Source organism: Eptesicus fuscus, chromosome 11 (assembly GCF_027574615.1).
Source record: "Eptesicus fuscus isolate TK198812 chromosome 11, DD_ASM_mEF_20220401, whole genome shotgun sequence".
In the NCBI taxonomy this organism is placed as follows: domain Eukaryota; kingdom Metazoa; phylum Chordata; class Mammalia; order Chiroptera; family Vespertilionidae; genus Eptesicus; species Eptesicus fuscus.
The window spans coordinates 80,828,549-81,116,906 of NC_072483.1; the positions used below are offsets into that span (position 1 = coordinate 80,828,549).

Genomic DNA, 288,358 nt, shown 5'->3' on the forward strand with positions numbered 1-288,358 from the left:
GGCATATATATATGCATTCTTTGCTCTTATAGAATTTACAATTTACTGAACAAGACCAACAATAAGCAGTCTTTGCTCTTATGGAATTTATATTCTACTGAGGAACACCGACAATATTTAAGTAAATAAATCATTTAAAAGAGCAAAAGTGAAATGAAGAAAATAAATATCATGCAATATAATAGAGACTGAGAAGAAAAACATTGCTTTAGAGCACAAATGACTTCAGTCCTCTTTTTAAGACCTTCAAACACTGCAAGCTTTGAGATTCCATCAGTGCTCATTCAAACAAGCTCGAGGCCCCTTATGCTTATGAGGCTGACTTGCATCAACTGATTCAAGTGTCATTAGGTACACACATCTGAAACTGCTGAAACCTGACAAGATACGTGGAGAGCATAAGCCTCTTCACCATTCAGCCACTCTGCAATCAGACTCCTTTTAAACCCTTCCCCCACCTCTTCCTTGGAAACCTTCAGAAAGCTAGGTGACTCACCCCCACCTGTAATGACCAGCTACTCTTGAAGAAGAGTAAATTTCTTTTTACAGGCTCCATACTTCTGACCTATCTGAGCTTATATCTTAAGGGAATTTAAATGTATACATAATTTATATAAGCACAGATTTGGAAGAGCATGTTACATATTCAAATATATATGTTTGTATGTATATGTATATGTATATGTATATGTATATGTATATGTATATGTATATGTATATGTATATGTATATGTATATCCATCCCATCTTGGGATACCATATTCAGATGAAGTTTCACACCTAGAAAACTTCTTGGGGGCACCCATTCATACAAGGCTTTGAATTAATAATCATGCAGAAAACTTCTAGACTCTAAGTTGTGACATCAGCCAATGCATTGATTAAATCTTAGTGAGACATTTACAAATTGCTATATATAAGCTTGTAAGTTTTTTTCTACTGGTAAACCTGATCTAGAGTGGCTGTCAGAAAGCTGACCACCTCTGCTCTTTGACATGACATCTGCTGATCGCCAACCTGGTTTGTCATCCCTGGCAGTGAAAGAAATTGTATTTTGGAATATAATTTCTTGAGGTTTCAGTTTAACACTTCTTTCTCACTAGGCAACAGGAATAAGTGGGAGACTTGTACAGGAGATCTTTCACACAAACATTGTAGAGATCTCCTTCAACATCAGAAGCACTTGTGTTAAACATTTCATCAAATACCTGGCTATTTTTGAAACACTTTGGTGAGCTGCTGGTTGTGAAGACTGTTAAACCTCTTCTTTACCTTCCCAAGTTGTAAATGTTTCAGACAGAAAACCATAGAATTAGGGGGAAATAAAGACAACAAACATAATAAAGTTAAAACCATGCTCATCTGCTAATAGACCCAACCCCTGTCTTTCTCACCATTTGTGAGAAGTCATATTTACAATTATGACCCACCTCATTTCTAAATCACCATGGTTTAGCCATAGTCTGTCCAGAACCATGATCCCAGTAGCTTTCTGACACCACACTGCTCCCTGTCTCTAAAATGGTCCCTAATAACACATCCTATAGAACAGCCTCTCTCACATTGAACAGGATGCTGGAGGCATTCTCAGGCCCTCATAGATTGGGGGAGGGGAGTAGTATGAGGGGTTGGATTATGCAGTTAGAGATGCTTCCAGGGTTTACTTTTCCCATGGTGGGAAAAAATATCTTGTTTTAAAATCAAGATGTCAACATTATTTTCAGTTGTCAATCACGTACAAGGAGTTTAGTTTCAGTCATCGACCATTGTTTAGGCAAGGAATTCAAAATTTATCTTTCACGCTAATAAAAGTAAATATACACAAAGCTTTTTAACCCAACTAATTGCAAAACTATGTAGCTAACTGTCAAGATATTGCAGGAAAGTCAACCAAATAGGGAAGTGATCTATAAAATATTTGTAATAGTCCACTAATATCAGTGATATATGATTTGTGGATATATTAATTGCTTGCTCTTCTGGGTAACTGACTGGGAATTGTACAGACTTGGATAGTCAGAGGACTGCTTCTAGAGACATTCATCTGTAGTTCATTCACCTGTAAAAACCCAGATGTTTTTTATTTCATATGAACAGTTACCTACTCCATGTATATCCTGAGAACAAAGCAAAAATAGACTGGATTGACTACATTTTCCTCCTCTCATCTGAGTGCTTGGTCTCGTAAGAATTTGAGGACAGACCTTCTAAGAGTTTTTTAACTTTAATAAAGAGAATTATATTTCTTTATTTTGAACCAATGAAATATGGCTCTGGGCCACGAAAGGGGAGGTTAACAACTTTCTGAGAACTCAAGGAACTTCAAAGCCATTTTGAAATACAGAGTCACCTGTAACCATGACTTTCTACTTAGATTGGCTCCTTTCATTTCTATGTTCAACTCATATTTCTTAAAATGCCTTAAGCCTCTTCTTTGTGTGGCATTGAGAATGTAATTTTGAGACTCAAGAACAATTGCCAACTTTCTTGTGTTCCACCTTATACCAATTGTCTACACCGATGCTGTAGTGGTCCAGGAATAACATTTTTCTGTGGAGAGTTATCATGATGTTATTAATAAACAACTACTCTGCTGATAAATCCGTATTTGGTTTCTAATAAGTATGGGAGTGTCGTCCTCATCTCTTGTTCCTGGAATGCCAAATGTTTGTAATTTCAGTTTCGGACTAAAGTGCATTTATGGTTATAGTAATGGAAGTACAAGGTTTTTTAAAAATATATTTTGTTCTTTTACTATAGGGAGATATTGTGAAAAGTTCCGATGTGAACAACCCAGTTTCTCTAAAAACAATTTCAGATATCCTAGTGAAGGGCCTGGGTTTTTGGTAATTAAGATGTATGTTGCGCTTTATGGTAAGCCATTATTGATTCCATATCATTTGGAATCATGGCTACAGCAAGAAGATCAGACTCACCCTTTCATACTAAGTTCTGTTCTTGGGACAAACAGAATTTAGGTCTGATGTCATTAATCTCTTAGGACATAGTCCCGATTTCATGAAGGTAATCTTTTTCCATTGCATTCATTCCATATTTTTTCTAAATATCTTCAGCCCTTTCTCTCCCCACTCACATCCTTTTTTCCCCCTGATAATTCCTTAAGAAATTGTCTCTAACTTTATGTCTTAAATTATTACATCTATAAATGGTTCTCAAGTAAATATTTCCATCTTAACTTCTATAAAGAGTTGTATATTTTCATTTCAATAGCCTGCTGGACATTTTCAGCTAGATTTCCTTCAAGCCCCTCAAATCCAACAGATCCAAAATGGAATGCATCTCGCCCAGAGAATTTTGTTGATCTCCTTCCTATACCCCTAAAACAGGAAGTAGTATTTTCCTCTGCTGATCTTCCATAGTAGTTTACCTGTATTTTTTAACCTAGTATGACACTTTCATCACAAATGGTCATGTTTTCTCCATTGCTCAGCCCCTCAATGAAACTCTAAATATCCTTCCTGCAGAGCAGCATCTGGGCATATTTTCTGACCCACTATATCTAACAAAGAACTTTTATTTTGTAGATGTCTATATTACTCATTGACTCAATGAAGTTTTGTGTTGTTGTTGTTGTTTTTTTTTAATATAAGATTGGCTGTGCCATTTCTGGCCCTAGCTGATTTGGCTCAGTGGCTAGAGCATTAGCCTGTGGACTGAAGGGTCCCCAGGTTTGATTCCAGTCAAGGGTATATGCCCGGGTTTTGGGCTCAATCCCCAGTAGGGGGCGTGCAGGAGACAGCCAATCAATGATTCTCATCTATCTCTTTCTCCCTCTCCCTTCCTCTCTGAAATCAATATATATATATATATATATATATATATATATATATATATATATATATATATGAAATGGCCTTGGGGTTGTGCCTCTTGTTTCCAGAAAGAAAGAAAGAAAGAAAAAGAAAGAAAGAAAGAAAGAAAGAAAGAAAGAAGAAAGAAAGAAAGAAAGAAAAAAGAAAAGAAAGAAAGAAAGAAAGAAAGAAAGAAAGAAAGAAAGAAAGAGAGAAAGAAAGAAAGAAAGAGAGAAAGAGAGGGAGAGAGAGAGAGAGGGAGGGAGGGAGGGAGGGAGGGAGGGAGGGAGGGAGGGAGGGAGGGAGGGAGGGAGGGAGAGAGGAAAGGGCATTTCTGTATTTCTCACTTCTGAGTTTTATAACAGAAAAGTGTTTCACTCATCAGAGGTAACAGGAAACCCCATTTCTTCTCTCACTTAACTTTCTGCAGTTACTCCAAATTGGTTAACATATTCTCTCTCAGGAGGAGTGCCGTAGGAATAAATTTTCAGCCTTTTCCTTTGGTCTTGCTATCTTCTCTTTCACTAGTTCTAACAAAAGGTTAAGAAATTACATTTATAATACAGATCCTGTAAACTTGGCCACTCCCTCCATGTCCTAGTGCTGGCCACAAGCAGGGAGTGGTTCCAGCAGTATTCCTAGCAGAAGCAGCCCACAAAGGTGAGCAGGCAGGAAGCGGTTCCCTGTAGCTTCTACCCTCTTGCTCATCTTTTCCTGTCAATGTCCTTTTTCCTATTCTTCTGGGTTCAGAAAAGGATCCTCAATTGGACTGCCTGAAGCTGGCCCTGGCACTTACAAGAATGGTGATCTCAAGGAAGGTGTTAAACCTCTTCAAATTTGATTTTTTTTTTCAACTGGAAAGTGGAAATATAAGAGGGAACACAGGGTGATGTTGTTAGAGCATGGACTCTGGAGCCCCAAAACCTCTTGTTTCATCCCAGCTCCAACACTAACTGGGGCTCCCACACTCCCTGGACCTACCTAGGAAGCTATCAAAGGATCAGGAAAGACTTTGTGAAGGAGGTAATATTTGAGGTGACGTTTAGGGATGCATAGGAATTTGGGGGCACTGGAGAGAGAGGAAGTCTTCCCAGGAGAGGAAACAGGCTGAGCCAAGACCGAGGGGCTAGAAAGTACTTCTTTGCCTTAATAATTTGACTGTCCCATCCATTTCTGCATTTCTGGAACCAGTAGAACATAGAACATGGCACATAGAACGCACACATATATAAATAAGCAGGGGAATGAAGACACAGATTCTCAGGGAGACCCACTTGCTGCCTACCTTTGTGGGCTGATTCTGTGGTGGTGGGAGGGGGGCGGGGGTTTCAATAAATTAACAAAGTATTAATGGAAGTTACATCTTGGTGATTAGATTGTAGTGGTTTTAATTTTCTTTACCTTTTTAAAATTATTTTTCAATTTTCTGCAATAAATGTGCAGATTTTCATAATTACTCAGAAAAATAAAATAAAAATTAAGTTGTTTCTCCCTGCTGGATTTTTCAGCTTCTCTAGTGCTTCACTCAAGCCTCTTTTCCATATTTCCCTGGACCCAGAAAATTATAGAGACCTCTGAATTAGCCGGGGTGGCTGGTTCACCCCTATGTCCAATTGACCTTGAGAGTCAGAAAAAGACCATCTTAAGATTTGTGCGGATCTAGTTGAGATACCTCTGGTTGCCAGGCAGCAGACATCCACAATCAATCACAGCATCATGTCTGATGGTAGACATGGCTTAGGATCCAGGCAGCCACTAAGCTGCCTCAGTGAGCATTGAGGAATGAGCACTGAGACTAAGCCGATTTACCTATACATGATTTGTTCTCCCACAATTGAGCACATTTGAATAAACTTAACACACAAAGCACCACCAAAGGGAATACCTCAGGCAGGCTGCCTTCCATACTCTCTGCTCCTCAGCCACACAAAGTAACAGTAAGTCAACATTGAAAGTGGCAGCTCCATTGAAGGCCTCTTCACATGGACCACCTGACTGGGAGCAAGGCTGATCTTTGTACTCCCTGGAGCTATCAGAGGATTCCCAGGGGCCACACGTGAAAATGTCTCATTAATGTATGCAGAAGTTACCTACTAGGGGCCAATAGGCTTCATCCTACACAAAGACAGGTTCTGTTTGTACCTCCTTGATCCACACAGTGCTATTAAAATATAAACAGGCTGCATAATTTAAAAAATAGAAATTTTACATACAAGTATGGATTTCTGGCTTCTCTAAAAAAAAAAAAATACATGGAAGGGGCCAATTTGCTGGAAAATGGTGACAATTGGCTGGAGCTGAGTAGAGACAGGGTATGTGCTCTCCAGCTCAGCTCCAACTCCCTTATCCCTCGTGTCCCCTATACTGGGTTGCTCTGCTCATCTTGCACATTGGTGTCTATAGACCTTAAGGTTTGCCACCGTGCTTTATAGCTCTTTCACCTACGCAGGAAAAGCCGTTTAAACCTACTGCATACAATCCATTCACTGTCTCTACGGGAGTCACGGTGACTCTGCAAAGCTGGGTCTGCTGCTGTGGAACAGAAGCCTCCTGACGTCACGTACACCCACGTTATACCTGTTCCAGTCTTCACTCTGAGACCTGACGTAGCCAGGAGCTCTGCCGCAACCTCATTTACCTCCTAAGGCTGGAAGCTATTTACAGCTCCAAAGAGATCTGAAGAACTCTTGATATACTCCTGATCATTCAGGATGAAGTTTGTTTCTTGTTTTGTTTCGAGTTTTTGTGTTGTTGTTTTTTTTTTTTTTGCTTTATTTTGCCTTGATTTTGTAGGACCAATTGATTTACTCAGCTTGTATTTGGTTTTCAGTGATCATCACAATCAAATAAATGGTCTCATAGGTTAGACTCTGTGGGGTCCCAAATGCAGTCTTTGTAGCCACACCAGGGCAAGTGTGGGCGCACACAGGAAATCAGCTGGCAAAGGAGCATCGCCAGGTCCCAGCAGGAAAACTGTTTTCAGGTAATGAGGGATCATGGCATTCCCTTCCTCTCCGGAAGTCATGTACGTGGCTTAGAACTTGTTCTAGTCAAATAGCCTTTCCAAGGCATAAGACAGATAAACACTAACTGTAGTGGACTGGAAATGCAGCTGCACTTGGAGAAATGATTTTGACCCTTCATTAACTGAAGGGCTTACTAAATGATGCTTTAAAAACATTTATGGTTCTTATCCACCCCCTCGCTCCAGACTGAAATTAGCCAGGGATCTTTATGTTAAGAAAATATTAGAGGCTTACAGGTCCGGTCAAAAAGCCCTTTTTGTCATTACTGACACCACCAAACATTTAAGACTGATCCATGATGAGCACATCAATGGGAAATTACCTAAAAATATAAGCTTTTACCTGGCTGGTGCAGTTCAGTTGGTTGGAGCATCATCCTGTGCACCTAAAAGGTTGCCGGTTTGATTCCCAGTCAGAGCACACACCTCGGTTTTGGGTTCAGTTCCCGGTTTGGGCATTGGGCAAATACAGAAGGCAACCAATAGATGTTTCTCTCTCACATCGATGTCTCTCTCTCTCTCTCCTCTCTCTCTTTTCTCTCTCTCTCGCGCGCGCTTTTCCTTCCTCCCTCCCTTCCTCTCATACTCTTTCTCTCTCTTCTTCCCTTTCTCTTTCTAAGCATGTCCTTGGGTGAGGCTTAAAAATAAACAAACAAACAAACAAAACAAGCTTCTGGTGGACAACCTTGTAAAAATCTTCACACAAGCAAAAGGAACCCAGATACCTGAAGTAGAAAGTTAGACTGAACATCACAGTTTGTTCTTCCTCCAAGGCATCTATGGACTTCTACCAACCAATATGAGCCTCGGTTAAACATGAATGATTATAATATTGGTCCAATTGCACAGCTTTTTGCTCAAATGTCACCTCTCCTGTGAAACCCTCCTTGATCTCAAAGGCAGGGACAGAGTTCCCTCCTCTCTTCTCCTGAAGCACCTAATACGTATGTCTGTCAGGGCACTTACCACATGTATTTACATGTCGCAGCTTGCTCACAAGATTGAGAGCTCAGCATTATGTTCTTGAGACCTGGCCCAGTCGTACAGGATTTCTATAGATGAGGAAAGGAGGGAGTGCAGGAAGGAGGATGGAAGGAAACACAGGCCAGATGGATCAGATACTCAGCATTACTTACACTCAGCTTATATTTGGTTTTCAGTGATCATCACAATCTAATAAATGGTCTCATAGGTTCCTTTCACACAAGCAAAAGGAACCCAGATACCTGAAGTAGAAAGTTAGACTGAACATCAGGCTGACTTTGATGACACTTGAATCAGTTGAAGAGCTCCTCTTCCTGGCTCCCAGCACACATTGCTTTCTGTTCACTTTCCTAGATTGGTGAATTCTTGTCATCTTGCAACGTTGTTCAAAATCACTTCTTTCAGGAAGCCTTCCTCATCCCTCTTCCACCTGCCCCTCATAAATTTTTACTCCGTTCACAATTTATCATCTTTATCATTTGTATCTCCCAGCTAAATTGTGAGCAACTTTAGGCCAAGAATTGCCTTTTGTTCCTGTAATTTCTAGGAGGAGTTCCTGACATACAGGCTTAATAAATATTGGTTGAATTAATAAGTTAATGAATAGCAGTCCCTAATGGGTGTCTATCTTAAATTTCAAAAGTTAGTTAAGATTTCCATCGTGAGCATATGGATTATCTAATTATTCACATCAAAGTTTTAACTCTAGGGCTGCTTGTCCCCCTATCGAGAAAGTTCTGGTTTCTGGGTCACCTTTCTCATCAGTTACCAAGGGGTCATGGAGTAAAACTCATTTCCATGTCAACCTCAAAAACAGAATGACTTCAAGGAAAACCTATCAAAAATCAGATTAATTCTTTTCAAATCAAACATAGCATGCTTTCTGATTTAAAGTATAATATTCATGTTATTTTAAGTGTTTCTATATTTTTTATTATATGAACTGACATAGAAACAAATGAATTATGGTGAGTGGACATAAAATTTACATAAGATTATTCAGACCTGGCTAGAAGAGATGCTTTGAGGGAACTCTAAGTCGGGTGAATAAGAGAGTAAGAGAGAGAATAAGAGCCAATGAAGGCTAAATAAACAAGGTGGAAGTCATAAAAGGCAGGCAGAAATTTGTCACCTTATTAGGTTTGGACTTTATCCCATAGGAAATGGAAAGCCCCTTCAAACTTTCATCAGAGAAGCAAGATATCAGGGCAGTGGATATATAAGATATCTATATTTTATATTTAATATAGGGGATGAAGAGGAGACATTCTGAAAAACAGTCATGAAGAAATGTCATTTGATGAGCAATTCTATGTGATGTGCAAGGAAATACCCTTATTACAATGTTTTTACAATGTTTTGGATAACACAGTTTGAATAACAAACACTTTCAATTTTCTTTACAGCTTGATTGTAATTTTGGTACCAGGTCAGAAGTGTGAATGTTATTACTAGCCACCCCCTTTAAACACAGAAGAGCACCAGTAAAGAACAGAATTGGCCCTCGCCAGTTTGGATCAGTGGATAGAGCATAGGCCTGAGGACTGAAGCATCCCAGGTTTGATTCGGTTGCAAGCTTCTCTCCAGCCCTGGTGTTGGTCGGGGCATGTGCAGGAGACAACTAATCAATGTGTTTCTCTCACATTGATATTTCTGTCTTTCCCTCTTTCTTTCACTCTCTCTAAAAATCAGTTGGAAAATATCCTCAGATGAGGATTAAAAAAAAAAAAGAACAAAACTGATCATGGTGTGATTCTAAGCTGTTTTTTCTGGTTTATGAGATGCAAAGCATTTCCAATAAACCCAATGAAACTGAATCCTAATCAGGATTATATTTATCCCTACTCAAATTTATTTTATTTTGCTCCACTGATTGCTTAAATGTTCAGGGAGCATTTAAGAGAGACCTGTGCTAAAACTCTTGATGACATCTGGTACATGGCCATTTATTCAACAATCCCAGCGAACACAGGAAAGGGGGTTATGATAAATGATCAAAGTACAAAGCCGCAACATTTATGGTAACAAAAGTTTTAATACAGACCTGACTAAAAGATGCATACAATGAGTACTGGATCTCCATTCATAGGCAGCCTACAAGATTATGAATGAATTTATTAACTTCAAACAAAACTTCAGGTTGCGTACTTAAAAAATTACAAGCCACTTAAAAATGAAAATCAACAATGGAAGGAACGATTATAAAATACGATGGGATGATTTTAAAGAAAGGGTTCAAGTATTGTTTGTAAAGTTCTTCAGACACTAGTCTTTGAAAATTTTGTGCATTTCCCATCTTTGCATAGTAAAGGGGAAACAAAAAAAACCAAAAACACACATACCACTTGGTAAAACTCTGCAACTCTATGTGACTCATGTTTCATAGCATGCACCTATGTGTACTGCTCATTTATCTAATAGGAGTAGCTCTAAGTTAGTGGGCTCATGCAGTATCCTAGGTGAGCAATGAAGTTAGCCTACATTTCCTCATCCATGTGTTGTACATTAATGCAGCGAACATATAGTGGGTGAGATGGGAACTTGTCATTACTTAACACTAACTCTTGTTGGGTAACATTAAATGGTGATAATACTTGTGCTTTGAGCTCAAATGAATAACAAGGATTCTTCACATCACAAAAATCAGCAAATGAACAGCATGTGCAAGAGAAAATACAGCAGAGTTGGAAACTACATAACCTAATACCACCAAACATAATTAGAATCCATTGTTTACGATTGGTATGGTTGCATAATCTTTCATATTCATACACACACAGCTTAAAGCTTGTGTATTTTACATATACACACAATTAATTTAACATTGGAGCATAGGTTTAGTTACCTATGAAACTGCCAGTGTAACAAAAAGTTACACAGACATTTGCCATATGTACATAATATTTGGGGACCACTGTGGTCTGATTTAAAACTTAACATCGCACATTTACAATGTTGTTTGTGAAATGCTCAAAAGTTAATGACAAAGATTTAACTTGTTTCGTAACCACCATGGTTGTGTTTCTATTAAGTCACGTGGTGCCTCTGGAAGAGCAGTGAAATGTACATGGTGGACTCAGCAGGGGCTGAGAATCCACGAGTGAGTAGGATCCAGCAACAGAGACAGAAATATGCAGCGACAGGAAGAGATGCCGAGTAATCTGAGTTCCTCGGAGGTGACAGAGCCATTGCCACTAGGGAAGGGATATGTACAACCTGTGTCTTAGGAAGCCACGAAGAAGGCTGGTCTACCTTGTAGAGAAAGAACCCTGTTAGTACAATAGACACATACAGCTAGCTCTAGAGAAAGACTGCGTACCTGTGTAGCACCTAGTACTCAGAAAGCAACGGCAGGAGGAAGATGTTAGGTTATGGTCTACTGTAGCAGATAGAAAGTAAAGTTTCTGCTCTAGGACTGTGCTACCTCCATGATTAAAAATATATGGGAAAGATGGGGGAGAGGGAGAGGGAGAGGGAAATGGGAGAGAGAAAAAGGGGGGAAAAATAAAACAATATATATATATGGGAAAAACCGCACTGTTTTAAGAGCACATTTTGAGGACATGATCCTTTCCAAAGTCAAAGCCAAGGTTGTGAGACTAGTGTCATGAAGCGTGCTGAAAAAAGGGACTTACAGCTCACTGACGTGGTTGTCATGAAGGGAATAGTGTAACTGATGGCCTGTTCCTCAAAGGAGGTCGCTAGAGAAGTATGGGTATGTTGGAGCCTCCAGGAAAGCTCATCTCTAGATGGACACTCACTGAATGGATCATGTACATGTTTTACATTCAAAACAAAGCCGGGACCAAGTTTCTCTATTAATGTATATAACACTTGATCGGAAGCGATCATGAGCTTATTAATGGAAGAAGAAACCTCAGTGAAAGTGAACTAAACTCAGAGGGACTTGGGAATCCAGATTACATCTGCAAATCTTCCTGGAGGGAAAAGAAGGTGACCCTGTATATATAGTAGAACCCCGCTGGGAGCCAGCGCAACTATCCACAGGCCAGCAGCACATCATGGGCCCCACAAGGCTTGTTGAAAACACAACCCGCAGAAGTAAAGGCTATGCCAGCAGCGCTCACAGAAAGGGGATTGCTGTTTCTGCCTCATCACCAGTGTTACAGTGGGGTTCTACCATATATATTTTGAGGCAGGAGGATGAAGCATGAATGAAATATTGATAGTAATAGATATGAATAAAATGGAAAGCTTAACTTTTTTCCAAGCTTTCACCATTGAAAAATTATTATTATTTTTTTTAATTTAAGGCTTTAAGTTTATCCTCCTTTCACATTAAAGACAGGGGGAAAATTGTCAAAACCAAACACTAACATCATGAGCTTGGCACTTTAGTGATTAATTTGAAAGGGTGTCTACTTTCTTACATTATATACATATGTTTATAATGACAACAAAAGTATTTTAGAGAATTACCAGTACATGTATTTGCATTTACATAATTTTTGGGTTTTTAATATGGGTCATTTTGTTGTTGTGTGTTTCCCTCATCTTTTGTTTATTTTTGGTTTCAAAGCATTTTGTTTCAAACATTTCTTTCTCAAATTGCACCTGTTTTTTGCCCAAACTCCTTGTATCTGTGGCCACATCTGTCTTTTTTTAAACAAGCCCAACAATCACTGTACAACATGTTACAAGAAAGAAGGACAGAGACAAAGAAATGGCGAAAAGGAACCAAAAAGATGGGGAGCAAACAATGAACTCAAATTCACAGAGAACCTTTACAAGAAAAATATTTCAATACAGACAAGTGGACAGGATGTGTCAAAATCTCTTATTTCCATATTTACATTTATAAAAGAACTATACAATAGTATCCACGCTTAAGTCCCAGCTCCCGTGTCCCACGGCTGCCTGGTCCAAGAGAAAATGAATGGGAGAATGAATCAACAAGTGCAGGGAGTTGGTGGCCTGGTCTAGACTAGGGGGCGGGGCCAGGCAGCTTCCCCATGTTCACCTGTCATCTCCACCTTAGGAATTCAGTTGCAGGTCTGGCTGCGGATTGGCTTGCTAGCTGCTTGTTGTAGATATGCCATGCAGATTTTACCCTTTCGAAAATTAGATCTTCATGCCACTGGAGTGTGTCATTGGTAGGAAAAGAGAAAAGAAATCATGCCAGATCATTTAGAAGATATTAAGTGCCAGCAGGCTGAGGAAGAAAAAAAAAAGTCATTTGCTATCTTTAATGGTTCATTTATTGCACTTAATTTTTGTTGTTGTTATTCCTTCTTCCTTTAGAAAAAAAAAAAAGAGATTCTGAAACAGTTCATTTTAGAACATTGTCTTTTGCTCCCCTTTTATTGACAGGTGGTGGGAGGAGTTCTTTGAAATGATTTCCAAAAAGGACAGTTTTCTTTGACCTCATCCCGGTCACCCCAACTTGAGTTCTACAGTCATGACCACCCAGTGTTCTTGTTTACAGACTTAACAGTTCCGGCAACATTGCTGAAAGCGTGTCACGTCCAGAATCCAGCAGGGCGAGACGCCGTTCATCCGCCGCAGCTGACTCAGATGGGGCCTTGCTGACTGGGGTCAAACCTCCTCTTCTTGACATTTCTTCCCAAGTGCGTCAAAAGAAGATGCAAGCGGAGGGGAGGGGGGGAAATCCACAATATTAGTCAGATCACGATAAGAGGAGGGTGATGATAATGACAACACTAGTTCCAGAGCAAAGTAATCAACTCACACTGAGGCAGATTTTCCAAAATAACTCGAAATTGAAGCACAGAACCTCTTACACTTTGGAATGTCTTGACAACATCTCCACTAGAATACATTCATTTGTGAAGATCAAAAGAAGCTTGCAGTTGTTCATTTGAAATCACTGAAAGTCTCAGGAGCCCAATTTGTCTCTTATTTCAGAAGTAACTGACAGAGCTAATGGTAGCTGGATCAAAATTATTATATGGAGGGCTCTTCCATTTCGGGGGCTATTAGGACTCCGAAGGTCTTGTAGCTGATTCCTTCCAGGACCTGTGAGTTCAGTATCAGTGAATCAGCCTTTGCCAAGATGGCAAAACGCCTTGTTCTACTCAGTGATGTTGCTGCCTTGGCTGTGTGAGTTCTTACCACACTGTGGAACCAGCATTTTTCATGTCTAGAAAGTTGAGGATCAGAGTGCACAGGGAGATAGTACACTCTGAGGAGAATGGACACAGGCTCAGGTTAGTTAAGCAAATGCAGCAGATTAGCTTAGTTGAAAGAAACAAGTTAAAATGCCTCGCTCACAGTGTCCAGTCTCCTAAAAAAATGGTTCTGATGTTTCGAAAGATAAAAGAAAGAACCGGCAAGACACTTGTACAAGGCAACAAGAGTTGGTTGCAACCTCCCCATGGTCTGGTTTCATGTGGGGCATCAAGCAAAGAGGCTCATGCATTTAATCTGCGCACTGGGCGGGTGCAACGCTGCTGCCACCGAGGCATCATGCAAAACTGGAGACCGAGGAGTCCCCAGGAGGTCTCGTTCCCCTGCCCCTCACCGGGCAGCTGGATGCCCTTACAGCCCTAAGTACCAAGAGGATTACAGTATATTCCTCCTCACCTCTAGGTAATTTAAAATAAAAATAACACCAAAGTCCAAAGTTCAAAGTTTATCCTGCAAAGTTCTTAATTCCCCCAAGATGACCACTTTGATGCTTTTTTTTTGAACTATCACATATAAAAATCTTTAAAGAAAAATTTCCTTTTCTTTTTGAAAGTTTTCATTAAAACATCTTTAATGGCTTAAGCACATGGTTCATTGACCTAGCAGGTAATCCATTGCAGCAAACACTATTTCAACAGTGCTACTTCCTTTTCTTCGCTATCACCCACCACCTTACAACCCTCCTTTGAGTCAATATTCTCGAAAGCATGCATTGCTGATGCTGCCCTAGAAATAGAGATGAGACCAAGAGGGACATATCCCATAATGCATCTGTCCCTGAGTTTGCTCCAGAGCACAGGCAGTGCATCTACTATCCATGATCATAGCCCTTGAAGGTAAGTATATTAGGAACCACACTTCCAGTGAGTCAGGTGGGGGGAAACAGGGACTGCTTGACCTTGTAAAATGATCCTGAAGGACTACTAGTTAGCTATGCATTACTGGAACTCAAGAGAAATGTTAAACTAATGTCTTCTCAATTAAAATGAATGTAGAAGAAATATCAAGCTAACTATTGCTATGCAGGTAAATGACTATATTGCCCACATCTAAATTCCTTTATTCAAATGCAAGGAATGTCAGGTGAACAGTCATGCCCAAGGTCATAACTACAATCCAGTTCACTTCTAAACGGAGATATGAAATCCCACTTCAGCACGACATATAGGCAACCTCTGTGCTTCTTCCAAAAGTCAGTTTTTAAAGCTTAGATTGCATTTTTTTAAAAATAGAAACAATGTCCAACAGGGTGACTGGGTTCCCAGGCTGATCAGGAGGCTAAACCATGCTATTGAACCATGTACTTATCAGAAAATAGCATCTGCATACCAACGGGATTCAGGGGCCATATTTCCTCCCCGATGAGGACGAAAGGGACACTCCCATGGCAGGCTCACCGTGAGGGTCACTCACATATAAGCTGTAACCACCATGGGCTGCTGTACGTTGACAACTGCTTGTCCTGAATTTTCTAGATCTAAGTCTTTTTGTTCAATTGCAATGTGAGAGCACAACTATCGTAGGCATGTACTTATTGTTTTCCTTCCACGACTGTCTCACCTGAATATTCTCTGTTCACTAGGACTGTGAGGCAATTAACTTTCTCATCATAACCTGTAAGGTATTTCTGGATCATTATAAAATATTACCATAAACCACAAACCTTGCATTGACCCCGTTTTCATTAACTTTTACTACTTCTGAAAAACCTGTACTTTTGTCCACAATATATAGTATACACACATACATGTATACAAAATTAAAACAACTCTTCATCTTAACAACAACCATCTCAGACTGTAAAGACTTTAGATCTTTCAATGGTATATTGATCCACTGCTATCACCTTCTTATCTCTCCACAATGAGTCCTTGCCCACCCACCAAAAACCCCTCTCTTGACCCTTTCTAGGCAACCTTAGACTGAGTTCACTTCCCCAGGAGTTGAGTCAGGGGGCTGAACTCAGTCCTCCTGGCAACCTGAGAGAGAAACTGCCTAACACAGGAGCAGCGGGCACCGGGGGAATTTTGCACTGGGATCCGGTCATGGAATTCGGATAAGCAACAAGTCTGGTTATGCTCCTCATGGAAAGCCTGGGTAACATTGACCCCATTTCCTAACTCTGTAAAAACCAAAAGCAAATTTTAAAAAAGACATGTATTCTTTTGAGAAAATATAACTAGCAATATTAAGTTCCTTTCCAATTTCATCCAACTTGACATTCAAACAATTTAGTTAACTTCCCTTGTATTCATCCAGATGGGGTCCTTTAAGTTTTCATTTATGTGAGTACCTAAACAGTCTGTGCTTTACCATGGCCAGTGAAGTAAAACATGGGTCACACGGAACTGCTTACAAAGTCAGGCTCAGTAAGAATGTGTAACCCAAGAAACTTCCCATAGAAAAGAAATCACATATGATAATTACACTTACTAAATTAACTACTTTAATGTCAAGAGCAGCTCCACCAGGCCAGTATGGCCACTGCTGTCACTGAACCCCATGGAGAGAGCAAGTAGTGGGATAGTGGGACATGGGGAGGGGGTTCCACAGACTGAAACATTATGGCATAGTTGAAAGAACCCAACACTCATCCTAAAATCTTGTGATTTGCATTGTCACCAAACTATGTCACTGTTACCTACCTTCAAGTAATTTTTCTACTATCACCTAGAATTTCTCTTTCCTACAACCATCAACTATGGTGTTCATATATTTTATGTGCACATAAATGACCATAGCTCACATCAATTTTTCTGTATTCAGATTTAGGAATTGGCAGTTAAAAAGCCATGTGCAAGGTAATGACGGAAATTCTGTTCACTTTCAATGGAGATATGAAATGTTCTTTTCATAGAGAAGATGCTACTAAAATGACCCTTCATGTACATGATTTTTTCCAAAATCTAATAAAAGCAACAGCTCTAATGATCTAATCAAGTAGATTATTACACAACATTGGATAGAAGCCCCGAGTCCCCATGAGTCAGGACAGAGTTTGCAATCTTCTACACCACAGCATTAGTCTGTGTGTGTAGGTGTGGAGAGGATAAGGAGCATGGGGTGAGGGTAAATAAATGCAGATATGGGGAAATGTTGGACAAGTTGGTATGCCAAGAGCCTATATTTATTTTGCACAGGATGTCTCAGAGAACAATTCTAAAGACCCAAAAGACTGGAAATATACAGACTAAACCATCCCTTAGAAACCTCATACTTTCAGAGTATGAAATTAACTAAAGATATACTAAGGTATATCTACCACATTGCCCAATAGGTCAGGATATGGCAAATAAAATCATCTACCAAATAAAGCATTTTTTTTCTTTTCAGGAAGTCTATAACCTTGCCTATGAAAGTCTTATTCTCATTAAGCAAAGCTTTCAGACTCTATGACTCTGCTACGAAGAAGTAATATAAATTTATATTATTTTTGACCACAATAATCTTGATAAACCTTCACTATCACCTTACACACACAAAGGTACCTATACTCACACATGCACACACACTCACATGCACTCTTGCTTTTTACCACCTATTTCAGAGGAAATACGGTTTAAGAGGAAAAAACTATAAAAAACGGCCGAGTGTGTCAGGGGCCAAAGCATTGCTGTATTTCTCATTTGTACTTGAATGGGTCAGGCATGGCATGACCCTTCTTCCACGTCTACGTTACTCACAGTGTTCTGCCCAAGGACACGTGACGTTAGGAAAGAGCTGCACTTCCCCTGAGCAGTTCAGACATTTGGAAGTTTGTGTGCCCTCCAGTTCTGCAGGTTACTTTGTTAATGTCTCTTCTAGCAATAAAAACCTGGCTCAGGAGGGATGTCCAATAAAGGTATGTAGAGCGATCTTTCTTACAAACTATTTTTCAACTTCTGCTTCCAAAGGGAATCTCTTTAGTATTTTCATTGAACTCAATGAAAGACTCAAAGGCTTTCAGTTCAACTAGCAAATAATTATACTTCCAAAGCATGTCTGGATTAATCATCTCCCAAACTGCCCAGGTGGTGAGAAAACCTAAACTTGATCATTCAGCACCCACAGTCTTTTACTGCAAAGTCATAGATCTTTCATTCTGAATATAAACCACGTAGCTACTATTAAAGTTAAAAGCAAATTCAGATCCTCATGGAGCAACCAATAGCATGAAAAGCAGCAGCTTCTCTACATCTAAACTCCTAAAGTGACTTCACTTTTTTTTTTTTTCAGAACATAAAAAATTTACTTCACACTGTTCTACAATGTTTTTCTTCATTAAGGTCGTAGGGCACCGGAAGGGACACTGACCTAGCACAGCGGTACGCACCTGCGCAGCAATCCCACAGCTGTTTCTCACCTCACTCGATGCCCATCTCCCCACCCACCATTTCTGTTATGTTGATTAGACATCTCTCTCAGATTTAATTAATCTGAACAGGGCCTAATCCACTTATATACACAGTGATAAAAAAGGCTTTTCCATTTTTTTCCCCAAAGAAACATGCAATTCAAGCTGTGAGCTAGGCCAGGCCGCCGTTTTGAGGTCCTGCTACAGAATTGTGCTCTTATCTCCAAATGTTGAGATGGGAAATTTGATATTGCTTGCGGCTGGATGGCAAAGATGAACAGTAGGCTGTTTTCCAAGCCTGAGCATGAGCCAAATTTCTTTTCCTTGAGGCATATTTAAATGGGGGCATTATAAACTAGTGGATCATGGAACAACTGTCATGTACAGTGACTTGTTTACAGTAAGTAACAAGGCACTAAGAAATATTTGCGTGAATTAGGCCAGTCCAAACAAAAACATGTTATTCTGTCATGTGCCACATGAGTGACTCAGTATCTGGGCAATGTCTGGTTAATACTGTGATGAGAAATTCAAACATGAGTTGCCTATTGGGAGTGTGTTTTTGAAAACACATTGATGCCAAAACTAATGTTCCATCAAACAAGTTCAAGTTTATAAATCTCTCTGTGGAAAAGAGGTACTATTTGATAACAGCTTCCAAGTTGAAAACATTCAAAAACTTGCAGGCTTGAATTAATTTAAATCATCTTTTGGATTGTTTTTCTTTCACAATCAATTTCTAATCATAACATTTTAACTGGTTTAAGTAAACAGAATTCAGGACATCAAATATAAAACCGACTAAACTTCCTAATTAAGGCAATTATTCAGACAATTCAGGTCAAAAACATCCTTAATTGTGTAACCAGATGAAGGCGAAGTGGGCTTTGAATTTGGGCAATGGTCTTACTTCCCACTTAAATTTGTTTCTATAGACCCGATTGAAATGTAATTTATCACAAGGAATACTTCGCATAAGAGGTCTTATTTACAAATCGTGAGTCACCACAGCACGAAAAGCTATAGAAAGTAATAACCCAATGAATCTGAGGTATAGAAATACTGAATAAATTAGGTTTGAAGTTTTGGATTATTTGTGATTATCTGGCACATCTATTTAAATGAACTTAGTTCCGTGATCAATATACAATCCAAACTAAAAGGGTACTTACTATGAAGACACACCAGGCCTACCAGTCACGCCAACATTTGCAGTTAATTAGAAAATATTAAGTCTCACAAAACTACACTTTAAATTCCAATGTGAAACCAATTCAGGTGGTTAGGGAATTAATGGAAATATTTTTGAAAATCTGTTTTTATAAAATAATGAAGCTTTTAAAATCATAAAGCTACATACAGTATGATGTGTCATGATGAACAAATGGTTACTTGGGGTATGAAAATTTCAAAATGTCCATGGACTATAAACCAGTTTAAAACAGATACAAGGAGTTTATGTCCACCATTTCCGACTGCACAGTTTCCTCGCAGACCTGTGTATTAATAAATGTCTCTCAGAATGCTCGCCCCTAAAAGCTGACCGTCTTCTGTTAAAGAACTCCCACTTTTTCTCTTTAACCCAGTGCATGTGAATTCCTTTCACATTTCATGTTTCTCCACTTGCCTGAAGATGACATTGGTGTTTCCATGTTTCTTCTTTTCTGACCCGTTTGCGAATGAGATATTTTTCTCAGTCTTACTGTTAAAACTTGTAGCAGGAACTCAAAACTTGGTTATGTAAGCAGAAAAGAGAAGTGCCAGAGCCACTGAGAAGAAGGCATGCGGCGTTGCTTACTTAAATCCCCATCCTGTGCCCCCAAGGACAATAGCTGCTACCAGGATGGCACCAGCGATGGAGCCTATTATGAGATTGGTGGCACTAGGACCTGTGACAAAGGATCATGGGAAGAAAGTCATATGAGCCAACCACTTTCGTTACCACAAGGGAAAGGCAGTTGAGCGGTTTCAGGAAGTCAATACCCTGCATGAAAGATTGCTAAACACATAAATCACCTTTTTGACTTAGCTTAATTTCACTTTCCACGCTGTGGATAACGACTGCTGGGGTTTGAATGCCTTTACATCTGCAGCTTCTGCACCACTGACAATTAAGTTCCATTAAATCCACCTTTCGCAGAATTTGAAGCAAAGGGGCGCCAATTGCTGTCATTGCACGTCTTTCTTCTCCTCCCCTTTCCCAATACCATGAATCAAACAAGTAAAAGAGCGCATAAAGAACGCGATTGCATTAGAACTAGCTCAATCTGCTGGCAAACGAGGGCATGAAAAGGAAATATTCTACTGAAGTGTTCTTTCAAGCAGCACATAAAGTTGTCTGAATGCTACACGTTTTATGCCCCACTGGGAGACAGTTAAAATTCAGAAGTCAGAAGGAGGTTACCAATAAAGATCTGGCTTGGAAGTCTTGTTCTCAAAGATATATTTCTTCACTGCACAGATCCAGGCAGTGTTTAAACAGCAGCACGGGCTTCCAGAGGCAAGATATAAAGAACGTATAAAACTCATTGGGTGATTTTGGGGAAATGAAAAAAGAAAGTGGAGTTTCCAGTGTTTGAGGGAGAGTTGGTATTACAGTGTATTCTCTCCACTCACATGGGAAACACCTGGGCTCACTCTTTTTCCATGTAAGCAACATTCACTTTAGTATGAGAATTATTTTAAGTATCACATCGTACAGGATGCTAATATGCAGGTACAGCGCCCTATGTCCCTGTTCCCAAGGTCACAGGGCCCATTTTGCTAGCTCGCCTGAAATCCTCGGGTTTGTGTGTGCGTTCATTGCTGTGTAAAAGATTCTCTTTTCTGCTCACATCAGTGCCCTCGACTGTGTACATAAATGGATGCCACTTTCAGCAGCAATGAAATTGTGTGCCGCATTATGTTTTCACTCAGAGACCACCCGGTGCTTGTGGGCGCGAGGAAAGGTGGATGGGGGTTACAATGGGCATCTCAGGGATGAGTTCTCTTGGGGCTCCCGGGTTTGGACACACCCTTAACACTAACTACTGAGGTTCTACAGAATGCAAATCTCAGTGGCCTTTAGAGATACAGCCATAATAATAAATAATAATGAGAGCCGCCAAAGCTGGTTAACTACTATTCACTGTCCTGACGATGTGGGCGCACTTTTAAGCACTTGGCATTATTATCTCATCTGATCCTCACCAAACCCTAAGAGGTAGGGACTATGACTACCCTTGTTTAACAGATGGAGAAATAGAGGGCTTCTAGAAGTCAACAGGTGACAGAGGCAAGATTTGAACCCAGATGTGTTTAACTCTTAAGTTTATGGGATACACCAAGGGGCAGCACACTACATCCCACCAGCCAAATCTGGCCCTGCTGACTGTTTTTGCAAAGAAGCTTTATTGGGACACAGCTAATTCATCCCCATGCGGTTTACAGCTGCTTTTAGGCTAAGAGAGCAAAGTCACAAGGTTGGGACAGACATCCTGTCGCCGGCAAAGCCAAAACTATTTACCATCTGCCCTGTTACAGAGTTTGCTAACCCCTCCACTAAAGCAACATTATTCCATGTATACGTGTTTCCTCCGCAAAGCTTAATAGGGACTCAAATTTTAAAACACTTAAAAATATTTATATTACCATGTACAGAATGTATGCTTTAGACACGATTTGCACCTTACTGGCTCAGAAAACAGGCTGGAATTAGAATAAATACATAACCCCTGAGAATTAATTCCTGATTTACAATGATAAACTAAGGAGTGGAAACAAAAGCAAAACAAAACAAGGCCTGTGTCCTTGGAATCCTTAGTGACCAAATGACATTACAACTGCCGGTCAAACTAGGAGGCATTAAAACTACATTGTACTATGTGGATTTTATTTTATTTTTTAACTAGTATTTACTATTTGCTAAATTTAACTGTATTTACTATTTTAGCAACTCTGGCAAAATTTAGAATTTAAAGGGAAAAAATCAGTAAACTAATAGACAACAACAGTGTATACACCAAGAATAATAACATCTATTTTTCGAAAAAATATATATACATGTATACAGACTTACCTGTCACAACCAGAAATAGCCACAAACCAACAACACTGGAAGGGAAGGAGGACAAGGACTGTGCTTTACAACAAAGCTCCCGGATCCTGCCTAGCTCTAAGACTCAAAGGGAACATTATTAAAGTTCACCCCTTCCCTTAGCACAGTCAATAAATTACATTTAAAAAATGGAATTGGAATGGCTTTTAAAAAATGACCTTTCTTCCCAGGAGGAATTTCACATAAATGTGTGTGTGGAATTTCCCCCTGGAAAAGGAATGTTACTTCTATATCTAATCCAGTCAACAGACCCACGTGAAGTTTTATAGAAGTTTGTTTTCTAGAAATATTTTACTTCTCGTATAGTTTATTTTCTAACAGAGATGGAGAAACAAAATATATTTTCAAGGACTTCTAGCTTCCCCGGGGTTAACTAGCTTCACAGTCCATACTGATGGGATGTGAGTTACAAGATCCACGTCTAGTCAAAGCCCTTCAACCCAGGTGAGATTTAGGGAATCAACACCACCTGTGACCTACGGACCTCCCTCTTCATGCTATTTCTTTCCAGCCCTGGGCCTCCCAGACCCAGTCTGAAAGGAGAACATCTGTGTGCTGCCACCAATGGGACTAAGGAGAACCGTGAGTGATGTCCTCAACATGCCTATGGTTTGGTCTGATTGAGTGGAGGTTGCCTGGCGATTCCTTGAGATACTAGCAATTTGTTCCTGGGCCACTGTGAGTGTTAACATCACCACAGTGAGCAGAAAAGACAGCATGCGAAGGAGTTTTTGTAATTTGTAAATGCTCTCTCTGAAATTAGAGGGGGGAAATCACAATAATCTTTTAGTCTACATGCACATTGGCAATCTCATGGAAGCAATAGCCCATGGAGAACTGACAGCTATTCTGAGGATATAGATCAAGTGCAGAGCAACCTAAATAGAGGCACCAGGAGTGCTCAATGGGCAAGTGCATGCAGGCCACGTATTTATACTCTGGCTCCTCAAAAGACAAACCCACCAGGTAATTTGCAACTGCTCCCTTAAAGTTTTGCAAGTTTGGATTAAATGTCTCTTCATTCTTAATGCTGTTTGCTCCCAAATATTTATGTAAATATCAAATTGGAATTATTAACCTATTTTATTAAAAAAGAGGCAATGTCCTAAGTATTTTCTTTGTAAAAACAAGCTGAAGCTTCCTTTAGCCCTCTCAATCAATGGAGAAAATATTAGTGGCTATCATTCAGATTACCCTTAAAAAGAGCTACAACTGTTCATAATTCCTAATTGTCTAGGTGAATCTATTTGACTGGTGATGATTCAATTCGTCATAAGAGTCCTAATAAAACACTTCCATAAAAGCATTTTTGCCAATAAATAGTAAAAAAAATAAAATAAAAGTCTGTATCTTAGCATTACTTTTCCTCAAGTGGAGAAGCAACGGAAGCTTTTGGACCATGGCCTCCACGGTGAAGACATCATAAGCACCCAGGATTACGTCATGCCCCACATTGTTCCAGACAGGAGAAGGTTCTCCACGACACGAGAAAACCACACGACACAAACACGTCCAAATCACAGCACAAGTAGCACCACCACGGGCAACACATCAACGAGACAACACGGGGGAGTCAGGGGTCGAGGGTCAGCTCACACATCGGGAACCAAACGGAAACACTCTGAAACTCAAAAAGATGCTTACTCTATTCCCCACCCCGTGCCTCCAAAAATCACCCCCAGGGCCAGAATGGTGCCTGCCACAGCACCTATTAGCCTGCTTGTGGCCAGGTTCACTGTGTGGAGGGAAAAACGGAGATTTTTTTTTAAACAAAACAAAACAAAAAAATTGATCACACACTGATTTCACTAACGTACAAAATCATCTATTCAGGAAATGCTTTGAAAGTCAGTTATATATTAAAATTTTTTTTGCTTATTAAGCTCTACATTCACTCTGAAAATATTCAAGGATAATCTTGTATTTACTTTCCAACTCCAAAAACTGTAGTTAAATACATAATGTCTTACACTTTTACACAAAGAAATAATCCAATTGGAGTTACAGTTCCTATAAGGAGTGAAGTGAAATTAAAATGTAATTTAAACTGCCGAGCAACAAATCTGTTTTCTAATTCAAAAGTTATAAACCATTAGTATACTTTTTAAAAAATCCTCAAACTATAAAATATGCCTAAGAAGCTATATATTTTTTTAAAATCTAAAACCTACACTATTCTGTGGAAATCCTTACATGTTTAAAAAGAGAGTACCTTTAAAATGAAACGCATTGTTACCCAGGAAGTTATTTTACCTGGAAAAGTACATTTCAAATAACTCCACAATGTTTGGACATTTAGATTTTTGTTTATAGTCTGCAGTGTATAAACTTGGCACTGAGAGGAAGTAAGGGTCCCTGGGAAAGTGTATTCATTGCTTCAAACTATGGAGTGGTCAATAACTGGGGAGAACTCAATGCCTGCACATCACTGCTTCTGCGTACAGCTTTCGTTGCAAAACGGGACTGGAATAAGCCCAAGTTCCCCAGGTTCTCTCTGCACAGGCAAGAAAGAAGTTTAGTGTTGAAGTAAGAAGGCAGAATATTTATGGTTGAGTGTGTCTGTGCATCTGTATGTGCCTGCGAACGGGACATATAAGCACTTGATCTCACATTCCAAGGGAATCACAAGTACTGGCTTCATGTCACTTCACCAATGAAAACAGAGATTAGCTTCCACAAGGCAGCACTCACACAGGCTGTGCCATGAGACGCAGTGAAACAAGCAAAGAGCCGCAACTGGAAGTTGCAAGTTCTTACTAATAAGGCTTAACATTGGGATCACTGACCTTTTTAGCTAAATATTCTCCCAAAGGATCTCGAGAGAACCTTAGATCTCTAACCCACGTGAGCAACTGCACAATTGCTTTATTTTACCACAGGGCAAATCATATGAGTGAGAGATTCTAGTTTCATCATTAGCTAAGTTCAACCTGAGTTGTTCTTGAAAACAAAACAAAAAAAGATGGGAGCACAACAGAAAACAGAGGAAGGCTACTACTGAGAGCACGGAGGGGAAAGGAAAAAAGACCAACATCTAAGGTGGTAATTTTTTCCAAATATGGCAATACATAATACAAAATAACCTAAATTCTAGCTCAGATTTCCAAATTGTAGAGGCAAATACTGGGATAAAAGCTATGCCAGATATAATGCCTCATTTTTTTTAAGACCTCAGAAAATCATTGCTTTCAGAATACTAAATTAACTAGGATATATATGTGTATATATATATATATATATATTTTTTTTTTTTGCTTAAGTTTTAGGCATTGGCTCTCAGAGCCAAAATACACAAGAGTCCTATTAACTCTTTAATCTTTATATAAGCCACATGCAAAGTTATAGGAAACACACACTCCTGTGAAACGTGATGCTGAGTAAAAATTTAATATTTTTAAAATTATAGTAACTATGAATGATGAAATAACTAGTTAGTAAGGCTTTTATATTTGCTAAGGATGTGATTTATTACTGCTGAATCAAGAGAATAAGGCAATTCACCATGTAAGTGTTAGAAACACAACGAGAGGAACAAGGTATTTCTACAGATGCTTCAAATACGCATCCAAAATAAACAGATATAATGTATAACCTCCACCGATCAAGAATAATCATTTCCAAATTCTTAACTGATAAGTAGGTATCCTTAACACCAAAGCAAGATAAAAGTGGGGAAAATAGCTTTTTCAAAAGTATCCTTTCCCCTCCTTGTTCTCCCTGCCTCCCGTGACTTTAAAGTCTACTATATTGAAAATATACAAATTCCACTTAATTCTTTATCAGGATACTTAGCAGGGTTATCTCTTCAGTTTGTAGTTTCTCAATCTGTTTTCAAACTGACATGAACGAATGGCGTGGCTCACAGGTGGGTAGGTTTTGACAGGGGCCACACTTGCAAACTTAGGCCTCAGCACTTCTGCACAGCTAAAAAGAACTTATCATCTCATTGGAAAGACATTCCTTGGACCTTTGGAGACGTATACTCTGGTTTTCTGTACTAATTTACTTCTTATGTAACTGTATTTGTTCATTCATTCACTTACTCATTCATTCTCTACTACATGCCTTTTTCTCCCAGGAACTATGCTGGGTGCTAACCTTCATCCCACCAAACCTGAAGATGGAACTCTTAAAGATTCTAGCTAAGAACACAATCAGCATATCAGGAACTGAACTTTGCTCCCTAACTCTTTGACACACTTACCTCTCATTGTAACTTGGTTGATTGTGGAAACTGTTTATTACCTAGCAGTATGTTTTCATGTTTGTTTATTTATTTCTGTTGTTTGTTGGTTTATTATTATCACTTTTAGTCTTGGCCCCTGCTATCTAGGTTCATATGTGCTAAAAGGTAGAATTTTTGACAAGTATATAGTATCGAGAATAAAACAATGAATTTTCTTTTTTTTTAAATTTCTATTTGATATGTAGAAGTCTTCCACAGACAGGGCATGCTTCAGACATTTTGACATTGTGTTTTAAAAACTGAGTGGTTGGTTTTTTTTCTTTTCTTACTTTTAGAGAGTTTCTGAAACAGGAAGGTGCATTATTTAGTTCATATGATTCCAATGAGCCAAAAGGAGCTATAATCCTACATCCCTTAATACTTAAAAGACAGGAGGCATCAAAGCCATCGTTTATACTCTGTGGACCAAAGTTCTTTCTTCATCATTTTCCTAAAATTTAAGATTAGAAATAAATACTAAATATACTCTTTATACCTTAAGAGTATCATATTGACATGACAAATAGATAGTTTATCTAGCTCTATATTTCAGTATGTCAGACATACACTCAAGTCCTCTCACTCTTTTCCAGGAAATAATAATAATAATAAGTACATTTGGGAATACACAGGGACAAATATCTAAAGGAATGAAAAATAAATTAATTTATATAAGAATATTAATTCAGTCAGTTTAGCTGTCAATAAAAATATCATGGCATTTTTCCGTACCCAAACAAAATAAAACTCAGAGTTATTGAAAAATTTTAAAATTTGTTAAACCCTTATGTTAATGATGAGGCTATTGTTAGTGAAAAAAATACCTAAGTGAGATATAAATATACATGAGCATAATCACATATGATAACCATAACATCTCATATAAAATCACAGATTTGTACACTCACAAAGAAACTCAGCTTTTAAATAGACATATGCAAAAGGTAAATATTAACTAATACTCCTCAACCTATTAAGACAGAAATTATTGTTTTCAAAATACTAAATGCTAGTACGTACTGGGTCAGCTAAGCTTAATCATTACCTGGTTATTGTTTCACCCTTTCTACTTATTCCTGTGCTATAAGAACCAGCATAATAAGTTAATACATACTCAGCTTTAAATGAGGCAGTGTGCAATAACAGAAAACGCCCTGGGCTCAAGATCAGGTCATCTACATTTTATTCCTGGCTCTGCCCCTAACTCTGTGTTAACCCTGATAACTAAGTTAGTTTTCTCATCTGTAAAACAATGGGTCTGAACTAAACTGCCACCAAGGCCTTTCTATCTCTGATTTAATGACTATGGTCATGATGGGAGGGTCTGAACAGTGCTCCCAGGAAGGCTCTCTGTCCTTCCATGTCAATGAAAGTATGTGACAGGGTCCAGTATCCTCTCTTCCCTCCTATAATGGTGATGTAAACCAGCCAATGAAGAAAGTTCCATTATATTCCATAATCAGCACCATGCAAAAATGCCTACAAATTGACAAAATGGGTACTTGACTTGGTTCTCCCCACAGCAGGTGAGAATCCTAGGTCCCTTAAACACAGTTCAAATGTATGCTCCCCTTGCAGAACAAACTAGAATAATATCTTCCAGTGAGTTCAGTGGAAGCAAGCTGGGAGAAGAGGGCCCAGAAGAACCTTTGTATGTAAAATAAATAGCAATGCAAAAATAATAAAGTGATATGTAATGAAAAGTCTTTTTTTTTTTTTCAAATCAGTGTTCACATTGTTTTTGCTTTGAGATCCTATCTCTTCCTTTTTAATATCTTTTATTTGAGAAGTTGGAACAAATTATTTAGCGTGCTTTAATCAGTGGGTGAAAGTGGACAATGTTAGCTTGTGCAGAGTGACTGAAATGGCAATACTTTTATCTGTGTTTTTAGTTCCTACCCAGATGGAGAGGTTGAGTTTTTAATTCTTCCAGGAATTTGTAATTAAAATGAAGGAAATATCCAAAACACATTGGTTCCTTTCTGACAGCCTCCATTCAATAGAAACCATCACAGAATTCACCTATATTTTTACTAATTTGGTCTTGATCTAAAGGGCTGTAGTTGGGTACAACTTCTCTTTTTATGCCAGTGTTCATTATTTAAAAAAATAAAAGGCAATAGTTTCAATTTGCTTCTTGATATTTTTTCTCCACAACAAGGAAGTACAATGAAATTAGATAAAACTATGTTGTTGTTTTTTAATTCTGTCTCACTGTATCTATACAGAAAATCCTTCATCTAATGGATATGACCGGCCTGATTACTGTGGGTGCTGCTCACTGTATATGGCAAGCATTTGGAGAGGACCCAAACACAAAATTCAGTAAAGCAAGTGCCAGTCAAACCAATTCAATCTTGAGAAAGAACATTCAGCATTCAGCTAAGGAGAAAAACCTTTAGCTCCTCACACAGATGCTGAACCCACAGTTAAGAAAGTAAATGATTGGAGGAAGCATTAGAGATCTTGCTTCCTGGCAAGTGTCATCAGTTTGGCTAAAATAAACTCTTATAAAGAATTTTTTTAAAAAAGAAAGTACTGTTTTAACATATCTTGAGTTCATTACCCATTACTCTTTCTCAAGGCAATATAACACATGGATACTGCTAAGCTGGAAATCAGCACTACTATGCAGCATTTCATTTATTTTACATATTCCCAAAAGGAAGGGATGTAACATTTATTGAGGGCCTACTATGGGCCGAGGATGTGCTTGTCTTTTAAATAGTTGACACTCAATAAATATTTGCTATCTGGATAAAAATATAAATGCATAGTTTCTCTCTCATCATCTTGTCTGAACCAGAATATCAAAAATAAAATCATAAAGCCTACAACAAAGTGTTATAGTTTTGATTTCTGGTATTCCCCATTTTACTAATATATCAGCTGATCTTTCGATAGAGGCTGCAAAGACATAAAGATAAAGCTATTATTTAGTGTACTATTATTGTTTGACTTTTCTGGAAATCTAATAATAACTGTTCTTCACATATGTATCAATTGCTGGCTTTTTTTTTCAGTTTAATGAAGATTACTAGAGATCACAAGAATTTTAACAATTTTAGAACCCATGGTTATGTTACCCTTACTCTAGTGACTCCACTGACTTCGGTAAGAATGGGGGAAAAATACAACAGGAACAAAATATGCCAGAATGCTTACGTTGACCACCTCTGAGTTGTGGAATGAAGAGTGATTTTTACTTTTTTTTTTCATCTTTTCTGTATTTTCAAAATTTTCTACAATAAACATGTATTATTTGAATGATCAAAAAGGTTATCTTTAAAGATATTGTAGAATAGCACCGCATTAAATACAAAGAAACAAAACAAATACTGCTTGAGTATCTTCTTCTCTAGAATGGAACTGTTCACTTTATGCCTCCAATTAAGTTTTCTAGGTCTGGGCGAGTGCAGGAATGAGGAGTAGAGTCAAGCAATTAATAATCCCTTACCCTACCTAATGAAAAAGGCAGAACCTAGGGCAACTGAACTCTGCTCCTCTGCTCAGGCACGTTTATTTTATACTTTCCTGGAGGAAAGAGCATCTAGATATTTAAGAGAATCACAAGGATGCTATGGAGAGAAAATTTGGAAAAAATGAACCTCTGCATCTCTTGTCCTAGTCTAAATCTTCTCTACATCTAACTTCTGAAGGTGGATCTAAGAATTTTTTTGTTTAAGTTTCAAAGTAACAAAAGACTACATGTAAAAGTGGAATTGGCTCCTTTTTAGTAATAGAAGAAGAACAGAAATAGATTGTGAGGGTGTGATTATGATTCTTATCGCATTTTAATATCATGGGCATATTAAGCAAATGTATGAAAAGTATTTTAATACACCCACTATTACTGAACATTCAGCGTGCACTTGAATCAGCCTAAATCTCTTCAGGAATTGAGGGCTATAGAGCTTCATATGCTTTTGAAGTTGTATTTTCCCCATATGAGCAATAATGACATTCAGAGAGTTTAAATGAGCTTTTATCCCAAACTAAGCAGATCAAAACGACACTATTTCTCTATGTGTTTTTCCTACCTGCAGGAAAAAGGCATGATCGTTATTTATAAGACACTGTCAGCAGTGCCATGAGAAAGAACCTGATGTACCATGTCACTGGGATACACCATTCATTCTAGTGACTCCTTGGTTTCTCAGGTATGTTCAGTGCTGGAGGTGCTACCGAAAGCCTATTGCAACTGATGACTTTTCTTGGTCTTTGAAAATCATATGGGTTGGGAACAGGGAGAATAATGGGAAAGTGATTACCAAATTCAGGATGACACAGACCACATCATAACATGACATAACAGAAGAGAATGGGCCTGATATTGGGCACCTAGTTCCTGGTCCCAGCGCTGCCTCTGGTTGCTGGGGTAAGTACAGCATGTCTCCTGACCTCAGGGTCTGGGTGCGCTCATCCGCAAAATAGGGTGGTGTAGCTAGTTGGTCACTGAGTCTCCTTCTAATTCTAAAATTCTAATTTCTCTCCTTGTAATGGCGATTAAAACAAAGGTACAGATTGTTCATGTCCTCTTTGAAGAATTTAAGTTCCATGAAAAATTCCAACTTCTTCCTAAATCAAAAGTGTATTTAAAACACAGCATGGAAGTAGGGGAGGGTGGGGGTAAGAGGGAGAGATCAACCAAAGGACTTGTATGCATGCATATAAGCCTAACCAATGGACACAGACAACAGGGGGGTGAGGGCATGAACGGGAGTGGGGTGGATGGGGGGCAATGGGGGGTTAAGGACACATATGTAATACCTTAATCAATAAAATAAAATTAATAATAATAAAAAAACACAGCATGGAAGACAAAAACTTCCATGTATTTCACTTTTCAAGGATTGAGGAATGACGGGAGTCACATGTCATCCAAAAAGATTTCTCAATTAGAAAACGGACATAGATTAGACAAACTATAAAATGATTAACCTTTGTGATTATGAAGGAAAAAAAAAAGAATGAGGTTTAAAGAAAAGAAAGGAAATTGGTATATTTACTTCTTCCTCATCTGAATTCTAGACTAAGGGATAATTCAAATATATTTTCCAATATGATATACTACTAGAATCCTTAATTCTGCAGTAACATGAGCGATACATTTTACAGGCTAACGAGATATTCTTGTGGGTCTCCTTTCAAATCTATTACGTTGTTCTATTGGCTCCATATGATAAATACCAATGAATTCAGTGTGTTGGGAACTGAAACTGAAATCACACAAACCCTTGGGTCCTTCATCCTTGGAGGGATGAAGGTTCCTAACCGGATCCCGGATACTGCAGTCTGTTCCTGCCCAGGTGAAATCACAGATGCAGGTGGCTTCATTACTACACACCTGTGAAGAACAAAGAACAGAGATGGGCCATTTTCACTGCGCTTTGCAGAATATACCGGTGATAAATGTAAAAGAGACATAGGCCAGGCAAACACTTTAAAAGCCATTTGGAATTTTTTAAAAGTCTCCCACAGTTTTAGGTATTAGATAAGGGAAAATCGTGCATGGGTCAAATAGTTGAGTGGTAGTTTGTCAGTTGATTACCAAAAAAAGATGAAAAGAAAAATAATTGTAATTAAATGTTAATTATTCATGTTGATATTATTACATACACCAATGTCTGACAATGTAGCTTATTTCATAAGTAGTTGTTTCTAGAACCATAGTTTAGAAACATGTATGCTAAATTTAAGGAATTAACAGATACTGGGCTCAAGAGACATAGTCAGAGATAAAGACCCTGAGACATAAATCACCAGTGCATTGCAGGGCCTCACCACGTTCAACACCAAATTCATTTGGTGGCCCTTTCCCAGCTAAAAGAGCACCCCTCCCACCTTCCCTGCCTGCCCACAGTCTTCTCTCTGTCGGCCAGGCTAAGACCCTCTGAAAGTGATTATCTCCTCTCTCATCCCCTGGGGACCAAGCAGCATGCTGGAATGGACTTGTCATTTAGATGAAATAAATAACCATCTGCAAACTAGAGGCAGAGTAGTTTAAGCCCTTATCTGCCTGTGAAATACAGTCAGAAACAGATTATTAGAGGCGATCAAATCAAACTTAAGCCTATTAGTATAAGAAGCTTTTTAATCTGAAATGTTACAACACTGTGATTATGATGAACAAGATTGGATTTGACCTTTTTTTAACAAGATGAAAAAGTGGGAAGGAGAGTAGAGAGTCAAGGGCCCTTTTAATGCATTAAATTTCATAATGCTTACAAAGCAATGACTGAATAATGAAAGGTTCTGTCCAGTGCTTTTATTCTCTTGCAGCTATTATTGAGCATTTACTATGTGCTAGGTACCTGAGCTGAGTGTTTTATGTATGATATCTCATTTATATTCACACTAGCACCCTGACAAATGAGAGCGGTTAAGTGACTTGCCCAAAGTCACTGGGATGGTAAGAAACAGAGCCAGGATTCAAACCCGGGATTCTTTCTCGCCCCCAAATCCATGCTCTTGATCACTAGGCTATACCGCCTCCTTTGTGAGCCTATGATTCAAGCAAACCTGAAACCATACATAATTGTTGGGCATATGCTTCTTAGGCCTTTCTATCTTGTTTGATTCTACATCACCTGCGTGGCTACCTATAGTTTGGATTCTTTTTACCTTCATTCCAGCATCTTCCTTTTATATTATTTCTCTCAGTTCCTTTATGTTTCTTTTATCCATTTCTGAGGTCTGCATAAATTTTGAAATACTTTTCTTCTACTAAGCCGAATTTAAATAATTGTTAAGATTCGTTTTAGATATTCAGCTTAGGTTTGCCAGGTGTGTCTGCCCAAACACTTTGTCCACAGAATTAAAGATATATGCAGGTAGAGGGAGCATCTGCTCTCTGACTGGCAATGATGCAAACATAACCGTAGAACTGTAAACCTGTGGATTATATCAGTGGATCAGTGATCCAACCTTTAGTCTGGTATGACCTTGCACACATAGATAGCCAGCATGCATGCTGAGTAACTGGAAGGGACTTACTGAAAGGGTTTAACTTATTTCAAATGGTAATCACAAAGTAATCACATTGGGTCTTTACAGAAAATCTTATACATTTTTATCCAGCTCCTTAGACGTTAGACTGTATCTAGAGAATGTGGTGAAGAAAAATAGCCAGTGATAAAAGAAACAATAAAATACACCATATCAATGCATACGGTGTTATTGTTAGCAGACAAGTGCACTAAGAAAATAATCAGCTGAAACCAGTTTGGCTCAGTGGATAGAGTGTCAGCCTGCGGACTGAAAGGTCCCAGGTTCGATTCCGGTCAAGGGACATGTACCTTGGTTGCGGGCACATCCCCAGTAGTGGGTGTGCAGAAGGCAGCTGATTGATGTTTCTCTCTCATCGATGTTTCTAACTCTCTATCTCTCTCCCTTCTTCTCTGTGGAAAATCAATAAAATATATTTTTAAAAAAAGAAAGAAAATAATCATAGCCCAGCTGGTGTGGCTCAGTGGGTGAGCATTGAACCATGAACCAGGAGGTCACAGTTCGATTCCCAGTCAGGCTCGTTGCCCAGTAGAGGATATGCTGGCGGTAGCCAACTGATGAAGTTTCTCTCTCATTGATGTTTCTATCTTTCTATCCCTCTCTCCTCCTCTCCCTGAAGTCAATAAAAAAAAAAAAATACAGTATTTTTCAAAAAAAGAAAAGAATCATAGTCAATGCATAGATATTGGCAACAGCCTCAGAGGGAGAGTGGCTGCACTGGAAATCTAACCACTGTGAACTTTTAGGATGCCAGATAATGAAAGTTTGAACTGGAACACTGATGCCTACTTACCCCATGGCCTGAGCAGACTTTACCCTTGGAATCGAGTGGGCAGCTGCTCATATTCAGGGCCTGAATCTGTAGGCACTTCCGATCTAAGCACATCATAGATGGGCCACATGGCGTTCCATCTTCCACGTAGCCCACATCTGTATCGTCATCTAAAACCACATGAGCACCACTGGAAGGAGAAAGATATTCATACAGTCATTAGCACCACACTTGGAAATACAACTTCAATATGAATGAGCCTCGCTCTTCATGACGCTGAAGAGGCTGTGATTGGACATGGATTTCTCCTAGCATTTCTCCACTTTTCCTTTCCTCCTTCCCCCACCTCTCCTTAATCAAAGAGCATGATGAAGAAAACTACCTTTCCTTATCACTATTATACCACACGTCACAGGAATAAATAAGTCAAGTGTATTCTAAACCTTCACTTGTTTTCAAGACCAACGTTGAGACAAGGGGAGTGGATAAGAGAGGTAATCTTATCATTAGCTCTCCAAGGCTTTCAGATGGGTCACAATACAAAAAGGCAGAAGTTGAGCAAAAATAGCAAAATGAAAACCATTTTGGAAATTATTATTACTTTAGAGGATTGGATTGTTCATGTTTGAAAAAGTAAACTGGTTCCTCTCTATTAATATTTACTACTAAAATTTTAAAGTTAGAAACAAGTTGAATTTAAATAATAGTCAATGCTATAATTACTAATAGAGTACCTTGCTGAATAGTTTACAAATATACCAACTTAAAATATAACAACATAATTTAACAAGGCTGTTATATCTAGAGACATGTGAAAACTTACAGATTCAAAGGAAGCTTGTGTGCATCAAACTATATTTGAAGACAACAAACTTATTCCAGGAAGGATTTGCTGTCTAAGATCCTGTTAGAATTGCCTTCAGAGCCATTTAAAAGACAGAAAAACAGCAATCATTTGCTCAAGACAGCATTGTGCAATTTGGTTACCCATCTATTTATTAAATTTTGTTCAAAAATTTTTGGGTTGTTTCCTGATCTTATATATTCACTCACATAAGTTGAAGGTCTGCCCCTCTGGGGATACTAAGGATAAAAATTTGCAGATGCTGAAGGCAATTCTGTAGGGGGGATCCCAAAAGTGTTTTAAGCAACCCTTTCAGTACTATTTGAATGAGAGCACAGCATCTTAGAATTATGACTACTTTGAAGGGACAAGGATTATTTGGAATATAATATGACTCCCTGGCTTTAAAAATAATCCTCATATTTTCTGTGTCTTGTGCTCATAGGTAATTGGATATAAAACATTTGTCTCTAGCTATAAATAATATTTTAATAAATATTTTCTCTAAATGATTAAGTATTTATTAAACCATCTTCTAAATCAGACATGTCTGAATGAAGTAAAGCTTAAAATTTTTTTGGTCATAAAAAATAAAACACACATAGTGTTCAAATAGTGACATATTCCAATGCTTAAAGCTTTAATCGTGGGTCAAAATAGATAACATAATTCTACCCTTCAGATTATAATTACAAAGAATGTCTCCTACTAATAACTGGTACAATTTTTAAACAAATGTAATTTGCAAATCTAGATAAAACTTTGTTTTTAAATGACTCTTAACATGAAAGGTGATAATAAAAATCTCAATCAACATTCCTCTTGTAAGAAATGGAAAAAGGTCCTTTGGTTTTTCTAAATTTGTAATTCTCATGATTCTTTAGGTTTTTCCAATATTTAATATGTTACCTGCAGTCAATCACCCGGCCTTGATGATAGAAGGAAGTTGGGATGATCTCTCCCTGAAGTTGACCAATACGTGGAGCTCGGGTAAGGTTGGTACAGAGTAGAAATCCACAGAACACATCACTAAACAGGTTAAAATTTTTTAAAAAAGAATAAGACAAGAGGAATCATGCTCAAAAAAATCAAAACTATTCAGTCCATATATATTCAAAATATGAAAATATTATCTTTCTTTCTAAACAAAAACACTCAATCAGATATTGTTGGTTGCCTATGACGCCCCTCCTTCCTAACTAGCAGGATCACAATTTTGTCTGGGGGAAGCAAAGTGCTCAGCCCTGAAAGATGTCGTGACTGGCATCTAAGCTGGCCATGCCCTTCCACTTCCTGTACCCTCTTTCCTAGCCATCCCTCCTTCTTTTCCTCCTAGAGCTAAAAGTGGCCCCTGGGTGTTGAGAAGTGAGAAAAAGCTGGCTAGGAAGCTGCTGGGAAAATTTGCTTTCTGGATGAAAGGTTATTGCCTGACAGGAGGATCCTGCTTCCTGCCTTTGAATGTGGAGCCTCTACATCTAACTTGCAATTATTAAGTTCACAAGCATAAGGGTCCAAACGCAACATGCAATGGATTACAGAGCAGAGGGGCAGAATCATCTGGGTCCTTAGTGACATTATTAAATGACTCACCCATCATGATGGCATCTACCTGTAGCCTATTTAAGTAAACAATACATTTCTTTTTTAAAAAAAAAAAGGGGGGGGGGGACTAAGAATAGAAGTAACATTTCACCAAAAAAAAAAAAAAAAGGAAATCCATTGTCTAAAATATGCATGAAAATGTACTAAATTCCATCTGTAATCAGGGAAATGCAAATTAAAACCACAACCATAGAGCAGTTCACACCCACCAGAACAGATAAAAGTGAAAAGCCTGTAACACCAAGCACTGGTGAGAGTGTTGTTCCAAATTCTCACGGCTGGTAGGGTTTACTAGTACAACCACTTAAAAGGAAAACAGTGTGACGCCACTTGGTGGCACTGAAAATATACACCCATGGTTCTGTAATTTTTCTTCTAGGTACGAGACTCAGATCAATGTGTCCAAATGTGTACCAAGTTACATGTCAAGAATGTTCGCAGCAGCATGGCTCCTAATAGCCAAAACATGGAAACATCGAAATGGCCACCAACGTAGAATGGAGGGGTAAACGGTGGTATATTACTAGGAATATGAATGGAAGTCAAACAAATAAACAAAAAAATGAACTTAAGCCAAATACAAAATAACACAGAAATTATGATTCCTTTTCTATAAAGTTACCAAAACTGTTGGCAAACTACATCATTTAGAGATGAAAAGTTAGGCAGTAAAACTCTAAAGAAAAGCAAAAAAAAAAAAAAAAGAGACTGCCATAAAGTCAAAATGAGGGGAAGATAATTTTCTGGGATGCTTCAATGTTCTATATCTTCATCCAGGTAGAGGTTACATGGGAGGTCACTCCCTAATTATTTGATAGAATGTATATTTGTATATTATTCATTTTCCTGTTTATCTGTTATATTTCACAATTGTTAAAAGTTTCAGAAAACCCATTTTCTTTAACTCAGTGGTGGTTGGATATTCTGTTACCAGATATTCAAAAGCTGTATTTTATAATGGTCTAATCCAATACCTCCAAAACTTTTTGAAGACACAGAGAAATGATCAGATCTGTGTATGACAATGAGTTAATGAATAAACCTGATCTAATCTAGAGGTTTCCCACCCCATGGACTTTGACAACTTTGGGTCCCACTTTTCCTCCTCCCTGGCACCTCAAGGGCTGAACACTGTACATAATCTGTACCCTACTCGTGAGACATCCAGTGGGAAGCTCTGTTCTATATCTTGGGTTAATTTTTAAGAAATTATCATCAAAGATTTGTTGTCTTGTAAAGCCTGATCCATCACCAAAAACTAAATGGAATTGCAAAATTTTGTAAAGTTCCACATAGAAACCATAAACTAGAGAAATAAAAACTTCCATTAAATCCTTGCTCTGCTTCAAAACTGGGGGAAGAATCCTCATTGTTATGGAAGGAAAACAGAGGATCTTTGGCCTATAACCTAAAGGTCCCATAGATCCAAGTCACTGAGTTAATAATTAAATCACAATATTTACTTTCCTCAACTAATCAAAGGGAAAATATCACTGATGGGCTCTGAAAATATCTCATTTCCTCAGTAAAGATGCCTCCAGTATGCCCTAAATAGTCGCTTTTCAGAAGGGAATAAAAACTTCTGATACAGACATTAGATCTTCAATTAAATCAAATGGTACTATACTCGTGACATGATCAACAATACGTTATTTTACTTTGAATGGTCCCCAAAATATAAAAGGCCTACATATGTTGCTTATAGAACTCTGTATATACTAATATTAATTTGTAATCCCTTGGCAATGTATCTCTTCAAAACAAGCATCAAGTAAAATAAAGTATATGAGAAATATTCTGAATTTTACAGAAATGATGTGAGTCTGTGCATAGAAAGGTCAGTCCGTGGCCATCTGCTTCTAGATATCCCAACGTATTTTTATATGCATTCTTTAAAATTTGAAATAACGGAACATTATAAAAAATCAGTGACATTTATTTTGTGCCATTTCACATTTGAACCAGGCCTTTCCATCCGCTCATCAGGCCCCAAAGCTGAGCACTCACTGTTTGCTGCACTGAATCCATCGGTCTCCATCCTTCCCACAGTTTCCCTTCTCCGTGCCTTCTGTGTTCAGCTTTTCATAGCAGAACTTGTCAGACCCTGAAGCCTCTTTTGGAGATGAGCAAGAGAAGATTCATTTTAGTTCTCTTTGTTATCTATAACCAGTTGTGTGCTGGTAAACGTTCGACAACTGATTCTCCAAAAAAATTAAAATGATAAAATGATTCTCATTTGTAGCATTTACCAGTTCCCATGGTGTAAATACCATTATGTAAATTTCCATGGTGTGCCACATGGCTAACTTCAAGGTCTCAGTGTGTTGTCAACTGGCTTCTGAAAGTCCTGACATTTTAACAGTTGGCTCTCACAAGCTAATGCAAGACAGCTCCAACACACCGCTACTTTTAACTTGAGAAACAAATGTACTCCCAATTCTTGCTGGCAGGTTTGAGGGGAGGAAGTAGGAATGATCATCAGCAGTAATTAGTGAAGTGACACATAGAAAACATATAAACACACTTAGTCCTGCTTTATATTAATATTAGGAGATACCACAAAGTCTTAGCCGACTGAAATTTTACCTTGAAAATTGGATTTTAACATTTAAACCTTTTTTTTAAAAAAAAAGAAAATATGCCTCTATTACCTTTCCTGGGTCAAAACTGAAGCCCCAAAAGTAAATCTTCCAGGTAGATGGTATTTGCCAAACACTGAAAGCACTGTGCAAGGCCTCTATATTCCCCTTTTGTGTGCTTTCTGTATCTTTGGGGGTGACCAGCCTCAGCCAGCAGAGCAGACCCATTTCTCTCTCCTCTGGTCTGGCTCTCATTATGGGAAGTTCACTGGGAGGCACTGCAAATGTCAGGACGATAACACGTGTATTAAGAGGCAGGGAACGTGCCAAGAATCATGACCATGGATCCGAATCTCTATCAGTCTGCACTTTGGGCAATACCTGCATTTCTTCGCTTCACAATGACAACAGCAAATTACAGAATTTAAAAAATAAGAGCTGGAACTTTCCTGGGGTAAAAGAAGAGACAGCTAAGTTGGGGGGATAAATGTTAAATCCAAGATACAAAATAAATTATGCAAGTGGCTGGGTAACGAACGTGACCGCTACACTCAACCCGATCTTTGCATGGAGGTACTGTCCCTTCTCTTACCACCACAAGCACTGAATGGCGCTCTTGGGTTCTCACACAAGCCCCCAACTTCAGCAGGTGTTCCTGTGGTTCTGTGACTAAGATTCACAGTTCTCTTTATCTCACCATTTTCTAGACTTTTTTAAAACCTCACTCCAAGCTGTACATCTCTCTCAGCAAGGCAGGCAGAGAAGGACAATATGAAGAGAAACCTGTGTGTGAGCATCAACAGGAAAACGCAACCTACTTGTTCCCCAGATGTACTGACATTGGTTGTCCCGGGTCTTGCACTCCCCACTGTAGCAGCGACCCTGAGGACAAGAACACACACCTTATGAGGCACCCGGAGCCAGTTCTGTTTCCCCCAAAATTTTCACAGTGAAAATGAGAAGCACAAACATCTTCAGACAAGCAGAAGAATAACAGTTAAAATCTAAAACTCAGAACAGACCTCATAGTACAGCTCTTTAAATCTAATCCTCTAAAATTTAAAACTTTATGGTAAATAGCAATTGCTAAATTTCTTTGGGTGATACCAAGATGATTTTTAGCTTCTTTTGTTTGTGAATAGTTAGGTTATAACATGGCTTTGGGGAGAGGGGACCCACGTTATAACAGATTGCCATATTTTTTCAAAATAAACAGACTGGTAGTGAAGATAGTTACAACTCAATAAATTAGATTCCTAATTCTTGCCCTTAATCTGGACAATTTGTCATCAGAGGTAAATATAATACAGTTAGTATGTCATACGACACAAAGCAACTCCGGATCAGAGGACCACTGTAATAATTTACTATTGTTTGAGTTGTAATTTCCTTTCAAACTTGTATTTATTTAAAACAAGCATCTAGCAAACTAATCTTTTTAAATTTAACACTTAAAATGTATAGCCCAGCATACCTGATTTTGATTGCATGCATATCCATCTTGTTTATGAAGATTTGGTGGGCACTGAAAAATATAATCTTTTTAGTTAATGCTCATCATGTTAAGTTCCTTCAGGTTATGTGCACAATATGTAAAAACACACACAAAAATAAATCAAGCATGGTGAACATATAATTGGAAATGCTTTAAAAAATATGACTAACTCCTTAAGTAGATTATCCAAATTAATTCTCCCATTATTGGTAAAAATAAATAAATGAGGTCCACGCAGTGGGTGCTTTTTTGTTTCTCTGTTTTCCACGAAGTAGGCTAGAATAATAACTTACATTCACTTGCCTGCAGAGTGAAAAGTGGAAGGGATTAAAATGGACAATGACAGGATATGAGTCATCTTGTGATGTAGGAGTGGACACATTCAGGAACTAATTTACAGACTGGCTCAGCTCTGTGAAAAATGTCAAATCTATATCTGACACCCACGACGCTCACCTCGAGGCCACATTATTAAAAAAGAAAAAAAATAACCTGCCTTTCAGCTCAGTGTAAGTGACGAATCTCCATTACATTTCTGACCTCTTGAACCACAGCCCTGTTACTAGAACAATCCTGATGTGATGGAAATTTCTTTTTTCAGGTCTATCTATCAAATAATTATTTTAAAGTACACTTCATTTTTCACCCCAAATTACCCTGAATACATTAAGTTGAAGTGTTTACCACATGTAAGAGAGATAAAAAAAATTCAATTCAAAGTCTCCACCACAGTGTTCAAAGCAAATATGAAAAGGAAAAAAAAAATACACAGGTGTGGCAAGTCAGTAAGAAACACAGCAGTATGCACCAAGACCTCCCTTGGTTTTCTATCACCTCCTCAGTAAAGGACAGTCGCACTCTTTCAATTATTCAGGCCTCAAATAATTGGAGGCATCCTCTACCTCTCTTTTTCTAGTCCGTCAAAAAAATCCCAATAGCCCACCCTTCAAAATGTCATTACTGCCTGACCACTTTTCTCCATCTCCACTGGAAACGCCTGGTCCAACCCTTCACCACCTCTCACTTGGATTATGCAACAGTCTCCAGCCAATTCCCCTGCTTCCACCCTCCTCGCCTTGTAGTCTATCCAGCTACCAGAGTGTCCCTTTAAAAAACATGAACCAGACCGTGCCACCTCTCTGCTCAGTGGCTTCCCAACTTCCTCACGGCTTTCCAAGTTCAGCACGATCTGCTCCAATGCTGCCCCGACCCCATCCTCTCCCTGACCTCATTCCTACGCTCTGCCATGACTGATCTGACTGCACGTGAAGGTGCCGGGCATCCTGCCACCCTGTGGCCTTTGCCCTGGCTCTTCCTTCCATTGCCCACCCACCCACGCCCCCGATTTCTGCATGGCTTGCTCCTTTGTCTTCTTTAGGGCTTTGCTCAAGTATCAGCATTTCAGAGAAGCCTTCCCTGACCATGCTCTTCAGAACCATAGCCCCTCCCAGGCTGGCCTTCTCTGCTCCCCATTCCCTCCTTTGTTTTGTTTTTCTTCTCCATCGTACTTATTAGCAACTGACTATTCATATACAGCAGGTCCTCGAATAACATCATTTTGTTATAACATTGATGAGAACGAAAAATAAAAACGGATTCCCAGGCAGGGCCACTGTCTGTGTGGAGTTAGCAGGGTCTGCCCGTGTCTGCAGGAGTTTTCTCCAGGGACACCGGTTTCTTCCCACATCCCAAAGATGTGCACATGGGTGATTGGCCTAAGTGTCCCAGTGTGAGTGAGCGTGGGTGGGTGTGAGTGCGCCCCGCATGGGAGGGTGTCCTGCCCAGAAGAGTTCCCGCTTTGCACAACCAGGGTTGGGACAGGCTCCAGGCAACCATGACCGTGAACTGCAATAAGTGGGTTGAAAAAGAATGATCTTACTTATTTTTGTTCATCCTTCTTAAATATCTGTATGGCTCACATTTATTTTAATGTTTAATATAAGAAGTGTTGTGGGTCCTTAAAAGTTTGGTGATGTCTCTGTGACAAGAAAAGGCCCATAGGAACTTAGCTCTTGTTCATATCAATTAGCCTCTGGTAAACTTGGTTGTTAGACGTCCTTACACTTAAAATAACAATTTCCAAGAACCTATCGACGATGTTAGGTGAGGACCTACTGTATTTTACTTATTTGTATGTCTATTGTCCTATCCTAATGAGAGCTCCATGCAGACACGGATTTTGTGTTTTATTCCCTGCTGCCTCCCCTGGTGCCTAGAACAAAACTGGGCTCAATTATTATTGAGTAGATGCTCAATCACTATTGGCTGACTGGGAAAATAAATAGAACAGCCATACAGATACAATTAAGTTATTCTATTCTGTACATATCAAGCTGTTTGTCAAGTTCACTACAGAAAGCTAACAGAACTAATTTAGAATTGCTAAGAAGCAGTAACTTACTAAGGAACACGTTGAGATCAAGTGGTTGGATTCTACATCTTTCTACAGATTATCTGACTCTTATATAAGCTTTTATTCACCACAGCTTTTCATTCAACCTGATGGTGACTATTCAAAGGATATAATTACCAGCCCAAAACCTGGCATACTGGGCCAACTACACAAAAATCAGAGATCCCTGTGGTCTCTTTCGTTCATCCAAATCCACTCAAAACACAGCTATTATCGTATTAATCAACTAACATTAATTATTCACTTACTTCAAGACAAATACAACCACGCTGAGCAAAAATGAAAAAGAAATGCCGCTACCATAATAGGCACATCAGGGTCTAAAATTAATTTGTCATATTTGTGATGTTTCAATAGGAAAGAACTCACAGAATTCTTTACTAATGAAAAAAAAATGCTTTACTTCACCTAATTATAAGCTGTCATAGCTACATGCAAGAAGATTTCCAATCAATTTATGTTCAGTTTAAGCTAATAAAAAGCCAGTTGCTTATCGTTGAAACATTTAACAAGGGAAATTATGGACTGTTTTATGGTCTCTGGAGACATTTAAAGCAGAAGAACCATAAATCTGTGTACCTTATGCTGCCCATGCAGTAATACGCCTTTGGTATAGTTTGGTCTCCAAAAGCCATGCCAGTCCCCACCTTTATGCTGTACAAGAGGGTTCACTTGAGGCAGACTTCAACAGTGCAAATAGCAGTTAAATGGGCTTACTTTAAATTGTGTTCTACTACCCCTTTAGATGGCATATTTCATGGTGCTAACAAAAAAACATTTCCCACATCTTCCTAAAACATATTTGTCATATCAGCCAGTATTGTTTGCCAAGGAGTTCTCTCAGTATTGTTTATTCTGTTATAAATTGTGAACTTAAAAAGCAGCTCAGGCCTTGGCTGGGTGCTCAGTTGGTTGGAACATCATTCTGATACACCAAGGTTGAGGACTTGACCCCCAGTCAGATACAAGAATCAACCAATGAATGCATAAGTAAGTAGAATAACAAATCGGTCTTTCTTTCTCTTCCTTTCTCTCTCTCTAAACTCAATAAATAAATAAAAATAAAAGTAGCTCAAAGGTATCAGTTAATGCTAATATCAAAATTAAGCAAAAACATACTATGAGATAAAAGAGATAAAGTCATAATGTTGCCAATAATACTCATTCTCAGAGATGCAGAAATTCTCAGAGGTCACAATTTCTTAATCATTATTAATATCAATTAAATTTAAAGTTTGCTGCCTCCTACAAAGCCCAAGAATTTGAGGGCATTTAACTCCTTTCCCGCCAATGATCTATTTCAGGTTCATTCAGATCATATAAAGAAATTACTCCTAACAGAACATGTTATTCTAATATGCCACTGAGAAATTAACAGTACAGTTTTTACCTTAGATAAATGAGATTAAAAATCACATTTAAAAAAAATTTAGACAATAAAATATTCAGTTGAACACAGAGCTCTTATTATAAAAGCCTTATTTCTGATAAATTATATGGCAATTCAGGAGTTAAAGGTTGAAATGGAAAAAACATACTTCTAAAAGAGCTGAATACACAGACCAAAAACAATATATGATGGGTATAAAAATAGTATTATCCTACAAAACTAAAAATATAACTCAGTGAAACAGTAATTCAGGAATGTCAGTATACTTGTCATGAAACAGAGTCCACAATTCTTATATTTTGCCACTATATTGTAAGAAAATTCCAAAGAATCCAATTTACATATTTAAATATAAGAAAGAGATACGGCCCGGCCAGCCTGGCTCAGTGGTTGAGCGTTGATCTATGAACCAGGAGGTTACGGTTCAATTCCAGGTCAGAGCATATGCCTGGGTTTGGGGCTTGATCCCCAGTGTGGGGCATGCAGGAGGCAGCCAAACAATGTTTCTCTCTCATCATTGATGTTTCTATCTCTCTGTCCCTCTCCCTTCCTCTCTGAAATCAATAAAAATATATAAGGGGAAAAAAAGAGATGCACAGAAAAATCATAAAAGAACAGCCTGAACACATTTCAAGTGTACCATATCCTTACAAGGGTCCACTTGGATGGAGTCTCATGATATACACTGAGTGGCCAGATTATTATGATCTCCGAACACATAATAATCTGGCCACTCAGTGTGTGTGTGTGTGTGTGTGTGTGTGTGTGTGTGTATACACACACACACACACACACACACATATATATATATTCATATATACACACATATATATGTATATATTAGAGGCCCTGTGCATGAATTCATGCATGGGTGGGGTCTGGCCGGCCTAGCCAGGGGGAGGGGACATGGGAGATTGGCCGGCCTGCCTGCTGGTCGAACTCCTGGTCGAGGGGACAATTTGCATATTAGCCTTTTATTACATAGGATATACACTGAGTGGCCAGATTATTTACATTCAGAGATCATAATAATCTGGCCACTCAGTGTATATCAAGAACTTTCAAAGAGGTCGATTAGGAACCTTTGTTTCCCTCTCCTCCCATCCTTCCAGTGAAGGAAATTCAGTGTAACTCCAACCACTCTCTGCTCTTTATTCACTTCTTCCCCAGGAGGTAGAGTGGTTGACTGCTTGATAAACTTGGGAGGAATAATTGGGTATTCTGGCTCAGTTCTGCCATTCTCTCTTGCCTACTCACATAAATCATACTCTCTCTACATGACATGCAAGGCAAGGCCAGGCTCTGCAGGGAGAGGCCACTCCAGACCCAATTTTGTCAATTACCTGTTCTACAGCCTGAACCTGGGATCTATAAAGAGGCCCATTTAGCCTCACACTAAGCTATGACTTTTATCTTGGCCATTTTCAATTATAAAAATGATATTCTGGCCTGCATCTGTACTCTATTTATTGGTAGCTCCTTGGATAACACAAAACCTGGCAATAGGTAACTCTACTCCTAGAAACTTACCCTAATTAGCTAACTCCCAACAAGAAAACAGTCTTAAAAATGCATAAAGGTATTCACTGTCATATTAATTCTAATTCTAAAAAGTTGCCAAAAATCTAAATATCCACCACTGGATACAGAAACCAACTAATACACATGACAGACTCTCATGCAATCGTAAAAAAGGATTTTTATGTAATAAATGTGTCATGGTATGGGGAAATGCTTTTCAGTGATGTCAGAATGAATACGAAGGTCCAGTGAAATCTAGATTTCTTACCACGTTCCTACCTGTCCTGATTCCTGGCTTCCTCTCTGAATGTTCCCACGAGTCTCCTCTCTTTCATTCCATTTCTTGAAGAAGCCAACCTCCTGTACTTGCTGCTTTCTGCCAAGCTCCTGATGAGCCGTTTCTATGTAAATGCCTACTCCTCCAAGAAAATATACCCGAGCACTCCACCTGAAACCCCACTCCATCGGTTTTTGCACATCGCCTTATTTTATGCTTAGCCCTTATCACCCTCTGGCATTTTTGTTCACTCATTTGCCTTTCTCCGCCCTGCAGAACGTAAGTTCCAGAAGAGCAAGCACTGTCCATCGGGATCCCTATCACATCCCAACTTTTACAGCAGTGCTTGCCATATAGTAGGTGCTCAAAAAATGTCCATATGAATGACAAATAAAGACTTAAAATGACATGACATAAATGTTTAAAAGCATACAAATTACATAAAGAAGGAATGTTATAAGCCAGCATTAATTATATGTTATAATAATTTTAGTGGGAGAAGATCGTGCCAAAGCACATCAGCCGTGCCACCAGACAGTTACAGAGCGGAGAGGGCAGGACTCCTGCTCCCAGTCCCACTTCACCCAGAGCAGTGCTGCTTGCTTCCTGCTTTCTATCTTAGGCTCCCACCCAAAATTTTGTTTTTTTTTTTTTTTAAAAAAAAGGGTTTTGTGGCTTAAAAATGTTTGTAAACAGTACATTAGTGCTTCATTAGTGGTTTAGATGTGGGAACCAAGAAAGAAGAATCAATTAGTTGGGTATAAACCATATAAAGGGAACTAATTATGAAAAGGAAACTTGGAAGAAAAAGAGATTCCTAGAATAAAGGCAGGCTGGAAAACTACTAGAAAACAAAACAAAAAAACAAAGGAGCCAAAGCATATGCACATATGTAATCCAAATGGAAAGCTTTAAAATGTGCATTTACAAGTAAAATGTATTACCTAAACCTCAGTTTGCCATACCTGGCCAGAGTCCCCAGTACAATACTCGGTAATATCACACCCATTCACAGCATCCCGACATTCGTATCCTCTTGGCTGGAACTGCAAATTGAAAACCAATGTTAGGAGCTAGTACTAATTAATATTTCTTAGAGTTAGCATTCTGATGTTCACCAGTAATTCTGATACTCTCACAACCATCACCAAACTCTTTGTATGAATTAGCAAGATAGCTGCAGAAGGAGGGCAATGCCCAGTTCTCACTCTTCGTAGTAAATATGAATCATTAACCAAGAGAGTAAATGTTTGGATTTCAAAACCCACTGTCTCGGAGTATTATTTTTAAAAGACAATGTAATGGCAATTATGTAAAGAAGAAACACTGGTGTGGCTAGAGACAAACGAGTGGCAAAACACTGAAATACAAATATTTAAGATTTCTCTGGAGGTGTATTTACCCACCCAAGGTTTACTAATTAACTTTATGAACTTGGATGTTAATCTTGCTTTAACTAAATATATGCAATCAAATGTCAATGGTTTCCTTCAGTAACACCAGTGAAGACCTACTGTATACAAGGCATTTGGTTGGTCTGATTGGAGATAAGTAAAAGATTAAGGAATTACCTGCAAGCAACGTATAACCTGGTAGGGCACATAAGGTGAGTATAAACTAAGCTGGAATCTTCTTGAATACCATATGTATAATACCCATTGATATTGAATAATCAAACTGTGTAATTTTATAGGTAAAAGGAATATTAGAGGTTTTTATAGGCGAGAAAGGTAAGATTTTTTTAATGACTTTTAAAAAATTAACTGGTCTCTATAGGTAGAAGCAACTATGTGTCTACACACATATAGACATACAGTCATACATGACTTCCTCATCTAGTTTTTTTTTTTTTTTTTGCCTTGATAGGGGATTTAAAAAGCCAAATGTAAAACTATGAGCACGTAGCTTTTATGCTCAGAGTCTAAAATAAAAAGACCACAGGGATTGTTCCTCTTCTATTCAACCATTTAACCTGGTTCTCATCTGCGTTAACAGGACAACTCTTAATGTTTATTTCAGAAGGCCTCCATTTTTTACTTGTATACACTGAGATATCTGGCCCATACGTCAGTGAAAAGAGAGACGGAGCTGTCAGGAAACTCACCAGACATGAGGTATTGTTGCAGCAGGGCCCATCGCTGCAGTGGGCCCCATTGGAGAGAGAGCACTTCTTACAGCACAGTCCATAGCATTCCTAGAAAAAGCACTTCGGTGAGTACGTCAGGACGCTTCCCCACTGGTCCATTCAACATGCTCTCCACGTAGGACTTACGCATAATCCAGATGAGGGGATTCATACAATAGTAAGCAAATACTTCAGGAAAGAATTAATCACTTGGACAATGACACATTCCTTCCTGCCCTGTTTCTCAACAAAGCGTGATCTTCTATGAAAGGGCTTCTCTACCACAATGTCACCTTATTCCTGAGCGGCCATCCCACCCTTGGCTAGCTCTATTACATTCTTAATACTCAATCCAGTTTTATAAAGACAAAAATAATACACAACACAGAAAGACTGTTTTGTGATTTGGTAAAACTTGTCTGGGATAACTGTGAGCTATGAATTTTTAAGAGGTAGAGAATTTGATTAGAAGGATCCATGAGGTTTTCGCAGACAGGGCCGTAAGGACATGATTAATTCTAACGCTGTGTCTGAGCTGGGATTAAGCATTGATGAGCAAGATCAGAAAGAAAGGCAGCGAGACCACAGTGAATGATATTGCAGGCGTCTCACTAATGCTATTCGTGTTTGCTCTGCGTAGGTGCTGTGCTGAAGGTAAAAAAGAACTCTTATACCTACCACATGGAAACCACAATCACATTCCTCCCCAGCTTCTACGTATCCGTTTCCACATTCTGTGGGCTCAAATAGCTGAGGGCCATTAGGGAGAGAAAGGAAAAACATTTTAATTTATCACAGAAAATCAGCACACCAATCAGGCCACATATATGGCCCTTGAATCAGCTATCCTGTGATATTCTTTTTGTGATCTGTTGCAATGGCATCTTATAAATGATGTCTGTGTGGGAAATACTGTTCACTTATTAATAACACTTATAAAACCCATGTTTTATTTTTTTAATATATTTTTATTGATTTCAGAGAGGAAGGGAGAGAGAGATAGAAACATCAATGATGAGAGAGAATCATTGATCGGCTGCCTCCTGCACACCCCCTACTGGGGATCAACCCCACAACCCGGGCACTGGGGACCCTTCAGTCTGCAGACCGAGCAAACCGGTAGGGCTAAAACCCATGTTTTAAATGGGGCAATATCTCTTGGAGGATTCTATGGTGATGGGCTCCAGAGGTGACCTCCATCATCCCAGTTACTTTTAATGGAGATAAGTTGTCAATAAGAATGGATCAATTCTCATATTTGCTAATGGAGCTAAGGTGCATTGCTAATAAGGCTCATATATCTAATTTGCTGACTTATCCCAAGCCAGCTTAGAAGACATCAAAATTGTCAAAAAGATAAAAATATTTCAGTCCAGCCAAATGTGATATATACAATCAAGTAAATACAAAGAAGTTTAGAAAAAAATGTGGCTGGAAATCCACTCCCATCATTCTCATTGAAAATAAATCCATACTGCCTGAAGCATATTAAGTACATATGCAAACATATACATGGATGTACAGAAATCTCTCGGTCCTTCCAGGAGCAATGGAAGAGTCAACTGTCTACAATAAACCACCCCCTGATGCTATGAACTTGCTCACCAGATAAACACTATTGCAGCCAATTGTGGAAGCAGTTTTTTATGGGAACCATTCCTATTTCCCTTAACCTGGGCAAGATTCCTCTGTGCATGTCCAGCACACCCCAACCCAATTCTCCGAGCCATGAGTAGGAGAGGGAGAAAGAGACTCCTTCCCCACCAACATCACATACCCAAGCCAGGGGTGGCTTCCACTGAGTCCACCTGAGAAAGATCTGATCCCCCTTCCACTTCCAGGAAGGAGAACTATTATAAGAAACAAGGAAGGTTTCCAGGAGACTTGGTGGGACTCCCCAGTGGGCAAGTCCAATGAATGAAATCAACAGTCCTAATGCCTGCGGTATTTTGATCAGCAAGCAGGAGAAAATGGAAAAGGGAAGGGCAGACCGGAACATGTAACCTTAGGACTCTCCTCTTGAGACAGGTTACTGTGGCACACCACATGGAAAACATGGCCTTGGGAAGGTCCCCACAGCATGAAAAAGATGCACATAGGTCATGTAAAAACACATAAAACGTGCATCCATACATTCATTGACTGAAAACATTTGAAAAAAGTCAGTTCTTTGTTACATGCATACAAACTCGTTCACTGGAATCCAAAGGGGCTTTTTAAAAAACATGCTAATATGCCATTTTAAAAGAAAAACAACTTCATATTTACTAACTTTTAAAATTAAAGGTAGATGGTTACTTTTATTTAGTTTCCAGCTTACTGGAATCATTTTCTTTCCACTCACAGGCAATGTCAGACATCTAGTGATGGATCCTTATACACACACACTCGAAATCTTAACCTTTCCCAACAACTCAGTGTTGTTGCCTCACGTGTGATGCTTATAATTAGTTGGTGAGCTGCTAGGCAGGTAAAATTGGCCACATGCATTGCATTCAAAATACCAGTTGCTCACATTAATTCATCATTACTCATTGCATCCATTTTATACACTCTGGAGTTGTCAGGTTTCTGTTGCATTGAGATGAATGTCATAAAAGGCAGGCAGCCAAGTTTTAATGATGCAAGTTCACTTTAAAATTCCTATTTCTTTTTCTGCAGCCGTACTGAGATTCTATACAAATGTCAGGCATCAAACTACCATCCCCTGGCTATAGCAGTATCACTTAATTATGGGGATAGGAATAAATTATTCTGTCAGTTACCCACATTAGTACTGATTTTTTTTAAAAGGCTAACATGATTTCACTGCTCTCTCAATTTGCAATGTGTTAAACACTTTGTATAGCAATGGACTTGTTTTGACTTAAAGGAAATATGAAATGTGCAATGTTAGAATGTCTATACCATCTGCTAATTAGCACCAACCCTGACTTTTTGTCTGTTGAGCAACTTCTTCTAAACATATTACCATAGGTCTGTAGTCCCATACCAAAAGCTTTATATCTAGTGAATTTGAGGATTCTGGCTTTTCTGGATTTTAGAAAAGTATGATGCATTTACCATGTTCCATGTAATAAGCCTGAGGAGCCTGGTAGATGCCCTATAATCAAACACATTAATATTTCCACAGTAAGACTTCCAAATATTCACACTATGAGGGATAAAGATTTTCAGTTCAGGACAAGTGTCACTGTCTACTGTGTCTTCTGCAAACTCATAAAAAACACTTCCAATTTTCAGAGCTTTTGAATGAAGAAATTTGTGGATAAGGGATTATGATATGAACTTCAATGAAATGTCAATTGACAATGTGGACCTTCTCAAGTAAAGAGACTGTATAATATAAATACATATATGTGTTCATGGGATCCTTAAATACTTGGCCCATTTTTTTGGCTCTCTGATATTAGAAATGCTTCTTTTCTGGGAGAATAGACTATGAGAGAGGAAGGAAGGAAGGAAGGGAAGGAAGGAAGGAAGGAAGGAAGGAAGGAAGGAAGGAAGGAAGGAAGGAAGGAAGGGGGAGGGAGGGAGGAAGAGAGAGAGAGAGGAAGAAAGGCCCAGCTGGTGTGGTTCAGTGGTTGAGCACTGACCCATGAACCAAGAGGTCTGTGGTTTGATTCCCGGTTAGGGCCCTTGACCTGACCCCAATAGAGGGCTGTACAGGAGGCAGCCAATCAATGTGTCTCTCTCATCGCTGTTTCTGTCTTTATCCCTCTCCCTTCCTCTCTCTGAAGATCAATAAAAATATTTTTTTTTTTTAAAAAAAAGATAGGATGGGTGGAAGGAAAGAGGGAGGAGGGGAAGGGAGGGGGGAGGGGAGGGGAGGGAGGGGAGGGAGGGAGGGGAAAAGAAAAGGGGGGAGGGGAGGGAAGGGGAGGGTGAAGACATTAGTTATACCCCTAGAGAGAATGTTAAGGGCAAATGGAATTTTTGTCAGAGAAATAACTTAAAGCAATATATCTTAATGTAACCCACTATTTTTTAGCAGCAGGGTAAAAACCCTAACATGAAATTTCAGATATATTTTAATTAAAAGACTGTTTGGGGAGAGGGTTGGGAGAGAGTGCAGCAGTTAGCACTAAAAAACAGATTTAGAACAGTAAAACTATAGTTCATTTAAACAGGTCCCAGTGTCTCAGTCTTCAACATGAGAAAGCCTTTGATAACTAAATATTAATCTATTGACAACAACCCTGCTTTCCAAGACAAGTATCTGATACTTGGCACTGTTCCATTGAGAGAGAGAGAGAGAGAGAGAGAGAGAGAGAGAGAGAGAGAGAGAGAGAGAGATGGAGAGAGAGAATTACACTTCCTAGGTTACTAACCTTTGTTGGCCTGTTGAATAGGCAGGCTCCACCCCCTCTCTGTAAAAAGTCTCTATATTCCAAAATGCTGCACTTTGAGAATTTTCTGGAATGGGATACCCTGAGGAAATAAAGAATCAACTATGTAAAAAAGAAGTCATCGGAGAAGAAAATTAAAACCCTGGATTTAGAACAAAACATTCACTCTGGACTCAGATGATTCTACACAAATTTTGACAAGGTACTTGTGTTCAAATCGGCAAAGAAGTGTGTGTGATCGAGTTTATAAAAATAACCTGGGGCTAGGTGACAACCTCCTCAGCATCCAAGCTTTTTCATGCCTGGCCTTCCAAGAGTTTTTGAAAAGCTCATCACAAAACTTCTTCGTTAAGTCTGCATTTTAAAATGTGGTTATTTTTATTTGATCTCAGTAAAGGTAGGCACTTTTTTGCCTCTGTCCTGAATAAACAGACCTCAGGAACCCACTAGATTGTTTTTTTATTTTGAGGAGGGAGTTGTAAGGGTCAATTTATTAATGATTATATAATGCAAGTTTTAGCAAAACAATTCTGGTAAACAAGAAAGCCCTAAAAGGATGTGTTAGACGATGTATATCTGGGTGTATATGCATTTATGCTTTTAGTGTACATACACACAATACAAACAGAATTAGGGTAAGCTCCTGTGAATAATAGCTCCCTGTTCTCAATCACAAATACTATTATTGGGTGACATTCATGATTTAGTAGGATTACAATATGAGCTTCTCTATGATTTGATTAATCAAATTACTATCTCTATGTCAGTCAGTACAGAGGGGAATGTTATACACATAGTCAAGGTTAAACTAAATCATGCACATTAATTCCTTGAGCATATTTGTAATAGTACTTGATTTGAAATTTGAAAGGCCACTTATGCCAGGAGGTAATCCAATAATTCTCTGTATCCTGATATAGGAGGGCAGTGTATGGAAGAAGGTGAAATCTGCCATTGTTGACAGTGATCTCTTACAAGAACTGCACAGAAATGTGTACTTGAAAAAATGCATGTTAATGTTAGTTTTATCATATCCTATATGTAGTCTCCAAAAATTCATTTAAAGGGGATCAAATACATGGTGATGGAAGATGATTTGACTTTGGATGGTGGGCACACAATGCAATATGAAGATCATATATCATAAAAATTTATACTTGAAACCTATATAATCTTATTAACAAATATCACCCCAATAAATTTAATAAAAAGAAAGAAGTCATTTTGAAATTGGGAGTTTAGATACCTACCTCTACAATATTATAAGCAGTGTTACTTTCCTATAGCAGTCCTCCAAAAAGCCTGCTTAAGCCATAATATGACTAAAATATGGTTCAACAGCAAGGGGACCATGCAGTTTCTGTGTTCTAAAATAGCAGGCAGAATGGCTGACTCTCTCTCTGCAAACCCTCATGCTCATACTCCTGTTTGTCCTGTGAGCTGAACTCCTGGTGGAAGAATAAGAAAGGGACTCTGTCCAAGCAGCTCAGGTTTCTGGCAACTGGGGCTCTTAGCGATGGGGGTAGCACTCGAAATGGCCGATGTGTTGAACAGATGTTGGGAATGGGGCCAAGAAGTAGGAGAGGCACCAGGGTGAGAAACCTCTCCCATCTATAAGGAGAAGGTTCTAGCTCAGGGGGCCTTGGGGCAGAGGTTCCCATGGACGAAGGGTCCCTGGGAAAGAGAGCAATGTTTCCAGGCCTTGGTGCCCAGAAGCAATGGAAGCTCTGGGGCAGAGAGGAGGTAGGTGAGGAAATGTTCAAATGTCTATCAGTAGAAGACTACCTAATTTAGACACGACCTGTCTTAATAAAAAAAAAAAGTATTGATTATATAAGCAGTATAATACAATTTTTAATACAGCAACATATCTATTGGCGAGTTCCTTAAGATACAAATTGATGACTAAATTGATTTTCACTGACTGCTTCAGGTAGACAACCAGCTTTTATTTTAAGTGTACTAAAAAATTAATACCTCTATTAAACTTAGAAGCATTTAATACTGTGCTATCTTTAAGGGTTAATAGACGTAGAAGTAGTTACTATGTCTTACACTTACCATCAACTTTAAATAAAAAATTAAAATATAAAGTAAATTAGTCCTTTCATTTTTAAAATATCAGATAATTAATTATTGAATTTATACTAAGTGCTTAGCCTAAAAGACCAGTACCGAGAGATTGTGTATCTAATTATATGCAGCAATTTCAGTGAAAGACATTCATCAAACGCACGTATATGAAAATTTACCCTGTTTCCTCCATTATGCAGCCTCCCCAGGATTCTGTGCAGTCACATTCTAGTCCAAGGAAACAAAGCAACAGAAGAAAAGAGAAACAACGAAAGTCACATCTGTCATTTGCAGTACAGCTCTTCAATAATTTCTTAATTCTAATTCCACTCATAGGTACAGACAGTGACGTCTCACAGAGCAAAATCGACTTCCTTTAAATCAATATGTCTTCATTCTTTCCAGAAGTAAAGGTCACCTCCTAACAGCGGGCAAGAAATACAATTGTGCCTCTCCTCATTATTGTAACTCAGAGAACTCAATTAAATCCCTATTCCAATGTTTAATGAAAAGTACCCTGGTCTGGACAACAGAAAGCTTTCGTTGTGGTCCAAGCTCTCCTTGGTGAAAGGGTCCCCTAGGGAAGCGACTTAGCATGTCTTGGGGTTCAGTGTTTCCATCTCTAAAATGGGGAAGGTGTCTCTCTGCTTAGACGCCAGGGTGGTCCTGGGCCTCACATGACGTGGTAACCTGTGTGCTCTCTGTCCACTGTACTGCTCTACGGCACAAATGCAATGAGCCATCATCGCCGTCCTGCTCCCAGAGCATACTGGAAGTTAGAGTCCAATTTGCTACGGTCAGAACAAGGTTCGGCCAGAGACTTGAAGAACGCTAGGCTAAAAGGTTTGGTAAAAGAGAGCAATCTAAAATAGACATGTAAATAATCATTTAAATTAAATAACAACCATTAACATAGATACCAAAGACTGACATATTGATATTGTGACGGGTTATTCTTGTCACTTATTTTTTCCTATTCTCTTTTCTATCATAATTTTAAAGAAAGACTTACAAATTGATTTTTTATAATTAAAAGCTCAGAACTAATAATTATCTAGCTAAACAAACAATTCACAAAGGAATTAAGAATTTTAGGAAGAAAGGAACTATGCCAGGCATTAATGAACACTTATTTCTCACCCTATCCCATCATCCAACTCAGTAACACCTCTCAGCTGACCCCAGCACTGGCCTCTTCCGGGCTTCAGGGTTTTCAAATAAGGTGGTAAACCTGGTCCTACTCCTTTCTGGTTTTAAGGCATCTAAGCCAGCTGATGAACCTCCTTTCGTGTGTGCTGTTTTCTTGGGAAAGCAAATACTCTGAGCAAGATTTTGATAAATGAAAGTCTGTGGAGATAAGTGCCACTAGACTTAACATATCCATAATGTGATGCCCATAAAGAGTATAGAGAAGCTCTTGGATTTTTACTTCAAGTTTCCATAATACTATGCATTAAGGACAATTATTTGATAGTAGTCAAAAAGTATAAAATGTAAATATTAAGGTACATTTCCTCCTTCTCTGGGGAGGTTGGGGAGCGGGAATATTTACACCTGGTGTCTGATATTCTCACAGGGGAAGGAAACTTCCATTTCATTCCAAATTAAGAGAATAATTTGAGCGAACATCTTGGTCTTTCCTTCCACGGGATTGCATTATGTGAGTCCTAGGCACTTTTGCCTTCAACCACAAAATGTATTAGAAATTATATTTTACTATTGTGTTGGTATAAAGAGGAATATAATCCACATTGGATTTTATTCTGATTTTTAAAGAAATTAAAATTTTTCATGGACCCCTAACACTACCGTGGGCCTTAAACACTTTGTCACTGGAAACTCAGGTCTGCCCTTCCATCCACCCCTCGTCTGATCAATGACCAGAGGAACACCCCCCAGTCACTGGCTGCATTTTCCTACCGGCTGGGATCTGTGGCTCTGTTTGCACTCCTCTCAGCCCTGCCTGCCCACTAGAGTATATCCTCTACCACCTGCCCCCATGCTCACAAGGCCCTGGACCAGGGTCCTGTCCAGGAGGCTTCTTCTCTATCGTTTCTTGCTGGGACTGGTGGATGAGTTTAGTTAGAGGTAGGTAGGTGGGTAAGTTGAGTTTGAGCTCCTTTTTGACTCTAGATCTAAGCAATTTCCTGATCCACTTGTACTCTTATTAAACTAGTGGAGGAGCCCCCTCCCTGGGGCATCGTGTATCTATACTCAGGTGGTTAGGACCCAAAGGGTGAGGTGTCACCACCCCGACACTCCACAGTACGAGAACGCTGATCACACTCTGAGAAAGTGAGTATGTTTTTAAGGACTTTGAAAAAAAAAGACATTTCTACAACCCAAACATAGTGAGAATTACCTTAAGTTGCTCATCTTATCATTGTTTTAGAGGAAGGAGATACACTGCAATTAAACTACAATGACTTAGAAAAGGAAAATACGTATTTGTTAACTGGTCATGCATTGCACAGACATGCAAGTGAGTAAGAAGGTCGGTGTACATACTTGGCTTTCTGCTAGAAGGTTCCCATTGGATTCCAAGGTTTTGAGCCAGGCTCTGCGATAATACTTGTGCCACTGCCATTGGAAGACCATACTGTTTTTCAGAGTTGAAAGTGTGTGGGAAACATTTGAGAGAGTGCACAAAACTAGTTATTATTTCTTCATCATCACCATGTAACATCTCAGTTCCCTAAGTAGAGCCTCACAGCATCAGAAAGCAGCATCTGCTCCTTTATCACTCCTTCCTGGCAACTGGGCCCAGGAAGCAGAAAGCCTCTGTTACTACATGGCACCTCTCCAAATTTGATGCTCTCCTCTCACGTGGTATCGTAACATACAAGTCATAAAAGGTTGTGCCCCAACTCAACTCATATCAAACCAAGAAAAATTAAACTTCCTAGAAGTGTGTCAAGAGGACTCCACTGAAGGATGGTTATGAGGATAAGCTGGAATACTCTGGTATGGATCAAGGTTTAGATACAGTTGGTTCAGCTCTTTGGGTGCTATTGCCAACTGTTATCAGAATTTTCTTTACATAAATGAAGAAACTGAGATTAAGGAAATAATTGCTTCAATTACATCTACAGATAGGTAGGTAGAAGGCATAAATATAAAAAAAATTTACATAGGGACAAAACAGAGATGCTGAGTAGATACAATCACAAATTCTTTTATGTAAATGAGTTAAACCTCACTTGGGCAAAAGAGCATTATAATTTTCAAAAATAATTGTAAGGGATTAACAAGCTTGTAAAAATGTATCTATAGAGGCCCAAAAACCTCTTTGGCTTGCACTTGCCTGATAAATAGGAAAACTATCATTATGAAATGAAACAATACCTCTTTTCTTACAAGGTTTATTTATTATTATAAACATTCACACTGTATTCTCGTCATTATCATTCTAAACAGGCCAGAGGAAGGATGTAAACTGGGCCACGGGGTGGGGAGCGGGGGAAGGGATCAGATCAGATGCAAAGATAAAGCTCTACTTTAAGAACACTGCCAGATTTTACCTCATTCACACCAACTCCCCTTGTTCGAGAACAGACACCTCCGAAGTAACTCAGACTGCTTCTCTTATAGTGGAATGTCACGCGCCTTAAGGAAGAAAATCGGTATTAGGAAGCCAGTGTAGTGACCATCACATAAGCTCTCCCAAAACATGTCTACTCTCCTGCATTGAACACCCCCAAGTCATCCTCCTTCACAATAATCAAAAACTGCATTTTAAAAACATTGAAATTTAAGCTGTCATAAAAACCTTTAAATTTATGTTATGTTAATAATCTCAGTTGAGCAAATATTAACTGAGCCCCTACTAAGCATTATGTACGAGCTCAGGATTGAGGACACAAACTCTTGATTTTCTTCCAATAGAGACTATCTAGTAGTTATACAAAATACTGCTGACTATTATAAAATGCTGATTAAAGACTGGAAGAAAAGACAGTAAACAGCAAAGGTGAGAGGAAAGGAAGGAAACTTTGATTGGTTTGATGCCAGGAGAGAACCTTAGAGAACTGTCTGAAAACAGCCTCATCGTAAGTGGGGAACACCTATTACACACCAGAAAATATGGTACCTCTGTTTCTTAGTGATAGAAGTTCAATTTTATTCAGTAATTCACTTGAAAAGTCTATATTTCCTAGCCTCTCTTGCAGCTCAATACGGCCATATGAGTAAGATTTAGCAGCCCTGACCTGTGTTTCTCAGTTTAGGCCCGCTCACCAAAGAGTCTCAGATTCGATGGCCAGTCAAGGGTTCATCCCCGGCACAGCTGGGGCACATGTGGGAGGCAACCAATTGATGTGTCTCTCTCACATCTACGTTTCTGCTTTTCTCTCACTCTCTCTTCCCCTTCCTCCCCTCCACTCTCTCTAAAAATCAATGGAAAAAATATCCTCAAGTGAGGATTAAAAAAAAAAAATTTAACAAATGATTTCTTGGTGAAACTGATGTGTGCAAGCTTTCAAGGAATCTGCTTCAAATGAACCAATTCAGCTGGAAGGCATGCCCTCTTGCAGTCCTCCAGGACATCATTCCTGCCCTGTAATGGAGGCTGGAGCACCAGCAGCCACCTTGAATTATGAGGTGACCTTGTGGATGGAAGGTCTGAAGGTAGGGATATGCTCTGAAGTTAGATCTAAGGACTATGGAACCAGCCTCCCAGCACCAGACAGCCTACCTCCATGCTTCTCATTTAACGGAGAGAGGAATCAATACCACTTTTTTTTTTCTTCTTTTAATATATTCTTATTGATTTCAGAGAGGAAGGGAGAGGGAGAGAGAGATAGAAACATCAATGATGAGAGAGAATCACTGACTGGCCGCCTCCTGGATGCCCCCTACTGGGGATCAAGCCCACAACTCAGGCATGTGCCCCTGACTGGAATCGAACCTGGGACCTTTCAGTCCACAGGCCGATTGCTCTATCCACCAAGACAAACCAGCTAGGGCTCAACATCACTCTTGTTCAAAATGGATATACTGATATAGAACTTAACTCATAAAATAAAGGGATAAAGACCAATGTCAAACCAAAGACGGTGGGCACCTACGAGATGAGATGCACAGCATCGGCGTGCTGCTTGATGCGCTGCCGGTATTTGGAGAATTCATGGAGCATCTGCACAAGGTTGGTGGTGATGTCGATGTGATCCTTCTCAGTCCAGGTCTCCACAGCCACTAGGACAACCCTGGTATTGAGCTGCTCCTTGTAAATCTGAGGGGACACAACAGGACAGGCGCAGGAGGAAAACACTGGGTCAAACGTGCACAATCAGTGATTCAGAGTCGGCGGGAAGGTGGGAGGGGAGGGGAGAGGAGAACACGAGGTCATAACTAGCTCATCAGAGAGAATCTTCATTTCCTTTCCATTTTCCAAGAGCAAAAAATAAAAATAAAAATGGACAATCACACAATTTGGCCTCTCCTATAAGATTGTTTCCATCTGAAATCAGCACAGTTAGTGGCCAGGCATCTCACTTCAGGATAGACAGGAGGGATGTCAAGATTCTAAAGCCTGGATGTAAATTCCAAACAGCGCTCAGAAAAAAAACACCCTCCAAAACCTCACAGGAGGTAACAGGTTGGAACCAAATACATCAGCCCGGGGTAGTGTAGTATGACCAGTTATTTCTGCAAGACTGGAAGAGATCACTAAATCCTTGGATAAGCACCAACCGCATGGCTGGCCTGCCCTTGGATGCTTTGTGGAATGAAAAGTAAAACAGCACTGGGAAAGAATCCCAGATCCGAGGCCAGAAGAGGAAAGAGCAGATTTGTATCACCATTTCACCTTCACCACAGGGTGGCATCACTCACAGCGTTTCCATTGTGTCTCTCCGCTCTCTTTCTCTACTTTAGGCCCGGCTGCTAAATAATTCACATAATTAAGCAATTTCAATGAATGTTGTCATTTTGTCCTATTTTCAAGCTAATTAAGAAAATAACGGCTGACCTTTGAACACACTGCAGAGCGGGAGTCGCAGCATGCCTAAATCAACCTGAAGCAGAAATGATTTTTACAAGGAGCAAGTGAAATGTAATGTCTTTTCAAAATCAATTGTTCAGCTTCAGAACCTTATATGGCAATCCAAAATACAAATTACACTTTGCAAGATGTGATTCGGTTCAATCATGCTGAAATGACTAACAGAGGAATGCTGCCAAGTAAACAGCTTTGGCAGGGGGAAAGGTGTGTTTAATATTCTCATTTCCATATTCACTTATAATTTTCCTCTCAGAAGACTGACAAGAGCTGAAATTAAAGGAAACCAGGTACAAAGTGGCTTTCAGAATTTCAATCCTAACTCCATACGACACTCTGTGCCCATCCAGCTGTGCCTACCAGGCATTCTAGGCTATGAGTCTTTATAGGGTTGGGGGTTTTGGACTGTTTAAAGGGCAGAAAAGAAGGCAGTTCTTTGGAGAAAATAAGTATCATTTAAGTATTCGGCAATTTATAAAAAGGTTTTTCCCCCCTAGTTAAGAGGGAACATAACAATAAATATCAGATAAAAAAATATTTAGCTGAACAAAATAGCACTTAACATTAGCATACACAAAGTAGTATGCTATCTTTAATTGATGACTAGTCTAATGAGCAATTTATTGGAACACAATGAATAATATTCACATCTATGGAGTGCCTACCTAACAGGAAAAAGCAAGAAAATCTTAACCATCATTCCCTGTAATTTACAAAATAAGAAAAAAATTACCAATATAAAAGTTTTTAGGTTGAGGTCTTTGTAAGGAGATATATATGTATTTTACTGTTTCAAATTAGTTTTGTGTGGGGACACACTTAATTCTGTCACCTGGAAATGAAGTCTGAAGCATTCCACTAAGGGGAACAGTAAGAAGATAAATTTGAGTTCTTTAAAAAAAAATTATTTTTGTATTTCCTATACCCTTCAAACATGGTCCACCTCAATCTATTAGTTCGTCTGCCATATATTTAAGTCAATAAGCTCAATTGATTATTTTGAACAAAGTCTCCTTTGTCAGGTTGAATTGACACTCTTCTTGGTAGCTAATTTCCTCCAGTATTTTTGTCCTCCTTAAGCTCTAGAGACAATGAGGTCCAGACATCACTTAGAAGCAACTCTCATGGATTTTTGGAATTCCATGAATAACTCAACAGTCCCCTGAAACTCTGACAACACTACTCTTTGTGAAGCAGACCACTCCATAATTCCTCAGCCAGATGAACTTAAGGATGGCATTTTTACTTTTGCTCAAGCAAGAACTAAAGTAACAAGTAAGCACACAGAGAGATAAAGCATTTCGCCTTGGAAACAGAGGTTCGAGAAAACGGGGATACTTACAGAATCTACGAGGTTGACCACAGACTTTGCAAAGTTGTTGGTGTGCGCATGAGAAGAGCGATACTTCTTGTACTGGAGAGGAAAAAAGATATACCAGTCACTGCCAAATCATATTTTTTTCCTTTTTATTGAATTGATTGGGGTGACACTGGTTAACACAATTATACAGGTTTCACAATTCTACAACACATCATTTGTATACTGTATTGTGTGTTCACCACCCCAAGTCAAGTTTCCACTCATCACCATTTATTCCCCCTAGACCCTCCTCTACTTTCCTCCACCTCCTACCCCTGGCAATCACCACACTGTTGTTCGTATCCATGAGTTTTTCTCATTTTTCCCCTCTTTTGCTTAATCTCTCCCCCTCCTCCCCAGCGCCACCCTCCCCTCCAACAGTGGTCAGACTGCTCTCTATCTATGAGTCCATCACTGCTCTTTGGAACAACATGGACGGACCTGGAGAGCATTATGCTAAGTGAAATAAGCCCGTCAGAGAAAGACAAGTACCATATGATTTCAGTTACATGTGGCATTCAATGAACAAAACGAACTAAATCATAATTTAATGGTAAATATAAAAATTCTATAAAAGCAGGAATCTCATAGCAGCAGTAGAAATTGGGGATTAAAAACACATAATTTAGTGGATATGGTGGTGTTCTTATTTAATTTCTGTGTTAGGCAGCAAAACTCTGATGATCTATAACACCCAGGATATTCCAGGTAACACAGAGGGCCGATAGAAATATGTGTGAGAAGCTTTACTCCTGAGAAGGAAGTTATTTCAGTCTTAATGTCTATAAATACAACCCTTTCATTTTCAATGAAATGACCTTCCCGGCTTATAACGGGCTTACACCAATAAATTTAGTCCCAATAGAACACCCTCCTCACTTTAAACTCAAGGCCATACACAGATCGAGAAAATTTCTTAGGTAGCACTTTAAATATTGTCCATGATATGGAATGTATCTGTCATACATTCTAGTATATTCTTTCAGAAGAATGCCTCCTCCAAATGAAGCCTTTTGCTTTTGACTGCTCAAAGTTAGAACAAAGAAGAGACATAAAGTAAAAGTGAAATGTGACGATAGCTTGTGATCATTTGAGAAAAAATAAATTAATAGAATAATTGTGAAGCAATATCTGAAGGGCTACAGTTTTAGCAAGGAGTACTTTGCATAGAATGTCTTAGAGAGGATATTTAAAAACAAAAATCTACACAGGGGGGTCATGCCCTCTACTGAGCAAAAAGAACAAACATTCCCAAACTATCAAATTTGCACCATAAGTTTTAAAATTGTGCTTCAATTATAATTATTAAAATAATTTACCTTTTGTAAAGATTAAGAACATTTCCACATTGGAAAACCATGATATACTTTTTTTCTCCTTTTCCACTTTCACATTATAAATGTATTAGACTCTCCCCATGTCATTCTCTAACTCTGTTACTATATTTTTTAAACAAAGAATGTATATCTTAATGCTTATATTTCTGATATTTATTTTTTATACTACTAAGCACACTAACCAGCCCATGATTAATGTTCAATAAATTAGTATTGTGTTTGCTTTTAGTAGCATTCCGTAATTTATATGTGTCTATAAATACAACCCTTATATTTACAACATTTGCTTTGGTGTGAATGTTTGCATCTACCCCAAAATTCATATGTTGAAATTCAAACCCCCCAAATGATGGTATTAGGATGTAGAACCTTTGGAAGTACTTAAGTCATGAGGGTAGAGCCCTCATGAATAAGATTAATGTCTTTATAAAAGATGGTCCAGGGAGATCCCTAGTCCCTTCCACCATGTGAAGACACAGAAGGACATTTTTTAAAAATATATTTTATTGATTTTTTACAGAGAGGAAGGGAGAGGGATAGAGAGCTAGAAACGTTGATGAGAGAGAAACATCGACCAGCTGCCTCCTGCACACCCCCCACTGGGGATGTGCCCGCAACCAATGTACATGCCCTTGACCAGAATCAAACACGGGACCCTTCAGTCCGCAGACCGATGCTCTATCCACTGAGCCAAACCGGTTTTGGCCAGAAGGACATTTTAACAGGGGTGTGTGTGTGTGTGTGTGTGTGTGTGTGTGTGTGTGTGGTTTTTTAATAAACAGAGCACAATGAAGTTGCTATAAATAGCTCAGCATTTTAAGTTGCCTATTTTAAAAAAAATCACCCTTTATTGATGAAAGTATTACATATATCCCCTTTTTTCTCCCATTGACCCATTATAGACCCCTCCCCCCACCACCCCAGGCCTCCACTGCCCTACTGTCTGTGTCCATGGATTATGCAAATATGCATACAAGTTCTTTGGTTGGTCTCTTCCCACCTCACCCACCCACTCTCCCCCCGCCCCCAACCGAGATTCATCAGTCTGTTCTATGCTCCTATGTCTCTGGGACTATTTTGTTCATCAGTTTATTTTGTTCATTAGATTTCACATTTGAGTAAGATCATGTGATACTTGTTGCCTATCTTTAAAAGTAAAAAGCTAAAGTCTCTTTGGGGTGATAAAAATGTTTGGAATGAGATAGAGGTAATGGCTTACCACTTAGTAAAGGTACTAAATACCACTGAATCATACACTTTAACAAAAAAGCTTTGGCATTAGGAAGCACACGTCACAAAAAGAAAGGAAAAATACTAGCTGACACCTCCTCTATGCAGTGGTGTTACACACCTATTAAGGTACATTTTATTTTCCTTCTGAATATTAATTTGTCCTTTTTGGAAATCTCTTTTTATAGAATAAAGGTCAAGAAAAAGATGACATGCAAGTTGTAAAATAAAAGTCTTTTTAAGTCTATCAAAATGTGATGATTTTTTCATTTATTTCATGTTTGTAATTTTCAAGTCTCTGATTTTCCTTTTAGAAAGATCACTCTGCTTGCTGAGTTGAGTGAATTAGATAAGTTCAAAAACGGAAACAGAGACCTGTTGAGGAATTATTACAATAGTCCAGGTAGCAGATAATAAAGGCTGGACATCTATAGAGGCTGTGAAAGGTGAGAAAAGAGCATAAAAATATGTCTCCTAGGCTTTGAACTTGAATAGCTGGAGGGATGGTGGTGCCATCTAAAATAATGAGAGAACCTCACTTTAAACTCAAAGACCTCAATTATAAGAACTTATATACTTATATGCATAGTCCATGGACATGGGCAATAGGAGCAGGGGTGAGGAGGGGTTGGGAGGAGGGGTAAATGGGAGGGAAATGGGAGATATCTGTAATACTATCAACAATAAAAATATAAAAGAAGTTTAGGACCCAGGAACCAAGAGTTCTGATTTAGAAATGTTAAAGTGAGATGCCTATTCAATATTGAAGTACAGATGTCAAATAAACAGTTGAATATGTAACTATAGAACTCAGAAGGTAAGAGGTATGAAGAGTGATGAGTTTAAGTCATGATATTATTTGAAGACTTGAGACTGGAAGTGGTCATTTTGGGGGAGAGTTATAGAAAGAAAATAGAGCCCCAAGCCAAGCTGTAGGGCACTCTTATAATTCTAGAGGTCAGATGTGACAAACTAAGAAGAAACGGCCTGTGTTGTGTCACAGAAGCCGAGAGATGAAGAAAATGTTTCCAACAGGAGAGAATAATCAATTATGTCTAGTGCTGCTGAGAGAGTGGGCAAGTAAGATAAGGACACAGTGAGCACTAGGGTGTGTTCACTTGAATTTCCAGTTAATTAACCACCTACCATGTACTAGGATCTATGATAAGTCTTTCTCCTACAAGAAATATTTGTTCCTCACAACTCTATGAGGTGGGTTTTATTATCCCCATTTTATAAATGTGGAAAGTGAGGCTCAGAGAGGACAAATAAAAATAGCCACAATCATACAACTGGAATTCAATGGCTAGTCTGGGTTGAGATAGGAAATAAACTTGTTCAGTCAACAATTCTTATAAAAGAGTGTATATTCCTAATAAATCATGATTATTAATAAGAACTCTCAATTAATTAGATACCTACAAAATGTAGTAGTTTTTCACTATGTTTTACATCTAAAACTAATAGGGAATAATATTGAATGTAAACTGTAATTTAAAAATAAAATAAATAACATAATAGTTTTTAAATTAAAAAAAAACAAATGAGGTTTAAATTGAAAAATATTTGAGCTATTACATTTTCAGTTACTGATGTACACATAAGAATAGAGCAATAAATGTAAGCAAAACATTTTTCATGCACTTAAAAGTATTTCAACCATTTTTCAATTAGAATATGGTTTTTAATATTTATGTTTAGATTACTGGCTCAAAGAAATGTTTGCCGACCCTTATCAAGGCTATAATTGGCTCACAAATTAGGTTGCACCAGCCAGCTACTAAGATACTTCTACAAAATTGAGGGATTTTTTGTTTTGTTTTGTTTTTTTGTCTAATGAAATCCACTGATATGATGCTTGTTCAAAATAAGATATGGGCATTTTTTTTCAGGAAGCCAATATTAGGTTACTCTGCATTAAAAAAGTAACCTTGAATGTAAATGTAGCACAATATTTCTATTTCCTTGCATGAATAAGAACTAATTTTGTATACTAAGAAAAATGTTCAATCTCCATTTATGATAAAACTTACTTTCACATGTTCTGATTACTGAAAATAATTCACATTTAAAGTGCCACATTTGCCTTTTCTTCATAAACAAATACAATCCTTAAGAAGTTTGTTTTCTAAAAATATTAGAGCTTGATTTTCAACCTAAGGGTGACAGGTATCAACATAACTGTGCTGCCTCATCTAGCACAAAGATTATAAGATAAGTACTCTTAGTGGGATCATTATTCCAAAACCCAATAGCAAATCTTCAGATATTGAAAAACATGTAAATTATTCTAGTTCAGTTTGTTAAATCAGGCTTTTTTTTTTTTTTTCTCAAAGAGCCAGGTGTTAAACATTTACCAACATGCCAAAATTATTTGGTGTACTAACAAATAGCCTAGTGATCAATGCTCTAAGCTTCAGCCAAGATATTTTATAAGAGAAATGGTTAAGGCCTGTCCAGTGTGTCTCAGTTGGCATCGTCCCATACCATTGGGTCTCGGATTCAAATCCCAGTCAGGGCACATATCCAGGCTTCAGGTTCGATCTTGTTTGGGGAGAGTATGGCAGGCAACCGATCCATGTTTCTCTCTCACATCGATGTTTATCTCTCTCTCTCGCCCTTCCTCTTTCTCTCTAGAATCAATGAAAAACATATTCTTGTGTAAAGGTAAGAGAGAGAGAAATGGAGAAGTAGAATATGGTTAAGAAAGTTTCTACTTTATCTTTGCGAGAAGCCAATGGAGAGTAATAACTATTTTTTATATATGTTTTTTCATATATCTTTTAAGTGTTACTTAAAACCACATTGAATCACATTTTACTTTGACCTTCATCTTTCTAGTATTTAAATAATCAGTTAAAGATAGTCTCTTTGTATATATCTTTATTACATATTCTTGTTTCTTATAATTATATCTGCTACAAAAAATAATAATTAGTAAGGAAAAATAACATGCTATCTGAGCAAATACATGGAATAAAATTAGAAAGCAGTGACTAAATACATAGATAGAGAAAAGTAGAGAATAAGAATTTTAAATGAAGATAAGTAAGAAATGCCACACAGTTAAATCCATCAATTACAATCATTATTAAACAGAGAAAGTTGAGAGTTCTGAAATTTCTATAAAACCCAGTGTTCCAAAACACCATATAATAAAGGAAGTCATTTAATATTTCCAAAAAATGAAGCATCTAAGTATCTTGCTTTTAAAAAGTAACAAATAATAATTGAATATAAAGTGAAGTGTATTCTTTTCTCAAATAAGCTGTTGGGTTCAAAACCCATTGGTTCTATACTCTTACCGTTTTGTGATCATTAACAATCATAAGTTCCAAATATTTCATTTCTTCAAACACACCACGAGATGGCTGTGGAAAATAAAAATGTATGGTCAGAGATAATAGCACCTTCTCTGAGGATGATTGCTTAGTTGTAAGTTGACTATGAATCTCAGAAGAACTCTTTGCTGCCTATTTTATAAACACCCTTGAGGAAACTTGCTCAGAAAAATAGAAAAAAAAGTGACCATAAGGTGTGAGTGAACATTCAAATATGGAGAAAAGAACAATATTTAAGTATTATTAAAGTACTCATTAAGACAGAGAACAGAGCCCCATGTTGTTTTTATGATTTCTATATGTAAAAATATCCTAGAGAAAAATGTACAGTATAATTCTGTAAAAGTAAATAATCTCAATTAAGATGTGACAAAAATTCACATCTATTAAAAGTTCAAGGAAAACCTATGTAACAAGAATAGTAGAGCTCATCGAGAAAAGGTACCAATGTAGTAAAACAGAAACCTTAACTCAGAGGAGTGAGATTCTAATAATCCTATATAATAAAGAGGTAATATGCAAATTGACCCTCACACCCTTGCACAAGATGGCCACCCCCATGTGGTTAAAGATGGCTGGCAGGGGAGGGTAGTTGTGGGTGATCAGGTCAGCAGGGGAAGGCAGTTGGGGGCGACTGGGCCTGCAGGGGAGGGAGGGCAATTGGCTGGGGGAGACGAGGCCTGCAGGGGAGGGCAGTTTGGGGTGACCAGGCCAGCAGGGGAGGGCAGGTAGGGGTGACCAGGCCTGCAGGGGAGGGCAGTTAGGGAGGTCGGCAGGAGAGGGTAGTTGGGGTGACCAGTCTGGCAGGGGAGGGCAGTTGGGGGCAACCAAGCCAGCAGCAGAGGGCAGTTGGGGGTGACTGGGCCAGCAGGGGAGGGAAGTTGGGGGCAATAGGGATGGCAGGGGAGCAGTTAGGCATCAATAAGGCTGGCAGGGGAGTGGTTAGGGGGTGATCAGGCTGGTAGGCAGGCGAGTGGTTGGGAGCCAGCAGTCCCAGATTGTGAGAGGGTTGTCTGACTGCCGGTTTAGGCCCGATCCTACCCACAGGGATCGGGCCTAAACCGGCAGTCAGACATCTCCCAAGGGGTCGCAGATTGGAGAGGGTGCAGGCTGGGCTGAGAGACACCCCCCCACACCAGTGCATGAATTTCGTGCACCAGGCCTCTAGTAATGTACTAATTCTTAAACACACAACTTCTTACAGGAACAAATGCTAATAATTACAATATTCTAAATTCTTCTAGATTTTTATTATTACTAGATAATCCATTAAGAGCAAAGGCTAAATATGTTAGCCATTATTTTGGACTTCTATTTCTTTTTCCTAGTAGAAAACTACAAGGTCACTGATCATTTTACATTTGGTAGGGGTGGACTTTAGTGAAATGTCATTAGCCTATGTAAAACTTATTATTACCAACCACATCTTTAAGAGTAAGCAAAACATATCTCTAATATGAATAAAAAGAAAAAAACACACACCTGTATCTATAATCACCATAATACAAAGATAGGATCATAAAAAAGAGGATGATTCCACCTGCAACTAAGTTTTTGATGGCTGAAGTTCTAATTTTTTCACACACAAAAATACATTCACCAAAACATTATCTAAAATGTACAATTTTCAGGATAATTACTTATTAAGTTATCTAGTAAATTACCATGTAATCTATATGCTGTGGAATTAATTATTGGTTGCATAGCATTCACCATGTAATTACTAGACAGTCCTGATCATTACAGCTTCCTAATCTATTAAAAAGACCAGGAACATAATTTCAGTTACAAAGCCCCTATACAAGTATCAATACATGGGAGCCAAAAGACAATTGTTGATTATATAATTACACGATTCTTATTTAGTAACTATCATAATACTAATGGTCAAGTAGATTCATTCTGTTCAGAAAAACACATCCAGCTTCAAAGTTTTGTATAATGGAGTTTTTAATTTGAAAGAAATAAAAAGCATTATTAGCCAACATTTAAAAACCTAACTCCTTCCCCTATTTCTCTTGTTAACAGAAATGTTTTATATGATGCTATACAAGACATATTTTTAAAAGTCAGCTATATTTTCAATAGAAAAATATGCACTGCAATTTTCATTTAAAAACAGAACTAAAATAACACATTCCTTATGTGACCACTAGGGCTCATAGAACACCGGAATCAGCTTATTATTGTTAGTAGGGAAAGATGAATAAAAAGCAATATGTCTATAAAACTCAACTTATAGGGGTTTGGGCTTGTTGTTTTTGTGTGTCAGAGGAAGTTGCCCAAATCCAAAGTGTTTCAGGTACACTTAAATACTGTATGATGACAGGCAACAATTTAACCAAGTGAAATGGCCCCACCTGTGGCTTAATGCCACACTCACATTCACTGCTCTCTTCCTTCTCCTTTTCAACCACTGTAATTCAGATAGAAAGGGCCACTGATCACTGCTTTCCACACCTGAGTAAAAAAAAGAAAAAAAGGAATACCAGAACTTATGCTCAACTGTACTTCAATGGGAGCATGTTTTTCAAATATTATACGAAGGCAGAGCAGCCTGGAGAGCATATTTCATCTAAAATCAAAATGAAAGTGGAAAATGCACACCAATCAATAAACACTTCATAGTCTCACAGTCACAAATATATTTCAATTTGTAATTAATAAATCATAATATAATTCAAACATAATTTTCTTCCAAATACCATCAATAACATAATGACTTTTCAAGACTCATTAGAATATGCATATTTGACCTATAACCACCTGACCCTCAATTTCTGAAAATTTTAAAGCATTCTACAGTTTAGTATATATTAAGTATATAATTCGTTTTAGAATTAAAAATAATGTATGCCATGTCCTTGCTGGGTGGCTCAGTTGGTTGGAGCATTGTCCCGTACACCAAAAAGTTGAGAGTTCGATTCCCAGTCAGGGAGCATACGGGAAGCAATGCATTGAAGTTTTTCTCTCACATTGATGGTTTTCTCTCTCTCTCTCTCTCTCTCTCTCTCTCTCTCTCTCTCTCTGTCTCTGTCTGTCTCACTCTCTCTCAAATCAATCAAGAAACATATCCTTGGGTGAGGATTAAATAAAAAAATAATAATGTATGCCATAAGCTTTTGCATAAATTATTAAAGACTATTGGCATCAGTATACAGAAGTAGTAACATCATGTACTGCAATAATTCAAAAGAAGCTTTTGCAAATCAGCATGCTTAAGATGCCTTTTTAAGAAAGAGACATAAAAGAGAGACAATGCAAGTTGGCTGAAGAGCAGTAAACTGCCAGGGAAATTTAAGTATGAACCTCACTGTAAATTACTCCTAAATTTGGCCTTACACTCTGGTGCCTGACACCACTTCATTCCCGGGCTTCCTTTTTCAGTCTCTCCATCGAAAACAACTACCGTACTTTCTGGCGTATAAGACGACTGGGCGTATAAGATTTTCCTGGGTTAAAAAGTTGTTTTATACACCGGAAAATATGGTATATTGGATTATATTGATGGGATTAGGTATAATGGATTAGATATATTGGACTACCATATTTTCTGGCGTATAAGATGACTTTTTAACCCAGGAAAATCTTATACGCCCAGTCGTCTTATATGTATCCACATCTCAATACAAGAAAGCCACCGTTCACCCCACAGCCCACCACACCGCTCACTCCAGATCTCAAGTCAGCTCTGCCTCCCAGCAAGCCTGCCTGCCTACCTAGTTCCACCAAGTCACAGCTCCTATCACACAAAATAGAATGGCTACTTGAATTAAAACTTACTGAGGTTCTTCATTTGCTTGGAATATTGTCCCGCCAAGGTTTTCTGGATTATATGTGGTCGACCTGTGCTTTTCTGAAACAAAAACAATTGCAGTCTATTGAAAAGCAGGATGTGATTATAACTCTACAGAATAGTATTAGAACTTTCCTTAAAAGCCTTCCTACAATCGCTAATGTTTTAGCTACCAAGAATTAAAAGTATAGCCCGGCCGACATGGCTCCGTGGTTGAGCGTCAACCCATAAACCAGGAGGTCATGGTTCGATTCCCAGTCAGGCAGGGCCCCTGGGTTCGATTCCAGGTTGTGGGCTCGATCCCCAGTGTAGGGCGTGCAGGAGGCAGCTAATTGATGATTCTCTCTTACCACTTTTGTTTCTATCTCTCCCTTTCTCTCTAAAATCAATTATATATATACACACACACACACTGAGTGGCCAGATTATTATGATCTCTGAACGCATAATAATCTGGCCACTCAGTGTATATCCTATATAATAAAAGGCTAATATGCAAATTGTCGCCTCGACCAGGAGTTCGACCACCAGGCAGGCCTGCCAACCGCCCATGTCCCCTTCCCCTGGCCAGGCTGGCTGGACCCCACCCATGCATGAATTCATGCACGGGGCCTCTGATATATATATATATATATATATACACACATACACACACTGAGTGGCCAGATTATTATGCATTCAGAGATCATAATAATCTGGCCACTCAGTGTATATACACTTAAAGAATGAAAAATATATGTTGTATTGAAACTTAAAATAGAGTATCATCCAATTGTTCCAGCTTAGATAAAAGCAATAGTTTTATTAGTTACTCTTAAGTCTGAGCTTTCTCCAAAGACATGAATAGGATATTCCTAAGAAAGAAACACAAATAGCCTGTGCATTTATGAAAAAAATGATGAATTCTTTAATATTTCATCAAAATGAAAAAAAATTTAAAGATATACAAATTTGTGCCTTCAAGTTGGCAAAGGTTTAAAGATTATGATAACCAAAGTTAATTATAGCTACAAGGCGAAAAGTACTCTTATACACTGCTGGTAGGAGAAAATTGGAAGCATAGTTCAAAAAGAAATTTAGCAATTCTATCAACAGCCTTGAAAACATTAATATCCTTTCCCCTAGAAATTACACTTCTAGAAATGACTTATTTCCATGACTATTATTACTATTAGCTCCCATTACTGGGTGCATTGTATGTGCCAGGCACTGTTAATGAACACATTACACAATTTAATTCTCACAAGAACTCCATACAGTGCATATTTCATCCCCATTTTACAAATAAAGATATGGAAGCTCAGAGAGATACATTACTGAATTAAAATTATATTACAAAATAATGATCCAATTTATTTTTAAGTATGTGGGGATATATCTTGGAAAAGTGAAAGAAATTCACTGAAAAGCGAAGAGAAGTTATTTCTGGGGGATGGGATGATATTTAATTAATGTTTTGTAAAGTTTTTGCTTATTTTTGCTTTTCTGAATTTCCTATAATATATCAGTCTTATAATCAGAAAATTGGTTTTTGAAAAAGTGTTCTTAATAGATTACATAAAAGGCTTACAATAATTAAGAGTTTTAGTATCCATTCACTGTTTAACAGATAACAAATTCTCATTAGAAGCATCCCATCCTTATTATTTGAGTTATTATAAAGCAGACTAAAATTAATAATAATAAACAAAATATCAAAAAAATCTAAAATTGAGTATAGTAAACTCTTAATTCCTATAAGAGGTAAAAAGATGCCTAGAGTAATGATACAACTAGTTTAGCAACACAATTTTAAAACTGACTAATTTAAAGTTTCAAGTCCTGTTCCTTTTCTTCCACTGGTGGTAAAGAAAAGGACAAATTGCTACATGAAGTGAAATAAGTCAAACAGAGAAAGACAACTACCATATGATTTCACTTATTTGTGGAAACTAAACAATAAAAATAAATGAACAAACAAAACAGAAAACAGGCTCATAGATACAGAGAACAGACTGATAGTTGCCAGATGGGAGGGGGGTTAGGGGGTGGGTGGAAAAGGGAAAGGGATTAAGAAGTACAAACTGGTAGTTACAGAATATTCATGGGGATGTAAAGTACAGCACATGGAATATAGTCAATAATATTGTAATAGCTATGTATGGTGCCAGGTGGGTACTAAATGTATCAGGGGGACCACTTCCTAAGTTATGTAAGTCTCACCATTATGCACCTGAAACTAATATAATATTGAATGTCAACTGTAACCGAAAAAAGTGAAAATAAAAATTGGGAGAAAAGGTAGGCAGTAAGAAAGGAGGCAAAAGGAAATAGCTCTAAGCATGTAACAAGCAATCCTGGAAGAATAGGGTTATGGGCATAACGATGCAAAGTCAATGCTATAACCATTAGGATAACAGCAGCTTATATTTATAAATCTCTGTAATAGTTTAGTAGATACAGTCACATACATTTGTTAATTCATCAAATCTACAAAATTGCCCTATTAGGAATGTCTTGAAAAATAATCTCAAGGCTTTAAAAAAAACACACAAAACTCTAAGGCTTAGGGAGTTGCTGTTGTAATAGATTTTAGAGAGAGCAAGAAGGGGGGAGAGAGAGAGAGAGAGAGAGAGAGAGAGAGAGAGAGAGATGCATTGCCTTTTGCAAGTGGCCCAACAGGGGATCGAATCCACAACTTGGGTATGTGCCCTATGGGAACCGAATATCCCCCTCACCACCATCTTTCAGTGCATGGGACGACTCTCCAGCCAATTAAGCCACAGTGGTTAGGGCAGGGAGTTGTTACTTTTTGGTTTTGTTCTGTAGGTTTTACTTTATTTTGTTTTTTGGGGTAAGAGGGCTATTAATTAATGCCAGAAATCAAAGTTAATTTTTTGCTGAACTCATCAAATTATTTTGCTATATACCGGTTTCCTACCTACCACTGTAGTACAGGATAAACATTTTACTTAATCAAAATGTCTTTATCTAGGTGGTGTTGTCTCATTATCTGTTTTTATAGTTACCAGTTGAAAAATTATATAGGATTATTCACACATTTACCATTTAAAATTTAGTGACTTTTCTGTCTCAAATTTGAAACTTACACCATATTCATACATTGCCACAACAAAGAAATAAAATGTGTCCAAATGTTATTATCAATAGCCTACATACATGACTATTACCTGTTTCTTTTTTAAAATATATTTTTATTGATTTCAGAGAGGAAAGGAGAGGGAGAAAAAGATAGAAACATCAATGATGAGAATCGTTGATAAGCTGTCTCCTGCACACCCCCTACTGGGGATCCAGCCCACAACCCAGGCATGTCCCCTGACCGGGAATCGAGCCATGACCTCCTCTAGTTCATAGGTCAGTGCTCAACCACTGAGCCACACCAGCTGGGCTACCTGTTTCAAAATTTATTTTTTCTACATTTGAAATCTCTGAAGATCAAAATCATTTTCTGCTCCCCATCAAATGATTGCAATATTCTGATACTTTCACTCTCACAATATTTTCCCAATAGCAGTGCTTTTCACTGACATAGCTTCCCTACTGTTACCTCTCAGTGCCTTTGTCGGCTACCATTCCCCCCCCCCCCTTTTAACTCCTCTCCAACCTGGGTTCCTTTAACTCCCTGAACAGTCCTGCTCAGGGCCTTTGCATTTAATCTTCTCCTGAAATGTTCTTCCAGCTCCCTAATGTCTTGAAGGTCTTCATTCAAAACTACTTTCCCATTGTGCCCTTCCCTGGATAGTTAAAGTGAAGGTTTAACTCCATTTGGCTTCATTTTTAACCCTTAGTATGTATCACTGACTAATATACCATATGTAATTATCCAGCCTGTTTATTCCTGTCTGCCCCTGTAGACTATAAGATCCATTAGGCCCAGGATCTATATCTATTTTGTTCACCATTTTATCCCCAGCACCTAACATAGTACCCAGCATGTAGTAACTCTCATTACAGTATTTGATGAACATATATCAAATTTTAAATTTGTCTACATACTATTAGTGAGCAACACTATTAGAGTGTATTGAGATATAATTGACATACAATATGGTGTAAGTTTAAGGTGTAGAGCATAACGATTTGATATATGTATATAATGCAAAATGACCTTCACAATAAGTTTAGTGAACAGCCATCACCTCACATGATACAAAATGTTTCCTTGTGATGAGAACTAAGATCGACTGTCTTAGCAACTGTCAAATATACAATACAGTATTGTTAACTATAGTCACCATGGTGTATATTACACTCCCAGAACTTAGTAATCTTATAACTGGAAGAATGTACCTTTTGACCATCTTCACCCATTTCCCCATTGGCCTCTGGTAACCACTCACCTGTTTTCTATTTCTATAAGTTGTTTTTTTTAGAGCCCCTACAGATAAGTGACATTATACAGTACTTCTCTTTGTCTGCCTGATTTATTTCACTTAGCACAATGTCCTCATGATTTTTTTTGTCTAGTTGATGGCCTGTGAATGACTCTAAACATTATTTTCTCCCCTACCTCTAAAGAAACCTAAATATTAAATAATATAATCATAGTTCAACCCACAAATTTCCCCATTGAAGATTCTCAGACTCACAAAAGTTAAGTACATGCTTAATAGTTGTACAATTATCTAAAGGAGGAGTGAGAATAAAAGCTGGTTTAGCCCTGGCCAGTGTGGCTCAGTTGGCTGGAGGGTTGTCCCGTACACTAAAAGGTGGTGGGTTGGATTACCAGTCAAGGCATATACTCAGGCTGTGGGTTCAATCCCAGTCGGGGCATGTGTCACAAGAATGTTTCTCTCTCTCTCTCTCTCTCTCTCTCTCTCTCTCTCTCTCTCTCACCTCTCTCTCTCTCTCTCTCTCTCTCTCTCTCTCTCTCTCTCTCTCTCTCTCTCTCTCTCTCTCTCTCTCTCTCTCTCTTTCTCCCCTCTCCCCACCCCCAAGTTTGAAAAAGGTGCTATGTATAAATGCACATTGAAATCTACATTGTGTTCTCTTTATTGCTCAGAGGCAAAGATGCTAAAAGAATAAAACATCACAAGGAAACTGATGTCACAGCCAGACTTACCTCATCATGAATCAGCTCCAGTGGTTCAATCATATACACAAAGGCATTATCTTCAAACATACCACTGCAGTGCGAGAAACCACACAAGGAGAAAATTAACAATTACAGCAAACAGCAAGAAATAGCAGGGGAGCTGCATATTGCATCTTTAAAAAGAAAGAGTGTATCTAAATAAATACCTTTATACTGCCTCAAACCTAAACTGTGTATTTGTACAGAGTCCCATGGTGATCCCCACACGACACTAGACAGCCTCTAGGCTACACAGGGTGCAAAAAGTATACACCAAGAGCAGACAAATTATACATGATATGATTAATTTTTTAATTAAATGGACAGATTAGAAGGTTAATCTGGGATTGGACTGTTCATGCAGTTCCAGTATCGCGAATTATTTCTCCAGAATAATGCACAACTAGTCCAAATTTCTTGTTATGCACATCCAATATCATCGGTAAGAAAATAGTCAGGTTCTTCATGTGTAACAATAATCTAAAACCATCTGATTTGAAAGAGGCAAATGAAGGATCTTTACGCTTGCAAATTGTGAATTTCCATTAAGCAGAATGCCTCTGTGCTGAAAAATCACACTTAATTTTTGGAGATACAGAAACTGTTATTATGTACAGAGACCAGATTTTCGAGATCCTTTTTCCTCACATGAGCACAGATAGATCTTTACATGGCGTGTTTTGTGTTCGGGTCTAAAGGCAGCTACAGGTGTTTTTTAAAGCCTGCCTCAAAGCCAAGGCATGAGCTCCTCTCTTTCACCCCCCCCTCACCGGGCTAACGCCTACTTATCCTTAGGTCTGATCCAGCTGATATGTTCTCCAGCATCTACCTCTGGGAAACATTCCCGGGTCTAGGTTAGGCCACCCTATAAGTCCCTGCCCTTCCCCTTCACAGTACCTACCAAAAAGGCAAATTAAATATTAATCTGTGTAATCATTTGTTTAATCTAGGAATCTCTAAGTGTTAGGAAAACAGAGACTATGCCCTCCTTGTTCATCACTCCGTATCCAGCCCCTAACATGGGACTGGCGCAGAAGAGTCACTACAAGACATATCTATGAAAGGAAAGATGGAAAGGACGAATGGATGGAAGCAAGTCCATTCTCCCAAAGAGAGTCCCACGTACTGAAGTCCATTGCAGGTCGACAGAGCTGCCCTGGAGTCCTTGACACCTCGGATGCTTCCATGGTAATAACAGTGCTCTCCACCCTACAACGCAGAAGGTTTGAGAAATTATGCTTTCTGCAGCACGATTCACTCTTTCGGACACGTCTATAAAGCAAAAACAACTGTGAGGATGGTCTTCAAACCTCCTCCTGGTTAATATGAAATCTCAAAGAGCGCTAGGCAATTTTTCAACTTTCCTATGACAAGCATGTGCCTATAAAATTTAATGAAGGAGAAAAGGCTTTATGGGAATAAGACACCAATGCCACTGGTACAACTTATATACCTTTCTTAAGCATGGAAGGGAGTAGATACTTAACAGAAACTGTTTTGGAATAAGGTCCTCTACCTAACGGAGGACAGACCCCAATGTTGTTATTTGTAATAATTTCTTATGGAAATTTACATAAAATGCTACTAATTCCTTTCCTACTATTAAAAATTAGTTTTTTTAAAAAAATTTAGAAATAATATAAAAATTCGTTTTCAAAATCAAATAGTAACTATAAAGCCTATCTTTTTTTAATATAGCTATTTCCTTCCGCCCTCTCTCCTCATCTCCACAACAATCATTTTTAACTGCTTCTTCTGTTGTTTACCTATGTATTTCTGAATGGAACATTTTTACTCCTGTGTCCTGATTTCACTTTAGAAATATCTTCCTAATATAGAATCTTAACAACCCTCTTGCCCTCAATACATTCCAATACGCATCACCAGTTTTGGGTTAAATTGATGTTTAGTGTTTCTATTACAACTATGCAAAAATTGTACATAGTTGTGCCACTGTGATTACATATTCTTTTTTCTTCATTTTAAATTTTTTCAAGAATGTTTGCTTTGTTTTCTTGTTTGCTGGTTTTCCCATGTATTTAATAGCCCCACTATCTAAAATATTATCTACAACTCTCCTCCTATCATCAAACATATCAGGTAATTTATCACATACATTTTGTTCCTGGAGACACCCTTATGGTTTCCCTTTGACCTCCTACTAGGCCTGTTGCATATCTGCCAGCCAGGACTTCTCTGCAGCATCACCCTGTGAACTCCCTTCGCTCACCCCTGCTATATTGATTCCTACACCCCATGTCTTCTCCATTCATTATCTCACCCTCCCCTTTTCTGGAGGCACACATCCTCTGGTACTTTCTTGAAAAAGTGTTCATGGGAGATAAAGTTGGTGAGAACTTGCACAACTGAAAATTTCTTTTTCTATCTTTAAACTTGAGTGATCATTTGGGTGGGTAGAGAATTCTAGATTAGAGATTACTTTCTCTTGGCATTTTGCATAGTCTCACAACTTCTATGTTCTTGTTGTGAGTTGGATGTAATTTTAATGATAGATATTTTCGATCATATCTATTTTCCCTTTTCATGAAGACTTTAAGAAATTTTATTTATCCCCATTTTCATAAAATCTGATGACAAGCATTGGTGTGGGTCTTTGCTTATTCATTGTGCTGGGCACTCTGTTATACCTTTTAATCAAGAAAATGCATGCGCTTCAGTTCTGGGAGACTTCTGTTTCTCTGATAATTCCCCCCTTTCCATATTTCTCTAAAAACTAACTTCTACCAGAGTACAGAAGACATGGCTATCTGGCTATAAGAGGTATGGAGTAGATCAGGGATTTTAAATAGACTCCAGGCAGACTTTTAACCAACCTTTCTGTGATTCCTGAGCCTTTCTGGGTGAAGTGACATGAGCTGGCTGGCTTCTGGGGTTTGCCCAGAAGAACTTGGGAGAGCTGGAAACGCTCAAACCTCAGACAATTACTCCTCATCCATTTTCTCTCTCGTACAATTTTATGGACACCTCACATCTGCTAGCATTTCTTCTCTTGGCTTGCCCTTTTTATTTCTTAACTGCTATTTGAGTGGGTTATAGAAGGGAATAAATATAAGCATTGGAGTTACATTGTTTAACCAGAAGCTTCCTATTTATTTTCTTAAATAGAATAAACTGGACATACTTTGACTTTTTATTGAAGATTTATAGTCATTCTGATCACTGCTTATTATACTGTACTACAATAGCCTCAGAGCATAATACCAATTTTCAATGTTGGTTGTCTAAATTTGGTATTATAACCCTGTTAATATTTTATAAAGGGTTGCTTTTCAGTTCTCATACAACAAACTTGTATATAAATTTTAACTTGTATATAATATGTCAAATTCTATTTGCAAATTCAACTCTGGAACGTATAAGGACAAATGGTATCACCCATCTCAGCACTTTCAGAATCCAGGTCATGACTCTATAACTAAACTTCAGACTCTTCACATGATTCTAAAAACAGTCACAGGTAACTGCAAATTCCATCAATCTGGTTATTTAGCACTTTGTATCATACCAAAAGGCTATCTTAAATCAGATGATTATTAGAAATGCATAGCAAACACTGTCGTATTTACTTGACCTTTCTAAGAAAAACTGTATTTTCCAGATACTCCTAAAAATATTCATTTTTCCCCAGAAAATATTCCCAAGTTCTTTTTTAGATTTAACTTGCATTGGAAACTGAAGGTTGATGCTCTCTCAGTATAAAGGCCATTGTTACCTGTTTTAATTAAGGCAGGGTATTGTGTGAAGGAAACTGCTTTAGTTCCCTGTATATTTAAATGTGGAGCACCATATTTTCCAGACCTCAAACGAGACTTGAGGTAACATCCAATCCCTGATGTTTATCATCACAAAAAAAAGTGTTAATGTCTAATTATGTAGTTATACTAAGCACTATAAATAGTTTGGCAGGTTCTAATTCTGTATGCGTGTTAGTAGTATTAAAGGATTTTCTGAGTTACTAATTACTAAATATATACCAAGTTTTCAAAAAAGCATTACCAGTGAAATACTATCTGGCAACTCTCCGGATCTATGCAGCATTTTGTAAATACCACTGCGAAGGAACATCCTGAGGTATTTCATATTAAATAAATCCTAACTGAAAAGAGGCATTCCCTCTTGGGTAACAGGGCAACAGTAGTGGAGCAGGCAAAGAGGCCACTTCTAGTGGGCTTTGTCCCCAGTGGCACTGGGCAGTCAGCTTGGGGTGCCTTCCACGCGAGAACTAGCCATCTTGAACACCCACTATCTCACAGTAACCACTATCTCCACGTACAGAGAGGGAGACAGTGTTAACATGCTCTTCCAACGACAGCAAAAGCCAAAATGAATCCCACATCTTCAGGCTCTCGGATTAGTAAGGAAGGCCTCAAGCAGCTCAAGAGTGCTGGCCAGTGAATCGGAGACCACCGCCTATGAGTGGCACACATCTATGACCAGGCAAACAGTAGGGATGGGAGCCACAAATGGCTCATTCGGCACACAACACAGTCTATGTGGGCCCCCGGGGGCATTTGGGGATACAAAACAGTTAATTAAATTGAACAAAGTGGAACACCTGGTAAGTGAGAGTTACTGACTAGTCAAAGGAACTTAAAAATCCTAGTAGTATGCTCCCAACTCTCTCAGCCTTCCACTGGCAGAGAGCTGAGCGCTCCACAGCCAGGTGATGCTCCGGTAACGGACACGGCTCCACAAGGCTGCCAAGCTAAGGAGTCCCCTGGAAACCAACCACCAGGCCACTCCTGCAAATACGGAAACACTGAAGCCATGTGCATCCTTGAAAACACTTCATAATCAGACGTGGCTGGGGCAGCAACTCTGTGAGCCTACTGATAACACAGAGGGGCAAAAGATTTGGTTCCCAGGTATTACTGATCAAATGAAGGAATGGTGTTTGTTTTTTCTATTCTACTCACTTTAAATGCAACCTTTTGGAAAATGAAACCTATTGTTTCAATTTACTTTACTCTAAAATTGCCCCACCTTTGTGTCTGTTTGATGATCTCATCGCTTCAGTCAAGTTCTATCACCCAGTTCATATCATCTTCATTAAGAAACTCTCATAAACTCGGCCGTTCATGGTGACCAAGCTCTGATTTTGTCAATCAACTCCTGAACATGTGGATAAACGTTTGAAAAGAAGCTACATAGCCCTTAGTTCCTATTTGATATTCCAGGCTGTATTTCTAAATATAACAATATATTCACTATTCTATATGCATATCTTTAAATTCCTCAGACTTATCAACCAGCAGGGTGTATCAATCCTATTTAATAAATCAGTGGGCTGGTAAGCAAAAGAGAAAAAAAATATCTATAATTGGACACATATATCTGAATTTGAATGTGGCAGAATAAGAAAATGAAAAAATATTTTAGAGAATCAGAGAACTTGTGACCGTAACACCAGTTTAATTATTTACCTTCATTAAACTGAAAGGGGAGGGGGTGGAGTGGGCAGTGATGTTCAAGTATGAAAACAGTTTGGCTGTACCAATGCCATATAAATTTTTAATAGCTCACACAAAATTATACCATTCAAACTTAAAATAGCTTTGTGAGGAGCCAGTACTGTCTGCTTTCTTGATTTCATGGGGATTTTTTCTTAACTTTCAGGCCTGCCCTGAGCCAAGCCCACCGAGGCCCATTCCCTCTGACAATCCCTGCCCAGAAGTCTTCGGGGAAGAAGGGAACTTAAGCTGTGCCGCAGTAGAGATTTGATAAGGAAAGCACAAAAAAAACACTGTAGGAGGGTGATGTGATTACAGTGATAAAGAAAAGAAAGAAGGCAAAGATTTGTATCTATTTGGTTCACTGACGTATATCCAGCACCTGGAACCTAATAAGTAAGAATGGCTTATTCATGAGCCTAAGTGGCAAAACCAATCTTAAAGGAGCAGAAGATGGATGTTTGTTGAGAATGTAGGTAAACAAACCACCATTCCCCTACTTGAGGCTTTTTTCCTTCGAGATATAATTGACACACCATAAAATTCCCTCTTTAAAAGAGTACAAGTCAGTGGTTTTCAGTATATTCAGAGGGTTGTGAAACCATCACCACTATCTAAGTCCCGGATATTTTCATCACCTCACAAAGGAAATACTGGACCAGCAGTCATTCCCCATTCCTTCTTTGCACCACCACGCTGCAAGCCCTTGGCAACCACTAATCTACTTTTGATCTCTATGGATTTGCCTATTCTGAACATTTCAAATGAATGCAATCATATAACATGTGGTCCTTGGTGTCTGACATCTTTCACTTAGCATAATGTCTACAAGACTGATCCATGGTGTAGCATGAATCAGTACTTCACTGTTTTGTATGTCTGAATAATATTTCTTTGTGTGAATATACCACATTCAGTTTATATACTGGTCAACTGATGAACATTTGGGTTGTTTCCAATTTTCTGCGATTATAAATAATGCTGCTATATATATCCATGTACAAGTTTTTGCTTGGACATATGTTTTCAATTCACTTGGATATGTAAGGGTTTAGAATTGCTGGATCATAAGGTAACTCTATGCTTAATATTTTGAGGAACTGTCAAACTATTTTCCAAAGCAGCTCCACCATTTTACATTCCTACCAGCAGTGTTAGGAGGGTTCCAGTTCTCCATTCTTGCCAACACTTGTTATTGTCCATCTTTTTCATTATAGCCATCCTAGAGGATGTGAAGTGGTACCCAATGAAGTTTAGAACCAAATAAGAGTGACATAGGACTGAAACAGATAAAAAATATATCACCTTCATTTTTGATAGCACTATACTGGAGGAGAGGATTCACCGAGAATCTAATAGGCCTGCTAAGGCTACACCCTGAGTTAGCCAGACTTACCCACCCAGGCACAGACAACATGGGGCAACCAACCCTTCTCACCTCCCCCCTCCCACACACACACCAGGCGGCCATTGTACAACTGAGAGCATGGCAAAGTAGAGAGAAAGTGCTCTTCCTGTAGGGAGGTGATATCACACAAAAAAAAAAAAGAGAGGAAGGGATTACACAGTCATGCCCAACCCCTTCCCACCAGTTAGGTCGCTCTTCTGACCCTGGGCAGGAGTGAGCAAGGGAGCAGGAAGAAGTCAGGGTGAGAAAATAGAGCAAGGAAAGGACAATTTCCCTACCCAATAAGGTCAAGGGAAGTAGGGGTGGGAGCACTGCATCTCTCTATCCCATCTTACACTGCTGGCCAGGTGGTAGCTCTTTTTATAAGCAGAAGAGAAACCAAAGTATTAGCAAGCACTTAAGAGTTAATGGTTCACCTTAAAGGGGTTTAATAGAAATATGCTAAATTTAAGGTATTCTTTTATACTGTCATATGGATGTCTAATTCTTTTATAAGAATTAAAATACTAACAATTAACTTATTTCTAATAGGTTCATCAACAAAGTTGATCAACAAGTCAACAACACTGCTTTATTGTATATTGTGTGCAAAGCACTATGCTAGAAACTCCAACAAAAGCTAATTTTGTGTCGGGTGCAGAACCAAAGTCTCCCCTATGTACTTACTGATGACCTGGCACCTAGGCTATGTTACCTACTTAGGTGGTTGACCTCTCCAGTTCCTATATTTGCTTCACAAGGAAAGAAGTCTTTTCATCCAGCAAAAGTAAAAGCCTAAGACATGAGCCCCTTCTTAGCTGGGAGTGGGAACTAGGTAGGAGCCAGGCGATGATGAAGGAGGAAAACCTAGACAAGCTTCACAAAGTATGGATTCATCACTTTGTTTCAAATTAATTTCCAGAATATTTTAAATGTCCACATTTATATTTAACTCGAAAGCCAACAGGCTATTCGTGAATCTGTTTCTCTCTAATCATGTGAATCATAGTGTATGTGTGTATGTGTGTGCGTGCATCTGTGTGTGTGTGTGTGTGTGTGTGCGTGTGTGTGTGTTGTGTATGTGTACATTTGTCTAAAGAGTTTGAGATCTTTGGAAGAAGGTTTGCACAAAGGAGGTTTATTTAACCCAGCCAATCTTTTATGTTAATTTCTGGTACTCTGTTTAAGATTTTCTTAAACAACATGGAATGCAATGTGAAGTTTTTAAAACAATGTTTTTAAAAATATGTAATAGTGGTGGGAATGTGAATTTATATAAACTTTCAGAAAGAAAAATTCAATATGTACCAAAAGCCTTAAAACAATATGCCCATCTTGACCCAGAAAAATCCCATTATCAGAATTAATCCTTAAGCAATGATCAAAGATGTGTTCAAATATGTCTGAAAAGCCTTTCTTTAGAGTTGGTTGTATAAGTGAAAGATTAGAAACAATCTAAATATCTACTAATTTGGGATTTTTAAACAAATTATAGCAAATAAATAGGAAAGAATATCATGTATTTTTTAAAATAAAAGTTTAGGAGATTATTTAATGTATGCTAAAATACTTACAACATTGTTAGTTTAAAAAAATCCTGCTACAAGATATTTAAGGGGCATATCATTTAAGTTTGGGGGGAAGGGGTATATATATCTACACATACAGACATAAAAAAACAGACGGTTACCATTAATTCATCATATATGAAGCGAGATTGGGTATATGAGCTGTTTGGAGAAAATGGGTCATAAATAAGAGAAAAGCAATGAGCACAAACACAAACTGCAATGAACACGTGTTTGGCCAGCGTTGAACTACCCTTTGTTTTAAATTTTAGTTTCAACTGACACAAGATTTAGCGTGTCTTACTAACGGTAAGACCTCCTCTGGGGACCTCCAATGACCTCTGGAGGCCGTTAGCTATTCTGCTTCTAAAATATATATATAAACTTCTTAGTGATTAGTTTAGGTCAGGTCACTGCAGCCTGTGAAGGTGGCTTGTTTGCTGAGTCTATAAAGTTCTCTGCAATCTCTACTCCACACTCATGACTCAGCATCCGCAGTGCTCCCAGCCCTGGCATGGGGACAGAGCTGTGGCTTGTACAAGTGCCAGGAAGCACCGTTACCTTGCTTGATTTAGCATTTCTGCTCACTTTCCACAGCATTAACTTTTAGGGAGACTCAAACACCCCCTCCCCCCTCCCCAAATGCAGCCTCAGGCAAGATCTGACGGACCAGTAAAAATAACATATGGACATCCTTAATCTGTGGCAGAAAATTTCACAGGTTTAGAACACACATCAAATCACAAATGTGCCCACTGTTGATGGGACAGTTATAAATCCTGAGCAATGCCATGTCCCCCTGGGCAGTATTAACAAGTAACTATTTGTTGCGAGGCTATCAAACTGACAAACCCAGTTCTCTGTGCTGCACAACCCAGCAAACCCACACATGAAAGGTCCACTTTTCTACCGATACTCTAGCAATTTAGAAAAACAGAATCCAATGACTGTCCCCACTTTGGTTAGTTTCCCTCTGTGTCCTCTCCGTGCCTGTGGTATCCGTGGACACTGCTTCGGCTCAATGGCACTCTGTGGACTTCCTGCAGATCCGAGTCTGGATGGAGCCATTCCACTGGCAGAAATCACTGTTCCTTCCATACAAATAATCCACCTCTGGTTTTCATCTAAACCCACTTGCTCCTTATTGAAGGGAACAAAAGTTAACCTCCCACTGAAGGAAATCAAGCACCCAATTACCTTTCTATTACAATGCTTGCTGGCAGGTTTATTTGCCTTCTCTCTGCCTTCATTTCTTCCTTTGCACAACAGGAATAATAATATCCACCTCAAAGAATTGTTGTGGAGATTAAGAGGGAGGGTGCTCCCTAAATCTTCCTTCCCCTACCTGCCCTCTGCCCTTCTCCGGCCCTAAAGTCACTTGGATTAAATACTCATTCTAATGACCCACCCAGTCTTGCCATTCAGTTTCTATGACCATAGCCTGGTTATCTACTAATTTAAAATGCTGATATGGAACTGGAGAGCTCTTTTTACCATTCACTTACATAATATACTGTACGTGTAACCAAAACAAACGTTTCTTTACTGCCCTAAATATACTGAATCTCTACTGTTATCTTCAACATTTGGAAGTTTTAATAAATTTCTTCTAAATGTACTTTAAAGTTAAAAACGTAAACATTTTGGGCCATTGTATAAGACGACAGATACTTTTACTGAGCTAGATATCAAAACAATGCAGTGTGCCTTGACCAGGCCTATGACTAAGTCTATTTATACTACAGGACTTCATAGGTGGTTAACCGTACCTTAGAGTACTGCGGTTTCCCATTCTCATAGTGAATCTCCACGTAATCAGAAGACAGCAAGCCACTACAAAGGAAAGACAACAAAGTGAGTTCTGCATCTAAGATACTTGGAGGGTTAAAAATAATCAGCTCAGTAAGTGGATATGAGGGGCATGTACAGCACAGACAAGTAGCTGCAGTCCAGAGAACAAAAAAGGTCATCGTCAAGTCTCAAGGTTGTCCAGCAACAAATCATCCCTCAGTCTGTTCAAAAACACAAGATACAGTTATTTAAGGGGGAGCTTCTTTTATACACACTATCCATCATTTGATTGATATGTTAATTAATATAGAACAAACAAAGAAGGCAGGGAACAGGAGGCGTCAGGCCCTGTAAAATCCCACTATAGTGCTCTAAATAATTAGAATCTCATAAAACATAATCTCCGAGAAGGAGGATAAAATAAAGGCCGGGTGGTAGGTTTTTCAGGCCACACGATCCCTATCACAACTATTCAACTCTGCTGTTGCATCACAGAGCCAGCCACAGACAACATGCAAACGAAAGAACACTGCTATGTTCCCATACAGTTCATTTATGGCCACTGAAATGTGAATTTCACATAATTTTCACACATGGTAAAATATTCTTCTTCTTTATTTTTGATCAGCCATTTAAAATTGTTAAAAACATTCTCAATCCAGGATTGTACAAAACCAGATAGGACCGGACTTTGGTCCAAGGGCCATAATTTGCCAACTCCTGAAATAAAATCATAGTTATGTATATAGATTTTGAAGTCAGACAAAGTAGGATTTAAAGCCTAGCCCAGCCCCTTAATCGTGGTGTGACTAAGGACAAGTTACCTATCGGCCTTTATGGGAGTCAAATGAAGACGAGAAAGAGTGTGACTCTCACAGGACACTGAGGATTCAACGAAAACGCATATGCAGTGCTTAGCCCAGAACTCAGCACGGAGCACGCGCTCAGCAATGGCATTGAGGCTGTCACTGTTGATTTTAACTCAACTTCTTCCAACACATTTCTCTGTATACAACGTGGGACATGCAAAATATGAAAGAACACTGGGCTGCTTTAGGGCATTTGGATTCTCATTTGAATTCTGCCACTAGAAGTAATAACAAGTGATAACTCGAGTTTACTGAACACTTACTATGTCCTAGGCACTGTGTATTAACTCATACAGTCCTAAGGGTAACTAAAGGACAACAGTAGTTCTGCTATGAGCCAGATGTGTGTCTTAAAAGTAGGCTTCCATTTCCTTTTCTGCAAAAGGAGGAGCTGGAGCAGACAAAACCTCAGGTCCCTTCCGGCTCGGACAGTCTGTTTTCTGTGATTCTACCTAACTGTGGGTTTTCTTGTTAGGAACTCTTGACACTACTTCTTTAACCAACATAGGATAGGGCTCAATGATTTTGCAGTTCTAAAATGAGCGAATGAGGAGGCTGGACAGGGTCGGAGCCAGTCAGCAGAGTTCCTGGGAGTCTCACTGCGCATCTGGCATGGTTTCCTACATGAGCCAAAGGGCAGCCTTCACAACACAGAAATAAGCACATGCCTGTGCCCTGGACAGGCTTTTTTAATGGAATTACTAATTAAATGTGTGTACCTCTTGATGATTCTACACGGCACATACTCACTCCCTTTTAAAATCTAAATAATAATCAAAGTAACGATTCTTCACTCTATATACTTGGGAATACCTGACAGGGTGCAGAAACTTCTTTCATATCTAGTTAATGAAGTCAGCTAGCAGCACCAGGAATATACATAAACAGGGCTGTTGATAATAACATTTCTCTGAGGAACACTTCCTGTCTCACCAGGAGACAAAGAGGTTGCGCTAACTGCATTCTAATTACCTCTCTCTACAGGTAATTCATTATTTTCAAAATTCTCAACCACACAGTCACTGGAGCATGTCTAAGGGTGGCAAATAAAAGTTCTTTTAGACTGCTACTTTTGCTTGTAATTACAAAGGCAGATGGTTTTCTAACCATTAACTGCCAGGTCTGATAAAGGTCACTTTAATTATTCTATTTTTCCATTTTAAAGGGCCTCTCCCTCCACCCCACTCCCCCAAGTTACACACTTCTTTCCAGTATTGACTGCTTTGGGGAATATTAAAGAAGAAAAACAGCTCCTTTTCCAGGAGCCTGTGACAGACACCGAGATGGACATAAAAGGACACCGTATGCTCCCATGGCCCGTTACCCCACCTTCCCACCTCCTACAAATAGCACACATCCCCATTTGCTCCATCCTTTCCTCCTGGCTGACCACAGCTATCCCTCCCTTAAAACTTTCTTTCACTCATTGCAGCATCCTTAGCACTTGCATGATACCTAGCGCACAGTAACCCTAATCAGCATTTGCTGTGGGAGCAAACATCAACCAACATCTACGAGACATGAGGCCCGCACCATGAAGGGTGAATGGCTTCTAGTATTTTGGAAAATAACTTGAATCCCTTGCTCTAAAGAATGAACCACGTGCTTTCTTTTAGGTAACCCTGTCGTGAGAGCCGGTGAGTGGGATAATCAAGCATGTTGTTCAGAATGAGACAGCATAGGTAACAGGGCCAGAGGCGATGAGAAAGACTCCTAGGAAAGACCGGCACTGGGCCCCAGGTAAACCATCTGTTCTCCATGAGCGAAAATTCATTCACTTCCCTGTAGCACAGAGTGGAACTACCAGTCTCTAGAACGTCCAGTTCTGAAATGAGCAGGTTGAGCCCTCAGGCTGTATCTCTGATGAGTTCATGGAGTGGATTGCTGGGAGCAGAACAAGCTCTTCTGAGGGGACCTAGAAGCCAGCAGGGCGGGCGGGCTTTCCCTCACCAGCAGAGCTAAGGAAAACCTAGGAGAAGAGTAGCAAGCACCAAGGCTTAACAACCGGGTGTTCCATAATTTATCCAAATCAGGCCATTTCTGGGAGGAAAAAAGAGGTATGTTAATAATTATGCTAGGACAACAGACATACATCAGGAAGGACAGTTCTGGGGAAAGTGGGACACCTGGTTACATAAAGGTCAGAGTTCAGGTACGCACATCAAGTTCTACATGAGAGGTCAGGCGAGTCTATGGGTGAAAAACACTCTAAAGGTGAGATGCTACTAAGCAAGCAGTGTGAGTATGTCCCCTCTGCCAGTTGTTTTGGGTTCTGTAATTGCTTTACATGCCACTGTTTTAAGACAGTCTTGAGTAGGCACCTCAGTTTCTCTTTCTCGGCGCCTGATATCAGCAGGTAGCTATTGGGAGAGGAGTGAGCAGTGGAAGATGTGGAAGCTGGGAAGCTGGGAGTCCACGGTCACTATAGCAGCCTGGACTTGTCAGGTCTTGACCCGCCATGCCGTGCGACACAATGCCTTTGTTCTGAAGTGAACAGTAGCACAAATATCCTAATTCAAGTCTCATTGGTGAAACACATAAATTAAGTTTCCATATGTGTTCAAACTGGAATTGGAACAGAAGTCAATATTTATGTGAACAAAGAATGAAAAATTATGTGTAGAAAGAAAGGGATGCCGCTAATACCCGTTTTCATAATGCTCTCACATGATTATCCTCTGTCTGACAGTGTTTAATTTCTCAGTATTGGGAGCCCTGGATCATTTCAAATGGCCCTTAACAGATTCACCCAAGAAGTCTGCTGCCACCCTCCCCACCAGGTCTCACATTTGTATTTAATGACAACAAATGCTGGTCACTATGGATATTCTCAACTTCGTGGAGCTTCAAGCATAAGAGCATTGTACAATGAAGCACCATGCCTGCTCCCTCGTTACCCTACAGGCTTCTCTCTTTTTCTTTTATTAAACATAAATATTTTTAATTTATCCAACACTATAAATTGCAATGAAAAGAGACACAGAATTTAAACTCGGCACATTCATACACACATAAGACTATAACCTTACAATAATCTTTCTGCCCTTACCTTGCTTCCCTTTTTGAAAACAATAGAATTAAAAGTAAAATGATTTTTTGATCACTTTTCTCAGGTTTTAAGTTTGATTTCATCCCACCCTCAAATATTTTTATACCAAAAGTTGTTTCAGTAAGATATGTACACATATAATACCTTAATAAAAAATGGGAAAAAAAAGTTGTTTCAACTAGAAGATATGTACTCCTTTGGGTACAATACAGTAAGATTTTTAAGCTGTGTTAAAATATTGTAGGTATGGAAAGGTTGGGACTTAAGGGCGTAAAAATATGTTAAGTGGATGCTAGTAATTATCGGTTGAATTGAGGCTTTGCGTTCGGTCAAACAAAGGTGGCCTGCTAGGCGAGGGCTGGGGAATGTGGGCACACCTCATAGGCACAGAGATGCAGGTGGAGAACATGCCTAGCACAAGCAGGATGGAGGTGTCGGGGTGTAGGCTTGTTGAAGGGTCACAGTGGGAATTTAATGAGTTCCTAAACCACATAAGAGGTTGCAGCAGAATTTTAATGAGTAGGCACTCCTGCATCTCAGAGGTAATGGTCCCATGCACCATAATACAGTTAAGAACACCCTAGTATATTAAAAACAGGGAACATAGGCAGGCTGCAAGTTAATAGAAAGGGGAGTAGAGAAAGAAGATGTTAGGGAGGAAAGGGACAAACTTGAGGTGATATAACAGCTGAGCACCCTGACTCAAGCTAGCTTGATTCGCCATTTCAGAATTCCCTTCTGAGAAGGTAGCACCAATAGAAACACTTCTAATTACATAAAACAGAAAGATGTTCAATTTTTCTTCTCCGACTTCTAAATTAGAACACATGACTGCCAGTATCTCTGAAAGTGGACCAGTAATTTTGAAATTCCTCTATGATACAATTATAGTTATTCTCACATGTGTGGTTTTACAACCCCATATGTCATGAAACAAAAAATTTTAAACACAAAGAAAACTGCATCCAAATAAAGGTGACATAATTTTTGAACACAGTTACACATAACTGAAACGCTTTAACAATTTTCAAATAATGAATATTATAGTTTGTCGAATATTGCTAATCCAGGTTATGTTCTGATCTGCCCAATATTTAGTTACACGAGTATGAAACCAGGAATCACACATAGTGAAATTGTAGGGAATGGATATGCATCCATTACTATCAAGCTTGCTTTCTAATGACCTTGTCCAGAGAAATGACTTTCCTCCAAGTCCAGTTCTTACCACATCCTAGAAAAGAACTCCTGCTTCAACCATTTTTAGTACATATAGAAAAAGTGCACATTTGCTTATACAGCATTCATTCTTCCCAGGTATGCATGCATGGTTATAAGATAAACATGCAAAAATAAAATACATTTCTATGTGCACCGTAAAACAACCTAGGAATAATCTCTGGGGGAAAGTTTCTGCTAACAATGACAACAATGGCAGCAAATTTAACATGTGTATGATGTATGGGAATCTTAATACATATATGTACATATGTATAAATATATATACACTCTATAAATTGAATCTAATACCAAACAAGATTTTAGAAAGTTTTTTAACTTAACAAAATTATTCTAAAGTTCATCTTAAAGAATAACTACCCAAACATTTTTTTAAAAGAAGAGTGGCAATAGGACCTTATACTACAGTATACCACAACAGTAACCAAGATACAGCAAGCACTGGTCTGATGAGACAGCCCAGAGGGCAGAACAGAAAGTTGAGAAGAGATTCAAGTTGTAAGAAATATGCCTCTGACTTATCTTCATAGTAAAGAAACAGCATGCAGCCAGGCAGCTACTGAATTTCCCCAGAGCAAACAGGACGTGGGGGTGGAGAGAGAGGATGAGAGCTGTACCTGTGGCTGATAGCACATGTCCTAGGAAGATTTCCCTAGACAAAGGGAGGTGGAGGCAACTAGAGAATGGCCCCAGCCCTTTTTTTTTAAAATAACCCAATAGGAGACAGCAAGACCTAGGCAACCTATTAGGAAATAGGTGATCAAATAGTCCTCAGCCAATGAGGAACTGGAGGAGGGTCTAAATACATAGGCTACGTTCCCTGCCCTACATGTGATCCTGTACAATGGGTGCCAGCTCTCGAGAGTGTTATTAAAAGTCTCATTCTCGCCATGCTTCTCTTTCCTCCTCCATCAATTGAAATTTGGATAGGTGAACCATTTTTCACAAAGTTCACATAAAAAATGTAAAATGTAGAAACAATGGCATTTTAAATTGGTAGAGAAGGGAGTAAATAAAGGATAAATATGTTTGGAAGACCTGACTAAACATTTTAGGAAAATTAGATCCTTACATCAAATCTTATACCAAATAATAATATAGTTATTAAAGGAATGTATGTTTAAAAGTAAAGCCATACATTTACTATAAAAATATAGCTGCATATTAAGGAGACACCATTTTAAGTATGACATTAAACTTAGAAATCATTTTTTAAATGACTATAAAAATTTCTTAAATTTTCTTAAGTTAAAAAATACCATAAACAAATTTTCCAGACAAACTGAGAACAAAACACAAAATACAGAATATGAAAAACAAAGGGTTACTACCTTTAACATAAGGAGCCAAAAACAAGTAAAAGCAAACAAGCCAACAGAAAGTGGGCAAAGAACATGGGCAGACGATTCACAAAATATAATGTACTAGTACACAATGCAATTCACAGAAAAGGAAAAAAAACAAACAAAAATACTAATGGTGATCAATCATATACAAATCTACAATTATATTAGTAATAAAAGACCTGTAAGTTAAAATAGCCATGAGGGACCACTTTCCCCCATCAGTTTAGAAAGTAAACATGAATGATATTGGCCAGAGCTGGCAAGAACAGAGGAAAACAGGCACTCCACGCTTACTTACTATTGGGAACATGAATTAATGTAATATGCCTTTCCAGAGGGCAATTTAGCAATAGCCATCAAAAGCCCTGAAAGCGTGTTTGCTCTCTAAATCCGAAAGTTTTTATAATCTGGTAAGTGCTACTTATAAAGATTTCCTGAGGAAATAATTAAACAAGAACAAATACCGCATGCAAGCACACAGCTATTCTCTTCAAATGATGTAGATGTGAGTAGGTTTCTATGTTTTCACAGACACTGGGAAAGATGGGAAAGATGTTCACAACATCATTCAATGAAAAGAAAAACATAAATGAGAAAATATTACATTATGTTTGGTAACTTTTTTAAACTATGTTTCTATATGTATGTTCACAGATAGAAAAAATATCTGCAGGGACATACACACAAATATAATAATGGGCTACTGCTTCCTGTAAAACTTTCAATGGTTTTTGTTTTCTTTTGTTGACCCATAATTCCTAAGGTTTTTTACAATGAATGTTTTACCTGTTTAAGTAAAAAACTACAAGTTATGCTTTTTAAAGGAAGAGAAACAGGAAGGGAATTGACTAATTTCAGGCTCAAGAAAGGAAATGAGCCCCAGACGCTGACAATACCACCACCGACCACACAGGGAGTAGTAGTCCGGCCTGGCCACCTCTGCCCGCCTCAACTCAATAAGACCAACATTCCCTGAACACCAGAAGGAAGTTTGGGCGAGGACAGAAGGGAAACAAAAGACAGTCCTTAGCCTCAACGTGGTTATAATGTCCTAATCCAGTGGTCGGCAAACTGCGGCTCGCGAGCCACATGCGGCTCTTTGGCCCCTTGAGTGTGGCTCTTCCACAAAATACCACGGCCTGGGCGAGTCTATTTTGAAGAAGTGGCGTTAGAAGAAGTTTAAGTTTAAAAAATTCGGCTCTCAAAAGAAATTTCAATCATTGTACTGTTGATATTTGGCTCTGTTGGATAATGAGTTTGCCGAACACTGTCCTAATCAAAATAAGACAAGGCAGCAAATACCCTAATATCGTAACAAAGTCTCGAGGGGTTCCAAAGGGGAAATTAATTTCCACTAAGAGGATCGGGAACTTTTTTAAAAAGAAATCAGGCCAGGACAGGTCCATAACAGAATATGGACAGGAACATATGGGCAGGACACAGCAGGTCACATGGACAGGGATCAGGGTGTGCAAGCACATGAGGCAGGAAAAGGTTGAGAGCCATACAGAAGCAGCTAGAAGTCCAGCGTGGCCAGGGCATCAGTCACAGGGGAGAAAAAGTCAGAGACAGATTTGGGACCGGACAGAACACAGGTTTAAGCAAAGAATTGGAACTCTGAAAGCAAAGGGCACTCTAGGGCCAGGACTCAGAGCTTGGAAGGCCGAACATGGCTCTTCCCTTTATAAAGAGCTGAGAGCAAGTAGTACATTTCTGTCCTCAGAAACTGCCCAGACTTGAGGGCCTGAGAAGGGCTGAACAGACTTGTTCCTTTAGCGGGTCAATTAGAGCCATCTGCAAAGTAATTAATGTTAGCAGCGGGAGACGGTGGCCAGAGCCCAGCTAAGGCACCAAGAAAAGGCCTTTCCACATGTACAAACCTGTAGCTTTAACTTTCCTTCACTCATTCAATTAATGGCTGAAGACTGAATGGGAGAAAAACAATGAAGCAAATGAGAGTCAAAGGCAAGACGAGCAAAGATTCAAGATTGCTCCGCTTCTTACTTCAATATTTTCATTTGTTTAAATATCTTTATTGTAAATCAGGTGTTAGTCCTAAAACTTGTTATGCAAACGCTAGTACGAACTTTGCAATTTTATGCTGTTTTAGTAAAGCGTTAAGATTTGTATAAAATAACCACAATTGTCTTTTGTGTGCTCTTTTCCTGTCTTTTTACCCTACCGAGGTGGCTAACCCTTTGTCTCCTGCTGCCACAATCTGAGCATGCGTGGCATCTCCTGGCTGAACTGAGACCCAAATCCTCTGCAGAGCAAGTCTCAGGAGATGACAGACTAAAGACAAGCCTGCACAGCCCCATAAAGGAAGAGGCGCTTGAAGATGTCACTGCACTAAGGTTTCTCTGTACTAAGCGAAGACAAGGCTGTGCAATTATGGTACCCTTCATACATATAACACAGGCACATTTAGAGATAACCATAGTCTTCCTAAATATTAGAAATGTTTAAGAAATTATCCCAATGTAGCAATTAGAAACATATCAAACCAATATGGCAGGTAAGAGCACAACATAGCAAAAAAGGGAGGAAGGAAAAGAACTTTTTAATGATTTTTTTTTCAAGCAAGTACAAAATGATTATCATACAAAATGGCACCAATTTTTTTAAATTACCATTTAGAAAAAAAATGATCTTCAAACTTATCCCACCTTCTGAGCACATTTATTAGAAAATTATTCACTGAGCCTTTGATTGTTAAAAAAAAAAAGTCATAATGTGCCTAAATGCTAATTTGTCCAACCAAAGAGGATTTTTCATTCTTCCAAATTATGTACCACTTCAAAATAAGAAGATAACAGACTTTTGAAAATGACAGAATTTATTGGAAAAACTACCATTCATCTGGAGCTTCTCTGGAAAGGGGATCTCTTCCAACCAGTGTGCATTTCAGATTCGATGTGGTTTATCGGAGCGCTAAGTGGGCCTTTTTCGTTTTGCTCGCTGTTACAGCCTCAGTCACGGAAGAATGCCTGAACTAAGCAGGCAGCCAGAGCTATTTGTTTGGTGAATGAATTAACATAAATTAATGAATAAGTGGGTAAACAGGAATCAAGAGATCCAATTCCTAGTCTTTCTCTGCCACTGACCATCTCTGAGATTGTGGAGCAAGTTTTCTTCCTAGTAAGAACACTAGATTATAGTATCTCTAAAGAAACTTCCAACTCTAGCATCGTGAATGTGAGCATGACTGCCATCATCTACCCTAAAAACACACCCATGCTAAGCTGGAACTTGAGGGCTATTCCTGCACACATCTCATCCTTTTGCTACAGGCTTTGTCAAATAATCAACTGTCCGTCTACTGGGCCAGTATGCTGGGACTTCAGGTCGACCCCTTCCAGATGGTGCTGAAAGAACAGTTCCATTCATGGCTCCGTACATACTGTACAGAGCTGCTTTATAATGTTTTTCTAATTCTACGTATTTCTCTGTACCTCAACCAAAAAAGAACACCTCAATTCTAAGGTGTGAAGTAATAAATTCTTTCTACACATTAGATTAATAAAGAACAGAAAACATTTTCAAAGAAACTAATCTGAGAGCTAATGATCAAGGTCTGCTAAAGCCACATTTGTGTTAATACCAACTTATTTTAAGTGGTGTGTTGAAAATCAGACAACCCAACTACAAAACCATTACTTCATTGTAATTAAAACTATTCCAAAATTTAAAGTCATACTAACATGCTTTATCATAAAGATATGAAAAACGAAGGGTAACAGAAAAATAAGTACTTAATGGTAAGTAGCTTATGATAAGCAAATTTCATGAGATGTGATGTCACTTTGAAAAACATTTATAAAACAGCGATTACAGGTTACCAATTTAATCTATTCCAGTCTAATTATACAACCTGGACATTTTTTGTAATACAATTGAATTTTCATCTTTTAAAAGCTACTCACATCATTAAGTATTTGTACTTGATTTTCTAAATTTATTTAAAAGTCTTTTAAAATAATTTATAGGCAGACACCTTCCTTCTATTTTAATGTATATAATGTCCCAGTGATCAAATCAAATCATTGGTGGTAGAAAAAAGTAGATTTATAAATCATATTTTTAAGACAATTTCTATAAATGAGCTTTTCCTTCAGCCAGATAACTTTCATTAAATTGTCTAAAAATTTTAAGCCCATGTAGACAATCTTATCCATTCACCATTAAAATGCCTCTCACTGTTTGGACCAAAGCAAAACTTTTATAAGACTCTAAAAGCAGCCAAATCCCAGGGAGACTGACACAGAAAAAAAGGAGAAACTACTCTATTTAGATCCTTTTAGAGAAACTATTTTTAGTTTAATCTTAAAACCAGATATTTTTAGAACCCTGGTGGAAATTGTAATAATTATATGTGATCTATAATGGCAAATTCACTGAGTATCAATAGTAAGCTCCAGGATCATTAGTGGGTAGGATTGGAGATGATGGGGAAGGAGAAAGATCCTTCATATGTGAATTAATTCATATCCAAGAAAGCCATACCAAGGTGAGTAACTTGCAATAAGGGTGGAAAATAAAGTGGACTACATTCAGAGAAAAAAATCAGAACCTAGTAGTCTGGTATAGTCAAAACTCTAGGTCAAGAGAATAATCGGCAGTTGAAATGTATGTGGAGGCTAGAGGTCATACCAGCAGGTAAACATCAGATAAGAAAATGAGATTCTCCAAACTACCATCCCACATAAAGGGCAGGTACTATGTTCCCCGTTTTGTTGCCTACACAGAGGGGGCATGCTAATGCAGTTTTGTTGATGATGAGTCAATAATCCAGGAAACTCAGAAGAAACAAAAGATAAGTTGACATATCACACTCCACTCCAAGGAATCCGAGGGAAGCTGAGGGTCCTCCCAGCAGAACTTAGCCCCTAGGTAAGTAGGGTGGGGCCTCAGACAGGACTGGCAGAGGCAGGAAGAAAGCTTTGAGACTCAGACTACTTGTCTCTCTCTCACAGATAAGTATCCGTGAAGTCAAAAGCCAATCCCAAGGAATGTATGGCTGAAAGAAGAATGGAGGATGGGAGCAGATGTGAGAGGAAGATTACTCTAAGGGCAGTCCTCATTATAATTTCAACGCCTACCTAGAACTTTATGAAAGGTGTGTGTGTTTGTGATATCCTAATGGACAACCTATAATAAACAGTAAGACATGGAAATACTGCTAGGGTATCTCCTCAAGGATCAGGAGTCAATGAGGCAAAGAGAAATTGGGTGCTCTCAAAATGGCAGACCAAAATAGGACATTTCTAATTGTTCCTTATAACATCAGACAAGAGAATGCTGGGTGACAGTGCACTGAATATTTTCTTTCTTTTTTTTATTGTCTAAAGTTTTACATAAGTCTCCTTTTTCCCCAATTGACCCTGCCCCCCCCCAGCCATTCCCACCCCAGACAAACCCCCACCGACCTAGTGTCTGTGTCCATTGGTTATGCTAATATGCATGCATACAAGTCCTTTGGTTGCTCTCTAACACCCCACCACCACCACCACCATCACCACCTACCCTGCCATTTGTCTCTGGATCTATTCTTGTTCATCAAATTATGTTGATCATTACATCCCACATGAGTGAGATCATGTGATATTTGTCTTTCTCTGACTGGCTTATTTCACTTAGCATAATGCTCTCTAGTTCCATCCATGCTGTTGCAAATGATAAAAGTTCCTTCTTTTTTGTAGCGGCATAGTATTCCATTGTGTAGATGTACCACTGTTTTCTAATCCACTCATCTGCTGATGGGCACTTAGGCTGTTTCCAAATCTTAGCTATTGTAAGTTGTGCTGCTATGAACATAAGGGTGCATATATCCTTTCTGATTGGTGTTTCTATTTTCTTGGGATATATTCCTAGAAGTGGGATTACTGGGTCAAATGGGAGTTCCATTTTTAACTTTTTGAGGAAACTCCATACTGTCTTCCACAGTGGCTGCACCAGTCTGCATTCCCACCACACTGAATATTTTCATTATATATTCTGAACCTTTCATTTTAGCCTAATTCTAATTTCAGTGAGACAGCACAAACAGCTGGACCCTTGTAAGGACTGTTAATTCTCCTCACAATCTTAAACACATTTTCCTTCTATAGCATACAAGGAATAAACATGCTTCCACCTCTTTATTTTCTTATGAAAATTTGTTATTATGTTCTATATTTCAACCTGAACGGTGGGTATACATGAATGTCCACATTTATATTATTCTTTGAGATGTAAAAATGTATTTCTACTCTTTTATGTGTATAGTTCATAATTTTAATAAACTAAAGGAAAAGGAACCCAAAGCATCTATAACTCATAGAAGCAGAAGAGCTCAGTACAATTCTGACATTAAAATTTTTGAGACAAACTGAGCCAGAAATGGACCAAGGAAAAGGCATCTAGCATGGGAAAGCTATCACTACCAAGACCAGAGGGGAAAACTCTAAAGGATATGTGGGAGGTGAAAAGCACAGAGAGAACAAAAGGCAAAGAACTTTCTCCTTCTCTTAAAATAGTAGGCTTATTAGGCCATTTTTAGACTACAGTGTTCATGCAGGAGCCCATTTCTATTAAAAGAGTAAAACTCAGAAAGGGAAAAGTTCTTGGGATATACCAAAATATGAAAAAGGAAAGTACAGAAATGTAGCGAAATGTAATAGTCCTGACAGGATGTGAGCTACATGTGATTTTTATTTTCAAAATATTTAACTCTCAAACGACAGTTAAAGAAACAAAAGATTAAAGGGGTGAGACAAACATAACCCTTGCACACACCGACTTTCCATGGAATTATATTAAAACAGTGAAGAATGTGGGTGGTGCAAGGTTACCTAAACCTCATAGAGAGTGCTGTCACCACAAATAACTGGTTTCAAAACAAAATGGCAGCCCTGACTGGGTGGTGTAGTTGGTTGGAGCATTGTCCCATGCACCAAAAGGTGGTGGGTTTGATTTCCGGTCAGGACACATACCCAGGTTCCAGGTTGGATCCCCAGTCAGGGTACACACAGGAGGCAACTGATTGATGTTTCTCTCTGTGTCTCTCTGTCTCTCTCTTTCTCCCTTCCTCTCTTTCTAAAATCAATAAAAACATATCCTCGAGTAAAGATTTTAAAAAATGGTAGGTGATACCATCTCATACCCGTCACTAAAATAATCTAAAGGCTTTAGTTTTTAAAAAAGAAATCCTTGTTTTCAATAACCAAAACTGCCATGGCTGGAAAATATCAATCTCAGTTGTTTTCATAATCACTTACAAACATTTGTAATTCTTAATGCATACAGCTGTCTTCCCGATCTCACTCCCACATTCTCCCATTGTTTATAAGATTTATTTGTACACAGGAAGGTGGAATTCATGGATGACACCACCAACAGTGGGTTTAAGGACAAGTAAGAGCTGGCTGCAACTATACTAAAGTAGACTCACATTATACAATACAAGCCACATCTATGTTATATGCTTAACAAGGTAAGACCTTTTTCAGAGTTCCTATTTTTTCATCAAGAAGCCTGTATTACATTGTTAGACATTTAGAACATCCAATAATTCTGAAAATCGGATTGTTCTAAGAGTGTTTTCACATGCATGCTCAGAAGGTCAGATCAATATTATAAATTGCTCTATTTTTATACACAATGTTTAAAATTCTGTGGCCATGTAATGACATTTAACAGCCCTTTTGGATGACTAATAATATCTCAAACCAGAGGATACTTTTGAGATGACTAATCATTTAAATACCCACATTAAGCTGCAATCCAAAATCAGAAAGAGCTGAATGAAGTAATAGCATAACGAGCTTTCTTCCTTTTTTCTGTGCCTCATGACTGATCCTTCCTATATTCTTAACTAGAAAGGAATATTAGTTTGTTTATCCTTTAAAAGGATATTAAACAGGTTGTTTTAAAAGTTAATTCTAATTTTTTATCACATAACCTCAGATAACACGCATGTGGATATAATTTCTCTTTACTCTTTTATCTGGATTGTAGATATTGCATCATTCTACCACAGGTGTCATTGAAAGAATGATCTAAACACCCACAATCCCTATAATCTCTATCAAGTTTTAGATAACTCAGTGAAAGTTACTAGACCCTCATTATTACCAAGTGAACCTTTCTGTAAGTCCAAGGCTACTGCCACTATAGCATACCCAAGAGAAGTAGTGCATAATGGTCAAATACTTCCAAAGACTGGAAAGGTTTCCCTCCCTCTCATTTTCCATCTTTGACTATCATCGATTTTTTTTTCCATGTTCCCATTCCCAACATATATAAACTCTTCATAAATAACAACAGGAAGATAAAAATAAATTAATTTTTAAAAACTATGAAGCTAAATACTGGGAAATCTGAGCCATCACCCAGCTCCCCAGAATATGAACAGGCCAAAGCCTTTCAGAGGGGACGTGAAGGAGGTGAAAGTGCCAACACCTGCTCACCCCACAAAGTTCAAAGGAAGCTCTGCAATAATTTCCACAGAGCCCTTCCTGACCCCACTGAGAGATGTGCCTCTCCACAGGAGAGTCACTGACTGGCAAGGAATGAGGACAGCAACAAACCCAAACAAGCTGTGGGGCCCTGGCTCATCTCTCCCTCCCAGGCTTGCTTCTCCACTCACTGTGCTTCAGCAAACAGCTAGCCCCATGCATGGAGCCATAACTAAAAAGTAATGAGCAGGGGACTTGAGCACAGATACTTAGGAAGAAAAGAAGGAAGCCAAAACCGGGGAGATGGAGGATATATATATCACATCACAAGGAAACAGAGGAAATGATCAGATTAACACTGCTCTATGGCCTCAAAAAAAAAAAAATTTACAGAAATGACCTCTTTTTAAAAGGAGCTCAGAGAAACATAATAAAAAGAATAGACTAAGATAGAAAGGAAACTAGCAAAGCTCCAGAGAAAAAAATAAGCATTATAAGGATGCAAATCAAGTTGGAAACAGAAAAAGAAAAAACAGGAATCAATGATAAAATGAAAGAGATGACACAGAAGGTAGCATAAACACATTGTTGATATTCCTAAAGAACAGAAAGAAACACATGGAAGAGAAAAAATAGGCAAAAATAGAACATAAAATCAAAGAGAGACTTGAATTTGCAGTTCTAAAAGGCAAACCATGTTCCTGGAAAACTTTTTAAAGCACCATTAACACTAAATAGTCCTTAATCCTGGGAAAGTTGCTGATAAGGAAAAACCACATAATCGTGTAAGGCAGGGGGAAAAAAGCTCTCTAAAGAGGGAAAACTAGGTTGCCTCAAGCTCATTCACAGCAATTCTCAACACCCCAACACAATCCCCATAAAGTCCTGGGCAAAGTATGATGCCAAAATTTCCTATCCAGCCAAGTATATACTCTTCAAGTACAAGAATAATAAACCAACACTTTCAAGCATTCAGGAATCATGAAATATAATACCCTAAAATCTATCTTGAACAATATACTTTTCAATTAATTTCAGACAAGCAAAATACAAATAATCCAGGAAGAATGAAGGGACCATGGTAAAAGGACTCATGATGGGCACGAAATCCCTTAAGAACTGATGCTTATTGTGGGAAATGTGGTTACTGACCAACATACACATGTTATAAACCTTGACAATGTAAAGAAAAGTATTATAATACAGGGGAGGAAGAAGGTAAGAAGAAGTAGAAGTATGTTAATTTTTCCTCACTCAAATACACAATCTAGTTAATGATTACAAATAATGTTCTTACAACTTTATTGGGACTTCTTTTTTTAATATATTTTATTGATTTTTTACAGAGAGGAAGAGAGAGGGATAGACAGTTAGAAACATCGATGAGAGAGAAACATCGATCAGCTGCCTCTTGCACACTCCTCACTGGGGATGTGCCCGCAACCAAGGTACATGCCCTTGACCGGAATCGAACCCAGGACCCTTGAGTCTGCAGGCCGACGCTCTATCCACTGAGCCAAACCGGTTTTGGCGGGACTTCTTTTTTTTTTTTTTAGCAAGTAACATCTCTTGTTATGAAGAAATACTCATCTGACCTTCATCAATTCCTTTAATTTCACTTGTTTCTTTGAAAATTTGTATACATTTGCTGATAATTCTGAAAGTGAAAACCAGATCTAAACCATCATTGTGAGAAGCCTTAGTTTGCAAATATATACGACTTGCAAATTCAATAACTGGCAAGTTTCATAGTCCCTTCTTCCTCAGCAAGCCACAGGGCTCTACCGACATCTGAAGAGGAAACCTTATGGGAATCACTTGGTACTTAATAGCTCAAAACCTACATTCTCAGTCCCAGAATACTCATCGCATTTCTGATATACTCATTCTTCTTTCCGCTTAATCTTTACTATTTAAATAATCTGAAATATTTAGGGGCAAAGTGTACAAAGTATTACTCAAATTGGATAGCTACCTTTATAAAGTTATTCTGTTACAAAATAAAACAATACCTCTTTATTTCCAGGCCTCAGATTCCCGAGCCTCTTAAATGTGGTCAGCATCAAGGACACACGGCAAAAAGGCTCATGGAGCCTTTGCTGGTTTGGCTCAGTGGATAGAGCATCAGCCTGCAGACTGAAGGGTCCCAGGTTCAATTCTGGCCAAGGGCACATGCCTGGGTTGCAGGCTCGATCCCCAGTAGGGCCCGTGCAGGAGACAGCGGATCAATGATTCTCTCTCCCCCTTCCTCTCTTAAATCAATAAAGAAATATATTAAAAAGAAAAAAAGACATCTTATTTCTAAAAAAAAAAGGCTCATGGAGTCTGTGAAATCACTATTTTAAAGGCAGGACATCTCTTACACTTGGCTAGAGAGGACCTCAAGTCTTTATTCAAGGTTACTAAATCTTGATTTGCATAAAATGCTAATAATTTTGGTTATTTCTCTTTCTGCAACATTAAGAAGCAACAATATAGTTAAGAGCTGGGCTGAAAGGGCAGGTTCCCTGACAGCAAAAGTTATAGCCTACAGCAAGAAAACAGACACGAGATCTATTATATAGCTGGTCAATCAGGCGAAACAATAACCTTGAATATTTTTTAAAGTTAAATTATATCTAATATATATTCTATCAAACAAACAGGAAATTATTTAACCCATTTTAGAAGGATTTTTCAAAAATGACCCTTTACTATATCAAGGAATAAGCTTTAGTTACCTGGAAACCCCACTTAATATAAAACAATCCAGTCCCCAGCAACCTTATATAAATGAAAATTCACAATATAAGACCTTTAAAAAATAGCCTGGTATAGGTTTTAGGAGATGGGGGAAAAATAGGTCAAAATTTACATAGTTTCAGCAAACATAAATGTGTAAGTGGAACTGTGATAATTTTGAGTGGTTTTTAAATAGAACCTTACTATAGTTTTCAATCAAGTGCTTCCATGAATAGAAAAATAGAAAATAAGAGACTGCTTAGAAACCCTTACCCTAGCCATCAAAAAGGCCAAGACCAGAATCAACTTATGACAGGATATTTGCAAAAGTTTATTAATGGGCAGGAAATAGAAAGTGCACTTTGTTGAAGTGTCTATTATACCTGTTAAGTGTCTATTATACATGTCGGTCTCTTTCACATACCGCACCTTGGTTAGGCCTCCCATCAGTCTCAGTCTACAGTTTAATAAACTGAGGCTCAGAGTAATTCTATGATTTTCCCAAGTGGCAGAATCAGAATGCTATAAACGTAAATCATATTTTTCACCACACCACAGGAGTAATTTATTCATCACACAAGTAACTACTGCCCTCTACCTCGAGTCAGGCATGGCTCCAGGTGCTGATGGACCATGTATTCCTTCACCTCTCGTCCTTTTCTCACCTCTATCTCCTCTCAACCAACCTTCAGACAGTGCCTTTTTATCTCACTTATTATAAGAAATCATCCAGCCCTGCTGTCGTGGCTCAATGGTTGAGCGTCAACCTATGAACCAGGAGGTCATGGTTCAATTCCTGGTCAGGGCATATACTTGGGTTGTGGGCTCCATCCCCAGTATGAAACCTGCAGGAGGCAGCCGATCAATGATTTTTCTCTCATCATTGATGTTTTTCTCTCTCTATCCCTCTCCCTTCCTCTCTGAAATCAATAAAAAATATATTTAAAAAAAAAGAAATAATCCACATAAACTTTATTCTTATCCCACAGGTACCAGTCCCTCTCTTGGTATATGGCATGACCCTTACCTTTAAATAAATATAAATACAATTCTACAAAGTGAATATGCTTCTCCTTTTTAATTAAGCTAACTTTTCAAATTAGCACCATGACAACATCAGACAACACAGTGCACTGGAAGAGGAAAACTCCATTTCCCTGAGGATCAAAGTAGCTTGACCAAATTAATGCAATCCCAAGGGAACTAATTTATACTGCTTCACCTCATAAGATTTAATCTTACATTTCTGAAATCATTATCCAATAAAAATAAGCAATTAGCTTCCCAACATAGCGAGAATAACTATGCCTAGAGGGGTAAAAAGTCACTTGGTCCATCCCACGAATGAATGGGATCTGAATACTCTACTAAGCATCATGCTTTGCTCAAGAGTAGATCAGTGAAGGCTTTCTGCAGGGCAATTCTGCAGTACTTCATCAAATTAAGTATATACCTGTCCTATCAGCCCAGCTTGTACTCATTTGTTGCTTTTTAATGTTATAGCCAGAAAAAGAAATAACCAAATGTGTTAGCATTTGGTGTAAATCAATAATTACTAGTAGTAACCTTGAATAAAGACTTGAGGTCTTCTCTAACCAAGTGTAAGAGATGTCCTGCTTTTAAAATAGTGATTTTATAGACTCCATGAGCCTTTTCACCTTGTGTCCCGGATGCTGCACCTGGGTATATGTAGCAGAGAAATTCTTATACAGGTCCATGGGCAACGGGTTCACAGGTCTGTTACAATATGGATTGTGGTTGCAGAGAGCCAAAAGGAATCCAGATTTCTCCCCCTGGGGAAAAACAGAAGAGTGCTGGATACACTCCAAAGGGTCTCCTCAGTTAGATATAATGGACTGGAAGTATACAGTTAAAGGCATAGATCTTTAAATACTGTGCTGAGTAGAGATCTACAGCCTAACACTATTTAGATATAATAAAATTATATGTCCCAAACTATAATATATATATTTGTAAGAACACATACAAATAAAAGATCATGTAAGACACTTTGCGCTGGCTGGCTCATTAGGACAGAGGTGGGGAATTCAGAGGGGGACTGGAAATGACAAGAGTGAAAACATTACACAATATTGAGACCTTGCCCAGACCAGTGAGAGAGCGTGCCACGAATGAGAAAGATGATGAATGGCCTGCATGTTTGTGTCATAGCAACCACCTGAAGTTCATGTGAAAATTAAAGGGATATCAGTCATAATCACCCAAGTACAGCATGCTATTTATGAGTGCTCGACTTCTTTCCTACCGTCCTTCAAAGTCCATGGAAAATACTGATTTTTACCACTGTTATTTGTTTTATACAGTGAAGATTCAATAAACAACATGCTATTGAAAAAAAAATACGTTTTTTTCCTTAGGAAGAAAATGTTTAAATCCTGAAAACACAGAGGAAACGTTTTTGCTGGCTCACAGGTAACACAAGAGAAAGTAACTACAACTATTCATAAAATGTTTTTACATAAAATCAGAAGGTGACCTGCTTTGAACAAAGACAATGGCCAAATACTTAGCTAACTTAAAGGGCACACACTATATTCGGATGCCTGCTGTGTGAATGAAAAAAAATTTTTTTCGATCAGATTTAAATGGTGGGTGTGTTAATCCTAATAAATACAATAAATAATAAATCTAAAGGTATGGTATTTTATAGTGATGGTTTTTAAATTATGTTTCTATTCACTACCATCACTCTCCAAAAAAAGGGGAAGTTAATGTGGTTTTGATAGTATTCTCAAGATAATCAGATCAGATACAGATTAATTTTTGCCATCAAATTTCATTTTTAAATAGCCTAATATTTTCTCCAAAAAAGACACTTAAAATATGTATAAGTTACTGCATTTCAATTCTAACCAGAATGCTAAAATATTTTTTTATATTTCAATGCAATTTTAGAAATAAAACTAAATTATATTTAACACATTGGGTTTTATATCTATTAATGGGTAGCTATTTATTAACTGTTTTACAGACTGTAATAAGTTCATCTATAATGATGTATATTATTAGACTGTATAAGTTCATCTATAAAACATAATGAGGCAGCAAAAGTGTGGCAGAATTCAACCCGAGATTGCTCTCACCTTGCAGAAAGTTCTTACAGCCTTCAAAATACCATTTTTTAGATTGCAAAAAGCTTCTACTGTTTCATAGTACTGAACACTGGCCGGGAGAAACTATAAATAACTTCCAACATGCTTAAAAAATAGTACTTTTCAAGTATTGGAAAAATTCTTTTTATAACTTTTCAGTCTTTTCTACTTAGAAAATTACCTATATTCTCATCTTGAGTTCTAGGTGAACACCTGGGAGGAGAATCTTGGCTATTTAAGGGGAGGGGGAGACAACAGAATCTCAGGACAGGAAGTCTCCATAAGCGAGTGACTTGTAAGTACAAAACTCAGGCCCTAACTGGTTTGGCTCAGTGGATACAGCGTCGGCCTGCAGAATGAAAGGTCCCAGGTTCGATTCCAGTCAAGGGCATGTACCTTGGTTTCGGGCATATCCCAGTAGGGTGTATGCAGGAGGCAGCTGATCAATGTTTCTCTCTCATCGATGTTTCTAACTCTCTATCCCTCTCCCTTCCTCTCTCTGTAAAAAATCAATAAAATATATTTTAAAAATAATAATAATTAAATAAATAAATTGCTTCACTCTGAAAAAAAAAAAAGAGTACAAAACTCAGACTGGGAGGTAAAAGAATTACAGAAAGATAGAAAGAAAGGACTTGATGAGTCAGCACAGTCTGACAATCAGCTACCTCAGGTCTAGTGGTGCTCTGGAAAACCATAGAAAACTACTCAGTGGGGATAAGAAGAGATTTAAGAGTCAGCCAGGAAGTGGCACTGTGTGATGTTTAAGGATTTCTCTAATTCCCACCTCTCATTATTCAAAGGAACCTCAGGGAAGAAGCTGCAAGGTGTTCTTGGAGACAGGAACCAAATACACAAACATATATGTAATAATTTTCATTCAGGTGTCAAAATTAAAGCTCTTTTAATACAATCAACAGCCTTTATAAACTCTTCCAAATTCATGGTGGAAATTCAGAAGTTACACACTTTATCCAAGTCAAAAAAAGGTGGGAAACTCACCCAACTCAGCCTCCTTGAATACAAGAAACAAGTGCTTTACAAAGGAAATTTCTATCTTTAAACTCAGAAAAGCACCAAAATAAGAAATACTTTGCGATGCCATCCAACTCTCAAAGATAATTTAGATCATGCTTTCTTTGAATAGTATGGAAACATCCTGTTTTTAAAAAAAAGTGGAGGTTGCTACATTCAAAGCCCTAAATCAAAAGTGTGAAGATGACAGAGGGGTTACGGTGGGAGGAAAAGCGTGGCAGGAAGGTACCCCCCAGCTAATCACAGACTCCCCTCACAGGGCAGATGACCCTTCCTCTCAAGTTCTTGGACTTCCCTTGATGCCAAAAGTAGAGCAAAGACAAGACCGAGGAGAGGACAGGGCCGTCTACGCTGCTCCACAAAACGCATTGCTGCCGTGCTGTTCATCCGTCAAATTATACGAAGAGAAACATTCCGGTTTGATTCCAGAGTCTGTATCATCCACTGTGTCAGAGCTAAGTCTTAGTCACATCAAAGGTTTTGTTTCCTTCCTAATGGCCATTTTTCATGAATGTACCGTAACAATATCATCACCCACAGGAGAAGCCTTGCTAGTATTACCAAGCACCCACACATGCTGAGCAACACCTAAGGATTTGTGGGGTTTTGTACTTTGAGAGCCATGTAATTTAATTACTCCTTAAAGTGGCCTTCCAGGAAAGAGCCAAAAAGACTGGTTTTCTTTTGGCTCTGGATACAGCTCTAGATACAATGAGTACAATGCTATGAGTACTCTACACTGGCATTAGCATCTGACCGAGGCATTAAGCAAGCCATATACACTGGGGCCTTACAGGAAGAAAGAAGAATTTCCTGCATATAAAACAGAAAAAGAATAATGTTTCAAACAAGTCATGTAATATTTTAATTACAGAAAGTACCTCCAAACAGCCTATCTTGAGGAGAGCCATGAAATCAAAACAAGGAAGATGTAGTAGGGTGTTTGTTGATGGTGCCATGTACAGGAAACATTTATTGCCTATAAGCTGCAGACTTGGCAACCTTGTCTCAAACTGCTTTTATGAAAAAGAACAGTTAACAGTGTCTTGCAGTTTGCTCATTTTTTATGGTTCACCAAATCAAAAAGAACCAAGGTGTTCAAAGCTGGATGGAAAGGTAGATTATTTACTTCTGAAAGTATCACTCTCAATCAGTGTTTACACACTGAGGCATGAGTACATTAATGATTTCATAGGAGCAGAGTTAACTAACCCTTCCAAAGGAAAAAGGGCACGTATGCATTTTTAACCTTAAGAAAATGAGTTCTTCATTTTTCCAGCTCATAAAACTGCTCCTGGCTATTTGATACCAGTGAGAAAAGCAATGCGAAATAACTACCCTGAATCAACAGCCCATCACTTGTATATATCCAGGGAACATTCCATATGAGATATTGACTCACCAATAAAAATAAATGAGTGCTCAAGAGTTATTGCTCCCTACCCCATCTAAAAGTACTGAAAGTAATTCATCCTTGAATTACTCATCCTTCAAAGCTCAGCTCAACCATCCCCTCCTCAGTAGCTTTCCCTGATCCCACCCTAAATTGTGGTCTCCTTAGAGACTACAACTCATTCTTTGTTTCCTCATAATTTAGCGTAGTACAGAGGATAGAGGGAGGGAGGATGAGCAAGTGCTAATAGTCATGTACAGAAGCCCTTTGCCACTGTCTGACGCTTTAAAGAGCAAGGCATCTCCTTAGGGTCAAGTACCAAGTCAGTTAGCACTTAATGGATAAGTATTAACAATAATGAGGAAGAGCCTCTGATGCAATTAAGTCTCTAAGAAATTCTAGGGATTTATAAGAGACATAGTCTTGTCCTTGTGCTATGAGATCCTTCTGTTCCCATAGTTTAGTCTATTACGTGTGAGGTCATTTGGGCAAAAAGTAAATGAGAGAGAAATAAACTGTATATTCTACAATGTGCTAGAGATTTCCAGCCTCTTATTTGAAAAATATTCCATAAGAAAGACAAATATGTTTTTAATTTTAAAATTATTTTAATTGAAATGAGGAATTGAAACTTTTGGCAGAAATGGTCTTATAGAAAAGCCCATATAGATTGTTTTGTTTTAAAGCACAATCGAAACACTAAAGCACATGGATATCATGGAAAATAAATTAGAACTAATCACTTAAAGAGATGACTTTTATAAATACATCGTAATAAACCATGGTTAGAATTCTAATTTAAAAATTAATTTTAACAAATTGGGGAAATGACTCTATATGATGAGTCTAGTCTATAAATCATCAAAAAATGGTTCTAGCCCTGGCTGGGCGGCTTAGTCGGTTGGAGCTTGGTCCCATGCACCAAAAGGTTGTGGGTTTGATTCCCAGTCAGGGCACATACCTAGGTTTCGAGTTCCATCTCTAGTCAGGCTATGTACGGGAGGCAATCAATCAATGTTTCTCCCTTCTCCTCTCTCTCAAATCAATAAAAACATATCCTTGGGTGAGGATTTTTTTTAATGGGTCTAGAAATAACACAATTCCTATTGGCAGCAGAATTTAATAAATTATTGTTTGGGGCTAGATTTATGCCAGGAACAGATATAGCAAAAAGTTAGCAAAATATGAAAAAGGGAAATAATATAAAATTTATTTCTCTGAGGTCCATTTTTGTAGAGCTTTTCAAACATAACTTCAATTGGATTGTTACTGTTGTGGTTAGCTTAGTTATTAACAATAGGAAGGAGCAAAAGGGAGGCCAGACATTATGGACATGTCATTTGGGCAGCTTCACCAGGAAGCTGCAACTTCACACTCCCCAGGGAAAACACCGGTTCGTTCCTGGAAGAACACTGAGGGAAGGAGTCCAACGAAGGGAAGATGAATGCATGGGCAGTAAAGTTGGGGTGACATAAGGAAGATGCCTGTCAATCAAACCTGGGAACAGAGAACATTGGCCAGAGAGGGCAGGGCCACTTCAAGCCCATGAAAATTTGGGAATACATAATCCCCCAAACAAAAAAGTTCACTCTCTTGGCTCTTGACTCTCTTGTTCCTCTAGCTTTGCTCCTGCCCGTGTTCCCTCCATAGCCATGTGGCCCTGCGGACCCCACACGCAATGGACTGCAGTTGAGAACACAAACTTAGCTAGCCTGATGCTGGAGTGGACTGTGCAGGCATGGAATGGAAACTCTGGGCAACGGCTTTAATCCTAGCTCTGCTGAAAGCAAAATGGGACTTTTCCCCTAGTTGGATGGAGGGAAACAGGACCTTGGAAACTCAAGGGTTTGATTCCACAGAAATAACACTTTCTACAATATCTCATCCTCCCGTGCAAGTCTCAGAAAAAATTTCTTTTCTTGTGACATCACAAGAACCCAACTTCCCCCAGCAACAGATGGGGACATGGAGAGCTCCCCACTTATAACAGGATTGCTTCATCACTGAAAAATGTCTCAACTCCCTGATTACTGATTCTGGTTCTGTCACTTGGTAGCTGTGTGTGTGGTTTTTTTTTTTTTTTTTAAATATATTTTATTGATTTTTTACAGAGAGGAAGAGAAAGGGATAGAGAGTTAGAAACATCGATGAGAGAGAAACATGGATCAGCTGCCTCTTGCACACCCCCTACTGGGGATGTGCCCGCAACCAAGGAATCGAAACATGGATCAGCTGCCTCTTGCACACCCCCTACTGGGGATGTGCCCGCACGAATCCGTGCACCAGGCCTCTAGTACTTTTTTATTTTTAAATATATTTCATTGATTTTTTACAGAGAGGAAGGGAGAGGGATAGAGAGCCAGAAACATCGATGAGAGAGAAACATCGATCAGCTGCCTCTTGCACACCCCCTACTGGGGATGCGCCCGCAACCAAGGTACATGCCCTTGACCGGAATCGAACCTGGGACCCTTGAGTCCACAGGCCGACGCTCTATCCACTGAGCCAAACCGGTTTCGGCTGTGTGTGTGGTTTTATTAATTTCTCCATGCCTGTATTTTCTCCCACTCCATGCCTCACCTCTCTTGCTTAGGCTCTCACAATCTGTAACCCTCAAACCTTTGTCTGGCCAAATCTTAAGCTTTAGTCTGAGCTTAGACATTTAGCTCCATAAACACTTAGTTCCTTTTCTACTCCCACCCTCCAATGAGGGATAAAAGCCCACCACAAACTTCTAACTATAATTTAAATGCCTGTAGAGCTGTCATTTTTCCTGCATTGTTCTGTAAGCTGCATGAGGGAAGCGTTTCTCTCTGGCAGCTTCCAGAGTGTCTGGCACTTAGCTGGTACTCAATAAACATTTCTGAAATAAAAAGTGTTTGGAATGGTTCATAAAAGGCTTCAATCAATGGAAATCTATCGATCAATCCACTGAGGTTAGAAAGAGCTTTGTGCATTTGGCTTTCACAGAAGGTCAATATGAGAAGTCCATTTAAGTAACATTCTGGTCATTCACAAAACCATGGTTATGGACATTAACCATTATGCTACTGAATGTCCCGCTACATTGAACTAAAGAGATAAATTTCTCCTGGATAGGAAAACATTTATCTCTCTAGACAGACAGATAAACTTCTTTTATCAGATAATGGGAATTATATATACCCCAGTGTGTGGTCTTCCTCACTTAACTGTCAGAAAAATAAGATCTAAATTCAGTAGCTACTGTAAATAACTCATTTACAGATGCCCAGTAACACCAAATCCTGTGTAATTTTCAATATTTTGCCATGATTAACTTCTGCTGCAATTTTTATACATTAATTTGTTTTCAAAAGACCAAGAGTTCTGAAGAATGAATCAAGTTCAAGTTTTATTCGCCTATATTCTGCATTGGGGTAAACACCTGCAAAGCATCTCTTTTAATCCATTGGTCAAAAAATAGTCTTTTATGTATTTTACATCCTAAATTAAATAAAGAGTACAATGTGATCCCATTGACAATTAGATAGCTTTGATTTTGCTAGAAATTCTTAATGCCTTTTTTTTTTCCTCCTTGGTGCTAGAGACTATAGTGCAGACTCTCCCTTTCAAGGCAATCAGTTTTCTCATTTGAAACTTAGTGAATCTAAATCCAGCTCCTATGGCCCTCCTGATTCCCTCAGCCTGGTGTTTAATTTCCCTGGGTCCCATTCATCCACAATAATTATTATCAACAGGCAAGAGGGCATGGGGGTAAGGAAGCCACTTACTGCAGGTAAAGGCAAACATCCACTGCCCTTCACCACCCAAAAGTTATACGAGATCTCATCCACCTAAGAAAATCAAGACTCATGCATAAATACCAAGACTCATGCATAAATACCAATGGTTTCATTGTCATTTTACTTTTGCTGCTTCTGCTATTATTATGTTTTATAATTATATATAATTATCCTATCTAATAAAAGAGTAATATGCAAATTAACCATCACTCCATCACACCACAAGCCACACCCACCAGCCAATCAGGAGCGAGTATGCAAATTAACCCCAACCAAGATGGCTGCAGCCACTGAGCAAGCAGGAGGGAGGCTTGGGTTTCCCTGGCAATGGAGGAAGCCAAGCTTTCCACACACCCTGGCAGGCCCAGGCCTCCACTCAAGGCAACAAAGTTTCAATTATAGAAGATAAATAAATCCCAAAATAAATGGCGGCAGCCACGGAGCTGGAGAGAGCAGGAGGCTAGGGTTGCCCCCAGCAATGGAGGAAGCCAAGCTTTCCGCCTGCCCTGGCCTGCCTTGGCCTCCGCTCTAGGCTACAAAGTTTCAATTGTAGAAGATAAATAAATCCCAGATACCAGGGCCTCCACTTGGGTCACCGAGGGGCGTGGCCAGCCTGAAAACCATCACAGGCCCCTCTCCCAGGCCACCCCACACCCCAAGTGAACCCCCACCCTGATCCGGGACACCCTTCAGGGCAAACCAGCTGGCCCCCACCCATGCACCAAGCCTCTATCTTATCTAATCCTATCTAATAAAAGAGTAATATGCAGATTGACCATCACTCCAACACACAAGATGGCTGCCCCCATGTGGTCAAAGATCCTGCCCCCATGTGGACACAAGATGGCCACCAAAAGATGGCCAGCAGGGGAGGGCAGTTGGGAGGGACCAGGCCTGCAAAGGAGGACAGTTGGGGGTGATCAAGCCTTCAGGGGAGGGCAGTTAGGGGTAACCAGGCTGGCAGAGGAGGGAAGTTGGGGGTGACCAGGCCTACAGGGAAGGGCAGTTGGGGGAAACCCAGGCCTGCAGGGGAGAGCAGTTGGGGGGGGGGGGCCCAGGCCTGCAGGGGAAGGCAGTTAGGGGCAAACAGGCTGGCAGGGGAGCAGTTAGGCATTAATCAGGCTGGAAGGGGAGTGGTCAGGGGGTGATCAGGCTGGCAGGCAGAAGTGGTTAGGGGCAATCAGGAAGGCAGGCAGGCGAGCAGTTGAGAGCCAGCAGTCCTGGATTGTGAGAGGGATGTCCCAGTGGGATCAGGCCTAAACGGGCAGTTGGACATCCCTCAAGGGGTCCCAGATTGGAGAGGGTGCAGGCTGGGCTGAGGGACAACTCCCCCCACCCCGTGCACAAATTTCGTGTACCGGGCCTCTAGTGTTTTATAATTATAAAGGTCATTATCAAACCACTTGAAACGTAGGTCAGATATACCATCCCCCCACACACACACACAAAATAGAACTAGAACCTATTTAGGCAATCCTTAATTTATTATAAATTTTTTCAAGAGTTTCTGGACCTGATCTACCAGCATAAAGATGCATCATGAAAAGGTAATAATAATGATTACACGCAAAGCATTCACTATAGGGTTAACTCTTCAATCAGAATTGCCCAAGGAGACCTAATAGGTATGCATTTGATCAGAAGAAAAAAAAAATAAAAAACTATGGCAAAAAGAAGAGCTAATCAAAATGCTTAGAACTAGACAGGAAAGGATGCCTTAAGGAGAGAAAACCCCACAGCAACTCATCTCTGCCAGCACAGGAAACCATAGACCACTACTGGGCCTCTAGGACAAATAAAAAGCAATATTCATCTACATCATATTACACATCACAGTGGCAATCAATACTTATGGCATCTTTGGGGATCTTTGCCTCTAAAGATTCCTTATTATCACAGCTAATACCAAAACTACCAAAATAGTTCCACTCTTCCTAAAGTACATAAAGGTAAAAGAGACCATAATCTCTGAAAATGCACGAGGAAATTGTAGTAAGAGTATTAACTATGAGAAACAAACAGATTTAGCCATTACCAGGAACAACTGAATGTTGAATGTCTCAATGCAATAAGTAAGCAATAAATGAAAATTAGGATGGGTATAAATTTGCTAGGACTGCTTTAACAAAGTACCACTGGTGGCTTAAACAAGAGAAACTTACTTCCTCACAGTTTTGGAGGCTAGAAATCCCAGATCAAGGTGTGGTCTGGGTTGATTTCATTCTCCTTGGCTTGCAGATGGCCACCTTCTCACTGCGTCCTCACATGGTCTGTGGTATTCCCTCTGTGCACACACATGTCTATGTCCAAATTTCCCATTCTTATAGACACTAGTCATATTGGATTAGGACCCACCCTAAAGACTTCATGTTAACTTAATCACCTCTTTAAAGTCCTTATTTCCAAATATGGTTCCTTGCTGAGGTTACTGGATGTTAGAACAACAACATATGAATTGGGGCAGGGGGAGGAGGAGACAATTTAGCACATAACAGATGGTTGGCTCAACAAATAAGATTATTTTAAGTTGGGGCCTTCTGCATTTTCTTTATATTGTTAAAAATTGACTCAAGTTGTTCAATTCTTCTTTTCCCACTTAATCTGAACAGATGAGCAATCATTAGGATTATGCCAGGCTCACTTGTAAACTGATAGTCCAATGCTGTGATCAAAGCAACCACATAAGAAGATTCCAGATGGACAGCCCATGCTGAATGCCAGCACGTGACTGCCTCTCCCCAGGCCTCGGGTTACTCAGCTGTAGAATGGAGATTATCACGTCCTCCTCGCAGGGTTATTAAAAGAACTTAAAATGTAAGAATGCGGGTAAAGGGCTTAGCACAGTGTCTGTCGCCGTCATAACTCTTGCAACAGAAAGCCTTTCTTATGCAGATCCCTGAATAAAGAAAATAAAGCATTTAGCCTGTGAGTTAGCAGCATCGTAAAGACACGGAATCCTGAAATGCAGAGCTATGCTACCCATCATGCCTAACTCTATCGGACTAAAACCCAGAGAGCACGTCTTAGCTGGGGAAGGGAACCATCACTGCAGGTCAGTGCTAATGTCTCTGCAGAGGAGAGCGCTGTAGTTGAGGTCTGTGTACTTCTCTGCATTGGGGATGCTTCATCAGTTTTCCTTTTCTGACATTCCTGGCAGCCCAACCTCAAATGTCACCACAATCTACATATGTATGACAAAGCTCAACCTAGACATGCCCAGGTCTAGCAGTGTCTCCCCATGGGGTTTGTCAGAGGTTACAGAAGGTTTAGTATTTGTTGGGATACCAGTCATCCCTCTATGTTTTCACCAAAAGAGTATGTACACAAAATGATGGGGCTGAGTGGGACAGGGTTTAGCCTCCAATTACAATTTTCCTAACAAGTGAGAATGTGGCTGGCACCTCCGACTACAGAGGTAGACTGATTCGGCCTCGCTACCCAATTGCAAACAGAGGAGCTAGAATGACGACAGCAAGTACCTGAATATTTGTTCGGACTGCTGAGTGGACTCTGCAGGCACCAAGGGATTCCCATCTCTCCCAGGAGCAGATATTTTAATATATTTGTATTGATTTCATAGGGGAAGGGAGAGGGAGAGAGAGATAGAAACATCAATGATGAGAGACAATCATTGATCAGCTGCCTCCTACATGCCCCCCACTGGGGACCAAGCCCACAACCAGGGCATGTGCTCCTGGTTCATAGGTCGACGCTCAACAAATGAGTCACACCAGCCAGGCCAGGAGCAGAGAGTTAGTGTGAGTCGCCATGCAAGCCCAGTTCCATCATTTTAGATTAGCAAGCCTGTGGATCTATTCCCCTTTGGAGGAACAAGCAGTGGTACAGAAAAGGGCAGGACTGCCTCACGAGAACTTCTCTGAGAAAGTAGGAAGGTTCCCAGGAGTCCTCTTCTCCTGGGTGGTGAGATGAGAATGCAGGGAGAGACGCAGAGAGTATCTTCATGATACAGCTACACATCTCCAGTGATGCCCGCGTTATCCAAGGCCCTGCTTGGGGATGATCCCTCGGCCATCACCCTCTCAGGGAAATGGACAGACAGAGAAGAGCATACTCCAAAGACACACCTGTTCATCTCAAGGCTTCCAAGGGATTCCCCCTAGAGCAGCCCATTCCTTGAAGAACCCTCTGCTCACACTGCACTGTGGAATGCAGACCATAAGCAGCTGATAATTGCACATGCACAACGAGTTTAGCTCGGCACAGGCTTGACAATAATAGTGATACAACTTTCAGCACTTTCTCCAGCCTCTCCACCAACATCAGAATGGTTTCTCTCCATTCAGCCCCTGAGGAAGCCATACCCTTCCTCTCCAGGTTTCAGGGCCACTCCTTGGTTTTAGGCTATCTAGCATCCAATGCTGATGTCTTACACTGATTTCCCCCAGTCAGAGCTCTCCTGTACCGTGTTCAAGGCAAATGTACAGGAGAGGCTCGTACAACTCCACAGTCTCTCACTAGAGAACTGTTCTCTTAGGAACACGCTGATGCTTTATCAACCAAGGCTTTACCTCTGATGCCTCCTTAGACTGCTTCCCCCTCCACACCGGGCAGAGGTCAGAAGGATTACAGGAATTCACAATACGCAGGAGAGCACACTGAGGGCCTGAGCAATCACATCAGACACAGCCAGATGGCCTGGAAAGTTCAATATCCAAATATCCAGTGACTTGCAAGTCTTGTCATGTTCTCTAACGGCTGCCTAGTAAAGAGCTGCAGGACACGTGGAGGAGTACCCACTGTATTACAAATATGTTTTTAACTCAGCAGAAGTATGTTGTCTAAATTCTTAGTGCTCATTACCTTCAGTCCATTTCAACCATGGGCCTGTCAAATTGTCTCTAATTTTTTTCTCCAGTCCACTCTCAGTATACCACCCTCTTCTCACTTACCAAAAATAAGGGGGGGGGGGCGGGGGGGACAAAGACTCATGGTGCTGCTTTTATGAGAGCATGAATTCCATGAGATCAGCAACTCTCTTCTTCAGTGCTGAATCCCCCAACACCCAGCCCAGTGACTGCCTTGCTGTGGTAATAATAATGAACCATAAATATAAATATTTGTCGAATGTATTAGTCAACTCAGGCTGCCATAACAAAACATCACAGGCTGGGTGGTTTAAACAACAGAAATGTATTTCTCACACTTCTGGAGACTAGATCCAAGAACAAGATGCTGGCTCATTCAATTCCTGGTGACGACCCTCTTCCTGGCTTGCAGATAGCCGCCTTCTTGCTGTGTCCTCACATGGGGTGGGGGGATGTGTGGAGAAAGAGAGAGAGAGAGCGCGAGGGGGCAAGGGAGAGCGCTCTCTGGTGTCTCTACTTAGAAGAACACTAATCCTATCAGATCACAGCTCGACCCTATGATCTCACTGAACCTTAACTACCTCCTTATAGGCTCTACCTCCAAATAGTTATGTTGGGAGTTAAGGTGTTAAGGTTTCAAAACAGGAATTTTAGAAGGACACATTCAGTCCACAACATTGAACATGTCCTTCCAATTAGCAGACATGTGTAAGTACCACACATTATCTCATTTAATCCTTACAATAACCTACAGCTTAGGAAGGACACTAAAGCTTAAGAAAATTACAGGGTGGGGCAAAAAATAGGTTTACAGTTGTGAGTACGTGAAACATGAAGTTTAGTCTTATATTATTATTTATTAATTATTGTATTATTTTCCACTTATACCTACTTTTGCTCCACCCTGTATATTTATACAATGAGAAATTATTCAGTTACAACATAGGTGAACCTTGAAAACATTATGCTAATAAAATAAGTCAGTCACAAAGCAAAAGTCATATAAATCTATTTATATAAAATGTCCAGGATAGGCGAAACCTTAGAGACAGAAAGTAAATGAGTGGTTGCCAGAGGCTTGGGGGGAAGGAGACTGAGGAGTGGCTGCTACAGGTAGGTACAAGGTTTCTTTTTGGGGCAACAAAAAATGTTCTGGAATTAGATGGTGGTGATAATTGCACAACTCCTAATATAATAAGAACCACTTCAAAGGAGGGAATTTTATGGCATGTGAACTATATCTCATGCTGTTATTATAAAAAACTAAGAAACTTGCCCAAGGTCACAAAGTAAGTAAATGGCAGCCCCAGATTCAAACCTAGGTCTGTTTGACTCCAGAACCTGTGCTTTCAACCATGACATGGCTCTGATCACAGTTATTCCCAATACACATTTGCTGAAGACACCAGCAAATTTAATTACAGGTAATACGGGCTATGGCACAATTCCAATCATACACATAGGGAAGACAATCCTCAGATCCCTCCCCACCCCCACCAGGATTTCAAAGGATCGATAAACATTAAGAATTATTCATCTCCTAATCCTTTTTAAACCTTCTGTAACTTGAAACAATGGTTATTCCAGAGGGGGGAAAAAAAACAAAAAACAAAACAAAATTGAAAAGGAGGGTACCCTAAAAGGAATATGACCGAAGGTCCTCGAAGGCCACAATTAAGACCTTTTGAGCCAAATAAAATGATGGCATGGCATCCATGCTTATTGCCCAATGCCTTCCCACCCAAATGCCTCACCATGGACAATGTTCTGGCTTCCTGGTTCCTCTCTAGTCTTATCTCCTCAGTCTCCTACCATCCCCTCGGCCCCACTGCACTCCAGTCTCACTTGCCTCTGTCCTTCTTGAACATTCCATATTCTCCTCAACACTTGCTGTCTTACTGTCCCAGCTGTGAGGTATCCTTAGCCTTCCAGCTGCATGGGGTGGCTCTTCTTTGACAATCAGGTCTCAGCTCACTGCCCCTCCTCAGACAGACCTTCTGGCTTCTGTGACATTTAAATAACATTAGCCGCCCCAACCTACAGTCCCTCTCCATTACATAGCCCAGTTGTATGTCCTTCAATGCACTTGTCTTTATTTAGCGGTTCACCATCTGCCTTTTCCCCTGGAATGACGCTCCATCAGGGGAGGTAGGGACCTTGTCTATCTTGTTCCCAGCAGCATCAGCACCTACAGCAGCCATGGGCATAGAGCAGATGTTCACTCAATGTTCGAGGAAGAAATAAATAAAACCCACACCTCTGCCATAAGACGCCTCAGCAAGCCAAGGCCTCCCCTGTTCAATCTAGGAGAACACAAACGGAAAAAGACTTTCCTCTCAGGAACTCACATCAAGGTAATTTTCCCAAGCTGATGGTCCAGGCCTGGTGAGGACATTAGCCATTTAGATTCTATGGTCACCACTTTGATTAGTTTATTTTAGCACATTGCGCACCAGTAGTTTTATTGCTAGCTTTACCCAGTGGCCAGATAAGTTTCTATTGAACGAGTACAAAAAACGTTTTACAAAGTATCATACTTTAAAAAATATTAGCTTGTAAGAACATGTAATAAATAACTTCGAAATGCAATGGGTATTTAATTTTAAGGTGTGCCTTTCACATTTATGTAAAACACCGTGTAACATGAAAACACGAGAATGCTCGTGATCCGCCAGCAATCTGTTAACATCTCTATGCTTTCACTCCTTCACTGAGCCCATATACTTATCATATACCTTTTGCCTTTTCCCTCCTCCAATGATTTTAAATTGATGTAAATAGCCCGGCTGGCATGGCTCAGTGGTTGAGTGTTGGTTTATGAACCAGGAGATTATGGTTCAATTCCCAGTCAGGGCACGTGCCCGGGTTGTGAATTCGATCCCCAGTATGGGGCATGCAGGAGGCAGCCCATCAATGATTCTCTCTCATCATTGATGTTTCTATCTCTCCCTTTGCCTTCCTCTCTGAAATCAGTAAAAATATATATTTAAAAAAATAAAATTGTTGTTAATCATGTGGCAATGTCCACCCAATAATAGGAATGAGATTCCTCTTTCCTCAGAAGCTCTTTTGGTTCCTCCGTGACTGATTAAAAATTTCTCTGGCCCAGCCAGCGTGGCTCAGTGGTTGAGCCTCGACCTATGAACCAGGAGGTCATGGTTCAAATCCCGGTCAGGACACAAGCCCAGGTTGCAAGCTCGATTCCTGGTCGGGGGCATGCAGGAGGTAGCCGATCAATGAGTCTCATCATTGATGTTTCTCTCTCCCTCTCCCTTCCTCTCTGAAATCAATAAAAATGTATTTTTTTAATTTCCCTGACTCTTTAAGTTTATTCTAATGTGGATCAGACTTTTTAGTTAATCCCAGACATTGAAAGTTAGTTAAACCAGACACCCACCCTGGTCAACACATGTCATATGTTTATGAAGTACAATTCCCTTGTCTCCAGGTCATTTCGCACACCCATGTTGTCCTCAGATGGCTCAGAAATCTGCATAGGGGAGATGCCACGTGATTAGACCTCTTGTGGCCTCACTCACTGCATTTACTTACTTTTTTCAATCTTTATTGTTGAGAGTATTACAGATCTTTCCCTTTCTCCCTCCATTGCCCCTCTCCACCTGGTTCCTGCTCCACCCCAGGCCTTCACTACCCTATTGTTTGTGTCCACAGGTAATGTATATATTACCTGTGATTAATTTCTTCCCACACTCCCCCACCTCGATTCCCTCTGAGATTCATCAGTCTGTTCCATGTTTTCATGCTTCTGGTTCTATTTTATTCATCAGCTTATTTTGTTCATTAGATTTCTCGTTCATTTGGTTTTCAGATTCATTTGTAGATATGTATTTATTGCATTCCCTCACTGTGTCCCTCAACACTTAATGAGAATTGAACTTCTGTTTATCCCCCCTTCATTTTTCACAGTCGAGGAGATAATGGACAAGCACTTGAGCATGACATACAAGATCTTCCAAGACTTGAGTTGTCTCTTAGCCCACCTCTTCTGACTCATTTCCCTTGCCTCAATCTTATAATTTACCATGAAGTTCAACAAACGACTCATTCTCCTTTAACATACCACATTGCTCCCTGGCCTTGCCTACTTAGCACACACTATCTCCTCTAGTACATATACCATAGCATTCCACGTTTATCTCTAGTACAGCAAATTTCACTCATCAAAAATTATATATTAATCTGATGAGCTTCCCCAACTAAACTATAATCCTAAAGGCAAGGATTGCTCATAGCAGGTGCTCAACTTGATTCCTTTGCACGACAAATATCAGTGATAAGTAACCTACTGATATGTTTCCAGACTTGTACATACCCTGGACATCCTATATGACCCTTTCTCAGTCATTTGATTGGGAGGTTCTACTGTGGCCATCAGCCTCAACCAACTCATTAGCAATGTTGGTTGCTAATGCCACGCTACAGTCTGCAACGACAGTCTCCATTGCAGTAAGAATTAAAGGAATAGAGGACAAAAACACTAAATTTAGCCATAGCTAGCTTCTCAACACAGTCTAAGATTTGGCAAGACAAATGTCTTAGGCAGGCACAGTGCTGACACAGGCTGGTGGAAAGGAACTCAACCAATGCTCAGCAGACTCAAAAAGGGAAACCTGCAGTACCTTTAACAAAGGAAGTTCTGAGTTTTGCTGATTCATTCTGACTTAAAGCTGCAATAACACTTGAGTAAGGAGCACCCAAGCTGACTCTGCATTTTTTTCTGCAGTGTTCACAGAATTTGGCATACAAGAAATTTAATAGTTCTTTTTTAGAATCCTTTGCAATTTATCTGATATTGATTGTGGTCACCTACATTATAGTGTCTGATAGCATTACATGGTATTTTTTTGGCAAAGATGCAGTCCTGGTCAAAATACTGATGATAGTTTAAAATACTGTGGGAGCTTCTTAAACTAAAGACACCCATACAGGAAATCCCTTTCACCAAAGAAAGCTCACTGCTTTTGTCAACAGCTCTTGCCCATGTTTTGTAGAAAGACATCTGTGCCAATGAGTTCCAACTTAGAAAACAGCATTTAAGTATCAACATAAACTTAAAATGCTCAGAGAAAAACCAGGTAAATTTTTATCAGGACCAAAATTTTGAAAAGACCCATATGAGAGCAAATTACAAAGCAAAGAATCTTCTCAATATATTTGCAAGTCATCTTTTTCTTTGTTTATTCATAATTGCAATACAATATGAGAATTGTATAATGTAAGGTAAATTGGAAGAAAATGTTATACTTGAGTCAGTAATTTATCATGCTTCCTGTATATAATAATGATTATAGTTAACATTTAATTAACTAGCTTTACTTCAGATATGTATTTCATTTGAAATCTTACTCTCTAAGTAGTGTACTTGAGATACTTAACAAGCTAAATGTTAAATGCCTCTTCTTCCAGGAAAATAAAAAATAATTAACTTTAGACTTTTTATGTTTTTCTTGAAGTGTTATATGACATCTTATCAGTGTCAATATTTTGACTGAACCCTTACCATGAAGTGAAATTTTATTGCACTTGCTTAACAGGATTATGACTAAATACTTACTTGTTCAGTGTGAGGTCAAGAATAAACCTGGAGCCGAAGGCCTGAATCTGGAAGCTTGCCTGGGCCAGGTGGACAGCCTATGGATCCAAAAAAGACAGAATAAGTCCTTAGTTTACTTTCCTGTCTTTAAAGCTGATTATATCAATAACAAGAATGATATTTAATAAGAACTTTCTTACAGATTGATTGATTCACTTCTTTACGGATCCTTATGTAACAATGTATTTTTCTTTAAAACGAGACTGGGTGCACTGTCATGGCTGTACTTGGAAGACCTGAGTATTTGTGCATCAAGAAACTAACTGAAAGTCAGTGAGTCCTTTAAAATAAACACATCATGATAAAAATCAAGAGTATATTCAGCTGGACTTACAAAGTGACCGTGATGAATTATGCAAAAGTCTGACTAATTAAAGCTTGATTTCAGCCTACTTTGTGCACAAAGCTAACCAATTCTTTCTGCACACCTAAGTGAAAAACCATGTCAGCTCTCTGCTCCTCATCAGGAATTGGAACTTTCTCTAAAAGATGTATCAGCAGAATGGGACAGTAAAATGGGAGGGCACAACCTTTCAGCTTCAGGAGCACTTAGAACCAGGCCCTTTGCCAAGACTGAGCGTTTAGGTCCCCCTTTACAAGTCACACGTTTACAAATATTGTCATTATTGTGCCTTAATTCAAATACAAAGATAATCTCATCTAAACACAAATCATATGTACTAGATGTTAAAGACAAGCATAGCTCACAGAATCATCTTCAGTGATGTAAATGAACAAATCAATAAAGTATTGCCAAAGTATTATCCAAGATAAAACTCTCCTTTGTCACCCTATCAGAGGAAAAACAGGACAAGGATAAACATTCATCCCCTCCTCCCCCTCTCCTACTCAAAAATATCCTTCCTCCAGCTTTCAGTCCTAAAACACAGCGGGTGTCACAAATCATGGGAGAAGTGTTAACAAGCAGACACCTTCCACTGCCCCCTCCCCCAACACGCCATGTTCCTCATTCCCCTCCTCCTCCATTTCTGATTATTGAAACCCTACTCTCCTTCAAGGAAGCTCTGCTTCCCCAGCTTAAATGAAAATGAACTCTTCATCCTCAAGGCTTCGGAAAAACTTTATTTGTACCTCCCCCCACAGGCAGGTGCGCTCCCAATTTGGCCCTGGGCCATGAGCGCCACATCTCACATCACAAGCATCTTGCAAATAGTTGCAGATTAATGACCCTTCCCCGAAATATCTGAACTTTCCATTAATTAAGCAAATATTTATTGTCAAGACTTCTGTCATGCCAAACCTATAAAATACTGTAAACCACGACTTCTTGTCAAGCACAACTGCTGATGAGATAGTCACGCCATAATAATCAAGAAATAAAATGAAAAGAAAATGAACAATCACAAAATTTTAAACACAAAGCAGTGGAAAGGTGCCTGAATCCCAAACACCGTGGTGATAGCATGTCCAACCCCAAACAGCCATGCAAAACAGGGTCATCGTACCTGACCTGGGCTTCCCCACACCCAGACAACTACGTGAGAAATTTCTGTCTTGTCGAATGTGGGCTCTATCATTTGCAAAAGAACCTCTGTCTCTCTAATACATTCATATATAGTCTTTAATCTAAATGGATTCTGTGTCTTAAGGCACTAACTTTTGCATGAAGGTTTTTATGTTGATGAATAATTTGTACAAGAGGAGATTTTTTAGCTCTGGATCCCAAAAGCCTAAACACACACACACACACACACACACACACACACACACACACACACACAACTTACTTCCTGAGAATAAGATAGGTCCTTACGCATATTTTCTCTTAGGAATACTAAATAGCAGAGAAGAGGTCAGTAATAGCACTCTGACCTTGCCCAGTCAGCGTGCCTCCATTGAGCATCAACTAACGGTCCCAGTTCAATTCCTGGTCAGGGCACATGCCTGGGTTGTGGGCTTGATCCTCAGTGAGGGGCGTGCAGGAGGCAGCAGATCAATGATTCTCTCTCATCATTGATGTTTCTAACTCTCTCTCCCTCTCCCTTCCTTTCTGAAATCAATAAAAATATATGTTTAAAAAATAGCACCCTGTCCTAAAAGTGATGGCAAATGTACCTCCTTGCGCATCTTTATAAAAATACTAAGAAAAATCTGACAGTGACCCAGTAAAAGCCTCATTTTGGAGCACATAACCAATGAGACAAGTACAAACCCCAACAAAACCCTGTTGCAAAATGAAGCAGCCAAGTGGTGATTGCTTATCCCATTGTATAGAACTGTTGGGAGTTGTACAATTTGATCATTGCTAAGTAGGTTTATAGCAAGTCAATGTGACAAGATTCAGCTTAACAGAATTTAATGAAAGAGCTAGAAAATAATATTAATATTGGGATTTCCCTTCATTTTTCCGGTCACTTGTTCCACGCACACACGTGTTCAGTCCCAATCTGTGTGTAAAGACGGTCAGGACACAGCCTCTGTGCTCAAGGACGCGTCAGGCTCCGGAGATGCCAGGGAGCTGCTGGCCTCCCTGTGTGTCTAAGAGCCACAGGGACCAAGGCTCCCTGAATGATGCAATTTGAACAAAATTTCAAAAGATGATTAAGAATCCACCTGCCAGGAGAAGACATTCAGGTGTGGGGGGAAACATTTAGAAAAACTGACTGAAAAAGAAATAGGGGGGAGGAAAAACCTTTTTTTAAATTTTCTTTAAGGATTAAGGTATTACATATGTGTCCTTAATCCTCCTCTTACCCCCCCTTCACCCCACCCCCGCTCATGCCCTCACCCCCCTGGTGTCTGTGTCCATTGGTTATGCTTATATGTATGCATACAAGTCCTTTGGTTGATCTTTCCCCCGCAACATCATAGCCTGTGGTTTCCTGGCTTTTGGAGGAAACGACAAACAATGACTCTAAAAAGGTGGGCTGGACAGTGGGGCTTTGTGAGACATGCTCAGTGGCGTGTCTGATCACAAATACATACGTGTGGCAAGGTAACAAGCTTTCCTCTAAACATCCCCCACTTAGCACAATGCAGGCACATGTCGTTATCATCACTGTCATCGTCATCATCAATAACAATAACATTATGACTCAAACCTATTGACAGGTTCCTCTCCACAACTGAAACAATTACAATGCCATCGACAACCTTCCTGTTTCTCCACTGGGGGGGGGGCGGGGGGGAGCGGGGAGGGGAGGAGAGGAATCTGGTTATATTACATTTATCGTAAAAATGTTATAATATTTTAATTTACTTTAACACTAACAGGCAGCACATTTCCTATAAAGTGATTTAAGATTTCCTCAAGCATGCATCTTCCTTGCACATACATCCAATGGAATTAGTATGTTCATCTAATATATCTGTATTCATTTTAGTAATCTCAGTACAGTGGTATGTGTTATTTTTCCTACGTTCTGTTTCTCTTTCCATTGCTACACATTCTGCATTTGTGCACAGAGTACCAGTTCCTCTCAGTATCAAAATAAACGCCTGACAAAGGCTACTCTTCCCTGTCATTCTGTGAGGTCTGCTGTCCTGACATGCTCAAATGAGCTTTTCACTTCTGTATCCTCAGCTACTCCATATCAATGGATCATTTTCTTCTTTAACAAAACATTATCCAGTTTTGATAACTGTCCGTTTTAAAGATGTTCTCAAATCAAGTAAATGAGTCCTCATCATTGTTGTTTAACAAATTATATTTTTTATGTTATTTGTTTTTACTTCTTATTAACCCACTTCTTCCAAATGACAGAAAGATTAGAAGAATGGCCGAGATGAGCAGAGAATTGTATAACGTGCAGCCACAACACGGTTTAATAAATAGCGTTGCTGACTCTCTGATCAGCATCACTGCCACTCACTGAAATACAAAGCCTACCTTGAGTATTGCTTTTTCTTTTACAAAAAAAAAAAAAAAAAGGAACTAGGCAACAGAGTTCAGAAACGTGTTCAGTAATACGGAGCCAGACCATAGGAATACTTTGGAGATGAGTTCATGAACATGCATGCGGTCATAACACGTTACTTTCTCCTCCAAGATCCGTTGAACGGGCTTGATGATTAACACCTGGCTTTGCAAGGACAGTCACTGCACCCGCGCTGTGGAGGACGCAGGGTTTTACAGTCAGAGTCATTTCACGATAGGAATATGCGCAGCCCTAGGCTCAGAATTACCACCCTGAAGGGCTGAGAACAGCTGTTGCCTAAGCACTTCGATATTTTTCTTTTGACTCAGAATCTGGCACGGGGAAATTACGGGAGCTCTACAAACAAAAACAACTGAACGCAATTATATACACAAACCTCCTCCACTGAAGAGCGATTCACACATCTTTAACAATGTGCTTTTGTTGTTCTGTTTTTTCCTGTGAGTAGATGGCACCTAATGGTATCATAATAAATTAAGTTTAGAAGACTGTTAGGTTCCTCTGCTTAGACTAGTTTTGCCTCTTATGAAGCCATGTCATGCTGTGAAGCCATCGGATATGCCCAGCTTTGGGGAAGGTGCATTATATACCCTGAACAGCCACAGTTCTGTCTTCTTGGGACTTATATTCTAAGAAAGTTGACTTTAATATGAAGATGAAAACAAGAGGGAAAAAAGATGACTACCTACTTATAAAAAAGATAAAGCAGGCATTTGCAGGGGACATGTTTGCATGCAAAAGTGTTTCACACATAATGAGCGCTCCATCAGTCCCCTTTACTGCCTGGCAGGGACGTGCGAGTTCTCTGAAGCAGGCAGATAGCTGGAACTAACTACAGGAAATGAAAAGTTTACGCTTTCCCAGGTTTCAGAAAATGTTCTGAGACTGAATTTCATAATTCAGGAGAAAGTGGGCAACTTGAATTGAGGTTTGCACGATTCAGCATCCTCGGAGCACGCCTTTTACTTCAGAACGCTCTCTCATGGACACGGTTTGTGCCACAGAGAAACATGTAGGAAGGGTTTCCCTGCTCTTCAGACGCATCCCCTTTATTTAAGGAGACACTCATTAAGTAACAAAGGAAACACAGCCGCGGTGGCCTCTCAATAAGACAAGAAAACGCTTTCCTATGGAGGCAGAAGCCGCGGTGGCTGTCAAGCAGACGTCGGAAGGACGGTTCGAGTTCTTCCTCAAGAAGAGGGCCACGGATTTCCAAGGAAAGAAGGCGCTGGAGAGAGCGAATGCTGCGGTATTGCGACGGAGAAAAAAGGGGGCATCCGTGACACTTTCCACAATAAGGACACATTTCTTTTTAAATGCTGCAGTGTTAGACGCCTGTATTAACACAACCCGAAGTCCTCCGCTGGAAGGAATCGTGGAAAAAGGAAAACATGACATAGTTGGTGACTAGTGAGACTATAGGCATTTTTTTTCCTATTTTTTATTTCCCTTATTGCTTTGATAATATTGCTGATTCTGTGTTCATTCAAATATCAAATGGATACGTTGCGATTGTGTGTGGATGTGTGTGTGTGTGTGTGTGTGTGTGTGTGTGTGTGTACACACACCATCACTGTTACAGGAAGTCTTGTTCCTTCCCTTTATCTCTCTGCTTATGGTGTTTTCTCCTCCTCTTAATGATTTTTTTTTTTTCAATAGACATTTCAAGAGTTTCTACCCCTTTTTCTTAAAATACAGTGGGAAACGTTCCCAGAATCTCAGACACCGCCTTCTTTTGAGATTCAGGACATTTTATGGGGCTTCAGAGAAGGCAGATTTGGAAATTCACCGACGGCGAAGGGAGGAGGGGAACGGCGGACGCTGGAAGGAGCGGCTTTGTTTGAAAGGGCTGCGCCGAGGAAGAAAGGAGCTGCGCCGGGAGCCGCGGCCCACTCGGCTGCACAGCGCGTTTCTCTCTTCCTGTGAAAACAGGAGACAGAGAATCCAGTGACCCAAGTAATTAAGTCCCAATAGGAATTAGACTGTCACGTTTACATTGAAATACGTTTGAGAAAAGCACGTCACTTTCTTCAGATCATACAGGCTTTTCTATACATGGCTAGTCTGGATCTATCCCTCCAAAGCTGGAAAAACATAAAAGTCCAGCTTGTGGATCTTTCTGTGTAATGCAAAAACTCAACTACGTGACTATATCTTGGGAGTTTTAAAATCTAACAGAAAACATCAATAGACAATTTTTAATTATGTTAATCTCGTTCTAATTCCTTATTCTAAATTTTCACATTGGTAATCACCAATGTGATCAATCTCCCATATGATAAAAATAATAATGCTTTATGTTTCCTGTGTTTTAATTATCCAATTATCCAGAATAATACAGCACCCCATGAAGTTAAGTTGGGTAAATATTTTTATGACCCTTTTATTTAAAAATAATTTTTTTTTCAAGACACCGAGAGGTTAAATGATGTTTTTATCGAACGTCACACATCAAAGGAAGAAAGAGGAGGTATTTGCTTCAGCTCAGTGAGAAAAATGCCAAGTTCACACCAGACATCCTTAAACTTCAATGTTTCCTGGTCACTGAAATATAAATAATAATAACTTGCCAGTAGGATGTGTGTTAGGATTAAATTATATAATAATGGGATGAAAGTTCCTAGAAAAGGTTGGCCACATAGAAGGAACTCAATCATTTGGGAAGGGGTGGGTGGTAAAGTAGAAGAAGAAAGGGGAAAAAAAGAAGAAACTCTGTTAACGTTTTGGAAATGTTATCAGTCAGCTCCACCTTAAAAATTAATTTTCAATATAGCTGATCACCTCCTAGAAAATCCAATGTGCATTTATCCTCTGCAAAATTTGCAAATTTTATGTTTTTCATTGCTAATTACCATCAGGTATTATGCTTTGACCTTGTTCAAGTCGTCATGTCTTTAAAATAATATGAATCATTTTCCTGAGACGTGGAACAGCTGCAAATGTGAGATAAAGGCAATTTTGCAAATTAAGGTAATTTGCTGAACATTCTTCCCAAGATGAATTTAAATAGATAGCATGTAGGAGAGAATATCATCATCACGTTTCCTTCCAGCATGCTCCAATAAACAGGATTATTGGTTAACCCAGTAACAAACTGGCAACTGAACCCCTGCCTGTGTGAGATACGGTGGCAAATGTAAAGATATAGAAGAATTAGTATTTATATCCAAAAGTGTATAACCTGGTTAGGGGAAAGGAGATGAGAGACCACAAAGAGTAGGAAATACAATACTTCAATTTAATAATAATAATAAATATTATTTGTAAAGATGCCACATGCAATGTAAGCATGATTAATTACCCTAATATTAACAAGGGTATGGTCTGGGTAACAAACACATTTAAATTTGAGGAGCAAGAATGCTGAGGGCCGGAGAGAGCGAGGCAAAGCTTACTGGAGAAGTTTTTCTCAGCGTTAAGGGATAGAATTCAGATAGCTGTGGGACTGATGGAATAGAATGAAATTTCAAAGGGTTTCTACGTGTTAGCTAATTAACAGAGACTTAAGAAACGTGCTTTTAAAGGAAAACCCCGGCGCCCTCCATTCTGGAGCATTAACTACGTTTTGGATTGTGGTAAGAATGAAAACATGGCAGTTTATTATAAAATAAAGCACTTCGCCAGATCAATAGGTCACGGGAACACATGCAAGCCCCCCAGACACCAGTGTATTTTGCTAATCAATCTATCCCTTAGCCCTCCACTGGGAAGCCGGAGTCCCAGCCTTGCCGGAGATTACAGACACAACACCGACACATCAGCCGGGGCCGCGGGCATCAGCATCTCCGCGAACCGCGCAGGTCATCCTGTGACCTTGTTCCCCGTGCCAGCCTCGCCGAGAAAGATAGGACTCCGACTCGGAAAGAAATCTGGCCAACATTCAATTATCCGAGCTGATGACACAGAAAAAAAAAGGATGGCGTGTTGAATTTTAACATCTGCCCAAATCTTTTACAAGAGCCCTTTTCTAAAGAAACCAATTTTAAAAAGAAACCAGTTTCATCTTCCTCCTTAACTACCCTCAGTTTGAAGGGCTCTCAAAGTTTGATACAGACAAAAGACAGGCACTGCAGAGAAAGAATAATGGCATTGGCAATCCGAACAGATACTCCGATGAATAAATCATGAGTTCGCTGTAGTAAAATTTCATTTTTTACATTCCTCACAGGCAGCCAAAGAAGAGAAGTTATATCTAATATTATTTGGGGAAGGGGGGGAGGGTGGTCTTTGAGCCCTAAAGGGTCACACTAATATCTTCCTTAGTGATCGCTTAGCAACCCAGGAGAACTCTGTAACAATACACATCCACTGACAACACATCTTTGGACGTTTACGCGGACCGTCTTCTATAAATTTATCCCTGATGATTAATGTTTGCTGGATATTAAACCGACAATGCCAACTCAAAAGAGAGATGAAATCATAAGGCTTCAGAGCTCTTGCTATTTGAAAATGGGTAAAGCATTACAAGTATCACTACAGCTCTATTATTTAGCTTTCATATATTTTCCGAAGGACGAATAAAAATACAACTATGACAACAGTTGCCATGGAAGCAGTTCCTTTCTGCTGCCTTCCTGAATAGCAGCGTTTAATTTGATGCATTAATCTAGTGGCTGAGGTGTGATTCACTTGTTCTTTTTCCTCATCAATTCCTACATCACCGAACTGCACAACTCCAAGGACTGCTTCTCTCCCTGCTGACACTGTTGTCATAAAGCGAGAACCTATTTTTTCTTCCTAGCCAGGATTATTGAACACCCACTAAATAATTTCAATAAAAGAATAGAAACAGGGTGTAAGTTTTGGAACGCACATGACACCAAGCTCCACGCATAATGTCTGTGACTCATTACAGGGCAGTTTTTAAAAATTGTTGCTTATATAATGTTAGTACTGCCCTGCAAGAAGAAAGCCTCCGTGAGGCAGCGATCCAGGAGACTTCCCTGGTCTGCTCACCCTGGTCCTGGGGATGCTGGCTGCAACAGCCCAGTGGACAGTGGACTCACTCAGACAGCTCTCTAGAGCCCTGGCCTGTGTCGTTCAGTTGGTTGAGTGTCATCCCACGCACTGAGAGGTTGCCAGTTCATTTCCCCAGTCAGGGCACGCGCCCAGGTTGCGGGCTTAATCCCCAGGAAGGGGTGTGCAGAAGGCAGCGGATCGATGTTTCCCTCCCTCTCCCTTCCTCTCTCTCTCTCTCTCTCTCTCTCTCTAAAAATCAATAAAAACGTATTTAAAATTTTTTATTTTAAAAAATACCTACCTAGAGCAAAAGAAGCTTCTTTAACTTGGATCTTTATGAAGACCACATAAGGATTAGTCAAGAATGAATGAGCTTGGAATACGAAACGAGGTTTATGATACAGTAATTACACAATTCACTTGAGCCTTGTTATATCCAGCAAACCATAAATGCTATAGAGTAAATGGAAATATTAATTTTCAGCTCTCCCTCACTAAGAAGCTACTGAAAATGGATAACCAAGGGAAGCTAAGCAGACCTGCCCATGCCAGGTCTCTCTTCTCTCAAGATATCTTGATCTTGTTTTGTGGATCTTACGCTGCTCTTGCCCAGAGCTGCTTTGTGTTGGGATCTCTATACCAGCTGTTATTTCCATTTGAAGAAAATGTTTAGGATCTGCTTATCAGTTCATCATAAATACACAGCTATTTGACAGCGATATTCCTAAGAGGGCTTTGCTTCCCTTAATTACCTTTGGCAAGTTGTGTGCCACACATTGAGTATTACTGGGGTGAAGCCTCTTTGGGTCTACAGGGACCCAGCTATGGATTAGAGTTCTCAGCTGTGTCTGGATCTGTCCTTTGCTCTAACTTCTGACCTTAGCTATGACCATGGATGGATTGCATTCTGTCCTTTTGGATGGAAAGAGTAACTTTCAGATTGGAGGCCAAGACAAAAGTGGATTTTCCCATTTTACAAACAAGTGCCAACAGACTTCCCCAGGAACACTATGAACACTATTAAGGAACACCTGGACATAGAGGTTCACAATTGCCGTGTATCACAATTTTACTCAAAACAAATATCATGTGTGCTGTACATACTTTACTCAAAGCTAGATGTGGAAAAGCTAATATTGACGTGACCTCATTTTCTCTAACATTCAGCTTCCATAGAATTCTGCAAAATGCCAACCACTCAGCCTGTAGTCACCTAATTTTTAAAACTAACATTTAGAATATTGACTGTTACACAGAATATCCTGCCTATTTTGGTAAGCAAATGATAGACTCACCATGTCTATGGAATGTTTTAGGTTCATTAAAACTCCATTTTTATTTCCAAATGAGAACCCAGAATCGCATGGAAACTTGGAGACATATAAACATAATAGTATTCTGGAATATATTTCCTCAGATTACATGCTATCTCACTGGCTTCTGCATCAGGTATAAAATCATTTACTCAATCAACAAATAATTTTTCTACAAGAATAGATCAATCTAGAGACAAATGGTCGGGGAGAGGGGGTTAGAGAGCAACCAAAGGACATATGCATGTATATTGGCATAACCAATGAACACAGACACTGGGTCGGTGGGGGCTTGCCCAGGCTGGGAAGGGATGGGGGAGGGGGTCAATTGGGGAAAAAGGAGACATGTGTAAAATCTTAGACAATAAAAGAAAAAAGGAAAAAAAATAAGAAAAAAATAATTTTTCTGTCTACCATGTTTCAAGCAGCAGAGAGAAGTAATACAATCAACAAAAATTTAAAGCAAGTTAGAAGGTGATAAATTCTATAGGTAAAAAAGAATAAAGTAGGTAAGAGGCAAAGGTAGTTAGTAAGTATATTGTATGGATAAATGGCAATATTAAACAGGGTGGACAGAGAAGGACTCTGAAAAGATGGCATTTAAGCAAAGATTGGGGAGTGCAGGAGAAAGAGAATTCCGGGCAAGGAGCAGCTACTTACAAAAACCCTGAGGCAGGAGCACACTTGTACGTTAAAGAAAAGTAATAAGGCCAGTTTGGATCAAGGGGAGTGAGTCCAAGGGGTCAATTGTGTAGGACCTTGTAGGCCACTGTATTGAAATTTCAATATGTTTTACTCTTAATCGAAATAAAAAGTTGCTAAGGATTTTGAGCTGAGGAGTGATGTGATCTGCATCCAGGCTATTGTGTTGACAAGAGAGTAAAGGTGGGGAAAGGGTGGGCAAGAGAAAGCAGAGGGTCCAGTTAAGACACTATTGCAATACTCCAGGTAGGAGTTAATGGTGAGTTGGACTTGGGTTAATAATAGCAGAGTTGATGAGAAGTGGTCAGATTCTGGGCAGACAATAAAAGCATTGTCAACAGCAGTTGCTTACAGATCAGATATGGGTTATGAATGAAATAGAGCAGGAAAGGAAAACTTGAGAATTTTAGGTCTGAATAACCAGAAGATGCAAGCTATGAGGTGAGGAACACTGGAGGAGGAGGAGATGTCAGTGGAAATACAGGACTTCTGTTTGGGATCTATTACGTTTGGTATGCACGTTATGTATCCAAGTGGAGAGGTGGAATAGGCAGTTAAATATAAGGCATACATAGAGACATCTTTTAGTTAGCATTTACTGAAGAATTAAGTGAATTAAGAAACAATGAACAAGTGAATGGTTAAGCATATGAAAGAATGAGTCAATAAGTGAATGAATATTGAAGATACAAAAAATTATAGCAAAAGAACTAAGGAGGAGAATATAATTCAAATTCTGCAGACAACTTACTGTTTGAAATAGTTATACCTTAAAAGAGAAAACTACGATAATTGGGTAGGAAAAACTGTAAAATCAGTACAAAATAACCCACTCACTGGGTTTTTAAATAACATTTTCAATTTAAACCGTGTCACTTTGGAACACAAGAGATATATTATGCACTACAAATGCTCCCAAAAGAATTCAAGTCCAAAAGCATCATTCTTAGATGTCTTGTGTATGTGTTAAAATTACAAAGGAATGCTCAGCAAATGAAGATGTTAGTTCTCCAGCAAACCACAAGGGTTATATGCACGAATATATATATAATATTCTTAAGAAACAACACAATGTTGTCTTTGATTTCCCAAAAGTCCATTTCTATATTCTGGAAGTCATACTATCTTAACTGCTTTTAATATTTCAAACTTGTCACTGCTTTTAGACATACATTGTCATGTACCTCATTTTAAGGGCACATGTCCAGGTTGTGGGCTCAATGCCCAGTAGGGGGCGTGCAGACAGCAGCTGACCTAAGTTTCACTCTCATTGCTGTTTCTCTCTCCCCCTCTTTCTTCCTCTCTCTCTAAAAATCAGTAAGAAGTCTTTGAAAAAAAAAAGAAAGTTTACATTTACTGATTTTAATTTACTAACTGTATCTAGCATCTTAGGGGCCTGATCTTAAGGCAGAGAACCAAGGCGTACCCGACATCCTATTAAATAATGTAGGCTTCTCAAAATCTCTAACCAATTTAGTAATTAACGTTTATATTGCAAACTCTATGAATGAAAAGATTTGAAAGAGTTGCACAAATCTCCTCACTCCTACAGCTGTTCCTTGGACTCCTACTTAAACTAGCAAATGACAAAAAGGAGGCTTCTCTTCAATATTTTGTTAAAATCACAATGCTATTTCAACAGTGCCAAGGAGTAATAAATAAACAAAGCAATTTCAATTAGTCATTTCGGATGAATTTTTTTTTTTAACCTGAAGTAAGCAAATAACTATATCAGGGCAGTATTTAACTAGTCATGACTAGAGAGGTCAGAATGTTAGTAACACTGGATCAACAGTCCAAAATAAAAGCTGCTTATAGAATATGAATTTTTTTCTAAAAATATAAAACTAAAATAAACTTAACACTTTTATCTTAGCCCAAGAAAAGAAAAAGCCACTTCAATTAAGACCTCAAGCAACCTCTTCTTTCTGCCTCCCATTCTGATTAACATTAAGTTAGCCAGCGTCTCACAAAATAAAAATGATGGCATCTGCACCAACATCGTAGTCCTTAAGTCAGGCCAGCAAAAGACAAAGTCTGCTGCCTCAGTGCTTAAGCACATTTATTTGGGAAACAGCATATATGTCAAGGGACCGAAAGATAATAATTCCCATTTTCTTAACCTATAGGTTTACAAGTTCAAGAACAGGCTTTCTGAACCTCAGCACTACTGACATTTTAGGCTGCATTCATCTTAGATGTGTGGGAGTGGGTGGGGGGGGGGCAATCTGTCTTGCGCACTGTGGTATGTTTCGCAGCATCCCTGGCCTCTATCCACTAGATGCCAGTAGCATCCAATCCCCAGTATGACAACCAATAATGTCTCCAGATATTGCCAAACGTCCCCTGGGAAGAGCAAAACTTCCCCTAGTTGAGAACCCTTGACCCGTATGTTCAGGAGATGTATGATTTTATATCGATTCCTCTAGGTGTGTTGCCTTTACAAAATATGTAACCTTAATTTCAAAGCTCACTTTCAGCTGTCACCAAAGCCCTTGAGATAAAACAGCAGGAAGCAACTGATACCCACAGAAAAAGGGAGTTTGGTTCTTTCAAAAGTTAGTTATCTATCTGCTCCAAAGCAAATTCTTAAACATTTATACCCACAGAAATTTCCCCAAATTAAACTATGAGTTTAAATCTGTTAAATGAGCTCTCATGTAGTCTTCAAAAAAAATAATAAAGAAATGCTGCAACAGTCCAGAAATTTGGTGTGTGTTGTTGTTTTTTTAAGTATACTTAATGTTGCTTTTTTTCCCCCTCCCAAAATGGCAGTTTCTTATCTTTTGAAATGTCACTTGGTGACTCAAAAGAGAATAACTCTAATTTAAACAGCAAGAAGTGAGGGGGGAATAACTGCATGTGGTCTCAGTTTGGAAGCTAATAAGCTGTCCTTCCGTAATTAATGTAATATGTTTTCTCCGTGGGTATAAAACCCCAGGTCTCTAAATACCATTTATATGCTGGTGGCTCCCACATTTCCATCTCGTTCCAACCTGCCCCTGAGACCACAGCCCATCATCCACATACCCACGTAGATGACCAGCAGTCCGCCTGAAGAGAGCAAGTTAAGGCTTCTCTTCGCCTTCTTCTAAACTTGCCTCCCAGCCTTTCCCATGCTGGGAAAAAGGAGCACTGCTCCCCAGGAAAAAGCCTTATAGTCATTCTTGACTTCTGTATTAATTTCCAATTACTACTGCAACAAATTTCAATCATGTTGTGACTTACAACAACACATATTATTATCTCGTGCTTCTGGAGTTCAAAAGTCCAAATTAAAAGTCTAGAGTCCAATATTAAGGTGTCGGCAGGGGGTCCCTTCTGGAGGCTCCAGGGGGGAAATCAATGTCCTTATCACCTCCAGCTTCCAGAGGCGCCTGCATTCTGTGGCTTGTGTGACCTTCCTCGCATCACTCCCCCCTCTGCTTCCATCATAACATCTCCTTCTCTGACCCTCTCACAAGGACCTTTGTGATTTCACACTGGGCCCACCCAGAAATCCCAGCATAACCTCCCCATCTCAGGATACTTAACTTAATCACATCTACAAAGTCTCTTTTGCCACGAGAGATGTGGTGATTTATAAGAAATCTTTCTATCTGGTCATTCCGAGGACCAAAATATATTTCTCATACAGACTTGGTCTTCATGCAAGGTTCCTGGCTCGCAGCTCCCAAAACCCTTGGGATTTTCTAAGCAATAAGTGTGAGGAGAGCTTTTTTGTCATATTTGGTTTCTTGTCCTGTTTCTGAAATCACTTCAGAGTCATGAAGGGGAAGGACGTGCCTGATTATTCAAAACAAGCCCCTTTCCACACCCCTGGGTCTGTGTCCATGAGATGACTTTCGGAAAGCACTTGAGGATGGGAGCTGGTTGCCAGAAGCACCCACCATGAATAAAGGGTTGGAACTTTCAGTTCCCGCCCCCCTTCCCCCCACCCCCGGGCCTCTCTGGAGGGGAGAGTGACTCAAGGTTCAATCGATCACCAATGGCTAATGATTTCATCAATCATGCCTGTGTAATGAAGCCTCCATAAAAACCCAAAAGGAGGGGTTGGTGAACACATGGAGAGGTATGAAGAGAGGTACTTCCCTTGCCCCATACCTTGCCCTATGCATCGTTTCTATCTGGCTGTTCCTGAGTTATAACCTTTTACAATAGACAGTTAGTAAATGTGTCTCCAAGTTCTGTGAGCCATTCTAACAAATTAATCAAACCAGAGGAGGGGATCCTGGGAACTTCTTATTCATAGTCAGTCAGTCGGAAGTACAGCTACATACTTGGACCTGCAACTGGCATCTGAAAGGCGGGGTGGTGGGGAGTGTAAGGGTCGGGGTGGGGGGCGGGGGGAGTCTTGTAGGACTGACCCCTTAACTTATGGGATCTGGCACTATCTCTAGATAAAAATAGTGTCAGAATTGAGTTGAATTTTCGGACACCCTGCTAGTATCCCAAGAATTGCCTGTTGGTGTGGGGAACCTGATAGATCCTCCCTTCCCCCAAATGATGGACGGAGTATGACGTAAACTCCACCTGCAGGCGGACATTCCTGAACACCTTATATGGACTGTACATTGAACCAGCAATCAGCACCTGCCAAATACCCTAAGCCCTCGATTCCTAAGTCCCTAGGTCCCTAATCATGTACCTTACATGAAACCACCAATCAGCATGTGCTGAGTACCCTAAGCCCCGTCCCCTCCTTCCCTCCCCTCAAAAGGCGTGTTCACCCTGCCTCGCCCTCTCTTTTCCCTCTGGAAGGCGGCCGGCAGGGTGATCTCCAATAAAGCCTGTATTCTGGTATCCCATGGTCTCCGGCCCTCTGTTTCATCTTTCAGAACCCCTCCACACAATGAAGTTTGCTGATCAGAACCACCTTTTACCATATAAGGCAACTTACTCACAGATTTGGGTTATTAGGATATGAACACCTTTGGGGGAGGGACATTATCCTGTCTATCACTACTCCTCTCCTTTTCTAGTCCACCACCTCCGCCCCCGGCAATCATCAACAATCTGGGGGCTCTACCTCTGAAATATATCCCAAATCAACTGCTTCCCTGTCATTCCTCTGCTACCACCCCAGTAAGGCCATGCGGACTCTGCCTGTGAGTGCCTCCTCGCCAATCTCCTTGGTGCCGCTCTTGCCCCTCTACAGTCCTGGGCTCTAAAGCTGCCAGAACTCTGATCTTTGCAAAATATAAATCAAAGAATGTTATTTCCTTGTTCAAAACCCATCAGTCGCTTCCCATTATAATCAGAACAAAATCCTAATGGGCCCTTCATCCTCTGGCCCCTTCTTACCTTTAAAAAATAATGGAGAAAAAAAAATACGCAATTTTTTCCTCCACAGAATTTCTCACCCTCAACCTTCCCAGGCCTTGTACAATGAGCAGGAGCTCTTAGCCACTTATCAAAGGGAGCTGCTTGTGTTTCAGCCGCCCTTCCCGAGTCTCTGATTGTACTTCTCTCTCCCAAGGCAGAAGACAGCAGCTCGCTACATAATTCTAACCCTAAGCCCTCCCTCTCCAAGTCCGTTTTGACTGCCAAGTTCTTGATAAAACTACCAGGAATTTTTAAATGTGCAAGAAAAAAAAAAATCAGAAGGTAGGGAAAGAAAGAAAAGAGCACACCATAGTGTGATATATACTTCACGTTTCAGAGCAGGCAGACAAAAGAAGCTATCTTAGGTTGATGGATCTAAAATAGGGCAGAGATAAATTATTTAATGTTAAAAGAACTAAAAATAAAAATTTACCAGTCTTCGGGAGTGATGGGAGAGAGACTTTTACTTTTCAATGTATTCCTTTATGAACTTTGAATGCATAGACCATGTAAATAAATATAGTAGAATAAGTACTAATTTCATACAAGATTTATACTAAGTTTACATGTGAGTGTAAGCATGTTTATGTATGCAAATTGGTCATCCATTTTTTCACCTATTGTAACATTTCTTCCCTCTGATTCCAGCACTGCTCTTTGGAATTCCCCCTCCAGACTGTCCCGCCAAGGATTTCTTGGTGATAAATCAGAGGGTAGTAGCACCCCACCAGCAGTCTCTCTGTGGAACAGTGTTCCTTAGGCCTCCTCTGCCTCTATTTTTAAAAACTCTTTTTTCCCTGAATTACCTCGCACCAACTACTTCTGGAGCCAGCTACTCTCTCCTCACTTTCCAATAGTAAGATCTCTACTTTATAATTCCTACTCTTGCCCTAACTGGATTGGCTCAGTGGATAGAGCATCAGCCTACAGAATGAGGGTCCCGGGGTCAATTCTGGTCAAGGGCATGTACCTTGGCTGTGGGCTCGATTCCTAGTCAGGGGTGTGCATCCACAATGTTCCTCTCTCATTGATGTTTCTAACTCTCTATCCCTCTCCCTTCCTCTCTGTAAAGTCAATAAAATATATTTAATAATAATAATAACTCCTACTCTTCTTCTAACACGCCAGCATCTCAGGGAAGCAGTTACTCCACAGATGCAGCCCTCACTTGGAATAATGAACAATCCCTAACTCCATCACTTCTATCTGTATTAGCCCTCACTTGGAATAATGAACAATCCCTAACTCAATCACTTCTATCTGTATTTCTTCACCTCAAAGGAACACCCAGTCAGCTCTTAATGGAGGATACTTCACAGAATTTTAGGGCCATAAGGTACTCTTGAGGACAAACTCACACACATCAACGTCACCTGAGATATAAAAATACAAACCAGTGCACCTCATACAGATCAACAAACTCAAACTGTTTTCAACAACCTCTGAGGTGGTTCCAATGTACACAAAACTTTGAGATTCCTCAAATCTAACCCAATCTCCTTATTTTTAAAATTAGGAAAGTCAATTCTAGAGAGGTAAGTGGTTTGCCCAAAATTATCTACCTAATATACAGCCAATTCATTATTCTACTGGTATATATTCCAGCATCTCTTTTAAAGGAACCTGTAAAATTAAAAAATGCAAAAAATATAAGAAGGAAACTACCTCAACATAAAAAAAAGGCCATATAAGAAAAATCCCCACATCTAACATTACACTCGATGAAGAAAAACTAAAAGCTTTCCCTCTAAGATCAGGAACAAGACAAACATGCCCACCTTTGCCACTTCTGTTCAACATAGTTCTGGAAATCCTAGACAGCGTAAGAAAAGAAAAGAAAAGAAAAGGCATGCAAACTAGAAAGAAAGACATGAATTATCACTGTTTGTAGATGACATAATCTTATATGTAGAAATCCTAAAATTACACACACATATACAAAAAAAAAAAAAAAACACCTATTGGAACTAATAAATGAAGTCAGCAAAGTTGCAGGATACAAAATCGACACAAAAAAGTTAGTTTCATTTTTATACGTTAACAGTGCGAAATCCTAAAATGAAATTAGGAAAACAATTCTATTTACAATAGCATCACAAAGGATAAATACTTATGAAAAACTTAGCCAAGGAGGTGAAAGATTTGGACACTGAAAACTATAAAACACTGATGAAAAAAATTAAATCAAACACACATAAATGGAAAGCCATCCTGTGCTCATGGACTGGAAGACTTAATAGTGTTACGATGGCAATACTAATGTGGGATTGGGGGGATGAGAAGAGATAAACCAAAGAACTTATATGCTTATATGCATAGCCTGTGGACACGGGCAATAGGTTGGTGGTGATCTGGGTGGTGGTGGTGGTGGTGGTGGTGGTGGTGGTGGTGGTGGTGGTAGGGACTAGGAAGGTAAAGGGGGGAAAATGGGAGACATCTGTAATACTATCAACAATAAAAAATATATTTAAAAAAAAAGATGGCAATACTACCCAAAGCAATCTACAGATCCAATGCAATCCCTATCAAAATTCTAATGACATTTCTTGCAGAAATTTAAAAATTTATTTAATTTTAATTTTGCAGAAATTTTAAAAATCCATCTCAAGGGTCCCCAATAGTCAAAACAATCCTGGAAAAGGACAAAGCTGTAGGTCTCACACATTCTGATTTCAAAACTTACTACCAACCTATTGTAATCAAAACAGTGTGGTACTAACATATAAAATAGATATATAGATAAACAGACTAAAGAGCCCAGAAATCAACCCTCACATATGGAGTCAATGAATTTTTACAAGGGTGCCAAGACCATTCAGTGGAGAAAAGACCATCTTCCCAACAAATTGTAATAGGAAAACAGGATATCTACATATAAAAAATGAGGTTGGACCTTTAATTTACACCATTTACAAAATTAACTAAAATGAAACAAAGACTTACATAAGTGCTAACACTATAAAACTCTTAGAATAAAATATAGGGGAAAGCTTAATGACATTACACTTTGTGAGGACTTCTTGGATATAACACCAAAAGCACAGGCAAGAAAAGAAAAATAGGTTGCATTTCATCAAAATTAAAAACTTTTGTGCAAAGTACATTCTTACAGCACAGTAAGAAACAAAACAAAACAAAAAAATCCTCAAAATCCAATTAAAAATGATCAAAGGACTGAACTGACGTTTCTCCAAAAAATATATAAATGGCCAATAAGTAAATGAAAAGGTGCTCAACATGACTAATCACCAGAAAAATGCAAATCAAAACCATGATGAGATACCACTTCATACCCATTAGGATGGCTGTTATCAAACAAAAACAAAAAAACAAAAACCAGAAAGAAAAAAAACAGAAAACAAGTATTGACATGAATGTACAGAAACTGGAACCTTCATGCACTGCTGGTGGGAATGTAAAATAATACAACTGCTGTGGAAAATGTTTTGGTGATGTCTCAAAAAATTAAAAATAGAATTACCATATGATCCAGCAATTCCACTTCTGGGAATATACCTAAAAGAATTGAAAGTAGGGGCTCAGCCCTAACCAGTTTGGCTCAGTGGATGGAGCGTTGGCCTGCAGACTGAAGGGTCCCAGGTTCAATTCTGGTCAAGGGCATGTACCTTTGGTTGCGGGCACATCCCCAGTAGGGGGTGGGCAGGAGGCAACTGATCGATGTTTCTCTCATCGATGTTTCTAACTCTCTACCCTCTCCCTTCCTCTCTGTAAAAAATCAATAAAATATTTTAAAAAAAAAAAAGAAAGTAGGGGCTCAAACAGATATATTTGTACATTCATGTTTATAGCAGCATTATTCACAATAGCCAAAATGTGGTACAGCCCAACTGTCCATCAATGGATGAATGGGTAAACAAAATGTGGTATATACAAGACAATGGAAAAAGGAAGGAAATTTTGATACATGATACAACATGGATGAACCTTGAAGATATGCTAAGTGGAATAAGCCAGTCACCAAAGGCCAATACTGCATAATTCTGCTTCCATGAGGAACCTAACTAGTCAAATTCACAAAGGCAAAAAGTAGAATGGTGGGTGCCGGAGGCTGCCAGAGGGGGAATGAAGAATTAGAATTTAATGAGTACAGTTTCAGTTGGAGAAGATGAAAACATTCTAGAGATGGATGGTGTTGATGGTTGCACAATAATGTAAACATACTTAATACCACAGAAATGTATACTTAAATGGTTAAAATGGGTCCAAGCCAATTTGGCTCAGTGGATGGAGCATCCACCACCAGGACTGAAGGATCCTGGGTTCGATTCCAGTTAAGGGCATGTGCCCGGATTGCGGGCTCAATCCCCAGTAGGGGGCATGCCGGAGGCAGCCAATCAATGGTTCCCTCTCATCATTGATGTTTCTATCTTGCTCTCCTTTTCCCTTCCTCTCTGAAATCAATAAGAAAATATATTTTTTAAAAATGGTTAAAATGGTAAATTTTATGTTATACATATTTTACCGCAAAAATATTTTTAAACATGCAAAAACTGAATTACTCATCCTTCTTTCTCTTAAACATTATTTTGTTTTATTCATCTAATAATTAGTAAATCTCAGCTTCCAGCAAAACTTGTCCAAATACTCCTTTTGAGCAATTCTCTTTAGAACCTCAGCTGATGCCCACCTTTCTGTGATCATCCTCTCCTCATGAGGCCCAGAGGGTGCAGGACAATTTATTTCCGCGGGTCTGACATAAGAGCCCCCTTCCAAACATTCTGTGAAGACTCCTGTCACCACGCAGAAGCTTCTGTTCTTTGGCCTCAAGCAATGTCCCCGCTACCAAGAAGTAAGAAAGCACTGCTCTTCCTGGAAATAAAAACTCTGATCCTCAGAGTTCAATTTTCGCCAGTAACCAAACTGTGATTAAGAGAGGGGGGAAAAGTCACCCTGAATGATTCTCCAAATGCATGTTATTGAGCTGAGGCGTGACGTGGTCCAAGTTAATATATAAATAGATCACTCTGCCTGATGCATATAAAACAGACTGGAGCCCGAGTGATGCGAGTGGGACAAAAGCGGGGACACGAGTTGGGAAGATATTTTCATTAAACCAGGGAGAGGTGATGGTAAATTAGACCAGGTTGGCAGCAATGGAGACAGAAATAGTCTGGTTCTACGTAGCCTTGAAGCAAGAATCAACAAGGTTGGAAGTAATCGCTTAAGGTAAAGAAAATGGCCAGAGCAATGGGAAAGGTGATCTTCCATTTACTCAGGTGGGAAAGAATGTGGGCAGGGCAGGTTGGGATAGGAGATGTGAGAGGCAAGAGTTCTGTTTTGGACATGTCAGGTATCCAAGTGGAGATACGAGATAAACAGTCAGATATGTGAGTATGGGTATCGAGGGAGAGGTTATGCACTCTGTGAAGAAACCAGGATTCTCAAGTGTTCCATCACAAACAAGTGTTTCTTAAAAGTAAGTCCAATAAGTTCATACACTTTAACACATTAGGGTTTTAACCATGTTAGGGGATATCCAAGAACTCTAGAAAACTAAAATGGAAGAACGATTTAAGATCTGACAGGTAGACAGGATAGTTTATAATTATACTATTTGGGTAATCATCCTAAAATGAAATAGTAGGTCTTAAAAGGATTAATGTCCCAAATAAAATAAGAGAAAAAATATAAACATGGTTTGTTAGGAAGGAAAGGAATAATAGTTAACTATTTTCAAAAAGAGTCTTACTCACCATTGCAAAGCCAAAAATAACAAGACAGCATCATCCCAATGTCCCTCTGGTTCTGAAGGGAACAAGTGATTGTGTTTATGCTGCCCAACAGTGATAAATGCCTCTAACTGTAGACTGAACATTCCGCAGAGATGAAAGTTCATTGCTTTGGGCAGGGCAGACGACAATAATTAGCAAAGTAATTAACTAACTGTTCACTAATAGTTTACTAACTCTTTTTGCCATAATTTACATGAGAAGGGGAATAAGTGTATTTATGAATTTTTCTTGGTTAGGGCAGTTAAGATGCAATGCCCAAATTTTTACTTCCTGGTCATAGTATCCTACCTAATAAAAGAGTAATATGCAAATTAACCATCACTCTGCTACACCCACAAGCCATGCCCATGCCCACAAGCCAGTCAGGAGTGAATATGCAAATAAACCCAACCAAGATGGCTACGGCCAGAGAGAGCAGGAGGGAGGCTTGGGTTTCCCCGGCAATGGAGGAAGCCAAGCTTTCCACACACCCTGGCCGGCCCAGGTCTCCGCTTAAGGCTACAAAGTTTCAATTATAGAAGATACATAAATCCCAACAGAAATGGCTGCCACCACAGAGCAAGCAGAAGGCGTGGCTCTGCTCCAGGCTACAAAATTTCAATTGTAGAAGATAAATAAACTCCAGATACCAGGGACTCCACTTGGGTTGCCAGGGGCGTGCCCGGCCTGCAAACCACCACAGGTCCCACACCCAGGCCGCCCCACACCCCAAGGGAACTACCACCCTAATCTGGGACACCCTTCAGGGCAAACCAGCTGGCCCCCACCCGTGCACCAGGCCTCTATCCTATCTAATAAAAGAGTAATATGCAAATTGACCATCACTCCAACACACAAGATTGCTGCCCCCATGTGGACACAAGATGGCCACCACAATGTGGACACAAGATGGCCAGCACAAGAGGGCCAGCAGGGGAGGGCAGTTGGTAGGGACCAGGCCTGCAGGGGAGGGCAGTTAGGGGTGACCAGGCCTGTAGGGGAGGGCAGTTAGGGGCAAACAGGCTGGCAGGGGAGTGGTTAGGGGGTGATCAGGCTGGCAGGCAGAAGTGGTTAGGGGCAATCAGGAAGGCAGGCAGGCGAGCAGTTGGGAGCCAGCAGTCCTGGATTGTGAGAGGGATCCCAGATTGGAAAGGGTACAGGCTGGGCTGAGGGACATGACCCCCTCCCCCGGACCCCCCCATGCACGAATTTCATGCACTGGGCCTCTAGTGTTCAATAAGATCCCAGTGTATAAATAAGAATAGAATTTTATTTCTGATATTTTTACCTGTTCTGTTCAGTGTTTCTGGCTGGGAGTCCTCTATGCTATTCTAATTGTCATGGTGTTATAACTGTTACACTGCATTCCAAAGCCAGAAAACTATCAATGGCAGATGAAAGTATTTCCTGGGTTTTGTTTTGTTTGAAGAATTGTCAGGAGAAGGAATAGAGGTGGGATATTTCTTATAGAAATGAGCATATGAATATGTACTCTTTATAGTATTTGGTGACACACTATGCCCACATTAACAGTTAGCTCCACAAAGAAAACAGTTCACATTTCAACTCACCAAAATGCCCGATTCCAAGCCTGCCCTGAGCGCCTTGATTATGGACAAAGGTTTAGGGAAAACTCCAATCCTCCCGAGTACAAACACCATGCTGACAGGCCACTGCCTCGCCTTGGTTCAGAGGACTACAGCCTCTAAAACATCTCACATCCTCAAGCATTCACTCCACTCTCATGGGCGGTGAAGCAATCCATTCATCGGCAGCCACAGAACCAGGAAGACCCTGAGTCACCCCCCTCCCCCGCCCCACACATACACAAACATCCTCACCAGTACTTCTAAACTTATATTCGTTATTCCAGCTTCTTTTTTACTAAAACAACCCTTCATTCATAAAAGAGCAGTTCACAACTTGGATTCCCTAGGCGTCTAGTCAGTAGTGAATAGGAAACATTTACTGAGTATTTCCCGTATGCCAGGTACTGTGAAAACCACGCCGTGGGTGATGTCATTTCAGTTAGGCACAGCCTCTGTTTGGGCACTATTATTATGTCCACATTATTGATAAAAAAAGAGCTTAGAAAGGCTAGGTAACTTGCCCAAGCCTAAATAGCTGGTATTAGTAGACCTGTCACACCCTGGATGCGACTCCCCCACCATTCTTCCCCATTATGTGGCAAAGGAGTTCGTAAGCGAAGTCAAAGACTATCTGACATTCTAAACAGCTTAGTGCACATCACGTTTATCCCACAAATAAATGCCTCTACTGCATCATTAAAATGCCAATTTCCCCGTGTTGCCCTGAAATAACAGCATGTCTGTGTAGAAACGCTGGTTATCGCATGTGGACAAAAAAGTTTAGATTGGGTGTTAGTAAAAAATCAGAGGGTAAACTAACAAATTCCTTTTTATTCAATCCACCTTGTTTTAAAGATCTATTTCATCAGGCTGGAGAAGCCTGAATTAGAGCATATTTTTTCAAACAAAAGAAAAGTTTCTCTAGACTAGTTTAATGTCTGATAATTTGGAAACACCAAACGTGAACACTCTTCTTCAGTAAACAAGGAAGATGGGGAAGCTGATAGAGGAAAAGGAAAGTTAAGGAAGATCACCAAGGAAAGGTAAGCAGGTAAGCAAAGTATTGTAAAAATGTCAGCATTTTAAACAAGATTATACTTCTGGAGTAGTCATTTAGAAAAAAAAAAAAAAAAGGAGACAAACAGCTGTGGAGGAAGGCCAGATCGGTGTGTGTATGGCTGTGTAGTCATGGGTAATCAGTTCACAGGTCCTGATCATTGACAGAAAAGGTGTCTAAAATGGACAGAAACGTCCCTTTTCAACCCACAGACGTGGTGTGATAAGAGAATAAGGAACCAGAAATCTACAGACCCAGGTCTGGTCATTCTGGTCATGCCAATAATTCCCGGAACCTGGACCAATGGACCTGGCCTCTTCGGACCTAGTTTTCTCACCTACAACACATACATAATAACCATCTAATATTTAAATGTGTGTTATTGCTGTGAGGATGTTGTATGATTATAGGTATAAAACTATTCAGGTTCACTGCAAAAGAAATACATCATATTGTTATTACCAGCGTATTGCAGAATGAGTTGCAAGTTAATCTAATGCATTCACTGAGCTGAAAAAGGAAAGAGCAAGGAGACATGAGGATGGGCACGCCCCCAGTGTTGATTCATTTATATTATTAATGTTGTTAATGGAGCCATCTGCAATACAACTATTAAGTTTGGGAGTATATGGTATTAGCAGGCCTGTTTTCAATTAAAAGGTAGTATAAACCACCCAATTAAGTGATCCAGACTACAACCAGATAGAGCAAATTCTTGAATATCCACACCAAGAGAAAGGAAGCACTGGAGCAGAGACTGGAATTCAGCAGATGCTCAAAAATCAATGTCTTCATGGCTCTGGCATGTTTTTTATGATATGCCTCTAGGCATGCTTAGATTTGACTTCTAAAATTAATCTTCAGCCCCACGAGGGCAGAAGGGGGTGGTCCAGGAGCTTGTGATTATCTTGTGCCCACTACTCTCTCAGGATTAAAAATGTGCCACGATGACCCTTCAAGTGGACCCTGTCATGCAGATAAGAAAGAGGTGGATGTCCCCAGCAGATGACCATAGATCCAAGCTGAAGAGCAGTCCAGTCACTGGTCATATTTACAATTCTGTTCATTGGTTTGCTTGAAGTTAACTCTCTGTAATTAGTGTCTATCGACAGAGGCGATTATTTTAATTTCCATCCTTTTCATTTCTAAACAGAAAGCTTGGAGAGTGTTTAGCGTTAAGGTAGAACTTGTTAACAAATAAATGTATTTCACAATAAAATGGAAATTAGTGCCCTAATCCATTAATTTGTAATTTTCCAGATCCAGAAAGTAGCCTCTGTCTACTCCTCAGCCAGAGAAGACACCTATATAACAGAACCTTCTTTGGAGCATCAAGCCAATCCACAGGTTTGGCTCTGTCCCAGATGAGTGCCCGGTGATGGGAAATGCACCTCTCACGTTCCTCTATAAAAAGCAAACACTTTATCCTAATTTGTTATGAATGAACATGATTGATTTAACAGCTCATTATTCCGAGTAAAATATGATAACTGGATCTATTCTTTTATAGTAGAGTTCCTCGCATTAGACTTGATTAAAATTGTCCTTAATTTATATAAATTCTAAATACAAAGACTCCTTTGTACAAACTGCAAAAATCACATGCTCAGTGGATTTGAATGAGTGAATTATGTGAATCAATGAGTCTTTCATAAGGTTAAAGGCTACCCACGTCACTTGTGAATTAAGTACTTTGTGTGAATAAAGCCTTATGATTATGTACATTTTTGAGAGGAGTAAAATATTTTCATTCAGCAAACATATACTAGGAGCAACTAATTACTCAGGTCTTAAAGATGGAGACGACAGGATCTTCTGAAGCAGGAATTTAACCGTATTTTAAACCTAAAACAAAAGCCTAAGAACATATTACTGACAGGTTAAGCTGTTATCACTGATCACAAGGGATTTCCATAACTAGTCCCAGAATTTGGACAGAAATGAATGGGATCGTCCAGACAAAATTGCCTCCTGCCAGGGACTGACCTTTCGGTAAACAGGCCTGGAAACATGCTAAAAGGAGAACAATGTGTAGTATACTGAGGGGAGCAGCAGCTTTTCCAGAGCGCTTCAGTCTCTCCTTCGCTCCACAAGTAAAATGCATCTAGCTGACATTATGCTTGTTGCATGAGGATAAAGGGAGTCACGTGAGAAATAAGTGTTCCACGAAGATTAATCTGTCAGCAGTGGGACTGATGAACTGACAGCGAGGGAGAAACAACGGGCGATGACAAGAACACAATACAGAGAGAGAAGGAGGGATGGATTCAAGGGAGAAACTTCAAGGCTTAATAAGTGACTATTTATAGACAGAAGATGAAGGCGAGGAAAGAGTCAAAGATGACTCGGAAGGTTCACTCTCAGAGGGCTAGGAAAGCAGCGGTACCGCTGAGAAAAAGGAGCAAGGCAGGAAGGACGGCTCTCATCCTGTCTGATTCCTTCAGAAGAGTCATGCCCCCAACCCTGGGCGATGCCAACAGGCAAGTAAGGGCTCCTGGGTTGTTTTTTGACTGGCTGTCGAGAGAAGGGCAGTGGCCTAATATGTTAAGAAAAACAAAAACTGAGAATAAGTAAAAGACAGAATGACAGGAGCTGTTATATAGTCAGCCGGAATAAGTCAACCCATGAGCAGAGAGCAGAAAATGTTGTGTAGGGATACACGCTGAAGCAAGACTTTCAACAGCACAGCTTAGCCTTGGTCTGTTGGGAAGCATGGAGGCAGCCAAATCAATCCAGGCTGAGATGATCACAAATGGTCCAGACTCTAGAGAGAGAAGAATCAAAGACCAGGGTCCACACTCAAACACTTCCAGAGGCCAGGCAAGTAGCAAAAATGAAGAAGGGTGTTAGGTAGCAAGGAGTGGAGGGGACTGAAGAAAAGGCTCATCCCCACCCCAATCTAAAAGGAGGAACAGCAGATGGGTTACTTCCACCCAAGATCACAGGCCCACTCTTCTGACTTTTCAAGAGAAATCATCCCACCCACATCCTCTACCATATATACTCTTTCATCTTCTTCTTCGAGCACTCGTCAATACCTGAAATCTTTGTGTTGTTGTTGCTCTTGTTGTGTTTATGGTCTGTCTCCTCCCACTAGAAGATCAATTCCCTGAGGAGCCACAGAATTGGCCATAAATCAATGCTCAATCAACGATGTGCTTACCTCCTGCCTTCTCGGGATTTAACCATTTGATAGGGAATAAATCCAAACCCCTCATCTGTTACAGCCTTCACAACATTTCACATTCATTACCTGCCACTCCCAACGCACCCTACTCTGCAGCACAAGCTCTGCCAAGACAGGACCTGTGTTCAAATCCTGACTGATATTTCCTAGCTGTTTGTCCTTTTGAAGACACTAACTATGAATCTCAACGGCTACATCTATAAACATGTACATTATTGGGTTTCCAGAGGAATTGGTTTTCTCTAATTGACTACAAATGTAATATTAATGTCCAATTCTTTTACATTTCCCACTCTTGGGTTTCTCCTTCTCACGTTCACCACATCAAATTCCCTACCACCTCCCAGCTGGCCAGAGCCTTTGCCTCTGACTCTGTGGGCCCCTCTCCCCAAAACTTACCTCCTAATGGCTAATTAGAGCCAGCTCAATTGTTTCTTCCTCTGTGAGTCTTTCTTTGACTTTCCTAAGTGCCCACAACCTTTAGTTCTTGCAACTAGCAACTGCACTGACATGAACCATGCAGCACCAGCTGGCTTTTTCTGATGCCCATCAAGTTATGAGTAAAAGTAGGGACTAAGTGTTCCTTTTCATCACTTTTACCAGAGTCCAGCATGGTGCCTGATTCAAAACAAGTATTCAATAAATGTTTGCTAACCCAAACAGAACTTAACAGCTGACAGATACAAATCCAATTTACTAGGTACTATGTGAGTGGACACCTCTTGCTCCCATGTTGCTCCAACACTGAGAAGTAACCCATGGCAATGACAACAACTACCACATGGTCAGCTCTTGATTAGCCACATTCATTGTGCTGGTGTCAGTGATAGGGATAATCTAAGAACTGTTAAGGTGTGATTTATGCAGTGCTAAAAAAAAACACACACACACACAAAATTATCTCTCCTACTGATCTGTCAAATGCTTAACAGCAACTTGAGGCTCTTTTGAAGGTCAATTTGATTATAACATCAAAATGCACAGAAAGCACTGCACTCTTTCTAACATGAGTGTTTAATAATCATCAATTCATTCAACAGATATTTACTGACAGCCTATTATATGCCAGACATTCCAAGTAAAACCACTACAAGCCTGAATTCTATAGACTGCAATTTTCTCCTAGATGCTCAGGAAGACCTAGAAAATTGGGGAAGGCTCTTGAAGCCAAAACAAAAGTTTATATTGTCCTGTAGCCTAATAGCTGCCATCCTACCAATTCTGAGAAAGGACCCTGTGTGTTTTTCTGCTGTCCCACACCCAGAACAAGGGGGCAGCTGGCTTCTGCATGGTCCAGAATGTGGCCCTGGCTTTGTCCTGAAGTAGAGTAGCAAGTAATGATGATCATCATGATCTCAATTAATTCAAGCATCTCTCTTCTCTCTCTTCAGCCTGGGGTGTTAGGGAGTAGGGGTGCTGAGAAAACAACTTTTGTTTTCCTGAGCTGCTGCATAAGCATTTTACAGTATGACAACTCTGCTCACACCCAAGGTCTGAACATTTAGATGAAGACTTTAGGATTCCCGCCATAAGGTCCCACTTTGCTTTTACACCTTTTAAAATAGTTACTTCGAATTAAGCCTGAGAAAACCTTAGTAACCTCAGCCCAACCACCTATGAGTAATAGGGGCTGGCCACCTTGCTCTCTGTCTCCTGATGATTCGGGACCTGGGATGGGACCTGGGATGGAGGACTGGCCTTCCCCCAGCTCACTGCCTCCCCACCCCATTCCTGCTTTGGGAATCTGTAATACATCTTTGACTACTTCCTTTGTGTGAGTGTACTAAAACTGAACCTCCAATCAAAAAGACCCGTAGGTTTCACTTCCCCAAAGTGGGAGCTCAGAGGCTGAGGGAACTACCTGCCTACCAAGTGTGGGTTGCTGTGCCCTCTCTTTCAGTTGGACATGGTCTGCATAGTCTTAATTCAAAACACCAGTTCGGTCGACCCAGCATAGCAGATAAGTAACAAAAGACTGAGCATAAGCAGGCTAACTAGAGTCAGAAGAGATGACATTCATCGTCCCCAGACCCTGTGCTATGCACAGTGTATATCCATCCCTTCTTATGTGGAAGAGAAAAGAATCCTAAGACAGTAGGATACAGGGTCAATAATTTTTGACTAAAGGAAAGTTTTAGGAAAAGGTGTGAACAGGAGCAGAATATACCACCCCTGTCTCCCTCTATGTAGCAGGAAGAGGAGGCTGACTAAAATTTCTAGAAACTTTTATCAATGGAGAAGGCAGAGACTGAAGTCTGCATAACCACCTTAACCTTGTTTATTGTGCTTTCCCTGTACCCTCCCACAACTGGTTCCACACCTCTAAGATATTGTCTTTAGCAGGAGATGTTATTTAAAGTGATGGCCTGGGCCATTTTGAAGAGTTACCCAGTTTTCCTGGGCCTCTCCTACGTAACATGCTTTAAATTTCTGTTTGTTGTTCTCCTATTAATCTGACTTTTAACACAGTGTGTGTCTCGGCCAAGTACCTAGTAGGGTAGAGAAAATAATTATTTTTCCTCCCCCACAGATTAATTAACTTTCTTAGGAACAGACCTCAAAAAAATTATCTCAGATTAAATGAATAAATGAAGGAATCTAAATAGTTTTTCTCTCTTTTTAAATGTATGTTCCATTTTATTCATATATTGCATTAATGGTTAATAAAATGCTTATGTTTAGTAACCATAAAAATTCTGTTTATGCTCATAAAAGTATCTACAAATGAAGAACATATGTCTTGGTAAAAAAAGCAAAACTACATTTTTCCATTTCAGACCCTAATACTTCTACATGGTAAACTGACATCTTAGCTAGTAAGAAAAATTTGTAATAAATCATCAGAAAAAGAAAAGAAACTATGAAGAAACTTGAATTTGAATAAGCACCAAAAACCAGTAACTACTTAGAACTGAGGTGACCACATTCCCCCTCTGCTCTGGACCATCTTGGTTTATGCCTACTGTCCTGGAATAATTATTAAGTGTGCCCTCTTTCACTCTCAAAAAAGGAGTACTTTGGACAAATAAGTCATCTATCAGCCTATCTGGAGATAAAAAGATTCTGATAGAGCCCAGCCAGTATTGCTCAGTGGTTGAGCATCAACTCATGAATCAGGAGGTCAAGGTTCAATTCCCAGACAGGGTACATGTCCAGGTTGTAGGCTCGATCTCCAGTAGGGGGTGTGCAGGAGGCAGCCAAACAATGATTCTCTCTCATCATTGATGTTTCTATCTCTCTCCCTCCCTCTCTCTGAAATCAATGAAAACACATTCTTTAAAAAAGAAAAAGATTCTGATAGAGTAGGCAGTTAGACAGGCATGAGCAGAGCAGGAAGAGGCCAGATACAAGATGTCACCAGGGCAGAAAGTCCTAGGTACCTAGCAACAGGCAACACTAGAGAAAACAACCATTATAGGCTAGGACCTGACCCTCAGGGTGACGTTTTCTCCCCTAGTGTGATGCCAGTCATCCAGTTTAGACTCCCTTAAAGGAGGAACAAGGGACCAGAGAACAGCCTCAGACAACTTCCACACAAGTCCTTGCATGACCACTCCCTTAAGCATTAAGCATTAGGACAATGAGGTTCTAATCAGCATCAAATAATCTTAGGAACAAAACCTTGGGTCTATGGACCACAGAGACAGAGTTTTGGTCAAACTAGAGATAATATCTAGGCCTCAATTGTGTTTTAGCTCCAAGCCCAGAAGAACAGCAAAACCAGACCAAGCAACACCATGGCTGGCTGGCATCAGGACCAGATGCAATGACTAATAACCCTCTACCCTAGTGTCCACCAATCAGTAGAAACCACGACCCTGAAAGGACACACAATTGGAAAGCTAATAAACATGCTATTGAGATCCTCCGGAGACCTCACCTAAAATTTTCGCCTTTGAAAAATAAATAAAAATCCTTAAGATGAAGGGCACAGGGCGTGCTTGTGCAGTCTCAGTCTCTCTCTCTCGCTCGCTCTCGCTCTCGCTCTCTCTCCCTCTCGCTCTCCCTCTCCCTCTCACTCTCTCTCATCTGCACTTTCTTTCTCAGGCAGGTACCTTTGCTTTCTTTCTACCAAGTTCCAAGGGCCCTACTTTTGCCTCTGTAACTTGTTTCCTAAGTCCATACAGCCCAACTGGCTCACTTCTTCAACCTCTGTGACTTTCTAAATAAACTTTCTCTTGCATCAGAGTTCTTTGCTCTGAATTCTTTCTTCGCCTAACTCAAGAACCGAAGTTTAACTCTAATATTTGCCATTAACAATTCCACAAGGAAAACCTTAAGGTTTTCAAAAACACTGGTATTACAGAGGTGTTTTGTACCATCTGCTCTTGAACTCGCCAATTTTGAAAGAGTTAAACATTTTAACTTTCACAGCTGCAAAGTAATAAGGCCTGATCAACACTGAATATTTATGAAATAAATACAGAGCTCTGCCTTGCAACCTATATCTAGGACTTTACCTCTCCACGTCTACCCCCAAACTATGAGAATCCAGGAGAATAGCACAATGATTCAGCATTTCTCAGACATTCATTAAAATGTGCTTGAGTGCAATGAAACCAGGGAAGAAAAAAAGGTACATGCTTACAGAGATATTAAAATCAAAACTTATAAAATAAAAAAATGGAGAAATTCTGTACTTCTCTTACTGAAGTATTTGTAAAGCAGCGAAACTAACAAGTTCTATCATCACTATTATTAGGCAAGTCATCAAGATACAAGCAGAAAGCATTGGAAACTCTTTTGGTCAACTAATTCAAGAGATGCTTAAAAACAGAAGTAAAAGTGAAATCACAGAACACAAAGTGAAATTTCAGGGGCTGTGCCATTTAAGAAGAACAGTTTATAACTGTATAGGAGCACTTTTTAGAATGTTGCTTATCTCATTTTTGTGTCTCCTGGAAACCATACTATGTCTTATTCCTCCTGGTACCCTTTACCTCTTATCTCTGAATCTACAGCATAGTACTTTGCACATAGAAACATGCAACAAATGTTTATTGAATTAAACTAATAAAAAAAAAGAAGAAAAGTGCTTTCAAATATAATTTCTCTGTAAACATCTTTTTAAGATAAAAGAAGCCCAACTATCCTGGGGAATGAAAGTGGAGAGGTAGAATCATTCCAACAACAAGTATGAGTTGCACAGTGAAAAACCTATTCTTAAACATGAGTGGTGGGTAGAGTTTTAACAAACCTATTATCATAGAAATTCAGACATATTGTAGTCAAACCATGTACTACCAACAAAGCAACCACACAAGGTTAGACTATAAGATAGGCATCACTCATAGCCTCCAACACCTGAGTTACAAAGAAGTTCCCCTGAAATTTCTTTCAAGTCTCAGCTCAGGAGGGCTTGGGCATTCTTTAAATTAGCCTTTGAGGCAGTTTTTATTACTTCCTCCGATATCTTTTGCAAAGACACTGGAGTTTGAGAACTGGCCACTTAACCATGGAAGGTCTCTTTAATTAGGAAAGCCATAAAAAGGGCCTCAAAGCATTCATGGAGACAGCGCTGGACTCTTCTACTGTAAAGACACCACTCCTATAAACAAGACAAATGGGTAGACATGATCCAGGAATCAACCCTTGCCGTGACATAGGAGCTGATGGGAAGAGGACTGCAAGATCAGAGACCCATTCCTCTCAGCCGAGGTGGGTAGCAGCGACTTCATAATCTTGTGAAACAAAATTAACTTCTCCGATAATAATCAGGCAAGGAAGCATTTTCTCAGGAACCTGGCTTGTAAAACTTAAATATTCAGGCCTTCTGAATTTTTATATGAGCTGTTTTACAATCTTGGGACAGTTCCCTTCAAAGCCTGACATTTCTAACTCCCCATTTGATAAATAGTTACCATTTACCTCTATTTTAGAAAACTAATAAAAACAATAATGTAAACCATAGATACTTTTCTAAAGTTCTGGGTGTTTAGACAGTTACTGTTCTTCTCAACTAAACGGAGATAATCCAAAGGAAAATATTTGACATACAGACTCAATTTTCTGCTCCTGATAAAGAGCAGAGGCACGGATAACCCAATGTGTTCATCTGCTGGGGTCCAAAACACTATGAACTCAAATAAAGAATAGTAAGCAAGGGAAAAAGTCCACTCTCTGAACCAACCTGAAAGACAGTAAAGCGACCACTTTCAGGGAATGCAGGTAAAGTCTGAAGGATTATATTGACCGAAACCGGTTGCTATGGTGTATAAATGGTTTTATAGTCACCAGAGTCTTTTTAAACTTCAATTTCTTTACCTACTGAAAATATAAGACAAAGTATTTTTTCCTATTGATTCATTAAAGAGAGATAGAGAGAAGTTGCTTAAATTTAAATATTCAACTTCTATGTTAATCTGCAGCCAAACAGCCTCTTCTTACAATCGTCTGTGTCCAGACTGTAAAGCAATTGTCATCATGGGAGGGAGCATGCTGCACCCTTACATGAAGCCTCACAGATGTAAGTCAGGATCATAAACATAGTCACTTTACTATTGTTCAGAGTCCAATGCACCTGAAAGATACAGGGACCACATGTCAGCTGCTACATTTATGAGGCCACTGAGAAAATTCCAATTCCAGTTTAGAGTCAGAGAAGAGAAAGAGCAATCCTCTTCCGGGACAGCCCAGGTTAAGTCCCTCCAGTTTCTGCCCTATCGTGACATTCATTGATTGCCTAATAAAACGCTTCAGTAAAATGTGTGAAATCAGATTCTGGCAGAACATCAAATCAAAAGTAACTCTTTGTGGCAGCCACTTTTGCATACCCAGCGCCCTGCCTACCTTGTTATGTTTTTGCTGGTGCCTTGCCTTTGTGTCGAGAACATGGTAAGGGCTTTCGGAGTCTTGGTTGATGTAATAGACCAGTCTTGAAGGCAGTGTGATTTCTTTCTGCATGACATTGCTGTGACTGGTGTTACTGCTGCTATTCTGTTGCAGTGTGTTGTCTTCATCTGCCAGGACTCCCCACTTTTTTTCTGCAGTTTCATTCCAAAGTGGAGCTGGTTGGGGAGAAGGGGGCAGGAGGCACAAACATACACAAACACACACATATATATCCTATAAATTCATAAATACCACAGTGCACTTTTCCATTAATGGCAAAAACAAGGTTTCCTATCGATAAGCAGGTGAGAAGTGAACACACAGGAAAAGCAAGTTATGGCAACAGTGAAGTGGCCTGGATAAGTTTAACAACCAGTAAGGCTTCTACAATAATGTACTGTTTGTTTTGATTTATGTTTTGTATGTATGTTTCTAACCGGTCTCAAATCTAGACTTCTAAGCATGGGGTCGGGGGTGGAGGGGCTGTGACCCTTCTCTGAGTCCACAGAAGCTCAAAGGGACTCTCTGACAAGGAGTTTCCCAACTAAGAGCTAAGAATGCTCCTACGTTAACTCTAGAGCTGAATTCATTGGAACTGATCGTTTAACAAAAAGGACAATTCCCTTTTCTTCTAACTTTGAGATGAGCAAAACTCCTTTGCCATAGAGGGATGCAGACGCTGGCAGCTCTCCAATTCCTTTTTATGATCCTGCCAAGGACATCTTTCTGCTTTCACTGATTTTCGATTGTATTGAACATTATATTATCTGAATTGTTCATGATAATGACAAGCATTTTGAGAAATTACAAACCAAAGGTTTATATCTCCAAAGTTTCTCTTCCCCACTTTTAGTCCAACAGCAGGGGATAAACCCAGAAGGGAACTGGAGGAAACAACACATTCCCACTATTACCAGGACACCCTTCCGCATTCCCAGTCAGGCTCCACCACCCAAGAAGCAACTTGCTCCCTCGTTGCATTCCCCATCCACCGGGCTCCCCTCAGCCAAGTTGCACAGAGGGGCCCAGCACCCACTCGATACCTTCCAGTGGGACCGACAGTAATCAGAATGGGTTTTTAGTGAATGCAACGCAAACGAACTTCCAAAAGTGAAGTGGAATAAGTGGGGTCTGAGAATGAGAAAGGGAGAGAGGCGGGCAGGGAGGTGCGGAAAGGCCGAGCTCGGGACGTGTCTGGAGCGCACGGACCCGCGCGTCCTTTCTCTTCCTTTGCAGGGCCCCGCAGGCAAGGCAATGCAAAGGGCACCAGGGCCATACCCACCGCTGGGTGCAGCAGCCCCCCAGGCTCGGGGCCAGGACGAGGCGGCGAGAGGAGGCAGCAGGAGAAGGACGAGCAGGCGGCAGGGAGGCGCGCGGGCCAGGGCGCGGGCAGGCGCCGGGCCGGCGGGGCCGCCGCGGGGGTCGCTGGAGGCTCGCGGGAAGCTGCAGCCCGCTAGGGGCGGCCGCCGGGAGCTGCTGCCGGGCGGGTTCATGGCTCATAGCTCCGGGGCGCCGCTCGATATGACCAGGGAGAGCGCCGGGCTAGGCTGCGGGGAGGCTGCGGGCGGAGCCGGTCACGCCGGCTCAGCGCGCATAGTGCGGCCGCGGGCAGGGGTCAAGGCTCAGGGCTCGGGGACTAGGGACTAGGCGGTGCCCCCTGCCCTGCTCGTGTCTCAGGCCCTCCCCGAGCAGCTGCTGAAGAGTCTGGGGGGGGGGGGGGGGGTCCCAGTGGCTCCGCCAACTTGGAACCTCCCCAGATGCTCCTCCCTCCCTGCGGCGGGCGCGGCCGCTTCGGCGACTGCGGGGGCTGCTGCTGGGGCTGAGGATGCGGAGCCGGCGCGGGAGCGAGCGGCGGGCGCGCGGTGCGGGCCTGCTCCCTGCCCTCGGGAGCGCGCCGAGCGCGAGCGCGGCTTCGGGTCCTGATGCTGGTGCTGATGCTGTTGCCTGGCACGGGACGCACTGCGCATGCTTCGTTGTGAGGGGAGAGGAAGAGGGAAAGAAAAAAGCAGCAGAGTGATGCAGCAACCCCGGCAGCCTCCGAGGTGACAGCGGCACCTCTAGAGGTGGGGGGAGGGGGAGCTGTCAGCCGGGGATTAGCCAGAAGGAGAGAATGAGGCTTCCAGGCCAGGGGCGAGGATGATCTGCAGAGAAATCGACCTGCCTTCTCCGCCACCCCATTCCGCTCTAGTGCAACTCCCTCCCCCAGGAATAAACTAGGACCAAGCATTTCTTTCTTAATCCTGCCTTCATGTCCTTCCTGCAAATAACTATGAAGGATGGCAGCGGGGGCGCGCCGCGGGGGGGGAACCAGGGCTGGGAAGCACGTTCACGCGTGGCAGGCTGGTGGCTACCGACGCTGAGCGGCCTCCCCCGGCGAGCCAGACCCCCTCGCAGGGATCCCTGGCGCAGCGGGGGGGATCGCTCCGCCCAGGCCTCTGTTCCCGGGCCTGTGCCTGGGGGCTCCGCGGGGAAACAGAAGCTAAAGATGTTTGCTCAAAAGTTCACAAAGTATGACTGGGCGTACTCGTAAGGGATTTAGGCATTTCTGGCGGTGGGAGAAGAAAAAAGGGATTTAGAGACCGAGTGTGCGGCACCTGGCTTAGGAAATGCATCGTGGGTTTTTTTTTTTTCACCTTGTGGCATGCATTCTCCAATTCTGAGACCCAATCCTGGTAAATCCAGAGTCCCTGGTTTAGGTGGGTTAGCAGCCTTAACTAAATCTGATGGTTTTCAATGAGGGGCTGTGGCATATTTCTGCCTCTAGGCTCCACAACGCAAACATACATTTATTCACCCTTCCAATGACAGTCTGAGTAATAGCAATGTTGTCTTACTCTATTATTGGTATTTAAAATGGAGATAATAGCACCTACTTTGGGGAAATCAAGAATTCCACTGGCATAAAGCACTGTAGCAATGCAGCAAAGGACAAGACTTGGTGTTGTTAGCCATTTTCTCCACCCTGATTTAACAAAGAGGGAGAGGGAGAGGGAAAAGAGGGGAGGGAGAGAGAGGGAGGGAGAAATACACACAGACGGGGATCAGAGATCACAGCTGTTAGGGAGCTGAACACTAATATGAGTTCTTCCTCTCTATATCAGAGCTGGGATATTAATTTATTACACACTTATTATTCATAAAAACCTGTGACGGATGCTGCCTTCCCCAAATGAAGGCAGCAACATTTTCCTTCTGGCTCAATACTGTTTCCCTGGAACCAAGCGTGGTGTTTGTAGCACAAAGAAGGGTGTCAGGAAATATGTCATGAATGAATGAATACCCCCACCTCCCTGTAGTTCCTACTAGTAGGTCAGTGTGCTTGGGGGTGGCAAGTGTGTCCCGGGCTGGGTGTTCCCAGTTTATATTTGACATAGTGATATAATATTGAAGAGGGACTTGGGAGAAGGGAAGTGTACAAGAAATGAGAAGGGAGAAGGAAATGAAAGGCAAAAGATGCCCAGAGACAAAGTTACTTGAAAGGCATCTGTTGCCAGTGAGTGGCAACATCTCAGAGCCTATTCCAAAAATGAAAGCTCAGGGTCAGCCTGAACCAACTGACCACCCACCAGTTAAAAGCTACATTTCCATGTGGGCGTGTTTACAAAGAAGGATGTTGTCTTCTGCGCTATAATACAAAGGCTGCATTTATTTACAGAATCTTAATGATTATAGGCAGGCCTGAGGGCAAGATGATGTGTCAGTAAATGAGCTAGCCCGTCAGAAAAGGAGCCATCACTCAGAAAACTCTACCACAAGTTCAGTCCTTAAACCATATATTTAGCGGGAGGTTAAAAACAGAATTAAATATTCTTTAAGTGACATATTCATCAGATTATTCTCATTAAGTCGTGTAGAAGGGACTTACCATTGGATCAATACTGCTTACAAAAATGCCTCAGTTGGCCTAGTGAAGGAAACCACCCAGAAATCCTCTCTCTGGTATAATCTGTCGCAGGGCACAGAACTGGACCCGCTTTGAAACCAGCGAGAAAACTGGGCCTGGACAAGAGCAATGGAAGGGTAAGGGTAGGAACATTCCATTTGGAAGGCACCTGCCTCAACAGAGCTGAGATTCTGGGCGAGAAGGTAGAGAAAGGGACACAGAAGAGGGGCCCTAACGTGGGAAAGCCGGCGAAAAATTAGGGCAATGCAGCAGGGCAGATTCCCAAGAGCAATTAGAACGCAATCATTACTTGGCCAGAAAGCCAAGGTCAACGAAGGTGTGCAGCACAGCGGAGGCTGGCCATGGTGCCGGGGAGCCGTCTGGGAGAGTGAGAGCAACAGCACCCACAGGGGCCAAGGGTGGCAGCTCTGATTCAAGAGCAGCTACAACAGAGTGGCTGGGGGCAGAGAATTCTATTTCGGAGTCAGCTATCCGAGGCTTCTCATTCTCTTTTAAGAAGGGCTGTGAAGACTGATATTACGAGTGGAAATTAATCCCTCCGAGGAAAGAAGACAAGGTACTCCTTCTTGGAGAAAGTAAAAATTGAGTGAGCTCTATTATTGGTACTTTCCACGTGGTTCAGGGGTCAGCAGCCGTTTTCTATAAAGGGCCAGATAATAAATATTTTAGGCCTTGTGTGCCCTGTGGTCTCTAACACATAAATTCTTTGGTTCTTTTTTTTTTTTAACAACCCTTGAAAAAAAAAATGTAAAAATCAGGCCCTCATTTGTAAACCTACCATTTTAACTACATATATATAAATGTAACTATATGTGTGTGTGTGTGTGTGTGTGTGTGTAGATATATATTTAAAATCTTTCCTCAACTGCATTATCTCCTATAAGCAGAAAAGTATGTGCAACAGTCTGCATGTCTAATTCCAAAAGAGCTAGTTCTTCACTGAAATTTAACTTCATGAATAAGTAGTAGTTGCTTAATTCTTGATAGATGTTCATCACTTCAAGGGACTCCTAAGGAAAGAAGCATTTCTTCTCTTAGAGGTAATTCCCAGACTTTGACAATGGAAATGTCAGAAATCATTTGCCAAAAAAAAAAAAAAAAAAAAATGCAGATACTGGAGAGATCCCAGAGTGGTTTTTTCTTTTTCTTTTGCCAAGATGTATTTTCCGGTGAGCATGGAGATGCTGAATGGATGCAAATCCTTGCAGTGACAATCCTTCTTGGTGCTTGTCACCATCGGTCATCGGCCTGGATTCCTCACACTCAGTCCTGAAGAGCAGCCTCGTAGCAGCAAGTACACTCCCCAGACACAGAGATGTCTCAGGCAAGCTTTGAGTTCATGAAAAACATGTCTACAAGTCTGTGTTAAATGCACCTCTGCTCATCCTAAAGGATAGACCACAGTGGGCCAATTTCAGAAGTCAAGGTGTGACTTATTCCAACTCTAATGGGAAAATAACAAGTATCTATTATCTAAACTGCAATGGTCACAGATATTCCTAGTAGAATAGTTGAACAGATAAAAGTGTACCAAAGAGTCCAAGCATGAAAATATTCAAAGAAAGATAACCACTGGAGAAACCTAAAATTAATTTATCTCTTAAAATATTTTTTATTTTTCAGTTACAGTTGACATTCAATACTATATGTGTATAGCATAGTGATTAGACATTTATATAATTTATGAAGTCATCTCCCATATAAGTCTGACACTGTACATAGTTATCACAATATTATTGACTATATTCCCTCTGCTGTACTTTATATCCCCATGACTATTTTGTAACTGCCAATTTGTACTTTTTAATCCCTCCACCTTTTCACCCAGCCCCCAACCTCCCTCCCATCTGGCAACTATCAGATTGTTCTCTGTATCTATGAGTTTGTTTCTGTTTTGATTGCTCATTTATTTTATACATTCCACATATAAGTGAAACCATATGACCCACCAATCTCACTTCTGAGTATTTATCCAAGGAAATCCAAAACACTACTTTGAAAAGATGTATGTATCTCTGTGTTTATTGCATCATTATTTACAATAGCCAAGATATGGAAACAACCTAAGTGTCCATCGGTAGATGATTGGATAAAGAATATGAGTTACATATATACAATGGAATATTACTCAGCCACAAGAAAGAATAAAATCTTACTATTTGTGACCAGTGGATGGACCTAGAGGTTATTATACTGAGATAAGTCAGATAAAAAAAAGATAAATTAAGTTCTTAAAAGATACTACGTTAAATGAAGGTTAATTAGGAATTCTTGATGGAATAAGATAAATTTGAGAAATAGTTGATTTTTCCCCCACTACATAAACATTAGGAGAGTTTATCCCACAGTTTGATGCGTTTACAAGCTGTGGCACAAAGGGATAAACAGGTATGTCAGGATGATTTGTGGTGATGATACATGCTACGAAAAAACTTGAAGGACTGTGTTTATTGGGAATAATCACTGAGTCAACATGTAATTATTAAGCCCTCACTGGGTCACAGAGCAGCACTGGGAGTCTCTGCAGAAGTAAATTGCCATGTACAGCAAGTGAATTTTATCTGAAAAGGTTAGAACTCCAGCAACAGAATTAATACACTAATGCTAATCCCTGCCATTTGCATGATAACAATAGCTAAGCCCTTTAGTAATGCTTACTTTAATAATTACTGTGCATTTACATATTGTAAAGTACTTTTATCTGTTTTCTTTTATTTGATCCTCAACTCAGTGACACAGAGAGGGCAGTTATTACTATTCTTTTTAGGAGCTCCATCTGGGATGCAAGGACACTAAAGCTCACTGGTTTTGGAACATTCCTGGCTGTACATTGTTGATTTCAGAGAGGAAGAGAGAGGGAGAGAAAGAGAGAAACATCAATGATGAGAGAGAACCATTGATTGGCTGCCTTCTGCATGCCCCACACTGGGGATCAGAGCCCGAAACCTGGGCATGTGCCCTGACTGGAATCGAACCGTGACCTCTGGTTTATAGGTCAATACTCAACCACTGAGCCACACTGGCTGGGCAAACATGAGTGTTTTTAAAATCCTCCAGATTAATTGAAAAGTGTGGCCAAGGGTTAAGATACATAGGGTAAAGAGATTTCCCAAGATCACACAGCTTGGGAAATCAGAATATGAATTAGGACCCTAAATTTAAGTCCTAAGGTTTTCTTCTCATTTCTGTTCTTATAACAAGTCAACCTTGAACTAGGAAAGAATTAAAAATTAGTTTAGTATAATTGCTTCAGGATCTTAGAAAATACAGAATTAGAAAACATTTGAGTTCTTTGAGATCATCTGAGTTGAAAAGCATTGTTGTACAATTACAGAAACAAAGCTGCAGAGTTTAAGCTTGTTGCTCAAGGTCACACTAATCTCTGACAGAACTGGGCCTGGATTCAGGTTTCTTTTTTCTAGCTTTCTAGCACTTCCCATTGTGCTTTGTATATGGTTTGTTAAAAACAAATTTTGACTTGCAAAAATTCTGGTCAGTCTACAGCTCCATTTCTGGTCTCACATATGACACTGATTTTTAAAGATAAAGAAGGTTCTAGCTATAAGGTCTGTGTCCCAACATCACTGGTTCTTTTAAGCCCAGTTCCATAGTTTGACAGCATGAAACAGTCTCACACTGCAGCATACACCTAATCTACACTAATAAAATAGAAATATGCAAATTGACTATACCTCCATGACACCCACCAGCCAATCAGTAGTGAGTATGCAAATTAACCCAACAAAGATTGTGGGTTAATTTGCATACGCAGGCACGGAGCAGCCGGGGCAGGACGCCTGCTATGAGGGGGAGGGTAGGGGCAGAGGGAGCTACAGGAGCGGCACTCCGGCTGGGGCAAAGACTGAAGGCTCTGGCCAGAGCAAAGGCGGAAGGCAGCAGCCAGAGCGAAGGCCTGGGTCCTGGGTGCCGGAGGAAAACTGGTGCTAGCAGCCAGGGAAAGGAAGGCCTATTCTTGCACAAATCTTCGTGCAACGGGTCTCTAGTATGAAAGAGAAGTACTGTCAGAGACATCCCACACATCTTTAGAGGAAATCCATCCAAATGCAATACCTGTTGTTCTACTTTCCTTGTCTTTTGTGTCTCAAATATTTCCAAGGTACATGCGATGAGTTTTTTGTATTACCCTCAGTATCGCTTAAGAATTCAACAACTACAGCTTCTTAAACCCCTAATACTTATTTAGGTAGTGCCAAATTTGGTGAGAAACAAAAATAGGAAATAGGAAATAACAAAAACAAAATTAATAGCAATATTGACAAAGAAGAGGAAGAAGAGAAATTATTTATGTAACATCTACTATGTACCAGATATTGTGTTAAGCACTTTTTCATGCAACTCTATGAAAGTAATAATTCTATTATTACCCCCATTTTGACTGATGAGGGAACTGAGGCTTGGAGAAGTTAAATAACTTGTCAAAGGTCACATGACTACTATGAAACAGGGCTGGGCCAGGAACCATGTTTGCCTAACTCCAAAGCATAAACTCCCAACCACAACATAATGACTCACAAACACCACTAATACTAAAATTCACCAAAAAAATACTGCAAGTTAATCCTCTGCCCATTTCACACTTAATCAGCAATTAACTTTTTTTATAACTAGATTTAAAAGACACTGATGTCATATAGTCTATTTGACCACTGTCCCCAAACAAATCACCAGACAGTCTCTTCAAAAAAACCTATAATTTTTTTGTATCATGACACTTGGTTATAAAGACCATTTTAAATTTTATTTTTGTCTGTTTGAAACCACTGACATACTGAGCCATACACAGGACTGTTCTGAATTATGTTTTCAACTTCTCATTAGAGATATTATGCAATTATTTTATAATTCCAAAACAAAATCTGATTATGATGCGGACATTTGTTACTTTAAATTGAAGTACTACTCCACAAAAGAAGGCCAAGATCCTCACTTACCAGATAATTTAATTTTTTCTAAGTTTTACATTAACCAACATAGCCACCCATTAAATTTTATTTCATTATCATATTATAATTAGCAACATTTATTAATCTACCCCTCAAATTATAATATTAGCTTTTGCCAACACATTAACATGTTCAGATTTCTAAGGACATAACTATGAAAGCTTAAACCCTGATCAGCTGTCATTAACTATTTTTATTCTGTTGTCCTAAGGCAAAAAGAACCGCTAACATTTTTATAGCTCCTTAGATCATATGACGCGCATTTGCACACCTTTCATCATTACTATACATATCCAAGCACGTAAATTAAAACTGAACTCGCTATATTATTTCTGTTTGATTGTCTTGGGACTAGACTATTCATGTCATGGATATAGACATGGCTTAGAGATAAAAAACAAATAATAGAGACAGATGATCACTTCTCCAGAAGGAAAAGATAAACTCTAGGATTTTCTAGAGTCCAGTTCTAAGAAGTTTTATTTGCTATTCTGATAAATTACTAGAGGGATACATTGCATGTTGAAATGCCCTGTCTTGCAGGAAACATTAAGTTCTTGAATGTAACAAAATGTTTGGGTGAACTAAGATAAACAATAAACAAATTCTCTGGGGCTGTGTGACATGGCCTGAAAACTGATAAAATAATTTCAATATCAAAAGTAAGTTTTGGCAAAAGTAATCTAAACTATTTATATATCAAAATAGCTATACATCCCACCACCTTCAAACATCGCTGTACACATAGATTATTATCCAAATTACAGCTGGCAATAACATACACACATACACACACACAATCCTTCAACACCAATATGAGAAACAGACTGAGTTGATTGTTACTTGAATGAAACAACTTGATCTAAAAATGCCAACAAAACAATATAGATGACCAATAGAAAATGTTATAAAAATTATACCAAATTATGGGCTTCAAGCCCTAAAAAGGAATTGGACATGGTCCAGGAAAAAGCATTTTATTTTATATCTTATTATTTTTTCATACTCACCCGAGGATACTTTTCCATTGATTTTTAGAGAGAGTGAAGGACAGAAAGAAACATTAATGTGAGAGAAGCACATAGATTTGTTGCCTCCTGCATGAGCCCCCAGCAGGGCCCAAACCCAGGACCCTTCAGTCCGCAGACCGACGCTGTAGCCACTGAGCCAAACCAGCTGCGTCCAGGAAAAAGCATTTTAAATGACCAAGCTGCTGCCTAAAAGCTCAAGAACCATACCATTTGGTAAAGTAAAGAATGAAAGAGAATATTTTCTAAGACTTTAAAATCATAAACAGTGTAGATAAAGTGAACATAACCATCCAAATCCTAAAATATTTTAATGAAGAGGTAGCATCTGAAGTTTGAGAGATAAATTTTGGGCAGATAACCAGTAATACCACATATCCTGTTAAACTTATTAGTTGTAGACTGCTCTTGGGGAACCTTCAGATATCGCCCCACTTTTGAAAACATTCTGAGAAGCAGGTTTTCATGACTATGCCTGTACTTCATGGTCTTGCTCCCCATTTACTCCACAAACCCAGCCACAGCTTGTTCATTTAGAATCAGGAACCTGACTCCAGATGGACCACTCACAGTGTCCCACCTTCCAGGCACACTTGATTGGCTCAGTGTGGTCAAGCAAGTTTTTGCTTGAGCCTTTTTTTAAAGTAAGATAATTTTTTAGAGAAGTTTAGGTTCACATCAAAATTGAGGAGAACAGGAGAAACCAAGATGGCGGCATAAGGTATACACCTGTACGTGCTGCCTCCCACAACCACACCAAAACTACAACTAAAAGACAAAACGACTATCACCCAGAACCACGGGAAAGTTGGCTGAGCAGAAGTTCTACAACTAGAAGGAAAGAAAAAAGCGCATTGAGACCGAGTAGGATGTGCAGAGGCGTAGAAAAGCAGAGGTATGGAGGCACACGAATTGGGCTGGCAACTGAGTGCGCTGTTTTTTTCAACCAGGAGGGAGTTACAAGCTCCTGACTGCTCTGAACTCCAGTTTCCGGCAAGACTCTGGGGACCCAGACTCCTACAGGAAGAAACTGGATTGTCTGGCATCAGGTCAGAAAGTGAGGGTGGCTTTCTCTCAGAGGTGCTCGCAGGAATCGTTGTTTACTGCGCTGGGATGCAGGGACATGGAGACACAGAGAAGGCTTACTGGCAGTCACTGCTGTTTGCTACACTCTGGTGATTCCCTGAGACCCCACCCCACCCAATTTACAAACCCACCCAAGCTGTGTGCAGTGGCTTTTGCATATGAATGGCCTGCCCTATCGCAGTTTAACCTAACAAACTGCAGCTGGGTCAGAGAGCCAAAACTTCTAAACCCCAAACAAAGAGGAGAAATCTGCAGATCTCGCTATAATGCCTGCTGGGTGGCCTCAGACAGTAGCTGACTTGCACCTCCTTGGAGATCCAGGAGTCAGTGTACCTAGTGGTCAGTGTGAGATGATACCAGATTTCAACTCCTCACATCCATAAGTGACACACTCAAGAGGCAGACTCAGTGAGCACCAAAGCCCCACTGAAACAAGTCCTGCCCCATAAGGGTGTTTCTAGCACAACAGTTATTCCATTATAGACACAGCGGGTCCTCACAGCCAATTGGCCTGGAGGTCAATTCCTCCCATTGATACCAAAAGCAATCAAGGCTTAACTACAACAAGACTGTGCACTCAGCCCACAAAGGGGTGCACCAAGAGTGTCCACCTCAGGTGATTGGGGAGGCTGAGCCACTGGGCCCTATAGGTCACCTACCACACAAAGCCACTCCACCAACACAGGGAAGCAGCCAAAATGTGGAGACAAAGAAACATGTCACGAATGAAAGAAATGGAGGAAAGCAAACTACTGGATATAGAGTTCAAAACCACAGTTATAAGATTACTCAAGAATTTTCTAGAAACCTCTGAGGAACTTAGTGAGACCTTCAAGGATCTTAATGAGAATGCCAAAAAAATGGAAAAGGACCAGTCATAAATTAAGCATACACTGTCTGAAATAAAGAATAATATACAGAAATTCAACAGTAGACTAGAGGACTCCGAGAATCAAGTCAAAGATTTGAAATATGAAGAAGCAATAAACATCCAACCAGAAAAACAAAAAGAAAAAAGAATCCAAAAATATGAAGATAGTGTAAGGAGCCTCTGGGACAACTTCAAGTGTACCAACATCCGAATTATGGGGGTGCCAGAAAAAGAGAGAGAGCAAAATATTGAAAACCTATTAGAAGAAATAATGACAGAAAACTTTCCCTACCTGGTGAAGGAAATAGACTTACAAGTCCAGGAAGCTCAGAGAATCCCAAACAAGAGGAATCCAAAGAGGACCACACCAAGACACATCATAATTAAAATGCCAAGGGCAAAAGACAAAGAGAGAATCTTGAAAGCAGCAAGAGAAAAACAGTTAGTTACCTACAAGGGAGCACCCATATGACTGTCAGCTCATTTCTCTACAGAAACGATGCAGGCCAGAAGGGAGTGGCATGAAATATTCAAAGTGATGAACAGCAAGAACCTACAACCAAGATTACTCTACCCAGCAAAGCTATCATTTAGAATTGAAGGTCAGATAAAGAGCTTCACAGACAAGAAAAAGCTAAAGGAGTTCATCACAACCAAACCAGGAGTATATGAAATGCTGAAGGGTATTCTTTAAGAAGAGGAGGAAGAAGAAAAAGGTAAAGATAAAAATTATGAACAACAACAAATACATATCTATCAACAAGTAAATCTAAAAATCAAGTCAATAAAAAATCTGATGAACAGAATAAACTGGTGAATATAATAGAATCAGGGGCATAGAAAGGGAGTGGACTGACAATTCTCGGGAGGAAGGGAGTGTGACGGGTGCGGGAAGAGATTGGTAAAAAATATTATACCTATGAATGAGGACAGTGGGGGGGGGGTAAGGGTATGGGGTGGGGGGAGGATCGGGTGGAGGGGACCTATGGGGGGGAAAAAGAGGAACATCTGTAATAATCTGAACAATAAAGATTTTTAAAAAATAAAAATAAATAAAAATTGAGGGGAACAGATCTTTTCCCTATACCCCCACTCCTACACTTGCATTTCAACATCCCCCTTCAATTACAACTGATGAGTCTATGTTGATACATAATCACCCGAAGTTCATAGTTTACATAACAATCACTCTTGGTGTTATACGTTCTAGGGGTTTGGACAAATGAATAGTGACATATATCCAGCATTATAGCATTATACAAAGTATGTGCCCTAAAAATCTGTGTGCTCTAACTATTCACCCCTTCTTTCCCAACCTTTAGCAACCTCTGAACTTTTTACTGTTTCCATAGTTTTGCTTTTTCCAGAAAGTCATATAGTTGGAGTCAAATAGTATACAGCCTTATCAGATTGGCTTCTTTCACTTAATAATATGCATTTTATGGTCCCTTCATGTTTTTTCACAGTTTGACAACTCATTTCTTTTAACTGAATAATATTCCATTGTCGGGAAGTACAGTCTATTTACCCATTCACCTACTAAAGGACATTTTGGCTACTTCCGGTTTTTGTAAGTTATGAATAAAGCTGCTATAAACATCTGTGTGCAGGTTCTGGGTGAACATAAATTTTTCACATCTTTGGGTAAATACCAATAAGCATGACTACTAGATCACATGGTAGGAGTATGTTTAGTTTTGTAAGAAACCATCAAACTATCTCCAAAGTGGCTGTCCCATTTTGCATTTCCACGAGTAATGTATCAGAGTTCCTGCTGCTCCACACCCTCACCAGCCTTTGGTGTTGTGGATTTGACCATTCTGATACTTGTGTAGTGGTGTCTCTTTGTTGTTTTAATTTGCATTTTCCTGATGACATCAGATGTGGATCATCTTTTCATATGCTTGTTTGTCATCTGTATATCTTCCTTGGTGAAGTGTTTGGTGAGTAAGTCTTTGGCCCATCTTTAAATTGAATTTTTTGTTTTCTTATTGTTGAGTTTTGAGGGTGCTTTGTATATTTGGGGATAACAGTCCTTTATTAGATGTACCTTTACACACATTTTGTCCAAGTCTATATTTGGTTTTCATTTTCTTGACATTATCTTTTGCAGATTTTAAGTTTTTTTATTTTAATAAAGGTCAGCTTATCAATTACTTCTCTCACAAATTGCACATTTGTGGTTGTATCTAGAAAGTCATCACTATACCCAAGGTCGCCTAGGTTTTCTCCTATGTTATCTTCTAGGACAATAGTTGGCAAACTCATTAGTCAACAGAGCCAAATATCAACAGGACAACGATTGAAATGTCTTTTGAGAGCCAAATTTTTTCAACTTCAACTTCTTCTAACGCCACTTCTTCAAAATAGACTCGCCCAGGCCGTGGTATTTTGTGGAAGAGCCACACTCAAGGGGCCAAAGAGCCGCATGTGGCTCGTGAGCCGCAGTTTGCCGACCACGGTTCTAGGAGGTTTGTAATTTTGCATTTTACATTTAGGTCTATGATCCATTTTGAGTTAATTTTGTGTCTAAATTCACCTTTTTGCATATCAATGTCAAGTTTTTCCACCAGTAGTTGTTGAAGACTATTGCTTTTGCTCCTTTGCCAAAGATCAGTTGGCTATATTTATGTGGGTCTATTTCTGGGCTTTCTATTCTATTCCATTGATCTATTTGTCTATTCTTTTATTGATACCACACTGTCTTGCTTTACATATAGATTTATAGTAAGTCTTGAAGTTGGGTAGCATCAGGCCTCCAACTTTTTTAATTTTCTTCAATATTGTAATGCCTTTCCATATAAAGTGTAGAATCAGTTTATTGATACTGACAAATGGCTTGCTAAAATTTTGATAGGGGTAGCATTAAATCTATAGATCAAGTTGAGAAGAACTGATATATCAAGACTTCCTATACATGAACATAGAATAGTTCTTTTTATTTTATTCATTAGAGTTTTGTTGTTTTCCTCATATAGGTTGTATACATATTTTGTTAGATTTATATCTAAGATTTTATTTTTGGAGGTGCTAACATAAATGATATCTGCACAGTCCAAATAGAAGAGTTGTAATTACACTATGCATCTTGATTTTTTTACTTATTGTTATAAGCACTTTACATCTCACCAGAGATTCCAAAAAACATAATTTTAATACAATATATTATTACTGTAAAAAGCATATTTTTAAAGTATATTTTTAGAAAATAAAACTCCAAAATGACAAATGTGGTTGTCTCCGGGTAATTAGATTGGGGTAATTATCATTCTCCTTTCTATTTTTTTTGCATTTTTATATTTCACACAATAAAAATAGATTAATTTTATATTGATAACTGCAATAAAATTCTTTATTTTTTTTATTTAAAATTCAACCATTAGGCAATACTTGGTAGAATTGTTTTTAAGTAGAAGATTAAATAAGGCTAAGTTGGAGTAACATCTAACTAGCATGCAAGAAAAGAAATCTTTCAGAAAAACATCAGTGAGACTAAAGCAGACTCATTGTAAGCTTGAAAAGACTTCATTCAAATCCATGTTCATAATTTAGTCTGCAGTCACTGTTAGACTTGAAAACAGCAGTTAAACTTTGACATTTTCTCTACTGTTACAGATAGTGACTTCTCTCTCCATCCCAAACAACTCCAGCTAAGTCACATTTTTTAATTTAAAGTACTTCTAGAAACAAGATACTATTGAACAGACATAAAGACAATGAAAATACAATGTCTCTTTGTTGTCTTTTTCATCTTCAACATACTTTACTAAGATCCAGAGATGCCTGAATGACAGTGGTCCCCAGATAGAGGGAGGTAACAGATCCAGATGAGAGATGGTCAGAGGGCTGGTGTGGGGGGGTGGAGATTTTTGTCAAGAAGATGAATTGATAAAAGGACTTAATACATGTGAATATACTAAAAAGAGACTTAGACAGCTGGAGGAATTTTGCCTGGAATTAGCAACATATACATAGAAAAAATTACCAAACAGGAAAAACAATGTTATTATTAAGTCCAAGAAAAGCAAAAAGCAGGAAAGGACAAGTCATCATATAATATCAGCTACTGATAGCATTTTATAGCAATAATAATATTAACTACAAATATTAATCAAACTAAAATTATAATATTACTCTATTGGGAGTTTGGATATGTACATGGGTGTGTTTTCCTCTGCCATAGCAACTTCCATAGCAGGGAATCAATAGATTATGTATAATAGCTGCTAAAAAAAAATAATAATAAAGGCATGTTATTCAGAGATATGAAGTAAACACCAAAAAAATCAGTGACTAGCGGTCATGGAGATGGTGTGGCTTGCTGCTGGAATGTGGCCATATCTAGAGAGAAAGACACACTAGGAAGGGCTGATGGACCTAACCCCCCTTCTCTCACCAAACCTGTAACAAGTTCCCATATGGGGTTTCTTTGTGAGTAGATGCTTAATTACACCCTGCTCCCTACTCTACTTCAGTGTTTGGGTTTTATTGCAGAAAAAAGTAGGAACATCTTCTTTCCAGTCATTTCTGTTTATTTGGAAGGTTAAAAATTACTTAAATGAATGGGCATCTTTTTTCTTCTGCACAGCTTTTGTTTTGCAGAAATCATCTTTTCATAAGCAGAGGGTAGCTGAGTATTTCAGTGGTTCCTTGCTTCCTCCTCCCCTCCCCCTTCCTCATGGGGCTGGACACATTTGAAAGCCTGATGCCTTTAGCACACATGTACACAAGTGCCATTAACCATAATGTGGCTAATGAGTCTAAATTTAAACCTACTACCGCTGAAGGTCTAATCTTTTCTCTTCTATTGATAATACCTTTCATTCTCTGTTAATGGACGAGGTCCAGTTTTTCTGTGTATGAAGCAAGGAGTTTTACCTTTTATCCTTTGTAGTACTTACAATGCTTTTGTTGCATGAAATTGGAGTTCTGACTTTAGATGCTCTTTTTACTTTTTTTTCCACCCTGATATCATTGATTATTTCAGTCAAATATCCCCTTTTGCCTTTCTGTTCAGCAGTATTTCCAGTGGTGCTTAAGTACGTCTATGCTTTCCAGCTGTTTATACAAAACATTTTTTTTTTTTTTTTTCTTCTTTTTTTGAGGCATACACACACAGTTACTCTTCATGGAGTTGCATCCAGCCAAGTGACCATGTCCTGGGGAGGAGGCAGGAAAAATCACCTCCCCCAAGAATGTCTACCTCTGACCAAAGACAATGTGTCGAAGAGCTGTGTGTGCTTGCTTGCTCTGCTGCTACAACATTAATTTAATTAGAAGACTGGCTCTGGGTGGTCATATGCAAACAAAGCACCAGGTAGGGCCCAGTGAGCCTGGGACAGTAAAAGTTACACTCTCTGTTAAAATACTTTCTTGGCCCTAGTCGGTTTGGCTCAGTAGATAGAGCATCAGCCTGCGGACCAAAGGGTCCCAGGTCTGATTCCAGTCAAGGGCAAGGGCACCTACCTTGGTTTCAGGCTCCTCCCTGGCCTGGGCCCTGGGCCTGGTGTAGGAGGCAACCATCAATATCTCTGTCTTTCCCTCTCTCTTCTACTCTCCCTAGAAATCAATGGAAAAAATATCCTTGAGTGAGGATTAACAAAACAAAAACAATTGAATCCAGATACTGATTCTTGTCTTTGGTAAGAAGAGGAACTTACTATTGGTCTTTATACATTGGGTATATCTGTTCTTTGTCTAAGACCCTAGAAATTAAACATGCTCCCTAGCACAAAGTTCATGCTCATAAAAAATAAAAATGAATCAACAATTATATTCTAGATGAATTTTACACTGCACTAAAACTGTGCATTGTATTAGTTTTTTACCAAGTCAAAACACTTTACTTTATACTGAGCATGTTATGTTTTACTTTATACTGATGGGAAGATGAAAGACTTTCCACGCTTTGCTATCCATTTCTTGATGATTTACATGGACCTGACTTGATGTATTACTATTGGCTGAATCTGGTAGAAGACAGGTCCAAGTCCACACTTGGCAATTACTAAGGAGCATGTCGCTTCATATAGGAGCCCATATTTAGCTCTGGGAGTTGTTACTTTCAAAAATATATTACACTAGAAGCCTGGTGCATGACATTTATGCACTGGCGGGGGGGGGGGGGGGTGTGCTAAGTCTGGCCTGTGCCCTTTTGCAGTCCAGGAGCCCTCGGGGGATGTCTGACTGATGGCTTAGGCCTGCAGTCGGACATCCTTAGCACTGCCGCAGAGGCAGGAGCCATCAGCCCGGCTTCTAACTAAGTGGAGCTACCCCTGTGGGAGTGCACTGACCACCAGGGGGCAGCTCCTGCATAGAGTGTCTGCCCCCTTGTGGTCAGTGCCTGTCATAGCGACCGGTCATTCCACGGTTCGATCAATTTGCATATTACCCTTTTATTATATAGGATTTGGAATTCAGCTTTGAGCCATTTAAAGCTACATATGGTCATTTGGTGGGTTTGATGGTAATCCTGTATTTTGTCTATGTGGAAGCAATTTAGACTTTCAGATTGAGTGCACAATGTCTTCCTTTCCTATATTAATAGAGATATTAGACTTATTGGCCCTTGGATTTATAGTGTGACTATTGAATGTGTGTGTGATGTGTGTGTGTGTGTGTGTGTGTGTGTGTGTGTGTGTGTGTGTTTGGATCTATATCATTTGGGTCCTAAATGTTATAATCTAACATCTACTGGGGTGTTGTTGTTTTTAGTAATGAAGAGCTAAGAAGATTTTTCTGTGCTCAGCAAAATCTAGGCTAATATTTTGAAGATCAATCTGAAAGACTGCCTTTTAACTTTAAGTTTGTATCTATCTGTCCTACTCAGGCCTTTATTCAGAATCTGGAAAGAAATGAGGAAGAAAGTCAAGTTACATAATTTTTAGGAATCCCATCAAGAGCATATCCTAAACACTGCTTCAAAAAAGAACAAAACATTGCTTAATTTTTTTCATTCATTCTATCATCTGATTTTTAAAACATATTTTATTGATTTTTTACAGAGAGGAAGGGAGAAGGATAGAGTTAGAAACATCGATGAGAGAGAAACATCGATCAGCTGCCTCCTGCATACCTCCTACTGGGGATGTGCCCGCAACCAAGGTACATGCCCCTGACTGGAATCGAAACTGGGACCTTTCAGTCCACAGGCCAACGTTCTATCCACTGAGCCAAACCAGTTAGGGTTATCATCAGAATAAATTTCTTGTATTACTCTGGGCCCTTGGAGCTTTCCAAGAATCATCTCTGTTAAGACCTTGAAATTTTAACATGGAAAAAAACCATCAAATATATATATATCCATATATGATTTAAAGATTATAATATTTTTATAATTATCTTAAGATATCAATAAGATTTTAAACTGGTTTTTGCATAGAAAAATTTTGGTTGAAATCACAGAATTAATCTCTTTTTTAATTAGACCAATAATAAGCAACTTATTTTGAATTCCTAATTATTAGAGAAAACACAACATTTTATTTTCTCAAAAATAAGTTCTTATACTTTAGGCATTTAATTACCACAACTATATCATTTCTCCCCATTTAATTTGCACTTTGAACTTGTAAAGCTGGCAAGTCAAATATTTAGCATTTTGTCATTTCAAAATATCTAAACCTTTAACTTTATTATTTATATAATTAAGCAAACTTCAAAAAAAAATGTTTTGCTGCCAAATGAGTTAGGAGGAAGTTTGTAGCCATTCAAATGCAAATTACCACATTCCTTAGCATTCTGGGAGAGTGGGCTTCCATATTGGATCTCCACGTGTCTCCCTTCCCCCACATCCTGCTTACTTTAGGGGAAGCATCAGCAACAGATCTGGCCACACATTTTTTCATGCTTAATAAAGACAGATCTCAAATTTTTTCTTTCTTTTTCACTTTCCGAAGTAATAACTAACACCCAATTTGGCCAAGATCTGCATTTCCCTGCAAGTTCTTTTATAATTTTTAAACAAGGCATTGAGTAATCTCATTGCAGGAGAGCAGATAGCCCTGCCCTCTCCTGCCACCTTTGAATTTCTCCGCAGCAGAGGTGGTTTCAGCAGTGGAATTTCACTTCTTATTACAGATTTTAAATTCCAAATACAAACTAAGATTTTAATTTGAACAAGAAACCACATTCTTTAAGCATGCAAACCAAAAGTCTATAATAAAGTTTACTTTATATTTATAACCTAATTCTTCCCCATTAGCCTGGCTGAAAAAGACGTTCCCACCCTACTTACAGATCCGGTTTCTGCAGCTGGCCGTGGGCTTTGGGTGTGGTGAATTTCCCTCACCTGTTTTTCGGTGAATTTTCCACACCTTTTCTCGGTGTGTTTTTTCCCTCCTTCACTCTAGGTGAAAAAAATCATCTCCTCCAGATGTCCCGCGTTAGGCGCCAGATGTGGAAGCCCTTTCACGTCCCGCGTGGTTCAGGGTTCCAGTTCAGGGTTCGGGGTTATGGAGAAGGCCGCACACAAATGAAAAGAGACTTGAAAAGTATTAATTTGGGAATACTGGGGGCCAGGCGGGAGCCCACCTCTAGTGGGAGGACTACTCAGTGCTCTGGCCTTGCTATCCCTTTTATTGAGACTATGGGATACACCCATAGCCCTTGGGCAGGAAACTCTAATAACACAAATTTACATAACACAAACAGAGGTGGAGGCTGCTTCAGCTAACAATGTTTCAACTAAGCAGTGAGCGCAATAGCTCTGACCTTTCAGAGCAATGAAGGTTGTTGACAATGATCAGTTTCCCGCAGCAGGCTTTATCTACTGTCAGAAGAATGAGGGATTGCATCTCACTAGAGCAGAGCAAGCAACTTAACATTGAATCCTAGGCGCCCCAGGTGACAAGAGTTCTTTGGCCATTCCCACTGCCAGGAGTTTTCACTGGCAGTCATTGTGTGGGTCCAGCCTTCTGCGTGGGGTATTCACTTCCTGACAGTCCTTGACATGCATATCCATAACACAGGCCACCAATGCTTTAACGCATTCGTTTTCTCAGAAAACAGAATGAGGAACTTATTTACATCTTCCTTTCTTGGAGTATGTGCAGATGTTAACATATAAAGAGGGGTGGAGTTCTAATAAAAAGAAGCATAGTTATAAATTACTACTTATAAGTTAGTATTACCCCTCTTCCCTCCCCAATTCTGATCCTGTCTTCACCTCACATTTGATAGAAGGATGGTTTAAGATAAGTTCATGGTCTGTTAGGGGTGTGGTTGTGGGGTTTTATTCAGTGATATTTCCATATTATTGTCAACATGGTTGAAAGGTGTAATTATTTAGGTTGACAGGAAGTGTAAGTGGATGCCAATTTTGACTTTCCTGGAAAAACAGCTGCATTTGTCTTTTCTCCTGCAGTTCATATGGAAAGAACAATCTCAGGTACCGTGTGTGCTAACCTCTTCCCGGACATCATAAAGAATCCAACTAAAACAAAGTTTAAAACTATTTCAGATGTGCACATCTATTGAAGCCAATATTTTATTTTAGAGATTTGTGTAAGTCTCTGTGCTGTGATTCTGTGACTCTTAATTTAAAAAACATGAACATACACTGCTATGATGTCCTTTTCTGCTTAACTATTTATATGTTTATTTGCAAATTAGGCAGATCAATAGAAGAAGGGTAAGGACAGATGTGCAGTGCTGTTTTATTAAAAAATTTTAATAATAAATTAGAGCAAATGAGGTTCCATTTGTTGACAGAGGATTGCATGCCAGATCAACAAATGCTCTAATGAACAAATATCAACATTGGCGGCATTTATTCTGACATTTCCAGGGGAGCTTGGATGCTTCGAGATCATAAAAGCCTTAGTTCCTAATACATATGCTGTTGTATGTGGGGTTTTGTTTTTTAACATAAAGTACGTTGTCTTTTGTGTAACTGAACAGCTAAAAAAAAAAAAATGAACTGTCACAGATACTAAAGCTGGGCATTCACCATACTATATTTGATTCAAGTGTTCACAGAATGTGATGCAAACCAATGTTCTCTCAACTTACATCCAGGATAGCTAAAATATTACTTTAACACATGGGAAAAGTAGAGCACTGTAACGATTTGGCTAGATATAATTCCGGGCTGTCTAAGTTGAGTAATTTCCTCAGGCATTCCAACTTTGATCAACCACAGCAAGAACTTTTAGCCTGTCTGTAAAGCAGCCAGAGCATCTGTCCGTGTGTCCTGAGGTGGAGAGAAAAGGGAGCGTGCCAAAAAAGAAAGAATGCTTTTCTCTCACTACAGAGCAGTTACAGAACGAAATGGAAAGTTTTTTTGTTTCCCTAGGAATTCTTTTTAGATGATTGAGCCTCTGATGTCTCACTATGCCCTGTAGTTCTGTATTAATAATGAAAGGTACTTCTTTCGGCTGAGTAAAAATGTTTTCTAGCTAATTCTGCTGAAACTTGTTGGGTAAAGTCTTTTAATTATTAAACGTTTCATTCTTGAATAATGTGCTATTAATTGGCTAAAAAAACCTACACATAAAAAATTAGTATAATCCTTAGCAAAAAGGAAAGGAAGAGAACACAATCAGCTAAAATAGTTCATACATTTGCTTCTGAGAAAGGAGGAATGGAGAAGATTTTAAAAAGTCCAGGAAGAGGCTGCTGCTTTTACATAAGAAACTTGTGGAATTATTTGACTATTTAAACAAAAAGTTTAAAACTTCAGTGCAAATTTAAAGCTTACATTAAGGACAATATCCATACTCTTGCAAATTATCTCCCTCAATTTCCAACATAATGAGCTGGACAGTGAATATGATTCAATGTGGCATTTATTATTTTATACTTGTGTATAGTCATCTAAGAAAATAAGCATATGGCATGTTTTTAATTATAAAATTAGCAGGTTCATGACAACTAAATATAAAACATCATCTATCTATCTATCTATCTATCTATCTATCTTTCATCTGTCACATTGTTGGAACAATTGCCAAAATTAGAATAAGGTCTAAAGATTTAGATAATAATATTCTATCAATGTTATTTCCTGATTTTGATTACTGTACCATGGTTATGTAAGAGAATTTCCATCTTCTTTAGAAGTATAAACTGGACGATTTAAGGGTAAATAAACCATAAGATCTAAAGCTTACTTTCAAATAGTTCAGAAAAAATATTTACATCTATATCTATCTTCTAAATAGAAAGAATGATAAAGCAAATGTAGCAAAATGTTAATTAGTAAAACTAAAAAAAAACAATTAGTGAAACTAGGTGAAGGGTATATGGAAATTCTTTGTACTAATCTTACAACATTTCTGTAAGCTTAAAATTATTTGAAAACTACATTAATAAGCAAGCCAATTATTGATATTAGTAAGTGACAGGGAAGACAGCCCAAGACATTCACATTCAGTTCAATTCTTTTTTTTTTCCCTCTCCAACACCGTTTATCCCCTCTATACCCTCTTCAGTTCAATTCTTTAGTTATTATATGCTTCTCCATTCTAAAGGACACTTTTCTGTAAAATATAGTAATTTAAACATTTAAAAAGCTCATTTAATTCAATCAAGATATCATTATCATTGGGGTTCATATGTTCATGTTGATTGACATGTCCATATGAAAACTCTTCTAGCCATAGTTATGAGGGAAATGTTTCCTATTCTCTTTTCTATGAGCATATGTTCTTCTCCAGTGTGGGTCAGTTTACATGGTTTGTTTTTTTATTCCAGCCTAGAATTGATCTAGTCAGTTTAGTCATTCAAAATACAGAAGCCAACTATCTTATTTCCATACTGTATTTGTTAGAACTGTGTACAGCTAACAGTATGTTGATAAAAGCTTATTTTTCTCACTTAACAAAATGTCAAGTGGTAGGCTCCTTCTGGCGTTTGCTCAGCTCAATGGATGTTAGGGTTGGTATTCTACAATTCCCTTGGTCTTTGCCTTATGGTTGCAAGATGGCTGCCACATTTTCAAACATCAAGTTCAAGGCAGAAGAAAAGATATAGGAGCAGCACTAACCACATCTCTCTTCCTCTTAGTAGACCTCTGTTTACATCCTACTTACTAGAACTTAGCCACCCTAAGGAAGAGTAGGGGAGGCTGTGAAAGTGGAGAACAGCATCGTCATACTTAGACCATGGGTCTTACTTGGGAATCCTTCTTGCTTAAGACTGAACACATTGCCATCCTGAACAAAACCAGGGTTCTATTAGAAAAGGAGGGAGGAGGGAGGTTGGGAAGGTACAAGAAGCATCTTTCACAGGTTCCCAGGTCATCAGATTATTGGTTACAGTCCAGAGAACAGCTATTCAATTTGATATAAAACTCTATCTGCTAACCAAATTCCTTTTTTTCAGTCAGCTCCAAGTAAATACATGGTCCAGTATGTTGTTAATTACTGTTCTACTGGCACTTGAAGCTATTTTCTGGGTCGTTCAACAACATTAACTCTTTGAAGTTGGGTCTGCCTTCTTAATTGAATTCTGAGGATGAAGTATCCTCAAAGTAGGTGTGTATAAGGTTAAAGTCAGAGTCTCATAGGCAATTTTCAAAATTCACAATCAATTTTAGGAAGGAAACACATTGATAAAGAAAAGTGAGCTTGTCAGATTAATTCTATAAAATATAATTTCTATGTCATTTGAATACTTGGGAGGTTCTTCAGCTTATTCATAATAGTGCCTATTGTAGAAAGTCAGGAGAGACTTTGGAAGCCAGTTTGTACCAAGTGTAATGCATTATGTTGGCTGAAAACAGCTTTATTATTCTAGCAAACTATGCAATAATAAAAGCTACAGTGGTCCATGTATCATCTACCATGGTACAGTGATATATAATTGCACAATTATTCTTGTGACTAATATTTTCAGGTCTTTGGTCTATAGGAAGAAATTGAAGCCATAGAAAACAAATCGTGTAGGAAAAACACATATAGTAACACAGGGAGAAAGATGAGAAACAGGGATTGATCTAAAGAGCACCTTTTTAAAAAATATATTTTTTATTGATTTCAGAGAGGAAGGAAGAGGGAGAGAGAGATAGAAACATCAGTGATTACAGAGAATCATTGATCGGCCACCTCCTGTGCGCCCCACACTGGGGACTGAGCACACAACCCGGGCATGTGCCCATACCAGGAATCAAACCATGACCTCCTGGTTCATAGGTCAATGCACAACCACTGAGCCACACTGGCCGGGCTAAGGAGCACCCTTATGTTCAAGACTGTCAGGAGAAAAAGAAAAATGTAATGTTAGTTAGTCCCAGTTCTAACTTTTGCACTTGCCTCCACTCAGCCCCAGGGAGACCCACCACCCAACTCCATAACCTGGTCTTACACTGGAGGGACAGCTCCAAGCACAGAGTGATGGGGCTATTTTAGATCTAGTTACTAAGCCAAACAGGTCCTGTTACTTGGCTTGCTCTACTTCCTCCTGTCCCCTGCAGGGACTCGGCTTTATAAAGTCACAGCTTCAAGCAAAGATCAGAGTTGTTTCAACCTCCTTTCATGGTCAGGACGGGTCCACCCAGCCTTTGTTTTTACACAGTGATGCTGGCCTGGGTGCCCCACCACATGTGGGCCGCTTTGGTTTTCATTCTGCAGCAGGAGTCACACTCTCCATTCTGCCTATTTCTGGAGCTACAGCCCAGCAAGCCTATGCTGCAATCCCAGCTTACTGCTGAATGTTTCCATTTCTGGCCCATAAAATTGTTTAGCTATTGTTTGTTTGGTTTGGTTGTGTGTGTTTTTCCATAACTGTCTTTTAAGTTTGGAGCAGAGGGGAAATTCTTAAGGATACACTCATAGTACCACTTGATGGGGGAAGTCTGGAAAGAAAAATAAAGTAGGGTTAACTGTAGATAAATCTGTAGATCAGGGGTCAGAACGTGAAGGACATTAGAGTTTTGCTTAAGCATGGCCCTGTTTCCAAAGACAGAAGTAATCTAACCAAAGGCAGCAGGCGTGTTGGCTGAGGAAAGAATAATGTTCAATTGCATATTTACTATAAGACTAATACAGAGCCCAGCCAGTGTGACTCAGCAGTTGAGTATTGACCTATGAACCAAAAGGTTAAGGTTCGATTCCTGGTCAGGACACATGCCTCTGTTGGGGGCTCAGTCCCCAGTAGGGGGCATGCAGGAGGCAGCCAATCAATGATTCTCTTTCATTGATGTTTCTACCTCTCTCTCCCTCTCCTTTCCTCTCTGAAATCAATAAAAATATAGGGTTGTTTAAAAAAAAAAAAAAGACTAACACAGACACATTCTAAAGAGAAAGAAGATAAATAAAAACCTTGCCAGAATAATCCATATTATTTTACAGAGTCCGTCCATCCCATCAACACCCATGACCTTAAATTCAGAAGAAATGCAATCAGTATGTCTTCTCCCATGTGCCTTTTAGCTTTCTTTCAGGCCAACAGAAATACTGCTTCTCTGCCTCTTTTTCTGCAGCAGCCCAACCTAATTCCTTACTGTTGTGTTCCATTTCCATGTCCCCCTAAGGAATCCCTATTTTTTTTTAATCAGGTAGAGTCAGATGTTTCTTTCCAAACTTCTACCTATTCCTAAGTTAGTCCCATTCTTCTCTACAATATGTAGGCTTACACTGTTTGTCTGATTGATGTCACCCTTACCAATTATGTTTGCTTTCCACTTGATCTCAAGACAAAAAGAATTTTAAAGCTAGTTCCTATCCTCATTCCAGACTTGCCGCTTCCAAAACCCAAGCAATACTTTTCTGATCCCATAGAGGGTTGTGAATTCTTCTTTTTCTTTGTCTTGAAGTTTTTCCTCTGCCCCTGAGCAAACACGTGATGAGAAAAACAATTTTTGTTTTCTGAGTTGCTGCTAGGCATTTGACGGTATGATAATGCTGCTCATTTCAGAGTCTGGGCATTCAGGTAAAAATCTGAGTTAAGGACTCCTGGTGGTGTTGTTGTTTTCTTAGGCACTTTTTAAAACAACCACATAGAGTTAAGACCTTGAAAAGTTAGTAACCACTAACCAACCACCTTTAAATGATAGCTGCTTGCTACCTGCGCTCTCGCTCGCTCTCTCTCTCTCTCTCTCTCTCTCTCTCTCTCTCTCTCTCTCTCTCCTAGAACCAAGGACTGCCCTTCCCCAGCTCCTTGCAGAGGGACTGGGGGCACCCTGCTTCTAGAATATGGAAGGAATAAATTTTGTGACTACTTCCTTTGTGTGTGCATATTGAAACTGTGCCTTCAATCAAAATGACCCCATGGTTTCACTTCCCCAAAGCGGGAGTTTGGATGAGCTGAGGGAGCTACCTGGCAGCCCTGTGCAGGTGGTTTGTGCCCGCCTCATTCAGCAATTATAAACTGCCTATTCTTAATTCAATACACCAATTCCAGCTTCTCAACACAACATATCTAGAATCAGAGTATTCTGGCACCATAGGCCTTTATATTTTCCAAGCAGATGGCACATCCCTGAATAGAAAGGATCCACTAGGAAAATATAGTTATAGATACAGATATAGATATCCTTATATACTAGTATTTAGATATCCTTATCAACTTGTGGTAAAGAAGATTTCTTAAATAAGATGCTAAAAGCAAAATGATAAATAAACAAAAAGTATTAAAAAAAAGTTTGATCAACTTGTTTACAGCCAAATTTAGGCCTGTGTTATCCAAGACTCCATGGACAAAGCTAAAAGATAAGCAAAACTAATTGAGAGAAAGTATTGGCCACGTGTTGGAAAAAAGATCATTTTACAAAGTTATAAGAAGAAGACTAACAATATAATAGAAATGGGAACAGAGGCTAGGAACAGATGATTTCCAGAAAAGAAAATGCAAATAGCCCGTAAATACATGAAAAGATGTTCAATCTCACTAGAAGCCATGGAAATACTAATTAAAACAGTAATGACATAATATTTCTCTCCATTAGTTTGGCAAAACTGTTTCATTTTATTAATGAGCTATTGCAAGGTTTTGAGAAAGTGAATACTCTCTGACATTACTAGTGGGAATGTAAGTTGGTTTAACCAATGTGCACCTTCCCTACCCCCAGCAACTCCACATACAGGTTTCTATCTGAAACTCTGGTACTGTGCACAATCTGACACAGGCACGTATGTGAAGGTTCCATGTAGCACTGTTTATAATAGACAAAAATTAGTAATATTTTAACGGCCAACCAGTAAGGAAACAGCTAGAGAAATTGTAGATACCCATTGTGTATTTTATAGCTGTTAAAAGGACTATGCTAGATCCATTTGTGTCAACATGGATAAATCTCAAAACATCACTGCTAATTGAAATAGGCAACCTGAAGAATAACATGCATAATAGTACAGCATTTTGCCACACACACACACACACACACACAACGATACTAAAATAACATTTTGAAAACTCATAATAGTGGTTAGTTCTGGGAACTGGGGAAAAGTATATGTCACAAGTGAGAAGTGAGATAATAGTCGCTAACATTTATTAAGTACTTGCTGTGATATGGTGTTTAAATGTTTGACATATATCATTCCATTCAATCCTTAAAGCCACCCTATGATGTAGGTATTAATAACACATCCATTTTCCAAATAAGGAAATTTAGGCACAGACAGGTTAAATAACTTGCCTAAAGTTGCACAGGCAGTTAAGTGGTAGACTCTGCGACAATGCCTGGAATACCGCATTGGGATAGTGGGACAGTGTCCCAGAGGACTTCACAGCAGCTTTAACTATAGGTGCCTGGTGTTTTGGAAGGAGAATATCTTCAGGAATCACTTATATAGTTAAAAATTAATTTTAAATGGGAAAATTTATATCATACACAGAACAACCTCTAAAAGGAAAAGAATAAATGAACAAAGAGGGAGGGAGGGACAGGGGAGGGAGGGAGGGAGGGACGGAGGGAGGGAGGGAGGGAAGGGAGGGAGAGGGAGGGGAGGGAAAAGAGGAAGGAAGGAAGGAAGGAAGGAAGGAAGGAAGGAAGGAAGGAAGGAAGGAAGGAAGGAAGGAAGTCTTCTCCCATGTGTTTTCTAGTTTGGAGGAAGGAGGAAAGGGAGGAGGGAAGGGAGGAGGGGAGGGAGGAAGGAAAGAAGAAAGGGAGGGAGGGAGAGAGGGAGGGGAAGATAACAGAGAGGACTTTCGCCCCTCTTCATCTGTTAAGTGATGGATTTCATAGCTCTGGTTTATTGGACACTTCTATTGCTCCAAAATCCATACCATTATCAGGATTTATGTCAGCCAGGTTGAGAAACAGGGGATAAAAAGAAAAACAAACCCTTGGATTGTGAAACACTCTCCAGTCCACAACTGCCAGCACCACCAGTCCAAAATTCTCCTCAGAGACACTCTGTTTTGAGACGAGCCTTTCTTTGCCCTTGGAACTAATTCCTAACCCATTACAATCAGTTCTGTCTCATTACCCAAAGGATGTCGCTTGGCCCGCAGTTATCCTCATTGTTTGGCTCTGGTGGAGAGAAAAAGACAATTCCAATCAAATTGCTATTAAAGGGAGGAAGGAATGGAAAGCTTTTCTTAGTTTCTAAAAACTATCCATTGCCCCCCAAGACCTTCTGGGGGAGTCAGGGGGACCGGAGGCACTTCCATCTAAGCAGAGCCCTCTTTGATCAACCCAACAGTGTGGGAAACCAATTTTCTTAAAGAGAACACCCTACAGAATGATGAGCCAAAAATAAATTTTGCCACCAGGGTTAACCTTTCCTTCAACACAGAAAGTTCCAGGCCCTAGCACTGTGCCCTAAACTGTGTTCTTGGACTTGACTGATCCAATGTCTGCGGTCACCCTCTTTGGGGGGTGGAGAAATAGCTAAGGGAAGTGAGATTTGAGCTCCCCCACGTGGCTGCAGGCTTCTACTAAGCCGGATGGGGTGAATAGGTTTTTACAGGCTCTCCCAGATTTTTCAGGTCTGTGTGCAATTCTGACTTTCTTTCAATGCGTTTTTTATAGTGTTTTCTGAAATAACATCATTATTTGATGGGTTCTTGTCCTGAAACACTGAATACTTCAGTGATTATGACTGGGTTAGCCCAGAATATCTTTCTCAATAACAGAGAGTACAATCTGCTTATTCCTATGTTTTTTGCCAACCCACACAGCACTTGTTATGTGAATTCATTTTTTGAGCAAGTTTTTATTTTCAGAACTATGTTACAATTAATTTAGTACCTTATTTTTCAACTATTCAGTGGCCAAAAAGAAAAAATAGCTCTAGTGTGTGTCATTTACTCTACGGTAGTCCTCAAAACGGGTCTAATCTAGTCCTATGATTAAGAACAAAATAAACCATAATGGGTTTGATACACATTCTCAACCCCAAAAATACCTCAAAAACACAAAACACAGAGCCCCTTAGCTCCAGCCTGCAGTATTTTCTTCCTCCTCGTCTTAGGGACTCCTTCCAGATATAGAACAAGCCTTACATTTGGCAGTTCTTCTTGCTGCAGCAGCATATTTTCTGATTCCCAAGAAAGTGTTCTTTCTCTTAAAGAGTAAAATGACCAAAATTTAAAGGCAAACCACAAACTGGGGAAATACTGCAACTACAATGATAAAGCACTTCTACAAAACTATCAGAGAAAGACTATCACTCCAATAGATAAGGATATGAAGATTATTTCCAAAATAGAAAAAACTGATGGGCAACAAAAATTGCAAATGTGTCACCCTCTAAAAAAATCAAAGAAGCCCTAACCGGTTTGGCTCAGTAGATAGAGCATCGGCCTGTGGACTGAAAGGTCCCAGGTTTGATTCCAGTCAAGGGCATGTACCTTGGTTGCGGTCACATCCCTAGTAGGAGGTGTGCAGGAGGCGGCTGATCGATGTTTCTCTCTCATCGATGTTTCTACCTCTCTATCCCTCTCCCTTCCTCTCTGTTAAAAATCAATAAAATACTTTGGTTTAAAAAAATGAAATAAATAAAATAAAAAATAAATAAGTCAAAGAAATAAAAATTAAAACAAGATCAGATCTTTTATATATCATGTTAACAAAGATGTGAAAAAAATGTTAGAATGGTGTATTCATATTCAGTCGAAGAGACACTGGACAGTTTTTTTTTTTAAACAATTTGAAAAAAATATCAGTAGGAGCCTTAAAAATATTCATACCCTTTGACTTTGGGGATCGATACTAAGAGCATAATACAAAATAAGGGAAAAGTTTTATGTACAAAGATTCTTATTGAAATGTTATGGATAGAAACCATCTAAATAGTCAATATTAAAGGATTGGTTACTGCCATAGCATTCCTAGTTTAGTGTTTTTCATTTCTGGTTTTTCTGGTTCTATATTAGAAATACTTGGGGAATTTTATTTTTGCAATAGTGGTGTTCTGGCCTCATTTAGAACAACTGAATAAAAATCTCTGGAGTTGGGCTCTGAGCAGATATTATATTTTTTAACTATCCAAGTGGTTTTCCATGTTAAGGATTGAGAACCACTAGGCTAAGGAAACTACAGTAGATTCATTAAGTAGAATATTATACAACCAATAAAAATATGCTTCCAGAATTTTTAAAACATTTTTACTTAAAATTCTAATTGTGACATCCATTAATGTTAATTATTACTCTGATTTTTGCCAAATGGAGGTTTTTCTAATATCATCAGTTCTACATTTAGTAGCTGGCCTTGTACTCTAAGGAAGACTTCTCTAGTCTTCTCATTAATTTATTTATTTACATATTTTTCCAACTTCATTGAGATATAATTAACAAGTAACAATATAAAGGTTTAGAGTATACAAAATGATTATTTGATGCACATACATATTGTGAAATGATTACCATAATAAGGTACTTAGCACCTTCATCACCTCACATAACTACAATTTTGTATACATGGGTGGTAAGAACATTTCAGATCAACTTTCAGCTATATCATACAGTATTAACAATAGCCATCATGCTGAATATTGTATCCCCAAATCTCATTCATCTTATAACTGGAAGTTTATAGCCTTTAACCAACATCTCTCCATTTCTCCATGAACTCTAATTGCTGTGGCCCCCTTGGCTGCCATCTCCTCATAGGTTACAGGGAAAACTCAGTCCCTATTCTCTTGTCCAAAAGCGAAATTCTCCCAAATGGCATTTTGATGGAGAAAGAAGAAAAAAGTAACAATACTTTTTAAAGAAGAGAATGGAAGGAAAGAGAAGGAGACGTAAAAGAGGAAGAGGTAGAATTCTTAATAACATTGGAGAAAGCTTGTGACTGCTAATTTTTTTAAGAATACAAAATTATACATACAGTATGGTCTGAATTATGAGAAAACACACACACACACACACACACACACACACATACACACAGACCTAGGTCAGGATTAACAGAGATACTAATAACACTTGCCCTTCTGGATAGGCTTTTTCTTATTTTCAGTTTTTCTGTATTTTCCAAAGTTTTAAAAGTAGTATTTTCATAATGGAAAAAAATCATAACTGAGACAAACTGGATTTACTTTAAAATAAGAAGAAAAAGAGAGCAAAATGCCCCAATTATGGTGACCTTTTTCCTAGACAGAATTCTATAAGTTTTCATATTAAGACTAGAAATTCCACCTGGCATCCCAAAGTGTCACCCCTCACCATCATCACCACCACTAAAATTGTAGTGGTGGATTCCCAGGATCCAAAAGACTTGTAGTTCCAAATAAGATGCTACACACACTAAGTCTGCCTTCTCACTTACACTGACTTGAAGACTCTGTTGGTAGCCAGTGGTCAAAAGGCCCCCTGACATTTTATATAAATGCCAGAAATGGAACTCCAATTATCCAAATTCTTGACTTAATACTATGAAGCTGCCAGTAAGTTTTCAGGGTGGATGTTGAACTTTATGGTAATATTTAAAATCCATATAATTCAAAGAAAATGGGAAAGGTATTTTAAACAGCCCAAAGAACAAACAAATCTATAGGGGTTACTACACACAGAAACCTAACTCTCTTTGCTAGACTTGTATGTAGCACGTGCTCCACTAGGCTTCCTCTGTCATCTTGTATTGATAAATTCAGTATTTTTATTATTTAAAGAAATCTTGTCTAAAGATCTTATCTAAATGAACATAAACAAAATAAAAAGTCTTCCCCAAAACAAACATTTGCCTCTTTTGTTCACTGATTCCCCTGTAAAATTCAGTGTTTCTTCTTCTATGTAAACCTTGTATTTGTCATGGCTAACTCAGTTTTCTGCTATTCTGTTCATACATATTGAAGAACTCAATGACATAATTGCCTTTGCTTTTCACTCAGTTGCTTAGGGCTTATAAAAATAAAACACAAATACCCACAGCTGTTCTAGGCAATCACTCAGCTCTTTGAGAAAAAAAAAATACAGATATAGGGACAGGTGGCCTCACTCTCAGCACATTAAGAATCAAGGGTTCAAGGACTGCAGCTGTGTTTCTAGGCGAAAACCAGCAAACTCCCAAGTTTTCTAGGTTAACTATAGTTACCTATGGACACACAGGATCAAGGGAGGAGCCTTCCTTGAGTCTTGCTTTTCCTGGAAGCTGACCAACTGCTATCCAAGGTCTTTATGGGAATACTTCAGGATTTCTGATTACCCAGTGGAGATAGTTCAGCAGTCCAGAAAATGGGGAGTCAGCAACAGGCTGATTGTCAGGTGGTGAAGTTGGTAAAAAAAAAAAAAAAATTCACCAGGATATCTACCTGCCCTTCCTACAGCTAGCCTGATTGCAACAACTTGGCTTTCTAAGTACAATTGAGCAAAGGCATGGAGACAGAGCAAAAGAAGGCGATAGCTCAGATGGTTCTGAAGGAGACTACCTGGGTGATACTGTCTAATTCTACTCAATATACTCACAACACCCAACCTACTCAAAAACTCTGACTGCTACCCAGAAGTGAGATCACAGAAGTCGTGACTCTTGTTTTAAAGACTGGCTGCCTTAGTGTTTCAGCTGTGACTGTCCCCAAGGCTTTCCTTACAACCCCTTGAATCTCAGAGCTGTGCAACTGTTTTCAGCTTTATTTACATCTCTGACTTTAAATTCACCACAGAATTAAGTTGGGAGTCCCCGCTCTATCCCTTAGCCTTATGGGCCACAGCCCTGGCCAGATCGCCAGTTCTCCCAAGTGGTGAATGAATTAAATAGCAGTTTAAATCCCTATACCATCTTTCTCTCCTAAATGACCATTAAGCTTTTCCAAACCAATTGAGCCATTGACTCATGGACTATATTGGCACATCTCAAACATTTTTTATGGCAGCCCATTTACGCTATTTATTCTTAATTTCCAATGGAAGAAGAATTTAAGAAGACTAATCAAGATGATGATACAAGAAAAATCTAACAAAAGAAAAACCTAAAGGTTATGTCTCAGATATGTTAATAAATATTTATTAAATGAATGACTAGAAAACCATTACCAACTCAAGTCAACACTGATGATGCAATCATAAGAATCAGTTCTTCCAAGCATTATGGGAATTCCAATCATCTTTTATGTGGTCCAAATTTTAGTAATCATTAAGTGGATAGAGGATTCTGGGAATATGACAGAGTAGAAAGCACCAGGAATCAGTTTCCTCACCTAGGCAACAATTGTACTGGCAAGGTCTGTCTAATATAACATTTTTTGAACTCTGGAGTCTACTAAAGGTTTGCAACTTTCCAGGAAAAGCTTGGACAGTAAATTGTGGTCAATTTCAGTCAATTTTATCTCTTGGCACAGTAGCAGCTACCTATTGTCAGGAGGCTGTACACATATTCTAAGAGATACTTACATGCAAGCCTCAGGAGCCAGGATGGCTACGGTAAAAAGGACCCCATACACCAAGTACTGGGAATCTGTGCTCTGATAACTGTTTGGTCAGAGATAAAAACGGAAAGACCAAAGAGCAAAAAGACTATTTAAATCATTGCATTTGGGCTAAATTTGTTGTGGTTTTTTTCTTCTTCTTCTTTCTCCTACCTTGCAGGAATTTGTAAAGGAGACCACTTCAGTTTTGAAGAACTAAGGAACCTACATTTACTTAACACATTCAAGTGATAGTATAAGAAAATTGAATGATTTCACAGCAAAAGAATGCAAGAACTCTGATTAAAAACCTGAGTCTATATGGCTCATTTGAATACTACTTATTATTGCCTTTTGTCTGGTCCTGGAATGATTGACTTATAGACACTGGAGCTGGAGAATATTTTTGCTCGTGTTTCAACCTTCCCCATTTTACAAATGAGCAAACATCTTATTATTTGTTCATCCCAGTTTGGTTCCTTTAAGACCCATCCCCACCTCAACAAAGCATGCAGAATTCATGTAAAAGAGGTCCTCCACTAGGTTACATGATTCCCACACCTTCACTCACGCTGGGCCCCAGTCCTTGCCCCAGGCTCTCGATCTCTGTTAATGCTTCATCCAGACACTCCACTTGATGCATAACTCAGGGTAGTATCCCCCCTCAATGGTTCTGACTGTAGAGCCAGCTCCATTTCTAAGCAGTTCCTCAAGCTTTGACTCTAGGGTAAAAATAATCATATGAGCAGCTTTCCAGGTAATTTTCCTCTTGGTTTTACCTGGCTCTTAAGACCTCATCTATTGACCAGTTGGCAATATTCTCAGGTCTATTTTGACCTTGACAATGAGAATAACTCTCTTTTTTCATTTTTCTACATCTTGATCTCTTCAACTAGATTATAAATTTCTTGAAACAAGAATTATTCATTTTTATATTCTTCTCCACATTAATTATTATAGTTCCTGGCATATAACAAGTGATAAAAATATTGGTTAATTGATCTAAACCGCTCCCTGATTGCCAATACAACCCCCACACCACATTCTGAGTGAGCAGTGTAGGCAGCTGCTGGTTTGATATAAATTTAGAGTTTAGGAGAGCTCTCCCAGCTCAAGGACTGTTTCTATGCCAAGATACCTAAAATAACCACATTACTCACTCCTTGGAGTCAAGGCCTTGAAAATTCTTGTTAAAATGCAAATGTCATCGGAGAAGGATAACATGAAGTTATCAATGCCTATTAATTACATAGAATATTATTAGTTTAGCGGGGACTAAGAAAGATCCATGATATGGAAGGACAGACTTAAATCAGCCCCAAAATTTAAAACCTGGTGAAATCAGAAAAAGCATCTTGGCAATTGGTGAATGCATATTAAAAGGAAAAAGGATCTCAGAAAACTCAAATGAGATGATAGAGAGGGTGGGGAAAAAAACTGATACAGTGCAAAACAAATAAGAAGAATAGCTAATATTTTTAAGTACATATTCTGTGCCCGATAGTATTCCAAGCTTTACATATATTAACTCACTTTTCATTTCCTCATCTATAAGGTGAGCATAATTATTATTCCACACTTTCAGCTGAAGAAACCAAGGTAGAGAGACATTAAGTCATTAGTTAGGGGGTAGAGCTGGAACTTGGAACAAGTCGAGCTCTAGGGTCTCTTCCTCGAATATCCATACCACAACATCACTGTGTTTATTGTAATTTTAATTCATATGCTTATGATTTTAACCACAGAAAGGGGGCCATTCATTGCTCTCGATCTTGCTGGCCTTCATTCCATATATCTGTTCCTTTCTGTTTCCCCCACAACCTGGTCCAAGTTCTCTTTATTTCTTTATTTCTGACCATCTGCCAGACACTGTGCCAGTACCTTATCTCATTTAAGCCTCAGATAAAATATTGATAATTTCTACATGAAGAAACTGAGGCACAGAAAAGTCTGTTGTCTGCCCTCACCCCCACCCCCACGTTATTTTATAAACATTAGTCCTGGGATTTGAACCCACAAAGCCTGATTCTAAAGCCTTTATTCATATTCCCCATGTGGCCCAACTACCTGGCTATCCTAAGAGTTTCCTAACTTGCCTCCCTTTTGCTGGTCTTTTCCGTATCCTGACCCTTCACATCATAAACCCTAAGGCCTCCCCTCTGCACTCCAGCTCCTAATCTGTCATTCAAGGAAGTAGATGCCGAGGCTACTGCCTTCTTCATGCTGCTCCAGGCACAAGTGCCTATAGAAAAGCTACTGATTTGACCACATATTTTTTAAAAGTCAAACATTTCTTCACGGCCACAAACCATTCAACAAACAAAGGCACCCCGAGAAAATATTTATAGCATATGAGACAAATGTCTAATTTTCTTAATTTACACAGACCTCTTAGGTATATGTGCCCCCAAAACAGGAAAAATTGGCATGGGCTATCAACAAGCAATTCAGAGGCTTCAATCCAATTTAAAATGTTTGAACTTAATCATAATTAAAGAAATGCTGTTTGAGACAGTGCCCTCAGTGGTCCTGGATCTGTCTCTTCTTTCAACTGTGTTTGGACAGAACAGACCCAGGGACAACCCTTCTTCCAGTGTCGGACCACCCGCCCCCCCACCACCACCCAGCGTCTTATCCAGTCACCACCTTCGGAACCTCCTCAGCCTCCAAGACCAGACAACACTGTTTTGGTTTTGGTTTTTCTTAACTTCTTGTTGCTAAATAACCACGAGCTCCCAAATTCGTCAGAATTACTCCACAAGGTTAGAGTCGCCATCATCTGCTCCTACGAGCCTCCCACACCTACCTCTGTCTGGGCTTCTATTTTGACCCCGATGATGTGGCTCTCCAGGGCCTGGGCGCTTCTTCCTCGGTTGGCGGAGAAGAAGCTCGAGGGCTCTGGACGGCTCTTAAAGATGCAAAACCAGCGCCGTGGCTGCATTCTCTCCAGGACGTGCCGGAGCCTCCCCAGGGTGAGTGGGCAAAACTCAGGGTGCCATGGAGGCCGCCCTGGCCTTGGAGAGGAGCCTGACCCAGGCCCTTTTGGAGCTGCCTGCCCTGGTTCTACCGCGCAGACCCTCAGCTCCGTGACTTCCGGGAGAACCACTTCCGGGGTGAGGAGGTGAAACTCATCAAGAAGATGGGCGACACCTGCCTCACCTTCGCAGGCAGCTGGCCCCCAGGCTGGGCTGGGCGAGTATCTTCGAGAGGCTCACCCTCAAGCACGACTAGGAGCCTGTGGAGCCCAGAGGCCTTTGAGGGGCCCCTCTGCATCCCCTGGTGTCTGGCTTTCACCTGAGCCTCTTCCCAAAACTACTAGCCCCGTGGTCAGCAAACTGTGGCTCACGAGCCACATGCGGCTCTTTGGCCCCTTGAGTGTGGCTCTTCCACAAAATACCACGGCCTGGGCGAGTCTATTTTGAAGAAGTGGCATTAGAAGAAGTTTAAGTTTAAAAAATTTGGCTCTCAAAAAAAATTTCAATTGTTGTACTGTTGATATTTGGCTCTGTTGACTAATGAGTTTGCCGACCACTGTACTAGCCATTCTTTTAACCATGCTGAAATTCTCTCCCACACATTGGACCAAATGAAACAATAAAGCTTTTTGCAGCAAAAACAAGAAGGAGGAGGAGGAGGAGGAGAATGAGGAGGAGGAGGAGGAGAAAAAGGAGGAGGAGGAGGAAAAATGCTGTTTCATACCACAATATATTATTTCTCACCTATTAGATTTGACAAAATTTTAAAGATTGAAACTTACTTTTGCAAAAAATTTGGGGAAAGAGACTTCTATAGACTATCATTTGGAATGGGAATTGGTGCAGCTTTCGTTGTAGGGTAATTTGAGATTATTTACCAAAATGTAAAATGCACATACCATTTGACTCAACATTACTACTACAAAAAGAAAATTTACTCTACAGACTTAAACAAGGATATCTGCCCAAGGATGTTCAGTGTAATTTTTTTTTTTGGGGGGGTGGGGGTAAGTGAATTATACTAGTAGAAAATAAATTATGATGTCATGAATACATTTCCAAATATATCTATGCTAAACTCCATTGGTCTCCCAATTGAGTTCTACACACCAGAGGTACATAAAACAATCTAGTGCAACAAAGGAAGAAAATATTCGAATTATTATTCAATATACATTTATATAGTTATCTCATTCTTAAATTCATTTTCATGTATGTTTTTAAAGGTACATAATAAATGAATGAATGTAGTGGTTGAAGGGGTTCAGAATATGGCCCCCCAAAATATGGCCCTTCAGCATAAGGATTATTTTGAGCTGAAAGCAATTGAGAAGAAGCAGACACAAAACTCTCTACCCTCCACCTCTCTAGCAAAAAGGGCAGGATGATTCTTAATCATTGGAGACAACGCTAGACTCTTGTGAGCCCAACGATGGCTCCAGAAAAGCCTAAATAACAAACTTTGCTGAAACAAAGTTATCTTCCTGTAGTTCCCCCCATATATTTACATTTCCACAATTTGCTCAAAGTCCTCTTCCTTTGTCTGGTCACTTCTCTAAACATTTATTGTTCTTTATTGAGATGCTATATCAACCCCGGTGGCACCCGGATCTTGGACTTCTCAGCCTTCAGAACTCTGAGAAATAAATATTGTTTCAGCCATCCAGCCTATGGTATTTTTCATAGCATCCCTCATTGCCACACAAGGCCCTTAGCAATGGGGCTTTAAATTACTTCTCTCTACTTCTTCCCCACTCCTTTGCTTCCTCCCCAAACCAATGGACTCAGATTTTCACTTGGGAGATACTCCTCCGTGGGCCTCCTGTGCTCCTGCATATCATGCTGGGAGTGCCAAGAATGCAAGGCCCTAACTCTCTCTCTCTCTCTCTCTCTCTCTACCTCTCTCTCTCTCAGAACAGTCTTGCTTACTGCTTGCTATAAAACAACAGGTTTCCAAGCTAGTGTTTCTCTCCTGCTATACAGCTCACTTCAATTTCAAACATCCATCTCGGCTCTCTGTGTCCCTGTCACAGGGCTTAGGAAACAAGGCAACTGACACAAGTATGCTGACTGATGCTTATGCTAAGGCTGTGAGTGATACAGTCCTTTTTATTTCACCCAGGAATCTTGTGTCTTCTGCAACATTCATGAAACCATAACAGGCTAAGTTATTTGCGAGTAGAGTAAAATCAAATTTTAGACCTGACAACAGAGCCCCTTTTCTACTTTTGTTCTATTGCCCACATATACTCTTTGCTTGAACTATTCTTTCCTCCGATTTTTGCTTGTTTCTTCTGTTTTCCTTTCTTTTATGGTTATCCCATTTTTAAATTTCTTTTCCTACTGATTTTTAAATTATACTTTATATTTTTATCCACTTATTCTTAAGTCATGCTTATGACCTCCCTCCAAACGTTTAATCGGTGTCTTCTTTCTTCTCCCAAACGCTTCAAAGATTTTAGAATGCTTTAACACCAATCACACATTCTCTTGCCCCATGCTTTGGTTGTCCTTCATTTTAATTTAATTCCATTTCATTTTAATTTCCTCTCGCTTTGTTTTGTTTTCTTTACTCTAGACCAGTGGTCGGCAAACCGCGGCTCACAAGCCACATGCAGCTCTTTGGCCCCTTGAGTGTGGCTCTTCCACAAAATGCCACGTGCGGGCACGCACATACAGTGTGATTGAAACTTCGTGGCCCATGCGCAGAAGTCGGTTTTCGGCCTGGGCGAGACTGTTTTGAAGAAGTGGCGTTAGAACACTCAAGGGGCCAAAGAGCCGCATGTGGCTTGCGAGCCGCAACCACTGCTCTAGACAATTATTCAGATTTACCACATGCTTAGCAATTGTTTTGCTCACCATTGCTTCTTGCATCACAGTCCTTTCTTCTATTGTTTTGCTCACCATTGCTTCTTTCATCGCAGGTTTAATTCCTTTCTTATATAGTAATGTATACCCTTCGGTAGCTTTCTCAGCAATGGCTTATGAGTGGGAAATTCTTTCAGCCACTTTATCTGAAATACCTTTATTTCATTCTAACTTTTTGGAGGCTGCAAGAGCAAATGTTTTTCAAACATTAGTGCGCAGAAGAGTAATCTGGGGAAATTGGTCAATTGTACTTCCTTGGGTCCTTGGAGATTCTTTTTTAGTAGTTTTGGAAGGGACAAGACAGGAATGTACCTTTTCAGTTATTCCTTAAAGTGATTCTGATGTAAATAAGGAAAGGCCACTTTGAGAAGAAATAGGGCTGGAGACAGAGGGATGCCATGGAAATGGTGTTTAGTCTGTTTTTCACATTTTTCCTTATAAAAGTAACATGTAGTTTAATAGAAATTTTCGAGAACAGAGAAATGGGGAAGAATCGGTCATTTAATTCTATCCAAATGCAACTACTGTAAGTTACATACAGTTGATCATTATCAGTGGATTCCATATTTAAGAATTCACCTACTCCCTAAAGTTTCTTTGTAAGTCCAAAATCAATACTTGTGGACATGCACACAGCAGTGAAAAATGTCGAGTGGCCCATCAGACTTGCACTTGCTTGCAGCTCTCCTGTTCCCCTCACGCACGGTGGCCGAGGAGGGAGTCAGTAGGGGGCAGTGCAGTGCAGTGCAAGAAGCTCCAGCTCTGCGGTCAGCCGGACGGGCTTTCAAACTCAACCTTGGCACCTGTTATTGGGATGGTCTCAGGCAAATCACTTTAACACCGCTGAACTTCCTTTCTTCTCTTTTGTAAAATAAAGGAAAAATAGAATCTACCAGGATGACGTGCTTTTAGGATTAAAGATGATCATCTATGCGAGGTACGTGTATATATAGCACCTATCTCCCCTGGGAGCGATGAATCAGTATTAGCTCATTCCGTGGCTCCCAGGCTTTATGGAACATAACTACCATCATGAGAATTTACTGTGCTTCCTTCTAGGTTTTTAAATATGCAGAACTTGTTTGCGATGTTTTTGTGGAGATTTGCATGCTACATGTACTACCCAAGGTCAGCTTCTCCACTCCCCATCACCTCGAAGGCAGTGGTTTCAACCTGGCTGCACATTGGAACCAACTGGGGGACTCTTCCAAAACACCGATGCCAGACCCACCCCCAGAGATCCTCATTCAACTGTTATGAGGTGGGGCCCAGGTACCAGCAGCTTTTGATAACTTCCAGGTGGTTCCCGTGAGCAGCCTGGGGTGGCATCTCTGTTGAATCTCCTTGAAGAAGAAGCTAATGGTCTCAGTGCCCGGTGGAGCCACCCCTTGGCTGCCCCTCAGCCTGTGGAGGACTACCCCCCCCTCCCCAGCTCTGCACTGGCCATGCTGATTCCTCCACCCGCCAGTGCCTGGCACTCAGGCCTAGTGTCCTCCCCAAAGCTGCTTTCTGTGCCGCTGACCTCAGGGGACGGGTGAGGTGAAAAGGGGCCCATAGGGCCCTTACCGACCCGCCCCTTAATCTCCCCTCAACAATACCACACAGGCTGGAGGAGAATAATGGGCTTTCTGGAAGATTGGAGGTCATGAAAGGGAATCGCAGAGCAGAAGAAAAAATGCAAACCATGCACCAGATGTGACTGCTCTCACAGTCCAGAAAAAACAACCATCACCCCAAACACATGTAAGTGCAGACCCAGAACCCTGCCTTCCGCCCCCTTCCTCCCTCGGCCAGTCTACAGGACACGCCAAGTCTGAGTTCCTCCGTCCAGAATAATGCTCCACGGAAGATGGAAAGGGGTCTGTTTACCCTTGTGAGGTAAAGGATGCCTCTTCTTTCTTCCTGGTAGATGTAGCAGGTGACCACAAAATCAAACACACACACACACACACACACACACACACACACACACACACACACCCCTCCTCAGATAGAGAGCAGTCTCGGTTCATACCAAGGGTTTAGAGAAACATTTTCCTAAATGTGAGTCCATATGGTTTTCGTATAAATTGAAGATAACATTTTATCTTTATTACGCAAAGCAACATCAGCCACACCACCCACAACTACGTCTAATACCCCGGCTTACACACCCTTCCCGGAGGCCTGCTGGGCCTTTTGCAAGATCAGAGCCACCCGTCTCTGAGGGCCACACTCTGGTTCCATGAAGCAACAGCAAAGCCTTAAAAATCTCTCTTTCTTTCTCATTAGATTAAGTCGATTCCTTAGGCAGGGCATTTCTGAGACTCTTTTGTCAGTGTTGGAGGCAAGAGGAGGCTGATCATCCTCTATCTCACCTCAGGTTGGGGTGGCAGAGATGGAAGAAGGAAAGAAAATTTTTTTCTGTCTTTTATGTTTTTGGACATTTAATACAGTTCTGTATTTTAATATGTTTACTGAACTTTGTTGCATAAGCACGTTTTATACTGTAAAATAATGCAATTAAGTATTTCAGTTGCTGAGAAATATTTCATTGGATAGACCAGGGGCTACTTCACCACTCCCCTACTATGTCTGTACATTAAGTTTATTTCCAAGTCTTTATTATACAAATCACGCTGCATGAAGCATCTCTGTCTATAAAGCACCCTGCTTAGGACTGCTTGCTGAGAAATAGGACTGCTGAGTCACAAGACAGATATAGTTTTAAATTTCTTGATAAATATTGGCAAACACTTTTCAAAAGACGTACACACTGGCACCTTCGCCAGGAAACTGGATGTGAATGGTGTTTAAACCATTGGTGAAGACATGGCATGATCCCACCTGCAGTTTAGAAAGGTAAGTCCGGCTTCATCCCTTGGCCTCGTTCAATGGAACTATGGCCGTCCACGTATAGCTGGTGAAAAGTAGAGGGAAGGCTTCATCAAGCCGCCTGGCCACCAGACAGCCAGGCAAGGAGTGAGGCCCCTTCTGGCCTGAAAATGGCCATGAATACATCACAAAGTTGAAGAGAACCTGGAGTGGTATCTCCCTCTATCACAGTGGAGACATCGTGTAGCGTCCGCTCTAACTGGGTGGAGAGGGCTGAAGCATGGAGGACTCTGGGATGCTTTCTGTCCACGTAAAGTTGTGTTATGCAGACATGTGTGTGGATACTAGAGTAGCAAGAAGCACACAAGGGCTCGAATGCATTTTATAGTCAAACTTTTGTGTTTTGAAAAACAAAACTCTTTACTTTGTTTCTAATTGTGAAAATAAGCCATGCTCTCTCCTACTTCTAATTGGCGTGCTGATTGTCCCACATTCTAAAGAGCTTTAATGTCTTTTTGATAGTCCATACAACCTCGGGATAATTTCCCTCAAGACCATTTTAGAACCTAAAAATAATAGCTGAAGCACTAGAGTTCCCTTTCTCTTGATTAAGAAATGTAATTTATATCAATCATTTTAAATTGTCCACTTACAACTAACTAGAACTTATATCTCTCTTTTAAAGTCATTAAAACTTTGATATATTAACTCGACAGCAACAATTTCAACCAAAAAGGATAATAACCATCATCAAAAAAAAATCGTCAAAATGATACTAATCTTCAAAAAAAGAAGAATGCTACCCTGACTGGTGTGGCTCAGCTGATTGGAATGTCGTCCTGTATACCAAAGGGTGTGGGTTTGATTCCAGGTCAGGGCACTTATTCAGGTTTCAGGTTTGAGGCAATCAGTCGATGTTTCTCTCTCCCCCCTCTCTTCTAAGAAGAATGATTATTTATGTAGTGTTACCTAAATTGGTTTAACCTTCACATCCATGAAAATTTGCCTAAAGATTGTTTTAAAAAATCAAAGATGTCTGTAGGGAAAACATGCAGCAACACTTCTTCAGGATAAACCTTAGGTAGTACTATATCCAGCTCTTATGTATCTGTCTATATTGATTCTTGTATATGTGATGCTTTTTGTAAAAATTGGAAATGGCTGTTTTTACAGCTATTGCCCTCGTGTTTGCTTTGCCCCCCGCTGCTACAGAATCCACTTACTCCACACCCTTAAAATGTTCAGTCTCATTTAAGGATACACCAAAAGCTACGGAGTATTGAGCACCTTCAGGGACACAATCAATTCCTGCAGCTGATTTTCCACAGGCTTTAACTGGCTTTCCTCTAGCACCAACCCAAGCATTTATTACATTGAAAAATACGGTGTTTTGACCATTCTTTTGACAATCAAGTAACAAGGAGGCAATGACTGATATTGTGTCAAAATTGTGAAATACAAAAATTGCTTTTCTTGCCAAATATACTAAGGGTCGTGCTTTATCAGGTAGCAGTGGATAATTGCCCAGTAGCCTGTGGGGAAAACTTCACTTTAAAAAAAAAAAGTTTTTATCAAGATAGGAATAGAAGCAGAAATAGGCAGCTACTGATGAAAACTCTACTGATAGTCCTAGAAGCATAATTAGTCTGTTGTTCTTGTGGGAAACCACCCGTGCATAAACCATGTGTCATACAAGCTGTAACTGCCCAGCACTAATCTGTTATCCTAGTTGCTCCCCACTGGGACCCAGAAATGCCATTCCCAAATGAAAATTACTTCCTAATTTAGAATAAAAAGAGAATAATTGAGCAAAAAAGAATTAGTTTCCTGAGCCATTTTCAAAATTTAGCAGAGTAGATTCAGAGGAAGAAAGACCTGATCCGCACACAGACTTGCCCCTCCCACAACACAATCCTCACTGCCCTCCTGTCTTGAGAGGCTGGCAGTGGCCACGAGGTGCCTTTGGGGGTTGAGAGGAAGAGAGGGTGGTAGTAGGGATAAGTTAATATCTACATGAAGCCCTTGGACCTGTGTCTGGCACACAGCAAACACCGTGTGTTAGCTACCCTCATCATCGGGACTGTTGTTGTTGGCTTTCTTCTTGTCAGGAAATGGTGTGTAAGTCTTATTCCTTGTCAATACTCTGGGACATTCTGGAAATTCTGGGTCAGGGGAGGAGACCCCAGCAGGTCTCATCTCCAATAGATGCACAAGGCTTGTGGGTGCCTCTAATCTTCTCCACTGACAAGACAGAGTGTCTGGTGGTTTTCTCATGAGAGATCATTCCAGCTTTCTTGCTGCTTCTGTAGCCCCAGCCCCGTCTGCTCTCTGCTCTAGCACAGTGTCGTCACAAGTGGCAGGTGCAGCTTCCACAGAGCTGCCACTCTCCTCCATGGCCGCTGATGTTGCCTTTGCCATTTCTATCCAGATGGCTAAAGGGGATCTCACCACCGGCACTAAACCCTTCTGCATGGCTCAGAGGAATCTGACTCCTTTGTTACAGGTATTTTCTCAAAGACGTAGACACAGGTCTTTAAGGTTGGCTCAGAAGACTTATATGACATCAAATCTTAACAATCTCAAAACTCCTGATGCGTCTGTATGAGAATAGAAGTGTTGGGGGCTATTCGTGGGATGATGATGGTTCTTCCATCGTTATGTAGATTGCATTTCTCCCTTTTATTCTCAGGAATATCTTCATTGTATTCACAACCTCTTTACAGTCCAAGTGCCAAAGATGACCAAGAAGAAAACTCAATGGTTGTCTTAAATTGGGAGCAGGAACAAAGTGACACAGTGTGACAAATGAAAGGATACTTTTGAGATAGGCAGCTGAGGTCCATGTGGGCATTTTTAGAATAGCAGGCTTGTGTAGATAAATGTAAAAGAAACATAAAATGAAGAGAAATGACGCGCATTTTTAAGACTCCAGAAACATTCTGAGGTGTCAAAAGTATAGTAAAATTCTTGGGATGGAGGGGTACTCAAAAAAAATCTTGTCATTGTAATCCAACTTTTTTGATTATCACTCTCTACTAGGCAGTTCCTCTTTCTTCCACTCCCGTTGAAACACTTTGAACTCCCTACAGGCATTCTGTTATGCGAAAGTGAGAATCTTTGACTGACTTTTTATTTCCAAACAATGGGACTTCTGAAGTATTGAGAAACATGATAGAGGCAACTCTGAAGCAGATGTGGGGGGGTGGGAGGACAGAAGAATATTTTCATTTAAAATTTGATAGTTCTACAACTTAAAACCCATTAAGAAATATCAGGGGGACACTTTGTAAAAGTATATGATTGTCTATGATGTACACCTGAAACTAATACAAAATAATAGTGAATGTAAACTATAATTGGAAAAAAAAGATTAAAATCCAATGACTGACTTCTCCAATAAAAATAAAATCCATCAAAAGAATCCATTTAAATTATCTCAAGAAAATCATAGCCTGACAATATTAGATGTTTTATGAGAAAGTATGACTCACAGTTTTTAACTCTCCGATCAGATATCAGAAGCTAGTAGGAGGCTCCTCAAAGCCTGTGAATCTTCCTTTTTAAATTCCTCAATCTATCTTATGAAATTCTGAGTCATATTCCTTATCTGTGCAGAGTAGATATTCCTTCGGGGAATGTGAAGAATAACTAATTCCTACTTCAAGGGTGGTGGAGGTCATGCCAGAGGCAGAAACAACCACCATCTGGTTAAATACACAATGTGCTACGGAAGTTCTGAGGAAAGAGGTATGAAAGGTTTGACTGGGTAAAGTGAGGGTAACATCAAGAATAATGAGAATTTTACTAGAGATAAATGGCAGTAGGTACTAATCAGAAGTACCAATGTTTGCATATTCCCAGAGACCTTCCAGGAGAATGACTTAATTTAACATAATGAATATCATGGTGAGGATTTCAGGCACCATGTCAAACAGAAATGGCAAAAATTGGGGGGCAAATAAACTCTTCAGTATTTCTTAAATCACACAGGTGTCTGTCAAATAAGTGAAGGGAGATAAATAAGGGAAACTTTTTCAGGTCAATAATATATTTAGCAAATACTTACATATATAAAAAATAAGTAAAACATAGCCCTGGCTGGTGTGGCTCAGTTGGTTGGGCATCACCCTGTGCACCAAAAAGTTGCTGGTTCGATTCCGGTCAGGGCACATGCCCAAGTTATAGGCTTCATCCCAGGTAGGGGGCGTGCGGGAGGCCCACCTCTCCCTCTTCCTCCCCATCTCTATATATATCAATAAAAATATTTTTTAAATGAATAAACATGGGTTCCAGTTTTAAGAATCTCATATTCTATATCCATAATATTTTCATTTTGTTTAATTCGCATTAAAGTATAGCTGCTAACTAGCTACTAAAAAGCTCTCCAATGTGACCAAATCACTGCTCCAGAACAGGCTGGTCTCTTAACTAAACTATAACTGAGCCCCTTTGAGCTCCAAAGACCTATGACCCAACCCTGATCTGAACAGTTTATATGCCCCCAAAATGATTATGATAATTGTGCTTACTGCAAAACAGGTACATCTTGCAGAAACTATATTATTTACTGGTAAACCATATTCCAACCATGTTATATCTCTTCCAAAATAGAGGAAATAGCATTCCAACTCCAATTAGCTCAGCAGTAAAGATTCTGAATTAAGCCAGCATAGTGAGCAAGACAGAAAAGACAGTTTGGGGGAACCTCTCATTTCAAATGGAAATGAGATGTTAAGCTGAAGACAAGGGGAAGAAAATTTGTTCAAAAGACATTTGAGTTTTGATAGCTTTAATGTGGTACTATAATGACAGACTTCTAACTGGTGATTAACTTAACTAGTCACATGAGTCATCAACCTGCCAGTTATGTCAAAATGCGTTGGCCTGAACAATGAATTCTGCAACGAGTTCCAGCAGATGTGAGAGCAAGTGGGAAGGGAGGTAAAGAGAAAGAGGAGGGGAGGGGAGATTAGTTGGGGGAAAGGTGGGTCCTGGGTGTGAAGCGGCGTTCGGTTCACATGCCAATTCACTGGCTTTTCTTCAGCACAATGAACTCTTCAGCACAGATAAGCTCAATTCAATGCTCTTCATAAAATGAGAAGTATTCTAACTCCCCGCAAGACACTGCTTTTTCAGATTTGAAACCAATTATTCACAAATTCAAAACTAGCAGTCACCTATCTACACTGTATGATTTGAGAGATATTGAAAGGTGCATGTGCCCATAAATTTTTGCACTTCCGGCTTGACATAGGACCTGAAACCCTCACGATTATAACCTTTCCACTAAATCATAACATTCTCTGGAAGGTCTCAGGGAAAACGCTAATATTAGTATTTATGCCTGGTACCTACTGCTAGACCATCTTGTTACCTTCCTGCCTAGATAGTCTTCTATTTGCGTGTGGCTGAGGCTTTCTCAGTTGCCTAGGACAATTCTGTGACTACAGAAAGCCTACAGATTCGGGTTGATCTACAAATGACTGAGCCAACAGAGTATGCATATTGATAAACATATGGCTTTTAAGAGATATAAGTAAAACACATCCCCAGCTTTTTTAAAAATTAGAGGAAAGGCTGCTTGTAAGGAATCAACTTCAAGTTTAAATGAAAATAAAGGAACTACAGCTACGTGTAAAAAACGTGGATGACTCTCACCGACAAATGTTGAGCAAAAGGAGTCAGACATAAAAAGAGTACATACTGTGCAATTTCATTAGTGAAACAGAGGGAAAGCTTCATGACATTGGACTTGGAAATGACTTCTTGGTTATGACACCAAAAGCACAAGCAACAGCCCTAGCCGGTTTGTTTCAGTGGATAGAGTGTCCGCTTGCGGACTGAAGTGTCCCAGGTTCTATTCCAGTCAAGGGCACATGCCTGGGTTGCTGGCTCAATCCCCAGTAGGGAGTGTGCAGGAGGCTGCCAATCAATAATTCTCTCTCATCATTGATGTTTCTATCTCTCCCTCTCCATTCCTCTCTGAAATAAATTAAAAAAATATATATTTTTAAGCACAGGCAACAAAAGTAAAAACAGACAAGTTGGACTTCATCAAAATTAAAAACTTTTTTGTGTCAAGGGACGTTATCAAAACAGTAAAAAGGCTAGACAACAACAGCAGCAGCAACAAAAGGCGAACTGGACAAAAAAACAAACTTAGGAAATTAATAAATTAATATTGATGAAAAAATAAAGTGGGAAAGACACAGAAGTATATTTTGAACAAGAAATGATGATCTCTTTCCAAGGGCTGTCCCGCCTGGCCCCGTAAAGGAGAAGCGTTTCCCAGCTTCAATATTATACTATCTCCTTTATCTATATACAAAAATCACAAGCATTATGTAAAATGTCAAATTTAGCTGACTAAAAAAAACAAACAACTCTCACAAAAGAGTGAAAAGGCAACTCACAGAATGAGAGAAAATATTGGCAAATCATATATATCTGATAAGGGATTGATATCCAGAATATATAAAGAAATCCTACAGCTCAATAACAACAACAAAAACTCCAACAACCCCCTTTTATAAATGGACAAAGGATCAAGCGACATCAACAAAACGATGAAATAGGAGTTTTCGAATATCTCTCCCCTACGAGCATTGATTCTGATAACCATCCACAGATAGAAGTACCTTTGTGAAAGCTCAGGAGTCCAGCGAAGAAGTTCCAGCACACCACTGGAGCACAACATCCAAAGCTACATGCATTGAAGAGGGTAAGAAGAATAGTTCCACTTTACCCCATCACCTCTCCCCCAAGGCAGTACCGCTTAAGAAGAATAGTTCCACTTTATCCCAGTCAGCTCTCCCCCAAGGCAGTATAGCTCAGTGCCAAGAGACACTCCCACAATCTGCAATTTCTCCCAAAAGGAGAAGGGAGAGCATACTGTGTGAGCACCCGGGTTCCCTGGCTACGCAGGGAACACTGTCCGAGAACCCCACTTCTTTCTTGCTCCACACTGAATACTAAGATGACTGACACAACTGAAAAATTGGAAGACGTTGGGAGCACAGCAAGCAGGGCTCATAATTCATCAAAGAACATGGATTCTACTAACAACTTCATGGATTCCATCAAGAAGCCCGTTCATAGCCACCAGGGACACTTTGACTGTAGACACCCTCAACTGGCCGATGGGTACCTCGAGTGCTCCAAGTGCCTCACCCATACACCCTGCCATGGTTGGCTCACACGTACGCTCTGGGGATGGCATGAGAATGAGCCTTTACAGATGACATGCGAGTCTATGCAGACAGCCAACCGGAGTCCGTGGGTTTAGGAAAAAGCACACAAACTTGAGCAATTCAGAGCACTGTCCTGGGGGCTCTCAGCCTGGTTTTGTGGGATCAAGAAAACCCAAATGATCTTAGGAGTTCCTCTCTCACCCCCACCCCCCACCCCCAGGAAGGAGCAAGAGGTGTGGAGTGGGCACATCCATGGAGATTCAGAGAGAGCCTCAGAATCCCTAAGAGGGCTGAGTGATGAGAGAATTTCTCTCCCACAGGCAGTCAGTAGCAGTGGAGGCGGTGATTGCTTCTTCACACGAAGACAGCAATGCACAATCTCAGGGAACATGAAATGTCAAGGACACATGACACCACCAAAGGAATACAATAATTTTCCAGGAACCAGTTCTAAAAAAAAGTGGAGATCTACAAATTGCCTGTCAAGTAGTTCCAAATAATTGTTTTAAGAAAGCTCAGTGAGTTCCAAGAGAACACTGATAGACAACTCAATGGAATCAGAAAACAATACATGAACAAAATAAAAAGTTCAACGAAGACAGGAATCATTTTTTTTTAATATCAGACAGGAGCTGAAGAATGCAATAAATCAAATGCAAAATGCAGTCAGAAAGATGGTGACATAGGTTGTTCCTAACTTCAGTCTCCCTTACAAGAAAACCAACTAACAAGTATCCATAGGCTCGAGACACCATTGTAAAAATCCCAGGGGTGAGGCGGAAGCGCCCACTGGACCACAGAAACTGAGAAGGACTGCATGAGAATGGTAAGAAGAGGGGCTTCCCTCTGACCACATCGCCTTCAACTGGGCTGGCACAGCGCCACAATGAGAGGGGCCCCCACGCCTATAGAGACCCCAGTGTGGTCATCTGGCTCCCCCAAGATTGGGTTTCACTTCGCAGGGATCTCAAGTGGAATCTGTGGGGCTTGAGTACTTGAAATCGGATTGTGACAGAGAAGGGAACAGGGCTTACAGCAACCGGCACTTGCGTCTTTGCAGATTGAGTTTCTACTAGCAGCTGCACCCAAGTGGAAATCCCAGCCAGCAGCTTTGCCCATCTGCGGGGACAGGACAGCAGTCCTGTCCAGCTACGGAGCTTGGTGAGCTGTTCTCCCTGATTTAAGACCCCAAGCAAGGGGCCTTGAAGCCTGTTCTTCTGCCCTACCTAGGGAAAGGAAGCTAATTCATAACCCTGCCCACTGTTCAGGGTACACCCACTCCATCTTCCCACCCAATCAATCAGTAAGCATGGCCAGGGAATCCAGGCCACTCTGCAGAGCCCAGTCTATAGCTGCACTTGGACAGGGAACCAAGCCAGCAGTCCTATCCAACTGTTCCCAGCCAGCGACACACCCCCACACCTCAGAACTCCAGCAATGGCCTTGCCCAAAAATAGACCCCATAGCAAGCCCCACCTGACTAAGGATGCTACCAGCTGACCAGTCCAAAACCTCACGCTGAACAGTGGAGGGCTGTTCTGCCAAAGCAAACCTGTGAAGTCTGGAAGAGGGCACTGCTTACTTAATGCACAGATAGAGAATCAAGAGTCTCAAAAAATCAGGTGAACATGACACCACCAGAGCAAACTAATACAAAGAATGCAGAATAACCCTCTTAAAGAAGTTTAGTGAACTTCTTTAACACAGACTCGGAGGAGCAGAAAAAATAATCCTGATATTTGGTACAACATGGATGAAACAGAAGGACATTGTGGCAAGTGAAATAAGCCAGACACAGGACAAATACTGCATGATCTTACTTACATGTGGAATCTTAAAAAAATCAAACTCAAAGCCAATGGTGTAGAATGGTGATTGCCAGGGGCTGAGGGGTGAGAGGAAAGGAAAGATGTTGGTCAAAGGACACAAAGTATTTTAATTATAAGGTCTAATGTACACCCTTGTGACTATAGTTAATAATAATGTAGTATATAATTAAAATTTATTAAGAGACTATTCTCAAGTGTTCTCACTACACACAATCATACTTCAATAAAGCTGGAAAAAATAAACAAAGGACTTGAATAGACATTTCTCCAAAGAAGATAATACAAATGACTAATAAGCATATGAAAAGATGCTCTCCATCCCAAATCACTAGAGAAATGTAAATCAAAACCACAATGAGATACCACTTCACACCATTTGTATGGCTATTATTTAAAGGAAAAGAAAAAAAAACAAGTGTTAGTGAGAATATGGAAAAATTGGAACACTTGCCCACTGATGGTGTGAATGGAAAATGATGCAACAGCTATGGGAAATGTTATGATGATTCCTCAAACAATTAAAAATAAAATTACCATATGATCAAGCAATCCCACTTCTGGGTATATAACCAAAAGAACTGAAAGCAAGGACTCAAACATATTTGCACAGCCATTTTCAAGCAGCATTATTCACAAAGCCAAAAGAGTCCATCTATGATGTGGTACATACATACCATGGGATATTACTTAGTCTTAAAAAGAAAGGCAACACTGACATGTGCTACAACATGGATGAAACTTGAGGGCATTAATACTAAGTGAAATAAGCCAGCCACAAAAGGACAAATACTGTCTGATTCCAGTTACATCAGGTATGTAGACTAATCAAATCCACAGAGACAGAAAATAGAATTGTGGTTGTCGGGGATCGGCGATAGGAGAGAATGAGAAGTTATTGTTTAATGGATGCTAAGTTTCAGCTGCGGAAGATGACTGGTGGTGATGTCTACATAACAATGTAAATGTACTTAGGCTTCAGAACTGCACACCTACCATTGGTTCAAATGGTACATTTTGTGTGTTTTATCATAATAAAGAAGTAATGTGCAACAAAACATGGCCTGCAGCTATCGCTGTCTATGCCAGCACCTCCCAAAAATCTATCAGGACACTAGACTAGTGCCCAGCCACCTGCATAGGAATTGCTTTAAGACTTTGGATAAAATACAAACACTAGGGCCCACATCAATATTCTAATTTATAATGTGCAGGGTGGGGCCTGAACATTTTCATGTCCCCGGGGCGATTCTAAGGTGCAGCCAGGTGTGAAGAAAGCTATTCTGCCATTTCCCCATATCAGATTTAGAGGCAAAAGAAGCAATTCCTCTGTTTATAACAAACTCAACTCTCAATGTACTAATTTTATATAACAAAACACACATTTGTGTTTGTTTTGTTACAGTATGCTATATTGACATTCAAGAAAAGCCCAAATTGAATAAATCAAAGTCCGAAACCTTCACTCCACAGACGTTTATTACCAAACAATTGATGGATGTTAATCTTTTAAAATTAAGTTTTAGACACATTTTCTCAACTCCCTGTTAACTTTGTGTTGAAATTTCTTAAAAAGTCCACAGAACACTTCCTGAGCAGCAGGGAAATGTCATCTCACATTGTGCTTGGCAAGTGCTGGCATTATAAAATGTCTGATTCTTTGCTCATGGGCACATCACAGTTTATATTGTAAATGTCAGCTTCCACCTGAAATAATCAGTGGATTGCTCAGTGAAAGCACTACATAGTAATTACATCCCATTTGCACCTACAGATTCATTCATTATTAACAACTTTATGATTTTATATTACCAAACAGCGTATTTCTGGAGGCAGAAAATGTATTTAATTACACGCTAAATCAAAAGCCTAAAGATGTCTACAGGCAATTCTTGATAAGTAGTGACACATGGTGTCATGGAAACATTGAACTGAAACCCAAAGACCTGATAAGCTAGACCGTGTGCACCCCGACCCCCTCTTCTAAGCACTCATTGCCTCAGCTGAATGAAAGAAAGGGCCGCCAGCCAAAAGGTTCTGTTTCCTCCCAGAATCAGGCTACATATAAGGACTGATGGACCCAGACCTCTTGCCTCAGTTCACACATCTCTGAAGGCTCAGTCCCACTTTGGTTTCCTGGCTAAGGCTTGCCTCTGAGACAGCTGCATCACTGTTCAAGCTCTCTCTGCCCAACCCTGCTTCCCTCACTCCAAAGAGCTAGCTCTAATAAATCCTTGGCAACAGAATCTTCATTGCAGAATCCGTTTCCATGGAAACCAGACCCGCATCACCTATTCTCTCAACTAGCTCGGTAACCATGGCAAAGTCACTTAATCATACCACTGTCTGTAATTGAAGAAGTCTCACTGAGCTTGAGGCCACCGGAAATCCCCCAACGCCACACCAAACAATGTTCTGTGGTGGCAGAGACCTGCTCTCAGGTCTGCTGTGACGAAGTTCATACATTTTACAATCCATCCCTTTGTATTCCACCCCCGTTCCATGGCGAGGAAGGGAAATTCTGTATCACTACCAGGTGCCTGTGTAAGGTTCATCCATTCCAAAGGCATCTAGGGCCTTTTTCTGGAGAGAACATGCCCTGGGGTGGGGGGGTCGCTTAGTGCAATCAACTCACCCAGGACTTCTCCAACTTGAGCACTAACAGTCCCATGTCCCAGGAAGCTCTCAGTCTCCGGCAAACCACAACCATCCTGCACTCTAATGTAGTTTCATATGTCCCCTGGCCGTTGGGCTTGCACATGGGCTGCCTGACCTATACACAAGGCAGCATGTAAGTCCCAACCCACATGGCCCTTTTGTTTTTCCTTTGTTAGACTTATCAGACTTGCAATTAGTTATGCAATTAGTTGTCTAATTTTTGTCTCCTCAGCTAGACTGCAAGAGGCAAATGGACCTCTGTGCCTTGTTCAGGATGGTATCCCTATCATGACGGTCAGTCAATATTCGTGATGAAGGGGGGAGTAAGGAGATGGATTAAAGAGGGTGAAAGACTAAGAAGAGGACCAAGGGCAGGTAAGTCAGAGTGGAAGTAAATAAAAGTCCATTTTCCTATGTCACACCACTATATGGCTGAACTATCATTAAATGTTCAGTAAATTATGACACTCAGATTTGACATCTATTCATAACTTACCATCAGATCAAGTACACTGTGCCTAGAATATAGCAGACCCTCATTAAAAAAAAACACACCAAAAAGAAAAATGCTGTCTGAATGGATAAGCTGCATTGCCATTGTCAGGGTCCCTGTTTCAAATCAGTTCCCTGACAAGAATTCAGGGAATTAAATTCTTAGGACCAGAGCACTTGATCTAGAAGAAATCCTAACAGGGATTTGATCAAGCCTTCCCCTTCCTCTCTCAAGGCAACTGCATAGCACATCTTTGTTTCCTTAATGTAGTATTTTCTGTGGGTGTCTATTTTCTTTTCTCAGTGACTACTGCTGGAATAAAGCAAGTCCTTTCATATCACTTAAAAACACTGAAATTCCCTTTTTGTATATCCTTGGGACCATAATAAGAATTGTTCTGGTATAACTCCCCACCCACATAACAGCTTTCTGATCTTGATGCTTAAACTGAAACGGGCCTAAATTGAAACATGTGCTTAAGGAAAACAAGGGACTTCTGTGTCCTGTGAAGTTACTTATCAATACTGAACGTAATCCATTTTGAACAGCAATTCATAGAAACAGAATTCATGTGGAAAATGCCAGCCGATCAGATGCTGGTCTAATGATAATTACTTCTGGAACACCAACCTGGATTTTGCCAGTATGAGATACCGGAATTGATTGCTGCCCTTGTTCTTTGCTTCTGGAAGTGACTTTTATCCCTGGACCACCTATAGCTCTATAGAAGCTGAACAGCTTCATTTGTCAAGCTGAAAGATTATCTTTATCTCATCAATCTATTTCATACCAACTATAAAATATTTATAAAATTGTATTGATGAGTTCACTGCTGTAGCTTATAATGTAAACCATGTGAGCCAAGCAATATAAATAGCAAACAAAGCAGATGATAAATAGGTAGTTGGTAGACTAAACAGGTCAGAGCTTCTTTGTCTCGCTCCTAACTTCAAAAGTGTGACATTTGCAGCCCCCTGCCCGCACTCTCAGGGCTCCATGGCTGGGATGGAGAGGGAAGCTCTTAGGAGCAGCGCATTTGGGGGAAAAGATACTCTAAGGCAGCAGCTCCAGACCACGACCCGTAGACCACGGGGGATATTGGAGACCCTTTCGTGGCATCCATGAGATAAAGAAGCAATTTCATAATATTACTAAGGCATTGAGGCTTTTTTGCCCTACCATGTTAGCATTTCTATTGATAGCACAAAACAATAGTGAGTGACTCTGCTGGTCCCTACATACCTATCAAGACAGTGGCTCCAAACTGTGCTAGGGGTCATTACATTTCTTTACCAAAATGCACTTATTGAAAAAAAAAAATTTAAAAAGTAGGTTTCACTTAACAATTCCCTTGATGAATCAGTACAAATTATTAAGTTTATTAAACATGGACTGTTGAGTACATGCCTGTTAAATAGTCTGTAAGGTGAAACGGAAAGTACACATAAAGAACTACTGTACGCTCACGTAAGATAGTTGTTTCTAAGAAGAGCGATTGTGCATTGATTTACAAACTGGACTAGCTGCCTTTTCATGTGATACCGTTTTATTTGAAAGAACAGCTGGCAGGCAAAGCATGCTTATTCAGATTGGAATCTTTGGCAGACATTTTATTGAAAATAAAGTGAGCCTTTAGCTTCAAGGAAAACAACTGACAATATTGCTGCCAAGGATAAAATACAAGCTTTCAAGTAAAAATTAGGGTTTTAGAAATCTGTATTCAATACTGTGAGTTTAACGGGCTATCAATACTTAAGGATTTTTCTGATGAAAATTGGTAGCAATATAAACAAATGTGATTTCTTGATATTGTATAATGAAACATTTGGAAGATCTATGTAAACTCAATATTTTCCAAATGACCAATGCATAATGTAACAGAATCATGCCTGGGTAAAAAAATCCATTCAAAGTGCAAAACAGGCCAATGGATTTTAATGTAACAAAGTATAAAAAGATCATTGGTATGGTTTTAGATTCCACTTTACAATTATCCTTTACAAAACCACCACTTGTCAAGTTTGGTGTAATTTCCAAGACAAATATCCACAACTACCTGGCAAGGCTATTATAATACTCCTCTTTTGCTCCCGTTTACATCTCTGTGAGGCCAAATGTTCCTCATAAGTCAATGACAGCCACAGATCGAATGCAAGAGGAGGTATGAAAACCCAACTGTCTTCTATTAAGCACCAAAAAGATTTGAAAAATTGTAAAACAATGCCACTCACCGATGTTTTCGTTTTGTAAAATATAGTTACATTTTGTTAAAGATGTATTATTTATGTCAGCATGTAGTGGGATCTTTATTGCCATTTTTAATGTAATTAATAAATACTTTAAACTTTCCTCCGGTTTAATTTTAATGTAATAAATCTCAATAGATATAACCTATATAATCAAACAAAAGACAGCCCTTTGTGATCCTCAATAATTTTTAAGAGTATAAAGAGGTTCTGGGTCCAAAAATTTGAGAAACACTGATCAGGATGGGTTTTTGTTTGTTTGTTTTGTCACTTGCAACAAAGGTTGGAAATGAAATGGAGGGAAAAGAAAAGAGTTGAGTTCCCAGTTTGGCGTCACATCAACACAGAGATAGAGAACCAGCCTCAATATTCATAACAAAGAGCAAGAATGCTGCCAATGCAGGAAATAGGAACTAGAGGTGACTGGAAATTTCAGCCTTCCTCACGCCCCCTACTTAAGGATCTATAGAAATATTGAGGAAGCTCAGATTTGGAATTTATTCAAAATATAAAGAGGAAAGGTGATTCAAAGTGACATCTGCGTAACAAAACATTCTAATAGAAAAATCACCCTCATAGAAATTTGATTTCAAGGAATTATACCCAAATGTCCATCACTGATGAACAAATAAACTAAAAGTGGAATGCCCATCCAATGGAATATTATTTGGCCATAAAAAAGGAAGGAAATGCTGATTCATGCTAAAACATGGATGAACCTTGAAAACATTATGCTAAGTGAAAGAAGCCAGACCAAGATGCCACATTTGTATGGTGCCATTTACATGCAGGTTTCAGAACAGGCAAGTCCATAGAAACAGAAAGGTGATAGCTAAGGACTGGGGTAAGAAGAATTGGGGAGCTGCTGATAATAGATATGAAAATGTTCCAGAATTGGGTAGTGGTCAAGGCTGTACAATTTTGTAGCTATACTGGAAAAAAAATCACTTAATTATACATTTTAAAGGGTGAATGTTATGGCATCTGAATTATATCTCATATAAATAATATTATAAACCTGGTATATTAGCATCACATGGCTGCTATAATAACCAACCATGAATTTGTGGCTTAAAATAACAGAAGTTTATGCTCTCATAGTTCTGGAGGCCAAAAGTCTGAAATAGAGCTGAGACTCTGGGGGAAAATCTGTTCCTTGTCTCTCCAGCTTTGATAGTTGCTGGCATTCCTTGATCGCATTATTGCAATCTCTACCTGTCTTCAGTGTGTGTGTGTGTTTGTGTGTGTGTGTGTCTGTGTGTGTGTGTGTGTGTGTGTGTGTGTGTGTGTGTGTGTGTGTGAATGATCTCCCTCTGCCTCTTTCTAGTAAAGACACTTGTGGTGGCATTTAGGGTAATATTATCTTCATCATATCTATAGAGATTCTTTTTATAAAGTAAGTATTTCACAAGTTCTGGGGATCAGGAGGTGAACGTATCTTTGAGAGTCATTATCAACCTACCACACCTGGGTGTATATGTAAATCACTGATGTGGTATGGCAGCCAACAATGTGTGCCAATTGACACTATCTTTGAGAAAGAACTTGCCAATCAGCATATGGCATGCAGTTAGCTGACATCCTCCAGTTACAGTACCTCAAGATGTGCCACACTCTTCCTGGCAGCCCAAGCCAATAGCCGAGCATGGCATGTGTGCAAGGGATTGGTCATCTGCACAACATGGGACCCTCTACCAGCAGTCTCTGTGCCAGAGCTCTCCATTGAGTCGACTGAGCTTTGACGACTCTTCCTACTTAATTTATCTTCCCTTTCCCTCTCCTTACCTACCCCCATTCCTATCCCTCTCCCTTTTATATTTCACAGGGTCACTCCATGGATTTCTTGTGCTGCCCAATTCAGCCTGACACCTTCTTCTCAGCAGATCCAAGTTCAGTCAGTTAATGCTGAGAGTGGTCCAAGACAGCTGATAGCAGAGTGGACTTTCAGGACTGTTACTCACTGCCCAGCTGCAAATGATGACCCTTTGCCCCAGACCCAGTGATGGTCACTGGCACCAGGTAGCAGCCTATTCATTCAACTTTTACCAGTGGTGACTCAGAAGAGGGTTCTGGTGGAGGAGACTTCTCTGGCCAGTACAATAATTCAGGCATTTGAGAGTGAACAACACATATAAGGACAATGGAATTGGCTGGTCATGATTAAGGGACATGAAGGGATCATTAGAAACTGAAGGCAGTTAACATTTAAAAAATAAGTGTGAGCACCAACAGACCTCTCTGACAACTTACAATGAGACTCATCTCCTGCACTGAAAGATCAGACACAGCTGTGGAACAAATTCGGGACAGCCATACTTCAAAGACTATTGAATACTCAGCCAAGCCAAGTCTGTTATGCTAAGATCAGGGCTCTGTAGAGAAAATACAGGACCATGGGAAAAAGACTTTGGCTCTGTAGCTTACTCTGAACCCTCAGACTTCAGACACTACCTATGCCTCCCCATTAAGAGTTAGCACTTTCTCCACAAGTCCCCATAGTGAGTTGGGACTTTCCCTGTGCAGAAAGATACTGCAGAGATCTCTCCCCTACAAAACATCCCCCACTCAGAAACTGACTCTATCTCCTCACCGGGTTTCCAGATAGATCACTAGAATGAATGAAATCCCAGCATAATACAACTGGGCTCTTGCCAGAAAGGATTAGAAAAGAGGAGATTACACCCTAAAGGAGCTGCAAGGATTCTCCAGGATGTGCTAGCAGAAACCATAGGATTGGATTTTGAGTGTGCTTGATCAACTCCTATACCCACAAGCAAGAATTTATTGACTTAGGGCCACTCTCTCAGAACACAAGATTTAACACTTGGCAAGGAAGAACTCAAGGGAATGGGGCAAACTCACTGGTAGGGAGCCTTTGAAAACCTGGACAAAGCAATGGCCCATGCTAAGTAAATTTGAAATGTGTGAGTTGCTATGGCAGGAGGTGGACAAAGTAATTGAAAGGCTCAGGGAATTGGGCATGCTGGGATGCATATATCATGTGGGTCCAGAAGACCCATCAGAGTATTAAGTTCTGGGGACTTCGAGTGACTTAATCTGCAGCTATGAAATTACACAATATAGCATCCAAACTACTTCACTGCAAAGGAAGTACAGTAATGGACTCATGACCATGGGACCCACTGGTCATGTCATACACAATACCATCCAAAAAGCAACAGCCTGCTAAGGTGCAGGCTTAGAGACAGTAACTCTGTAACAACACCTGGTGACGCTGCTCCCCACATGTATACGGAGAAGTGTGGAGCTGCATGGTTCAAGGAAAGGACTGTGGTGCCCATTACCCATGGAGGTGTGCCTCTTAGGTCTCCCTTTAAGAAGAAGCTGCTATCGATCAGACCATTAAACCTCAGAGGAAAGGTAGGGGAGGGTGGGGGCAAGGGGAAGAAATCAACCAAAGGACTTGTATGCATGCATATAAGCCTAACCAATGGACAAAGACAACAGGGGGGTGAGGGCATGGGGGGCGGTTAGTGGGTGTAATGGGAGAATAAGGACACATGTAATACCGTAATCAATAAAGAAATTTAAAAAATAAAGAAAAGGCAAACTTAAGAAGAAGAAGGAGGAGGAGGAGGAGGAGGAGGAAGAGGAGGACGTCAGTAGTTAGGAGTGCCGTTACCTGACAGCTTCTAGCTGCAACACCTTCAGAATCCAGTAAGTGTTTGAGGTGAGCCCATCAGCCTCCCGAACAGCCCCCAGCCAGTGACTGAGTCATTTTTGTCTAATATGGAACTCTACTATGCACCATCTTTGTACTGACGCTCCTTTGGGGCTGCCCAAAACTTTATCAGACTGCACCACAGCCTGTGGCTCTTCTCACCCAACCCTCTTTCTTTCCTCCTCTCCTTTCACGGGCATCAGACATACACTGCATCTGAAGGTTGTCTAACTGCTCTAGCTCCTCTCTTCTCTTCTATTTCGCAGGTAATTTATGGGACAGGTGTGTTTCACAGTAAGTCTCTTCATGTGTTTCCCAGTGTTTCGTCCTGGAAGATCTGAACTGACACATGCAATTAAAAAAAATTTTCTTAACAACCAATACAATAAAATTCACTTACAATTCCTGCCTCACCACTACCCCACCAATGGACCTCTACTTAGCACCATGCCATTCAAGCACTCATTAATAACCTCAATGTGTATTGCCTTAGCTACAGCACCTATAAAAAGCCCAGTCATTAATTTATTCATTCAGCAATTATTTATTGAGGATCTACTCTGTGTTAGATATAGGCACTGGAAGCAAAGCAATAAACAAACCATAAAAAATGTCTTTCCTTTTATGGAACTTACATTCTATTGGGGCAGACACACAATTTAAAAAGATAGACCTGGAAGTGCCTGGCTAGCTCAGGTGGTAGAGCGTGAGGCTCTTAAAAAGATAGACCACCAGAAAAATGTATATCTGCACTATATTGCTTTCTTTCCTCAGTGGAATCACCTTTCTGGACATGACAATATGAAAGCCTCAGCTTTTGATTGTGGACGAATATAAGAAAGAGCCATTTCTAAAACCTCTGCTGCATTGTTTTGGTAGAACAACTAATTATAAAACCAATTTAATCTATATTTGAAAAATCACTTATTAGAAATGCACATAGGCTTTGTTCCAAAAATTTCATTTCTAGGAATTTATCCCAGGAAAATAATCATGAATATTCAAAAAGCTTTATCTATAGAAATATTAGTTGCAGGGTTTTTATACTTGAAAAAAATAAACTGAAAACAATAATCTAGAACCATTTAAATAGACATTTTGTCACCCATGCAATGGAATACTGCACAGCCATTTAAAAAATGGAGAAAAATATGACAAGGAAAGATGTTCATAATGTATCTAGTAGGAGGACAAGCTAGTTACAAAGCAATACTTCATACCCATTTATAGAATCATTCCATTACAATGTGGATCTGGAAAACATACACTGAGTGGCCAAATTATTATGATCTCTGAACGCATAATAATCTGGCCACTCAGTGTATATCCTATATAATAAAAAGTTAATGTGCAAATTGTCCCTTGACCAGGCATTCAACCAGCAGGCAGGCCTGCCAACCGCCCATGTCCCCTCCCCCTGGCCAGGCTGGCCGGCCCCCACCCATGCACAAATTCATGCACCGGGCTTCTAAGATATAGATATATAGATATATATAGATATATAGATATATAGATATATAGATATATAGATATATAGATACATAGATACATAGATATATAGATATATAGATATATAGATATATAGATATATAGATATATAGATATGTAGATATGTAGATATGTAGATATATAGATATATAGATATATTAGATATGTAGATATGTAGATATATAGATATATACACACACACACTGAGTGGCCAGATTATTATGCATTCAGAGATCATAATAATCTGGCCACTCAGTGTATACCAAAATACACTATTACTTCTGAATGATGGGATTATGAACAATTTCAATTTTCTCAGTTTGCTTTTCCAGAGCTTCAAAATTTTTACAATAAACAGGTAACTTCATTTTATCTGCTAACTTAAATTTCTTAAAGTTGTGTTTTTTGTTTTGGTTTTGGTTTTGGTTTTTTAAAAGTCACTCAACATTTCTGCCTTGAATATCAATGAGTAAACTTTTCAAATGACTTTCAGGTAGCTGGGGATGTCCTAGAAATAAATATTTTGGTGGCCACAACTCTCCCCGTGACAGCACTCTAGCTGGGAAGGGGGTGAAAGTGGCCTTAGCTCCCTAGTAATTAGCCTAAAGGAAAACTAGTCCCCAAACACAGTGTCCTCAGAAGCCTCTGTCAGGGATGCACAGGTGCAGAATAGGGACATCAGAAATGCTGCTGGGACAACAATGCTCCTTCAGCACATTGATTATTGAGTAATTACAATCCATCTAACCTCTCTGTGTCACAGTTTTCTCCCATATAATAGGACTTCCCCTCCCCTACCTCTCCTAGTTAAGAAAAAACACACGTGTGAACACATATGCTCTCTCTCTCTCTCTCTCTCTCTCTCTCTCTCTCTCTTTCTCTCTCTGTATGACCCCCCCCCAATAGGATCTTGCGATAGCAATTTATTAGAGAGGATTTTTAATGAAATTCAAGGAACAAAAGAGGAAAACCCTCTTTTGCATAATAAGCCAAAAACTTCATGGGAGTTGACAAGAGATTAGCTCTTCCAGAATCCCAATGCTAGGGTTTGAATTTTAATATCTGTTTTCTAAATATATGTAACACTTATTATAGATAATATTATATGATATTAAAATATAATAAATTATAATTTAATAATATATAATTTATTAAGTTATATATTTTATACATAATATATAATTATTTATAGTATATATTTTCTAAATAATTTATTATACATAATTTTATGTGTAGTATAAAAATGATTATGTATAATTTCATATATGTATAATCTTTTTCAAGGCCAATCATTTAAAAAAAGCAAGCTGACACTCCAAGTGTATACCTCTCAATTAATTTTCTCTTCTCCATCCTCAAGATATTTTTCTACTTGACTTTCAAAGTTGAAAAAAAAAGTGACTCACAACCCACAACAAAGTCTTGAAAATTCAAAAATATATAGGAGAAATAACCGAGATCTTGAGTTAAAAGCTTATGGGCTGAGTTCCACAGAGGAGGGAGGCTCAACCAGGTAAAGAAGGTACAGCCCACGGGTCTAGGTTGCGAGGACTCCCACTCTGGATCAGGGTCCTGTAAATCACACAGCAGCAAGGAAGATCAAGGCCAAGGTTGGCTGACGGATTCAACTAGGACTTTTTAGATTTAGACAGGTTATTATTGACATGGATGGCAAAAGAGTAGCCAAACTCCAACTCCCTTTATCCTTGTCCACACAATAAAAAAGGCCCCCAAACAATAAGGACCAGAATATTGCAACACAAGCTGTGGCACAGCCCATCGCTGAGAGCTAACTCTAGACTGACACTGTTTGGTCTTCTAGTCCAGTGGTCGGCAAACTGCAGCTCGCAAGCCACATGCGGCTCGCGAGCCACGGTTTGCCTCTCTGTTGACTAATGAATTTGCCGACTACTGGGATAGGGGCTTAATCACAAGGAACAACAACAGCCTGTAATTATTGGAATCGAGAGTCTAAGTCAGTGGTCGGCAAACTCCTTAGTCAAACAGAGCCGCAGTTTGCCGACCACTGTAGTTCATAGCTATATTCCAAAGGGGGAAGGCAAAAGCTTCATACCTCAGCAGTACTCCAAGGCAATGAGAAAGTCAAGGGAGATGGCCTTGAGAAAACACTTAAAAAAACATTTTAATAGTGTACTAATGTCTTTAACCTGAAGTCAAAACTTCTGGGTAAGGGTAATGCCCTAGCTCAGTGGTCGGCAAACTCATTAGTCAACAGAGCCAAATATCAACAGTACAACGATTGAAATTTCTTTTGAGGGACAAATTTTTTAAACTTAAACTTCTTCTAACACCACTTCTTCAAAATAGACTCGCCCAGGCCGTGGTATTTTGTGGAAGAGCCACACTCAAGGGGCCAAAGAGCCGCTTGTGGCTCGCGAGCCGCAGCTTGCCGACCATGGCCCTAGCTCATCACAGACCTTCTATCCTCCTGTGTTCTGGGAGAATAATAAGGCATATTCTGCCAAGACTCACATTAACTGTCTTTCAGGCATTTGCCTGTGTGATTTATGTGGGTATGCATAAGGTTGCCAGGGTGCCAAGTGGAATTGCTCCCCTACAGGCCTCACACGGAGTGTATGATTGTGAATCTTATGCAAAGACTCAAACAAACTTTTGGACTTATGTGGATGCTCATTTGCAAAGATTAGGAGGAAACCACTCAGCCAGTCATGCCTAGTAGGGAGAACCAGGGAAGTCCAGAATTTCCTGCCCTAGCGATCACGTGAATGTTAACAGTGAACCAATTTTATTAATGTTCTTTCCCACCTACAAGATAAGAAAATTAGTGACTGAATTATAGAAATAATGATATCCATCCTAGAGTGGTTGTGGAGCCTAAATTTAGATAAATAATTCTAGCACAGTGCCTAATATGTAACAGATGCTCATCAAATGATAGTTCCTTTCACTCATTAATTTGTTTGTAATTTATTTATGCAACATATACTTTATGAAAACTTAATGTCAGCCCAATATTAAATCAGATACTAGATAGATACTGGTGAGTAAAGTAGAAAAGTCCCTTTTCTCATGAAATCTCTAAGCTAGTAGGGAAGACAAGTACACAATAAATATATATTCACAAATTATGTATTCTAAGTGCTAAGCAAAAAACCATATATTATACTAGACATGTTGAGGGACACAAAAATGTAATAATTACATCTTAAAGGAGCATACATCACTTAGTAAAGAGGACAAGATGTATAAGCTTTTCAGCTTCCAGAATTTCTATTTGGTTCTTTTTTCCAATTTCTCTTTATTGGTATTCCCTGATGAAACATTTTTTTAAAATATGTTTTTATTGATTTTTATAGAGAGAGAGGAAGGGAGAGGGATAGAACAGATAGAACAATAAGAGAAGAGCATCATCCATCCGCTGCCTCCTGCATGGTGGTAAAACATTTTTAGACACATTTTCCTTTAATTCTTTATATTTATATGTTTCTAAAATCAATATTTATAAATATTTATTTCTATATTTAAGTCATAAATTATATATATATACTTAGGACTGATTTAAAGTCTTTGTCTAGTAAGTGCAACATTTGGACCCCTCAGGGACACTTTCTATAGACTGATTTTTTTCCTATGTATCAACCATACTTTTATCTTTCTTTGAAAATATTTTAAACTTTTTCATTGAAAACTGGACATTATAGATGATATAATGTGGCAACTCTGGAAGTCAGATTTTCCCCACCCTCAGGTCTGTTGTTATTGCTATTTTATTGTTGTTGCTGCTGCTATTTGTTACTTTAGTGACCTGACTAGATTAATTCTATAAATTATTTATTCTCTGTAGGGTACAGCCACTGAATTCTCTGACCAACTAGCTTAGTGGTCAGCTAATAATTGGTCAGAGATTTTCTTAAATGCCTTGAACAAATAAGTATCTTCTGCTGAGAAGCTCTGTGTGTAGACATGTTAGGGCATGACCTTGACACTCAGGCAGTTTACAGCTCTGCCTTAGCCGTCACTTCCTGCTTGTGCAGGGCCTCTAGTCAGCCAGAAGTGTGAGACTGGGGTCCCCCAAGTTTTCCCAGGAATACACACAGCCTCGCACATTTGTAGAGCCTTTTAGATCCTCGAGACTATATCAGTTTTTCAACACCCCATTCCTCAGATCTGCCTTTTAAGTCTTGGCTGGGGTCCTGTTTCTCCCAACTGGCATCACAGCTGTGATGTTAAACAACTGCCTCTGGTTGTTTTCAACAAACGCCCTGAGGATGGAGCTTTTCCACAGATTAAACTCAAAGTCAGGACAAAATTAACAACTCCCCTCATTGAGCTTTTCTTTCTTTTTATTTTTAAAATATTTTTATTGATTTCAGAGAGGAAGGGAGAGGGAGAGAGAGATAGAAACATCAATGATTAGAAAGAATCATTGATCGGCTGCCTCCCGTAGGCCCCCCCACTGGGGATGGAGCCCGAAACCCAGGCATGTGCCCTGACCAGGAATCAAACCACGATCTCCTGGTTCATAGGTCGGTGCTCAACCACTGAGCCACACCAGCCGGGCTCATTGAGCTTTTCCAGAGAGCTGCAAGATATGTCAAATAGTGTCAGTGTTCTGGAGACAGAACTTTCTGAGGAGCTTCATACACAGTCTGCCCCTTCAAATATCTGCAAGGCAGATATGGGAGAGGGTGATGAAAGCAGGACAGGTTAAAATGCCACAAAGCCCACTGTCCTGAGATTCAATTGTTTTTCTTGAATAAACATTTCTCACATTATTGCAAGCCTTTGGTTAATTTACAGTCTGAAAAAGTTTATTTTGACCATTTTTGCCATGTTTTTATGAAGGGAAAGATTTACAGAGATCTTCATTCCATTATTCTGGGAGCCCCCACTTCTTTTAGAATAAATCAGGCTTGAGATGATGAAGTTCTAGACTAGGTTACTGGTCACAGGAGTGGAAATGACCAACTTTGGAGAAATTTTAAGTCAATATTTAATACAATGTTCTATTACGATCTGGTGGCCAAGAAGGATGTGGGGAGACAGAGATGGTGCCAACGCTGACCCAACTTGCAGGATCATTATGTTCATTCAGAGGCTGAGAGATTCACAGCCAGAATGGGCTCTGCTCCAAGAATGGGCCCTGCCCTAGCCGGTTTGGCTCAGTGGCTAAAATGTCGTCCTGTGGACCAAAGGGTCCCAGGTTCGATTCCGGTCAAGGGCACCTCCGTTGCAGGCTCCTCCCCGGGCCAGGCCCTGGTCACTGCTCGTGCAGGAGGCAACCAATCGATGTGCCTCTCTCATACGGATATTTCTCTCTGTCTTTCCCTCTCTCTAAAAATCAATGGAAAAAATATACTTGGATGAGGATTAACAAAATAAAATAAAATAATAAAGAATGGGCCCTCTTCCTTTATTCAGGATAAGCTCTCAATGCCTCCATTTAACACCATGCACTTGCATTTCAAGCAAGTGTTTGAATGATTTTCATGTGGTTTTATTGTGGTTCAGAAGGAAAAGATAATTACTTTGGCATGAATGCTAAGCCCTATGTACTATACTAGTATAATGTAAACCCTTCTCTATGCCCAAGAGAAAGATAGGTCACATATTGATGATGTAATCCAAAATTTTCCCATTGGACAGGTGTTGAGGAAGGATATCAGGATTCATGATCATTTCATAGAGTAATTTTAATTCATAGAATCTGCATTAAAAATATTTTAAGCACTTACCCTGTTATATAAAAAATCTGTGCCCACAGTATACCTGCACATAACTAAAATAATTTTTTGCCCAGTCTCACCTATGGCAAGTAAATGAGCAGTATTATGATTCAAAAAAACAGAGAGACCAAGATGGAGGCAAATGCCTGTACTCTCTGCCTCCCACACCACATCAAAATTACAACTAAAATACAGAACAACCATCATCCAGAACTGCTGGAAAGCTGGCTGAATGGAAGTCCTACAACTAGAGAAGTAAAAAAGAAAGCACACAAAGATGGATAGGAGACACAGAGGCGCTGAACGGGCTGGTCTGGCACCCATGTGTGCCACTTTTTTCAACGAGAGGGAGATTGTCTTTGCACCTCTCTGCTGCCCGGAGGTGCAAGGGGTCCCAGACCAATACAGACACCCAGCCCAGGGTCCCAGAACTGGGAAAAGAAGTCTCCATAACTATGGGCCATAAAAACCAGTGCAGATTGTGGCTCAGTGACACAGAAGATGCTGGAGACCTAGCTGCTCCTCTTAAAAAGCAGGCACCACGAACTGAACTTACAAGGTCCTGCTTCCTCTGAGCTCCAGTACCAGGACGAGACTCTGGGGGACACAGACACACACAAGGAGGAACTGGATTGCCTGGCATCAGGGCAGGAACTTGGGGGCAGCTTTCTTCCAGATGGAGATGCTTGTAGGAGTCATTGTTCCTATGCTGGGACCTTCCTGGTTGCAGGGCTTACTGGCAGCCATTTGCTCCACCTTGGTGATTCCCTGAGATCCCGCCCCATCCAATTTGCAGTTCCAACCAACCTGAGTGGAGTGGATTTTGCATATGAATGGCCTGTCCTTGAAAATGTCAAACAAGCTGCAGCTGGGTCATAGAGCCCCAAACCTATCAATAAAAGGCCCAAGACCTGGCACCAGCACCAGCCTGCCTTGTTTCACAGCTGGGCCTCATCTGGGCATTTCCAAACCTGATACAAAGAGGAGGAATCTGCAGATATCTCTGTAGCTCCTGTTGGGTGACCTCAGGCAGTAGCTGACTTGACTCCTCCCTGGAGACCCAAGAGCCAGTGTACCCAGTGGTCAGTGTCAGACCATACCAGATTATAATTCTACACATCCATAAGTGACAGTCAAGGGGCAGATTTAGTGAGCACCAAAGCCCCACTGAAGCAAGTCCTGCTCCACAAGGGTGTCTCCTGTACAACAGCTCTCCCACTGTAGTTGCAGCTGGTCCTCACAGACAATTGGCCTGGAGGTCAATTCCTCCCAGTGACGCCAACAGCAAACAAGTCTCAACTACAACAAGATTATGCACACAGCCCACTAAGGGGTGCACGTAGAGTGTCCACCTCAGGTGACTGGGGAGGCTGAGCCACTGTATCCTATAGGCCCACTCTATCATCTCTAGGAGACATAGCAGCTCTACCCAACACATAGAAACAAACACAGGGAAGCAGCCGAAATGTGGAGACTAAGAAACATATCACAAATGAAAGAAATGGAAGAAAGCAAACTACTGGATATAGAGTTCAAAACCACAGTTATAAGGTTACTCAAGAATCTTCTAGAAACCTCCAAGGACTCAGTGAGACTTTCAAGGATCTTAGTGAGAATGCAAAAAAAAAAAAAAAAAAATGGAAAAGGACCAGTCAGAAATTAAGCATACACTGACTGAAATAAAGAATAATATATAAGGATTCAACAGTAGTCTAGAGGATCCTGAGAATCAAATTAATGATTTGAAATATGAGGACAACAGGATGGCGAAGGCCTGGAGCAGGGCGGGAACCAGGTGGAGGGGAGTAATGGGGGGGGGGGGGGCGGGGGGAGACATCTGTAATAATCTCACCAATAAAGATTTTAAAATAATAATAAAAAAGAAAAGAACATAGAAAAAAAGAATATGCTTCTTCCAGAGTGTTTAAATTTACATAACTTAAGCCACATCATCTGGAAACAGTAAAATCATTATTAATTGGGAAGAAGCTAGTCATCCTTGATTAACACTTAAAGTGGCCATTTTTCTTCAAAATAATGCTCATCAAATCTTTAATTTGGCAGAAACTTCATACATTTTCTAATTATCTCCAATATAGAAATGTTTGTCTGAATCTCAGAAAGTGCCCTGCAGGACCCATTCTGATGTCTTCTATGGGCTTCATGGTTTTGTTCAGAAGCCTTCAGAGATGGTTGCTTAGAAATAATCACATAGCATGTTCTTGCCATGTTTCCTTAAAAATTTCTCCCTCAAAAAGGGGAAGGGATATGGCTAAGATTGGTGATCAAAGGAAACACAAGTTATTCAAAGTTTTAATACCTTTTTTTAAAATATATTTTTATTGATTTGGGAGAGGAAGAGAGAGATAGAAACATCAATTATGAGAGGCTGCTTCCTGCACGTTAGACCGAGCCCGCAACCCAGGCATGTACTCTTGACCGGAATCAAACCTGGGACCCCTCGGTCCACAGGCCAACACTCTATCCACTGAGCCAAACTGGCTAGGACTTAATACCTTTTTTTTAAAAAAAAAAGAGGAAGTGACTTGAAGGAAATATAACACTATGTTAGCTACCTGGATGGAAATAACATGACGTTTACTAAATATTCTTGCTTTTTCCTTTATTTTATGAATCAACATAAATGATAAGATAGATGGTGGCAGATGTGCAAAAGGGGACATCCAGAAGGGACAGCTGAAGGTGGGCCACACCAAGCTAGGCCTGTTGCCAAGTTGCAGAAATCCTATATAATAAAAGGCTAATAGGCAAATTGTCCCCTCGGGAGTTCGACCGACCAGCAGTTTGACTGCTCGCCATGAAATGCGCTGACCACCAGGGGATGGTTCGGAACGAGGAAAGACCCCGGCTGACAGCCAGCAGCCAGAGGAAGAAAGGCCTTGGCCGGCAGTGGGAAGGCCCCAATCAGCCCTGATCGCTTGCCAGGCCTAGGGACCCTACCCATGCACAAATTTCATGCACCGGGCCTCTAGTGCAACAATAAAAGGCACATCCCTGCCATTACAGTGTTATATTGGAGTGGTAGAGGGAAGAAAGAATTTCTCACAATTCTGTGATAGAGGTGAGCCAGGAAAGACCTCCTGGAGGAGGTAACATCAGAACTGTCATTAAAATCAAGGTTGGGGCCCATCAACTGATGAACAGATAAATACAATGTGGTATGTCCTTACAATGGAATGTTATTTGGCAATAAAAAGTAATAAAGTACTGACACATTCTACAATGATGAACCTTAATAACATAAGGTTAAGTGAAAGAAGCCAATCACAAAAGGCCACACATTGTATGATGCCAGTCTTATAAAATGAGCAGAACAGAAATTAGAGACCAAGAGTAGATTAATGACTGCCAGAGGCCGAGATGCCGGGGGGTTGGGGAAGTGGAGGGAGCATTGTGGGGGAGGGGGAACAACTGCTAATGGGCAAGGGTTTCTTTTTTGGTTTCAAATGCATAATAAATCAAATGGATTAACTGTGTGTTGATTGCTAATGTGCATGAGGTTTCATTGATGAAGATGTTCTAAAACTGATAGTGATGATGGTTGTACAACTCTGAATATACTAAAAACCATTGAACTGTACTCTTCAAATGAGTGAATTTTATAGCATGTGAATTATATTTTAACATAACTGTTATATTAAAAAATTTAAGTGCTAGGTAATTTTTTTCTAGCTATAAGAAATGTATTTACTTATTTATTTTAAATAAATCTTTATTGTTGAGAGTATTACATATGTCCCTTTTTTCCCCCATTGCCCTCTCCAACCCCCACTTCCCCCCTCCCCCCAAGCCCTCACCACCCTACCGTCTGTGTCCATGGGCTATTCACATATGCACATGAGTTCATTGGTTGATCTCTTCCCCCACCTCTCCACCCTCCCTTGCATTGCCTCTGAGGTTTGACAGTCTGATCGATGTCTCCGTGTCTCTGGGTCTATTTTTTTTCCATTAGTTTATATTGTTCATTAGGTTCCACAAATGAGTGAGATCATGTGATATTTATCTTTCTCTGAATGGCTTTCTTCGCTTAGCATAATGCTCTCTAGTTCTATACATGCTATTGCAAATAGTAAGAATTCTCTCTTTTTTTATAGCTGCATAGTATTCCATTGTACCACAGCTTTTTAATCCATTCATCTGCTGATGGGCACTTAGGCTGTTTCCAAATCTTAGTTATTGTAAATTGCTCTGCTATTAACATAGGGGTGCATATATTCTTTCTGATGGGTGTTTCTGAATTCTTGTGATATATTCCTCGAAGTGGGATCACTGGGTCAAATGGCAGTTCCATTTTTTATTAAGTGCTAGGTAATTTAACCAGATGATCCAAACATACTAAAAATGGCCCAGCTGTCGGGGGGGAAGCAAAAAAAAAAAAATGGCCCAGCTGTCATCACCTTTTAAGGGGGCCACTTGATGATAGTTTATACTAATATTTTTGTTTTTATTCTGCCACTTATAACTATCCTCGTGTTCTGTGCTCTCGTGTGATCATCTGGTACAGTTGAAGAAATGACTGGCTCCCAGTGCTACCTGACACTTGCTATTGATTCTTCTGGGCACTTTGGGGTTACTATGCTTTGTTTGTTCCTCAAAGGACTGTCCCACATTGTAATGCCACATTTTATGTAGGAACAGGAAGAAGAGGAACTTTGTAATTCTGCTAGTTTATAGATGTGTTAGGTAGCATGCCCAGTACGAAAACTGAAAAATTACCAGTTATAAAAGTCAAGTTGTTTCTTTGACCCTATAGAGATATCAAGGCTACCTCAAAGACTCAAGTAAATATATCCTTGGCCCATAGTATTTCACTGTGTAAAAACTTCAGTAAGAGGCTACGATTTGATACAGTAAAATAACTCCTTTTGTTTATGTTTGTTAATCCTCACCTGAGGATATTTTTTCCACTGATATTTATTTATTTTAGAGTAGAAGGGCAGGGGAGAAACAGAGAGAAACATTGATTGGTTGGCTCTCACATGTGCCTGGGATTGAGCCTGCAACCAAGGTACGTGCCCTTGACGGAATCAAACCCGTGACCCTTTAGTCTGTGGAATGACACTCTAGCCACTGAGCAACCAGCTGGGGAAGAACTCATTTTCCAGTAGTCATTTATCTACTAAAATAGTTTCAGCTCAATGGATGGCAGATATCACTTATTTCATGACTAGAAACTATTTAAACAAAATCCTCTGTTTCTCAAGTTCAAAAGAGCTGAAAATTTCTCAACTCAAAAGCTAAACATCTGATGAATATACCAAATTGTCCTTAGGAAATCATTTTTGTGCTAAGATTAGTAACTAAGTGAGTCTGTGTATCAAACCAACATAGGAGAGATTATTATATATTCTTTTAGTGTAAGAAGTCACTTTTTTTCATCTTTATTGTTGAAAATATTATGTCCCCTTCCCCCCCCCCCATTGACCTCTTCTAGCCCACCCCCACCCCCTAACCCCCACCCCAGGCCTTCATTTACCTATTGTTTGTGTCCATGGGTTATGCATATATGCATACAGGTTCTTTGGTTGATCTCTTCCTACCCACCCACTGTTGAGGGGATTACAGATGTCTCCCATTTCCCCCCAGTTCTTACCCCACCCCAGGCCTTCACCACACTATTATTGTCTGTGTCCATAGATTATGTATACATGTATATAAGTTCTTTGGTTATTCGTTGCCCATCCTCCCCCCTTCCCTCTGAGATCCATCAGTCTATGCCATGCTTCCATGGCTCTGGGCCTAATTTGTTCATCCGTTTATTTTGTTCATTAGATTTCACATATAAGTGAGATCATGTGATACTTGTCTTTCTCTGACTGACTTATTTCGCTTAGCATGATACTCTCCAGGTCCCTCCATGCTATCTCAAAGGGTAAAAGATCTTTCTTTTTTACAGCTGCATAGTATTTCATTGTGTAAATGTACCACAGATTTTTTATCCATTCATCTACTGATGGGCACTTGGGTTGTTTCCAGAACTTAGCTACTGTAAATAGCACTGCTATGAATATAGAAGTGCATATATACTTATTCTTAAATAATGCAAACACAGGAAAACAATCTTTTTGGATAATGATGAGACATGCCTTGCAATGGGTCTCAGCACATGGAGAGATTTTTCAATGCCTAATAGCAGTATCTTGTGTTATCTATTTAGGTTTATTAATGAGCTTTAGAACGCATACAAATTATGTTGCAAATCCACTGACTTACCACTATTGAAATTCTTTCACTCTTATCAGTTAATGAGAGGAAGAGAGAGATCTGCTTGGTTGATGCATGGAGCCTTGGCACCCACCAGAGAGCCAGGCACATAGTAGTGGTATAAGTAGTATTTGTAAAATGTATGGCTAAGCTACTATCTTATCCTATCTAATAAAGAGTAATATGCAAATTGACCATCATTCCAACACAAGATGGCTGCCCCCATGTGGTCAAAGATGTCTGCCCCCATGTGGACACAAGATGGCCTGCACGGGAAGGCAGTTGGGAGGAACCAGGCCTGCAGGGGAGGGCACTTGGTGGGGACCAGGCCTGCAGGGGAGGGCAGTTGGGAGGGACCAGGCCTGCAGGGGAGGGCAGATGGGGGCGACCAGGCTGGCAGGGGAGGGCAGTTAGGGGTGACCAGGCCAGCAGGGGAGGGCAGTTAGGGGTGACCAGGCCAGCAGGGGAGCAGTTAGGTATCGATCAGGCTGGCAGGCAGAAGTGGTTAGGAACAATCAGGCAGGCAGGCAGGCAAGCGGTTGGGAGCCAGCAGTCCTGGATTGTGAGATTGGGCCTAAACGGGCAGTTGGACATCTCTCGAGGGGTCCCAGATTGGAGGGGTGCAGGCTGGGCTGAGGGACCATACACCCCCCCCCCCTGCATGAATTTCATGCACCGGGCGTCTAGTCTATAAGTTAGATAGTAAATAACTGCAATTTTCAGTAACCATGGCCTCAAAATTCAATTGTGAAAAAATATAACTATTTGTTAACTCACCCTCTATGAGAGCCCCCCATTTTAGATTATCAGACGCTCACCTTCTAAAATAAGGACAAAGACTGGATATCTTTAATCACCACTTTATTTAAACAGACATCACATAGTTGCTGTTATGATACACTGATAAGCCCACAAAATTACTGCCCCCCACACACACACACAAAAAGCATTAATTAATTATAAAGAAACACCAGACAAACTCAAATTGAGAGACATTCCACAAAGCAACTGGTTTATACACTTCACTTCAAAATGTCAAGTTATCAAATACAAAGAAAGGCTGAGGAACTGCTCCACACTGATAGAAACTAAAGTCTTAACAGTGTGTGATGCTGGATCAAATCCTGGACCTACAGAGGATATTTTGGGGCAATCTATAAAATCCAAATAAGTTATATGGAGTAGAGGGTTATATCATCTCGATGTTAATTATATCATATCAATGATTTTGGTGATGTAATGGTGGTTATGTAGAAGAGTAATCTTAAGAATGTCCACCATGACAAGTACCATCAATACTTCCTAGCTCTATGGCACATGAAGATTAGGATAATGGGCATTCTGGATATGATTCTCCGTTCGGTCACCTGCAAGCAATATGTTGTGAAAGGACCTAGAACACAAAGCAATGTGTTGACACTGAACGTGAGAATTCATAAAGCACAGTAGAAAAGAATGCCCAGATACGCAGTAAAGGGAATAAGAGTCAAAGACAGATGAAGCATAAAGCATTCAAGTATTAGATAAGAGCACTCAAAAAGGCAGATAGCTGGTTGGTCTTGGAATTGGGGAGCAATCAAGGGTAACAGGTATGAGAAGTATAAACAACAGCTAGCCTCCAGCCCAACAGCTTCTATCATATTTGTTATCAGCAGACCTGCATTCTGTTACCAGCTTTAGTAAAAACTAACTGTAAATACTACTCAGCAACAAAAAGGAAAATACTGATCCATGATACAACATGGAAAACGCTCAAAAACATTATGGTAAGTGAAAGAAGCCGGACACAAAAAGACTACATATTGCATGAGGCCACTTATAGGAAACTGTAAAGGCAGAAGGTAACTGGTGGCCTGGGAGTAGGGATGGGGATGGCAATGGAGATTAATTTTAATTTCAATTTGATTACAGTAATAATTCATTTGTAATCCCCAAATTGAGGGTCTATGCCTCACTTTTCTCATTTGCTATTCGTGACAATTATAGTACCTAACTCATAAGGGCTCTTTGAAGATCAAATGAGATCATTCAGGTTAAAAGCTTAGAACAATGTCTGGCACTTAGTAAGGGCTCAAGATGTGCACACACATGTCCAGCTTAAAAACTTAGGGGGAAAATGCATGTAAAATATAACATGCATGCAATAAATTATAAACATAGGAAAAAATAAATTCATACTTATTTAAAAATCCAGCAAAGCCCTGGCTGGGTGGCTCAGCTGGAGCATCGTCCTGTACACCAAAAGGTTGCAGGTTCGATAGCCAGTCAGGGCACATACCTAGGTTGCAGGTTCAATCGCCAGTCTGGGCACATGCAGGAGGCAACTAACTGATCAATGTTTCCCTCTCACATGGGTATTTCTCTTTCTCTTTCTCTCTCTCTCTCTCTCTCTCTCTCTCTCTCTCTCTCTCTCTCCACTTCTCTCTCTAAAAATATATCCTCAGGTGAGGATTAAAAAATGATTCAGCAACAAACTATACTTCAACCTAGACCTATCCCTTAATCAAAGTAAATAGCTGAAAATACATTGGGATAACTTTTAAAATATATCCATAAATGATAAGAACAAAGGAAACATACTAAATGTATTATTTCCTTAAGAGTATAAGGAAATATTGAGATTCTTCCTCAGCCTCTCATCTTTGAAAGTTGACATTTTGATGTGTAATTCTCTAATTACATGATTTTTCAATATTTTCCATGTTTTTTCTATACATTAAAGTCCTTTATAAGAGACTGGACTTCCATTTTATATTTTTACTTTAGTAATTTTTTTTTATTATAGAGCAGGCTGTTGTTCATATATAATACAATCTTGGGCCAAAAAAAAACAAAAACAAACAGAAGTCACTACTACTGAGGCCAAAGGCACCTACCTCATTGACATACATACACTCTTCCATGTTTTCTTGTCCTTCGTAACATACTCTATGGTATCGAAGGGATCAAAATTCTCTTCCCAGCAGGTGTCTTATAATGATAGAGATACTGCCTCCAGAACTCAATCCTGTTCATTGACTCTTTAAATACAGGTACACAAAGTGAAAAGTTGCTAACCCACCACTCCACCAGACAAATAAATACTTGCTTAATTTTAATCTTTTGAAGTAATTACTCCATTGAACATAACCTGTATATCTTTGGTTAAACAATATTGTCTCACCAGCATCAACATTTACATTCTCTTGTTATCTCTAAGACCATTTATAAAACGAACTTCGCTTTCATTATTCTCTAATTCCTTAAGTATTCCCAGAAAAACCTCCTAACGTGAGAAAGTAGAGACAAATTTCAATATTTGATAAATTTTATCTTGATAACATCGAAAACAAATTTACTCTTTAAATTGCATTATAAAAAATACATTTAGTCTTCACATTAATTTCACATGGAAATATATAATTGCTTGAATATTTAAATATAGCTTTTCTTTACCAAAAGTGTCACTCAAAGCCCTACTTACACAAATAATTTAAATGCACAAATGCCAACACACTTTACACAATATTGCCCACATACTATTCAACTTGGGACAATTATAATAAGAATCTATGCAAGATACTGAACAAGTACAAGATTAATAAAATATTCATTGTGGCGGTAATTCAATTTTCACTATTAAAAGAACCTAATGCACTCTTGAATACACAAAAACATCCAACTGTTTAATCTGCAAATTAAGCCAAAATATATTTTGACAAAGGGGCACATCTTGTAACCTACCAAATTCTGAAAGTAACTCATTTCTAATTTAACTGAAATAATAATTTTTACAACTTCCCACTTTCAAGCTTGTCTAAAATAATAATGATTACAGCCCTAACCGGTTTGGCTCAGTGAATAGAGCGTCGGCCTGTGGACTCAAGGGTCCCAGGTTCGATTCCGGTCAAGGGCATGTACCTTGGTTGCGGGCACATCCCCAGTAGGGAGTGTGCAAGAGGCAGCTGATTAATGTTTCTCTCTCACCAATGTTTCTAGCTTTCCCTCTCCCTTCTTCTCTGTAAAAAATCAATAAAATATATTTTTAAAAATAATGATTACAGGAACTTAGGTAAGCAGTTCCAAAATGTTTTAAAATACATCAGGACTGTATACTTTAACTTTTAGTAATATAAATTTTTAAATATAAACCTTTTTCCTCAAAAAAATGGAACTTAGAAGAGTTTCTAACATGAAAAAGCTAGTAAATTTTTATGTTTGATCATTTGAATTATAAGAATTGTCTTCTTTGCATGATGTAATCACAATAGATATGATACATCATAATTACACAGTGCATTATTTCCATATCATCTGTAGCTTTTAAATTTACACTAACAGTATGCAGAATGCCTACTGATAGTACTTAGGGGAATTATATGTCTACTTCATAGGAAAAAAAAGATACCAATACCCACAAATATAATATTTTCATATATTAGCTGCTTGTAGTTCCTAATCAGTAGGACAGTATTCTTCCTAAATTAAAATTGGAAAATTATTTTAAACCAGTGATCCACAGTGATATTTTAAGAAAGGAAATTAAAATATTTTATATGAGGCAAAGTTAAAGTTGCTTTACAACTAAAAGTATAAACATTTATCCACTTTTTCAACATAATTACTGGTTTAAATTTAATGTAAATAAATTTAGAAGTAAAGAAATTAACACCATCATAGCATACGCACAGGTTAAATAATGGCCCCTGAAATAAACTACACTTAGAAATCAACTGTTACAACACTATATTTCATTAATTCTAAGATAACAACACATTTTTATCTCTGAAATCATGGTACACTGATATAGTTTCAATGAAATATGGTTTATACAATATAGTTTAAATTCATGTTTTCCTTTAACATTAACAATAAATAATCCAGAATCCTTGGCTTAAGGATAAATGGACCCATCTGAACTACCTCAACCAATGTCCTTGAATAAAGGATCTAAACACATTCTGAGTATCTCAGACTGAAAATCTGCTTATATTAACATCTTCTATTTGATCATTAAAATAGTTAGCAAGTTGCCCTGCCGGTGTGGCTCAGTGTTTGAGCGTCGACCCATGAACCAGACAGATGGTCACAGTTCGATTCCCGGTCAGGACACACGCCCGAGTTTCGGGCTCAAACCCCAATAGGGTACGTGCAGGAGGCAGCAGATTGATAATTCTCTCTCATCACTGATGTTCCTATCTCTATCCCACTCTCCTCCTCTCTCTGAAATCAATAAAACATTTTTTTTTAAATAAAGTAGTTAGCAAGTTCAAGGAAAGCCAACCTAATGTTCAAATACCTAATTTCTCACTTGCAAAACAAGCCTCCATTGATTTGTCGATTTTATTAGATCTTTTCAGGTATCAAGATTATAAATACGTAATTGGTTCATGACAACAATCAATGGTCTGGTAATCAAATTACCAAACCAATAATTTCAGTTCAAGCTATTAAAAAGTAGTATGGTAGTGTCTAAAATATTTTTAAGAGATACGGCCATAGATAACCTGGATTCTCGTATTAAACCACCAACCCTTCAGGTGCAAGGGAATAAAGGTGATAGAAAAGTATACTCACATTGGCAAGATTGTTTTCCCCTTAAGATACAATAATGCTAAAGGAAAACAGAGATTGTTTATTACAGAGATTGTGTATGTGCATGTGTCCAGATGTGGAAAGTTAGAGATTTGTAGATCCATTTTAAATAAAGCAGAAAGAGTTTGTGCTATGTGTATAAAATTACCAGGCAGTTTTTAAAATCTGGATTAAAGATTATGGAATCTCCATTATCTGGAATGCTTTTGAAAGAAAGGTTAAGTCATATCTCGTTTGTGATTAAGTCAACCTCACTCAAAAGTTGAGATAATTACAGTTTCTTCTTTTAATTATCCAGTTAGAATACAATGTTGATAGTGCCCCTCTGAGACACACTGACTATAAGTAGATAATCATTGTTCCGATATTTGAAAAGTAAATATAAGATAGCGTTAAATGTTTGTCATATTAAATCTTATAGTATTATAACCTGCTGACATGAGATACAATCAGAAAAAAAAATAAATAAGAGGGGCTTGAGTTGGGGGAGAAAATTATATATTCTGTGCTAAATTATGTGACATAAATTAAGATGAAGTTCTTCTATAGCAAATGGACAAAGGGTCTTTTGAATCTTTTTAAAAAAGGACCTTAAACGCTAATTTTAAAATAATATAAAAGTTCTGATAAATGATGTCTATAGCAAAATAGTTGAAGGTTAATTTTTTCGCCATAGTTGGGAGAGCTATGTTCTCTAATTACCAAATATATTTCAACTGAAGCTCTGAATCTCAACTGGCTTCAGCATGAACACTTGTGGTTTGCCTTACTGAGCAACAATTTGTGTAAAAGTCGAGTCATCCTTCTATCAGAATATGGCACCTGAGAATATAAACTTCTCAGCTCATATATTCTGACAGGTTTAGGACGCTTTTTTTGCTTTCTTTTGGGGCGTTTTTTATTAGCCTTCTTCTTAGTTTCTGCAGTGCCGGGAGAATCCTGCACACGTTGCTTGGGAGAAGAGCTCTTGACAGCACTGAACTGCTCTTCGGCATCAGCTGATGGAACTGAGTTTGAAAGCATTTTGGCAGGTCTCTTCGCCTTCTTTAACCTTCTGAGAACAGATTTTGTCTTCTTAAGATGCATTCCAATAAAAGCCCTTCTGGACTGATATTTGCGACGCAGAAAAACAGAGTATTTTGAAATATACTTTTTAATGATATCATTTAGTTTGGAAGGAATCCAAGTTGACTGTTTTTCTGATGTGATTCTGGTTATTTCCTGAAGAATAACTGGTCTGTACACCTTTTTGAGTAAACCTGGCTTATTATTAGTTGTCACCTTCCTTCTCTGAACTTTCTTTTTACTTTTTAAGTACTTCTTCCTCACTGATTTTCGTGAGATTTTGGCAGCATCACTGTTTAAGAGAGTTAACTGGAAATTCTTCTCTTTCAGAAATTCACTAGAGTTCAAGATCTCCGATTTTGCCAGAAACACGGAAGACCCATTGGCCCCCTCGTCGGATGTTACTTCATGTCTTACTGACACTGTAATAAAAGGTGATGAAGTAGAGCTTTGTACATGAGCATCGTCATCTCCTGCACTGGAGGTTAAGTCACTAAAGTGAATCTGAATCCAGTCATCATTCTTGTCAGACTCTGGTATTTCCATGTTCAGAGGATCATCAATTACAGTTTGTTTATTCAATGGGTCATAAGAATCAAGTTTACATTTGTACTGGATGTTAATGTCCTGTTTGTTTTTATCACTCTGCTGGCTAATTTCAGAGACGTTGAAGGATTCACCTTCATTCAGCTTAAGATTTGAAGAAACAACATAGACTAAGGCATTGGGGTGCAAAGGCTTCAAAATGTTAGTACATGATTCAAGAAATTCAAGTCTTCCAATTTGGATTCTCTTTTTTGGTCTCCTGTTGTTGTTTACAAGTAAACGTTTCAGTGATGGCGAGTATGTCTCATGTTCACTTACTCTTTTTGTCACTATGTAACTCATGAGACTGGTTTGACCTCCACTGCTGACTTTTACAGTCTGGCATCTAGAAGTCACTCGCCAGGTTTGTTCATAAGGCATCTTTTCTATAGGGTCATGGCTAGGTTTATCTAAGGCTACTGAAAAGTCATCAACATTATAATCACACTCTAAGAGAACTTCAATGAATGCAGTGTCATTTAGGTCCGATGAGACAATCTTCGGTTCTTCATTGGAATATGTTTTTTTCACTTTCCTAGGCTCAGAGTCATCATCAAAGTAACAGTGGAAACGGCCTTCCTTAAATTCCCTCACAAGAGTGTTAATTTTTATGTCATCTTCTATCATTATTTGAGACCATGTTTTCCCTACAAATGAAGGAGGGACATGAGGCAAGGCTTCAAGAACTGGTTCATCAGACTTATCTTCCAAAACCAACTTTGCTTTTTTTGATTTCCTTCCAGAATCACCCCTAGAACCAGAGCTTGAAGGGGAATCACGCTTCATTTCTTTCAGGCTAAAAGACATCTTTTTCACACCTTTTTGAGTCCGGTCATTGTCAGACTGAGAAGGGTGATCACACTGAAGATTCACCGCAGAAACGCAAGTTTTAGAGTTCTTATTTTTTGGATCTGTACGTTTTAACTTTAACTTCAACTTCAAACGGTTATCTCCATTAGCCATTTGAAGGTCTGCTGACTCAGGAGAGGTATTACTATCCTTTGCAGAAGAACCACGCCGACCGCGCTTACCTCTTGGGCCTTTCTGATCTTTGCGAGTGTTGTCTTCTTTGTCAGCTTTATGCTGTTGACGAGTCTTCGGCGGAGAAGTTTCTTCCCAATTACATCTTCTTTTAGGACTAGTAGATTTACCTCTCTTGCCTCTTGGGTTATTTTTTTTTGCTCTTTTTTTGTCAGGCCCTGGTGATTGGTGAGTCTTGGACTGGTGGGAGGCATCTTTTTGAACATTTATTTCAGAACCATAAGACTCACAGGCTGACTCTTCCAGAATAATATAGTCTTTCTTCTGGTTTACTACTTTGAAAGTCTTTCTGGATTGGTTTGACTCTGATTGAGGAGAGGCTTCACAAACATAGCCTAGTTCTGAATCACAACAGTCACAGCATGCACCTTCTAGATCAAAACTTTTTGCATTTATACCGGCAATTCCTTCCACAGTCACTTGAGGTGAGTCAATCACTGGCTGACATGAAGTATCAGAATCAGCAATCACTTCACAGTCACTATCACCGGTCACCAGGTTCACTAACAGCATCTTTTGAGGATCTGCTTCTTTGACTGACACCTGAAATTCGTCAACTATTATTTGAAGAGGGACATCAGAATCAGACATTATTTCAGAATCACTAGTCTTTTCTTCCATGCCAAGATGCGCTGTCTTCTGAAGGTTCATTTCTTTGCAAACCATTTGAGGTTGGTCAACTTCTAACTGCAGATGAATACCAGAATCACATTTTATTCCAGAAACACTCGGTTCACAGTGCTGATTTTCTAAGTCATTATGATCCTTCTTTTCCAAGTTTATTTCTTTGACAGCCACTGGACACTGACCAACAACTAATTGAACAGGAGCATCAGAATCACAACTGATTTGAAAACCATCTACTTTATAGTTATCTCCCAGGTAAATATGGCCTTCCTTCCAAAGACTGACTTTACCAGCTTTTTCAAGCTGGTCAGACTGAAGAGGATCGTCACAAGTAAAACTTATTTCAGGACCACAAGGATCATTGCTCTTATCTACCAAATTAGCATGTTCCTCTTCCAAAATGTGTGGTTGCTCAACTGCTGGTTGAAGATGGACATTTGAAACATAAATCATTGCAGAATCCTTGGGTTCATAGCCCTTATCATGCAGATAAACATGTCCCTCCCTCAGATTTATTTCTGTAGTAGCCTCTTGAATTTCATTAGCCACAGAATGAACATGTTGATTAGAGTCAAAATTTATTTTAGAATCACTGCGTTTGACAATCTTACCTTCCACATCTACAGGCTTCTTCCAACGGTTAATCTCCTTAATAATTTCCTCAGTTTGGCCAGCCACTGACTGAAAACGGACATTAGAATCATACATAATTGCAAAACCATCCGGTTTATCCGTTGTCTCTTCCACATCTTCATCCTTCCAAAGGCTTATTTCTTTAACAGTTTCTCTAACCTGCTCAGCCACTGACTGAAGAGGGTCATCAGAGTCAAAACTTATTTCAGAACCACAGGATTTACGGTGTTTATCTTCTAGCTCAATATGCTCCTTCTCCAAAATAGTTATTTGAGATTGATCAACTGTTGACTGAGCCAAGTAATCAGAATCCAAGCTCATGTCAGAACCACTATATTGGCTGTTATTATCATCCAAGTATGCATGACTTTCATTCTCAAGGTTTATTTGTTTAACAGCTGCTTCAGGTTGGTCAGGCACAGACTGAGGAGAAACATCAGAATCCTGTATTAATTTAGACTCATTAGGCTTATCGACTTTATTTGCTGGGTCAATATCCTTTACCTCCGACAGGTTTGTTTTTTTAATCACGTCCTGATAGTGTGCAGTTAATGGCTGAAGAGGGTCATTAGACTCAAAATTTACTTTACAATAGCTAGATTCGCTGCTTGTGTTCTCTGGATCAACATGTTTCTTCTTCAAAAGGGCTAGCTGAGATTTCTCAATGACTGATGGACGAGGGGGACCAATATCCAAATTTATATCAAAACCTCTAGATTTAGTACTTTCAGCTTCTGGGTCAACATGGTCCTCCCTCAAAACAGCCAGCTGAGGTTTTTCAGTCATCAAATGGGGAATGACATTTATTTCAGAGCCACTATATTTATCACTCTTGTTTTCTAAAACATATTCATCTTTCTGGACATTTCTTTCTTTAACAGCTATTTGAGATTCAGTCACTGAATAACGAGAGACATCAGGATCTAAATTTATTTTAGAACCGCTAAATTCAGCATGCTTTTCTTTTTGAAGCCACATTTCTTTAAGAACTACATCAGTTCTTTGAATAACTGACTGAAGGGGGATACTGAAATCCGATCTTGTTTCAGAAACACTTAATTCCTTTCCCTTATCTTTTAAGTTTTTTTGTTCTTCTTTCTGATGGTTTATTTCTTTCACAGCTCTGTCAGGATGATTGGTCACTGAACGAGAAATGTAAGATTTCAAACTGTTTTCAGGAACATCAGGTCCATTACCCTTATTTTCTAGCTGTACATGCTCTTCATTCTGGAGGTTTACGTCTTCAATGGGATTTTCAGAATGTCCAATTGCTGAATGAGAATTCAAACTTAATTCAAAAACACCAGGTTGAATGTGCATCTGTTCTTCTTCTTGAAGCTTCCGTCTTTTAACAAGAACTCCAGGAGAATTTGTCACTGAAAGAGAAGGGACATAAAAATCCAAATTTATTTTAGAACCACTGGGTTCATCATTCTTCCTTCGTAAGTGTGCATGCTTTTCTTTCTGAACAATTACTTCTTTAACACCTACTTCAGGTTGATCAGTCTCTGAAGGAAGAGGTATATTGGAATCAAAAGCCATTTCAGAACCACAAAATTCATTATTCTTGTTTTCCTGATCAACAGGTTCCTCCTCAGCTACTTGAGATTGGTCAACTACTGGGCAAAGAGGAATATCAGAATTAAAAGTTATTTCAGAACTATTTGAGCCACAGCTCTCATCTTCCATGTTAATGTCCTTTTTCCTTATCTCTTCAGCATTCAGCTCAGAATGCTCAGTAACTGACAGGAGAGGAGGATCAGAATCAAAGGTCATCTCAGAGCTGGAGCACCCATAGCTCTTAACTTCCATATCAACATTTAACTCTTTCATATTTATGTCGCCCAGAGCTCCGGGAGGTTGTTCATTAGCTGACTGTTGAGGAGAAGCATGAGAATTAACCCTTACTTCAGAAACATTAGAGTTAGCACTCTTATTCTGCGGGTCAATAGCTGCTTCTTGAGGGTTTACTTCCTGAACTGCTACTTGAGGTTGGGCAGCCACCAACTGAGCATCAGTGTGGAAATTCATTTCAGGACGATAGTCTTCACAGTTCATCTCCATAACGTCATTGTTCTCTTTCGGATTTATTTCTTCAGCAACCCTCTGAGGTTCATCAGTCACTGCCTCAAGAGAGACGCCACAGTCAAGATGTGCTTGAGCGCTACTGGATTTGTTGTTATCTTTCAGGTTGACAGGGCTCTCCTTTAGATTGCTTTCTTTGACAGTCAGTTGGGGATGGACAATTACTGACGGAAGAGAAACTTCACAACCAAAACTTGTTTCAGAACTGCTCGATCCATAGTTCATGTCAACCAAGCCAGTGTAAACCTTCTCCTGAGGTTCTGTGTCAGTGACAGCCACTGGGAGTTGCTCAATCACTGGCTGAAGTGGTAAAACAGAACCAGCGCTTATTTCAGAGCTACCAGACCCACAGTTCTTATCCAAGTCCATGTGTGCCTCCTGAGGAAGGTCTACTTCTTTTGCAGGCTGTTGTGCGTCATCATCAGTTGGCTGAAGTGAGGTATCACCATCAAAATTCATCTCAGAATCACTAGAATCATAGCTTTCATCAACCAGGCGAACAGGCACTGCCTTCTGAACACTAATGCCTTTAACAATTACTTGAATTCGGTTGGTAGCCAACTGAAGAGGGGCATCGTGAACAGAACTTATTTCAGAAACACAAGATTCATTACTGTTATGCTGCAAATCATCACGTACTTCCTCTGCAAGGTTTGTTTCTTTGGCAGTCACTTTCGGTTGGTCAGCCAGTGAATAAAAAGAGGAACTGCAATCAAAACTCATTTCAGAACCTCTTGATTCATAGGTCTTATCTTCTTGGTCAATTTGCTCCTCGCAGCAAAGATCTTGTATGGCCACTTCAGGTTGATCAGACACTGACTGAGAGCCACATGCAAACTCCATTTTAGTGATCACTGAGCATTTCTGTTCCAAAGGGGCTGGCTTGTTAAAAACCAAATGCTTTTTTTCTTGAGTACGATCCATATTAGGAACAGATTTCTCATGGTGCTTTGGAATGGTACCTTCAGCGATTCTTTTATTAGAAGGCGTATCATTTTTATTCTGATTGATTGTGGGGTTAACTGCTAATTTGGAAACAGATTCAACATTTAAGGAACCATCAGTTCCCATAGATGCATGAGATTGAAAGCCAGTTGACAAAGTTTTACCCCGAGATTTTACATCTTCCTGTATAACCGATTTATCTGGATTTATACACACAGATTTTCTGTTTGACTCTTTAGGTTTCGGATTTAAAACTGAAGCATTTTCTAGACTGGATGAGGGCATAGGATTTCTAGAGCCCCCGTCTCCCTGTTCAAGGTATCTGTCAACTTTGTTTGGGTCACGTTTGTTAACCGAATCTGAATTGGCTGCTACTGGTAACCTAGCAGTACTAGTTATAACTGGTCGAGCATTAGAACTTTCGGGCAAAGGACGAGCAGGAGCAGTAGAAATCACTGAGGGACCTACTGGTTTTTTTCCAGTATTTGTAGCTTGACCAACACCTACTGGATTAAATTCTTTCAGGCCACTCCCAATTTTATAAACAAATTCCAAGGGCTGCTGCCGCCCCTTCTCCAATTTTTGAATAACTGATGGCCGAATTGGTACACCCTGTCTACATTCCTGTGACACACTAGGTCTAGAATGCAACTCTTCAGTAGGCTCAGGATTTTGGGTGGGTATCTCTCCTCTGTCTCCAGGAGCCTCGTCAGCCATTTCTTCAGAAGCAGAATCATCCATGAGAATCACTTCGGCAGGTGCTTCATCATCTCCAGCTGGTGCTGCATCATCCCCAGCAGGTACTGCATTATTTCCAGAAGGTCCGGCATTATTCTCATTTGGTCCTGATCTAAAAGGAAAGGGGGGCAATCGTAAAAAAATTTTAATATCTGTTTTAAAATGTTTCAATAAGTACACAATGTTATTTTCTTTTTATCCTGGGCCAGATTCTCAGAGGACAAAGAATTGAGCCCATCACACCAGGCTTTATAATGCATTTCAGTAAGGTCATCAGTGCAGCTGGAAGTCACTCCACCAATTGCTACTTAATAAACACAAATGGCTCCTAAGCATACAAAAAATGTAAAGGCATACCTCACTTTTCAGTTATCAGAGCAGCAAAGAGCATAAAGTTTAACACAAGTTACTTAACCTTTAGGCTTTAGTCGCCCCGCCCCCCGCCCTCCCCTCCAAAAACGGAAATAATACTATTTCCCTTGTTAGATTGTTTTGAAAAGTAAACTAGTTGTTACATGTAAAGAGCATTTTTTTTTAATTCTGGAAAATAGTCATCATTCACAGGTATTAACTATTATTATTTTAACACATTGTTTGGGCAAAGGTGCAATGTCAGGCACTTTAACATATTATTGGTAGAAATATAGATGAGTTTATATGAAGAAAACTTTGTAATGCTTATTAAAATTAAAAAATGCCAAGAAGAGTCTAAGGAGATATGACAAGTTAATGTAATCTGATTATCCTGGATGGGATCCTGAACCCCCCCCCCCCAAAAAAAAAAGACATTAGGTGAAAACTAAGGAAACCTGAATAACCTATAGAATTCAGTTAATGTATTACATTGGTTCATTAACTGTAACAAATGTACCACACTAATATAAGATGTTATTAATAGGGAAACTGGATAAGGGGGTATATAAAAACTCTCTGCACTATCTTAATTTTTCTATAAATCTAAAACTACCTAAAGATATAGTCTATTGAAAATTATCAGAATTTTAAATATATTAACACCTAAAAAAATTCCTTTATTACATATTTTTAAATTTGAGAGATGCCACAATTGCCTAAGATAACATGCATACAAGCATTGGCCACATGTAACTTTTTTAATGTCATAGATATTACTACTGATTTTCTTTCCCATAAAAATATCACAATTAATACCAAGATAGTGTTTTGGTATTGTAAAATAAAAATGTTAACCCTGGCATCAAAAATATTATCATGATGAGCCAAAAACTGCCATAAGTTTTCATACTTCTGAACTCTAATCAATAAAATTGCAGTACAATAACCACTTTACCCTAGTTTTTCAGAACCCTAGTGGAGTATCTCCATTTGTCTTAAACACTATCACAACATTCTCAATATAAAATCAATTTTGTATCATTTGGCTAAGAAAAGAAAGGAAGAAAAAGACAAGCAGAATCATAAAATCCAACAAGATGGCAAATTCCCAAAAAGGTTAGGAATCATCATTTACATGTTTTGATTTGTGTCAACATTTGTGTGTGTGTTTCAAGTTAATAACTAAATCACCATCTGTATTTATACTCATTTAAAACTAATTTTGCAACAAAAAAGCACTCCAAAAATCTAATGACTAAAGGTTAAAAACCAGTCTTTTCTATAACTCTTTTGCTTAAAAGCAAAAATTTTTAAACTATCTATAAATACAATAAAACATGTCAAAATCTATGAGATGTCAAAATGGAAATTTCACACTTTAAACCTTCTATTTAAAAAAAGAATTAGTAAACACAAATTAACTAAATGAATACCTAATTCAAGAAGATAGGAAAATAACTAAATTCCTCCCCCAAGAGAGTTGAAGAATTAAGGAAAAAAAAAAAAACAGGAAGGAAGGAAGGAAGGAAGGAAGGAAGGAAGGAAGGAAGGAAGGAAGGAAGGAAGGAAGGAAGCTGATTTTTAAGAAGGCTAAACTAATCCAGACAAGAAGGCAAGAAAGAAATTTTTTTTAAAGTATAACTTAGAAAACTTATATATATAATTAAATAATGTGGTGTTGGCATCTGATTAAAAAACATATGTATATGTATATTGGTATTCAAAATCAAATATAGGCTCCATCAGCAGATGGAATGGAAGACCCCTCCCACCCCGACACCTTGGGCAGCCAAAGGCATTGTACTCCTTCACTGCCTGTTCTGTCTGGAGGACCCACACATCAATGCCTTGTTTCTTGAGGTACTCCAGGGTTGATGGGGGCATCTTCAAAGCCCCACTCATCCCTCAGCCAATCACAAGGGTTTGCACACCCTTCTTGACTATGCCCTCCTCGTCTGCAGGCTGCACACCAGGAGAATGCTCAGTTCCTGTGTCTCTCCAACCCCAATCCCAACATCCCCCTGGCCAAACTTGTGGTCCTTATAGATTTTAGTAGATCTTTGGCCTTCCATTTGACCCATGAAAAAAGAAGCGATTTCAGGGGAAGACATAGGGAACTTCATTGAAATCCAAAGCCCTCTCTCCAGGGAGTTGCAATCCTAAATGGCTCCATGCTATTTCTCCTCTGTTACTAATCTTTTTTTTATTGATTGATTAAGGTATTACATATGTGTCCTTATCCCCCCATTAACCCCCTAATCCCCCCCCACTCATGCCCTCACCCCCTTGTTGTCTATGTCCATTGGTTAGGCTTATATGAATGCATACACGTCCTTTGATTGATCTCTCCCCCTTACCCCCACCCTCCCTCTGAGGTTTGATGGTCTGATCGATGCTTCTCTGTCTCTGGAAGCTATTTTTGCTGCCGCCTTTTTCCCCGTGCCTAATCATGGCATAATTATAAAATATCTTAATGATATATAATTATTTACTGGCCTCAAACTTTTATTTGGGGGGAAAAAAAGTTATATAATCCATATCTTCCCTGGTGAAATGTGCAAAGGGGAGTTACTAGATACCATTTCACATTCTATTCCCTGATTCAAAGATGCACTTTAAGAAGGACTGAAATGTTAACGCAAATATCTACTGTAACATATAATAACAACTATGTACTAATATTATTCCACTCAGTTACTTTACCTGCTTTCTTGATAATGATAGGGGTGGTGCAGCAGGACATCCTGCAAGAATCGTTCCATCAAACTACTGCTGGGAACTTCGGTTTCTCGTTCTGCTCCTGCTCCTCCGGATGCTCCTGGTCCTCCTGGTGGTCCTCCTGGTGGTCCTCCTGGTGGTCCTCCTGCTGGTCCTCCTGCTGGTCCTCCTTGTCCTCCTGGTCCTCCTTGTCCTCCTGCTCCTCCCTGCCCTCCTGCTCCTCCTGCTCCTCCTGCACCACCACCACCACCACCACCCATCCGTTCTCTATTCTGTGCAGTCATGAATCTGTGTTCGGGACTGTTCACATGCTGTAAAGAAGAAAGAAACTGAGTGTTTTTAAATGGGCATATTCAGCAGTGAGAGTTTCACAACATGGATTCACTTACAATACACTGAAATACCTTCAATAAAGCAATTCTAAAATATGCATCTAAGATCCGTAAGATTACCTTTCTCTTAGCTATAATAATTACATCTTTCTAAATCTCTCCTAAGAGAATCATCTTAAATGGGGGCGATTTGTGCAAAAAAAAAAAAAAAAAAATGATGCTTAATCACAGCATAACAAAAAACTGAAAATCTCCTAAAAGCCTTAAATTATAATACAGCTATCTGTAATAATACAAAGATTTTAGTAACATAGCAAACTGTTACATGTTAAGGAAAAATTTAAGGGGATGCAAAAATCCCATGTATGCTTTTATCTGGGTTTGCGTATGGTCAGTACTCATTGACGGCTAGTCTTCCAAAGGGGCTGTTCCAATGTAGACCCTCACCAGCAGTGTATCATAGTCTCTATTACTCTGCTTCCTCGCCAACATTTGATACTGTCCGTCTCTTTAATTGTAACTATTGTAGAGGGGGTTTCATGTTATCTCATTGTGATTTCAATTTGCAATTTTTGTGACACCTTTTCCTATTTACTGGTCACCTGAATAATCCTCTTTTATGATGTTTCAAGGCTCTTCCTGTTTTTTCAAATAGATGTTTTTTATTTTAAATAAATCATAGAAAATCTTTATTCTGAACATGAGCTCTTTTGTTCAATTATATGTTTCAAGTATCATCTCCCTCTCTGTGGCTTGCCTTTTCACTGTGTGTGTGTTCATAAATAAAGGTTTATTAGTGTGCACCTACATACAAAGTACATCCAATATCTTTCCCAAGAGTACTTACAGGGTACCTTTTTGCTTTCCTAATCATCTTCCATTGTTTCTAAACTTAATTGAGTCCAGTTTACCAATTTTTGCCCTTGTCAGGGCTTCTTGTGACCAGTTGAAGAAACCTTCACCTTTCTCAAAGACACGAGGGCGTTCTCCTGTCTGCCTCCAACAGCTTTATTGTTTTTACCTACCATATTGACATCTACAGTGTCCTTGGAATTGATTTTTGTATCCAGGATGATGTCAGCAATAACGCTTCATGTTCCCCCATATGGATATCCAATTGACCCAGTCTCATTTATTGGAGAAAATGTCGTCATCACTGCTCTTTAGTGCCACCTCTGTCACAAATCAAATAGCCACAGGTGTCTTTCTGGAGTTTCTGGTGTCTGCCCCTGGTCTTTCTATCATGGCCCATTGTCTTAATGACAATTGCTTAGTACGTTTTGATATCTGCCACGGTAAGTCCTCTGACTTTGTTCGTCTTTAAAATTAGCATTCTGGAGCTGCTTAGCCTTTTACATGTCCATACATAGTCTTAGAATTTTCATTTCAAAATTTTGCTGGAAGTTTTATTGGAACGTCACTGAATCAATATATCAGTTTGATAGAACTGACATGCTTACAGTATTTATTTTTCCAACCCATGATCCTGGTATAATACACCAATTATGTACGTTTTCTTAAATTTCTCTCAATGTTTATCATTTGCTTTATAAAGGTCCTATACATATTTTGTTATATTCCCTGAGAATTGTGTTCTTTGAGGCTATTGTAAGCATCTTTTCTTTAAGGTTTTGTTTTTTGTTTTTGTTTTTTTTGGTATTGATTTTCAGAGAGGAAAAAAGAGGGGGAAAGACGGAGAGAAAGACATCTATGTGAGAGTGAAACATCAATCGGCTGCCTCCTGCATGCCCTGTACCAGGAATCAAACCCACAACTTTTTTGTGCTCGGGATGATGCCCAACCAATTGAGCCACCCGAGCCAGGGTATAAATATCTTTATTAAATCTCATTTTCTGTGTGGTGCTTGTATATAAAAGTAAAATATATTTTTATGTCAGCCCAGCAAGCTTTTTTAACTCACTTATCAATACTAATAGTTTATCTAGATAACTTTTGGATTTTCTATTCCACAATCACATTGTGTACAAATAAGTATAGTTTTATTTATTCTTATCTACTCTTTATCATTGTAATTCTTTTTCTCTTCTTATTTATCTCACTAGGACCTCTGGTAAAATATTGCATATAGTTTAACTCAAGCACCAAATCTATTTTTTCTCAATATATTTGAATCTAATTTTTGCTTTAATTTTTAAATCTATTTTTGTTATTCCTGCTAATACAATGTCCCTATTTCTCTTCTTTCTTGCCATCTTGTGAACTATTTTTATTATTCCAATTTGTTCCCATTAACTTAGTTACAGATTTCTTTTTCTAGTCCATTAGTGGTAACAGTATATAACAAGCAACCTGACTTATCAAAGTCTAAAATTATTTGTTACTTTTACTCTCTTCTTGAGCAATGCAAGGTCCAATTAACTCAATTTACTTTCCTTCCAATTTATATGCCATTTCTGTTAATCCCATGTGACATTAATTATTTAAATTGCCTACATATTTACACTTCCACTGCTCTTTATTCCTTCCCATATCTCTGAGCTTCCAACTGGAATTCTTTTCCTTACACCTGAAGAAATTACTTTTGCTATTTCCTTTAGTAAGGGTCTGCTAGACATAGTTCCTTAATTTTTGTCTTTGTAAAATAAAATGTTCCTATTGCACCTCCTTTTAAATGATATACTTATTAAATAGAATTCTAAGGTAGTGTTATTTTCTTTCTTTTGGCTTCCACTGTTTTTGTTTAATATTCAGCCACATCTGCCTTATTTCTTATTTCTTCACTGCCTTATAAGTTCTCCAAAGCCTTGAAATTTTCGCTTTTTTAGTTAGGACAAATTATTTTTGCTGTCATTAACACAGTCTTTTTAAATGTCAGTTTAGTGCAAGAATATCTAAATGTCTAAAAATTATTTTAAACTTTAAGCAAAAAAAATTATACAAAAGCTTATTGCATAAAACGTGTTGTTAAAAGTTTAGTATATTTTATCATTATCAAAGGTTCAACAGATAATCTCCCAGTCAAGTGATGATATAATTTATGAAATAAATTTATGAAATAAATTTATGAAGTAAATTTATGAAATATTAAAAAGAGCTTTGAGATTTATTATCTGCCTCTTCATGTTTATAACCAGCATTAAAAAGTATTTCTTTTTTAAAAGGTGGAGGTGTGGAAATCACAATAATAAAAACTTTTCCTTAATATAAGTTTAAGTGATTACTATTAGATAATTAAACAAAGCAAATGCCAGGAAACAGATTTTTTCACACATTATAAAACTGTGTTTGATATACAAGATGGAAGTTTAGCACTAGCAGAATCAGAACTTGATTATACTACAACTTCACCGATGACACGATTCCCTTATGAACATAAATGCAAAAATCCTCAACAGAATACTAGCAAACCTAACCCGGCAACACATAAAAAGAATTATACACCATGATCAAGTGTAATTTTTTCCCAGGAAATCTGAAACTCAATCAATTGTAATTGCTGTAATAGACTGAATTCTGTTCCCGCCAAATTTGTAAGTTAAAATTCTAACTGCCAAAATGACTCTATTTGGAGACAGGGCTTTTAGGAGCTAATTAAAATCACATCATCTAGAAACATTAACTCAAAGTGAATCAAAGACCTAGATGTAAAAGCTAAAACTTTAACACTCTTAAAGGAATACACAGGCATAAATCTTCATAACCTTGGATTAGGCAATCCTTATGAGACCCGTAACACAAGCAACAAAAGGGGAAAAAAGTTCAATTCAACTATTGTAAAATTTAAAATTTTTGTGCATCAAAGCATAAAACTAAAAGTCCTTACCTTATTTTACTATGTCTTACAGAATCTAATTCTCTGAATTCTTCGCCTATCACTCAACCCACCTCACGCTCTCCCTCTACTGCAGCCACAGTGACCACTTGGCTTTTGGTTAGCACGCCAGCCACCCATCTGTCTCAGGGTCTCTGTCCTTGCTCTCCGTTCTCTCTACCTAGAAATTCTTCCCCCAGAGATAAGCAAGCCTGGCTCCTACACCTCATTCAAATCCCAGCTAACGTTACTTCCTTAACCTTACCTAGCCACCCCACCTAATATTATACTCCCTCCTCCCTTATTTTATTTCCCTCGTAACATTTATCACAATCTGACATATGTATTAAATTTATATAACTATTTTCTGTTTGATTGTACCATAGTATAAGTTTCATAAATAAAGGGACCTGGTTTTGTGCGTGGTCATATCCCTAGAACCTTAAACGGTGTCTGTCCACTAGTCGGTTGTTATTATGATCTGTTTAATGAATGAGTTTTAAAAAATGACTAGAATGTGAAAGAAGAGGTAGTCACTGCTAAGTCCTCTGAGGTGTAATAACCATATTAACAGGGTCCTCTCACCTCATCCAGATCGGTATAGCGCACGAGGCAATAGCTGCAATATCCGTATCTGTTCGGCATGTTGAATAACCAAAGTCAAAAGGTATTGTCGTTGAATATTCAAGGACTGGGGGAAAATGGCAAAAATCACAATTCCTTACTATCACAAGGATAATAGCCATGATTAATATCAGAGAACAGAGTTTCATTCTTGAGTCCTAACCACTCTTATTTCTCATAATTATGAAAATAGATAAGGCTTCAACCCATGAGCTACGGTATCAATCAGTGAACCTACAGTGAAGATGATAGCATTATTAGGACTGATACAGTATTGAAGAACATTGTATTCAATTTTAAAGACAAATTACTATTTCTAAGTTGCGACTATCGTATATTTTCTATACACTAATGAGGCTCATGAGTGTTCCCGTTATGTTTCTATACAAAGTCCCAGGTTACTTATATTGCCAGTGTTATATGTAACATCTAATTCTCTGTCATGAGAGGAAAGATCACACTTGGATTTTCTGCATAGTCCAGAAAGAGGCAGATTTTGAAATAATTTACCCAACAAAGTTGCTGAAAATAAAAATAACAACAAATGTAACCTCTAAATGCAAGACATTTCTCTCTGACAATTACATAAACCAAATAAATGAGGAATATTTTTCCAATTGGTGTAATGAGATTTCTCTACAAATAGTTTCCAAGTTTCTACCCCTTAAAACTATTATCCTTTAACATTACATACTGCAGTGATTTCTAAATGAGAATGAAGAAATTCATATCAAAATCATCCCCCAAAATTCTGATTTAGCAGAGTTGAGACAGTCTAGAATTTAAAATTTTTTAAATTCCCAGGTAATTTTTATACACAGCCAATTCATTCACTGACACAAAGTGTATATAGCTTATGATTATTTGAGTAACAAATTCAATACAGTTTTTGCTGTTTTCTTAAAGTTAAAATAGAACTGTAAGAAATTATTTTACCACATTTTAAATTCTAATTACTTTAAACATTGTAGGTTGGGAAATATATAACAGAATGATCCTATAGCATTATGAATAGTTCTGATAAGAAGGATGGCTCTGCAACAGAAAAAGTTGACTCATTAAAATAAGTGTTTAAAAATTATTTCAGAGCCTTAAAACAAGTAAAATGAGAACAGAAAATAGCTTCATTAAAATGCTATAACATTCACTTACCTATTACTCTTTATTATGAGAAACTGACTTTTCTACTTCCCACACTTATGTGGAAAGTGAATCAATTAAACCAGCCTCTGAAATGAAGAATATGTAAGAAATGACTTACTTGTAATTTAGTCTTACTTCCATTAATTTACTTCATTTGTAATCTGAAGCAACAAAGTGAATCAAGCTTTAAGTTGTATTTATAGATATGAAAATTTTCAGGTTGAGAGAACCCTAGAGCTTAAACCTAAACTTTGAAAATCATTATATAAAAAACTTTTTAGTGCTTTCTTTAAAATACAATGAAAACATTCATTGAATGAAAGGCAAACACACACACACACACACACACACACACACACACAATCGAAATACTTCAAATATTTTTTAAATGTTTAACCTTTATGTCCTTCAACTCCCGTTGCATTATTACCTGCCATTTCCATCATCTCCTGTGTCATATACAGTACGTGCTACAATGACAATGAGCTACAATGAATCAGAAGAACCTGTCGGCATTTTTTTAAAACTCACATGCTAAGACTCACCTGAAAAACTTACTGAATCAAAATCTGCCGAAGAGACAAGCCCATGCATATTCCACATACTTTTTAAAACGTATGTTTATTGATTTCAGAGAGGAAGGGAGGAGGAGAGATAGAAACATTAATGATGAGAGAGAATCACGGATGGGCTGCCTCCTGCACTCCCCACAGGGGGGATTGTGTCGGCAACCCGGGCAAGTGCCCTGACAGGGGAATTGAACCGTTAAGTCCTGGTTCATAGGTCGACGCTCAGACACATTGGCACAGGCAATTCCACATATTAAAAATGCTCCCGGGTGACTCTGATATAGGTTGAACCAACAATATGTCATTCCTTTATGTACTAATAAAATTCTTACTTAAAAAGATCATTTCTTTGGGGTCTGGGGATTATATTACATTGCACGACTAACTAGGTTTTTTAATACAATCTCTGAATTCTACTGGTACCTGGTATTTTTTAAGAAGTAGCAAGTCATTTACCTTCAGCAGAAAAGGGCAGGTATTTCATCAGCTGTATTAGTTCCAGCAAACATCTGTAAATTAAAACAATTTTTTTGAAAAAGATAAGCTCCACAAGTGTCTAACATTTGCCAAATGAACACCTCCAAGTCATATTTGTTTGAAAAGGGACACAATTAAGTTTCCAAAAATAAGAAGAGAAAAAATATTAACTCTTAAACACAAAGCACCCTACACGACCGCCTAAGAGGCGCTGGAACAGAGTACCTGGGATGGACCGTATAATCCCCATCAAATACATCAAATCTCTGCGACTTGAGAATAGCAGCAGTAAAAGAATATAAGGCAAAACTGTGCCTCTAAGGTTAAGAACAAAGATACCATCAAACTCAAAACAAGCTCCGTCAGAAACTTTTGAAAGAAATATTTATGTGAAATTAAGTTTAGGTTCTGAACTCACCACCCCACTCTTAGTTCCTGGGCTAGTTTTAATGAAAGATACTGTCAATTCTTCACCATCTATCTATATCTATTGACAACTCAGCCAAATTATCATTTTTTCCCCCACACTTTTGTAGGCAAAGTGTTTATTCCAGGATTACTGGTGAACACAAAATGCCCATGCTTTAACTCAAAGGAGCCGGTGACAGCGCTGTATATTCCAGGAATATATATTCAGCACCTATCCTGTATAAGGCTCCATGGTGCAAACTTTAAGGGACAGAGAGAAATATAAGACAAAGCTTTCTTGCCCTTAAGAAGTTTAAAATGGAATTGGGAAATTAGCGCAAAAATACCAGGCGGTATCTGAGAAATGCGTTCAGCACAAATAATAACTGCTAATTGGTTTTAACAGGAGGGGCCAGGATGCATAGTAGATATGAGTTTTTTTGTTGTTTTTTTAAACTGGAAATTGGAAAATGGGTAGAATTTGCTTACACAAAGGTCAGAAAAAGATATTCCAAGTAACAAAAAAGCAAAAGTACAAAAGCAAGAAAGCACAAGGTATATTTGGAGATAATGAGCTGACAAGTTCAGATAGAGCTAAGGTTTCATTTAAGGGGCAATAAAGCAAGAAAAGTAGATTGAGTTTTGACATGATAAGGTTTCAAAGCGGACTAAAAAATCTAGACCATATCTTTAGGCAGTATGGAAATATTTTGGAAAGCAGTATATATATATATATATATATATATATATATATATACTCAACGAGTGCTTTAAGAAAATTCTGGAACAATGGTTCTTTCCTACTCAAAGGAGCTTTTCCAGGGTAAGGAATATAACTGTTAAACTATTCAGCACCATTTCCTAGAATACTGGATAAATTAATTTATACCCAAAATATTCAAGTTCAAAGAAACAGTATCCCTTAGAGCAAAAATTTAGTCTCATTATGCTTGCAAATTAAGAAAACACTCACAAATTTTTTCTTTAAAAATGACTTTTGTTCATTTTTATTATGAAAGTAAAACGTACTTATTATAGTACAATTATATAGCTAAAGAAATGAGCATAAAAATCAACCATTAATTAACATTTATCATATATTCTTCTTTGATCTAAACATGTTTTTATAAAAATTGAATGATACTATTTGGTCTATTCTATAGCCTCCTCTATCACTTAACCATATGTGCTAAGCACCACTATATGTTCCATAATTCCAAAATAGAATATTTAATGATTGCATAGTATTTCTTTCATCTTATTAGTGTAAGAATAAAGCCCTCTTAACTGCTAGAACCCAGTAATTGGTGAACTTTTAAAAAAATCAGTCAATAAGATGATTTTTAAAACACATATACATACATAATCTTACTATTTTATCTAACTTAAAATACAGAAATGTACTTATGTTTTATTTAAGGTCAATTAGGCTTTTCTGTTTCACTGAGGGCTTTTTGTGCATAGGAGAGCGAGAGTTCAAAATCTTTTTTTTTTTCATTCTTTCAAAAACCTCATCATAATTTACACTCAACAAGTTTCCGTTTTGCTCCTCTAAAGCAGAACAAAAACTTAAAGCCATATTCAAAACTGAGAGCACCATTATGATTGTTTGGGAATTTGTGCAACCTTTTACAGTTGTCATGCCCAATTAAGAATTTTTGCAAAAGCGTTTTCTTATAGTCCAAAGCATTTAACTTATTTTTCATAAATATAACAATGCTTACACTCTTATTTCACTGGTTTATGTCATATTTAAAACTGCATCGAGCAGCATGGGGCGATGAACAGAGACTCTGGACTGTCTGAAAGGACTTCAGCACAACTGTCTCAAAATCAAAATAAAATTGCATTTTTTTTTTTTTTAGATTATTTCTTGCACACCTGTTTTGTTGAAATGAGTTCAGAGCTATAGTATGTGTGTTTCTTGCGCTGGCTTCGGTGTTGAAATATAAGCTAACAAAATTCAGAATCCCTATGGAAAATATTTGTCAACAGTCTGACAAGAGAGACACCAATTTACTAGAAAAGACAATAGAACAGCAATTGGTCTGTTGAATAAAATAATTTAAATTACCTGTCAGGGAAAAGCGATGCGATTGGGAAGCAATGGCCAAATACTATTTTTTTTTTTATCGTAATTCACTGTCTCTTTTCTTTACAACGTTAAACTGATTCGACTTCCCTTTTTTTTTTTTAATTATCTATTTTATGTTGGTTTACCTCTGGTGACAAGCATTATCCTGGACACCTCAATTCAGTCTTATTAAAATAATAATAGCTTTTAGTGAGTACTTAAGTCTGACCCAGCGACTATGTCAACAGTTTCACAGGCATTATTTCATCTGAGTATCAAATAGACTTGCAAAATCTAGAAACTGAGGTTTGGAGAGAAGCGGTATTTTGTTCCAGGTAACACACCAATACCCAGTGCAGCAGGGATGTGACCCTAGGTCAATCGGAGCAGTCCCGCTCCTAACCTCTTCGCTACTATAAAATGCTCCCTCTCTGGATTTTCGGGGAATGCTAATTGCTTGTTTTAATATTAGGCGAAAACAAGTAATTAGGAATCTAATTTGCCTCAATAAACACTGTCACATATTCCAAAGAAAAGAGTAAAACTAATATTTAGCTTAATTGCATCATTGCTCCCATTCTGAGATGAGTGCTGACAGTACCTTGGATTAGTGACTTTCAAAATTAAATATCGTGGCACAGGGAAGCAATACACTGTATATCACCGCCCAGCAGGCACACATGCACCGAGGCGCGAGCGCACACGCGCACACGCGCACACACACAGTTTTGCGAAAACAATACCTTCATGATGCGTAATGTAATGCATTCTGGTCTTTTCTATGCTATTTTGTTTCCCTTTTTTTTTTTTAAGTGCTAGTTATGACTCACCAAATTAATTTCACAATTTACCAATGAATGGACTGAAACCTACAATTTGTAAAAAAAAAAAAAAAAAAAAAGCACTGCCTCACATTATCAAGCAGAACAAACAGTATTTTATAAAAGGTGGTTGTTACCCTTAATTCATTTTATTGCCATCCAATATCTTGGCCATTATAGCGATGCTTTATCAAATCTTTAACGAGCGTCTTTACTAAGACTGACCCTTGATGGCCAAGGTGCAGGGGGAAAAAAACCACTGCCTTCCACGGCTTGGGTCCAAATCCGTGCACGCTGATAAGGCAGTGGAGGGCTGTTTATGCATCTCTATAGAGAAAGTCATCAATGTATTGAGTAGAGAAAGCAGATCACATTAGTTACAAATATGTAACAAATGAATATCATTAACGAAACCCTAATTAACAGTGACTCTCTTAAAGATGAGATTGCTATGGGTGTTTTCAGTGGTTTTTTTTCCCCCCCCTGATAATACCTATTTGCCGTAAATATATATATATACCTCTATTCTGGGGGTAAAAAAACGTTTTTGTTCCTTGAAAGCCAGTATCTCGTTACGCATTTCTTCCACGCGCTACCAGAATCATCGCGTCGGATAATGCTAGGAGCTGGAAAGGGGCCTTTAGCTGCGCGTAATGACGACGGCGTAATTTGACCAGATTTACACAACTGTTGCGCGGCGATAGTAAAATGATCGTTAACAAAAAAAAAACAAAAAAATCTAACGTTTCCAAAATAAATTCTAATCGCGGGAAGCTGGAAAAGACCTAAGTCTGGGGGCAACTGGACACGGCGCAGGGCACAAGGGGAAGGGGACTCGGAGACAGGTGGCTCCGGACCGCGGTCCCACAGGTGCCCGCGCGAGTTCCCGCGGCTACAAAGCCCTCACTCCGACCTCCGCGGCCGCCCCGCTCCCGGCCCCCGCGCAAGGCTCGTCCGCGGACCCCTCCGACCACGGAACCCGACGGAGACACCAGGCAGCCCCGCGCCCCACCTCCACCCCGCGCCCCAGCCACCGCGATCCCCGCCCGGAGACGCCGGCCCGGCTCGCGCCCGCGGGGCAGAAAGGGACTGGGGAGAAGGGAAGCCGAGGACCTGCGAGGCGGGTGCGGGAGCCGGGCGAGCGGTCCGTGGGTCCCCCCGCGGGAAGGAAGAAGGCGCCCGGGGCGCGAGGCAAGCAGGCCCCACCCCCGGCCGCGCGCACCGAGCCCGCGGGCGTCGCCCGGGCTGCGCGCCGAGTCGGCCAGCCCGCCCGCGCCCGCCCCTCCGTCCCCGCCGCGGTTCTCACCTCCGTGGAAGCCGCGCGGATTCCTTCCGGGCCCCGGAGGAGACCGAGGACCGGTGGGTGCGCTGCCTTCCTATTCCGGATCCATGGCGAGTGCCCGGACCCGGAGCCGTCCAGAGCGCCGCGGCCGCCGAGCCTGCAGCCCGCAGCCCGCGGAGCCAGATACAGGAGCCGCCCGCCGCTCCCGCCGCTCCCGCCGCTGCGAGAGGAGAAGCGGAATGAGAGCGTCACTGGCAGGACCTGAGCCCCCAGTCACGACTCAGCCCACGTCGTCCTCCAGGGGCAACGCTGCGTTGCAGCCCCGAATGAGGTTTGACGTCAAGGAAGGTGCGAAAACAAGGCCCCTTCTGACGCAGGCTCAGCGGACCGCCTCCAGCCCACCCCCACTCCGGGCGCCTGAGCCCCCTTCCTCCCGCCCCCAGCACTCCCCTCCCTGCCTCTTTTAAAGCGAACACTTCCTCCAGGGTCAGGGCCCCTCTCCGAGCTTGTGAAATCAAACCTGTTCCAAACAAAATGACCAGGCTGAGAGCGCAGCGAAGGCGCGAGATAGACACCAAGGTTGTAACTGTCTGAGGGGCCAACTGGAAAATGCTTGCCAATTCAAAGCAACACACAGGAGCTGCGGAAAAAGAAAATGGGGCTCAGAGGGGCTGCTGATTTGCGCTGTTCCGGTGTGTTTACCGCAGTGAGCTGCATCTAACAAAAGCTGCTGTTCAATGGGCGCTTGATTGGTGCTAGACACTGTGTTTAAGGTTTATAGGGGATTCTTGCATTTCATCCTCAGGGCGAGCCTCTATAGGATCGGAGGATGAATCCTACTATACCTTTTGACAAATGAAAAAAAAAAACAACCTAGGCATGGGAAGGTTAGGTATTCAAAGACCTGTACTGCACACGAAAGGGTTACGAATATTAACCAAAACCCACTCAGTTATTCAGTGAGATTCTGTACTACCCACTGCGAATGCAGTTTTGTGCAAAAACAGCTTAGTGTAATGAGGGACACAAACCTGAATTCATCATGCCACTGAATGTATTATAACCTGTGACAAGGAAAATAATCATACCTAAAATGGAGAAAGACTCTGTTTGGAGAGCTTGTGTCTTAGGTAAAAAAAAAAAAAAAATCATAGAATGCGCTATTCTGCTCTCTGGTTATTGCAATAATTATCATTACATGTTTTTTGATAAGCATATGGATTTGTTCCCCCTCCTCCTTTTTTTTTAACTTGCCCATTGCTTTTGCATTCCTAGTTTACATTCTTTGTGTATTTTTCAGCTCCCGCCTCTCCTATATCTTTCTCCCATTTTAAATCGGCTATCGCAACTGTTTGGTTTATCACCCCCTTCAGATTTCTTTAAGACACAAACAAAAGCACTGATTTATTTTTTTGAGGCAAGGTCTTTGCACATTTCAACCTTGGAATTGGTGAAAGAAAACTCATTATACATTAACCCAGCCACCATGACATAATGTATTTCACAGATGCTAAGACACAGATTTTTCACCCTGAAAACAGGATGCGTTTTACAAACTGGACTCTCAACATTGGCCAGGGGGCTGTATGAACGCGGTTGCCGTCGCCTCCACATATAGACACTTAGATATAGCTAGCTGTTCACATTGCCCTTATTTCAACTGAATTAAGTGCATTGTTTAATAAAACTCCACAACCCTAGAAGGAGTGAATTAACAGGTATCGGAGTCTCTCAGACTTGAAGAGGATTTTTCCTAGGAAAAGGGGGAAGATTTTCCTAGGACCAAAAAGATTCCTCCAGCAATGAGCAAAGAGAGATATGGGACCGGCTAAAAGCTATTAGACCCCTGAGTTACACACTAAGTACATGAGTTCTTAATGCATTTTGGAAACCTATATCCGAACATTGAAATCATAAGCCTAACACACACACACACACACACACACACACACACACACACTCCCAAAAAGTGAAATATCTGAGTTATTTTTCCTAATGGTATGGTTAGTCAATTGCAATCCCTCTACGTTTTAGTCAAAGAAAAAAAAATCATTAAAGAAGGAAAATGAATCCTGAATGTAACCTGAAAAGAATCCATTAACCTCTTCTGGTTAGATCAAGCAAGTGCCAGCAAGAAAACTTTCTGAATAGGATGAGCGGCTTGGGGAGAATCTCGGGTTCAATAGCGGAGCACTGTTAAGTCTTGATGCATCGCCACCAGGTTTGGTGGCACGGGAGACAATACAGCATGGAAAACCACAGCCGTTCAATAACGGAACCCAAGAGTGACTTAGAACAATGTAAAGTTCTTGGAACATCGCAGCCCTTACGTTTCCCTTTTTATACGTGCACCAGATTGATACATAATAATCTATTTCTAAGGATGAAAGAGTTTTTCACTAAGGTTGAAATACAAATACTAAATGACAAGAAATCATTACATTTTTAGTTTACTTGGCAGCAATTTTTTTCATTGTCGTTAACCCTCGCTCAAGGATATTTTTCCATTTATTTTAGAGAGAGTGGAAGGGAGAGGGTGAGACAGAAATGAGACAGAGAGAAACTTCCAAGTATGTGCCGGACCAGGGCTGGGGATCCTGCAACCAAGGTGCATGCCCTTGACCAGGATTGAAACCCTGACCCTTCAATCCGAAGGCCAACGCTCTATCCACTGAGTGAAACCGGCTGGGGCTGGTTGGCAGCATTTTTTTTTATCCCAACATGATATTATCATAAAGGTGGAGGAAGTGCTATCGTGCGTCAGATGCGCAATCTTTCCAGGCCAGATTTCTGTCCAGTGGCCGTGGGGACTTTTTAGCAGAGCTTAATTATCTATAAAGTTGAGCTCTGAAAGTTAATATTTCCCCTCAATCCTTTGTTATCCCATTATAGATCAAAACCCATTCATTCAGCAAATATTTATTTAAAGGATCCTAGGTTGATTTTATATGGATTTCAGTCCCTCCCCCATAGAGAGAAAAAAAATTATCCTACGTATGTGTTATTTCACATTCTTCTTTCTTCATCAGAATGAAAACTGCTTTTTTTTATGTCCAGAAGTCATAAAAATTCCAGTAATTCCTATGTTTTGTAAACTGTTGAAGCTAACATTAGGCTAATGTCTTAAAGGAAAGGCTATAGGGAAAACCTAGGTCCCATTTCTTTCTCTCTTTTTTAGTTTAGTTTTTTAATTTTATTTATTTATTTGAGAGAGAGAGAGAGAGAGAGAGAGAGAGAGAGAGAGAGAGATCAATCTGTTGTATCACTCATTTGTGCATTCATTCGCTGATTCTTGTATATGCCCTGACTGGGGGCAACCGTGGTGTATCCAGAGGACGCTCTAACTAACTGAGCTATCTGGCCAGGGCTAGGTCCTAATCCTGAATCGTAAAAAAATTTAGATTCCATCCATTAAGAGATTGGATTATTTTCCTCAAAAATCATATTCCTGTACACATCTACCTATTCATAGTCAGGTGAGGGCACTATAAAGCTTTTACCCACTAGCGTGACATTTCAGCTCTTTAAAGAGTATAATGTCCTCTTTAAAGGAAAAGGATTCACTCATATTCCCCATCCAAATCATAACTTTAAAATGAATTAGGAAGGTCACAAAATATCTCCATCCATTATGTCTTGTTCTTGATTCCTCCCTGTAAGATTACCTCCATCCCTGACAAAAAAAAAAAATTTATCTGAAAGGAGAGGGAAGGATGATAATGTAACGTCTTCATCTTACTGATCATTGGAACAAGAAGAAAACCATAGCTTAAGGCTACAGACTTATATGGTGGACAAATGGAGGATGGCAGTATAAATGTGGGGACAGGCTGGAGTGCAGGAGGAGATTGTGTGAATGGGTTACAGCCTCATCCATCATATAAGAATTTAATGTATAATGTGTGAAGTCGGAGAATCACTAACTAGCAACATAAGCCTATTTTGTAACTAAATCTATAGATGACCCACTAGAGCTAAAGACAATGTGTTTAACGGTTGCTTCTATTTGTCGGGAGTAAATGTGGGCAAAGGCATGGCAATGGAGCAGGCGACTACACTTCTAACAGTATTTCCCACACATCAACTTTAAATTATGCACAATGAGCCCTGGCCTGGTGGCTCTGTTGGTTGGAGTATCATCCCATGCACCAGGTGGTTGCAGGTTTGATTCCTGGTCAGGGCATGTGCCTGGGTTGCAGGAGGCAGCCCTTCGATGTTTCTCTCCCATATACATGTCTCTCTCTCTCTCTCTCTCTCTCTCTCTCTCTCTCTCTCTCTTTCTCTCTCTCTCTCTCTCTTTCTCTCTCTCTCTCTCTCTCTCTCTCTCTCTCTCTCTCTCTCTCTCTCTCTGACTTCCTTTCCCTCCCTCCCTCCTTTCCTCCCCTCTCTAAAAATCAATAGAAGGAGCATATTTTTGGGTGAGGATTAAATAAATAAATATAAATAAATAAAATTATGCACATGAATGAGATTTAGCTTCTCTGTTATAGTTTTCCCATCCTATTCTTCCTTCCATGTAGTCAGAACCAATTCCTTTCCACTTTTACATTCTGTTGATAAAACTGTAATCCAACTCCATACAATGACATAGCTGGGACATGGTTTGACATAGTTGGTTTCCAATACACAATTCTTTACCAACTCTTACCATATCCTACTCCTTTCTCTTTTTCCTTTCTCTCCTTCCCCTCTTGTTTCTACTCACCCATTTTTAATTTTTTTTCCTTTCTTTTTTTCTTGCTAGCAAAACCACAATTTGTAGCCCCTAAAGATAGTGCTTTTAACTTCTGATAATTAGGACTGACAATGTTACTTACCTCACCCTTGTTCCTTCCTTTAATTCAAAGGTCATTTCAAAGCTTATGTCCTCTGGAGTTTTAACTTTTTTTAAAAAAAAAAAAGTATTATTATTGCCTTTCCATACAGTGAAGTCATTAACATGAGAATTATATGTATACTTGAGCTTTGCCCCCTATTTAAACTTCCAAATGCCTTCACTGGTTGACTTGCAACAATGTAGAATCATTTCATGGCTGAAGTATCTCCCACACTTACCACCAAAGCCTCTACAAGCTGCCTAAGTATCACAAGCTCAATTGTGTCACCTATATTTTCTTCTTTTATGTGTTCCTGAAGCTCTGAAATTTGAAGCCCAAGGACCGAGGGATCCCACCTTCCCAGGATTAACTAATTCCGAGACATAGGAAAACCATGTGCCTGCCAGCAAAGCTTTGATGTGCAAGTGAAACCTGTCCCTGAGTCCAAACTGCCCACTCACCTCTGTTTATCAGACCTCTGTCCCTAACCCTTCATTACAGGGCCGGTTACCAGACAACTGGAGATCCAATCTCCAGCGCAGCCTGCAGAAACTAGCCAAACCGTCCAGCGATAGTCTGCATGTGCCCTTTGCTCACCTTGCTTAGCCCATTCCTTCCCCCTTCTCCAGGAACCCTTCACGGACAGACCTGCTGTTTCCAGGAGATCATGAATATAAGGAAAATATTTACCTCCAGGGCAATCATTTTTGTGTCTGTGTGTCTTACTGTATCTGCACAAAACAAGTCTGGGGTACTTTTTTTTTTTTTAGAGCAACTGGAGCAGCGAGCAGAATAGTTTTGCACCAGATTTGTATGCACTTAGACGGTTGGGCTCACCAACAGAGGGGCCGCCGCTGGTTGCGGTCACCCTGGCTGCTTTCTGGCTGTATTGTGTTGTTGTTGTTTTCTCGGGTATTGCCATGATTTCCAGCCTAAAACTGGAGAGGTCAGGGAGCTGAGTGCTCCCTGAGCTGTGGGGACCATGGAGTGACTGGAAAGTAGACTGCGTAACAAGGCTTGATTCACACAACTATCTCTTCTGGCCACAACGGTGTGAAGACAGAAATTACTAGTGAAACAAAACTTGAAAAATTAATAATATGTGGACATTAAACCACAACTCCAGAAGAACTAATGAGTCAAAGAGGAAATCATAAAAGAAATCATAAGGTATCCTGCTACAAACAAAAACGGGGCGGAGTCAAAGTTTGTACCATGCAGCAAAAGCAGTTCTAGAAGGGATGTTTATAACGGAAAAGCACTATAGTAAAAGTAAAAAAATACCTCAAATTACCTAACTTTAACCTCAAGGAATAATAGAGAGAACAACACGCTAAGCCAGAAGTAGAAGCAGGAAGAAATAATACAGATTAGAGCAGATGTCAATGAAAGACTGGAAAGACAATAGAAAAAAATCAACGAAGTAAGAGTTGCCTTTGTGAAAAGAGGAACAAAATTGAAACCCTTTAGTTAGACAACCAAGACAAAAAGGGGGAAGACTCAAACAATAAAATCAGAAATGAAAAGGGACACATTGCAATTCTTACCAAAGAAATGCGAAGAACCATTAGAGACCACCAACACAATTATACGCCAGCTTTTGGATCACCTAGAAAGAAGTGGATGCATCGTTAGTCTGTACCTCTTCTTTGCTTTGCACATTCCTTCCGGAGGAAAACTCCACCCGGGCTCCGCTCCCAGGTCCCCTCTCCCCTCTGCCTGCTGATCTTGCCCGCCACTTTCCCAGGGGACCCTGTGTTTCCCGCCCGGCCTCCTGTTTCCAGCAGACAGTGAGTATCATGCAAACGTCTTCCTTCATAGCAATCATTTTTGTGTCTGTGTAGCTTACTCTCTCCGCTTCAGCCAAGTCCAGGGCATGCTTGCACAACCATTGGCGCAGTGGAGCACAGCAGACCACCCCAGACGGCGAAGATAGGGCCTGAGACCGCTTGGGCTCTCCAGCGGGACCCACCAGAGGCCACACATAACCAGCCCTGCTCTGCTGGCTGTGGTGCAATAACTTCCTGATGCATATCGCATTGTGTTTTACTTTCTGTTTTTTTGGTTTGGGGATTTTGGTTTTTGGTTTTGTGTGTTTGTGTGTATGACTTCCCAGACTAAACGAGGGAACTCCTGCACTTGAGTCCTCTTCCTGATGCCTGGAAGAGGGCCGTGTTGAAGAGCGCCGAGCCACCCCACCCCCCCCCCCACCCCTCACCCCTGCAGGGTGCTAGGAGGAGCCCAAACTGCGACTTGCAGGTGCGGGCTGTGTGACCCGGCAATAGAGGGTTCAGGACCCATGACTGTGCACTAGCGCACTGCTGGTGGTGTGGCAGCGTGAAATAACGCTTAAGGTGGTCAGACAGTGTTATTCAGGACCACCGCAGTAGGTGCAGGGACAGCTCCAAGGAGTACTTCCTGGTGGGAGAGATGCTGCGCTTAATTCCCAATACAATAAGGTCAAGTGGGCATTTACAGCCGAGGAGCAGGGTGGGCATGAAAAAATGACTACGAGGAAGCATCAGGGAGAAGGTGGGCTCCAACTTACCAAGCCAACACCATTCTTGCCGAGGCAGTCCAGGGTGGTCGGTTAGGGTGAGGTTTCTGATCTGATATCCCAGAAGCTGGGGGATTCTGGTGAAAATGGATCTAGCAGAGCTGGTGCTAAAACTGGGTTTAACGAGGAAGTACACAGGCGCGCCCAGAAGAAGGTCCGGAACCTTGACTAAAGGGATGGTGAAGCAAAGAATCCTTGTCACCCGGGTGCCTGGGCACCCTGCGGTGCGGCATTTGATGGCGCTCCTGGTGCCCCTTCCGATGGAGAGGTAAGGTGCCGCCCACAAAGAGGCAGGACGTGTCTGCACACTGCCACGGTAAAGAGAAAGGGCTCTTCAATGGTACTTGTTACATTAGTAAGGTGGGCTTTATCCAGGGCCATCGCAGTAGGTGTCGGAACCTCTGCTATTAGGGTTTTAGCGTCGCGGAGGGACTGGGCTCAGCTCCAAATGCAGCAGGAGCAGTTCCGACGACAGAACTAAGAACTAATAAATGTGTTTCATTTAAGCCACTAAGTTTCTGGCAATGTGTTACACAGCAATAGAAAACTATTACAGCAATCAATGTGAGCGCAATTGTATTTATTACACAAGAGATTCACAAATACATCGTTCTTAAAATTGTTTGAACAACAGAAAAGTGGGATGAGTTCAAACTTCAAAACTTCCACAAGTCCAAGAAAACAACAGGGTAAAAGGCAACCTGTGGAATGGATGAAAATAATGGTAAGTGTTAAGTGGTTTCCTACCCAGCACATTTAAGAAGCTTATACAAATGAACAGCAAAACAAATAACCCAGCTGAAAAGGGAAACAGTGATTGAAGAGACATTTCTCCAAGGAAAATATACAAACAGCCAGCAAGCATATGAAGAGATGCTCATCACCACAAGTCATCGGGGAAATATACATGTCGAGACCACAATGTAATATCACCTCACATGCATCAGGATGCCAGCCATCGAAATTGCAGAAAACAACAGTGTTACAAGGGAAATGGAGACGTTGAAACCCAAGTGCACTGTTGGTGAGAAGGTAAGACAGTGCAGCCGTTATTAAAAAACTGTAGAGATGTTCTTCAAAAATATCAAAAGGGAGGTTATATATTCTCTACCAACCCCACTTCGGGATGTTTATCCAAAACCACTCAAAGCCGATCTCAAAGGAATATTTGGACCCCATGTTTATCACAACAGCTGAGAGAGAAATAGAGATAATAGGGTATTTACATATGATGGAACATTATGCAGCCCTAAGGACCTATGCTAAAAGAAATATGCAAAGTCATAAGAAAGAAAATCACTGCACGAAGTACCTAAAGTAGTCAAAATCATGGAAAGAAACGTAGAATGAAGATTACCAAATGCTGGGGAAGTAGAGAAGTGTTATTAGCATGAATTGCCTATACAGTTTCCAGATTGCAGGATCAAAAAGTTTTTAGAGATCTAGTGAGCACGAATATAGATAACGCACATAAGCTATGCACTTAAAAATGGCTAAGATGGTAGATTTAATATTATCTATGTCTGACACAGCAAAAGGCTCTATTGAAGAGCGCCGAGCCAACCCCACCCACCCACCCACCCCCCTCCCCGCAGGGTGCTAGGAGGAGCCCAAACTGTGACTTGCAGGTCAGGGAATAATGGACAGAGAATGAGGGGAATGGGAACCTGGAAGGGTTTGTATTGTGACAGCAATTAGGTGCCACAGATGGGGTCCTAAGATTCAAGATTGACTCCAAGATCCTTACTCTCTCCGTGACAGGGTTTTACACAGCCGCTGACCGACGTTATACCCCAGAGTTACCGAAACGGTTCAAACTCTCCAGCCATAGCTCATGCACATGTTTATTTGCTTCGCTCCTTCCTGTCCAAGCAAGCCCCCATAAAGGATCCCGCCCGCCCGCATCGCTCTCTCTCTCTCAGCTAACCTTGCGGGACACTTTTGTGCCGGGCCCCGCACAGCCTGCTGGGCTCTCCGCTCTGAGTGATTTCATTGTAGTGAAAACCATCTTCCTTCGTGGCAATGACTTTTGTGTCTTTCCGTTTCTGCGCGGAAGTCCGGAGCACCTTTCAGAGCATTTGGCACAGCAGGCAGAGCCCTGCCGGCCCGGGGGCGGGGGGGGGGTGGTGGTGGAGATGCACCAGCTGGACCCAGCAACAGCTGCCACCGCCTTGGGGCACCTCTGGTTACGAGCATACATGTTGCATGACGGCTGCTACATTCCCCTGTGTGTTCTTTGTTTTGTTTTGTTTCGTTTCTTTGTCGGGGAAGTAACGTTGTCCTAGAGCTGCCTGGAAGAGTGCTGGGAGGAGTGTGCCAAGCGGTGCAGAGAGGGATGGTGTGTGTGTGTGTGTGTGTGTGTGTGTGTGTGTGTGTGTGTGTGGTGAAACTGGCTCAGCAGGGCTCTTGTGAACACGACACTTTACAAGGAGGATGTCAGAAGAGCCTAGGGCAGTGGTCGGCAAACTCATTAGTCAGCAGAGCCAAATATCAACAGTACAACGACTGAAATTTCTTTTGAGAGCCACATTTTTTAAACTTAAACTATATAGGTAGGTACATTGTTATTAACTTAATTAGGGTACTCCTAAGCTGGCCTTTGCTAAAAACTCAAGGGGCCAAAGAGCCGCATGTGGCTCACGAGTCGCAGTTTGCCAACCGCTGGCCTAGGAGAAGATTTGGGAGCCTAAACCAAGTATGTTGAAGTGAAGAAGTCACAGAAAGTGCCCTGGAAAGTCTGCAAGGTACAATGCCAAGGCACGTCTGCGGCACAATGCCAAGGTGAAAACCGCGGCACCACCGATGGCATCACAGGGTCAGCCACAGGACGCTGCCATGCCGGGAGCTGTGTATGGAGCTGCACAGGAAGGAGGGGTTCGTGCCAACTGAGGTGCTGAGCTGTGATGCGTCGTAGTGCCACTGTTACAGAGAAAGATATTCAGTGACACGTCCTGAAGATGGTAAGACAGACCATTGCTTAGGTATAGGGACCCCTGCCCTTGTGACTTCACAGTGGAGGAGAGACTGGGCTCAACCCCAAACACAGCATGAGGGGGTGACAATATATAGCCAAGGAGGAGAGTGGGGGCAATGGATGGAAAATGACATCAGGGAAAAGGGAAGCGCTGGTTAAACAAACCTAGCACAATCCTTGCTGAAGATGGGACAGGGCAATCAAATACGACCTGGGAAATGATGAAGGATTAGGATCCTGATCGGATAGCTATGCAGAGCGATCCGACAGGGAGGCAGGCAGGGCGGTTCTGGTGAGTGACAGGCGAGTTCTTGCTAAAACCGGGTTTCACCAGGCAGTGCTCAGAGAGACCCAGGAGGCCAGGGAGCCAGCGTGACGAAAACGTGTAATAAAGCAGAGTCTTCCTCACCAGAGAGTGCCCGGCATCGCGGGGAAGAGGCAAGGAGCATCCGCCTGAGATGCTCACGAAATCCCGCAGTTACGTGCCTAAGTGCGCCCACCAGGCAGAGCTGAGGTGTGTCTGGCGCAGTGGTGTGTGGGTCTGAAGTACAATGCCACCACGTACATCAGAGGTGCCGCTGCTGTACACCCCCGAACACCAGCTGCGGGGCCAAGGTCCACCTGTGGTTTAGTGTGGAGGTTCTGGTGAAAATGACTTAGAGTTCTTGCCAAAACTGCATTTTACAAGGACGTGCACAGATGAGCCTAGGACAAGCATGTCAAACTCAAAGGCTAACACAGGCCAAATAAAGAAGGTTTGGGTTTATGTGGGCGGCAAAAAAAAACAAAAGCTTCAATTTTCATAGAAGCATAGGTTTATTTCGATAGACACATGCTGAATACAAAGGGCTGAAATAAACGAGTAATCGCTAACATAAAATAACAGAACATTTTAATAAATATTAATACTTTTTCTTGAACATTAACTTACCAGACACTGAATAACGGCACAAATTAATAAGCATAATGCAAATAAATCTGTTGTTGTTGTTGTTGTTCTCTGAAAGTGAAATATCTCCTGTTGTGCACATCAAACAAGTCAGCGCAAGACTAATGACGTGGCAATCGGCTGCTAAAATACTTGCTGCTGGTATTGGTGGAGAGAAATGGTGCGCCTGCTCGTCAGGCGCATAAGGGAAACGCACACAACATGGTTATAGCAATCGGTCATTAGCGGACGTTATAGTTCATTATTAATAATTATGTGTAACAGGATATTGTAAAAATTTAGTTACAAAAGTTTTATTGAAATGTTTCTCACATACCGTTCTATCGGCTGGGCCGCAAAAATATTCATTGTGGGCTGAATGCGGCCGCGGGTGGCGAGTTTGACGCACTTGGCGTAGGAGAATGTTAGGGGTCGAGCCCACGTAAAAAAGTAAAATGAAGCAAACGCTCTTCACAGAGTGCTGCAGTAAGACCCAGAAGCATTAGGTTGGAGGCGCCAGGTTTGCCCTTGGTACCGAGCGAAGCGCATCCGCCCCCAGGCGCTGACGAACTACCACTGTTCCGTGCCCTAGTGTCCACCGACAGAGCCGCTGTGCGTCTGCGTCTGCGGGACAGTGGTGCGTGGTGAGTATAGTGCCAATGCGTGTACGTCGGAGGTACGGCGCTGTAGCACACTCGCGGTAGGTTGTTTCACTGATGTTTCTCTCTCTCTCTTGCTCTCTCTTCCCCTCAATTAAAACATTATTCTTTAATTTTTAAAAATCAATTAAAAATATATATTTTTAAAAGTATAATGAGGCAAAGAATCTTCCTCAAAAAAGAGTGCCACCAGTAGGAGCCGGAAGCGCTGGGTTCGAAGCACCGGGTTGCCCGCTGCGCGGTACCAAGGTGCCCCAGCCCCTAGACCGGTGATGGCGAACCTATGACACGCGTGTCAGCACTGACACGCGTAGCCATTTCTGATGACACGCGGCCGCATGCCGAGGATGAAACATTTGCTGCTCCTGAGGATGAAACATTTGCGACTAGAGTCTTAGAGTTAGTTTTTTCCTCAAAGTGACACACTACCCGAGTTATGCTCAGTTTTTTGGCGAAGTTTGACACACCAAGCTCAAAAGGTTGCCCATCACTGCCCTAGACCCTAATGAACGTCCACAGTTACACGCACAAATGCGTCCACCTTGTAGAGCTGACGTGCATCTGTGATACGGCGAGTGGCACTGAAGTACAGTGCCGTGTCCACCGAGGTACAGTTGTACGGTTCTAGCGAACCCCAGGCACTGTGCCAAGGTCCAGCTGTGGTTCCGGATGGAGGTTCTGGTGAAAATGGCTTAGAGTTCTTGCTAAGACTGCATTTTACAAGGAAGTGCACAGAGGAGCCTAGGAGAAGGTTAGGGAGCGAGCCGGACTAAAGAATATAACGAAGCCGGGGTGCAGAAGAAGATGGTGGGCCCCACAAAAAGTTCCTCCTAATTTTTGCTTGTTGGAAGAACTTGAAGGACAAGAAGGAGTGGGCGATGGTACGGTTAGCTAGGACCTTGAAGACGATGAAGATATGACACTTACAAGGTGGACAGCTATGATTATTGGCCCACCAAGGACAAATTATGAAAATGGAACATAGAGCCTGCAAGTAGAATGTGGACCTAAATACCCAGAAGCTCCTCCATCAGTGAGCTTTGTAACCAAAATGAACATGCATGGCATAAATAATGCCAGTGGAACGGTAGAGGCACGGAGCATACCAGTATTAGCAAAATGGCAAAATTCATACAGCATTCAAGTTGTACTGCAAGAGCTAAGACGTCTAATGTTGTCCAAAGGTAATGTGACACTCCCACCGCCAGCAGAAGGACACGCATACAACAATTAATTTTAGTGGGTCTCAAACTTCTCTTAAATCAACCATCTCTTACTCACGTTAATGTCCGGGTTAAACATCACAATGCAGATACCCACACACTAAGTAAAAGAATGCCCGCTGGTAAACAAGACCCAGACATTCGTAAGAATATATTTAATATATGTATACACATTATGTTTTCAGGTAACAGGAGAAAATATGCAGCACAATTTTTTTAAGGCACTGTCATTGAAACATAAACCTGGAGTATTCAAAATAGAATTCAGATTGACAAGATGGAAGTATGCTGATTTTTACTGAAAAGAAAAATCTCAAGAAGGAAAAAGAGAAATGGCATGCTTTATCCAACTTGCTTAAAGAGCTTCAATTTAAATTGTCTAAAGTGGCAAGTACAATGAATATTGTCTCAAATGGTTTTAATTTCTGAAGTGGTGTGGGTGCTGACTACCAATAGTATCAAAAATATGTTCAGGCCCTAGCCGGTTTGGTTCAGTGGATAGAGAATCGGCCTGCGGACTAAAGGGTCCTGGTTCAATTCTGGTTAAGTGCACATGCCTGGGTTGCAGGCTTGATCCCCACTAGGGGGTATGCAGGAGGCAGCCAATCAATGATTCTCTCTCATTATTGATGTTTCTATCTCTCTCTCTTCCTCTTCCTCTCTGAAATAAATAAAAATATATATTTAAAATATATATGTTCAGGATTGTTTTGATACCAGTATTTATAATTTTAAAAATGTCATGGGAAAAGTCAATGAATTTCTGTTAAAAGCTGTTTCTGTGTGTTACGTGTAACAGGCATGGTAAATATTTGTTTACAGTCTTTGTTTGACAAACCATGTGTTTAAGTTTAAATGAAATCAGCAAAAAGGAAATGGGTGAATGGATATGTGACTTTTGAGATTAAAGTTAGTCTCAAAATGTAAATAAAATGTGGATCGTGTTCTCAGAAAAATAAAATAGTATAACGAAGCAAAGACTTCACACACAGAAGGCAGCTGCGGTAAGACCCGGGATCACGGGGTTCCAAGCACCAAGTTCGAAGCACTGGGTTCGCTTGCTGTCCCGTGCGAGGTGCATGCACCCCAAGGCGCTGACCATCTCCCGCAGTGACGTGCCCAAGTGCGTCCACCGCACAGAGTTGAGGTGCGTCTGCGGTACACTGTTGCGTGATCTGAAGTCAGGTCCAATGCCGAGTGCACCCGAGGTACCGCGCTGCTGTCCACCCGCGGTAGGTTGTATGGTCCTAGCGAACACCAGGTACTGTGCCAAGGTTCGGTATGGAGATTCTGATAAAAATGACTTAGAGTTCTGCCTAAAACTGCCTTTTACCAGGAAGTGCACAGAGGAGCGTTGGTGTGTGAGAAGTGAGCCTGACTAGAAAGTATAAGGAAGCAAAGGCTCTTCCACACAAAAGGGCCGCGGTACCACCGTGAAGCGCGAGTACCATGCGGAGCGGCACCCGCCCCCAGGCGCTGAAGAACCACCGCAGTTACGAGCCCCAGGTCGTGTCCGCGGCACAGGCTGAGGTGCGTTGGCGGTACAGTGAAGGGGTCTGAAGAACAGTGCCGAGTGCACCCGCGGTATGGCGTGGTACGGCGTTATTGTCCATCCACGGTAGGTTGGATGGTTCCGGTTCCAGCAAACACCAGGTACAGAGCCAAGGTCCACCCGTGGTCCAGTATGACGTTTCTGGTGGAAAGGACTCAGGAGCGTTCTTTCTGAAAGTGCATTTTACAGGGAAGTGCAGAGGAGCCTGGGAGAAGGTTAGGGAGCAGCCTGACTGAAGGTATAACGAAGCCAACACTCTGCCTCACAGAGTGCCGCGGTCAGTCCTGGCAGCGCCGGTTCTCCTGCGGTACCGTGCGCGGTGCATCCGCTCCAAGGCGCTGCCGAACTAGCGCAGTTACATTCCCCAGTGTGTCCACCTACAGCGCAGACAGTGAGTGGTCTGAAGCACAGTGCCCTGTCCACCCGCATACAGTTGTACGGTTCTAGCGAACACCAGGTACTCGGCCAAGGTCCACCGTGGTTCGGTACGGAGGTTCTGGTGAAAATGACTTAGAGTTCTGGCTAAAACTGCATCTTACAAGGAAGTGCACAGAGGAGCCTGGTCATTTAAACAGCGAGCCTGACTAAAAAGCATGAGGAAGCGCCGAAACCGGTTTGGCTCAGTGGATAGAGCGTCGGCCTGCGGACTGAAAGGTCCCAGGTTCGATTCCGGTCAAGGGCATGTACCTTGGTGGCGGGCACATCCCCAGGAGGGGGTGTGCAGGAGGCTGCTGATGGATGTTTCTCTCTCATCGATGTTTCTAGCTCTCTATGTAAAATTTCAATAAAATACATTTTTTTTTAAAAAAAGTATGACGAAGCAAAGTCTCTTCCACACAAAAGTGCCGCGGTACCACCGGGTTCGCCCGCAGTACCGTGCAGAGCGCCACACCAAGGCGCTGACGAACCACCGCAGTTGCGAACCCCAGGGTGTCCACGGCACAGGCTGAGGTGCGTCTGCGGTACAGTGAGTGGGTCTGAAGTACAGTGCCCCGTACAGCCGCGGTACAGTTCCGGCGAACACCAGGTACGAGCCAAGGTCCACCCATGGTCCAGTGTGACGTTTCTGGTAAAAATGGCTCAGGAGCGTTCCTTCTGAAAGTGCATTTTACAGGGAAGTGCACAGAGGAGCGTTGTCATTTAAACAGCGAGCCTGACTAAAGAGCATGACAAAGCGCCAAAACCTGTTTGGCTCAGTGCATAGAGCGTCGGCCTGCGGACTGAAAGGTCCCAGGTTCGATTCCGGACAAGGGCATGTACCTTGGTTGCGGGCACATCCCCAGTAGAAGGTGTGCAGAGGCGGCTGATGGATGTTTCTCTCTCATCGATGTTTCTAGCTCTCTATGTAAAAAATCAATAGAATACATTTTTTTAAAAAAGTATGATGAAGCAAAGGCTCTTCCACACAAAAGTGCCGCGGTACCACCGTGAAGCGCCGGGTTCGCCCGCAGTACCGTGCAGAGCGCCACAACAAGACGCTGATGAACCACCGCAGTTGCCAACCCCAGGGTGTCCACGGCACAGGCTGAGGTGCGTCTGCGGTACAGGGAGTCGGTCCGAAGTACCGTGCCGAGTGGACCCGCGGTACGGCGCTGTTGTCCACCCGTGGTCGGTTGTAGGGTTCTAGGATACACCTGGTACCACGTGGTTCCGTATGGAGGTTCTGGTGAAAATGACTTAAGAGTTCTGGCTAAAACTGCATCTTACAAGGAAGTGCACAGAGGAGCCAAGGAGCCGGTTAGGGAGCGAGCCCGACTACAAAGTATAAGGAAGCAAAGAATCTTCCTCAGAAAAGAGCCGCGGTACGACCTGGCAGCGCCGGGTCTAAGCACCGGGTTCGGCCGCGGTACCGTGCGAGGTGCATCCGCCCCGTGGCGGTGACGAACCACCGCAGTTCCGTGCCCAAGTGCGTCACCTACAGTGCAGATATGCGTCTGCGGTGCTGTGAGTGGGTCTGAAGTACAGTGCCCCGTACAGCCGCGGTACGGTTCTGGCGAACACCAGGGACGGAACCAAGGTCCACCCGTGGTCCAGTATGACGTTTCTGGTGGAAATGGCTCAGGAGCGTTCCTTCTGAAAGTGCATTTTACAGGGAAGTGCAGAGGAGCCTGGGAGAAGGTTAGGGAGCAGCCTGACTGAAGGTATAACGAAGCCAACACTCTGCGTCACAAAGAGTGCCGCGGTCAGTCCTGGCAGCGCCGGGTTCTCCCGCGGTACCGTGCGCGGTGCATGGGCTCCAAGGCGCTGCCGAACTAGCGCAGTTACGTGCCCAGGGCCTCCGCCTACAGTGCAGACAGGGAGTGGGTCTGAAGTACAGTGCCCAGTGCACCCGCGGTACGGCGCTGTTGTCCACCCGCGGTAGGTTGTACGGTTCTAGCGAACACCAGGTACTGTGCCACGGTCCACCGTGGTTCGGTACGGAGGTTCTGGTGAAAATGACTTAGAGTTCTGGCTAAAACTGCATCTTACAAGGAAGTGCACAGAGGAGCCTGGTCATTTAAACAGCGAGCCTGACTAAAAAGTATAACGAAGCAAAGGTTCTTCCACACAAAAGTGCCGCGGTACCACCGCGAAGCGCCGGGTTCGCCCGCAGTACCATGCAGAGTACCTCACCAAGGCGCTGACGAACCACCGCAGTCGCGTGCCCCAGGGTGTCCATGGCACAGGCTGAGGTGCGTCTGCGGTACAGGGAGTGGGTCTGAAGTCCAGTGCCCCGTACACCCCCAGTAAAGCGCTGTTGTGAACCCGCGGTACGGTTCTGGCGAACACCAGGGACGGAACCAAGGTCCACCCATGGTCCAGTGTGACGTTTCTGGTGGAAATGGCTCAGGAGCGTTCTTTCTGAAAGTGCATTTTACAGGGAAGTGCAGAGGAGCCTGGGAGAAGGTTCTGCGGTACAGGGAGTGGGTCTGAAGTACTGTGCCAAGTGCACCCGCGGTTCGGCGCTGTTGTCCACCCGCGGTCGGTTGTACGGTTCTAGGATACACCAGGTACCACGTGGTTCCGTATGGAGGTTCTGGTGAAAATGACTTAAGAGTTCTGGCTAAAACTGCATCTTACAAGGAAGTGGACAGAGGAGCCAAGGAGCCGGTTAGGGAGCGAGCCTGACTACAAAGTATAAGGAAGCAAAGAATCTTCCTCAGAAAAGAGCCGCGGTACGACCTGGCAGCGCCGGGTCTAAGCACCGGGTTCGGCCGCGGTACCGTGCGAGGTGCATCCGCCCCGTGGCGGTGACGAACCACCGCAGTTCCGTGCCCACGTGCGTCCACCTACAGTGCAGATATGCGTCTGCGGTACAGGGAGTGGGTCTGAAGTCCAGTGCCCCGTACAGCCGCGGTACGGTTCTGGCGAACACCAGGTACAGAGCCAAGGTCCACCCGTGATCTAGTATGACGTTTCTGGTGGAAATGGCTCAGGAGCGTTCTTTCTGAAAGTGCATTTTACAGGGAAGTGCAGAGGAGCCTGGGAGAAGGTTAGGGAGCAGCCTGACTGAAGGTATAACGAAGCCAACACTCTGCGTCACAAAGAGTGCCGCGGTCAGTCCTGGCAGCGCCGGGTTCTCCCGCGGTACCGTGCGCGGTGCATCCGCTCCAAGGCGCTGCCGAACTAGCGCAGTTACGAGCCCAAGTGCGTCCATCTACAGTGCGGTTGTGCGGCCGCGGTGCAGGGAGGGGGTCTCAAGTACCGTGCGGAGAGCACCCACGGTAGGTTGTACGTTCTGGCGAACACCAGGTACTCGGCCAAGGTCCACCGTGGTTCGGTACGGAGGTTCTGGTGAAAATGACTTAGTGTTCTGGCTAAAACTGCATCTTACAAGGAAGTGCACAGAGGAGCCTTGTCATTTAAACAGCGAGCCTGACTAAAGAGCATGACAAAGCGCCGAAACCGGTTTGGCTCAGTGGATAGAGCGTCGGCCTGCGGACTGAAAGGTCCCAGGTTCGATTCCGGTCAAGGGCATGTACCTTGGTGGCGGGCACATCCCCAGGAGGGGGTGTGCAGGAGGCTGCTGATGGATGTTTCTCTCTCATCGATGTTTCTAGCTCTCTATGTAAAATTTCACTAAAATACATTTTTTTTTAAAAAAAGTATGACGAAGCAAAGTCTCTTCCACACAAAAGTGCCGCAATACCACCGGGTTCGCCCGCAGTACCGTGCAGAGCGCCACACCAAGGCGCTGACGAACCACCGCAGTTGCGAACCCCCGGGTGTCCACGGCACAGGCTGAGGTGCATCTGTGGTGCAGTGAGTGGGTCCGAAGTACCGTGCCGAGTGCACCCGCGGTTCGGCGCTGTTGTCCGCCCGCGGTCGGTTGTACGGTTCTAGGATACACCTGGTACCACGTGGTTCCGTATGGAGGTTCTGGTGAAAATGACTTAAGAGTTCTGGCTAAAACTGCATCTTACACGGAAGTGCACAGAGGAGCCAAGGAGCCGGTTAGGGAGCGAGCCCGACTACAAAGTATAAGGAAGCAAAGAATCTTCCTCAGAAAAGAGCCGCGGTACGACCTGGCAGCGCCGGGTCTAAACACCGGGTTTGGCTGCGGTACTGTGCGAGGTGCATCCGCCCCATGGCGGTGACGAACCACCGCAGTTCCGTGCCCAAGTGCGTCACCTACAGTGCAGAGGTTTGTCTGCGGTAGAGGGAGTGGGTCCGAAGTACTGTGCCGAGTGCACCCACGGTACGGCACTGTTGTCCACCCGCGGTGCAGGTGTACGGTTCTAGGATACACCTGGTACCACGTGGTTCGGTACGGAGGTTCTGGTGAAAATGACTTAGAGTTCTGGCTAAAACTGCATCTTACAAGGAAGTGCACAGAGGAGCCTGGTCATTTAAACAGCGAGCCTGACTAAAAAGTATAACGAAGCAAAGGCTCTTCCACACAAAAGTGCCGCGGTACCACCGCGAAGCGCCGGGTTCGCCCGCAGTACCGTGCAGAGCGCCACACCAAGGCGCTGACGAACCACCGCAGTCGCGTGCCCCAGGGTGTCCACAGCACAGGCTGAGGTGCGTCTGCGGTGCAGTGAGTGGGTCCGAAGTACCGTGCCGAGTGCACCCGCGGTACGGCGCTGTTGTCCACCCGCGGTCGGTTGTACGGTTCTAGGATACACCTGGTACCACGTGGTTCGGTATGGAGGTTCTGGTGAAAATGACTTAAGAGTTCTGGCTAAAACTGCATCTTACAAGGAAGTGCACAGAGGAGCCAAGGAGCCGGTTAGGGAGCGAGCCTGACTACAAAGTATAAGGAAGCAAAGAATCTTCCTCAGAAAAGAGCCGCGGTACGACCTGGCAGCGCCGGGTCTAAGCACTGGGTTCAGCCGCGGTACCGTGCGAGGTGCATCCGCCCCGTGGCGGTGACGAACCACCGCAGTTCCGTGCCCAAGTGCGTCCACCTACAGTGCAGATATGCGTCTGCGGTGCTGTGAGTGGGTCTGAAGTACAGTGCCCCGTACACCCCCGGTAAAGCGCTGTTGTGAACCCGCGGTGCGGTTCTGGCGAACACCAGGGACGGAACCAAGGTCCACCCGTGGTCCAGTATGACGCTTCTGGTGGAAATGGCTCAGGAGCGTTCTTTCTGAAAGTGCATTTTACAGGGAAGTGCAGAGGAGCCTGGGAGAAGGTTAGGGAGCAGCCTGACTGAAGGTATAACGAAGCCAACACTCTGCGTCACAAAGAGTGCCGCGGTCAGTCCTGGCAGCGCCGGGTTCTCCCGCGGTACCGTGCGCGGTGCATCCGCTCCAAGGCGCTGCCGAACTAGCACCGTTATGTGTCCAAGTGCCTCCATCTACAGCGCAGAGGTTTGTCTGCGGTGCAGGGAGTGGGTCCGAAGTACCGTGCCAAGTGCACCCGCGTACGGCGCTGTTGTCCACCCGCGGTCGGTTGTACGGTTCTAGGATACACCAGGTACCACGTGGTTCCGTATGGAGGTTCTGGTAAAAAGGACTTAAGAGTTCTGGCTAAAACTGCATCTTACAAGGAAGTGCACAGAGGAGCCAAGGAGCCGGTTAGGGAGCGAGCCCGACTACAAAGTATAAGGAAGCAAAGAATCTTCCTCACAAAAGAGCCGCGGTACGACCTGGCAGCGCCGGGTCTAAGCACCGGGTTCAGCCGCGGTACAGTGCGAGGTGCATCCGCCCCATGGCGGTGACGAACCACCGCAGTTCCGTGCCCACGTGCGTCCACCTACAGTGCAGATATGCGTCTGTGGTGCTGTGAGTGGGTCTGAAGTCCAGTGCCCCGTTCAGCTGCGGTACGGTTCTGGCGAACACCAGGTACGAGCCAAGGTCCACCCGTGGTCCAGTATGACGTTTCTGGTGAAAATGGCTCAGGAGCGTTCTTTCTGAAAGTGCATTTTACAAGGAAGTGCACAGAGGAGCGTTGTTATTTAAACAGCGAGCCTGACTAAAAAGCATGACAAAGCGCCAAAACCGGTTTGGCTCAGTGCATAGAGCGTAGGCCTGCGGACTGAAAGGTCCCAGGTTCGATTCCGGTCAAGGGCAAGTACCTTGGTTTCATCCCCAGTAGGAGGTGTGCAGGAGGCGGCTGATGGATGTTTCTCTCTCATCGATGTTTCTAGCTCTCTATGTAAAAAATCAATAAAATACATTTTTTTTTAAAAAAAAGTATGACGAGGTGAGGCTGGGTCCCTGGGTCCGGGTGAGGCCACATGCCATTGGACCCAGATGAGGCTGGGTCCCAGGGCCCGGGTGAGGCCATGTGCCTGTGGGTCCGGGTGAGGCCTTGCGCCCCTGGGTACGGGTGAAGCCGGATCCTGGGTCCGGGTGAGGCCGTGTGCCCCTGGATCCATCCGGGTGAGGCTGGGTCCCGGGGCCGGGTGAGGCCACGTGCCCCTTGGGTCTGGGTGAGGCCACGTGCCCCTTGGGTCTGGGTGAGGCCACGTGCCCCTGAGTCCGGGTGAAGCCGTGCCCCTGGGTCCGGCCGAGACCAAACCAGAGGGAGTCGGACCTCCGTTACCACCATTTGTCCACCATCCAGAGCTGAGGGGTCAGTGCTGACATGTGCACATAAGGAACTGGTGGACATTGAAATTGGGTCTCAAAAGAACTGTTGGTCCAGAAAGAAACTCACTACAGACTGATTCATTTGCCTGTCAGCATAACTATTATTGCTCGTCTCACATTCAGTTCTTATAAGTATATATCTAGTGACACATGATCTCGCTCATCTAGGGGAAATGATGAACACATAGACTGAGGAACAAGAACAGAACCAGAAACAAGGAGGCATCGATCGGACTATCGGGCCTCAGAGGGAGGATACGGGAAGGTGGGGGGAGGGGGGAGAGATCAACCAAAGGACTTGTGTGCACGCATATGAGCCTATCCAATGGTTAAGTTCAACAGGGGGTTGGGGCATCCGTGGGGAGGGGTGTGGGATGGGAGTGGGGGGGATGAAGACAAATATGTGACACCTTAATCAATAAAGAAATTAAAAAATAAATAAATAAATAAAAAGTATGACGAAGCAAAGGCTATTCCACACAAAAGTGCTGCGGTACCACCGCGAAGCGCCGGGTTCGCCCGCAGTACCGTGCAGAGCGCCAGACCAAGGCGCTGACGAACCACCGCAGTTGCGAACCCCAGGGTGTCCACGGCGTAGGCTGAGGTGCGTCTGTGGTGCAGTGAGTGGGTCTGAAGTACCGTGCCGAGTGCACCCGCGGTACGGCGCTGTTGTCCACCCACGGTGCGGTTGTACGGTTCTAGGATACACCTGGTACCACGTGGTTCGGTACGGAGGTTCTGGTGAAAATGACTTAAGAGTTCTGGCTAAAACTGCATCTTACAAGGAAGTGCACAGAGGAGCCAAGGAGCCGGTTAGGGAGCGAGCCCGACTACAAAGTATAAGGAAGCAAAGAATCTTCCTCAGAAAAGAGCCGCGGTACGACCTGGCAGCGCCGGGTCTAAGCACCGGGTTCAGCCGCGGTACCGTGCGAGGTGCATCCGCCCCGTGGCGGTGACGAACCACCGCAGTTCCGTGCCCAAGTGCGTCCACCTACAGTGCAGATATGCGTCTGCGGTACAGGGAGTGGGTCTGAAGTCCAGTGCCCCGTACACCCCCGGTAAAGCGCTGTTGTGAACCCGCGGTACATTCTGGCGAACACCAGGGACGGAACCAAGGTCCACCCGTGGTCCAGTGTGACGTTTCTGGTGGAAATGGCTCAGGAGCGTTCCTTCTGAAAGTGCATTTTACAGGGAAGTGCAGAGGAGCCTGGGAGAAGGTTAGGGAGCAGCCTGACTGAAGGTATAACGAAGCCAACCCTCTGCGTCACAAAGAGTGCCGCGGTCAGTCCTGGCAGCGCCGGGTTCTCCCGCGGTACCGTGCACGGTGCATCCGCTCCAAGGCGCTGCCGAACTAGCGCAGTTACGTGCCCAAGTGCGTCCATCTACAGTGCGGTTGTGCGGCCGCGGTGCAGGAAGGGGGTCTCAAGTACCGTGCGGAGAGCACCCGCGGTAGGTTGTACGGTTCTAGCGAACACCAGGTACTGTGCCACGGTCCACCGTGGTTCGGTACGGAGGTTCTGGTGAAAATGACTTAGTGTTCTGGCTAAAACTGCATCTTACAAGGAAGTGCACAGAGGAGCCTGGTCATTTAAACAGCGAGCCTGACTAAAGAGCATGACAAAGCGCCGAAACCGGTTTGGCTCAGTGGATAGAGCGTCGGCCTGCGGACTGAAAGGTCCCAGGTTCGATTCCGGTCAAGGGCATGTACCTTGGTTGCGGGCACATCCCCAGGAGGGGGTGTGCAGGAGGCTGCTGATGGATGTTTCTCTCTCATCGATGTTTCTAGCTCTTTATGTAAAATTTCAATAAAATACATTTTTTTTTAAAAAAAGTATGACGAAGCAAAGTCTCTTCCACACAAAAGTGCCGCAATACCACCGGGTTCGCCCGCAGTACCGTGCAGAGCGCCACACCAAGGCGCTGACGAACCACCGCAGTCGCGTGCCCCAGGGTGTCCACAGCACAGGCTGAGGTGCGTCTGCGGTACAGGGAGTGGGTCCGAAGTACCGTGCCGAGTGCACCCGCGGTACGGCGCTGTTGTCCACCCGCGGTCGGTTGTACGGTTCTAGGATACACCTGGTACCACGTGGTTCGGTATGGAGGTTCTGGTGAAAATGACTTAAGAGTTCTGGCTAAAACTGCATCTTACACGGAAGTGCACAGAGGAGCCAAGGAGCCGGTTAGGGAGCGAGCCCGACTACAAAGTATAAGGAAGCAAAGAATCTTCCTCAGAAAAGAGCCGCGGTACGACCTGGCAGCGCCGGGTCTAAGCACCGGGTTCGGCCGCGGTACCGTGCGAGGTGCATCCGCCCCGTGGCGGTGACGAACCACCGCAGTTCCGTGCCCAAGTGCGTCACCTACAGTGCAGATATGCGTCTGCGGTGCTGTGAGTGGGTCTGAAGTCCAGTGCCCAGTACAGCCGCGGTACGGCGCTGTTGTGAACCCGCGGTACGGTTCTGGCGAACACCAGGGACGGAACCAAGGTCCACCCGTGGTCCAGTGTGACGTTTCTGGTGGAAATGGCTCAGGAGCGTTCTTTCTGAAAGTGCATTTTACAGGGAAGTGCAGAGGAGCCTGGGAGAAGGTTAGGGAGCAGCCTGACTGAAGGTATAACGAAGCCAACCCTCTGCGTCACAAAGAGTGCCGCGGTCAGTCCTGGCAGCGCCGGTTCTCCCGCGGTACCGTGCGCGGTGCATCCGCTCCAAGGCGCTGCCGAACTAGCGCAGTTACGTGCCCAAGTGCGTCCATCTACAGTGCGGTTGTGCGGCCGCGGTGCAGTGAGTGGGTCTGAAGTACCGTGCGGAGTGCACCCGCGGTAGGTTGTACGGTTCTAGCGAACACCAGGTACTCGGCCAAGGTCCACCGTGGTTCGGTACGGAGGTTCTGGTGAAAATGACTTAGTGTTCTGGCTAAAACTGCATCTTACAAGGAAGTGCACAGAGGAGCCTGGTCATTTAAACAGCGAGCCTGACTAAAAAGTATAACGAAGCAAAGGCTCTTCCACACAAAAGTGCCGCGGTACCACCGCGAAGCGCCGGGTTCGCCCGCAGTACCGTGCAGAGCGCCACAAGATGCTGACGAACCACCGCAGTCGCGTGCCCCAGGGTGTCCATGGCACAGGCTGAGGTGCGTCTGCGGTACAGGGAGTGGGTCTGAAGTCCAGTGCCCCGTACACCTGCGGTACGTTCTGGCGAACACCTGGGACGGAGCCAGGGTCCACCCATGGTCCAGTATGACGTTTCTGGTGGAAATGGCTCAGGAGCATTCTTTCTGAAAGTGGATTTTACAAGGAAGTGCAGAGGAGCAGAGGACAGTGGTCGGCAAACTGCGACTCACAAGCCACATGCAGCTCTTTGGCCCCTTGAGTGTGGCTCTTCCACAAAATACCACGTGCGGGCGCGCACATACAGTGCGATTGAAACTGCGTGGCCCATGCGCAGAAGTCGGTTTTCGGCTCTCAAAAGAAATTTCAATCGTTGTACTGTTGATATTTGGCTCTGTTGACTAATGAGTTTGCCGACCACTGGCCTAGGAGAAGGTCAGGGAGCAGCCTGACTAAAGGTATAACGAAACAAAACACTACGTCACAAAAGAGTGCCTCGGTCAGTCCTGGCAGAGCGCCACACCAAGGCGCTGACGAACCACCGCAGTTGCGAACCCCAGGGTGTCCACGGCACAGGCTGAGTTGCGTCTGCGGTACAGGGAGTGGGTCTGAAGTACCGTGCCGAGTGCACCCGCGGTACGGCGCTGTTGTCCGCCCGCGGTCGGTTGTACGGTTCTAGGATACACCTGGTACCACGTGGTTCCGTATGGAGGTTCTGGTAAAAATGACTTAAGAGTTCTGGCTAAAACTGCATCTTACAAGGAAGTGCACAGAGGAGCCAAGGAGCCGGTTAGGGAGCGAGCCTGACTACAAAGTATAAGGAAGCAAAGAATCTTCCTCAGAAAAGAGCCGCGGTACGACCTGGCAGCGCCGTATCAAAGCACCGGGTTCAGCCGCGGTACCGTGCGAGGTGCATCCGCCCCGTGGCGGTGACGAACCACCGCAGTTCCGTGCCCAAGTGCGTCCACCTACAGTGCAGATATGCGTCTGCGGTACAGGGAGTGGGTCTGAAGTCCAGTGCCCCGTACACCCCCAGTAAAGCGCTGTTGTGAACCCGCGGTACGTTCTGGCGAACACCAGGGACGGAACCAAGGTCCACCCGTGGTCCAGTATGACGCTTCTGGTGGAAATGGCTCAGGAGCGTTCTTTCTGAAAGTGCATTTTACAGGGAAGTGCAGAGGAGCCTGGGAGAAGGTTAGGGAGCAGCCTGACTGAAGGTATAACGAAGCCAACACTCTGCGTCACAAAGAGTGCCGCGGTCAGTCCTGGCAGCGCCGGGTTCTCCCGCGGTACCGTGCGCGGTGCATCCGCTCCAAGGCGCTGCCGAACTAGCGCAGTTACGTGCCCAGGGCCTCCGCCTACAGTGCAGACAGGGAGTGGGTCTGAAGCACAGTGCCGAGTGCACCCGCGGTACGGCGCTGTTGTCCACCCGCGGTGCTGGTGTACGGTTCT

At 40.5% G+C, this 288,358-nt stretch overlaps 2 protein-coding genes, 1 long non-coding RNA gene and 2 pseudogenes across 3 annotated transcripts; 2 read left to right on the forward strand and 3 right to left on the reverse strand.

Moving 5' to 3' along the window:
• Positions 1-13,134: 13,134 nt before the first annotated feature.
• ADAM23 (ADAM metallopeptidase domain 23) lies at positions 13,135-160,941 on the reverse strand. The gene is made up of 26 exons (XM_008145240.3): positions 160,731-160,941; positions 159,407-159,624; positions 124,813-124,889; positions 87,426-87,489; positions 78,357-78,439; positions 77,219-77,282; positions 72,141-72,213; positions 70,741-70,817; positions 68,322-68,387; positions 62,432-62,503; positions 60,158-60,321; positions 58,613-58,697; positions 57,600-57,690; positions 55,271-55,319; positions 53,001-53,100; positions 49,348-49,419; positions 48,649-48,738; positions 47,510-47,590; positions 40,923-40,973; positions 40,267-40,330; positions 38,877-38,982; positions 36,177-36,296; positions 34,445-34,613; positions 31,879-31,990; positions 20,121-20,211; positions 13,135-13,401 (listed from the first exon to the last, which is right to left on the reverse strand). The coding sequence occupies exons 1-26, from the start codon at positions 160,939-160,941 to the stop codon at positions 13,353-13,355; spliced, it is 2,499 nt and encodes an 832-aa protein (XP_008143462.2). The 3' UTR covers positions 13,135-13,352.
• Positions 160,942-214,064: 53,123 nt separating this feature from the next.
• On the forward strand, positions 214,065-219,438 carry LOC129150770 (uncharacterized). Its single transcript, XR_008557524.1, has 3 exons — positions 214,065-214,148; positions 214,598-214,740; positions 218,930-219,438. It is a non-coding gene; the product is annotated as an uncharacterized LOC129150770 (long non-coding RNA).
• A 21,084-nt stretch (positions 219,439-240,522) lies between these two features.
• Positions 240,523-255,321, reverse strand: ZDBF2 (zinc finger DBF-type containing 2). The gene is given in 5 exon segments (XM_054722853.1): positions 240,523-247,538; positions 250,183-250,200; positions 250,553-250,633; positions 250,826-250,883; positions 255,262-255,321. Coding segments are annotated over 5 exon segments (7,233 nt in total).
• Positions 249,597-249,965, reverse strand: LOC114232849 (mth938 domain-containing protein-like; annotated as a pseudogene).
• A 15,075-nt stretch (positions 255,322-270,396) lies between the features above and the next one.
• Positions 270,397-275,243, forward strand: LOC103289428 (ubiquitin-conjugating enzyme E2 variant 2-like; annotated as a pseudogene).
• The last annotated feature ends 13,115 nt before the right edge of the window (positions 275,244-288,358 follow it).

What these genes read in the sequence shown, in the direction of transcription:
- ADAM23 (XM_008145240.3), bottom strand. Translation starts at nt 160,941, where the DNA reads ATGAACCCGCCCGGCAGCAGCTCCCGGCGGCCGCCCCTAGCGGGCTGC. An exon ending in TATTCAACAGGCCAACAAAG is followed by an intron (nt 49,420 to 53,000) that starts GTTAGTAACCTA and finishes AATGGCCCTCAG; the next exon opens with CTATTTGAGCCCACAGAATG. An exon ending in ATGCATGCAATCAAAATCAG is followed by an intron (nt 40,331 to 40,922) that starts GTATGCTGGGCT and finishes TCTTGTCCTCAG; the next exon opens with GGTCGCTGCTACAGTGGGGA.